The following is a 288358-nucleotide window of genomic DNA, read 5'->3' on the forward strand; positions in this document are numbered from 1 at the left end:
TCACCTGATAAGATAGATTTTGTTCTTTTGAGCCTCAAAGCACTCTTCTTTACTTCTAGTTGCACGTATTAGTACAACGGCAGCAGATGAAGAATTGCACCAAGAGCTTTTGATGGGGTGCTGCTCATTGCTCCTGTAATAGCAATGCACGCAAGTCGTTGAACTTTATTCAGCTTTTTTCTAATGGTGCCCTTTTTTGGTTTTCGGCCACCATACTAACGAAGCGTAGGTCAATTTTGAACGTATAATCGATGTGAATATCCACATCACCATTTTTGGTCTCAAGCCCCACTTTCTTCTAACCGTTTTTGGAGCACAACCATAATGCACTGACCGCCTTGTATTTGACCGCTCCTAAGTATTTGACCTGTTCACTAAGTGGAAATTCTACTCCTCCAAGCTTGGGAGTGTCGGAAAGAATGTATTCTCTCGTTAAAGAGGTTGTCAACCGATTCCAACCAAACTGTTTTCCGAGTCTGTACGCTTTGAAATCAACGAAGAAAAGGGTGTTGCCGGGAAAGATTACAGCAACTGAAACAACTGAAAGATCACTAAAATCTTGTAAACAAGACTGTTGATAGTAGGTGTTCTAAACCTGCAACCTCCCGAAAAACCAACCTCTGCAAAACTCATATGTAAGTGGTATTTTGACGGGAGCTCTGGACACAGCACACACAAGCAGCCTTTTTTGGACGAAGTGTCAACAGATGAACATTTCTGTGTGGTAGGAGTATTAGTTCCACTCATGCTTGCTAATAGAGACAGTGATGAAAAACTTTGTACAAAGCCCCATACTCCATTGCCATTCTTTTGCAGGTCTGTAAAATTTCTCTTTTCCAAGAAAACATCTGATCAAACCGCTTGTTGCTATTTTCATTTTAAAATGCCTAAAATCTAAATGGAAAGGCATCCTATAGATTCGTAGACCTATTGAGTTAGAAAATAACAGTTTTTTTTGTTTTAAATTGAGTGTCAGTGTTCCAGTGCTCCTATTCAAAAGTTAAATTTATTAAGAATGTATAGGAATGGAATGTGATTGAATCCAGTGGGGTTAATATACCGGAGTATTTTCTAGTATTATCAAGTGCGATGGATCGCAACGTTAACTGAAATTTTAATGGAGACACAAAGTGCAAGACTGCCAGAAAGACGCTCTGTTACTATGTTTTATCATCATACACAAAAATCAGAACACAATAAATGAAATCATTTGAGCAATCAACGCCATGATGAACAATTTATTTCGTACAACAAAAACCTTCTAACATAGGTGGTAACTTTTATCAGAATATACGCATATAGAGGAACATATTTTTTATATACCTAAATTTCTAATAAATGGACGGAACTTCCAGACCATCAAATACCGTTTAGTGGAGAGCACAATCAACAAATCCATCCTCGGCTGCCAAAGTGTTAACATCATACTCAACCAGCGGCACCTTATCGTCGTGATGCATTTTAAACTTCTGATACAAGTAATAAGAGGCGATTCCGATCGTCGTAAGAGATAACAGCACGGCGAACGTAACAAACCCATTGCGCAGTGAGTGGTCCTCCCAGATTTCTTCACGGGGTACAACCTGTGCAAAATACCAATCACTGTGCGGTCCGGGACCGGCCAACGAGATGACCTGTGCTCGTACGGCATACTCCCCAACGGTTAGATTGCGGAATATATAGCTATAACCGGCTAGCTCGTGCTGTAATCTGGTGATACACTCGCGCCGCGACATCGGTACAAGCATATTAAGGGATTTAATTTCAACATTGAATGCCACGGTGGCACCGTTCACCACCTCAGGTTCTAGAAAACGAACGATTATGGAATTCCAATCAGACTGAATCGATCCGTTGGACTGTTTGCTGACAATCAAATCCAGCTGACCTACCGTTGGTGATGGCTCCGTTCGATCGGAGTAGATGCTGTAAGGACTACAGTAAGTAAACTCCTCGGCGCTACAGGCGAATAGCTGGAATGTGTAGTACGTATACGGCAGTAGATTGGCAACGGTAAAATCTTTGTTATCGGCGTGAAAATTGTGAAAGTAGATGCGATTTCTCAGATCCTCTGTCTCACGTTTTCGCCGACTTCTTGATACAGTCGGATTGGAAGGCAACGATTCCGACAGAAAACTATACATCGTGTCTTGAAATTTGTCCGAATATTCATTTTCGAATGTGCTTTTTTCTGGCGCGGACTGTACAGATCGTTTTTTGCGCAAGAAAATATCACCATCGACGTCGGCGATGTCCGGTACATCCTGTATGATTTCATCTTCCGAACAACACAACTCAGCTGTACACGTTTCAGTACTATCCGTGCTTTCCTCCACGCTTCTGATGGGATTAATGCAGTAATTGCGCTGGTCCAAGAGGTTGAGGTCATCGGGTTGAATGAAAACATCCACATGAAGACGTTGCACAAGGTTGGCTTCGGATTTCAAAATTTTCCAGGAAAACGTTATGGAATGTTCTGTTTTACGAACCGTGTAAACTTTTAGCGGCGGTGTTGGTTTAGCAATTTTGGTGGTGAAATATTGGACACCGGACTTACCAATTCTACGTTCAGTCATGTTATGACTATTATCGGCTACGTACGTTTTAATGTAGTATGCGTAACGAGTGAGGGGTTTCAAGCCTGTCAAGTTATATGACAGGTAGTTTCCCACAATTTTTGTTTCCCTCAAACGAATCAGTTTTGATTGCCAACTATACTCTGAGCAGACATCCCGCCCGTCATACGGGGATCGTTCCTTCATCGAAGGTGTTAAGTAAATAACATAGCCCACTAACTGCTGTAGAGGCGCGGTATTATATTTGGTCCAGTAAATTGTTGCATTTCTACTTGATAATACTTCAGATTTGACTGTTATACTTACGACATTACAGGACTGCATAAACCCGTTGGAATCAACGTTAATTAAATCGTTCGTGTTGTTGTAGATTGTGATCTTTTTCAAGAGCTCTATTTGGGAGACACACAGCAATGGATTATATACAAAATACATACTGCCGGTTAACAATTTCAATTCCGTTCTGTAATCGTAATTCCACAGCCGTTGAAGGTTCGAATTCTCGTACACCATCAGTGAGTAATTGCCATGCCCGAGTCCCAGTTGCCCATGAATAGTCATCAGGTTTTCGAAGAACTCCAAAGACGGCAAAGAATTCGACCGGTAAACCTTCAGATAGCCCATAATTTCTTCAATACCACCGAGCATTTTCCGCAGCTCACCCATCAAGTTCGGATGGTCCTCAACCATTCGTATCTGCAGCGTCCCGTTGATGATCGTGCATCCCTCCAGACGTTCTGCATCGACCAGATACATCACCTGCATGCCTTCGCAAATCTTCGGACAGCGATCTTGGCACGGATAGCAGGTGTGGTTCGAAAAATCTGCATCAACCTGTTCGACGTTCGCTGCACTATAGCCCGCGGGACACTCGGCCACACATTCACCGTTGTACTCTAATCCACCACGGGCAACGCATCTGGCTTTGCTGATACACCGTTGGGTTTCGTGGAATAGCACCCTACGTAAGCAAAATGGTTTGAGAAAAATTTGAGAATTGGAACATTTCAAAAAAACAATGTTATTAATTTAATGCATGTGCCTAAATGAAAAGAGAGTGTGCTGAAATGAAAATTGTTTGTGAAGGTTTTCGCGAAAGTTTAAAAAGAAATAACAATAAAACATTGGGGTATGAAAAAGGAAAACCAGAACATCTCCTTCCTATCTGGCACTCCATGCGTTATTGTAATGGAGGCGCATAAACGCAGGTCTTCTTCAATAAATTCAATGGAAATGTTTGCGATTCTTCAATAAATGACCGGAATACTAATTTTTTCTTCTAATGAGGATATTCTCAATGTTGCATTGCTGACTCAAAAGCTCAATTTTCACTAGAAATCCCCGACTAGCCACTCATAAATTAGTTTGGAGAAAAAGTTTCTTTAGTGTTCCGCAATTTATTAAATTATAATCCAAAAAATTAAAATAACCTGGATCCCACATTACTTCAGAAAAATCCAAATGGAAAAAATCAATGTTATTATAATAACTTTGATTTACTTTATTTGAATAATGTGAAAGGTTTTGATGGTTTACAGTTGCTTCCTTGCAAGCAATTCGTAGATGCTGCTGAACGGCTCCGAACATTACATGGGCTTAAAGGTCTATGGTCTGACACAGAGATGACGTTAAAACAAAAAACTGTAGGTTTACGCGATTGTACTAGCCTTAACTAAAATGCTGTCAAAATTTCGTTACAGATTATTAGCCCGTTCTTAAGTTATTGCTCTCAAAGTGACGCTGCTTCTGTTGTTTTGGATACCGTGAAAAAGTGAATTTCGTTTTTTGATTGAGCGAAGCAATGGCTTGATAAGTGTTACGGAATAGCCGCTCCAGCTTATTCAACCGTAAAGTGCAACCGTTATACCCCGCTTAGAAAGGGCAAATGAAGCAGTCATGCCGGAAAATATCCAAAAATTTTCTAAAATCCTGGTAAATGACCGCTAAATGAAATTGGGCGGACTCAATCATGAATGTTCACACATCAAGAAACTGTACGCGCGATCCGTGCCGCGTTTCTTAACAATATTCTCGCGTAATTTTTCAAAAGAACCTAAGTAACAATGAGAGATTCTCACCTCTCTCACTTTGTTTCGTTAATTACGTCGTCATAATAAATATTTTCCAAGCTTTCTTCCCCTTAATCGAGAGATTGTAATACTGTCTTGCTTAATATGCAATGAGTGTTATGAAATATGGAAAATATAACATAGTTATTGATCAAAGAGAAAGTAAACAAAGAGAGTCTCTCAATGTTAGATAGGTCCTTTTGAAAAATTACGCGAGAATTGATGAAAAACACCAACGTACCAATCTCTCAACGGACAATCTGGAATTGATTAAGCGCAATTGGGATTTTTCTTGGCGTTTCGTGACAACGGATGAAACACGGATTCACCATTACACTGCTGAGTCCAATCGGCAGTCGGCAGAGTGGCATTTACCGCAAAAATCAGGCGGTAAAGTGTTGGGCAGTATTTTGACGTTGAACTAGGTCTCTCAGGGAGATCCGCTACATATGTATGTGAAATAAAAATTCGAAAAAGGAACAGGAAAAAATACATGTTTCAAATTTCAAATGCTTGGAAGTCGGTTATTTTTCTACGGATTTTCTTCGTTCTTGCAGCAATCGATTGGAAAATTTACTCACATCAGCCCAAATGCAGCACATTTTAATTTGATTAGGTTAGTTTATATTTAAGAGGACAACTTCGTGTTTGTTAAATGATTGTATTTTTGATTTTAATTTGTTGTATTTTAACATTAAAGCAGCCATTAGCCGAGGCAAATATGTAACCTTCGGTTTCATTGCATGCGCTGGCTCCGCCACAATTAAAACTTAATCCAGACTTGCTCGACTTAAATCCCCCATCCCCTAGATACCCTGGATACCCTGGATTCACGGCACATCTACATGAGTGATATCCCTCCAAGTCTGTCGTTTAACGTCTAGGACGGAGGGGTCACCCATGCAAGAAAGCTCGTCAACAATATCACCATTACCATTCTAACAGAGTTAGGTGATATCCCTCCAAGTCTGTCGCTTCGCGTCTGGGACGGAGGGGTCACTCATACGGGGTCGCTCACAGGCACACTGACAGAGGCGACCAAGCTATTCGGCTCCACAGGGTGGTTCAAAAGAAAAGGGTAGCCCACGGAGCAGGTCTATTGCGGTTCGGGAGTGTTCGGGACAGTCGCGATTCTGCAATGACAGCTCACATAAAAGGCGAAGAACCGGTACCAAGCGGGCTTTTTTTGGCGAAACCCGCTAAACATCGAGAGGTGCGCGCTTATAGATTTGATGTACAATTACTTACAATACGCTGGGTGTGAATTAATGGATTTGTCAGGAGTTAAAAAGTGTAGTGATAGGTAATAAAAGTTGTTTTAAAAGAATTGTAATCGTGAAGTGTTAAAATGTGGTTAAAATGTATTTTAATGTAAAATTACCTATTGTTTTAGTGCTTAGCAATTAAAAGATTTATTGGAAAACTACACATAGATTTGTATAACAAGGAGAAAAAAAGGTAAAACCAATATATGTACAATTAAATATAAGTTAAGTTAAATAAAAATGTAACCTAGGCGTAACTAGGCGAGAAAACAAGATGGCTAATTGCCTTCAAAAAGGTCCTCGAAGGGCCTTTTATTCTTGCTTCCAGAGCTTTACGATCGAGGCGGCGTCCTCTATTGAAAGGGAATACAGAAATCTTTCCCACCATTTTGCGGCGTCCAAGCTGAAACACCGCCATTTTGGGCGCACCTGTCAGCACCTTTAGTTACCAAGTACGAGCCGGGAGCCATTGACATGACCGTGTGAGCTGCTAGTGAGCAGAGGATCGCAAGAGTTGTCAACAGCCACGATGTTCGGGACGCCGACTCGTGCTCAGCAGTAACGGAACGGAATTTAGCCACTTGTGAACGTCGTCAAGAGAGCAAGTAACTTAGTAATAAGGACAAAACTATGTCGGGAAGGGAAATAAACTAGATTTTTAAGATGATTTATACCTACTTTCAAGCCCGAGATTCCCCTTAATTTTCACCTAGCTTCGCATTTCGCTCCACAAACTCGAAAGGAGTTACAGTAATTTCGTTTAGTTGGTTTCGAAGGAAAAGTTCATTTCGATACGATAGTGTCGGAGTCGTTAGGCAACGTACTGAAATTTTGTTCACCCCTGTTAAATGGTTCGTGCCCCGGGTGTGTTCTGTAAGTGAAGTACTAGAAAGTGGTGAATGTAAGACTAGCTGTGAGCTCGTTTCCAATGATATGCATAACCTTTCCCCACCCAACACCCCCTGAGCAAGCGTGGTTATCAAATATTTGCTATTTTTGGTACGAATTTTATTTGCACAAAATAAAATCCGTACTAAAAAAAGCAAATATTCGCTTCGTCTAATACCTGCTTAAGTGTGGGGCCTGCAGTCTATATTGTCCAGAACAAATAAATAACTTGATTATGTGAACTATGGCACTATTGAAAATCGTCAAGCTTTGTTGAAACGTAGATTTGGACCCCATAATGCGTGCGGTCGCCAGAATATTATGCCTAGTTAAGCGCGATAAGAGAGAAAAAAAAGAAATTTATTTTCCTATCTCAATCCCATATAACACTCAGGCAATGAAAATTTTTTTATGAACGATACGCAGCTAAAAAGATATCATAACCAGAAAGTGACAACAAAGTTCTCCTGTGCATTGCTTATTCGGCAGCCGAAGAGGAAAGTTCATTTTCTTGTGCGCTCCGCAGTTCGCTTAAATTAATTTACCGTTTTTTCTAGCACTCGCTGGTGAAGAACAGTGTGTGGTAGTGGTGAAGTGCTTGCTTTTGGCGCGTGTGCTGGAAGGTGCGGCGCTTGTTTTTTGGTTTGCTTCTTCTCCCAGAAGAACAGGGCGATTCGATCGAAGCTCCGGCGAGGTAAAGGAGGCGGTGACGCCGTTTCTCAGACGGTGCAACATCGCAACTGTGCTGGAAGGTGTCGTGCTAGTTTTTGGCGCGTACGCTGACAGAGGAAAAAATCGGCGGCGCCGTTTTGCAGTCGATGAAACTCGAACCGCTAGTGCTGATTACAACTACATACAAAGATAAGTGACACTTTTTATTTATTCTCTCTCCCACTTGTGTATATACATAACTGATCCATCTTTCATTCTTTTTATACATACATATATTCACTTTTTTTTACCTTGTTAGCATTAGTATATTACATATTCTTATATTTGATACATTGCGCAGCCGTTGAATGGCGGTTGGGGGTCTGGCTACCCCACCGGACCTTTCATCCTCCTCAGAGGCTGAAGAGTCCGGCATGGACTTTGCCGAGATTCCCATAAATGACAACAACGCTTTCTTTGACGTAGTAAAGAAGCGTAAAAGGCCCCGTAAAACTGCCCCGATTGTCCCATCCACTGATGATGTGCCAATACGGGTCAAAAAGTACCAGGTTAACCAACCCGGTCTTCGTTGGGTCGTGTTTTTCCGACCCAAAAATAAACCTCTCAGAGTTATGCAGATATGCAAAACTCTGAAGAAAGATTACACCAGCTTGACTGAGATTTTTAAAGTCAAAACGGACAAGCTGAAGGCAACTTTTTCCGATCCTCGACAAGCAAATGCTGTCGTCCAGGATCCAAATTTCAACATCGAGTACCGCGTTTATATACCGGCACGCGTTGTTGAAATAGAAGGGGTTATTACCGAGGCTGACCTCACTGAAGAAGATGTCATGAAAGGTGTTGGATGTTTTAAAAATCCATCTCTTCCTGAAATAAAGATCCTTGAATGCAGGAGAATGTATTCCAAGGATAATACGGGCAAATATTCCCCAAATGAATCGTTTAGAGTAACTTTTGAGGGAAAAGTACTCCCGGATTTTGTCGAGCTCCACAAGCTTCGACTACCCGTAAGACTTTTTTTTCCGAAAGTCATGACGTGTACGAACTGTTTGCAGTTGGGGCACACGAAAACCCACTGCAATAAGAAATCTAAGTGCTCCAAGTGTGGTGAAATCTCCGAGATTAATCACACTTGTAGCGAACGGGACGTAAAATGCTGTCTATGTGGAGGTGAACCACATAAAACAGAAGCGTGCCCAACATATAAATCACGCTCAGAAGCGTTGAAAAAAGCGACCAAGCAACGCTGTAAGCAGTCATTTGCACAGATGCTAAAGACTGCCTTACAGCAACAGGAAAATCCATACTCCAGCTTGGAAAATGACGAATCCAATGATGATGAAGAGACATATCAACCGCTTCCGTCAAGCGGAGCAGTGCGAAAACGGTCCAACGCGTCCTCTCCTAAACTTCCTAGAAAGGAGCAGAAAAAGACGCTTACAGACACTCCAAGAGGAACCCCTCCTAAGCAAAACAACGCAAAATCGTCACCTCCAGGATTCAAACTTAATGCTGAGGCTAACAATTTCGATAAAGAGTTTCCCAAATTACCAGGAAAACAATCTGCTTCCGTCAAAACACAGTCATCGGAATCTGAAATACCGGCCACTGATGGACATATTTCATTCAAAATGATCGTTGAATGGATATTTACCACTTTTGGTCTATCTGATTCCCTCAAGAGTATGATTTCGGCTTGGCTTCCAACAATTTGCATGTTGGGTAAGCAACTAAGCACCAAATGGCCCCTCCTCGCGTTCGTATCCTTCGATGTCTAATTCAGACAGCCGAAGTGACCAATCGACAACAAGGATCATACAATGGAACTGTAGAAGTTTGATCCCCAAATTAGATAAATTTAAACTCCTACTTCACGATAGCAAATGCGATATTTTCGCGCTATCTGAAACATGGTTGTCAACTGATACGACACTAGCCGTTCAAGACTTCAATATAATCCGTTTAGACCGAGGAAACTCTTATGGCGGAGTGCTCCTTGGTATCAAAAAATGCTACCCATTCTTCCGTATTCCTCTCCCAGCAATTGATGCAATAGAAATTGTTGCTTGCCATATAACAATTGCTGGGGAGGGCCTCACTGTCGCATCAGTCTACATTCCGCCTAGAGCGGTTATTAACCGGTTGCAGCTGTCGCAAATAACGGAACTTCTTCCGACTCCACGCCTCATCCTGGGAGATTTAAATTCTCACGGTACGGCGTGGGGCGCATCCAGGGATGATAGCCGCGCTGTTCTTATTGAAAGCTTTCTCGATGACTTCGATATGACCTTATTGAACATACCTGGGTTAGCTACGAGAATTGCAAGGCCTCCAATACGAGAGAGCACATTAGACTTGTCGATGTGTTCCTCCTCAATGGCTTTGGACTGCAAATGGGAGATTATTCGTGATCCCCACGGTAGCGACCATTTGCCAATCAGTATTTCGATTATGAGCAGGCTCCATTCTGCTACCACAGTCGAAGTAGAGTATGATCTTACCCGGAATATTGATTGGGAAAAATTCTCGTACACAATATCCCAGGGTCTCGAAACAACGGATGAGCTTTCTCCATCCGACGAATACAACTTCCTTGCAGCATTAGTGCTAGATAGCGCGTTGCAATCTCAGAAGAGACCTGCCCCTGAGAACAAGTTGAAAATTCGTCCCAACAAGCAATGGTGGGACAAAGGATGCACCGAGATGAAAAAAGCTCTAAAAGCATCATACATAGCATTCAGGGATGGTGGTTCAATTGAGCTTTATGATCAGTTTAGGGAGCTGGAAATAAAACAGTCTAAGCTGCACAAACTGAAAAAAAGATCATACTGGCAAAGTTTCATAAGCACGTTACCCAGAGATGCTTCTATGAGCTATCTCTGGAATACGGCTCGAAAAATGCGCAATAGGTCCGACAGTAATGAGGCAAATGAATACTCTGAACGTTGGATCTATGATTTCGCAAAAAAGGTATGCCCAGACGCTGTCCCATCACAGCAAAAATTCAGCGATACAACGGCTTTTGAAGAACCAGAATTTACCATGTTGGAGTTTTCAATTGCCCTCGCGTCTTGCAAGAACAAGGCTCCAGGACCGGACAGGATCAAATTTAATTTGATGAAAAACCTGCCGGACTCGGCCAAGATACGATTTCTTAAACTGTTTAATAAGCTTATCAGGAACAATATGATCCCGAAAGCTTGGAGACAGGTTAAGATTATCGCAATCAAAAAGCCAGATAAACCTGCCGCAGATCACCGCTCGTATAGGCCGATTGCGATGCTCTCATGCATACGCAAATTGCTTGAAAAAATGATCCTTCGTAGACTTGACAACTGGGCAGAGTCAACTAACCAACTTTCAGAGACCCAGTTCGGCTTTCGTAGGGGCAAGGGCCCTAACGATTGCCTGGCATTGCTAGCCACAGAAGCGGAAATGGCTCTTGGTAGCAAACAACAAATGACCTCGGTTTTCCTGGATATCACAGGCGCATTTGATTCAGTTTCAATCGAAATTCTCTCCGAGAAACTGCATCGAAGAGGATTCTCCCCTATATTGACAAATTTTTTGATCAACCTGCTGTCTGAAAAGCATTTACTTTTCAACCACGGTTCTTCAACAATAACACGAACAAGCTACATGGGTCTCCCCCAAGGCTCTTGTCTGAGTCCGCTGTTGTACAACTTCTACATCAGTGACATCGACACATGCTTGACGGACGGCTGCACGATGCGCCAGTTAGCTGACGACTGTGTAGTTTCAGTCACGGCGTCTCTAGCCGCAGACATGAAGAACAGCCTGCAAAACACGCTCGACAATCTGACCGTTTGGGCCAGTTGTCTTGGAATCGAGTTCTCGCTTGAAAAAACGGAGATGGTAGTCTTTTCAAAAAAGCGACCACCACCTCGTTTTGAGCTAGTTCTGTCCGGAAGACCCATCACTCAGTCACCTAGCTTCAAATATCTCGGAGTATGGTATGACTCTAAGTGCACATGGAAAAAACATGTCAATTACCTGAACCAAAGATGCCAACCAAGGATCAATTTCCTTCGAATGGTAACAGGAACATCATGGGGAGCCCATCCAGAGGATTTGATACGACTCTATCAAACCACGATTCTGCCCGTAATAGAATACGGCAGCATATGCTTCAGAGGTGTCGCAGCTTCACACATGCTGAAACTCGAGAGGATACAATACCGTTGTTTGCGTATCGCTCTAGGCTGCATGCAGTCGACACATACCATGTCCCTAGAGGTCATAGCTGGAATACTACCACTCAAAGAGAGGCTGTTTAGGTTGGCTTTTCGTTTCCTCATTAGATCGGAAATAGCAAATCCAATGCTTATTGCGAACTATGAGAAATGTTTGGAAGTTGTTCAGAAACCCTGTATGTCAGTATACCAGCGGTTCATGTCCATGGAGATAAACCCTTCGGTTGTTGCTCCATCCCATGAGATTTCAACATCGCTCAACAATTCTTCTGTTGTATTTGATTTGACGATGAAACAAGAAATCCATGGAATTCCCGATCACCTCAAACCAACAGTTGTGCCATCAATATTTTCGGCAAAATTTGGCCACCTCCCAAAACAGAATTCCTTTTTCACGGACGGATCTGTGATGGATGGACAATCCGGATATGGCGTTTTCAACACAGATCATCGCATATCTCGCAAACTGGCACAGCCCTGCTCCATATACGTAGCTGAATTAGCTGCCATACACAATTCGCTGCGAATTATCGAGCTCAAGACACCAGACAATTACTTCATCTTCTCGGACAGCCTCAGTTCTATCGAAGCTCTCCGATCGATTAAACCGGTCAAGCACCCGTCCTATTTCCTTCCGGAAATTAGACGGATATTAGAAGTGCTGGTTGATCGGTCTTTCATTATCTGCTTTGTGTGGGTCCCCTCTCATTGCTCAATCCCAGGCAATGAAGAAGCTGATTTATTAGCAAAAAGGGGTGCCATAGAAGGAGAGATATTTGATAAACCGATCACCTATACCGAGCATTTTCATCTGCCCCGACAACTGGCTCTGGAAAACTGGCAGGAAAAGTGGGATAAAGACGACCTTGGGCGATGGATGCACTCGATCTCGCCCAAAGTGTCTACAAAAGCTTGGTTCAAAGGGTTAGATTTAACTCGTGATTTCATTCGAGTTATTTCGCGCCTAATGTCCAATCACTATGTTGCAAACGCACACCTCTATCGAATAAACTTAGTCGATAGTAATCTGTGCGAATGTGGAGGGTACGAAGATATTGACCACATAGTCTTCGTATGCCCTAAGTACCACAGAGCAAGGGCCTTATAGATATAGATAAGCTTATAGATTCTCTCCGGAAACAGAAAGTGACGTTTACAATGCAAGTACGGGATGTGCTTGCTAGCCGCAACCCCGCGCTTGTAATACCCATTTACGACTTTTTAAGAGATATCAAGTATCGAATTTGATTATCTCTATGCTTTCTCTCCTAATTTCTCCCAACACAACAATCTTAAAAAGTTTCACACTAATTCTGTTTTTTTTCTTCTTTCTTTCGTTCATCTTTTTTATAGAAACATGAATCATCGCTTCTTTTTGAGAGACATGATCCACCGAACTTAGATATAAGTTTTGATTTCAAAGAGATAAGGAACCATCACCCTCAACGAATAGTAGTAAGGATTAGTATTTAGTTATAAAGAGAAAAACTTTGATGTTAATGTTAGTCGTAGGCTTAAATGACATGTATTTTTAAATTGTATTTTTGAAAGAGAAAAGATGAGAGGGTTTTTATGCCTGTTTGAGGAGGAGCAGTCGGGATACAGGCTCTACTCAAGCTGGCTTTTCCCTACTCCAAAAGATATTCGGCCCCGTTATGCTTCGCGGTTGGGCCTAAATAAATATTAGAGTTTAAAATAAAAAAAAAAAAGTTCTCCTGTGGTGTACTACTGGAATACTGCTGTGAAGTCAAATGTCACTTGTTTTGGTGTGGAATAATGAGCAGTGGCATTTTTCGGATGCAGAAAGAACCCTGTAATTGATTGTTTGCTCATCTGATCGTTCCTCAGTCCCAAGATGTTTTGACTTACAAGAGAAAAATCACAAGAAGGTTGTATGCAAAGCCACGACCGCAAGGTTGAAGTAGAATACTTTTACAAGAAAGATAACCCGGCTGCTTGCGTGTCAGTCACACACGCAACGATTTTAACCCGTATCTTATTGCGGTTTGTAACATCAAGCGATTTCGTTTGCTCGCTGTTGCTTGTTGCATCATGTTGCAACTTGGCAGCTGGGAGACGACGAAATTCTGTTTATACTGATTGATTGAATCGACTTCATATTAGCTCTGCATAGTCGAACTAACTGCTTTTGTGAATGCGTACTAACAGGGCAGTTAATTATTCAATGTCGGTTATGCTGATCGCGCCTTTGCGCTGCCCCTACAGTGGGGGGTTTACTAAATAAAGTGAAAATTAGACAACTACATTAGAATTCGATTGCATCCCGCACAGAATGTCTGCTTGTGTTGATGCCAGAAAATTATTAACCTTCAATTATTTTTTTATTTGCCTTGAAAAAAGCATGTTGCGAAAAAAAAAGCATTTTAAATTGGACATATTTTTCACTTTTTTCGGTTTTAGATTTTCATTTCACATCCCTATGTAGCCGAACTTCATGAGAGAAGTATTCTACTTCAAAAAGAAACAACCGAGTGAAATCGCGCTCACTGACGACAGATAACCTTACTGTGAAGCATTCTCAGCTGTCAAAATTATTATTTTAAGTTGGTCTGACAGGGTTAAGTACTTGGGACTAATTTACGATAAAAAACTTATTTTCAAAGAGCACATTGAGAGTTTACAAGCCAAGTGCATCAAATATACGAGATGTTTATATCCTCTCATTTACAGGAATTCTAAACTTTGTTTAAAGAACAAACTTTTGATTTACAAACAAATTCTTAAACCAGCAATGCTTTATGCTGTACCGATCTGGTTAAGTTGCTGTTAAACAAGAAAGAAAACGCTCCAAAGGATTCAGAATAAAATTCTGAAAATGATTTTGAAGCGTCCTCCTTGGTTTGGTACACTCGAATTACATAGACTTACTGGTGTTGAAACATTAGAAGCTACGTCGAATAAAATTATTAACAATTTTCGACAAAAATCGTTGCAATTCTTAATTGCTGCGATAAGCTCTCTTTATAGCCAATAAGTTAGCAATTAGGTTAGTTGTAAGTTTACTTCCCCTTTTTTGACAAGTAGGTTTAAATCCCTACGAACGATAAGTTCTAATTGCGAAAGCAATTAGAAATTTCAAATTTCTAACAGTGTTGAGAAGTCACCATTTGACATACTCATTATTTAGTAATATTTATCATAAATACTTAAGCTACTAACAAATCCCCCCCTTCAAAAAAAAAACTTTCAAAATTCCGTTTAGTAAAAAGAGCGAAATTTCTGACTCCCTTTGCTTTTCAACTGCATAACAATCTTTATTCGGAAATGCGTCTTTTGGGCTAGGGTAAGCAAGTATAAAACAATAATGTATTCAATGTTATCTGCTACATTACAGCTCCGGGCGATATGCCCCACCTCTAGTCAGGCTAATGGTTATGTTCCATTGCTTTGGCGTTTACTTTTGAAACTTCAAGCGCTGTTTCACTTCACTAGCTGAGCTGTAGAAGGGCCAGATTATTGCCTTCATCTGGCCCTTGTACAGCTCAGCACGTGAAGTGAAGCAGCGCTTGAAGTCTCAAAAGTAAACGTTAAATTCTAAATACTAAAAATACTAGCAACCAACTAAATAGAGTATCTAGCTGCATTGAAGGTTTGCTGTATGTGGTAAACATAACTACAATATTGACTTAGACTTAGGATGGGGTCGTTTAATACCTGTTTACTCTATGTATGAGCCATCTTCTGATTAAACAAATCTTTCACCTCTCTACTAGCGAGTCGAGCAGTGAAGTCGTACATTTTTGGGCTGTTCACTTTGCACATTCGTACGTTCCGGAGTATTTTTTTTTTTCGCGTTAGAAGCGATAACATCGAGCAGCCTGGTGTACCTTCTGGACCGCGCCAAAAATACTTCCATGGCCGGCAAACCGCCCCTTACTTTATCTTTAGACGATATCATCTCCGGTTCACTAGATCCAACATCGAATCGGCTGCTGCAAAACAAGTTTTCACTGCTGCCGGTGGACAAAGGAAACAGCGAACCCAACGCTAGGAATGAACGAAAACCCCTGGTATGGCGAAGCTTTCTAAACTATCGCTGGAACCGCTCTACAAAATATGTAGCAAGGGTACCTTAATCCTGTACTCCAACTTGGATAAGTAGGTACCATAAAATGAGCGACCTACTCACTACGCATCAGGTGCCCTACTTCACACACGACAACCCATTAACGAAGCTACTGAAGACAGCGGTACTGCGTGGGTTGCCAGCTTTCACCACGTCGACAGTGGAATCCGAACTCGAAAAGCTTGGTTTCAAACCGTTAGCGGTTTTTTCGATCACTCGTCACTCCCGAATCATCAAGGACGACCCCTACCGAGATGAGCTGTTTTTGATACATTTTACTATGAATAGTACAACTATCGATGCGTTGCGAACCATCAATCAACTACTCCACACCATCATCCAGTGGAAATCGTATCGCCCTCAACACAGTGTACCATCTGTTTGTGGTTCGGTCATGATAAACGAAACTTCAAAATGGTAACGCGCAGCGACTTGTGTGCTGGGGAGCATCGCTCTTCGACCTGCCATCAACCTGATGACACCGAGCGCCGACTGTGGCAAAAACCATCGCGCCACCAGTCGCAGCTTCCCGAAACGTGCGGAGTTCATTCGCATTCGCATTCGCATTCGCAAAACTCAAAGCCAGCAGCTTGCTATGATCGTAGCCCTGCTTTTACTCATGCTGAGCAACCTTAAGCTGGACAGTTAAAGCCCTTGGTGAATGCCCCTTCTTTTACGTTGGATTGCAACCTCAGTCGTTCTAGTGGCGGAGAGAATTGCATCCACCGTGGACCTACCTTTTCGAAAACCGAACTGGTTGCTTGATAGACCGTTCTCACTTTCTGTATATTTCACCAGTGTATTGAGGATTACCCTCTCAAGCATCTTGCCCGCCGTGTCCAGCAGGCAGATTGGTCTGTATGCCGATGGGTCACCTGGTGGTTTCCCGACCTTCGGCAACAGCACCAGCCTCTGGCGCTTCCACACGTCCGGGAAGAGGCAGTCGTTAAGGCATTTCTGCATGACCGCCTTGAACAACCCATGATCGTAGCCCTAATCTCCATGAATGAACCGTAAGCTCTTTGTTATTGAAAATTGGAACGCTTGCTCTCAGGCGTTTGACATCCTCCAACATTCTTCGTGCAACAACATCTGGTGAGTACCGCTTTCCACATTGACAGCATTACTAATAACATCATAGAGCTGCGTAACTTCTATCGGCGACAGTACAAACGAACTGGTGACCGATTCAAAAAAGACCATGAGCAACCGATTGACCAAGGTTGCCCAGGAGCGAATGCAAGAACCACGGAACCACTAGTTCAACAAAAAGCTTTGCCAGATCTCTCGAAACACAAGACCCTCCTGGTTTTTGGCTAAAGACTTAAAAAGGAGGCCTAAACCCAGGTAATTTTATAATTACATTTGCTGGAAAGGTCCCCGTGGTTCTGTGGTTAGCGATGTCGGTCGGCTAGCTCTCCCACACGGTTGTGATATCGGGTTCATTTCCCGATCATGTAGAGGATGTTTTCGAGCTGGAAATTTTCTCGACTCAGCACTGGAGCACGGTGTGTCGTTGTATTCATCCTACAACATGCAAAATGTGCCGAAAACAATATCGATAACGAATTCTCTCAACTAATCTAGTTGATCGAGACCGCATTAGCCCCCCAGGCTAGCGTGCGATATTGTTGTGGAAAGGCAAACACGATGGGGCAACAGTTCTTGTAGCGCAACTGGGAGCGTAACATCGCCTTTTTGAGCTAGATATGTCTGAGAGAGTTACCCCCGTCGACAATTCAAACAGCTTGAAAAGTCGATCCAGAGCCGTCTGCTTTCTGAGAATGAGTGAGTTTCTGAGAACGGTGTCCTTCCTGAGGAACAGTTTAGGTTCTGCAAGAGTAGGCCTACCATCCATTGAAAAAGTTTTCGAAAGTGTGTGGCATAATGGTCTGGTGAATAACCCTTTCCGACCGGGCCTATGTAATTGCGTAGGTAGAAGGTGACTTAAACAAAACCTTCTCTCTCGCTTTTTGACCGTCCTATTCGTTGTTTTATTTTTCACACCGCTAGTGTCAACATCGCAGCTGCTACGAAAAACAAAAAACCGGAGCAAGCAAGTGTTTTTATATAGGACTTGCTTCGATTTAGGTTTTGTTATCAGTCATTTTTTACCTTCACAATTGTGTGGGCTCGGTCGGAAAGGGATAAGCTGCATCAACACAATTTTCCAAAGTATTTGAAAATGATCATCAAAAGCCACGTCGAAGACAGAGCGTTCCTGGTTTCCTTGCACAACTCGTGCTCAAAGCAATTCACCATCGAACCCCAAGGTAGCATTACATGTCCACTCCTGCACAACATCTACACCTAAGACATTCCCACTCTTCCTGAGGGTTTGGATTGTCTCAATTTGTGGCTGATACCGCGGTCATGTACAAGGCCGTTATCCGAGTTCTGCAACGCAGGTTACGGGAAGGGCTGAACTAAGCCCTGAATGAATCTCACACCAACTGGAAAATTGTGATCAATGTGGTTAAGATCCAGATCATTATGTTCCCACACTCGGATAGCTGACGTTTGCCGAATACGGTTCGGTAGCTGCCTCATTTCTACTGGTTGCCATCATGCGGATGGTTCATACTTTTTCTCTCAAAACCGTTTTCACAAGATCGTCCTAAGCACCCGCCGTTCGATCGTTCGAAGCACCACTGTCTTAAGGTACAATGTATCCATGATTCCTTCAAGTAAATCTTCTACAGTGCTACGATGTTAAAACTTCGGGCCCTTTATAAGTCGGAAGGAACTCTAGCACTTCTTTAGAAATTGAGATACTAGATTACCTTTCACTGCAATACAGTTTGTTTCAATTGATTCAAAGCCAGGCAAAAACAAAGCATAGGTAGAATGGATTTACCGAAATGTAGAATAATTATTTCATGCTATCAAATGAAGCCAACACTTACTTCCCCGGGAGGCATTTCTCTACGCAGCGCTTCCCATCTTTCGGCCCACGACAGACTCGGCAACCGGTGTCCTTCCTGCTGGTACAGCCTCCAATACATTGTGCGTCACACTTGATATTTCCTAAACAACGGGTAAACACTCTGGTTGAAATCAACCCACAACAACAGACCCTGGGCATGCAACCTTTCGAATGCAGTGCAAACTTGCATGTGCTGTAAATGCAATAGTGCGCCGTGCGTACGTACAACTCCTGGCAATTTCGTCGGTACCTGTGAAATCATAACCGGTGTGGAATTTTTGGCAGCTTTGACTGCCCCAGCAGAACTTCCGGGGACAACCCCGACACACCTCGGCCTGGTTGCACACAGCTGCCGGTTTGTCAAAGCGGTTCTGATCCCGTGTCTTGTTGGTCATGTGGGTTATGCTGGCCCAATCTATCTGAAAAGCATAGGTAAATACGATGCAAACTGCTCTAGTTTTGGAAGGAGAAGAAACTTACCGTGTCGGTGTGGCACAGCAGAGGACAATACTGCGTGTAAACGAAACCCCGCTGGATGGCAATCAAATTCTTCAAGCCAATCTGCGATAGTATTACAATGTTGTGTACTCTTCGTTTGGACACCATTCTTTTAAATGCATACTAACCTCTTGCAAGTGTGGCAAATCGTAGAAAATTAACGCATAGTTTCCGATCAGTTCCTGGCCGCGAATCATCATGAGATTGGGAAACAGATTGCGCAATGAAATCAAATTGAACACACGAAAGAATAGCACAAATCCGGTGACCTCTCTGGCAAGATAGAAATAGAAAAAAGGGCAATTTTTCTCACACTAAATAAATTTGAACCAGTCGGGATCAGTAATATTGTTAATTGATATATTTTTTTTTCTCTCTATCTCTGTCTTTCTTTAACGGGTTGGTTTCTAACTGTTCCTGTGGATGAAACGCGCTCGGTTCTCTGTCATGATTCTTTGTATACACAAAATATATAGACTATTTCTAAATTACTACACATGGTATAAACAGTTATAAAGTTCAGCTGTATTATACGGTGAAAATACATTAGTTTAATAATTTATGTTGATATCTGCCGAGGTTTGCGACAATTTCATCTAAAACAGTAGATTCAAATGTATCTTTTCGAAAACTAAATAAAAAAACAACATCTAAGTAGTAGTTTATCATACAGTTTCGCAGTTGATGTGTGTCAATAGAGTCAAGTATCACATTTATACCTTAGGGTAATATGAATTGATGAAGGGTGTAAGATTTAATACAAAAGAGAGAAATTATTCGAATATTTGCGTGTCAAGTCAGATCTTAATTTTTTTTTGTTTACTTTTAAAAACTAAGAAAAATGGAATTTCTGCTCAAGGTAAGGCTCTTACTATAGCAAGTTCAGTTTGTCTTGTGAACATGGAAAGTATATGTCATTATTCTAACGAAATCATGCGTGTGGAAAGAATCGCAAACCGTATATTACTTCATGGTATCTAAACCCTACGTTACCTCAGATTTGGAAATTGAAACTTATCAAACTCCTGCGACGGGATCCGTTCGATCAGCACCAGCTGTAGAAAGCCGGTAATAACGGTGCAATTTTTGATTTTATTTAACCGCTCTAGATTGTTTCGAATGTCCACGTTCTTGCAGAAATGATCGTCATCATCTGCGTATTCTTCAACAGTGTTCTGCTGTTGTTCCGCCATGACCAAACCACGGTCAGGCCGAGAACCGTTTGGTATTATAAGTGGCATCGTGATCACAATTATCACATACATGTGGCTACGCATTTTGAGATTAAGCTTATGTTTTTTTTTCTGCTAGCTAAACTTAAATATCTATATATATATATATATATATATATATATATATATATATATATATATATATATATATATATATATATATATATATATATATATATATATATATATATATATATATATATGATTCCGTTGAATTTATCTGCTTTTGATTACTCAATCACTTGCGGTGTGATGCGTTTCGCATCTCGTGAGTCTTGTTTACACTCCAAAACACTAGATTTCACTTCAACTATAAATCTGCTTTTCACACGCATTCAATATTCTACCGCTCTGTACATTCTTGCGCTTGGTGGCTGTTTGGAACGATGTGTGCGAAACTGTGGCCAGCGAAGGATAAGAATATGTTACCCCGCAAAGGCTACGACTTAACTGGCGAGATCGACCTACTGTCACTGTCTTTCTTGTCTTCTAAATGAATCGAGAAGCAATTACGTACACGTCGAACGCTGCTCTCAGCTGCTGCACGCTTCTGTTCCTATACGTGGCTACTCTATAACGGACGACTTTAATTCAATTAAACTTGTCGCCCCCTGCGATTCATCGATCATGACGGTGCAGGCAAACGAGCAACACCCTCCTCAAAGCGGTTTGGTATTAAAGGAAATGTTTTAAAATGTTTTTTTTCTCTTCTTGCAAAAAATTATGAGTCCGTATCGTACCAATTACGCTTAAACTTCTCAAAAGAATTACAGTGAAAATTTGTGAGTTTGGTATCAACTATAATTAAAACAACTTTATGAAATGTGGAAAATTGTTCGAATTTTCACATGTCGTGTTCTGCCTAAAAACTATGATTTATTATTTAATTCTGGTTGGAGAATGAAATGTGGGTTTGAAGTTCAATTTGTCATGAAATATATTACTCTTGAAATTTCAATAGAAATTTTAATTCGAGAAAAAAACCATTTCTTTTTAAAACATATTTTCATAAAATATTTATAGGTAGTCTATATCGAACCCCAAAAGTTTATTCAAAAGTTCTAGAATTTTTTTTGGGTATGAAAATCTTTAATATTTTTATGAGTTCGACATATCTTGATGCAGGACTTCGAATAGTCCACAGTTATTTGAAAAATCCATTGTGGTCTGCATCTAAGCTAAAATTGCTCAGAAACGCCGTATGGCGCGTTATCAAACGGGTATAAGAAAACATTGACAAAGTCAGAAGCCTCAAGCAAATTATCGGAGTGGAACTTTCGATCGGAAACTGCATGGTATGATTTTCAAGACCATCAAGAAGAATCCAAATCTGTCGGACGGTGATTTGGCCGGGAAATTCGGCGCTGCCCATAGGACGGTGGGGAGAATTCAGCTTCAGGTAGGAATCAAGCAAACAGCCAAACCGGAACATAAAATAGAATAGTATTGCAAAAATCCGTGCTCGGAGGTTATAAGACTTGCAGAGAAAAGGGTCCAGTTTGTTCCAGAGAATGCACAGAAAGGGGTCCAGTTTGTTCCGGAAGACCTTGACCCACTCAATTGCCCCTAGTTCCGCTCTATTGAAGAATACTGGGCAATTATAAAGAGGAGACTCAAGGCAAAGGAAAAAGTTCTCGAATACATCAATCAAATCAATCAAAGACCTCGCGGAATAAGATAACGAAAACGATGAACGAAGAAGGGGTGCGCCGCCTAATGAGCCATATTACAGGAAAAATTCGAGAATTCCTTCGAAACCGCGATGAAAAACTTTATCCGTATTTTTGCTTAAAAGTATTTGATAGATTTGAGTAGCAATAATAATATTGTTTCAATACTATCTGAAACAAGCTTTAGACAATAAAAACGATCCTTTTTAAGACCACCACGTACAACGTTTGCATTAAAAAAAATTGACAAAAATTTCCGATTTTCATGAATCAGACCTATCTCACCCTGGATGGCAACGACTGGCAGGGCGTTTCGTATTTTATTTCCCCTACGGAGAAAGTGAGCTCCGAGGTGAAGTTCAAGGCGATGCTGTGGCTGACAATCAACGAGAAGGAGATCTTCTTTCGCTCCGGACTGGCCACAACCGGGAAAATTTATAGCTTACCGGAAGTTGCGTTATTCCCGAGAAACACCATAAGGGCGAAAGCGCGGTGTTCTGGTCGGGTCTGGTGCCGGCTCAGAACTCGAAGCGCTCGTTGAAGGAGATAGAACAGCTGAATATCGATGTGGTATCCAAGTCGAGGAGCCCACCCAACGTTCCCGAGCTGCGTCTCATCGAGAATTTTCGAAAAAGGTACATGTTTTCAAAGCTATCGTTATCAATGGAGATTTTAAAGAACAACTAATAGCGTAGTCCTGCGTCATTTCATTCTTTGACTTAACTTTTGTGGATCCTGCAGTTTTTGAATAACATTTTTTTGAAAAAAAAGGCTAGGAAAACTTTTTATCTGTAAAAGTGCCCATATTGCAGTGTTGAAACAACTTTTAGGATACAGCATATGCTTTTGTGAAATAACGCATTTTAAGTTTAAAACTCGAATTTTTCTAGTGTGTGTTTTTAAATAATTAAATAGGTATATTTTATTCTTTGATCAAAGTTTTGTAAATTCCATTCCTTATTAATAATCTCGCACGGCGGTTCGTCACTGACAACTCCAACGGAGTGCCAAATTTAGGCCTTTTTTCGGTGGATTTGCGCGGTGGAATCACACAATTTTGTCGAAAAATGTCGAAAAAAAATTCAAAATAATTTTTTTTAACTAATAATCTATTTTCTCCACTTTTTTTTGCAATAAATGTGTTAAAACTTTTTTTTAAACAACTGTGGTGGAATAGTGGCGAATTTCAATTATCTTTGCAGCGAAAAAATATTTGTTATGTCAATAACGTTTGCATTGAACTAAACATTGGACTAAAATTTTCGAAACTACCTATGCAGCATCAATCTTAGTAACCTATGAGTCAGCAGAAATAAAATGACAGCTCTATCAGTCGAACTCTTACCGTGATGGCGAAAATAGTGAAGCTACTCCGTTCAAAAGTGTGGCACTTTGTGAACACCGGATACGCCCAGTCCGGCATCTACAACATCTTGGCACTATTGGACAGCAATCAGAGCATCGGAAGAAAACCCGGTTCCGGACCCTGAGCGCCTTGAGAAGTTCCAAAGGATGCTGAAGAGGAAGACCGAGGGAAAAGTGGCTACGTCGCTGGAGGTCGGTACAACCGGCCAAACAGTGAAAAAGTACCCGGCGAACATGGACATACAAGTCAGGAAGCGGCAGTCCCGTCCATTATTGGTTTCGGAGCTTCAGGCAACGACGCAGCGGCTGAATAAGATGGTTAAGTCGAGTTTCCCGGTGAATCGGACGACGAGACCTATCTCACCCTGGATGGCAACAACTGGCAGGGCACTTCGTATTTCACTTCCCCCACGAAAGAAGTGAGCTCCGGGGTGAAGTTCATTTGAGACGCCAAGTTTCTCAAGAGGAGCTGCTGGAGCTGATAATCAGTGAGAGGGGGATGTCGAAGTCGCTCTTCTTTCGCTTTGAACTTTCCGTGAATAGAGAAATTTATAGTACGAAGTACCTGCCGGAAGTTACGAAAATGCGATGTTCTGGCCGGATCTGACGACGGCCGAAGGTCGAAGGAGATGAAGCGGCTGAATATCGGTGTGATACCCAATGGGAAATTCATTGAACTCAATTATCTGTTTTAGTTTTTTATCACCATTCGAAAAAAGTTCATTTTTTAATGCAAACGTTATTTGAAGGTATAACACAGAGAAAGATTCTTTCTCTGTATCACATTCTTAACCCCGAAAAAATTAAAGAAAACCCATCTCTAACTTATAAAAAGACCTGCTAATTTAGAAAACAAATTATAAAAAAGTTCAGAAAAAAAGCTGGCTTTCATTAAATTTCAAGGAAGAAAAGCTGCTTCATCTATCGATGTCTGTCTAAAAAAGGTCAGAATTTAGAAGAAATAAAAGAATTAAAAATACTATTTAATTTTTCTTTTTGATGCAAGCGATTTCTGAAATAATTTGACCAAATTATTCTAGATCCTATAATTTTAGAGTGGACAGAATTGGGAAAGAAATAAGAAAAAAATGTTGACCCTTTTCTGCTTAATAAAAATGTCATTTTAATTTTTTTGCTCAAACTTTTCGGTTCATTTTCTTTGAAAAGGAATAATACTTTGTTTTGACAATTCATCAATTCCACTCTCTACTCTGTGACCAAAATTTTCTAGATCTTTTAGTTTTTGAGTAGATAAGTTTCGAAATGCTGACCTTTTCAAAAAACAAAATGTCTGAATTATTTTCGAGACTTCATTAAATGCGCAAATAAGTTTTCGTTTTTTGTCAATAGATGGCGCCAAAAGTATGTGCTGGTCAATATTGACTTATCTAAGATGTGATGAACCAAACTGAGCATGTGGTAAACAGGTTGTTCTTCTATTAAAAAAACGGCGGCTGCTTGCCAATGTACCGTGATTAATTTCGTCGCTTACAAGACGGTATTCTCAATGTTGAGAATTTTCCGCGTAAAGAAAGGCCAACAATATTCGAAAGCGCTAAATTGGAAGAATTTTTCGATGAGGATCCATGCCAAATGCTGGAACAGTTTGCTTCCCATGCGATTTTATGCTTTGGCAATGATTGGTAAACTAGGAACTACGAGCAGGGATGCCACATGTACAGATTAATCTGTATTTTACAGATTTTTGGCCGAAGTAACGGTACAGAATCTGTGTATACAGATATACAGATTTTCGTCGAAAAGTACAGATTTACAGATTTTTCGAAATTGACATCAATTTTTATAAACACTCCTAATTTTATTTAATTAAATATTAAGCAAATTGAACATATTTTCAACTCCTCACACGTTTTAAGCTAAAAATTTTGTTTATGTACCATAAAAACTTAAAAAATACAAAGTTCTTTATGTTTCAACAGTACAGACTTTTTTTACAGATATTTTTGTTCCAGATACAGATGTTCAGATTTTTTCAAGGGAAAACACAGATTTAAATGTGGCAACCCTGACTACGAGGGTTATATCGAGTACACATTTCTTCGAAGAGAAGAAAATTTCTTCATATACTTTCAATGACGAAATTTTCTTCTCTTCAAAGAAACGTGTTCTCGGGATTCGGCCGCAAGTCAGTATTATTTATTATGAGCTGTTGAAACCGAACGAGACCATCACTTTAATTTAATATTTAGTTTTAGTTTGTTGTGAAAATTCAAACAGTTTTTCACTTTCCTCCTTTGACCAAAGTTTTCTAGATCTCATAAATTTTGAGCAGAAGAATTTCGAAAAAAAAATGTTTTTTTTTCTAAATCTGGATTTTTTTGAGATTTCAAGTATGCAAAGTTGCTTGAATTGCTGATGTAATGTCTATAAAAAATGTTAGGATTTTTTGAAAAAAAAACAGGCATTTCCATTCCCCGGCTCAAACGTTTTCTTAAACTTTAAAAGTAAATGGCAGCCAATATTCCGATTCCAATAAAGATTCTGCACACAGAATGTATTTTAGATTTTTAAACTTTAAAAAAGAAGGTCACACTTCATTGTTATATCTCCTAAGGAACCATATTTTTTCTTCGATTCGATCCTAACTCGCTTTCACTATCCGATCTGGCAGTAAGTTCACACACACACACGAACCAAAGCAGCGGAACCACATTTACATATTTACAAAGCCACAAGCTGTAGAGTTCTCAGTGTAAAAAATACCGGCATACTTATTTGATTTTTCGTTTTCGACAAAAAAGAACAGAATCCTGCCTGCAAACAAACACTCTTCCGATTGTCCTATAGTATTGCGTACGATCTGCGATGACACGATTTGCTCATATCACTGAGTAATAGAGTAAGCAGTACAACATATCTGGTACAAATCAACCGTAGCTCACGTGTAAATATGTTCACCTATTATTTCTACTAAAATTACGGTTTCTTACTTTTGCCTCGTACGTTCTAAAAACTTTCTACAAACTTACAAATAGACTCCTAAACAGTTGCAAACAAAATCCTGAATTGACTCACACTTTGATGGACTAATAGTTGGTGGTAGACACAGAAAACACATCTACGACAGCAGCTTGCATTCTAGGTTAAAATCTAGGTCCCCGTGGTCTAGAGATATGATTGTGAAACTGTGACGTGTACTGAGTATAGGGGGGTGGTCGCGCTGCAAAAGTTTTTTGAAAACAAATATAGGTATATCAATAGAGGTATATGCATAAACGATCAAATTCGATGTCGGTCGTGTCCTATGACGACTATATATTGTTTGTTGGCCTGTGAGTCAAACGGTAACACTAAAAGCTACATACTAAACCGATGTTATACTACGCTCTGGTAGAGGCTGCACATTATTTGGCGTCGGAGTTTGGCTCTCTGTTCTTGGTGGTTTTTTCCGTTCGCTTTCTAGGAAGACGCTTTGGCATCGTAACAACATACATATACTTTAAACGTTGCAGTAGCTGCAAATAGATTGCGGACCCTCGTTCGAATCCGCACTACAAGATGAGCTAGCGGCCACAATGCGATAGCGATAGTAGAACGCAGTAGTACCAATGATAGTAGTAGTGGTAATGGTGGTAGTAGTAGTAGTAATGATAATGCTAGTGGCTATTTTGGTAGTTTACCAGCACCTCGGGATTCGGAAATTCGGAAGATTTGTTCTACGCTCAATTACTCCACACTACAAAACTACAAGCAAAATAATGTGTTAGTTTATACTTATATGGCTATTTATTAAACGATGGCTAGCGACGCCGGTCTAGGTTTGAAAATAAGGTATTGTGACGATTGCCGATTGTCTAACTGATTGCAATATCTCGACTCCAAAACCATGTTTTTGCTTTAAAAACTACTTACCCTTCACGAGTCTCGCTTTACAGTTTGTCGGTGTGTATACATTGTGTAGGTATAAATGAAGAATTTGCCCTTGACTGATACCAGTCCTTTTCAAGGAATAGAGATTGTAGAGCGGTATTGGCAGAAGGAATGAGGTTTCCATAGGGCTCCTTCCTCCTAAAAAAATGAGTCTAAAACAGACCGGAGGAATATTATTTCTCGTCAAAGCATTGTAACTGGGAGTATTGGAAGAATGATATGACTCCATTCTTTTGACAAAATACAATCCTCTATTACAATAAAACTGGTCAGAAGAACATCCAAGCCATTGTGCTTGGCGATATTGGCAGGAGTTTAAAACCAAAGGGTATAAACGGATATAAATGATAAGCATGCCTACTCTCAATGGTTAATATGAAGTGCCGAATACATATCTTATCTGATCTGTTTCGACAGTTACCGTTTACAGTAATTTAACAAACAATAGTGAAACTAATGAAAACAATTAACTATCTGAGATAATACCATTAAAAAAAATTGTCATAAATAGATACTTTTATTTGACTTTATTTTATCTTACAGACATAAAGATCTCTGAACAACAGTAAGTTTATCCTTCATATATGTGTATATATATCTTGCCATTTTTTATCATCAGGAGAAATGAATGTGTCTTTCTAAGATACAAATATCAAACACGTATAAACCTATAAATATTTAAATATATATGTTAAATCTTTCGACTGGTCATTTTGCACTTCAAAGTGGAATTCTTGACTCGATTCTATTGCTCACAATGTCAAGATCTCTCTAACTAGAAATGTTCGAAGTTTGATTAAATCCTTCCAGTTTTGGTCACCAAGGTCAAAGATTGTGGGGTGTATGAATATATATATTTGTGTGTTTGTGAGTAACATTCGCTCTTGGTAATGATTATAGCTACATCGATATTTTTTTTTGTAATATTAACGGGTAAACTTATTGATATGTAGTGGGTTTGTATAAATAATCCAATAAACACAGTACTAATCCTTATCATTTTAAATTGTAATTTTTGGTAATGATAAAAGCTGTCACATATTTTGTTGGTATACTGATACAGTAAATTAGGTAAGGAATTTTCAATACAACACTGATACTATGTAGGTTACAAAATACCTGCTGGAACCACAGCAGCTCGTAACTTACTCATATAAAATCAATCAAAAACTGTTCCACTATATTGTTGAAAAACTAAGATGCGGTTCGTTTATTGCGGGGAAACGCCGTTACAGAAAAAACTACCATTTTTACCTTTGCTCAGCTGTCAGTCTTGGAATGGACAAATGCATGTTCAGGGCACTTAATTCTCTAAAGTCTTTTCAAATATATTGGATTTGAAAATATCTGCAATTGCTTTCGTTCCGATTCTTAACGCGTTAAAATTTGGGAAAAATTTCATTTTTGGCCAGTAAAACATCCATATTTCTGTATCGACAACAATATGTTCGCCACGTGGGACGTAGGATAGTGTCGAACACCCATCGACAAATGGAGATTAAAAACCTTAACACCAACGTACCAACAACGGTAACAAACAGCACCGGATAGGTGAATTACGATTCATGGTCATATATTTACGAGTCGTATAGCTAGCTGCCAGCGCTTAGAGGTTTGCTATCTAGACATCGGTGGACAGCGTCTCAGTGTTATCGCACTCGACTGAATCACAGTCATCATCAACAGAAGTCTCCGGGCAGAGTTCTGGAAAAAGACAGACCCAAGTATGGAACGTCGGTCAACTTTGCAGCTGCTTTCTACCACACTCTGCATGCTAGTATTAACCCGAGACATGCAAATTTCTATAGAACGTAAATTTTTTTCTCATACGTAAAACGGTTTAAAACCTAAGAAAGTAGTAAAAAATTAAGACATAGTTCGTGCCAAAATAATGGTTATAAACAATATAAACTGAACAGAATCAGCAATCGACAATCATTCACAATACCAATTAATAAAGAAAGGCGGCATTTCGCACCAGGACATGATTCTTTTAATAATGAGCTTAATAAACATGCAATCTTCTAGACATAAAACACTAAATAGTAAGTAACGAGCACTTACCGGGGGCTGCATTGCTGAGCACTGTCACCGAGCTGCTTTCGACCGACAGGTCTAAGCTCGGCGGCAGCGGCGGAGGACTTTGAACTGATTCGATCGTGTGTGGTGCCATTCCGCTCGATTCATGCATTCTAGCTGGAATGGCCGGTGGAAGATTACTGCTGTTGACTCCTGTTAGTGTAGGACCTCCCCCGACGGGACCACCGGAATTGGCGTTGTACATCGGTGACATTGCATTCACCACCGGCGCAACATAGTTGGGTGTGATTGGTGATATCCCAACAGCGGCTATGATGCGAGATGAAGAACCAAAGTTCTGATGTGATGTAGAGAACGAAGACATGATCGGATTGTTGGCGGTGATACGACGATGGGCTGCTTGTGCTGTAAGAGTTCAAACAATTTCATCAGCATCATCAGTTTTAATTCAGTTTATCGCAGTAACTAACCATAGTTCGGTGGACTACGGAATGAGCTGCTCTCCGGTGGCAGTTCCATCGGAGGCGGCAGTTGACTAGAGGAGTCCACAGAACTCTCCAATAAGCGGCTAGACATGACCACTGGTCGTCCGTTGGGATACATCGACATAGTTGTGTTATAGTTGGGTGGATTGGGAAGCATATTGGATAGATGGAGCCCACTAGAAACCGAATAATTCGGATGGGCACTTGGGAATTGATGCGGTACTCCAATGTTACCACCACCAGTTCCACCGGTAGTATTAGAACCAACACAACATTGGCTACCGCTGGACACGTGCGAAGGACTGATCGAGATTCCGGCGTGATGGTGATACGGTGTGTGATGGGTGTGGTGAAAGTGAGACAAATTGTTATGGTGCGCGAGCTGATTATGATGGTGGATGTTGTTCAGGGGAGGTGGTAATACCGTACCTACTGAAGGATGCCGTGGTTGATGCGGTCGAGTTTTAGTTTGCTCCGATAGTGAGAGCAGCTTTTTCACTGCCTGCGGAGAGGCGGCGCCAAATTTTGGTGCACCGCTATTGCCACTGCCGGAGCTTCCAATCGATAGGCTGCTCATTCCGAGACCCAAAGCACCCTTCTTGCCTTCACTGGTCGAACTGGTACTTGAAGTGGTAGACAATGTTGGCGATGGGTATCGTTTCCTCACCTGAACGTTGTTCGGTGTACTTCCGCCCTGCTGTTCACACTCCAGCGAAAGTCTATGCAACTCGTCCTCATCGGTGGTAACCTTCATATTGTTCAGATAAGCCTTTACTCTTCGAACCATTTGGGCTTCTTCGAACATCTTTTTTGGATTGGGTGCTGCTGCAGATTTTTTCCGTCGCTTCACCGTTTGACTGTGAACAGCGGGCGGCGGAGGCATCATCAGGTTTCCACTGGAAGGAACTGACATCTGGTTTAATGCTACCATTGCAGAGCTTGGTGGTTGACATTTCAGTTCAAGCATTGTGAGAATATCATAGGGAGAGTTACACATCTGCAACAAAGTGCGAACTTCCTTGGAAATCATGCGAAGTTTTTCGAAGTTGATCAGACTATCGATTTTGGAATCATTACCCAGGTGAATAAATGTGAGATCCTTTTTCACCACTGGGTAAAATGGAATGACAGGATGTTGAACGTTGAGCTCGGTCTGTATAAGCTGGCGGTACTTGGACATATTCCTCGAGGGGTCCATCAGTTCCTGCAGGTCATTGAACAATTTTTGATATTTAGAAGGTAGCTTCTCCCAGGTCTGCCTCAGCCGAGAGACTGCCGCGTGTCCCAATCCACTAATGATTGCAAACAAACTGTTGAAATTCTTGCATTCCTTACAATGCCTTGCAATTTTTATGAATTGTTTGATAATTTTACAGCGTCGCATCATGTTGTGCTCACTGCAAACTTCCGTCACCACCCAGAACATTTCCCTGTTGACTAGCTCTGCGAATTTACCCAGCATTGGTTTGCCGTAGCGACTTTTTAAACTAAACAAATCGTCGACGTATTCGGTGGACTCGATCTGCCGGAAGATAGCGAAATCTTGTAGCGTAAGCTGAATCGCCAGCTCGTTGGCGTTGAGCTGCAGAAAGTGGACCGCACTTTCACGTATCAACTCCGGAGCGACGTCGTCAGGTACGAGGGTTTCAGTGATTCCATTGGTTTTCAAATAATATCTCGAACTCAGTCCAATCCGTTCGGCCAGGTTTTGCAACTGATCCGGCAGCCGCCTTTGTTTAATCATACCACCCTCACCGACACTCACTTCGCACAGTGAGAAGTTCGAACTTGGATCGTGAATTCCAAATTCTTGCAAAGCCAGCATCACGACTTCATGTGCTGTTGTTTCCTTGTGTACCAATAGATACTTGCACGTTTGGTCCGACTTGTACACTTTGAGTATGTGTTCCGGATAGTCGCTTGCACGAAGCTCTTCGTAGTAAAGAGCTCCACTTTTGGGGACAATCGCGTCTATAGATAGTGTCTTGGCGGGCGTGAGTGGATGCTCTCTCAAATCAGGATTGCTTTGATACGTTGAAGTCGGTGGAGTCTCATCGGAGTCCGCAGTAGTGATCGAAGACGTTGAAATGGAGGATGCTTGCGAAGAAAAATTAACACTAATACCGGAAGACCGGTCGCTACTGTCGTAGTTGCTATTGTTGTTGCTGCTGCTATTATTGTTAATGTTGTCGTCTTGGAAGACCATATTCTTTGGCAGCAGATTCATCTTGATTAAAGCCTTTTGTAGCCGTTTCTTACCACCGAGGGTCATAAAACTTCCCTTGTTATTGTTCATGTGTGATGAAGACGGCGTTGAGGCTCCAGAATCTTTCCGCCCAAAATCGTCTCTAAGCGGCAGTGGCATTAGGAACTGAGGCGCTGGCAGCAAGCCCGCCTTATCAACCAGATCCAGCGACTTTTGCGTTTGCAGAATATCTGCTCGCAATCCTTTCTTTAGGTCGATTTTAAGCTTGCTAGAGTCACCGTCAGCATTCGACAGCATTCCTTTGAACGCCCAGAGATTGCTTTTAACTGTTATGCTCAAATGAGTTGTTCCCATCAGCAGCTCCATTGCTCGCGCACAGGTTATATGTTCGAAGTTCTGACCGTTCACCTCCAAAATCTGGTCTCCTCTCTTCAACCCCACATCGTATGCTTTGGTCTTCGGTTCGACCCTGGTAATGAAAATTCCTCCAGGTCCTCCTGATATTTGGAAATTTAAATCCTCATCGCGCGAACTGCGAGCTAAGGTGACATTTCTCTCCCTAGCGTTATGTTGAGCGTATACATGCAAAAGTCTCAACTGTTCCAGCATGTTCTTTTTCTCCAGCGCTGATTCGAAAAATTCCAAAAATTCCATCATTTGTGGATCGGTATCGAAATCGGTGAAGTGATTATTCACCCATAGTAGCACAACTCTTGTAACTCGATCGCAAATATCATTTGCGGATGCTTGGTGTATTGCATCTACCAGGTCACTTCCATCATCTGTTGCATCTGCATTGAACCACTTCAGTAGTTGTTTTGAAACAACGATTGGATCGCTAATGAAAGTTCGGAACGTCAAAAGGAAATCTTCCACATAGTTGGGATCAGTTTGAGTGGTATCTTCTACCAATTGTTGTGTCAACCGATCAACGGTACCCCGGATAACTACGTAACCTTTCCTCGAACCATTTTCTCCTGTACTGTTTCTCAACTCTGTTACCATTACAACCTGTCCGTCCTCCTCTATCTTTCGAATGTTGTCCTCTCCTTGATGCTTTATCCGATAGTAATCCGTCTGAGTGATACACACAAACTGGCAATCGTCACACTTGGTCCGCATTATGCCCCTATGGTGCAACTTGTCCATCGTCGGCATAATTCCAAAACTATCTCCTATATGAAGAAACTCCATTTCCCCATTGCTGTGCTCAATTTCAACGTGCCCGTTTATAAGCACGCTCCATGAATCCAGTTCCTCACCATCATTCATCACAATCGTACCTGCCTTTTCGACCACAGCAAATACCATCACCGAGCACAAGGCCCGCCGTACAGCGAAGGTCATATTGGTAAACGCCTTCAGCTTCTGTGTAAACTCCAGCAAAATCTCGATATCATCCATTGTGCGATCGCTGGGATCCTTTTCCAAACACTCCCGAACGGTATCGCGCACACTCATACTCTGTGTAAAAAGGGAAACATTTCAACACTGAAAAAGTCACAAATTTTTCAACTACTCACATCAATACTCTCAGCGATGTCTTCCTCGTCGGAATCGACTACCGACTCCACCAGACCGGACAGGTCAACCTCGTCCGAGTCCAGCGAGGAACTCGTTACGGACGTCATCGTGTCCGCCTGGCTGATGTCACTGGAGTGCGACAGACGATTGCCCTTGTCGTACAGTTCCGGCGGGATACCGGCAGTGAGCTGGAAAATAGAACAGAAAAGAATAATGTTTGAATGATTTTAAGGCTCGTTTTGGAATGAACAATGGTACCTAAATATAGTTGTACGAAATGTTCTACATTCTTCTGATACTTGAATACTGATCAAAATGACAGACATAATTGCATTTTTTTAATGTTTCATAAACTAATAAGCTTTTGTTAGGATCACGTCACATCCTGATATTTAGTTTCTATAACTAAATCGATTGGTTTGTGACTTCAATATCATTGTTGTTTATCACCTGTAAATAGACGTTTATTTATAACCTGTACATAGACGATTTTATTATCTTTGTTTTGAACTAACAATATTTTTTTAATTGGTAATTAATTGCCCTCACTATCGGAAAAATGGTACAAAATTTCATCCCAAACAAAGATGATTGGGTCAGATCCAAATACTGTCGGCTTATTATTGGTGGAACCACCCAGCGGAAAGGAATGCATTGCAAGCGAAAAAGCCAAATTTAAATACCCATCACAATAAGCAACCCCTCAAATTGTAAACAACTTGAAAAAAAATCGACATTCATCATTGGCCGCCGTACTACGAGAACAGTTAAGAATGCTTGAGTTTATGCTGCGCGGCGGCACCATTGTTTACAAAGCAAACAACAACGAAGACGCCAGCCAGAGACCGAAGAACGAACGCGGAACCGCTACTCTCCATTCATGCGCGTTTATAGGAGGCGTGGGAAGGAAGGCAAATGAAAAGCTATCCGTGCACACACGATGCAGTACTAAAAAGCTCTCGGCACGCATACAATGCCGCACGCGCAATAATCCCGGCAGGCTGTATTCGTGCAGTGGCTAGAGTGCCAAGTATGATGACAGTTCTACAAGGTATGCTACATTTTAATCGATCCACGCACACAAACAAATCTCGTTATGAAAAATTTCGCGTTTTGTATGGAATTCAGAACATTTTTGGAAATTTCTCGTTTTATATCTGATTTTTTTGGTTGGAGAGTGAATCTCCAGTTGAAACACACTAGAAATTGATATTAATTTAGATTTAGTGTGAAAAATTGCGACAATATGTCGAAATAAAATATATAAAAATGCTATATTTCTAATAGTTGGAGCATAATCTTAGTCATTGTCATAGCTCATGACTTTCGTTACTGTATGAAACATAAGCGACTTTATTTAGAAACGCTATTAGACTACAATAAAAAAACGAAAAGTGCAAAAAGGCAAATTGATGAAAAACAGCATATTTGACCTAAACCGCAGCATGTTTATGTATTCCCCACAAATAAAACATGTTTCAACATCATTTCTATAACTTTTCAGGATAGTATGTTTTATAAGTTTAGTTTAAAATGCAAAACCATTTCAAATTTCATACAAAATTGGAAAAAGTTCGTAACGATCACTAATACTAATGCATCGACGTGAATAGCATACCTTGTAGAACTGTCATCATACTTGGGCTAGAGTGGCTATCGTATTCGTATTTAGGTGCTATGTGCTAGTGACAGCTTTCGTATCATCATAAAGCAACGCAGCTCCTGTCAAACAATTTTCGACGTGAGATCCATCGTTAGCTAGTGGTCCTGTTTTTGCCAAGTATTTACATGAGCAAAGTTTGTGTTTAAGCAACAACTGGCCTTTAAAAGGTTGAAAAAGCCTTCGTGCTGTGAAAAATATCAACGTAGCGGTAGAAACGTGTTGAACGGTCCCTTCAACAAACACGCGACGAGGAGTAACCATCACCTTTATAGACGGAGTTTTTCTTTGCGTGAATAAACATACACAACACCGTTTGCAAGGGCGAGTCGGTTCCAACAACGGTGTTATAGCAACTGTGGAACTGCTGCTTGTGTGATCATCGACGACAAGCCATCCATTTTTTGACAACCTGCAATATGGTAAGAAAATATCGATTGATTCGCGTGAACTATTATTCGCCAATAGTGAAGCGTTACTTCTTCTTTTCAACCTACAGGCGTCCAGCATCGGATCCGTGTCTACCGGAACGAAAAAAACATCAACGACGGCAACCGGCCAAACAGCGCCTGCTGGCAGAAAAAAATCCGGTCCTAAATTTGAGCTCTCCGATGAACAAAGACAGGATATCAAGGAAGCGTTCGATTTGTTTGACTCCGAAGGAACCGGGATGATTGATACGAAAGAACTGAAGGTCGCAATCCGAGCACTGGGCTTCGAGCCGAAAAAGGAAGAGATAAAAAAAATGATTGCGGAAATCGATAAAGATGGCACTGGGAAAATTTCGTTCGAAGACTTCCTCTCACTGATGACGGTGAAGATGGCCGAAAAGGACTCAAAGGAGGAAATTTTGAAAGCTTTCCGGTTGTTCGACGATGACGAGACTGGTACGATTTCCTTCAAGAATCTCAAACGGGTCGCCAAGGAGCTGGGCGAAAACTTAACCGACGAAGAACTGCAAGAGATGATAGACGAAGCGGACCGCGATGGCGACGGAGAAGTCAACCAGGAGGAGTTTTTGAGGATTATGAAGAAAACTAGCCTGTACTAGTGCGCAAGATGGTAGTGTTTAGTCTAAATAATGTACCTTTTAATAGTAAGCGGCTATTAGAGATATGCGAAACCATTTGAAAACCAAACGCTGATAAGTTATGCTATACATTTTACTGCACTGTCGGTACGCAACAATAAACCAGTGATGCACTGTTCTATAATAAAAAAGCCTAATATATTTCAAACACCGAAAATTGCAGAGCTCGTGGAAGCTTCCGAAGTTTATTGAAGATGTTCAATGTTGAAATCAATAACTGTCATCTAGATATGTCGACGCTTTTTATTTATATCCGATGAAAAGCTTTCTCGTATAGCGAAAGACACGATGGAAAAGTAACGTGAGTCTAAAAAGGCACAATAAACGAGGAAAGGGGAAAGGTTTCAAACGTTGAACTTCAGGTGTTTGTATTTATTTATAGATTGGATACAGAGCGAGCGTGTCAATGTTAGGTTCGACAAATTTGTTAAAAAAACCATTTCGCATAAAGGTATTTGGATGGAAATTTTGGCAGACTATTTTACAGCAGTTGTCAAGATGTGTAAAAATAAGTTAGAGCAAACTGTCGTTTTCATATCGATCCTCAGCCCCTCTAACTCGTTAGCTTAATAAAAAAGCACTTAGATTAACAACCTAGCCTTACTCCACAAAAGCTAGATTTGATCTCCTAACGCTTAATATTTGGGTTATCGCGTGGACTGGCTCAGCATGGTTCGTGTTTGCTCGAACCAGCGAAAAGGGCAAACTGCCTGCAAGTTACTATTGCGTGGTATTCTAATTGTACAGCTTTCACTGACCAGTAATGCTAATGACGCTATTCACGACTGTACCGTAAAAAAGAGATGAAGAATGTCACAGCATGTGTCGGAAACATTTCCAACTCCATTCAAACGTTATTAACACATGACCTTTAGAAAGTATGTTTCTACTTCGCACCACTGGCATTGATGATATACCTACTTATCTGACGAAACATACATGGGTGTAAGTCATACGACTTCAAAAAGTAAATTGTTAAGTCTGTGCGCTTCTCAAGCGTGATTATCACTTCCTTGGCATGGGGACCAACAGTTATAGATTTGAACTATCAACTCTAATTTAAAAAAAAAAACATTGTCCATTGATAATGTAATCATCATCTGTTCAGCGACCAGAACGCAGTATTATCTCTCGCCCAACCAGATGACGATCAGCACGGGTTTAGTTTCCTGTGAAACAAGTTCATTCCAACAATGTAAACTGTGCCTTGGCAACGACAACGTATTATCGTTTTGATTTTACCACGTCAGTTTTAAAGTTTGTGTAAATCCCAAATTCCGCATAAATCTCAAAATCTTTGTAGAACTCTCGTGTCTGAACGCACAACAAACGCAAGATTGATGAAGTAATACGGATGATATGGCAAACTGATAGCAACTATGTTTGCTGGAATTAGAGACCGCACACAACCCTACGTATTAACTTTCAACAAATTGTGTCTCAGTTAGGTGAGACGCAGTCCTACGGGAAAAACCGCGTCAGCTTTATTAGTGTATATTTTGATATACTTGAATCTGACGTTATATGAAAAACAATGGCCACCATGACATGTGCTAGGTTACTCGGTTCTTATGTATCATAGCAAACTGACTACAAAGGCTATCCGTTATTCGTTTCAATTAAAAGCAGTGGTTTTTTGTTATTATACAGATTAAAGCCATCAAACCTCCTAGTTGGTCTAGAGGTACGACGATGGTCTAAAAAAAACAGTACCTATTCAAATATGTATTCGAATCCCGGCTCGGGCCTGGCTTTCAGTGTCAGTAGGATCCTAGCTCTACTATCTCTGGAATTGTCCTGTCCTGTAACTCATAAAAAGTCTTGATATCTTTTCTTACAGGTTTGGACTAAGTACTCATCGGAATTTGTTGGAAAAGGTTGAAAGTGTATTAGGGTGCCAGTGGAAATCTACGTGGACCACGTGGTTTAGGAACGGCCCCTTAGCGATAGAACTCAAACTTCGAGAACACATACTCCAAAGTGATAAAAGTTTTAACTTTTTCATCGATATTTCATATAATTTTTTTATGCCAAATGTCTTAGAAATGCATGAAACAGCGAGATCCAGGGTGGCGACTCAATTTCTAAAAATAAATTCCCTAATATTCCCTGATGTTCCAAATTTAATCCCTGACTATTCAAATTTATTTTCAACTGATTTAAATTTGAATTGTCCCAAAGTTGAAATAGTACCCTAGAAATAAAATAGCTTCTCAACCATTCCTTTTCATTTGGGTGCTCCCAGTAAATGCAGGAATGCGTCAAAAGGCCGCAGAGTAATTGCTCGCCATGTTCGTCGTTTTTCCGTTTACTCACGGGAAAACTTTATTGAAGTCTCTGCAGACTTGAGGCATTTCCGAAACTTCTAGGGGCACCAAAATTCATAAAAACAGTGTAATCAATTAACTATTTTGAGACAAACCCATTTTGACAAAAAAATCAATCAGATTTGGAATTCCGGTAGGATTGGGTGAATATTTATTTTAAAATCTTGACTGTGAAAATTAGAAAATTAGAAATTAACAATTTCGTAATCAAACCTTTATACTGAACACTGCCGAACGCTTTTTCTATGTATAGAAGAGCAGCTTCTCTTGAATAACGTTAAGATTTATTAGCTCGTATCATCATTGATTGGTCGACAACTTCAAACCTCAGCTGGATTCTTATCCGGCTTTAAAATTAATTGGAGTATTTTTGGTATTTTTCTATAATTTGGCTGGATATTCATTTTGAAACAATGTCTGAAAATATCTCGAGAGGAACTTAAATTAAAATGTTCAAAATCACCAGATGCTTTCATATTTTTGAAAATTTTAATGATAGATTCAATCTTATTTAAGCTAGTTCCAATTAATTCTGCTGTTAAGAACTCCGGGGTAGAAATTTGATAACATTAACGTGTAACTCCGTCTTTAATTGAACTCACTATATTTCGAGTTGAGAACACACTCAAACTACTTTGAATCTTCTGTTAATTGGTTGCAAGAAAGTAACCACCATTTTTGATTACTGGAATATGACAATGGCGATAGTGAAGTAGTGAAGCTTTCTCAGAAGATGTATCAATAGTTCGAAAGCAATTGTAAACATGATGATGATGAAGTGCAAGACACCGGAAAAAAATCTCGTCTAACCAAATGTAGTATGTAATTGGCATAAAATGCGCGCACTAGTGAATAACTTGTTACTACCTATTTGAACTCTTTTCAAAAAATTGATAGTCACTATTTCTTGATATTTTAGTCACTAAAGTCACTACTGTTGCATTGTCTAACCGTTACGAGCTCTGCACAATGTATCATCAGTTCCCTGCAATTCATTCTCAGAAAGTTTTACTGTACAACAAAACGTTCCCGTGCATTCCCCGCGGAAATTCAACTGAAATCTGAACTTTGATTCAACAAATATACTTGAAACTTTCAACAATGGTGCTATTCAAAACGGTTAGAGAACAGATCGATTTTCAACTAACAATAGAATTTGTGCAAACTGTGCATGTGGTTGCTGAGTAAGAAGAGTTTGAAGGTCATTTATCGAGGAAAAACCGGTCATTTATCGAGAAAAACTCTATCACTCCGCGGAGTTAGGGTTAAATAAAGCCTATGCTAAGATGGACCTCGTATAGTCCGTATAATACAGGTTTGTCTTCTTACGCGCCGCTTACTTTCTAGTTAAAAACTTGAACATCGTCTAAAAAAATGATTGAGCATTAAACCAAATTTCGATAAACAAAGCTAGCACGAAGAGTTTAAAGGAAAAAAGACCATAAACACAATTTCGATTATCGTTGGACAAAACCAGCGTAGTACTTTTCCTGAAACGCTTCGGCTAGCAGAATGAATGCCTAACACAAAGACATTCACCGAACGAACTTTATCAGTTCTTCGACGGATCAAGAATTATTTGCGGCTGGAATCGGGCCAGAATTGATTATTGGAAATCATGATGAAAGCTGTGGAAAAAGATTTCCTCTATGAAATGATGCCGATATCATTATTGTACGAGGAAATTATCGAAAAGTTCGCGATCGTAATAGACCGAAGGATTCATTTGCCATATAGATAAATGTAGAGAAATAACATTTTTCAAATCTGTCATCACAATACTGTTGTTCAAATGTTGCAAATGTTGATTGGTCACGCGTCTCCTCTGGGTCTCCGACAAAGGCCTCAGTCTATGGAACAGAATACGGGAGAGAATCTCGTAACCGGTGGTGAGAAGGGTTATGCCCCGAAAATTATTACAGTCCAGGCGGTGGCTTCTCTTGTAGATCAGGCAAAGGATCTAAAAAACAATTTTTCGTTATTACACCATTTCCTTTTTTCATGCAACATTTAATAAAGAGTTAATAAATCTCTGGTACGATTTCGAAATTATTTAAAAAAAAATATTTCAACTTGGTTTCAAATCTCTACGCTATACGCTATTACTTCATATATAAATTTCACTGATGTTGTGTATAATGTTTATTTACACTTCCTATTCGTTATTATTCTGTTTCCCTTTTTCGATACTAGTTGGTTTTTCTATAAGAATGTTTTTTTCCTATCCCGATTAAATCCTTTTTTATTTATCGCGCCAAGAGATTCAAGAAAAACTTTCTCGCCGAGATATTCAAGAATAACTTTCAGACGTGTCCTGATAACTCTCATATAGAAAACAAACTGATCCTTTACTTGAAACACAGTTTACACAATTTATTTGGTTTAAATGGGAGTTTGAATGAATTTAAAAGATGTGGAATGTTTCAATTGAGAAACATCCGTCAACATCTAATTAACCGTAGCTCGCAACTCATATACAAATGTATTTTCGAGACATATCGAGATAGCTATAAAAGAGAGCGCTTGCAGCGTACACATGTGCACTTGCAGCAAGCATAAAATGTATGTTTCTGTCATTAGCGCAAGCGACGGCGAATGATGCACAGCACACGCTTGTATAAATGCAATAAAACTGGTTCAAAGAATGCAAAGGTCATGCCTGCTCGGGGCACTCAGTGCGACAGGCATTTCTGGAATTCTATGTCGCCTCTTTCAGTTGTCACTGATGGTATAGTGGCATGCTTATGACAGCCGTTTCATATCGCAATCGCTAAATGTATTATTACAGTCATATATTCGCCACAAAGTAGAGTAAGGACTTGTGAAAGAATCTATAAGCCAACAGTGAGCGGTAAAGTTTTCTGATTGTTAGTGCTACTATGCCACTACAGGCTATGATTGATGCAATTGCGGAATTACATCCACTGCAGCGGGTAATCTTTGAATCATTGCCAACTGTTGTAGCTGGACGAATGCCCGAATACAATAGAGCACTGGAAATAAATGCATCACAAAGTTTCAAATGGTTTTGGAACAATTCGGTATCAAATCCGCCCAGCCAAAAATAATCCTGTACTCAACACGAAAGAAAATCCACTTACAGAATTGGTGTGCTTCAGCCGTGCAATGACATGCTTGCTGCTAACATTCCCACTGCTGCCTCCAACTCCGGCCACTGACGCTACAGACGAGCCACCAATGCCGCCGATCCCTAAGCTTCCAGCACCACCGACTGTCAGGCCAATGCTACTGCCGCTTCCGACGCCAGCACCGATGATGCCGCCAGCTCCGTGATTGATTCCGAACTCGCTGTGGTCCGACAAACTAATTGGCAATTTTCGATCAGTCATTTATCTTTAGTTTCTCGCATTCACTTAGAGACCACCAGTCGTTAATAGTAGGAAACGCGGGACGATAGTGCAATGCTGACACGTACGCTGCAACACACACATCGAGTTAGCAAGATAGAACACATACGCGAGGCAAACACAAGACGTTCATGCCGAAAGAGATGAAATTATATTACGAAAAACTTTGTGTATATATCTCTGCTACACACACGGACGCGAGATGGAAATTGATAATGCAGTGCAGGGAAACTGGTTCTGCCTTTCGCTGCTGGCTCGCGAATAATTTTCTGAATTCACACAAACCCGACCGGGGTGCAGCGATGCCACTTGCTGCTGCCACTACTGAAGCTGCCGTTGCACTTTGGATATGCACATTTTGCTAACTCACGTTCTACATCATTGCAGTTTTCATGATCACTCGTCATTAGCATAGATTTACTGCTGCAGTGGCGGTGGCGGCGTCGGCGAAGGCGGTGGTCGTTGCTGGAGCGAGCAATCCTCTGCTGCACCGCACTTTTGGTTTCGTTGCTGGGTGCACTCTCCTCCGGCGGGCTGTCTTTGTTGGGGCTGAATTTCCTGCAATAGAGAACAAGTTCAACTATTTAATATCGAGTCTTTTCCTTCCTTTTCCCGTGCTCGTGCAGGGAAAGTATGCAGTCTCAGTTATCAAATTACACGTGAATCATGGTAGAACAATTCAATAAAAAACTAGAATCAAATGAAAGTGAATAGAGAAAAATGATGAAGAGATACAAACGATTCGATTCCATAAACATTTACAATTTAACAGTTACGATAAATTATAAATTCAAACGAAAAATTTTATCGCACACTGAATACCACCCTGGCTGGCGTTATTTATTATCTCACCACACAAAAAGCGCATTTATCAACAATATTTCATCGTCTGCGTACATAAAAGTTGGCTTGCTTGTTTGGGAGATGTATCAAGAGCGGGCGAATAAAGGGGGAGTTTTAACAGAATCACGTCGCTAATCCCACGCGTAGTAACGGCTTAGCCATGCTGCGATCTGGAATGAATGCATCAGTAGTGCGGCCACTTAATCACGTTCCTAGCAAATCTAGGTCCACCGTGTTTTCGTCACTGCCTCTTATCATACTGCAAGCTGCAACGTTTCACTAAGAAAAATGCTAACTGACCGTTTGAACAAATACGACCAAAGCGTTTCAAACTAACCACTAAATTTACCGGTGGGATCAACGAAACTTTCAATCACAGCGAACTGACACATACACAACTGCCCATTCGAAGCATATTAAAAAAAAAAAAAAAAAAAAACAAAAAACAAAAACAAATAAACAAGTTACCGAAAATTAAACATTTTGCAAATAGCGAGAGCGGGGTTGAATATGTTGCGCTATTCCGGTTGTAGTTGGAACCATAAAGTCGCATCATGTGTAAAATTTTTGAATTACCACTACGATGAAGAGGAGAAAACACAACAGTGCACTGTGCGCGGTGTACCGTGAGGGCAAGCTGTACAACTTCCACTTGCTAGCTTACCTGTGCATACTTTTGGATAGTGGGAAAAGTTGAAAAAAGCATAAGTTTGATATAGAAAACAAACAAGTACACTGAAACCGTTTTGAACATGTAGAGTAGGTAACATATTCTAAGCAGCTTTAGGAACCGCCTGTGTATTCAGACGAAATACTCGAAATGTGTTGGGTGAAACTCAAACAGTTTTTTTTAAGGGGGGGATTTGTTAGTAGCTTAAGTATTTATGATAAATATTAGTGAATAATGAGTATGTGTGTCCAATCACAAATAGTGACTTCTCAACACTGTTAGAAATTTGTAATTTTAATTGTTAGGATTTGTTTGCTTTCGCAATTAGGACTTATCATTCGTAGGGTTTTAAACCTACTTGTCAGAAAAGGGGAAGTAAACTTACAACTAACTTAATTGCTAACTTATTGGCTATAAAGAGAGCTTATCGTAGCAATTGAGGATTGCAACGATTTTTGTCGAAAATTGTTAATAATTTTATTTGACACAGCTTCTAATGGTTCAACACCAGTAAGTCTATGTAATTCGAGTGTACCAAACCAAGGAGGACGCTTCAAAATCATTTTCAGAATTTTATTCTGAATCCTTTGGAGCGTTTTCTTCCTTGTTGAACAGCAACTTGACCAGATCGGTACAGCATAAAGCATTGCTGGTCTAAAAATTTGTTTGTAAATCAAAAGTTTGTTCTTTAAACAAAGTTTAGAATTCCTGTTAATGAGAGGATATAAACATCTCGTATATTTGATGCACTTGGCTTGTTAACTCTCAATGTGCTCTTTGAAAATAAGTTTTTTATCATAAATTAGTCCCAAGTACTTAACCTTGTCGGACCAACTTAAAATAACCCCATTCATCTTGACAACGTGATTATTGTTTGGCTTGAGGAAAGAAGCCCTAGGCTTATGCGGAAAAATTATCATTTGAGTTTTAGAAGCATTGGGAGAGATTTTCCACTTTTGCAAGTAGGAAGAAAAAATATCTAAACTTTTCTAATCGACTGCATATGACACGAAGACTTTTTCCTTTTACGGAAATGCTTGTGTCATCGCAGAACAATGACTTTGTGCATCCTGGAGGCAAATCAGGAAGATCTGAAGTGAATATATTGTACAGGACTGGACCCAAGACTGAACCTTGAGGTACACCTGCTCTAGTGTGTTGAGTGTTGAACGACACCTGCCGATTCTGCAAATCTGAACCAGAGAGTTCAGAGCATTTGCTTTGCTCTTGCGAAGCTCTTGCTTCCTCTAGGTACAACTTCTTAGGAAGTTACCTTTTAACTCCATACCAAGCATGGAGCTCCAATCCCAAGCAGGTCATTAGTTTCATCAACTATGTTGTACCTAATTGGGGTACAGGTTTACAACAAAACAGTTCTACTCCATCAATGAGTACGAACAATCCGTAACCTGTGCACAGCAATCGGGGCCCGCCACAAAAGACAATCAGCAAGAATGTCGCAGTGGCATTTCAGTACCCAGTGCCCTTCAGGCATACAGAGGAAAAAAAAAAAGAATATATTGTACAGAACTGGACCCAAGACTGAACCTTGAGGTACACCTGCTCTAACAGGAAATCTATCAGATTTTGAATTCTGATAGACAACCTGCAGAGTTCGATCAGTAAGATAATTTTTTAAAATTTTGATTAGGAAAATTGGAAAATTAAAAGTTTGCCATTTCGCAATCAAACCTTTATGCCAAACACTGTCGAATGCTTTTTCTATGTCTAAAAGAGCAGCTCCAGTGGAATAACCTTCAGATTTGTTAGCTTGTATCATATTAGTAACTCTGAGCAATTGATGAGTTGTGGAATGCCCATGACGAAATCCAAACTGTTCATTTGCAAAAATTTAATTTTCGTTGATGTGTGACATCATTCTGTTAAGTATAATTCTCTCAAACACTTTACTTATTGAAGAAAGCAAACTGATTGATCGATGACTTGAAACTTCAGCTGGGTTGTTATCCGGTTTTAAAATTGGAGTAATTTTTGCATTTTTCCATAATTTAGGAAAATATGCAATTTTGAAGCAGCAATTGAAAATGTTCACTAAAAATTCCATTGTGCTCTCAGGGAGATGTTTGATTAGTATATTAAAGATTCCATCGTCACCAGGTGCTTTCATATTTTTGAAATTTTTAATAATTGATTTAAACTCATTTAAGTTAGTTTCAATTATTTCTGCAGGTAAAAAAAATCACAGAAAGGTTGTATGCAAAGCCACGACCGCAAGGTTGAAGTAGAATACTTTTACAAGAAGATAAGCCGGCTTCTCATTTTTCTAGTAAATAAACGTTGACCGTTCATTGGCAGTATTGTAATTTCTTTTTGTTTGATATTTTGAATGAAGTTCATTGAATATTTTTAAATTTTGTGCAAATGAGAAGTTGAAGTGCTGCCGAATTGTAATATGCACATTTAACCCTCTCGTGCCCAATGCCGCCATTTGGCGGGCTTCAATCAAACCTCTAAAAAGCTTCAATAAATACATAAAAAGTGTTTATAATGATTGATAGTGGTTTTACCGAAGCCCGTCTAGAAATTAACTTGGGCACTAGAGTGTTAATACGACATCATTAAACGGGAACGGAACAAAGGCTACGGTTATGCAGAACGCGAATGCCGGCGCGATGCGATTCGTCTTACCGTGGTGAAATTTACAGCTCTTTTTAAGGCGAAGTAGAGCAACACATTTCAAGTAGAGCAACACATTTCAACACATTTCGTCTTGCCGAAATCACATCGCGCCGTTATTTGCGTTCTGCATGACCGTAGCCAAACACTAAGCGACGCAAACACGTAATAATAGTCAGAGTATGCATGTAGATGAAGATAATCAACTTTGGATTATAGCGCAAAACGAGAAAATATTAACTCTTCAAATATTCATTTGTGTTCTTCAAATTTCAGTTGTTCAACTTAATATCCGATGAAATGTCTGTTTATTATCTGATGAAGCTCTTATATAGGCCAAATGATGCATTCCCAATTTACTAGGTTCATAACTCTGCCGACCGTGCTTGGGAAAGCGCAGTATAACGACCAATCAGAGGTCGAGTTTTGTGTTTTGACAAGGCTTAAGAGTTTTCAATAGTACAAGAGTTCGAATGATAAAATTGCAATTTCATGCATTTGGTAGGCATCTTAGAAGATTTTCTAATCGATTGCTGCAAAAACGAAGGAAATCCATCGAAAACTAACCGATTTATTAGCATTTGAAATTTTTCTCACTTTTTTCAGTTTTAGATTTTCATTTCACATCCCTATGTAGCCGAACTTCCTGAGAGAAGTATTCTACTTCAAAATTGAATCTTCATTAATTCATTTGTTGTCCTTATAAGGAAAATTGTTCAATTTATCATGTAGTGTTTATCTTACATCTCTGTGTTGCCTTGACAGTGAGGACTAAGGCGCACGGTCAAACACAATAAGAAAAGGTGTTTTCACATTGAAAACTAGACACGGCTTTACTGGAGGATGTGTTGGCAAATGCATCAACCGCTAATACCGCCGCTATCATACGAAAGCGCGTCGTTTCATGTGGGGAATATCAACAACGAAAAATGACGCGCATCTAAGCATAACCCGAACTGTTTCGCCGTGCTGCTTCCATTTACTTCCACATCCGCCTCAGGGAAGTACCGGCTGCATCTACCGCTGAGGCTGTCACTATACTGCTATTGGTACCAAATTACCAAATTCGACTCGTATGAAAGCAGATTATTGCGTGTTTGCGTGGGTTCGAGTCCCGTCTGGACGAGGGAAAATTTTTTCTAAGCCTAAAAGTCACACCTTCTATTCCCGTTCATTTTCGCATCCTCGCAAACTGCATACATTGCTCGCTTTACTAAAACTTAAAATGTAAGTCATATGACAAAAATGAAATTAGTTCGTAAAGTGTTTGACATTGCCGATGGTAGACATGAGTATGAAGGTCAAAATTCTGCTGAGGTATCAAAATATAACCGTTTTAATTTAAGACGCAAGAGCGTAAGTGCTGCATTTCTGTTATCTGCTGCCATCCAGCACGAGAACAAGTATAAATTATAACCGGTCCTTCTCAGGGCCACCAACACGTTCTTGAGGCAATGTTGAATTTTTCCACGCTTGCAAATGCTGAAATTCGCGGTTTTTCGTCTGTTACACACGATGAAAAATTTTAACTACTTCAATCACATAGTTGAAGAGCACCAAAAGGTGCTATTATATTTCACAACACTGGCACTGACGTGTGCGACAGATTTAAATTGCTAGGATCCAACACAGAATGCTTGCTTGCGTTGTCAAAAATTAATAACTTTCAATGACCTGTTTATTTGCATTGAAAAAGGCATTTTGATTTCCAAAATTGGATTTCCTGATGGCAATTTCATGCTGCCCCAACACGGGGGAAATGATGGCAGTCTGACGACACACGCTGAGAAAAACCCCGCTGCTCCTGAGACGTGGTGACCAACCACAGGGCTAGTGCTGCTGCTAAGGAAGAACGACTGCTGTTGTCGCTGTCTAGAACTATTATGAGCGGCTTCGGCTGAAACAGGCTCTTATATAGGCCAAATAGCATGTTTTCAATTGCAAGGTATATGATTCTGTCGACCGTGCTTGGGAAGCAATCATATAACGACCAATCAGAGGTCGAATTTTTCGTTTTGACAAGGCTTGACTATTTTCAATAGTACAATGGTGTGAATAATAAAATCACAATTATCTGCTTTTGGGAAGAATCTTAGAAGATTTACCAATCTATTGCTGCAAGAACGAAGGAAATCCATCGAATACTAATCGATTTATTAGCATTTGAAATTGGACATATTTTTCACTTTTTTCGGTTTTAGATTTTCATTTCACATCCCTATGTAGCCGAACTTCCTGAGAGAAGTATTCTACTTCAAAATTCTGGGAAAAAATTAAATCAAATTGACGTGTGACTTCATTTTCAATTGGACTCACAAAATTCAAATTTGAGTTATGAACACTCTCAAACTGCTGAGCAAGTCTTTGAGCCTTTTGTTCATTGGATACAAGAAAACGTTCACCATCTTTTAAAACTGGAATAGGCTTTGAAGGTTTCTTAAGAATCTTCGGCAGCTTCCAAAAAGGTTTTGAATATGGTTTCAATTCAACTTTAGTTTCAAAATTTTGATTTCTCAGAAGAGTAAATCTATGTTTATTCTCTTTCTGTAAATCTTTATAAATAGTTTTAAAAACAGGGTCACGAGAACGTTGATATTGACGTCTGCGGACATTTTTCAAACGAATTAGAAGTTGAAGATTTTCGTCAGTTATTGGTGAATCAAATTTCATTTGAGCCTTTGGAACAGAATAATTCCTGGCATCAACAATTGCACATTTTAATGCTTCCAAAGCGGAATCAATATTCATTTCGTTTTGCAAATCAAGCTCATTATTGAAATTTCTCTCAATATGAGTTTTGTATCTTTCCCAATTAGCCTTGTTATAATTATAAACAGAGCTCATAGGGTTTAAAACTGATTCATGTGATAAAGAAAAAGTTATTGGAAGATGGTCAGAATCAAAGTCAGCATGTGTGATCAAATCACTACATACATGACTTTGATCTGTAAGCACCAAATCAATTGTTGAAGGGTTTCTTACAGAAGAAAAGCATGTAGGACTATTCGGAGACAAAATAGAATAGTATCCTGAAGAACAATCATTGAATAAAATTTTGCCATTGGAATTACTTTGAGAATTATTCCATGAACGATGTTTAGCGTTAAAATCGCCGATTATGAAAAATTTCGAACGATTTCTGGTGAGTTTTTGTAAATCACCTTTAAAATAATTTTTGAGCTCGCGTGTGCATTGAAATGGTAAATATGCTGCGGCAATAAATAAAATCCCAAGTTCAGTTTGAACTTCAATTCCCGAAGTTTCAATAACTTTCGTCTCAAGATGGGGAAGAGCACGATGTTTGATTCGGCAATGAATAACAATTGCAACTCCACCGCCGGAACCCTGAATCCTATCATATCTATGAACCACGTAATTGGGATCATATTTTAATTTTATGTTAGGTTTCAAAAATGTTTCAGTAATAATTGCAATATGCACATTATTTACTGTTAAAAAATTAAAAAGCTCATTCTCATTGGCCTTCAATGAGCGAGCATTCCAATTTAATATTTTAATTGTTTTATTTAAAATCATTGCTAAATTTTAAATTAGAAACAATTTTAATAGTAAAATTTGTGCCTATTTGAATGGCTTCAAACATTGATTTTGCCTGCAACATGGCGTTCATAAGATCGAACATTGCCTGTTGCAAAAAAGAAAGTTTACCTGCCGTAATAGGCCCCAGGCAGTTGACATTAGAAAAAAATATTTTCGGCAGCAATATTAGCTGGAGTAATAGGTGTACAATTATTTTCTAGCGTGTTTTGCTTACCCATATTAACGGTCATTTTCGAACTACCAACACTAGGCGGTATAATGTTCGAACTACCTGTAACCTGTGCATAAGTTAAACGGGTATGCAAAGGAGTAGGTAAACTATGCTTCACTGGTACGCTTGGAGAATTTTGTTTTGAAGTTTGTTTACCTTGCCTTGCCTTAACAATTGCTAAACGGGCTGGGCATTGATAAAAATTCGACATATGGTTGCCGTTACAATTCGCACAGCGAAAATTTTTACTCTCTTTCACAGGACATGTGTCCTTTTTGTGAGAAGAGTCTCTACAAATGAGGCATTTTTGGTCCATGTTACAAAACTTTGAACCATGGCCATAACGTTGGCAAACACGGCATTGGGTGGTATGCTTTTCACCTCCGCCAAACTTTCGATATAATTCCCATTTTACACGCACGTTATATAAAGCATGTGCTTTTTCAAAAAATTTTAAGTTATTAACCTCACTGCGGTTAAAATGAATTAAATAATTTACAAGGGAAATTCCAGTTCGCTGACTGTTTTCGCCTCGTGATTTTTGTTTCATCAGAATTACTTGGGTAGGGGCTATACCAAGTAATTCTGTCAAAGTAATTTTGATCTCATCAACGGTTTGATCGTTGGTGAGACCTTTCAATACGACCTTGAACGGCTTGGCGCTCTTCGTATCATATGTAAAAAATTTATACATCTTTTCAGTTAAATACTGAATAAGACGATTTCAATCTTTCAATGTTTGGGCCAGTAAACGGCATTCGCCTCTTCGGCCAATTTGATAAGTAACTTTGACGTCGGAGAGAAACGTAGAAAGTTCTCTTTTAAAAATATTAAATTCCGAAGCAATAGTTACCACAATAGGTGGAACTCTCTTCTTTTTTACAGAAATTTCACTTTGAATAGTTTTACTTTCGAACATTTCAATTTCGCCGGCTTCTTGCTCAGGCAGAATATCATATAAATTTTCACTGCATAAGCTAGTTTCAGAAAGAGATGCCTCTCTTTTCCTTCTTTTTTCTTCCTTCTTTTTTCGTCCTGCCATTTCAGGTGATACGAAAAAAGTTCAAGGATAATATCAAATTGCAAGTATTGAGAAAGAAAGAAATAGGTAGTCTTGAGAAAGACTGATGTAAGTTAACTTCCAGGTAATCTTTAAAAGACACACTGACAAAACACAAACTTTGAAGCTATAGGCAGTCAAAGACCAGTCCACAAGCAACCGAAAAAACGTCTGATCTGTAGGACAGTTCAAGACGCACTGAAACTCAAACAGTAGTATACCAATCTGTTCTCTATCGTTTTCTCTGCCAGAACTTGTTTTTAGATTGTAAAACTAAGTTAGCAAACTTTAACAATCATCAATCAAAGTTACCAATCGAGGGACACTATTCCAATCACCCCGAACCTATTTTAAGCAGTTTCCATCTGTTTTGCAGGCGTTTTTTTTTAGCACCCAAAATGGATCCTGAATGCAATCAATTGCAATTGTTCGCAGATTTCTCTGTGATTAACGGTATTCCTTATATTCGTAAGACAGCTAGACAATCCAAGTTTTTGTTTCCATCATTGAAATTGTCGATATTGATCAAAATGCAGGAGTTTGAGGCCTGTTTTCTTCGACTGATTAGAATAGGCGCTACTGCTTAAGCCGTTCCCTACCCTAAATCCTGAATTTTATTCTCAAATCATGGTTTAATTTGGGAAAAAGATAAGAAAAAATTGAATGATAGTTTGAATAATAAGTTTTTTTTTTAAATTATACGAAAACACACCGCGTGAAAAAAGACTTCTCAGAAACTCAGAAAAATAAAAATTCCTCGAAAACCATGAACCGCGTAAAAAACAAGTAAATTTGCAAATAAGGATGCAAAAACTGCATAACGGTAATCAAAGCTGATTTAAAAACTCAATAAAACTTTCCGATACGATTTTCCATGGATAATGCTGCCAATTCATTGAGCATTGCAAATGCTACTTGTTACTGTCGGTGTATAATTTTTGCCAAATAAAAAATAGGGAGCTTCGTTGTCGTAAGCGGAGAGTCGTGGGTTCGAATCTTAGTAGAATTTAATTCGGACCATTCAATGTCAACAGATATGGGTTCATCCACAGACTTCTTACTAACCATTCCTTCACATTGAACTCTATAAAACCTAGAGACTCCCAGCTGGTCTGGAAGTACGATGGTGGCTTAAGAGACATTTGATCTATTGTGATATTGCCCAGGTGTTTTCTGTACTGCGCACTTCATATTATTGGCAGTGTCACCCATTGAAGTAAATGATACGCTTTTTCATTTATATCCGTGCTTGTGTGTGAGAGCCTACCCTTTTCGTTTCAATGTTACTGCTCTACTATACCGAACCTCTTTCTTTCTATCCTACCAATATCGCCAAATTCCCTGGAGTGAGACGGCACCTAAAGTTCCTCTCTGGCAAGGTTAATTCTAAGAGGAACTTATTATGTCAAGAGGAAGGAGTCTTATGGAAACCTCGTTCCATCAACCTTGCCAAGACCTTGCCATAATTACAATTCCCTGAAGAGAACTATTATACACTAAGGTCGCTTTTTACGCGGATTCCGGGATTCACGCGATTTGTTTTACGCGGATTCTGGAATTTACGTGGATTCCGGAATTTACGCGTTTTTTTACGCGGATTCCGGAATTTACGCGGTATTTTTTGCGCGGATTTCGGTTCCCTTCACTCTGAATGCAGAATTAACGCTGGTTTTTTTTACGCGGATTCCGGAATTTACGCGGTTTTTTTACGCGGATTTCGGAATTTACGCGGTTTTTACGCGGATTCCGGAATTTACACGGTTTTTTTACGCGGATTCCGGAATTTACGCGTTTTTTTTACGCGGCATGTATCCTCCGCGTGAAGAGCGACTTTAGTGAACGTTACTCAGACCAGTTTTATTATAACAGGGACTTTTTTGTTAGGATGAAAGTCAAAAGGCAATAAGTAAAAAAAAGGTCCCCATTTTTACGAGAGTTATTTTTATGCAGTTTTTACCGTTTTTTTACAATAATGCAGATTATTTTTACGCGATTTTTTTAAATAACATGGATTATTTTGTGCACTGTTCTAACGGTTCAGCCTCGATCTCAGAATCGATTTGTAGCTGAACAGTTTCGTTATCGTCAATTGAACTATTGTTTTTTCAACATCATGCGATAATGAAAGGATGATCAGTGCATTTTTTTTTTAATTTTTTTGTGTAAGTTTGTGTAGGACATGCATGACATTTTGACCCGTCAAGGTCGTCGCGACTAACATTCGATTAAGGAATGAATACTGAAGCTTGAAAATATAGCAAAATCATTATGAAAAAGTTATGGCCCTGATTTCAATGAAGTTTAATTTTGGATGCCCTAAAAACACAATCTCTGTGTGTCGTTTCCATTTTTCTTTGATTTTCCTAACGTATATTACTATTTTTTTATCGGATTTATTTATTTATTGGAGTTAAAATTTTGAAAATAAAAATATGTTCATGGAAAATGCATCTAATTTATTGAATCTACCTGCGTATGAAAGCATTTGGTGGACATCTAATAGTATTGAAAGGTTCTGATTGTTTTCAAAGGGAAATATTTTAACAAAATAAGAAGTTAGGCATGTAGAATAGCTTTTTAACCGTTCCTGTAAATTTGGACGCTTTTATTGAAGTCGGAAATGAGTAAAGTCTTTGGAAACTCAATGAAGTTGTTTCGTAAGTAAACGTAGAAAAGACGAACCCGATAAGCAACATGAGAATCACAAGAATGGGTAAAAAGCATAATTCACAGAAAAAATATTCTCTTTAACATTGATGAATGCCTTTCATTATAATACGGTCAATTTTCTTCAATACGCGAAAACGCAAGCTTCTTTCTATACAGCCCTAAATTAAGTACGATTTAGTAGAAATTGAACAATATTTTTTTGTCTTGTGAACGATAGCTCATTCTCCGATTACCAAGCTGCAAAGATGTCACATAAAAAATTTTCCTGCAGTTACAAGTTCGTGGAAAAAATAACGATAAATAATTACAGTTTTTAAACAAAAATGTATATTCACAGAAAAAAAATAGACATGAGAAATACAGAGTGTAGAGTTCAAAAATAAACAACGCATTTTATCTTTACAATGAACCTAATTTATATACCCTGCTATCTGCCTCTACCAACACGTACAGAATTTTGTTGTTCCCGGTGGCGCAGTGTATTTCGCGGCACCCGAATAATCATATTGAATACTTATATTTGCTACTATACGAAACAAGAAGAAAAAGAAGACAATTCAAACGGCAATTCGATTGTGTTCCAAATCGCAAAACGACACCTACGCGTTAACCCAACACGCTCTAACTGTGCGTCGACAGCGGCAATGTGGTCTTTTGGCTTGGCTGCACACAAATGAATATCGAGTTCTACTGCACTGACAGACGACGAATGACCAGCGCTCTATTCATACATTGCTCGGTGCAGTACTGTTGCCTGTGCCAGCATGTTTTCTCTAAATTCAGTTTTAATAACATTCTAACAGCAGAACGTAAAACGATTCGATGGAGGAGGTGGTTACGAACTTTCTGAAAAAGCTTCACCTTAAAGACATCAAAATAGTCTAGGCTCATGGAAGCGAACATTAGTTGACCTATTGGGACGGGGAGATTCTGTCATTTTTTTTCTTGTCACTGCTATACAGGATATCACAGCAGGCAGTTGGTGTCTACTCATGAAGTCTGTGCCAGGCGTGCTCGCATGTGATTGGTACATTGTTCGTGAAAACTCGACCTTGAAACTTTTATGCAATTTTCACTGTTTAGCAATGAAATGATAATGATAACTGAGGAATCACAAAATTGTCCATCATCTTATCAATCCAACGACATATTGATTATTGTAATCCATCATGTGGTTACATCAGTATTACCGTTTGAAATCTTTCATTCCAACGTTACACCTTGGTTTTAGTTTTCGCAGAATTATCTCCATATAGTGCGGTTAGACGTAGTCCTACGTCAAAAAAGTTATGGAAATAGAATTGTTAGTTCCGAAAAAATGAAAAAAAGTCAATGAATTTGTCATAAAGACCAGGTTATTTTAAGAGCATTTAATGAGTATCAAATTATTTTGACCGTTATGGAACTGTTCGAGCTGTTTCTCAAGCTAACTGAGCAAAGTATTTTCCAAAAAAATGACAGAGCAATAATTAAGGTATCTAATGAGTAGAGATGCACCGAATATTCGGTCGCCGAATATTCGGGCCGAATATCAGCAAAAATTGGATTTTGCCGAATATTCGGCTCGCCGAATAGTAAGTTTATTATTCGGCCGAATATGCCGAATAAGCCGAATAGTGGCCAATGATTATTAGAAAATAATATAAAAGTATAGTGCAAAGTTTTATGAACGAGCGGGGGTAAACGAAAACTGAAGATGTAACTTGGGCTTAGAAAGGAATATATCTCATTAAAACGGAACACGAACCGCAATCTCCACACAATATTTCATGTCTTGTCTGGATGAGGTATATTTTTTTCTGAGCCAAAGTCACATCCTCAGTTCTCGTTCATTTCTCGCATTTTATTTATTTTTCTTTCAAAAACACTCAGAATGTAGTTGTAACACAAACTTTAAAATTGTGTTAACCATAATCCTCAAGAACAATATTTTTAAACGACAACATAAATAAGAACAAAAGACAAAAAGCTACGGATTAGCGTGCCTTATCTCATAAGCGCAAAATTTATTATTTCTTGTGGAATAGTTCGGACAATTTCCATTTGTTTTCGTACATGAACAATTGGAAAGCGAAAGAAACAATTTAAACTTCAAACAATGACCATTTGGTTATTTTGTTATCATACGAGCAACGCTGTGTTCAGCCGAATATTCGTCTCACCGAATAATGGAAAAAAGGTTATTCGGTATTCGGCCGAAGGCCGAATAGTACTTTTCGGTGCATCTCTACTAATGAGCATCGAATGAGCATTAAATTTTTATGGTATAAACTATTTGTTCTGCTGATTTTGTACTGCCAGCTTCAGTGACGTTGTGAAAATACATTATCACTGTCAACTGATTGGAGCTGAAAGTAATTTTCATTTTCACTTCGTTCGTGTTGAAACTGATATTCGTAGCCTTCAGTTTCAACTGAGATTTTGACAGTGAAAATTTGCAACCCTGGCAGCAGTTATACTCTGTACAAATGAACTCTTTTTCATTGATTAAGAGATGATCTTACTCCTAAAAATGATTTCTTAATTGTATCGAGCATTCACGCTAGGCTCTAACAAAATAGTTTTTCTCCGTTCGGATCTGATGCCCCAGGTCAACCATAATCCTGGGATTGTTTTTTAATTTGTTTTCAAAAAATGGTTAACAAAGTGATGAACTTTTTCAATCATTTTAGTTCTGACTTTACTCTAAATTTAAGTATAGGAACTTTAAATGCTGTTGATTAACTATCACTAATAAATGCAAAAGAAGAATATCCAGAACAAGAATTTGGAAGGCAAAAGTTAAATTAAGTTTGTTTATGTTAGGTTCAACATTGCTCTAAAGAGCTATATATGGATATAATCTATTTCAAGCCACCGAATTGTCCACTGTGCCATGTTTGGCCAGATGATTGGTACCATACGAGGCAGACCTGAGCTGGTGTATAGACGTAGCCATGCGAGGGAGATTATTCAGCAAACTCTCGATTTTTTCTATTACATTTAGCGTTGCTTGTGCACCTACTATTACCGAAGGCAAACATTGGCCAACCGCACAGTGGGGCGACTCCATACAAATGCTGGCCAAGCAAAAAAATGTCTTTAAATCATGGATAATACATGGTTTTTATGTAATTTTGGGACGCTGAGTCCGAATTTGATATTATTTTTGCATGGAAATACATATTCTTGATGCTAGTGGAATTTCAATGTTTTTATATATATATTATATGAGGAAAATTTTATGTCGGTTCCAATGTTTTGCAAAATAAAATGCATGATGCTTGAAAGACTTTCATATGCAATAAAAAAAAACATAAAAATATCATTCAGTTATAAAGAAAATAAAAAAAATATCAATTGAAAAATATGCTTTGTGTTGAAAATCACTTATGTTTTTTTTTAAAAAGGGACTATATTACTTTGCTTTTTTCATCGCATTCTTCTTTTTATTCACTTCCACCTTCATCTTCATATTTGTGTTCATTTTCAATACAGCTTTAATACATTCAAGAAAAGTTTCCAAAATGCAGTTTCTAAAATCAAAATAATAATTCACTATTCGCATTGTAGAAATTAGCAGGCGATTTATTATGTCTTGATTTGGGTTTACACGATTATTTTAACATATGACTGGTCTGATACAAACTTAAAACATGGTTTTGGTACTCAGTGCTGGTGATCCAAAACATAAACAATGATTAGTTTTTGATACTGCGTTAAAAACGGAATATAGAGGAGTTTAACTTGTAAATATGAAAATAGTGTGATCAATTATACTGAAACATGTTTGAAAACATTGTTATTAACAAACTAATGCGAGCCATTTGTTATTCGGTTGACGGTTTGCAGTGTACAATTTAAATTTACATTTATAAAATCCGATATGTGCCGAACACTCGTTGTTTCCCTCCAAAAGAAGGGTACTCTGCGCAACTCTGCGCAGGATCGGACTAGATGCATTTGAAAGCATTTTTTCCAAGCTATCTTTTAAAACCAGTGCCAATAGTGCCAAACCCTGCCGTCCAAACTTTAAACGCTGTTTTATGCAAAAAATACGTAATTTTTTGATTTCGCCTAATTTTTTTGAGTATTACAATGAAATTATACATTATCGAATGATGAGGATTTATTCTCCACTATTTTACAGACAACTTTTTCTTAGACGTCATCAAGATTCAAGTTACCCTTGAGGCTCCAGCAAATTTCGCAACATTGCATTTTTTTTCAAGAAAAACGCAAAAAACGCTGACTCAGTACACTTTGAAAAATCATATAAAATTCAAAATTTGTTGTATTACTCTAGAAAATTGGATTCTGGCACTTCAATATTATACAACTATAGGGAAAATATAATTGAAATGAAATTCGCATTTTCAATTTTGGGTCGATGGCCAGCGATTCCCCACTGTGCACCGGCGGACGGGCGAATTTTCTGTTCGTAGGCTTCAATGTTCGTCATAATCATCACCATTGCCGGGGCAACGAGACGAATCCGCCTTGTAGGCAGCGGTACCAAATACACACACTATGTATACACATGCAGTGCCAATGCCATTGGCAGGCTGAAATCACCAGTTTGCTCAACTTCACTCATCACGCAGGTGGAAATCGCAAAGACGGATTTTGGAAAAACTGATTTAGGCACAGTGAAACAGTGAAAAGCTACGTTCGTATAGAGTACTTGCCTGGGAGGCAATGTTCGGGGAGGGTGATCTTTGTGGTGAGTTTGATGACTTCTGCGGGGTAATAAAGCAGTGCGGCTAATGACCAGCCACACGTCGACTTCCATACTGCTCAGTACCATCCATAACAATAATTAGATTGGCATTTGCTCGCTAACGGCATAATAGCCATGCTCAACAAACTGAATATTGTACGGAGTCTTTTCAATACATTCGGTAAGATTAATTGACGCCTTTTTACGGCAGGTGGTTGATCTGATTGTTTACATAACATCCCCAATAGAAATTCGTCTCGTTGTCTCGATGTGTTGCTCGGGTTAAGAGCGAATCCGGTAGCAGAGCATCTTCTGCATACGTAGCAATAATCAGCATATTGTAAACGGTTCACAATACGGTGATTTTTTTATTGGGTAATTAACCATGAAAATGTGAATGATGGGATTTACTGATATTAAAACTTACAATACATTGTTATGAAAGTGCTACTTATCACCGAATCATTGTTGAAAAATTATTGGAGAAATAATTAATAATCGATATAAAAATCGCAATTTCAGTATACGGTCTAACATGACATTGGCGCATAATGAGGTCCATTTAATTATTTAGACCACCGTTCTGCCCATAATTCGAAAATTGGCTAATATGCCATTTTTACCAAAATCGAGAAAACAGTTTGTCGTGATGGTACACACCCTAAACAAGGTCCCTACGGAAGCCGATTGTCAAAAAATGCATTTGAAACGGCAGCAAACGTGAAACAATTTTGGCTAATATCCAAAATAATTGAGAATTTGGCTAATATCCAATATCCAATATGAACCTGTGGCATGTTCACGAACCAGTGTTTTATTACTGAACTGTGTTTCTTCTAACTTTCGAAAGTGTGTTGTAGCTTGGTGGTTACTGGCGACAGGTGAGCGATCGTAAGGCCCTTGCATCAAATTTGACTTTTTCACGAAGAATATTTGATGCTACAAGAATTTATTTGTTGTACTGCGAAATCCAATGATCAAAACGTGTGACTGTTTCCTTCTGTCATAAATCTTTACATTTAAAAAAACGATATTCAGCTCTTTGATTAGGACTAATATTAATAAAGAGAAGATTCAGATTTCATTTTGGATTTGATGAGAAAAAATAGGAAAGTGGATTGTGAGATTACCATGAATAATAATATTTTCGTTATATCATTATATTGCTGCACGTAACAATTGTCTCGTCGTCCTTTTCATCCTCACTTGTGCTTCCGTGTTGTTTTATTAAATTTGAAACCATTTTCATCACCAACGGGTATGATATAATTCACATCGTATGGATTGATATAATTCACATCGTATGGATATTAGCCAAATTACACACCGTTTTGATAACTGACCTTTCGTTTATAATTGAAAAAACGGCTACTGTGTTAAAAATACGTGGCGGATGGAATTTTTCTACAGATTTCTCTGTTTCAACTCAACGGCAAGGTTCCAGCATATATGAAGGGTGATATACTCAATAAAAAGTTGTCATGAACAGTCAAAACATGTTGTACCGACAAAAAACTTTCAAATGGGTTTTTCTCGATTTGATGCCTTTGGCATATTAGCCAACTTTTGAATTATGGGCAGCGTTGGACAAACTGTTGGTTAAAAATGTCGTTTTCGAACATTGTTTCGTTTTTTTTTCAACAAAACAATTATTTTCCAATAATTATCAAAGATTTAGAAGATTTAGAAAAGTCAAAGATGTCAAAAATGTCGAGGTTTTCATATGTTGAAAATGTCATAAAGCTCAAAAATGTTCAAAATGTCTAATTTAGTTTAAGTATGTTAAGAATGTCGGCAATTCAAAGATTGTTACTACAATTATCAAGTTATAAAAAATAACAAAAATGTCGAATATAATAGAAATGTCACCAATGTTGTATGTTTTCAAAGAGTAGTACAAATTTCAAATAAGTAAAAGGGTGGCATACACATTATAGCTTTGCGTGCAACATTATGACTGTTTTTCTGTTGCAAAAGTGGAAAATCTCTCCCAATGCTTCTAAAACTCAAATGATAATTTTTCCGCATAAGCCTAGGGCTTCTTTCCTCAAGCCAAACAATAATCACGTTGTCAAGATGAATGGGGTTATTTTAAGTTGATCCGACAAGGTTAAGTACTTGGGACTAATTTATGATAAAAAACTTATTTTAAAAGAGCACATTGAGAGTATACAAGCCAAGTGCATCAAATATACGAGATGTTTATATCCTCTCATTAACAGGAATTCTAAACTTTGTTTAAAGAACAAACTTTTGATTTACAAACAAATTTTTAGACCAGCAATGCTTTATGCTGTACCGATCTGGTCAAGTTGCTGTTCAACAAGGAAGAAAACGCTCCAAAGGATTCAGAATAAAATTCTGAAAATGGTTTTGAAGCGTCCTCCTTGGTTTGGTACACTCGAATTACATAGACTTACTGGTGTTGAACCATTAGAAGCTATGTCAAATAAAATTATTAACAATTTTCGACAAAAATCGTTGCAATCCTCAATTGCTACGATAAGCTCTCTTTATAGCCAATAAGTTAGCAATTAAGTTAGTTGTAAGTTTACTTCCCCTTCTCTGACAAGTAGGTTTAAATCCCTACGAACGATAAGTCCTAATTGCGAAAGCAAACAAATCCTAATAATGAAAATTACAAATTTCTAACAGTGTTGAGAAGTCACCATTTGTGATTGGACACACATACTCATTATTTACTAATATTCATCATAAATACTTAAGCTACTTTTTATTTCTAAAAAAAAAAAAACTGTTTTTCTGTGGAAGCAGCGCTTCGATTCCGCTAGATTATCTTGAGTATCATCATATTTAGTATTTCGTTTCAAGAGTACACTATTAGAAACAAACATTTTTCAGTATTATTCTATTCAGAAATTTAATCACGGTTAGGCTAGAGAACAAATTTTCCTAATTTGTAAATTCAAGTATTTGCTCAGTTGTGGGTTCGCCCATTTGATAATACTCAAGCATAGTCTGCACTATCCAATCGATGTATTTTGTCACGTTTGTATAAACACCGGGTATGTTTTTGGTACCACAGTTTTCTGGTCCGAAACTGACAATACCGACCTGATACCACAGAGTATTCACTAATCTAACCAGCGGTCCACCAGAATCACCTTTGCAACTATCTATTTTCTTATCACCGCCCATGCAAAGATGTGCGTCGGTTAACGAAATGCCAATCGGAGAATAAGCTTTATTACACACATTATTGTTTCTACCAACCAAATCAACATGTAGTAGCATGTCGCTTGAATATTCTGCAAGTAGAGTCAAAATCTAGTATGTTTTTGAAAATTCAGTGATTGTCAAATAATTCACCAGTTTCGGTTACGCCCCAACCCATCACAGTGAAATCTTCGTTTTCCACTGGTAGCTCTTGGACTGAAGCTTCCATTGGGAGACAAACTGGTCGAACGTATGTGCCGAATTCAAGTTCTTCTGCTAGTCTAATTAAAGCAATATCGTGCTCTTTTTTTATACCTCTTCGGTAAAATTCTGGATGAATAATAATACTTTCATAATTGTACTCTCGTCGACATACTTTTTCATCGTTTACGATAGTACAGTTGGGTTTTTTCTTACATTCCATTCGCTCAACCGTACCTTGGACCTGAGAACGATTGAAAATTACATTTTACTTTCAATACGAATGAATATTTTGTCCAATTTACATACAGTTTCCATTTCCTTTCCGTGAAGCAATGTGCAGCTGTGAGCACATATCTAGAATTTATGAGTGAGCCGCCACATCGTGGAGTTAATGTTTTTCTATTACTTTTGATGTTTTTGAACATGCGTAACGCTGCCCAAGGATGTTGCCCCAATTGTGTTTTGCTACCACCTATGATGCGAACTCCCAGATCCAATGATCCACATTCTTCTGTATGAGATAAAATGGGACAGCATATCTGTAAACAATACGCAAAGTTGTATTATTTGTCGATAGGTCACACCACTGGTCACGTCAAACTTACTAGTGGAAGAGGTTGTGATTCCGATATATTAGCGCATACACTGTTGTCTAAGTATTGCGAATCCTCCAAAGTAGCATTTTGTTTTCGGATAATACTAATAGCGTAATTGCACTGCTTAACTGGCACACAGATTCCCGGTGTATTGAAAGGTGTAACACAGGTGTCATTTTTGTTCAAAGCAACTGAAAAACTCCAACAAACTACCAATAGGACTATCAACTTCATTATCACTGAATATGAATTTTATTTACTCGCATTTGACGCAATGTCTAGTGAATCGTGTTCAAACAACGTCTGTGCTCACATTCTGGTACCATCACGAGAGGAAGCGAAGGAGAGTTTGATTAAATCCTTCCCAACCCGATGGAAAGATTAATCCATCCTAAAATAGTGCTTCTTTGAAGTGGGAATGCGAATCGCTGTCGAGTGGATTTTAACTCATAGCTCTGATGGTTTGCTCTTATAAGGGATTTCCCAATTTCGTCAGTTTTCGCTATGATTATGCACATGATTGATAGATCATGTGTGTGAAGCTGAGTTTTAATAATAATTTCCAATTCTGATGCTGTGCGTCGTCAGGTCATAATTCTTTCACACCGTTTGACAAATCTTTACCGCAGCATTGGGAATATCGGTGCTTCACAGAGTCAGAAATGTATGTATTCACAGCAGTTGATGAGAGTTTTGATATTTTTTTAATTTGGATTAGATTAAAATGTACATTGTTCTTCAAATTTCAATTAATAGTGCAAAATAGTGCAGGTTGTCTTGACAAATAATTACTTCCAATTCGATTGTTCAGAAATAAAAAATAACATTCTAGTTCCAAACTAGGTCGCTGAATTTCGATTATGATGAATTTCAATCAAAACCTAAATTTGCGACCAAAAACGCTTTTCGTTGCTCGGGCTGGTTTCACCTTCTGATCGAACTGTTTCGAAACCCCGTTTATTCCCAGCTTCCTGAGTGTCTTCCGGAAGGATGCCCAATTCCCATGTGATTGGGGTTTCGATATCGCTTCTGCAGAATCGTCACACAGCAGCTAGGTCAGTAAACGAACTGTAACTAACATGAATGGATTACTTGCCTAGGGTATTGCGAGTTGCTCAATAAAAAAATACTGGGAAAACTCAGAGTTTCAATTCAATTGGAGAATTCATTTGTATTGGAAACCCTGGTTTGATAAGCTCGATTCTGACCCAAAAGTTGTTAAAATGTTTCTCTCATAGCTCTTATTAACCGTAAGTGTTCAAAATGTCTTAATTATTTGCTACTCTTAGAGAAACGAAACTAGCGTTGTTCCAAAGTACACAATTGTGTATTTTTAGGGAAGTCAGTCAAACCTGTTTTTGTGCAATGTTTGTTTGTGCGACTTTTTGCATGCGGTTTTTTTTTATTTGTGAGATTTTTTTCTTGTGTGGTATATGGAAAACAACCACACCCGACAAGATTTTCAACCATTTAGTTCTTCCGATCCTTGAAATGAATTTCAACGCATTACATAATCATCGCGTCAGCAAATTACTATTTGAGCCAGTTTTAATTTTCTTTTCTTATTCTCACATCGCAAACGACCACGTGTATCAAAACATTGACAATCGTGAAAACAAATGCGCAATTTACACATCAAAGGAAATGACATCACTAGTACTACTTTGTGTTGCAGAATGCGAAATTGATGGCGTTGTGACTCCACTTATACTTTGAACGGCGGTGTAGTGGTGCATGTTTCTTTCAATTTATGGCAATAACTACAGATGAGACTCTCTTTTCAAAAAAACGATGAAAACCAAACATTGTGGAGTACGCAAATGGGGTGACGGGAATGCAGCTGTTAACTTTCGAGTTTTTACAAATATGATGAAAATTTATATGATGAAATTCGACTACTTCCGAATACTTTCTATTCAGATAGTCATCTAGTCTGCTTACTGCCAAGGAATTGATTTGGTATATTGAGCGTACTTTTCAATGAATATCTGTTATCTGTAGCAGAATCACAAATAACTCACAAAAGAGCGTCTTTTCGTAGAAAACTTAATACTTCCAAGCTTAAGTTTGAAGTGATAAAGTTAAAGAAAAGGGACAGTAAGGCCGTTACAAATTTTATTTTTATTTTATGTGTGAGTAGCACTTTTCTGTGAAGAGGAATGATAGGGCTTTCATTTGGAGTGATCAGAATTTTGGCCGCCAGCTTGAATTTGGCCGCCATCTTGGATTATCTTAGAAAAATGCGATTTTGACCTTGTTCGCCGGTTTTCAATCTGAGAGTAGCATTAGAAAGCTCAGAAAATATGCTATGAGATGCAAGAAAAAAATTAGGTGAACAGCAGTGTTAACCTACCAATTGAACCAATTTTCCGAACGAAGTTTTAAAATAATCAATGCAATCCGCGTTTTTTTCAACGACGAGATATTAGTTTCTTTTGATGTCACAGCACTCTTCCCAAGTGTTCCAGTGAAAGAAGCTATAAATCATTTGGCTTCTCTCCCAACGATGTGATAACCTTTGGAAACCGCAAGTACGCAGTTACTTGAAGCTAACTCGACTTTGCATGGAAGATGAATATTTTTCATTTCGAGGGAAATTTTATAAACAAACAAAAGGAGCACCGATGGGGAATCCTCTTTCACCTTTCCTATGTGCACTTTTTATGGCACATTTAAAAAATAAACTGAAAGAAAAAGACTTCTTACCAGATCGTTGGTGGAGGTACGCGAATGATATTTTTTGCATTTTAAAACAGGGTGACTTAGAAAGTGTTTTAGAAATTTTGAATGGTATTCATAAAAACATCCGATTTACTTTGAAAATTGAACAAAACAACAGGCTTCCTTTTTTGGATGTAGTTGTTGTTAAAAACTCCAACCACTTTGAATTCGAAATCTTTAGGAAGCCCACGCATACAAAACGGGTAATACCTAGCACTTCGAACCATTCCTTCCTGCATAAAATGGCTGCTTTTTACCATATGATCCACCGAATGGAATCTTCACCTCTCAGTAATGAAGGAAAGAAAAATGAAATGGAATATATTTTTGAAATTGGTGAGCAGAATGGATGTAAAAGAAGAACCATCTAAGCTATTTTTGATACAAAGAAACGAACCCAATACAGTAAATCTTACACAACACTCACACCGCTAACAGAAGATCGGGAGACGGTAGTTGTTGAATATTATGATAATTTTACTCATCAACTTCGTAAAAAATTTAGGAAGACACTACGCCTCAATCTGATGAAAAAGTAAAATTTATATCTAACTTTCAGGTGGATTGGTCACCTATCTTTCAATATTAAAAGATGCGTATCTTAAAATTTCTCTGAAAATCCGTAATGGCTATGAAACCTTTGAATCACTTTTTGGTCAATCGCACGGTATATATCAAGATGGCTTGACAAAATATTTTTTTTAAATTCTTTTATCACCAATGTTTAGTGGTTAATTTGTGAGTTCGAAATCCAATTTGTGGTTATTTGTGGTTAAGTGGTTTTCGAGAAATTTTCAAAAAACTGAGTACAAACCATCTTGAAACATGATTTAGCTTCAAATGAATCGGACAACGATGATATATATATATATATATATATATATATATATATATATATATATATATATATATATATATATATATATATATATATATATATATATATATATATATATATATATATATATATATATATATATATATATATATATATATATATATATATATATATATATATATATATATATATATATATATATATATATATATATATATATCAATCGAAAGCTCTTAATTTGTGGTTCACGAAAATGCAATTTTAAGGTCATAATTACTAGTGTTTGTACAGTAATGTGTGTTTTATTGTTCACGTAGTTCTACGTTTTGTTTATTTGTTCGTGTTTGTCGCTGCTATACTGAGCGTGCGTGTGGGGAATATGGTAAATATCGAGATTCGTGTAACTAAGCTATCCCACTTGCTATTTCAGGTAGCCAACCAGGCGCAAAATGAATGTGTGTAAATTTGTTGGTAAAAAGGATACCGGTAACGAAAATGTACTTTCAAAGGAAAGCAACCCAAATTCGACCAGTAGCAGAGCCGGATTTAAGATAGTGGGGGTCCGGGACCCAGTGTTGTGTGGGGGTCACAGAATAAACTTTATTCATCTTTGAAAACTTAACAAAAGTTTGTCAGAAATTTTCAGAACATCTTTTTATAAGGTGTCTTCGCTGAAAAATTATCAATTATATAATCAACACTCAATTCGCAAATTCACAATGCCAAATCTGACAGCCTCGCTTTCGCTTTCGCTTTGATTTCGAAAAAGTGACGATCCTAGAACGTATTGTTGACCAGGAAAGCAGAATCACAGCAGAGACATTCCACATCAAGTTGGTTGGCGAACGCAACGCGGTGAACCTCCAGCGTGAGTGCGGAACGTTCAACACCAACTACAATGCGCTTGTGGTAAAGCTACGGCAAGGTACAAACAGCGGACGGTGGAGAGGAAACAAATGCGACGATCAACACAGCATCACAGCACACCCGCCAGACAGTGATACCTGATCGTGCGGCGCTGAAAGAGGTGACGAAAAGCTGCGGCGATCGAATTGTGAGTTGTGAAAGAAAAAAGCGACAATTATAACAAAACGTTTTTATGTGTTTTTTTTATGTATTTTCAAAAAAATTTTTGTTTTTTAAATAAAATTGCAGGCGTCAGAAGATGGCTGAAACGCAACAGTAGGCCGAAACGTCACGCAAAGTAAGAAATGTTTTGTAATTGTTCACCAAAAAATATCAATTAATACGATACAAATAAACAAAACGTAGAACTACGTGAACAATAAAACACAAATCTACGTACAAACACTAGTAATAATGACCTTGAAATTACATTTTCGTGAACCACAAATTAAGAGCTTTCGATTGATATATATATATATATATATATATATATATATATATATATATATATATATATATATATATATATATATATATATATATATATATATATATATATATATATATATATATATATATATATATATATATATATCATCGTTGTCCGAATCATTTGAAGCTAAGTCATATTTCAAGATGGTTTGTACTCAGTTTTTTGAAAATTTCTCGAAAACCACTTAACCACAAATTGGATTTCGAACTCACAAATTAACCACTAAACATTGGTGATAGAAGAATTTGAAAAAAAATATTTTGTCAAGCCATCTTAATATATACCGTGCGATTGACCAAAAAGTGATTCAAAGGTTTCATAGCCATTACGGATGTTCAGAGAAGTTTAACTTTAATAAAAAAAAAATTTCATTTCCCCATCCTGGACTGTTTACCAAAAATTTTGTTGAAGTTAAGTAAAAATTAAACTCTTTTTTCGTAAATCGAAATTTAGAAATTTTCGCACTGAAATTCAGTTTTTTTTTCAGCGTGTATATTTTTTTTCCACGAGAGTACTCTTTTTTTCTGCAATTCTCTCTCAGACAGTTTTTCCCTACAATCAAAGGTCTGAGCTACAATGCTTTGAAATGATAACCTATGGCAAAATGCATACGCCCTTTTGAAAATTGTCCTGTACATTAAACAGTTGGCTACGGAGTCTGTGTATGATAAACAAAAGGTCAACTTCCAAGGCTTCATTCTGTTTTCTTTAATGTTTATTAATTTGTAAATTCAAGTGTTTGCTCAGTTGTGGGTTCGCCCACGCGATAATACTCAAGCACAGTCTGCACTATCCAATCGACGTATTTCGTCACGTTTGTATAAACACCGGGTATGCCTTTGGTACCACAGTTTTCTGGTCCGAAACTGACAATACCGACCTGGTACCAGAGAGAATTGACTAATCTAACCAGCGGTCCACCCGAATCTCCTTTGCAACTATCTATTTTCTTATCACCGCCCATGCAAAGATGTGCGTCGGTTAACGAAATACCAATCGGAGAATAAGCTTTGTTACACACATTATTGTTTCTACCAACCAAATCAACATGTAGTAGCATGTCACTTGACGTTTCTGCAAATAGAGTCAAAATCTAGTATGTTTTAAAAAATGTAGTGATTGTCAAATAATTTACCAGTTTCGGTTGCGCCCCAACCCATTACAGTGAAATCTTCGTTTTCCACTGGTAACTCTTGGATTGAAGCTTCCATTGGGAGACAAACTGGTCGAACGTATGTGTCGAATTCAACTTCCTCTGCTAGTCTAATTAAAGCAATATCGTGTTCCTTGTTATCTTTCCTCTCCTGATAATCAGGATGAGAAATAATACTTTCATAACTGTAATCTCGTCGACAAACCTCATCATTGTTTACGATAGTACAGTTGACCTTTTTTCCTGCATTCCATTGACTCAACTGTACCATGGACCTGAGAACGATTATAAATTACATTTTATTTTCAATACGAACAAATGCTCAGTCGAACTGACATACAGTTTCCATTTTCTTTCCGTGAAGCAATGTGCAGCTGTGAGCACATATCTAGAATTGATTAGTGAGCCGCCACATCGTAGATGTTTTCTACCTTTGATTTCTTTGAAGATGAGTAACGCTGTCCAAGGATGTTGCCCTAATTGTGTTTTGCTACCACCTATAATGCGAACTCCCAGATCCAATGATCCACATTCTTCTGTATTAGGTAAAATGGGACAGCATATCTGTAAATAATACCCAAAGTTGTATTATTTGTCGATAGGTCACACCACTGGTCACGCCAAACTTACTAGTGGAAGAGGTTTTGATTCCGATATATTAGCGCATACACTGTTGTCTAAGTATTGCGAATCTTCCAAAGTAGCATTTTGTTTTCGGATAATACTAATAGCGTAATTGCACTGCTTAACTGGCACACAAATTCCCGGTGTATTGGAAGGTGTAACACAGGTGTCATTTTCGTTCAAAGCAAATGAAAAACTGCTCCAACAAACTACCAACGGGACTATCAACTTCATTATCACCGAATATGAACCTTATTTACTCGCATTTGATGCGATGTTTAGTGAGTCGTGTTCAAACAACGTCTGTGCTCACATTCTGGTATCATCACGAGAGGGAGCGAAGGAGAGTTTGATTAAATCCTCCCGGACCCGACGGAAAGATTAATCCATCTAAAAAAGGCCTCCTTTGAAGTGCGATTGTGAATCGCAGTCGAGTGGATTTTAACTCTTGTCTCTGATGGTTTGCTCTTAACTACAACCAATTGTGCAGTAAAAATGGGATTCCCCAATTTCGTGGGTTTTCCTCATAATTATGCACGCCCATAGATAGATGTGTGTGTAACTGAGTTTAAAAAATAATCTTTAATCCTGGTACTGTGCAACACCAAGTCAGAATTCTTTACACCGTTTGACAATAATCTGCACCGCTTTGAGGCATTATTATTTTCAGTGTTCTCAGAGTCAAAAATGTATGCGTTCACAGAATTTGAAGCAAGTTGTGAAATTCTTCCACTTTGGGTTAGATTGAAATATACATTACACTCCATTAAAATGCATAGAAACTTCTCCAGGGTAGTACGACTTGAACTGCCTTGCAGAACGGTCGTATTTTACCAACAGCTCGAGGCTTAGTATTAGGCCGTTTACATGCTGGCGCGTTATGCGTTGCGGAGACGGTTCACCTTGCCGTGGGTTAATGTACAGCTCTAATTAGTGCATTTCATGAGATAAGTTGAACAACTAAAACCATATTCCAAACCTTACTGGAAGCTTTCCAGTCCTTAAAAAAGGCGACCACATATTTCTTACGAATAAACAAAAAACTCAAAAACTTGCCCAGCAGTTCGAGAGTGTTCATAATTCCAATTTGAACGTAATGAGTCCTATTGAAAATGAAGTATTACAAAAGTATGATCAGATCACCAGTCAAGAATGTCTTTCTGAAGAGGTACTGAAAACAAACTTGAATGAAATACAAACTATTATCAAGAATTTCAAAAACATGAAAGCACCAGGAGATGATGGGATTTTTTATATCTTCCTCAAAAATCTTCCCGAAAGCTGTTTGAATTTCTTGGTGAGAATTTTTAACAGATGCTTTGAATTAGCATATTTTACCTCAAAATGGAAAAATACCAAAATCACTCCAATTTTAAAACCTGAAAAAATCCAGCTGAAGCATCAAGTTATCATCCAATTAGTTTACTCTCTTTTATAGGCAAACTTTTTGAAAGAATAATTGTTAATAGATTGATGATACATATTAACGAAAATTCAATTCAAATTAGCTGTTTGGATTTCGCCATAAGCACACGACTATTCATCAGTTACTTAGAGTAACTAATATGATTCGTACTAATAAATCTGAAGGTTATTCCACTGGAGCTGCTCTTCTAGATACAGAAAAGGCATTCGACAGTGTTTGGCATAAAGGTTTGATAGCTAAAATGTCCAATTTCCATTTTCCTTCACACAAACATTATTCAAAGTAACTTGACTGACCGCACTCTTCAGGTTAATTATTTGAATGGTAAATCTGATAGATTGCCTGTTAGAGCTGGTGTGCCTCAAGGAAGTATCTTGGGCCCAGTCTTATATAATCTTTTTACTTCTGATCTTCCTGATCTACTACCAGGATGTGAGAAATCTCTGTTTTGTAACGATACAAGCATTTCCGTAAAAGGAAAAAGCCTTCGTGTCATATGCAGTCGGCTGCAAAAAAGTCTAGATATATTTTCTTCATAATTGCAGAAATGGAAGATTTCTCCTTATGCAACACAATTAATTATTTTTCCTCATAAACTAAGAGTTTCTTTTCTCAAACCCACTAATAATCATGTTGTTTAGATGAACGGTGCAAACCTAAATTGGTTTGATCAAGTTAAATACTAAGGGCCATTTATTAAATTAAGAAGCACATTGAGAAGAAGAAGACGCTTCAAAGGATTCAGAATAAACTTCTGAAAATGATATTGAAGCGTCCTCGCTGGTTTAGTACGAATGAACTACACAGGCTTACTAATGTGAAAACATTAGAAAATATGTCAAACAATATAATCAATGAGTTCCGACAAAAATCATTGCAATCCTCAATTACAACGATTAGCTCACTTTATAGTCGATAAGATAGGTAAGGTTAGGTTTAGGTCTACTTCATGAAATAAATTCGATAATTCTATAAGGTACTATGTGTTAAATTGGGGTGAAATTGATCACCATTGAAATCCATACATTATTTTGGCAATGTCCATTTTTTCGATATGGTTAAGATAAATGATGATTTCTGTACTGGAAAATATCAATCACAGCTAGTTTGGAAACGACAATAACGATATTTTAGGTTAAAATTTGTTTATTCTGGTTCACGAGCTGCTTGTTGCTAAATTTGCTCTTATTTGATCGTCGTTAGACCGATTTCAATTCGCTTTGTTGCAAAAGCTCAAAAACTAGCTCTGAAATTAAAATCTTTGTGGTTTCCTGCGAATTCATCAGTATTTCTTTAATGGTATGGAATGATCATTGTTGAAAATTACATTTTTTGAGCTTTTATCAAACTTTACTCGCTTCTCCAAATTTAACGTAATTAATTAACCCTCAACTATGATTACTTTAAGTAAATTCAATACTTTTTTCTGTTATTTGGAAACTTGTTTGATCAAATTTGATTGAGTTTTGACTGAGTTAGAAGAATTTTTCGAAAATATGAAAAATTACACCGGGCATGCGAGGGTTAACTTTGACAGCTATGTGAATCATACAAATGTTGCGTTTAAGGACACGTTAACATTGCCTAGTGTTGTAAGAGCAATATCTTTTGATTAGTATTTTTTATCACGAATTTTCAGATGATCAATTTCACCCCACAGATCAATTTCACCCCATTCCACGGTATATGTATTAGTGTTGATATGTCACCGTTTGTTGCAGAACACACAATATAAATTCTGAATAAATATTAGTAAATAATTAATTCATCACAAAACATTCCCCCTAATAAAAAAAACTTCTCCAGAGCAGCAGGAATTGTCTTGACCAACTTTATTACCTTCTCTAGATTCGATTGTTCAGAAATAAAAAGAACGTTATGCTCAAATGGCGATTCACTGCTATCGAATAACAGATTCCGGAACGTCCCACTGCAGGTGGCTAAACTTTCTTTGTAATAGATTTCAATCAAAACCTAAATGTGTCGTCGACCAAACACGCTTTTTGCTGCTCTGGCTGATTTTACCTTCTGGGCGAACTGTTTCAAAACCCCATTTATTCTCAGCCTTCTGAGTGTCTTCCGGAAGGATGCCCAATTCCCATGCGATTGGGTCTAATGAGTTTCGATATCGCTTTTGTAGAATCGTCACACGACAGCTAGGCCAGTAAACGAACTGTAAGTAACGTAAATGGATTACTAGCCTCGGTATGTTGGTGCATCCATTCACTGCTGCTGCTGCCGAAACTTGCGAGATACGATTCAATGAAAAAATCTTGGGAAAACATAAAGTACATAAACATAAACATGAAATGCGTGGTCAAGCATTTGTCTCCGTTAACTTTCAACAATTTTTTCACAGACAACTAGCGGTACCCATACGTAAAAAAGCAAAGCCTTGGTGCTACATCCCGTATCGGAACTTGACCTTCTGTTTATTTTACACAGACTTCGTAGTTAACTGTTTAATGTACAAGACAATTGCGGGGCTAGCGCGACGATCCTACCAGGCTTTGTTTTGCTCATCTTCATCTTAAAGAGAAAACAGTTTTCTTCCCTCTTAACAACTGTGAGCTTACATTCAATGTGCATCACACCATCTGCTGTAGAGAGAGCGCAGAGTAATAGTTTCTCTGGCGAAAAAACGCTCCTAATTTGACAGAGTAAAAACCTAGTGAAACTCTTGTAAATTGCTCATCCGCGCACGCAAGAAAAGTGAAATAAATTGCTCGACGATCAACTGAGCATTGCGTTACCGTTCTCATCGCTCTGGGGTGCGGCAAAAACAGTATAAAACCGAACTTTCTGCAGAATACGCACCCATGGTGGGTTGTGAATCTTCCTATAATATTAAATTCGAAAACGGTTAGGATGTGGCTTCAATGTGAGCCTGAACCTTTGATATTTGGCCAACTTCTCTTCTAGTAAAGGAGAAGCTAACGAAAACTACTCCCTCTTAAACTGAGAGAGCAAACAAATGTTTACCCCTAACACGCGATGATTAAGAGTGAAAAGAAACTCTGCGACTAAAATACTCTACGCCTAAATGTTGATAATTACTCACTCTGTGTGAGAGAGAAAGTCTAGTTCTCCAAGGGGTTTGGCAGGTAGAGAAGGAAATTTGAGCAAAAATCAAGAGAACGGAAGAAGCCTGGATCCTACTGACACTAACAGTGTCTCCCGAGCCGGGACTCGAACCTACGACGACTGGCTAGTTAGGCCAGCATCGTACCTCAAGACCAGCTGAAGGTTCCCCCGATACTTCATAAAATTTGGAAATTTTGACTAGATTGAAAGCTGAATTAAATTTTATAGGATTATTTCTAAAATAAAACTTTTTTTTCTAATCATGTGATGTTTTTACGCTAGAGAAACTAAATACCAAAACAACAATATCGCACGCTTAGCCTTGGGGCTAATAGAGGTCTCGATCAACTAGATTAGTTGAGAGAATCCGCTATCGATATTGTTTTCGGCACATTTTGCATTTTGTAGGATAAGTACAACGATACACCGTGCCCCAGTGCTGAGTCGAGAAAGTTTCCAGCTCGAGAAGATCCTTGACTCGATATCGCAACCGTGTGGGAGAGCTAACCGACCGACATCGCCAACCACAGAACCACGGGGACCACTGAAACTAAATACCAACTATGCGTTTTATATGAAATTGTGAAGTTGTGAAGTAAAGCCATTTTTTAATTGAAACTGGTAATTGTTCCATCAGATTTCGAACGACAATAACAGTATAACCGCATGATGGATTAAAATAGCTAATATATTGTTGGATAGATAATATGGTGGACAATTTTGTAATGCGCTAAAGTCTTTTTTGCGTGGGGGATACAAAGCGCGTATAAAATCCGCATAAAGAAACGCGTTAATGCCGCAATCCACATAAAAAACGCGTAAACTCCCAGATCCAACAAATTTGATCCAATCAGAATAAACAAAGATAATACAATCAATTTGATTTGATCAGGTTAAATAAGACAAACCTAAATTTAAGTATTGTTGGATTTGTTTTTCAAGGAGATAGAATTAATTCTGATTTAGACGCATTTGGCCGTGTCAAATAAACGTTGTTTGAACAACAAAAAAACACTACAGACGGAATATCGCCAAGTCTAGCACAAGAAGTATGATAGCCGGCCCAGTTCCATTGGTTTCGTTGGAAAGCTGAGAAAATTTCGTAATCATTAGTGTCTTAAAAACGTTTAATTAGACAGTATAAGCAGCACTTAGCAAAGAACAAATGTGAAATCAAATGTTTTTTTAAAACTAAACTGAAATTTTCTCTCTAAAATGTGTGATGAACATGGGTTTTGTTGTTAAGCAAATGAAAAACTATAGTCTGCTCTACAAGTTGTTCTTTAACACCAATCATCTGACCCCATAGTTTAGCTGCTATTTCACTTAAAAAGCAATAAGCTGCGCCTTTATGTAGTGTGGTAAAGATTCTCAATTTTCTGCTCCACTGTTTTGACGTAAACGCGTCGTTGACGTCTTGTACACAGCATGCACTGCATACTAGATCAATGCTTGAAACACAGCAGAAATTTTTTGATCTTTCTACACTGAACGAAATTATCTCAGTTTTCTAACGAAACCAACAGAATTGAGCTAGCTATCACACTTCTTGTACTAGATCTCGTAAAAGGCAAACATGACCGAAAACTGAAAATAGTGAATAACTCTGCAGTAGTTAAATTTTAGAGGTATGCGTAGAAGGATTTTTTTCATCGAATAGGGTCCTCTATCACTCCTTGAAGGATTTTAAGTGAGCTCCCTAACTCCCTGTATATAGCAGAAATTTTATTTTTCTATTTCATATATGACGTATCTAGAGATAAAATATCGTATTGGGACGTCCATAATACGTAACACTCATGGGAAGGAAGGTGCTATCTGAAAAAGCGTTGCAACCCATGCGGAAATTTTTGAGGATCCATACAAAAGGAGAAGGTTTCAAGCTTAGCATAGCTTAGCTTGACTGACTGTACATATCAATGGTTGCACTCCGTGATTGATCCGAATCAGTAAAATTGCACAATGAATCAACTGAATGAAATTGGGAGTGACCGACCCTTCTCACTGTACAAGTTTTAGTGACTCAATATTTTGAAGGGTCAATACGACGCCGGGCACGTCCTTACAATCAGGTGTGAAGAGGGAAGGGATGTTAGTGTGTTAACTATTTGGAGACCATGTTAGCCTTTGCATCCCCGCCAAGGTCACAGGAAGGAGGTTTTTGTTAGATGAAAAAAAATTGTAATACACGATGTGGATCTGATTTATGTCGACATACCATAGGGAAGCTGTCGGAGCCATTCAATAATTTAAAAGGATTACTGGAGAGGAATATAAGTTATCATATTTTTATTTTACAATCGAGTTAAATCTGTTGTAAGAAACATCGCAGCTGTGATGTGAGTTTAGTTAATCAAATACTCGTAACACGCCGACTTACAAGACTTCATCTATAATCGAGTTTGAGTTGTATTTTACTAAAAAAAAAGAGTTCAAGGAAAGGCTGAGAATAGAAAAACGTAAGCCACTGAAGAAACGAGTTGATTCCGTCTGCGAACTTAATGACCTTTGTAACTAAAAATTCCTCTAATTAGAGTGTTTAGTCCCACGCCCCCATTACATACAACCTAAGGGGCTGTATAACTTGCAGTATTAAAGGTGGGCCCCTCTCAGTTGGTCTTGAGGTACGATGCTGGCCTAGCAAGCCAGTCGTCGTAGGTTAGAGTCTCGGCTCGGGAGAGACTGTTAGTGTCAGTAGGATCGTAGCCATAGCCTCGCAATTGTCTTGTTCATTTTACAGTTGGCTGCGAAGACTGTGTATAATAAACAGAAGGTCGAGTTCCGAATCGGAATGTAGTACCAAGGCTTTGCTATTGAAGGTAAAAATATCAAAATTAGTGTTTACAACTTTGTGGAACATATTCAATCAAACAAATCGATGTTTTTTTGGAAAAATTAAATCTTTTTATCATGAACAGACTAACATCAATGTTTAGCTAACCTTTTGTAGTTTTATTTGAAATAAAAAGAAATTTCAAAAAAATTAGCATTTTGAAGAAAATTAATTTTTGATTTTGTTTTGATTTTTATTGCTAAAGTTTTTTTACTATGTATGTTTTTTTTTGCCCAACAGTACAAACCACATTTTTTTTAATGAATCGAAGATTAGAAAATTTGCTATCCAACTCCAACCGTATCTCGATACAACGCCTAAAACTTTTTATCAATGCGGCGTATAATTCAAAACGTTTTCTCGATTTCACCTGATCATTAATTGAATTAAATTGATTGAATAACAATATTTATAAGAACTTTGTATACATATGGATAAGTAATTTTATCATGCATTTCATCGTCGAGGATTTTGCATTAGATTTTTTGTTGGTTGACATGGATATGGTCAAAATACAACGATCAATCATGTTCGATTAAAAACTATCACAAGCTTAAACTAGAGTCATGTTGTTTTAGTTCATATTTCCGAAAGCTGAATCATTTCCAAGGAAATCTGTACATCTCGATGAGCTCAATAACTGCTTAAACGCAGGTATTTTATCGAACTCGAACGTTAATTTGAACAATAACGAGAAGACTCCAGTGTCTTAAGATCACAGATCTTTCTCGAACGGTTAAGCCCAAGGGTAATTTGGAGTAATGTGTTGTATAACTGTTTTCCAAAAATTATCTTCGCTTGTACGCTGCGGGCACACCTAAAAAAACTAACTCGACAGGGCTGCCCAACAGCGGCCGCGTCTCCGATCGATCGAACGATCAATCCAAGGTTGAACGGAAGAAGTTTCCTCTTCTGGTAGGTTTTCGCCCGATGTGAGCTTGTTGTAACTGTTAAGTTCGATTGCAATTAACGTTGGTAGGAAATGCGTAAAAACAAGTTGTGGTTTACTCATGTCGTATACAACAGCTTCGACTTACTTACTTGTATTCCGCTGGCTGAAAGTAGCTCTCGTTTCACTGGAACAAAGCAGCAGACCACCCTTCGCGAAAAGAGGTACAGGAACTACACAGCAGAGGAGGCAAGTATCGTTTACCACGGTGAAAAGCACACACGTATCATTTTCATATTTTCTTACAGTCGAACTCTCTTTTTCACTAACCGATAGTGGCTGGGCACAGGTAGAAAACAAACCTCTGTACCTTGCTTGCTACTTCACAGTGCCATGTTTATGGCCATTCGAGGTGATTTTTTGAATTTCAGTTTTCCCGTGCAGTAACACACAACGATGGTTGGTCAAAAATACTCAATTCCAATGCATGACAACTTTCGAGATTCTTACCGGTGGTAAATTTATTCACAGTTTCAAAACTAAACTCTGTGTCAACTGATTTTCCCCGCACGATTACCTACTGAATGTAGGAATAATAGAAACAGTTTGTGTAATGGAACCTGGCTTCAGCTGTTTGGAATTTTGCTGCCACAACACTGTCCATTTGGTGAAATCGAACGGAATACTGCCATACAGGCAACGTAACACACAAACACGCACAACTCTTCGGATAGTCGGTGAATGACGACGAAGACGACGACGACAACGACTACGATGATGAACTGGAGCTACCTTGCTTTTACCATTCATTTTTAATACACAAGTGTTGGCGATCAGATTACGGCGGGATCTTGATGATATGAGAAGTTCGGCACTGAATGACACCCAATCAAAAATGATTATCAATAACAAGAAGTTTTACTGCAAGATAATCCTTAATAGCCGTTTATATTTTTTTTTACATAATAATTATTTTGGAGGAAATTTTCCTATCAACAGAAAGCTTGAGGGTACACAATCTTCAACAAACTCAATCAACATTTTAATTTAACGTTACACGCAAATTTCAGATGAGCGGATGCATTCCACATTACGGCATAAATGATTATTAAAGTCCTCTTGAAAAAAAGTCGTTTAACGTATAAAACATTGAAATTACACGGTAAAAATTTGTTCGCATTATATGGATCGTGCTGTTTTTTAATGATGTCAACCATAAAAAATTAAATTAAGCAATTCATCTCTTCCAACGCCCGCTGCCATCGTGTCATTTCGCATATTTCGTCTATTTTCCTCTGATTGGCTGCTTGTTATAATACATTATGCTGCCGTTCATGATTTTATGCTCTGCTTATTGCTTGTATCAAACCCGGGCACAACATTCCATTCGGACGTGAAAGACACACGATAGAGTACATTTCCTTTGCCCGTCATCGACTTTTCTACGAGAACTGAGCATCGCACTTTTGCACCTTTTTTGTATGTTCCTCCGGAATGGTTGATGTGTGCGACGAATGCTTTCACCACTACCAGACAGAAGCGCTAGAATTCCGCAAACGTCGCTGCCGTTGTCGTCGTCGTCGTAACAATTCTGTCCATTCACTTTAGCATCCGAATGATGGCACAATTTTTTACACTCAATATAATCACTCTGAACGGATACTCCTGTCATCACAACAATTACCTTCTTAAGCACTGATAACCAACAGACAGGCCACACGTTAAAAACGACACAAACTAGCTAAATTAAAGCACTTTCGAACGCGATTTTGATGCGTTCCAAACCGAAACGAACCGTACCGTGTGAGAGAGATCAGGGCGATGAATGTTTTAGCACATTACCACTGGTGCAGTAACTTTATATTAAATTGTTGCTTTCGCTTATGTATGCGGGTTGGATGGAAGAAAACCTATCCTGCCAGTTTCAGAGCAAGCGAATGAATAAAACTGAAAAGAAGCCGTATGCTGTGTTTGCTGTATCCGTCGTGTCCCGTGCCCCAACACAAACACGGATACCAACAGCTTTTAAAAAAGGTTTGGACACAGTGCATAAACGCCATAAACGCTATGCATTCGATGTATTGAACAATGCACTTTTTTGACAGCCCGAAGCTTTTTTTAGTACACGCTCGTAAATAATAACTCATGAACTGAGCAACTCTGACTCAGTTTAGAACGATGTTCGTAGACGTCAAAAAATGAGTAGAAGTCCTTTTCGATTTCGAGTAACTTAGACTCACTTTTTGGGTTCCCTTCGTATAACTTCTTTCTGAGTAACGTCGCATATGACGATGTCCATTTTGAAAGGTGATTATGATGTGCTTCAGTTTGTAACATATGTTTTTTAATTGTGTGCGCCTCAGAAGGCATTCTAACTGTTTACTTTTATTACAAGGTAATTATTGCTGAACATGTGGTGTCGTTTATTGGCCGTGGCGGATTTCTAGCCAGTAATGAAACTGAACTGTACCCAAAAAAAAGAGTAATGTCGTACGCAAATTTTGAGTAATAATGACTCATTTTAAAGACGCCTAGTGTTACTCAGTTTTGAGTATTTGTGGAGTTACTCAATTTGAGAGTTGTTCCACTTTTTACGAATCTGCGTCAAATGTTACTCATTTTAAAGTTATAATTTACGAGCGTGTACACCAAATCCCGAATGAAAACGATGAAAACGATTCTCGTATGACAATGTATCAAAACGAGGGTGCGGACTTCCAGAATATTAATTTTAATATTCGCTCTCAGGTACTGCCAGCCAAGCATGGAAACGTTCACTCACTAGCAATATTTCATGCAAATGTGTTCTTTGATTTATCAGTTATCGTTCAACTATTTCCACTCGCGTACAAGTTTTCCATAGAAACGCTGCTGATTGTTTTTCGCTTTTAAGAGTTCCGAATACCCTAGAAGGAGACTGAATGATTCAAACACGATAGTATTTATTGTTTCCAAGTTCACTTGCATTCAACACTATCGCGAGAAGCGTTAAGATATTATCGCCAGTGATACAAAATTATGTATCCAAATGAACGATAGATTGCGTTCAATTGTTTGCTTGCCGGAGCAAATAGGTATCATTAATGCTTACGGAAATTGTAGCATGATGCATTAGCATCTGATACTTGAAATCACCAAGAATCATCGTGGTATATCACGGTGAAAGCACGACGTGGAGTAGCCGAATTACGCCTACAAGCAACCAACATTTGAAAGAATCATTGCGATCGCTTGAGTGCAATCGTTTACGATTCTTTCATGAAACACTCGCTATATGTTGCTCGCTCCGCCTAAAGCAGGCAATACTGAAACAAAATCATCAAAGAAAGCTACCATATATTTCTTTGCTCTAAGTTGTCTCTTGCAAGCTTGAGAATGTGTAACTTTTAATAGCGATGGTTTGCTAGGATTGAAAGCTTATAAATAGCACGTTCAGAAATGATACCCGAATGATTGTTATGCGATACGAGTTTTTCCATCCTTGCTGCCAGCTTCAATATATTTGTTTTGTGTGTGCAGAGGATAAGAATTTCTTCAAGGGTGAATGTAATAGCAAAAACACTTTGGTAATTTTCTCTTTTTGTATTTGTATATTTTATACATTTGTATATAAACAGTTGCGCGTGAACAAGATACTATACTTTTGTCACTTCTGTTACGGCAATCACACAGAATCCATTTCTACGATAAAATTTGTTATTTTAACGAATATCTTGAGTTCAATTCGATTAACGATAGCTACTCACGTTAAATCATATAAAATTATAAACTCAATTGATAAACGAATTCATTTGTTCAGTATATATTTCATCAATTGTCAATCGTGACTGGACGATGTTGTGGCTTGCGTGATCACGAGCCAAAAAGCTATTCGTGCTTTTTGTTTTCAAATGCTTATGGAATGCGAGAAACTGCTCAATTTGTATCGAACAGCTTTATATATAAGCTATATTCACAGAAAACAAACTAAAGCCTGTATTACACTCTTTGACCAATGGTCAAATATTTGACCTTCTGACATAATGGTAAAAATAATTTGACATCATGATTGTTGTTTGCCCTAGCAATATTGCCCCTTGCATGACTATTTAGACTTCTGTGATAATCATTCATTGCCCAATTTCTTATTTCGCTCAATCAATTTGACACCTCAGTAGCACAATGGCATTTTTATTTTTTAAAGCCTAAATCGGGTGCCCCGGCGAACCTGACCATATGCACAATAGTTCTGAAACCTGGCTTGCGACATATCAAACTTTAAGTTTTGCTAGAATGAGTCCTGGAAATAAATATAACCCCTCAAAATAAACCCCCACTCTGACAGGCAATTTCACATTTTTCTTTCGTACTTTGAAGTGCAAAAAATATGGTAATAGCATTAAGTGCAAAAAACGACAAATCATTAATCTGCATGTTATCTTAAGCGTCGAGCTGACCAAACTGCTACACCTTTTTCATATACAATCTTGATCAGCTCAACGATCGATGACGGAATATGCACGATAAATCGGTTCTGCTCATAGTGACAATTTAATGAGAATTTAAGTTATCAGATGGCAGCACTAACCGTCGGAAATCGGGTTCGCCACAGAAGGCAGAATCACGAAAGGCAGAATTATGAAAGGCAGAACTCTATGACCGTACACACAAGGCAGAATATTTCAAAAGGCAGAATTTCGAAGGGCACGAAAGGCAGAATCACTGGTAGCAAAACCTATTTCACGATAGCCAAGTGCGTGATGACAAATTGATGCGAATCCTGGTCACGGTATCAAAGCTGCTACTCTACCTTTATTATTTAATATTATTTGGTAACCAAACATAATTACTGGTCACAAGCAATGACCAATTTTGATGGGAAGGGCAAATCAAGCCTAATTATTAGATCAGAAACGCGCAAACTGGTTTGGCTCAGGTCCTAAAGAGTCTCACGGCATCGCGGAGAGTAATTTTTCGATGGTATGTATAACTTACACTAGTCTCAACGGATAGTTGATTATAATTAACATAAAACAATTCATGCGGCGAAGACGCATAATCGAGGGCAAGGAACCGAGGCGGCACAAAGCCGCCGTGGTTTCCGCGGTCCGAGCCGGCTGCCGACCCACCGTCGGAAGCGGCGGCCTCTCGCATACAAACAATTGATCTACTGATTTTCTAGGATTATTTAAACAGGTTTTCTTTCCCTTAGTTAAGTCCGAACGAGCGGTAGCGAGTAAGGACAGCATACACTCGGACAATAGAGTCGGCCAAAGGCCGCGAGTGTGTATTGTTAAAAAGAAAAAAGACCATTTTTTGATTCTGCCATTTGTGCTTTTTTTGATTCTGCCATTCGTTATTCTGCCTTATGAAATATTCTGCCTTTCGTAATTCTGCTTTTCGTGATTCTGCCTTTCGTGATTCTGCTTTTTGATTTTCTGCCTTTCGTAGGAGACCCTCGGAAATCGGTCGTGTTCAAAATGTATGAAAAATATGGAAGCTAGGTATCTTGTTCTAGTTATCTTTGGTAATACTGAGTATCGATACTTTCTCGATTGTCATTGTATCGATACCAGACCTCATGGTTTCAAGTATACTTTATTAATATATGAGCCGTTGAGAGCAAAAGTGGTACATGTGCCATTTTTACACTTTTTGCGTTTCATGCATAAATTGATGTAGACCGCAATTACGTACTAGAATATCCAAGAAGAACCGAGATCTAATTACCTAAACCAAAGTTATAGCCAAAACAATTTTTGGCAATTAACATATCCACCATTTCGTTGAGAGCAAAAGTGGTACATGTCCAGTCTGTGCATATGAGATGAATTGTAAGTCGAAGATCTTAGGATATAGAACAATCATGTCTTCAGCAAAGTTGGTCAAGTGATTGAGTACTTTCATATGAAGATCTATCTGTTTTGGAATTTTCTCACTACGTGGCGCTAGTGTACCCGTGACTATTTTGTAACAGAAAGAGTTCTATCTATTTCAGTATCAACTCGTATGCCAATTCAGAAGATGAATCTCTGAGGTCTGTGATATAGATATATATTTACACACTGGACCCAGGTTTGGCTTTAGGCAGGCCGCCGATAGCCGTCCGGAAGTTACAGAAATACCGTAATTGAGGTCAATTTTCTAAAGTGATTCTAGAGCTTCCTAATTTTTTCGAAACTGCTTCTCCGGGATTGACTAGAAACGAAATGGCCTCACCGAAAGATCCGGAACTAGCGTAAAATGCCAATTTTCAACAGTGTTCCTAAAGCTTCCTGTTTTTTTTTCGAGACCAATTCTAGAAGGAAAATGATTTTTTAACGAAATATGCTCCAAGATGACCACCACGTGAACCACTGGTACTACCATAAAAGAGATTAATTTTTAAGAACAGTCCCACTTCTTTCCTAAACCACTCCCAGACGAAAATAAATGATCTCATGACAGAATGTTACTCAATAGCCCTCCGAAAGATCCAGAATTACCGTAAACGAGATTAATTTTGAAAAACTGGTCCTAGTCCCATTTGGATATGGTGTATATTTTTCCAAGACTGTATCACATTTTCAGTTCACTCATTTGTCGCTCCTATAACTACATACACTGTCTGCTTTAATGAACAGGTCCTAGTATTTTCCGTGTTTTTTTTTCGAAACTATCATATGCAAAAATATACCATAATATTAAAGAAAAGCCGAGATCTGATAACTTATACCGGAGTTATATCCGAAATAATTTTAAGTGTTCCTCTTCTACGGTATTTCTGGATCCGGAGGGCAACCGGTAGTCTACCGAAAGTTGAACCTGGGTCCATCGTGTAGTTATTATCGACCAAATTATGCCACAAAGTGACAGAATTCCTTAACAAACAGATCATCATTCTATAGTACTCAATCACTTGAACAACTCTGCTGAAGACATGAATGTTCTATGTTTTAAGATTAGCGAGCAGATGCATCCTTCATGCTTAGACTGGACATGTACCACTTTTGCTCTCAACGTTTTCTGGTTGTCATTATTTTTCCCATAGAACAAAAGTGGTATATGTTTTTCCATTGAAGTTTGTGTAAGTTTCTCAACCAGAACTCGTTATGCTTTCATGTACCGTCTTTTGACACCTTTCCAGCAATGATTTAGTGCAGTTATGTTGGGAAAAATTGTTGAAAATAATTTACTATTTGAGTGTTTTCGTTTATCGCGTCTCCTGAAAAATTTACTTAATGGCACATGTACCATTTTGTTCTCAACGGCTCATATATAGGTATCAAGCCCTGACCATTGCTGGAGTGTTTTCTTATTAACCTACCGAGGTAGCAGCCATGATAGAGATTTTTTTTTTGTTTATATAAAAAATGTTCCTGTCAAGCGTTCCGATATCGCTAGTATCGATACCCACCACCCACACTGCGTAATCGTGTGTGAGATTCGACTGTGATAATCGTGTATTTCGGGGTAGTCCAATTTGGCATAAAAGTCGCAATACTCAGAGGGAGATATATGCGAAGAGAATAGATCATTTAACGAGACGTTTCGGAACTCAATTCATGAATGAAATTTTGACAGAAAGCTCGGAACCGCTGACATTAAGCACGTAAAAGCAACAACAATATCAGCAGGATCCGTGACCTGTCAGTTCGTAAAATGGTCTACACACTTAAATTTTTTGGCCGAATCTCGGTAATTTTTGCCGAGAACGGCACCACTGAGTGCTCGGTTAGAAAAAAAATGACAGCTGTCACATTTTTTCGAAAATCTCGGTTCAACCTAACTGAAGTTTCGGCACAAAATATTAACGAGCCGAAATATCAGTTAGGTGAACCGAGATTCACGAAAAAATGTGACAGCTGTCATTATTTTTTTAACCGAGCACTCAGTGGTGCCGTTCTCGGCAATAAATAACCGAGACCCGGCAAAAAATTTTAAGTGTGTATGTTGTGAGTCAAATTAACATGTCAAAATCCGAGCCAAACGAACAAGAAAGGTTACACATTGAGAGGTATTGCAATCAGGTACAATAAAGGATATATTTATTTTCACACGTTGTTCATGTTGTTTCTCTAAACAATAAATTGAGAATGCTCCAAAATTACTTTATCGCAGTGATTTTTAACTGGTGGTTCAGTAATGATCAATTGTGAAAGTGTATTAAATTAATAATAAACATAAAATTTAACAGCTTCACGGTTCTTGCGATGCACTTTATTATTCCCCAGGACTTCCATCGTCACCACCGGTTACACGAATCGAATGAAAAAGTCAGTCAACATAGCGCTTTGAGAAGAGATCTGGCACTTCTGAAGAGAAAATCTATCGTTTCGGCAACACAGTTTTTGTGCCGTTTGTTGCCAAGAACTAATATTGTGAGTTACACTGAAACTTATTCGCCGCGCTATAAACCGAAACTCTGAAACCAAATGCCCTTCTTGGTTGCCGAATCCATTTTATTTTCCTCGGGACACTGTAAGCAACAGCCAAAATTAAATCTACCTGTCTTGGCAACCCTTTCCAAAATCAAAACAAACTTCGATTCTGGCAGCACACTAGCGAACCTATACATTAGAGAAATGACAAGACACTCACCGTTAAGGCAACTGTCAACATCAAAACGGATAACGGCAATGCAAAATGATACAACTCGCCCGTTTTGGTGTTGACAGTTGCCTTAACGGTGAGTGTCTTGTCATTTCTCTAATGTATAGGTTCGCTACAGCACACTGAAGGCGGCGTAAGGGGTGCCATTTTTACAGATTACTCTAATATAGATTGATATCATAACGCTTAAAACAGAAACCACGAAGTGAGTATATGATCCAATAGATTTTCCTCTGGTGATTAGTAATCCTTTTTAGTCTCCACTGTCTCCAGCAGTGATTTCTTCAAGGATTTTTCCGATTCTTTAACAATGAAGGTTGATGCAAATAAAAACAGCATACATCTGGTAACGCGCGGCCTTTGATTCAAGCGCGGTGTTTGGATTAGGCCGCGTTCAGTTTTGGGCAAATCTCTTAATATACAGTTCTGTTTTTCACCATGCATAAGCGAATATCATTTTTTGAAATTCTTCACAAGGTACACAGTTTTGAAAGATTACACCGGTGATGTTTTGTTAAATTTAAGTGAACCAGTGTACAGGTTTAATGTTGGATTAAAATGTGTAAAGGTAGGTTAAGACTATTAGATATGTCGGTCTGATTTTGACAACTGCAGAAATCGAAAGTCCGCTCGATTTATCGTTCGACATACTTTGTCGAACTTGTTTGTTTGGCGGTGTTCACACTGCTTGCACAAATCGAAAGGAAGAGCTGTCGAACAAATTTTCAAAACGAAGCACTGCATTGATTGCATGGAAAATCAGATCAGCTTCAGTCTGCTCCTTTCTTTTCTCCATTTCAATATTCGCCAGCATACAAAAAAAAAACGAAAAAGATGTTTGATGGAAAGTCAAAACAAAAATATAAAAAAAACAAAGGTTGCTATGTTCTTGGAGTCGAACGAAAAAAAGAAACGTTCCTATTCCATTCGAAATATCGAACGACATGTCGAATCACAGTATCGAATAGGTGTAAACGTAAACCAACATTGCATTCGATATATTTTCGAGCAATCAGCTCGAATCAGATGAAAAAATTAGGTAGTCTAAACATACCTTAAGTAAAACTTCGGAAAAACACATATTCTTTATTACGCTCAATTACAACACTTTTCATCCACTCCTAACATTACCACCTTGTTCATTTACATTGCTCGATTGGTACCCTCGTTTGACACTGATTTGGTTCCTTTGGTTTCATCTTTGCGGGACTTTTATTATAAACATAGACTCTGTTTGCCACATGTAAAAATTGGAGAGTGACAAACAGTTATCTTTGACCAAATTTTTATCTGTCAAAAAGTGACAAATATTTGACGCTTGGTCAAAGAGTGTAAACCAGCCATTGGCGCTGACGACTATTGGTTTGGTTTTTACTTGCGAAAGTGAAGGAGGGAAATATTTTTGCCTTTGTTTTCACACATAAATTGACAATTGCATATGATAGTTCGCGTAGGTGCGAACAGCCCTAAAAATCTCTTTTACTTGTGTCAGGGCCAATAAGATTATTTAGTCCCTAGATAAGTAATGTCGCTAGGTGCCCTGTGTTCGAGCAGGGCTGCCAAGTATACAGATTTTTCTGTATTATACAGCTTTCCTGACTACGATACAGAAATTATACAGAATACAGAATTGGGTTGTTTAGCAATATCAGTTTTTTATATCATCTGAAAGATCTGCATTTTCTAAGTAAAACGTTATATAAAAAAATTACTATCGTTGTCCTTCGCTTTTTAAATCACGATTTTAAACTGCTCGGAATCGCTACAATGACGGTTCGCCCATATACCAACTGTCATTGTAGCGATTTAGAGCGAATTTTTATCCTTCATTTAAAAATCGAAGAATAATGATATAAAGTTTTAGAAAATCACGTTTTGCTCAGAAAATTACACTCTTTCAGATGATATATTAAATTCGGAAATCCGTGAATAGCTAAACAACTCAATTCATACAGAATTTTGATTTAAAACACGGATTTGTACAGAATTTCAGCAATCGAATTTTTTAAGTTTCGGTTTAAAATTGTGATGTATTAAAAAATGTTCGAACTAAAGAACTGCTACCTCTGCCTCACAAACATTTCATCCGAACATCAGTTCTCAGTTTTCCAAATGCGTTTCCCACATAGCCGCCAAACTGGCCGATTCGCTTAAGGTAATCCACGGATGACGTTTCATTGCTTGTACGTTTGTTATTGCTGCTGTTTTTCAAGTTGCAAAACCAAAATACAACCGAACACGAAATTTTTTAATGTCGGAGAAAAAAATTACTTATCGTCAAGACAGGACGAGGAAAAGTTTTTCTAAATCTAAATCACACCCTCAGCCCGTTTCCACATCACATTTTTCGCATTTTCGAAAAAAATCACATACATTGCCTACTTTACAACTTAAATAATATTCTATTGTTGTTTGAAGGATTGCCATTTGCAATACTAGACCAACCGATCGGACAACGTTTGTATTCCACGCTTCTCGATCCGGATGGCATCCAAGTTGCGATCTCTTGAACAAACCTGATCGCAACTGTCTCGTGGATTACCTTATCCACAGTACGGAGTGTTGTTGCGAATAATTTTGTGTGAGAGAAAAAGAGAGCCATATTTTTGCTTTGTTTTCTCGGTTTCCACAAGCAGTCTGACTGTTCCGAATAAGAATTTTTATAGGTGCGAACGAACTTTAAAATCTGTTTCTTCGTCCAAAGTGGAATATTTGCAGCTGATTGTATTTATATTGTATTTGCGTTGACGACAACCAACGCTCTTCTTTTGCCGACAATCACGCTCTTTTTTTACCCTTATGCTTCTGTTTGATTTCTGCTGGGCGTCTGGCATTTAGCTAAGCGGGAAATTGCTTTCCTTTGATTCTGGACATCTGACATTTGGTTAAGTGGAAAAACTTTGAAACAAAAATACCTGATTCGATTGCTTTCATAGAAAAATAAAACCCGGCTATTAACAAGAGTTCTCTTTAAAGAATTTTACCCAACTTTTTACGGTTTCAGGCGAGGTTTAAGGTCGGATTTTAAGCTCAGTAACCCCAAACCCGAGCACTTGAAGGCACACGAACAAGATACAGAAAAATACAGATATTTTACGGGTACATACAGAGTTTTCAAAATAAAATCTGGCAGCTCTGCACGAGCCTGACAGTTTTGCTGTCAGCAGGTTTTAAATGTGTTTGGCATCTGTGGCATTCACGTTTCTCACTGCGGCTACTTTAGCGAACCTATACATTAGAGAAATGACAAGACACTCACCGTTAAGGCAACTGTCAACATCAAAACGGATAACGGCAATGCAAAATGATACAACTCGCCCGTTTTGGTGTTGACAGTTGCCTTAACGGTGAGTGTCTTGTCATTTCTCTAATGTATAGGTTCGCTAGGCTACGTAGTTCATAATATTTTTGCATCATCAGCTGTGTTTGCAGTTGAAAAGTTGCAAGCTTTTAATAAGTCGCTTATTAAAGTTAGGCGCGCTCGAGTAAGTTCAATAAGTGATATGTCGAACATTTGAAATATTCTAACTACACTAGCGGTACCGTGAGCCTGTAGTGTAATTCCGAGTACGGTTGGGGGTCAAGGATTAAACGACCTCTTTTCACCATGAAGGACGACATCATCTACTTGGTTTTGTTGGGATTATGTATTGCGTTTGGTCAATTCTATCGGAAATTCCGTGATCCAGAGCAAAAGAAATGGGTTGGAACTGCTGTGGGATTGCTTATTGTGTTCTCCACCTCGGGTTTCCATACCTTACATATGCTGTTTTGCTATCTGGTGTGCGGGCTTATCACGATCTATTTTAATCGCAAGTAAGTTCAACTGGTTTTCAAAGGAAATAAAAATACTAATCTTTTTTTCTTTCTTCCGAAGAGCTTGTCATTTAGTAAGCTTCGGATTTATGTTTGGCTATCTGTTCTTGTTCCGCTCGCTCACATTTCTGGGATTCGAAGCTCCTCCCGGTCATAGTAACATGATCCAAATGATTTTAACCTTAAAACTAGTGGGTTTAGCTTTCGAAGTCAATGCCGCCGCTACCAAATCAGCAGAAATCGGACAAGCCAAAAAAGACGAAGCCGGGGAGACGGTGGCTTTGAGCGAAAACGAAAAAGCTCTCTTGAAGTTGGACATGCTGGATGTTTTTCATTACTCTTTTAATTACGTTGGAGTACTGACTGGACCATACTATACCTTCAAAACATTTCGCGATACCATATATCTTCCATTTAGCTACAACGCAAACTGCATAGAGGCCACTGTTGATAAACTAAAGGTTATTCCCTTGTACGCGGGGTTATTTTTGCTTATCTCCCACATTTGGCCATTGAATGTAAGCAATCGTCTGCATGATAGGAAATCGTAGAAATGCTGGTAACATTTTTTTTTCTTTTCAGTATGCAACAAGCAGTGAATTCTACGAGCAACGTTCTTTCATTTATAGGCTAATGTATGTTTGGCCCACATTCTTCATTTTCCGTATGCGCATATACACTGGAATTATGTTGAGTGAATGTGTTTGCACTATGGCTGGATTAGGTGCTTATCCCAAAAGTTGCGAAAATAAATGTGGTCATGGTCCAAGTAAGGATTATTCCAGTTTAACAAGGTGAGGGAAACAATTTGCGAGGCTCAGTAATGTTCGTTTATAGAGATTTTTTTTCTTTTAGCAACCCTGAAGGCATAGAATATGATTTCGAAACAGTGCGCAACATTGATGTGGTTAACACAGAAAAATGCTGGACTTTCCGGGAGGCTATGAAGTACTGGAATATGTGCGTACAATACTGGATGGCCATGTATGTGTACAAGCGTTTTCCAAGCAAAAAATATCGAACGATTGCCACCCTGGCAGTGTCCGCTATTTGGCATGGCGTCTACGCTGGCTACTACTTTTGTATTTGCGGTGCTCCCTTCTATCTTCCGATCGAGGATTTGTACTTCAAGCTGTTCATCAAGGATGCTACCGGTACCAAACGGCAGGTGTTGAACGTGATTTGCTGGATCTCGAAATTTTTCGCCTTCTCCTACATGGGCATTGCATTTTTGCTATTGACGATTGATAAAATCTGGTTCTATTATGGATCAGTGTATCATTTCCCTTACATCATGTGGCTAGCAATGTACTTAGTGGGGATGGTTATTGCCAAAGATAGGAAAGCCAAAGCAAAACGAGCGGAGAAGAAGCAACAGCAAGAGGCGACCAAATAGATAAGTTGTAACCAGTCGAATTTGAAGATTTAACTCACACACTAACATTCAGCAAAGATGTTTATTAGATTGAAGCAATCTAACGTAGAAATAAAGCTTGATCATGAAGAGGTAGGTTGGCATGATACTAATTAGTTTGATATGCTCTGCGTTTATTAGTTTTTCTGGAATAGTGTTACGTCCTCTAAAGTTTTTACTTAGCGAGTTAGAATTTGCTTGTTTCGTAAATCAAACATAATCTAGAAGAAATGAAACTTTAGGGATAATCAGTGAATATTCGCAAATTTAATTTTAAAAATTTGCTCTAGACGTCGAATAAACAAATAAAAAACATGAACATTGATTTCACTGGAAAAATTGCATAATTTCTGAAATCCTTCCTTTTTCAAAAACCACGTAAAACGAGCTGCGTAGAGAACGACTTTAGTGGATACTGTCAAAATTGTGCGTGTGGTGACAGCGGTTGCTCAAATATCTTTGCCCACATAAAACAATAGAATTTAAGTCGAAGAATATACATCTATTCTTAGAAATTGTTTGAACACTCATAAAAAAAATTTTAATCTTACAATTTTTCTTTGAAAAGTAGTTGAACTATAGAAGTGAAATGCAGTTTGTTAAAAATTATATATTTTTAAATTTTGAATTTTCCAATAAATTCAATCAGCCGGATTTAGGTAAAGTCCAAGAGAGATCATAGTTTTAACATTGCTCATTGCAACTTTAACTCTAGGCCTTTAGATTTAGGCGGTGCTGGTGTGCCAAGGTCCCCGCACTTTAGGGGCCCTAAAAGTAAAGGCCCAAGCACAATGGGTACGTTTGCGTTGCGTTGACTTACTGTCAAATTGCCGCAAACGCAGCCGCAACGTAACAATTGTGTTTAGACCTTAAGTTTCTCTTCTCACACTAATCATTTGCTGTGAAATCTTCATGAGTGAAGTTAGCTGCTGGCAGCGATTTATCTTGTCTTCTCGAAGCAATATGTAGCACGATGTTCGGCGCGTGAAACAATTATTTTACTTCTGGAATTATTTTCAATAACTTTTATCCAACACTAACTTTCTGGAAATATGGCACTGAATCGATTCAAAATAATTTAACTGTCTCTGGATATCATTTCAATTACGGAAATAACCATGTTGAAAATCGGAAGTCATCATCTTGAATTTCAAAATCGTGTCTGGAGTTGATTTCAAAACACCCATATTGGATGGCATCTCAATTTCAGTTCTAACTGATTAAAATCTTCGTTGAAATCAAGGCACGACATTTTCACAATATTCAACATCAGAAAATCACAATTTTAAAAATTGATTGCTGCGAAATCGAAAGAAATTCATTGAAAACTAACTAAGCTTTCAAAATTTTTCAAACGTTCTCACATGTTCCAATTTTAGAATTCAATTTTACACCATCTCGCAGAAGACTCTTGAATGACGTGGCTCTACTTCAAGATAAAAAAGACGATTACCGACCTCACAAAATAGTATACTAAATACTTGAAAATATTCCAAAAACCTCGAAATGCTTGAAAACATATCAAAAAGCGAGCTTGTTCGTTTGTGTGTAGCGGCAATCTTTACTCCGTAGTGAATTAGGGTACCTTATTAGATGTTCTTTGATACTGCAACTTGCAATGCTCGCACTGACAGCATAACATACTGCCTGCTTTTTGAGAGCTATGCACTTTCATTCATTCGGGTATTCAGCACTCAGTCTCAGTCAGCAGCATTGGGACGGCCACAGGAGTACTCTCGGTCCTTCGGTGATTGTTTTTTGTAACGTGCAATGTTGTATTTATTGTCGCGTTGCCATTTAGTTGCATAAATGTGTTCCGAGTGCAGTTGAAACTATTGTGGTACGGTAATATTATTGGTTTTGTTTCGAAAAGAATAGAAATATTACAAGCATTTACACATTAAGCCTTCCGAAATGGTTACTAGAAAGTGAAAATTTTTACGTTCGTTCATCAGTATAAGCACTAGGCTAGCGCATTGTGTGTATGTGTGCTATGTTTTTCAGCGGAAATAATTGACATTTTGCGAATGAGCAGTGTTGTCGATTCATGAGTATAATTTTATTTATGATAAAAGAATTCCTGTAATTATAAAAAAGAATAATGATGAAGACTTTTCGATTCGAAATAGTTGTTGTATTATGATTTGATTTTTGTGTCAAAATATAATAAAAATAAAACAGAGTACATGTAACCTTAAGCTTAATGATTTTGCATGCTGGCATGTGATACGTAACTAAATTGTACCATTTAATTGAACATTGTTCTGTACCTTCAACTTACAGACACTATGCGCTGGTGATTCTGTTTACACTGCCACGGACCTCTCAAAAGCGGCTGTCTGCCTACAGCAGCTGAAAAGACGAGGCGTACTGCGATCAGACGGAGTGCAGCTCATTTTCAACCGCGGAGTTCACTCACATCCTCCAAGCAGCCAGCCGAGAGCAGCTGAAAGTCGGATGAAAGCAAAGCGTATCGCAAAATACCTCGACTAACAGAAAGTGCAAGCAAGCAACGCAGAAGAGCTACGAAAACAGAGAAAGAAGAGACAAACAGCAATACAGAGACAGTTCAGCAAGCAATTTCACTTTCTATTTTTTAAACTTTTATTTTTTACGACACAGTTGCATGAACTGTCTGCAAGTTTTTGCTTCTATACCGGAATTTGTTAGTGCTCTTGGTACGCAAGTAATCGAAAGGCTTGTTTGAGGTCCTTCTAGTGTTTACCTATATGAAATATCTATGTTCTACGTGTTTGTTTGTCCATATGATGCTTTCAACAATTGGCAATCATCACCGTAGTAGTTGCTGATCTGAAAAAAAAAGTCAGAGTGAAAGGTACAGCAGCCGAGATTGTAGTGAGAATCACAGTTTGTGGCGAGGAATCGATCGGAGTTCGAATATTTTCAGCAAGCAATAATTTGCGATTTTAATACTTGTAAATGAATGATGACGACCCATGTCAAGAACCAGAACTGATGCTGAATTCGACCTGTCACTAAGAACTTTTGAACCGTACGCGATGATTGTTGTCCTCAGAAACCTGTTTTGAGGGTCGACTGAAGAAGATTTTTTTTCGTCGGTAATTCAGCTGAATGTGTTTTGCTTGTGTCATGTCCCAGCAGTGACGAATTGTTGCGACGTGGAAAAAAGCAATCGGAAGTGTTACCGGCGGGAAGCAATTGGCACTGAACTGAGCAATCTGTCGCAGTCAATCCAAATGGCGGATAAAGAGGAGAAACGTGTAGGATGTGCACACTATAAGCGACGAGCGAAATTTGTGGTAAGTTTATGTAAGGTAGATTTTATGAACTGCAGAGTTATTCGAACAGAAATCTTTAAGCAGTAAACGTATCGTTGCGAAATTATTGGATAAATCATGTATTCAAAGACTGTGTTAACAATTACAGTTTTGAGTTCCAGTTTGTTATTAATTTCTAAGAAGGCAAAGTATTTCATTCAATCAAAATAAGTATAATGATAGTAAGTTGAAATGTAAGCCCACGGTTGGAAGGTTTGTTTATTGTAGTGTTTCCAGTCGTGCACGATACTGAAAACAATCGTCGTTTTGATTACTATCATATCATATCTTACGTGCGACAGTCATGTATACTTTTTACTGTTTTGGTTAACACGCAGACACCCTGCTGCAACAAGTTCTACATGTGTCGGTACTGTCACGATGAGAACGAGACACACTTCTTCAACCGGAAGACGGTAACTGAACTAATATGCACCGAGTGCAACACGAGGCAGCGGGTGCAAGCGGAGTGTGAAAAGTGCGGCGTCAGATTCGGGCGGGTAAGCTGTTCGTAGCTGTCGTTCTAATTTATGCTTAAGAACGTTCTTCTTGCAGTACACATGCCTAGTATGCAATTTATTCGACGACGAAGATCGTAACCAGTATCACTGTGATGGATGCGGTATCTGTCGAGTTGGTGGACGAGGACGTTTCTTTCACTGTGAGGTGTGCAATATGTGTCTTCCAGTGCAATTAAAAGTGGAAGGACATAGGGTAAATAACTTCTGTTTTTTAAGTGATACTTAATGATTGACAAAATCTTTGCAGTGCGTTGAAAATGTGTCCCGGTCTAATTGTCCAGTGTGTCTAGATGACATTCATACCTCACGAATCCCCTGCCATATTCCCGATTGCGGACATTTACTACATCGAACTTGTTTCGAGGAACTGGTAATAATGATATCTGTGATTCTGTAAAAAATGCTACCATCATTGAATTATGTTTGCAGCTTTCTTCAGGACATTACGCTTGCCCAACTTGTCAGACCTCCATGATGGACATGAACCAGCTTTGGGAATACTTGGATTCAGAAGTAGCTGCAACACCAATGCCAAAGGAATATGAAAACTACTTCGTAGATATTCTCTGTAAGGACTGTCATCAGGTGAGTTTTACCCCTATTTTTACGCAAATCTCAACTCAAAAATTTTACTAAACCATTCCAGGAATCAACGGTCAAATTTCATGTTGTTGGACTAAAGTGTAGTAAATGTGGCGCCTACAATACTTGCCGAACGAAAACAAAAAGTTTGGACTCCTCCGCGAAATGTACAAACAGCAACAAGGGTATTTGCATACCAGATTGCTCATTTTCTACACCAATACATTTTGTTTTCTGTCCCGTAGGCACATCTCGAGCGATTAACGGTGAGAGTAGCGGCGCAACGTCTAGTTCTTCCTCGTCCACTGCGACAGTATCGACTCCTACAGCAGCAGATATCGCTACGAGCTCGAGTAGCAGCAGTACCACGCCGGTGGCTTCGACTTCTACTGCAGGCGCGGCTAATTCTAGCATGGCTGTTCCCAGTACGGCTTCGGCATCCGGTGGCAGTGGCTCGAGCTCCTCTACAAACAACTGCGTGGAACATTCCTCGTATAACAGCAGCAACGGCAATCACGAAGCTTAGGAAAAGTCTCGAATGGCATGCTTTCTTTTTGTGTTTCACCAGAATCCACTTGACAAATTCTCATAGTGACAATGGCATATGCGAGGCGCAGGGAATGATCATTCCACCTGCTGTTACTTTCTGTTGTTTTCTGTGTAATTACCCTATATTAGAATTTCTTGCTTGGGAAGTAACGTAACATTGGACAATAGCGCTCAAAATTGCATATTTGGGGTCAAGGATGCATCACTTGGAACAGGACATTTACCCCACCAAGATTCGTTTTACTACGAGGGTAATTTAATTTGTATTGTTTCATTTGTGTACATATGAACTTAGTACATTTTACAAATGATTATATTTTATGTATGTTTTATAGGCTTTCTTGTTATGATAATGACGAACATATTTTGAACGATTTTTGTAATACAGGTTTATTTTTTATTGCGTAATAGGTATTATAATCTTTTCGTGGCTCTAAAATTGTACCCTTGCTTTCTATGTTTAAAACTGTTTGACTCGTACTTCAGAAATACTTTGTTTTTTTTTTTTTCTCGAGGTTTTCTCCCTATTTACGACACTATCTAAGACAGCCAGGGAAACCCAGCATCTCATCCCATGTGTTCGCTACATTCTGTTTCCATTTTCGGTAACTTAGTTAATTTGTATGTGATAACTTTTTTTTTGTATCAGTAGTTAGTTATAGGCATAACCCCCGAAACCTGAGTATGTAAAGTGAAAATAAGATTTATTGAGTGTCAATGAAAAATATGTTCTCGTCAGTAATTATACTTAACAAATAAAACCACCCCGTAATCGCTAAAAGATGGAATCTCTGGATACATGATGGTATGAGCTCTGACCACTAAATAGAACGCAGAAAAATTAAATTAATGTTATTCGATTTAGCCGATACGGTAAAAAATCTCTTAGGTGTTGATTTTGACAGCGAATAACAGCATTGAAATTCAAAATTATACACTACACATATTTTTGAATGTTCTTCAGAACGTTTGAAACGATGACAGCGTTAATTGCGCGTAGTTAGGTAACCGTACTGCATAAGTAGTTGAGCAGCTTAGTTGTGTCAAGCAAAATTTGGGATTGGATCATAGTCGGTGGGCTAACGGACAGTGCATAAAACTGTCTTTCATGTACAGCTCGGAATTTTTTGAAGGTAACTCGCAAGCTTTGGACTCAGTTCAGGGCAGTTTTGTTATTGCTTTGCGTTAGATGACCGAATGATCCCAGAACTAAGCGATCGTGTAGATTCTTCCAAGAATCATATTAAGCCTAGAGGATTAACGAATAAACATGAGTAGAGAAATTCTGTTTAGATTACATTCAGCTAAGACAGTGTTCAGCATTTTTGCTCGAATAAAGGTGTTACATAACTAAACAGATCAGGTGTTATGTTTTGATTTCTTTGTTTCATAATTGCAAGAGTTCAACTATCGAGTCTCATTAGTCAGCAGTGTTTTGTGCTAAGTAATATAATTTTTTAATAACGTATTTGTTCAGCGTCGAAGTGTTGAATATATTAATTCAATTATTCGAACAAATACATGAATATCGAATAGTTCAAAATATTCCTGAATTGTAATGCACATTAATTCTGAAGGCTTATTACAGGTAAACCTAACGATATTGTTAAACTTAACCTTCTCGTGGTTGATAAAATGTTTAACACTCTTGTCTGGGCGATTAGTTTTCTTGCTTCCTAAAAAGTTTCAAGACTCGTAATTAGCGTTTATTGGTCTCTAAAAAAGTTTCACCGATTCTCCCATCTCTGGTTAAGAATGAAATGTTTTTTGGGGTTATTCAATGGTTTTTGGGGTAACTTGACTGGTGACAGCTGAGTGACGGACGAGCTACTCGTCCAAAATCCAGCCGACTCGCCGACTGCAATACCAAAATTGATCAGACGTGTAACTCGCTGATCGGATACGAACTCCGGTAGGAGCTATGGTCATATCCTAACTGAGCAGCGTTTCCGTACGCGTCTGTTTTTCCCACATATAGCGGTGTATTCGGATGGTGATAGAAAAAAACTAAGACAGATAATTGTGGTTGATAAATTTCCCTAAGAAGGTAATTATACTAACTTACTTGCGAAAAAAATCTACGCCCTTGCGGTCTGCCGGCAGTTAACCGGAACATTCGCCTTAGCGACGAAAACATGCGTGTAGGCAAGCTTTTGAGTTTTTTTCTTCTTTTTATTTATCAATTACTTCTAAGTTTTCGCGACAGAATTGTTGGAGTAGATCTTACGCTTCAGGTTTGCCCAGAAATTCTCGATGGGGCGTAGGCGGGGAACTTTGAATAGGTTCGCCGACTTGGGTACCACATCAGCCGCTCCATCTCCATCGATTGCTTCGAGTAGTGGCTCGACACCAGATCCGGTTAGAACAGTGTCTTCGCCTTTATGGTATTTCTGGATGAACGACGCAACTTCTGACAGGCACTTCGTAAAATAAATTTCCCCGTTCACGGCCAGTCCGGAGCGAAAGAAGAGAATATCTTTCGTCTAACAATCAAATGTCCATCGGTAGCTCTAGCTTGTCTTTGTTTCGATGCAACTCGCTCACAAGCCAAGCTACTAGATTCACGGATTCGGTCGTTTTCTTCGTTTCTCCCTTCACCCGTTTCGATACCACGATAATATCGAAGTATCAATACTTTTATTGCCATATCCAGCTTCCCACGGCATACCTATGGAAGCAATCAAAAAGAAGCCCTACGCAAGTAGCTAGCGTTAAGGGGTAATATCTACCAAAAAAATTTTTTTTCGCCATTTTTTATTTGCCTAAATCATGCTTAAACTATCCAAAAATCAAAGTTTACATCGCCCAAGTACAGATCTAAACTCAAAGTTCGTTTAAATCAATTTTCATCGAACAACTTTTATACTCCAAAATCACATGCTCGCGATGCTCGTTTTTCTTTTTATTTCGAGGCTTTGTAAACTAGCAGAAGTTACCTACGACCGTTATCGTGTGTCAAATTTGAAGTATAGAGGTCTCTGTATCAAGTTTCGAACGTTATAGCGTCTCTACAGAACGTGTTTACTCACAATTTCCCTTTGTTTAGTCGATCAGCCGTTCTCGTTGTGTACATTCTTTGTTTGAGTTTTTCTATACTTTTTAACTGTGAGTTATATTCAAAAAAACTTAAATATGAGTGACAAATTTGAGTTTTGCGTGGGATCGGGCGCCAACTGTGTCAAAGTCGCTGAGCATCGCATGTCTGATATCGCGAAAGAGGCTAGGCGCAGCCATACATCAGATGACAAAAAAGAAGCAGTGGAAAATAAAACCCAGGAAGGACAACTTTACGACGTAGGGATAGCTGACTAAAGGTAAAAAAATTATTAGGGGCTTTATTATTGCGATTCTTAAGATTTATAGCATTTTGAAACTTTAAACGCGTTTTTCTCAAAACCATGTTTTCAAAATCGGCGAGCAGTGGAACTGAAAAACTTTACATTCGATTGACTTGAAATTTTAACTGTAGCTTCTTCATCAGATTATCTAGTGAAGTACACACGATTTTAGCGATTGATTAACAACAACTAAAGTTATGAACAATCAAAGTCGTTTTTTTTGTCGAAACAGAACTTTTTTTTTTCAAACCGTTGCCATTTTGCGAAGAAAAATTCTAAAAATATAATTATGTGTACTTCCCCGTCCCCGTGGTTCTGTGGTTAGCGATGTCGGTCAGCTAGCTCTCCCACACGGTTGTGATATCGGGTTCGATTCCCGATCGAGTCGAGGATCTTTTCGAGCTGAATATTTTCTCGACTCAGCACTGGGGCACGGTGTATCGTTGTACTTATGCTACACATGCAAAATGTGCCAAAAACAATATCGATAACGAACTTTCCTAACTAATCTATTTGATCGAGACCGCTATTAGCCCCAAGGCTAAGCGTGCGATATTGTTTTTGTGTACTTCACTAGCGACACTTATGTAGATAATGGTGCTTATTACGGGAATCACTTCACGGTGAAATCAGAGTGAAGTGAACAAAATCCTATTACGGGACTCACGTAAGTCAGAAAAACGTCGCGAAGTCACATCTGCCGTGGAATCTGGGTTATTATGAGTGTCATATCAGTGAAGTGAGAATGGAAAAAGCGACGTTTCGCGTGGAATTATTTCACGACCATTTTGAACGGTGAAATGATTCCACGAAGATGCCATAAGTATTAAAGTTGATTGATTTTTGATATAATGGTAAATATTGGATTTATTCTTCAGTAACGAAACGAATCCGAATTTGATCCGTGCCCTGAAGCGGTAAAAATGCAAACTAGTTCAGGAAATTTTCGATACCGAAAAAAACTTTTTTTTCGATGCTGAATGTCTTAGAAATGCAGAACACGTCAAGATTCGGTGTTATCTAAAAAAAAAAAAATAAAAAATCTGGGACTTAGAGATTTTTGAGCTGGGAAACAATCTCATTTCACTTGTCCTATTCTCAATTTCACTTCACTGTCAATCTCACTACACGGTGGTGATTTTTGTCACCTCACTTGAGGTGAAATCGGGAATAGGTCTAAAAAAGTGAAGTGAGCGAAAAAATTCATGAAAAATCCTAGCTCTTTTGAGCATTTGGTAGATATAACCCCTTAAACCAGGGGCCTATAAACGTCAACATTTTGCCTACCAATCATAAATTCATCACGGCAGTAATATTTCATTTCAAATGCTCACAAAACTTATCTTATTCACTGAAAGGGACCGTTCCTAAACCACGTGGTCATATTTTGATCACTTTTTATACCCCCCGTACCCCCCCGTGGTCTTTCGTGGACTTTTTGATATAATTTGTACCGGAAAAAGTTGTCCTGATTACCCCGATAACCCCGACCAAATGGTAACCCTAGCTAAGTTGGCCATGGACTGGTACGAATCGGAAAACGTGATAATTGTTCCCAAGAACATATAATCTCCAAAATTATCCAGAAATTCGTCCCACTGAAGGACGTTAGAGAAAAATTCGAGAACTTGCTAATAAATAACATCAAAAATGAACTGTTGGAAAACAGTATTGAGAAGCCATATTTAGGTGGAGCATTTGATAGAACTAAAAAATATTCATTTTTAACGATTTAAACTGATGGTGTTTTCTTTCTTTCTGGGATGTTCAATATTACTTTCTGGGAAGGTCTTAATCTCATGTTGCATATGGGTATTCATATCGAGCTCGTTTACAAATACCCAGCCGTAAAAATACTTACCTCTTTCAACGAGTAATGGAAGATATAAAGTTTACAGCTGGGTATTTGTATACGAACTCGACGTGAAGTACCCTATAGATTCTTTATTGCTATATTTGTATTGTTCGTGTAGTGAATAACAGTAATTAACGATTAGCTGAAATTACACTAGACTATATATAGCGATTAGCGACGCCTAGTTCCTTTGACTCGTACCAATGCTTGGCTCAATGGAACTACAAAAAGTATCGTTCGGGAGATTGAGCTTCAGAAAAATAATGTTTTGAAATGAGCTTTAAGAAGAATTTCAACCATATTATATGTTGAATAATCTATACTTGAAACTAATTTTTATTCAACTATCATTTAAGGGTTCGACTTATTGGATCGGATCAGTTCCATCCCCTTTTGTAATTAATTTTTTTGTCTTTTAGCCAGTGCACGGTGACGCCACGCATCTGAGCTTGACAAATATTGGTAACTTTGTTTACCTTAAGGCGATGCAGTTTAGTCACATACATAAGACATACGTAACACTCAGGAAGGAATCTTCTAAAAAAGTTGGTACAAAATGAACTACTACCACCCTTTGAATAATAAGCTTGACAAATATTGGTAACTCTGCTTACCTTAGGCCGATCTATTTTAGTTAGTCAATTATAGAAGACCATTTCAATTGTGACCAAAATGACCTGTTGTGCGTGAGATGCCAGTACACTTAGAACAATTATAAAAAGACCATTTCACGAACTGACAGGTGTCACGGATCTTGCTGATTTTGATGTTGCTTTAACGTGCGTTATGTCAGCGGTTCCGAGTTTTCTGTCAAAATTTCACTCATTAATTGAGTACACAAACGTCTTGTAAAATCAGGCCCGTAGCTACTGGGGGGGCTTGGGGGCTTAGTCCCCCACAAAATTCTGCACCAGTGTCAAAATTTAGGAGGGGGCAACGCCCCCCCCTGCCCCCCTTTGGCTACGCCTATGAGAACGGAGTACCTACGGCTCTGTGTAAAATGGTCTCTTGAGTAGTTACCATTGACAACAAAGAACAAAGTTACCATTGACTGTCAGAAAAATTAGGTTAAAGAGATTAGGTGAGATGGTCTATAAGTCATTTTTCGGATTGTTGATGAATTCAGAAAATATGCACAGAAAAATTGTTGTGAATTAAGGGTCTCGTTTTCTTATTTCAAACAGTATTCATGGTGCTCGATTACTTTAATTCATTGTTTAAAACGTGTTTTACAACTAATTCCAATTTTTGCTAGTTCTGCTTAGGACTATCATCATTAGTGTACGGCTTACACATCAACGTATGCTACTATCTGACGAGAGTTTTTCGTTTGATACAATTGAATCATGTGGTAGGTTTCAAAATTTTTTACTGTCAACTCATCAAGCCATGTTTACAAAACTAGTTGGTATAGGTGCTGATATATTTATTATTAACTTATATCAAGTTTCAACGTGACATATAGTTTTTAAATTTATCAGTTGCTGTTGGTAACCATAGTTATTCATCTAAGTAGCTATTGTGACTTACAGTGAAACTTACAATTTTGGATTTCTCGTGATAAAACTTTAATAGTAGGTAAGAAGGTAGTCTCTTACGCTTTTTCTGCCTTAATCCTGATTGTAGGTATGATCGGTTTCTATCATCTTATCGTTTTACATTTAATCCGACATTAATTTAACAGCTAAGGTCGATTTGAACTATTCATTCCTTTTTGGTAAGTTTTTCAACTTCAAAATTGTTCTTGAACACTCAAAAAAATCTTTCTTCATGAACAATAAAGTTCACGCTAGTTGGATTACCATACAAGATGTTTTCCTACGAATTTTGCTGAGCCTGTGGAAACGTTGGCACATGATTTAAAGCTCTGGTATTTGGTAGATTTATACTTTTTTTACAAACTAATGTGGCATATTAGTGCTTCACACCTCGAGCAACAAGTGCAAGAAATATCGCACCGCAGGGAGTTGTACATGAATTGTTGAACACGTCCTACACTGTGCTACTGTTGCTACTATCGTTATGATTTTATGTAAAGCTTTTAGGCGCGGTGAAGTGTGGCGAGGCGAACGGGTTTCCCGCTGGGAGTGTGTTTGGAAGTAAGGTGCTCATTATCACTGGCATCAAGACCTAACTTTACTGTTACATTTTCGTTTCGGACAAACTGTATCATTTCCGGTGAATTTCGGCGATTTCGATATCACATGAAGATTTTTTGCGGTTGCTCCGTCCAGCCGCTCGGGCTGATTTTTGCTGCGAGCTGCGAACTACTGTCAGGTAAACCGGGCGATACAGCGGAGCCACATCACGATACTCGTTATCGCTGACATTGCATCCATCGTAAACTTCCCCCAGGAGGAACTCCGGGCCGATGTAGATGCCACCTTCTACGTGATCGACGGCCACTTCTGTACGGGATGAAAAATGCACTGCGATTAAATTGTTATCGTTTGGGGCCATTCCAAAGCCACGTGGTCATATTTTGATAAATTTTTAAGCTTTTTTCAAAAAAAAAAAAAAAAAACTCTACTATTTGATAGCAATTATCAAACGTAAAAGTGGTTTGCTCTTCAACACCTCACCCTTTCTTTTGTGTTTTTGGCATTCCTCTCTCACTGACCACGTTGATTAGGAATGACCATTGCGGCGAGTAGATTCTGTGAAACGCCTATTAATTGATCTTACCATATCCTATTTGCGGTTGCAGATTGCTGTTTGGTATTCGAAATGGCACCGTCCCGATGGTGATGGGAAAGTTTATGTGTAGATCATCTCCGGAATTTTCAAACTCCAAGCATGTCTGAAGATATACGAGGTAAAGCATTTGTATTATATTCATGATAAAAAAATGTACGATTGTTAATAAACAACACCTGTGCTATATTCACACAGTCACACAGTACCATGTACCATAGAAATTTGTCTAAACTTTGAATAGTGTTGCTAAAAGCGGCTTTGTTATGCCATTCCTTCTTTCATAAGAGTACTCTCAAAATGGAACCTGAATGCGGTCCAACCATATTCGCCTAGTTAGAAGGTGGAACGTACATTGCATCTACTGCTATCCCGTTACGTGGTGTGACTTGCCCGGCGAATGTACTCACCGTAAGGGTGTAGTAAATCTGCACCAGTCGACAGACGCCCATCAGCGTTGTTGGAACGGTCGGTATCCGCAGGCTGGCACTGGTATCCTGGTGGTCCCTCGACGCAACAGGTTCCCCCCGGTACTCAAGCACCAGGTGTTGGATCTCTTTTGTTACTCCGAGCACGCCTCGCTCGACGAAAAACTCGCAAAACTGCACCAGCCGTACTTTCAGTGTCACACCTTGCTCGCCCTGATTGTCGATGATGGCTTTGAGCTTCACTGTTTCGCCACAGCAGAATGCAGTCCGATCCAGGGAGCAGCTATACCAGAAGGAACGAACGAAATTCGTTTTATTCAGAACGTGTGCAAGTGATGATTATAATGTAGGGAGATGCTTCTGTAAAACTGTGTAGAAGATTTCGTTTGCTCACATCACAATTTAGCCACGTGATGATTTACATGGTACGGAATCAAATGTACCTTCCAGGAGGTGCAGTTTTTTTTACTGAAATGTGAATACAGTATTCTGACAGAAGACCTATTCAACTTGTTGTCTCCAGAATAGATTGTTATGAAGATAGAAAGTCTAAATAACGCTTCATTCTTTTCGGATTTTGACAGCCTTATTTTGGGAGACTGCTTCCGCATAATTTGCATCTAAATTGGCTTTCTTTGACGTTGGTTTTTGTTGCACTTTGATTAAGTGCAATGCAAAAACTCACACTTTATTCGAATAGGCTTGATATTGTTGTGTATTGTACACACAATGAAAGCCAGGATATTTTTCGTTGCTTACGTCTGTATAGCAACATGGCAGGAGCATCTGGATGAAAACGCCTGAAATGGTTGCTGGATACGTCTTCCAGCAATTTTTGGGGCTTCTATCTTTGTTTTAATTGACTTTTGTGTGCGATTATGGCATTTTCTAGGGCTTTTAAAGTAAAATAGCGGCTAAACTAATAGAGTTATATGCTTGATGTCAAAGAACAACTTGTAGAGTAGACTTCAATGTTTAATTTAGTCAACTACAAAATCCATGTTAATCACACATTTCAGACAGAAAATTGCAGTTTAGTTCTCAAAAAAACATACGATTTCCTGCATAATCAATAACCATAAACGGATGATAATCCATATGGTTTAACGATACCCCATACAGTCGGGACTATATCCCGAACTAGGTGTTAGGCACGTTTTATGGTTATTGATTATACGGGTTCACATTTATTCATTTCTAAGTGCTCCTTAATTCCTCTAGTTGGACGTTTTCAAGACACTATTGATTACGAATTTTTTTCAGCTTTCCAACGAAATCAACAGAATTGAGCTAGCTATCATACTTCTTGTGCTAGACCACATTAAAGGCAAACATAACCGAAAACTGAAAAAGTGAATAACTCTGCAGCAGTTGGATTTTAAGTGAGCTACCTAACACCCTGTATAATCTTTAGGATAAGAGACTTTCGTTTTTTTTTTACGATTGTATGCATAATGGTTAAAGTAAAAGTCTGTCTGTAATAAAATAATTTAGAATCTTTGGGACAGCTAGGCTTTTTATTTGACTCTAAGAACGCCGAAATCGATCCAGCCATCTCCGAGGAAAGTGAGTGAATTTGAAAAGTATTCGGAGTAAACTACTTTTCATAACTTTTGAACCACATGTCCAATCATTGTGAAATTAATTGGTTATGGGTTTTGAAGGTAGACCGTTCATTTTGGTACATAACGGATAAAGTTACAGTCTAATTACAGTGTAATTAAATAGTGTATTATGAGGTATCTTTTTGTCCATTTGACACTATTTCTGTAAAAATCGATCTTAACAATCTCTGAGAAAAATAAGTGACTTTGAGCAGTCTTTTGAATATGTTTCTTTTTAACACGCGATTTAACATTCTATACATAACGGACAAAGTTACAGTCCGATTACAATAAAATTTAATTGGGTTTTTTGGGGCAACTAGACCTTACATACAATACTAATTTTGTGAAAATCGGTCCAGTCGTCTCTGAGAAAAATGGGTGAGTTTTAACAGCCTCCGGAACACGTTTCTTTTGATAACTTTTGAACCACATGTTCAATCATTATAAAAATCATTAGTTAAGGATTTTCAAGGAAGTCTTTTTTTTTGACAACAGTTTTGTAAAAATTGATTGCGTAGTTGAGGAGATATTGAAGTTTCGTGATTTTCACACACATTTCGAAACACAGTGCCTAAATTAAAAGTACGATGACAATGAAATTCAATAACATCCTATGGGGCCTCCAGATATTTCATTTGCAACTGATTTCGTGAAAATCGGTTCACCCATCTCTGAGAAATATGAGTGAGTTTAAACAGCCTCTGGATTAAATTTCTTCACATAACTTTTGAACCATATATTCAATCATTTATAAGTTAAGGGGTTTGGAGACGGCCCGTTCATTTGACACCGGTTTTATTAGAATCGGTTGGGTGGTTTCTGAGATATTGATGTTTCGTCATTTTTACATTTTGATACATAACCTCTAAACTAAAAATCCGATTACAGTGAAATTCAATACCAACCTATGGGGCAACTAGACCTTTCATTTGCAATAAATTTCATGAAAATCGGTCCAGCCATCTCTGAGAGAAGTGAGTGAGAAAAAAAAGTTGCACATACACACACACACACACATACACACATACATACATACATACAGAGAATGCTCAGCTCGTCGAACTGAGTCGAGTGGTCTACGATATTCGGCCGCTGCACTGTGGTCCAGAAATCAAAAAAGGTGGTCAAAAGTCATTTTCTCACGAACGTTACATTTTAGAGCAATCTTGTCTTCGGAAAAGTTTTAGAGTGAAAAAAGACCCTTCTTTTGACAATAACAGATAACTTAGTAACAATTATCAATTATTGGGATTATTTTTTAGTTTGAAATGGTGATGAATTTATGTGCAGCAATTTCCTGCTAATATGAGTTCAAGCCCATTTTTTTCTTGGTTCGCATCTTAATGGATCTATCCGGAAAATCTTCAGTATAAAAAAGCATCCATCAGAATCTAGGAAATCGTTCCAAGATATCGCCAAAGGTGATGCTCGATCCTCAAACAGATTTTGATCATCTTGACATTTGTTGTCGGATTTACCAGCTGCAGTCCCTCATGATGTACGGAACCGATGAAAGCTCATTCGGATCTTCACCGGATGAGCTTTCATCAGTTCCGTACATCATGAAATTTTCCAACATCGACATTTTTGGAACTGATCACATGAACATACACTTCCGAACTGGAAGGATTGACTGATTTTCACGGCAACGAATAACAACACGTCGACAAGCACTATAGCACCAACATGGCAATGTGCCTGACTTGCGGTTACTTTTCTCTTCGATGTAGAATGTAACGGCAAGTCAGTCACACTCAAAGTTTTTATCATTAAATCAATGATGGAATGGTTTTTACTACGCAATAAGTGCAGGCTAGTAAGCAAACTATATTTTAGCATGAATATTGTTAAAATATTTCATGTTAAATAAGTGATAACTGAGCGTGAATAAAATATCTTTCGAAGCTGTTTTCTCGATTTTATATTTTTACGGATGGGACTGACTTGCGTTTACCGGCAATGCAGTCTTACTCAAAACTTTTAGGAAAAGTTTAAAACATTATTTCTTTTTGTCTTCATGTGTTTGCTTATTTTACAATTATTTGCATAGAATTTTTTTTCTAGCCTGAAGTCAATCCAAATTTTATCCTTATTGAAAATATTATAAATCCTTGTAACTGTTTGATTTAAATTTTCTTGTTTGGTTTTTTGGTACCCACATCAAATAATACATGACAATTTTATTAAATTTCATATCAAGATCCTTGGCCAAATATAAATGATGTAGAATACTAGTAATTAAGGTGAGCACTCTTCAGTTTCACTGTTACGTGAAACGAGTCCTATTGAATATTGTTAGCTTTATTGTTGAATGTTTTTCACAGCGCTACGACATAGTTCTGAACTTTGAATTCCATCGATTTGACAGGTTTCAATTTTTTTGCAATTATTATCAATTTGTTAGTGTATCATTTTCTTTTAAATTCCTAACAGTTAACAGTTATTCTCATTTTTCATTATTGTTTCAGTGGTGTCATATATTTTTGAGTACCAGATTTGTTTTGTCGTGAATCGTTCCTTATGTATTATTTAATAGCTGTGCAAACGTTTTGGAGCCCAAGGTTTTGCAAGGTTTTGGAGCCCAAACGCCTCCTGCAGGAAACGGCAAGATGCTATTTTTTATGACTACCGAGCATTTGAAGCAGCATTACACGGTGCTTAGTCAAAAAGAAAAAAAAAACTCAACGGGAAGTACGTAAGCGCAAAGAATATTTGGCATGTGTCTGAATTAGTGTTATGAGAGCGGGAAAACTGATCAGGCAGCTAACAGTCTAGAAATATAAGAGCAAAAAATACAGTATAAAAAATAGAGTACCTATGTTGCTTTAGGCACCAGAAGCCAGGAGTTGAAAAAATCATAGCACGGTTGCACAAATTCGTAGTCACTCTTAGTAACAATATTCTGTTTACGAAAACAATTTATTCCCGTTCGTAAGCAACGACATGCTACTTTGGGATCTAATTACATGTTGGCAAACAAAGGTCAACTGTCTGCAGAGAATTGTTACGGTCCCACGTGTTGGCAATTGTTAGGGAAAGAAAAAAGATATATTAGTTCAACATTTGTTTAACCCTCTAGTGCCCAAGTTAATTTCTAGACGGGCTTCGGTAAAATCAATATGAATCATTATAAACGGTTTTTAAGTATTTATTGAAGCTTTTTAGAGGTTTGACTGAAGCCCGCCAAATGGCGGTCTTGGGCACTAGAGGGTTAAGAGAACCGCAGAGAACTCGGTGTGCTCTTATAAACGTCAAAGCTTTGATATTAATTGTAAAATGGAATTCTAGACGTGCCTCCAATCCAGACAGTAGTTTTGATCTTTTGTGGCATGCATTGTTGCGAACGTTTCTTGCTGTTCACCTCTTTCGTTTTTCCTTTTTGCAGTGTGTTTTTCCAGACGTGTTTGTATTCCCCCAGTATTACTATTTTCTTATCGTCTTCATCGACCTTAAAATCGCATCAAGCTAGCTATTAGAATGTAGAACGTGCTATGGGTCTACCAAATTTTCGAAGTTTTAGAACCGTTTTCAGTTTTTTTTTATCAGTGTGGAGAGAAGTTTACTTGTGAAAAAGTCCTTTGATATTAAACGGCTTTAAGTCCTTTGATATTAAATGGCCTCATTCTTCTATCTTATGCTATTAAGACTCGAACCCATGATCACCGACTTGTCAAAGTGAACTCTATAAACTTGCGGCTGAAAATCTCTCTTACAATAATTAAAAAGACACATCACTTTTTAAAGCTGAAAAAGTTCCGAGGGCCATAGTGGAAAAAATGCTTGATTTTACCACAAAGTTGAAACGTTCCATCGAAATCACCAGCACAAAATCGGTATGTATGTAAATATATAACTAACCGTATTCATTGAATATGCAAATGTCAATTGATCCCATTCACGCGAGCCTTATGTCATTGAGCAATTGCACTAGTATATCAAGCTTTGAGCACGCAACAGATATGTTATCACATTGAAAGCTATGTAAACCCACTCAACGCTACAAATGTAATCGAATGGGTAAGCGGCATGAAAAGGCTGAGGTACTACCGGATACGCGTTCTTGCTCAACGCTATAAATACGCGAATATATGTATACTCGTTTCCATTTGTCTAACAGGCCACGCGTGTTGACCCAAACCCAATAAAATGCTGCCCCTTTTGATGACACGCGTCAACAGAAAATTACGTGCTGCTAAAATAATTATTTCTGCTTTGTATTCCGTCACTCTGGCACACTTCCAGAGCTGTCTTTCGGGCGCTTACAACATGATTTTTTTATGCTAGCGATTTTTTCCATCAAGTGACTAGCACTGGATAAACATTCTGTTGTTGTTGAGAATAATAAACGGTTGCTTGACAAACGTCTTACTAAATTGATTGTACGCTGCTTACACTCACCTCAGCGTGACAGGTCCTTTGGCACAACACAAACAGCATCTCACCTTTTTGTCCTGAGCCGAAACCGGTTTCTGCGTATAATGAAAAAGAGGGGAAATTGGCAGAGAGGAAAAATGGATTCAGTGAAGACCGATGTAATCTGGGTGAGAAGCATTAATAGTGACTGTATATTTCGCTCCATAACACCACAGTATACCGTAACTAACGTACCAAATATTGCTCGTCCATACAGTCGATGTGTGGTCCCACCACGGTGAAATATTTGATTCCTTGCGGCGGTGAAGCGTACGGGATATCTATGGTAGCCTAGGGCGGGAGAAATGAGGACGAAGAAGAAAGAATCACATTAGCACACGGGGGCTATATTTGTGCTGCACTTTTCTACTTAACCAGGAAAACATCGTGCAGAAGCTGCTGAATGATGAATAGGCTCGTAAAATTTTGGAGGAAAAGTTCGCTTGTCTTGTCAATATTTCATATACTCGCAACGAGGCACGTTCATCAATCAATCGATTATTTCTGATACGATATGCGACGGCACACGTTGAGATAACTTTATTGCGATCATCATTGGGTAGTAAATACGGAATCATTGCCAATATATAGTGATACAACAAAATACCATGCGTTAGCACTGTACAAATGTTGATGGAAACGCATGGTTGATAGCCACTAAAATGTGTAATACATTGCGGGATAAGATTGGCGCTCTAGAAACGATACCATTAATATTCCTGGTTGAAAATCTCTTTCCGAAATCACTTTCTGAATTTCATTTCTATTTGTAACAGGATACAAATTTTACTATAAACTGCCCTAATAATAGACTCCTTTGTGAGCTTTTTTTCCTATCTCTTAAATTGTCACTTTCACTGAGGTTCACATCGAAATTAAACCTGCGTGTTTTTGTGTCCTGAGGCAGCAACCCGTGGTACGTTTTTTGTGTCTGTATTAATTTCGTTTCATACCATTTTTCTGGTCCTGCGGGTTGATTACGAGACACTTTTTTAATTACGCGACTGTTTCTTGCCTGCAGTAGTTGTCCTGTGAGTTCTGGAAAAGGTCAAGCAGCTGCGTAAGTCGGTGAAATTTGTTTGATAATTTGTTTGTTATGACTATTCATCGTGGAGTGTTCAAGTTTCGCCTTTGAGTAATTAAAACATAATACTACTCCTTCAATTAATAACTCTGTGTCAGCTCCTAAATCATGGTTTAACTCTACACTGTTTTAAATCTTTTTGTTCAACCTTTTGTAGTGCCATACAGCCATAGATTCGGCTGTATTTCGTGCAAGAAGAAAGTGGAAAGGGAGAAAATATGGAATATTTTTTTACTCCACAGGCAGCTCTCGTAAAGAATTTCAAGGAAGATTGAGTAGTTTACATTATTTTCTTCGGATTGGGAATTTAGATTTGGCCTAAAATTTGTTTCAGTTGATGAATTTCACTTGACCTTTTTTAAAAAGAACTTGTAGATTTCCTGTTAGATTTCAAGTGTGTAACTGTCAAGGTGTCTGAATTGCCGTTGTAACTGTCAGCAACTAGATGAATTCTGAATTCACACAAAATCCCTCCTATGACTATGACTTTGAGCAGCATATGATTATTCCACTACTTTTCGTGCCACTCGGCAAAGCGAGCAGGAAATGACACCACTCAAAACGCGATTACGTACCTTAACAAAGTAACGAATGTAACAGGCACGAGATTCGAAGCTGCAGGGAAGGTTAGTTTCCGGGATGTTGAAATGGAACGGAAACTGGTGCTGGCCGCGTATCAGTACCGGCACGGTGACATCCAATCCTTCGCCGGCACGTTCACCCCAGATTACCGCCCGTTCGTCGATGTACAGCTGGTCGTCCTTCACCTAGTTTGCCGGAGTAGAGTGGAAACGGGGAAAGTGCCTGTACTAAATGAATACCATCAAAGATGAGAGTTCAAGGTTGAACACCGCTACTGTTAGGATAATGTCAAGTGCCTTTTCCAAACGTTTGACGTCCGAGCTAGACCGAATTGTAATGTTGTGATGGAAATGCATGTATATTTCATCTGCAGTCCCTTCACACAAATATTCGCATATTCAACACGTTCATTTCAATGACACGAAAGCGGTAGTAACAAAGTATATAAAACCATCTTTGTGGTATGGCTCGCGTGACTCGGAATTGCAATAGGGCTGCTGTAAAACAGACATGACTGGGTGATTCTGCAATTTGCGTGCTTTCAAACAATTTGTGGTTTACAATATTGAAAACTGAACACATTGTTGATGTTGTTTCATTGGTTGGTAAACGCGAAAGCATCGATGTTAATTAGTCATACCACTCACATAATATTATGATTACCGACAAACCGCAAAATCAACATATATACTAGAAATTGGCTCTAGGATAATTATTATTTTGTTAATCTATCAGGAAACTATGTTTGATGGTAGGGCAGAGAAAGATTTAGTTGTAATGAAATTTGCATCAGATAATGCCTACGTTCTACAAAATAGTTACATGTTCCCTAAATCTTCCTCCGAGGATTAGTTTTGAGTTGAGAACACAGCCTAGGAACACAATTACCGTTCGCTTATCTCCAGACACGAACACTTTCCACTCCACATGAGCCTTCCCTCGTAGCAGCAAACGTATGGCTGAAAAGAGAAAAGGAAAAGCCTATAGTTAAGGTTTGATGCAGCGCTGCATTTTGCCACCGACATCGTGCATGAACATGGCAACCACAGATAGTCTCTGCGGGATGTAGAAACGGTTTTGCAGTGTGCCACTTGACTTTTAAAGTATTTTAAAGATTTTGAACTGATAAATCTGTCGTCGTATGTTCGGTTAGGGTTTGCAAATATGTTACAAACTTACAGTGAGCGAATTTTTAAGGGACTAGTTTTTGAAACTGAATTTAATATTATTTTTAACTATTAGGTAACAAATTAATCAATCTTGGAAAGGATCAATCGAATTACAGATGAAGGTATACATTTTATTATTTTGTTCTTTAAAAAAACTGCTGTTTTTTCAACAGGACTCGAAATAAAAGGCTGTTGTTTGTTTGGTTTCTTCTAGTTCACTGGCCAGCATCGTATCCCGAGAGCAGATGGGTGGGTTACACCACAAAAAGAAAAATAAAAAAAGGTAAAAAAAATATTAAAAATTATTCACACTGGTCAACACAGGTGTGGCGCTAAAGCATAAACTGGAAAAAAGAAAAAGCTATAATATTTGTGAAAGCTATGAAAAGCTATAATATTTGTAAAGCAGCATTTTTTTCGCTTTTGTCTACCAGTGTTATCTAAAAAAGCTCATTTTTTTAAAAATCTGGCTGGCTAAACATTGATGATTGTTCGACCATGGGGAAATAAGAAAAATAAAGTTTAAATTTTTGAAAAAAAAAAATATTTTTTTGTTTGATTCAACACAGTTTGTTAGCTTTATGTGATGTTTTCAGTAAAAAAATGAATAATATTTTTATCGTTCCAGAAAAAATGTACACTATAAGGAAACAAAAATTTTCTTGGAAAAAATAATTATAAACTGAATAAGGTATGGGTTTTATTTTCGTTAGGTTTGTCCAATAATCGTGTATGCAGAAGTGTGTTAAAATGCCGCATAGTAAGTGCTCGATGGGTTCGTCGTTTCTACATTGGCTAACGGGAAAAGTAATTTAAGTCTTTGGTGAAGATATCTTTATCAAAGGCAAATGGTTAAAACGCTATAATCTTTAATTTTTTCCAAGTTGAGGTCTACGGCAAAACCTGTGTTTACCAGTATAATATTTCTGACTTTCCAGAAAAAGTATAGGTACTTTGTAAAAAAATACGAGAAAAAAATTTCGTTTATTTTAAAAAAAGCATAACTTTTTTAGTTTTTATATTTTTATTTGTTTTAATTTTTCTCCGAATAGGGGAACTGTTCCACTATTCATCTCATTAAGCCGATATTGACGAAGAATGCACGGATTAAATACCAAATTTTTACGAAATCATTGAACAAATAAACAAAAACCGCCTACGTGCTCTTATGGAATCGCCCAGCATTTGTACATTTAGTAAACTTTATCCTTGAATTTTGTAAAGCAAACCATTTTTCACAACGCTTCCATATCCATCTCAAAACTTGAATCACTGCTCAATTATTCATCTCACGACGCCCCCATATTCATCACACTGTTAATTATGAATGAATCACATTATCATGAATGAACGTAGCCGCAGACTGTCGAAGTAAATTACCTAGATATCTGCTGTAGTTGTTTACGTCCAAAATTAGTAACCTAGGTAACCACTGCAGTGCTGTCGATTTATGTCAATTAGGGTAATCGCTCCTATATTCATCTCAGTGCCTATTAGGGTGGGGCAAAGTGATCAGTTTTCCAAGTTTTCAGAAGAGTTATTCCCAAGAAAATTTCCTATACATATCATGTATTGATATATTTTTAGGAGCCAACTGGACATCCCTATAGAAAAAAGTTTTGAAAAAGTGGTTTTTCCCATATAAATCGTATGGAAGCTTTAAAAATCGGGCGCAAATCGAGCGTTTCACCGATAGATCTGAAAAATTACACAGTTGTTATAGGACCTTTAAGGAACACGAAAATGGCATGGGAGCGAAAAAATAACACCATCGTTTTCTTCCCATATAACCGTGTCCCAGTCTAAAGAACATGCTTCACTGTGAATGTTACTTAGAAAACTTATGTTTCATTAAAGTAACGTTTAATTGTCTTAACTGTCTAAAGTTTCTCTCTTATCGAGATGCATCTCTTTTTACCCTAAAATAAGGTTCGAGTTATCATTCAAGATTATCAAGATAAATTTTTTGACAAGTCAAAATTTCTTTGAGCCGCAGTGCATTACAAATTTAACTTCGGCTCTACTTTATTATAAAAACATTCTTAGAAGTATGTATTTTATATAATTGAAGTCACTTTAGTTGTTCCTTGTTTTCATGAAATCCTCAACTATGAACATAGTTTTGTTAATTTGGAACCGGTTATTGCAAATAGTAGGGTACCAATGGAATGCAATAAATACAACCATATGACAATCTGGGTAATAATAAGTAAGCGATTAGCGAAAGTTCCGCTAATATGAGTCTAGCGTTTAGCGATTATCGAGCTAAATTCTCCAGTTAGCGAATTAGCGATTAGCGTCGCTAAATTAACAGTTAGCGGTGCCCATCTTTGCCCATTTCTGCAATAATCCCCTGGAAATTGTGTTAGTGTATGTACGGATGGTGTGGAAGATATGTTTGGAAATATTTCTAAAGTCGTGACAAGAATTAAAGAAAAGGCAAGAAATTGTGATAGCAGCACATATGTGTTAAAAATGTTATTTTGTGCAATTGGTAATTTTTTTAGTGTGACGTCTAGGTAAAGTTGGAGAAAATAATTTTGTCTTGCCGAAAAATATACACTCCGAAAAAAAAAGCTGTTCTTCTAATCAAAATAAATAATAAAAAGATATGAAAATTGATTATCTTAAAAAGCTCGTTGCTTAATTTTTGAAATAAAATCTACAGGGGATTAATTAAACAATTCTGGTAGTCTGATTATGGAGAAATAGGATACGAAAAAGTTGAAATTCAAAAACAGAAGAGAAAAAAAGTAATGCCAGAACGGTTCGTTTAATTGGTATAATGTCTTTACAACACACTGTTAGCTGAACAATGATAGTTGACTGAACTTGAACAAAAAAAAAGTAAAAAAAAATGTGTCAAAATAAACTTTTCAACTTTTCTGTTTCCTATTTTACTAGAAGCATTATTACTTTACCTAGGAGTACCCAGGAGTACACTTATCAAACAAACCATTCTGGCTCTGAGAATATTTGTAATCATTTTTATGGAATTGCACACATGTGAGCAACACTTAGCTTGCTATGCTATATAAATACGTGTGCAAATTTCCATTCAAATAAAAAATGCTTAGATACGTTACATCTAAATAAAAAGTTAGCATAGCATTCCCAGATTTTGCAGGTCAATTAACTTTACTATTTCCTTAAATGATTTTGCTACCCTAGTTATTTTTCAAAAATCAATTGTAAGGATATCGTTCAACACAGAAATAAAGGAACCAATACTCACATTTCAGTTTGAAGTTCTCGGTGGTGTGAATCACTATCTTCCCTGAGAGTACCTCTCCGGCATAGTACTGCTCTTTGTCGAGCCGTATATCGAGCTCCTTTATGTAGTCCATCGTGAGAGGGAGGAGCCGTTTACAATTGGCCCCAACACGTGTCTCTTGCTGGCGGCGGTACACTATAGTTCTATAATAATTTTCAAACTTCACATGCTCCGCTGGGATTGACTTCCTGCTGCTGTCGAGCACAGCATTCAGTACAAAACGGCAATGGTTTGTAACCTGAAAGTTTTACGCTGCTCTACTGAACAAATTTGTCGCTATAAGTTTGAAGTCGGAAACCGCTGGAGCGCACAAGTTTATCTCATTAAATCACTGTTTATTCGCCTTCTAGTTTGTCGTCACTGTTCATTCATTTCTGCACTCAAAGGAATTAGTAATAAGGTAGTTGGTTCGATGAAAGTTTTATTTCAGGTTCTACCGTAACCAGATTTCTGTTAGGTTTATAATATTTCTAAAAGCCCCCCAATGATGGAACATTGAGTTGTTCAAATGCCCGGAAACATCTGACAGTATTTGACTGTTTTAAAAACTATCAGAAACCATCTACCCGATTATATCATTTACACAATTCTGGGGTGTGAACCGTTGTATATACTCATCCGGAGAGTAGTGCCAGGATGTGTGGAGTGCCACTGTTGGTTTTGATATTCGAGCAGGCATGATGACCGAATTAGCTGTTATGTAATGTTTTATAACATGTTGTAAAGCTAGACAACCACCGACTGGGTATGGTTGCAGCCTCAAGCACGAGAGCTATTAGCGAAACTAAGCTTTGTAATCGTTTGAATACAGCTCCCAGATAATAATTATCTATCGCCCAGCGTGAATTTTATTTCATCATCATACGAGCACGATGCGTCTCCATTGAAACCATACACTGTTTGGTATTTTGTTATAGGGTAATTTTCCACTGAAATCATACACTGTTTGGTATTTTGTTATTGGGGAATTTTCCACTGATTAAATTGTTGAAAATTTGATTTTTATATTTAGCAGTAGAATGAATTGCAATTTGTACGTGTTCTTTATATAAACCTCCAGCCATTTTGACGTAGAACTACGTCTTTTTTTCATGCCGAGTAAGTTCGGTAAATAGCTTGTGACATTTGAGAGGGAAAGATTTCGAACGCCAATAGCATTCAAACAATCGAATAAAAAGTAATAATCAATGTGTCATTGAATAGTTCAAATATCCAATAAACTTATGATATGATTATTATTATATTTCATTTTTCACGTGGTAAATTCAAGAAAAGTCCCCATTAAGGCTTACGCATCCACAAAGTTTTAATACATTCTGAGCGGTTGCTGCCAGTCCCATGGATGGATGCGTTGCGTTGGCGCGAATAAAATTGATTCTGCTTTGAAAAGCGTTTTTGACAGACAATTTAAGAGACAATATGGTAGGTACCTTGTTTTTCACAAACGTTAGTGCGGCTGAAAATGAAAAAAAAAACCTTTCCGTGCACTCTACATTCTTCCCGCTAGTTGGTAGAAGAGAATTTTGTAGCGTTTACGGTTTTTTTTTCCTCATCTATATCAGCGTTTACGGTTGTTGAGCATAACAAAACGTACGAAGCATTTTTCTATGTACCAACTACGTATAGCAACGACAACGAGTACGTACTCTAAATTGAGATTACAGTGATAGAAGCTTTTTTTTCTTGTTTGGTATACGAGTCTTAAAGAACCGCTTCGCTCCTGATGGTTAACCCGTGCAGTTAACCACGATAATTGAAGAACGGATAACGCTATATTGATTTTCCATGAGCACAGCACAATATATGCGAGGCCCTAACTCAGCACTTATGTTTTACTGTTCCGCTATTTTCCGTAAAATCTGCAAACGAATTACACATCGTTTCGCACATCCCTTCCGCCTTTTCGAGAATGATCTTATTACGAATGACATCCATTCTGATACGTGCGACAGCTCCGGTAAACCTATTGCTCGATCCGAACAACCAGTTGACTGACGCGGAAGGTACTAGATTTAGACGAAATATCTCGTTATACGCGTTTCGTAAGTTCGCGTAGGCCGAACAGTAATGTAATCGTCGTGAAAATAGACTTTCGAAACGAGATTTCGACAATTTTCCACAAAATGTTTGAATCAAAACGTAAAGACGACGATTAAAATGAGTGCTATTCAAACCTGGGTGTTGAATACGAGGTTTACCAATATTTTCAATAGTATGATAATAATATTTCATATTATATATTCATATTATTTTTCAGATACGAGAAGACATGCGTAAAGGTTGTTTATGTTCAATCAAAAACAGCATTGCGAAGATGTTTCCAGTGAGAGCTCAGCGATGGTTTTTGGTGGGCCCATTACTTCATACGACGAAAGAATAATTGCATAAATGGAATGATCCGAAAACCGAGGTAAAAGCAGCTAAATTTGTTGGCATGGTCATGACATCGGTTTTCAGGAATGCGCGTGCGAAAACAATCAAGGGCGAGTATAAATTGAACTTATTGAAGTGTTAAAATGATGAAATAAACAACAAAGGAAAGATAGAGTTTGTAGCTGACGGTCGAAGCTATAGGAAATCGCTAGAAAAGTTTATCAAACAAAAAAAAAGATAATATTGAAAAATAAATATAAATCTTTCAACAATTTTGGTGTTTCATTTGTCTGACAAAAGACCTTTGAGTCGAATCTCGTCTTATTGATGAATTAATCTTAAGGAAACAATAGAGTTTAGCCTATAGGGCCATATTTAAGCCATACTGTGGAACAATAAAGTTAATCATCTTCTTAGTGGAGTGTGTACAGTGCTTCATATGTTTTACTTCTAACACAAATCCGGGGAAAGTATACCTTATATTCGTGGTGACAGCGGTGGGATTCAAACCAACGCCATTTCTGATGCGCTTGTATATGTTTCTGCAGACGCAGATATAGCCAAGAGCTGCTATACATCTTCCAGATGGTCTCAAGGTACGATGCTGGCCTAATAAGCCAATCGTCGTAGGTTCGAGACTCGTCTCGGGAGAGACTGTTAGTGTCAGTAGGATCGTAGCGCTAGCCCCGCAATTCTGCCGTAATCTCGCAGACTGACGTATGCGACAGCGAGTAAAATTTTCAGCACGAAGCTTTTTCCAAAAACGTTTGTATAATGAGTGTTAGGACGAATTTCAACAATCTGATCTGTACAAAATGCATTAATATAATCACAAAACATTGCCGAACGTATAATTTGTGGAAAAAGGTTTATTAACTGAAGTTATGTTACCAACGTCATTTTGTTGTAGAAACAGCGATTTTCATTTTACTGTTTCCACAACCGATTGACGTACATCCATCGTAGTATGCGACAAGTCTCTCAACTTTTTTTTTCATAATCAGGCAAATAGTCGCGATTCGAGTATACTTTTTTGGAAATGAATTTGGTTTGGAATATAATAGCATTCGTGGCCTCTGCCATCTTCCATCTGCACTTCTTCCGTACAAAAAGCAAGTGCGCTTTAGTTGTCCACGAGCATGGACCAAGCTTCGCGGCCTTAGAGGGCTACAGTATGATCAATGTTTTGTAGATAGTCAACTTCGTTCCACGGCGAATTTTATTCGAGCAGTGCGTCCTCCGGAGTCCAACTTTCCACGACTTTCCACCATAGGACCTTGACGAATTTCTCTGCTAATGTCGTTCTCGGTAATCACCAGTTAGCCTAGGTGCACGCACTTGCCAACTACCTCGATTTCATCCCCGCTAAGCTGAATCCGTAGTCGGAGATTAACACAGTTTTCTCTGGGGTTAATTGTAGGCTTCTGTTCATCATCCCGTTAAAGGAAATATCCATGTTGGTGGTATTCGATAATTTTGGGATGTTTTCCAAAGAGCAGAAGTCGTCATCTTGGATTTCAAAAAGGCCTAGTTCCGGCCTCTGGGTATCATTCTGATTCCGGAAATTCTCATATTGGGTGGTATTTGGCCATTATGGTCTGTTCTTAAGAAACCAGAAGTTGCCATCTTAGAATTCAAAATAGTCTTTGGGGTCAATTATTGGCTCCTGGGCATCATTTCGATCATTTTAAGCTATTTTCGGGAAAAATTGTTTCGTATATGTGTGTTTTACTTGGAAGAGAGAGGAGTCGTACCACCATAGAAATATTTCCTGCTCCCGAAAGCATCTACAAGCTAAATTTGGTTTAATTTGCGAGTCGCTGAATGCAATAAGAGCATCACAAACATAGTTGGGTTGGATTTACGTCACGTTGAGTAGAAAAGGCGGTTACGTCATTGCGTTTTCGTGAATTAATGACGCTATTTTTCGCACTTTTGATAATATTTCGGTGCCTATAGGTCCGGTTTGGCGTGTTCTATCGTTTAATCGCAAAAAACACAAATCGGCCACTTTGGCGCTTACGTCAGTCTGCGAGATTACGGCAGAATTGTCCTGTACACTAAATAGTCGGCTGCAAAGTCTGTGTTTAAATAAACAGAAGGTCAAGTTCCGAATCGGAATGTTGGTGCACCAAGGCTTTGCTATACATGCGTCTTCACTCGCTGAATTTGTAATTGATGCAACGTACAGGTTTAATGCAGTCATATTCACTCACTACATATGAGTCATTCCATCTCAAGTGTGCAAAAACAGTACAAATGTGTCAAAGATCTTCTCAGGTTTGGCTCAAAGTTTGGGGAATTGTTCATGTACAGGTTGTTCAATAAGTTAGAACTTTTCAACGCTGCCTAGGTGCGCACCATGTGCATTCTGTGTATTGGTATTGGTATTGGTGTCATCAAGGACTAGGTGGTGAGGAAGCGGGTTCGTCGCAAAAGGAACCGCTCTATTCAGAAGACCGAAGCTTACCTATATGTTGATCGGGGCTGCCCACACCATCATGATGGAGGCCCTAAGATACAAGCCGTATTAGAAATGCAAGGTTTACGCGGTAACGGAGGTTACAACAAAGAAGAGACTGGTCAGAAATTCGTGTTTTCTGATGAGAAACTATTTGTCTTGCAAATAGCTTAGAATATTTTGTATAAATTTTTTTTGTACTTTTGTAAAGAGTATTCGAAGTACATCCTGTGACCTCATGAAAAAGTCCTAACTTTTGTGCCGATTGGACCATTTCTCGCTCGGTTGGACCCTACCCTTTTTTAATAAAAGGGTGATTTTTCATCAAAACAGTTATTTTAATCACAGACAAACAGACGTACCACTAGATGACGATTTTATGATTCAGAAAAATAACGATTATTACGAAATTTTATGTAGTAGGCAGTAATGTCGCCGGCGTCGCTATAAGCAAGCTGATTAGTAAAATAAAAAAAAAACGTCAGTGATAAAACTGGAGTTGCTATAAGCTAAGACAAAAATTATTTCTACGAAAATTAGACTTGGCAAAGCACGCACTTCACTAAGGGCGGAGATAAAAAGGAGCCTTCCTAGGTAACACGCGCTCGAGCTAAGTGCTTCGCAACGATTCAGCACGCAACAAATGAAGATCAGCACTACACACTACTACACAGCGAATATGTCTTTGTTGGTGTCTTTTCTAAAATTACATGGAGCGCATGGGGTGACTCAGAGTTATTTTGAAGTAGAATACTTCTCTCAGGAAGTTCGGCTACATAGGGATGTGAAATGAAAATCTAAAACCGAAAAAAGTGAAAAATATAAAAAAGAAATATATAAAAGATTCTTCCCAAGAGAAGATTATTGTAATTTTATTATTCACACTATTGTACTATTGAAAATAGTCAAGCCTTGTCAAAACGAAAAATTCGACCTCTGATTGGTCGTTATATGATTGCTTCCCAAGCACGGTTGACAGAATCATATACCTTGCAATTTAAAACATGCTATTTGGCCTATATAAGAGCCTGTTTCAGCCGAAGCCGCTCATAATAGTTCTAGACAGCGACAACAGCAGTCGTCCCCCCTTAGCAGCAGCACTAGCAGTGCAGTGGATACCAGCGATGGCGGAAAGCGGCCACAGCTGTGGCGCACAGTGCGTTGAATGTATGGGAATGCGGGACAAAAATCAAAACAGCCATTCTAGTTTTGCACATAAATTACGTGTTAAACATAAAAATAAGGGACATATGTACGACAAATTGCTCACTCTTGGTTCCAGAGGTATCATTCGAAAACGCGAATTTCAGTTGAAAGAGCAAACTTGAGCAATGGCAATCACTTCCAAAGTTTGAAGGACATTCCAAATGAGAGGAAAAAGTGAAATTCAGAGAGGTATTTTGGGGTACTTTTTTTGACGATCGATTTTAATCGAAAGTGTCTTTTTTCTCTAAGCATAAAAAAGCTAAGAAGCCTTTAACTTCCAAATGCGCTACGTTATGTCTCAATAGTAACATGTGAAATGTAGTAGTTACATGCCTCTACCGTTGCCATTTTGGTTTTAACATGAAAAAATATAGAGTATATTAAAAAAATAATTTGAAAACTGAGAAATTTTTTTAAAAATAACGTGTCACTTGAGTAGTTGAAACCACTTTGCAGTAGATGCGTGCCATAATCGTATGAGTGAGCTTGGGAGGTTAATAATATCATTACAGTATGTCTCAAACATATATAAAACATACCAGCACATAGAATTGGTTCAATAAGAAATCCACTTTTTTTATTTTTGTCTATGGGACGTTGCACTGTGTGGCGTAGCAATGGATAGCGCACTAGTAGCAGCTGGGCCAGCTGATGCAGGGACAGTGGATACCAATGGCAGCGTATAGCGGTCACAACTGTGACATGGTTATGGATAGCGCACTAGTTGCAGCGAATCTCAGCATCGATAGCGGCTGATGCAGTTAGGCACTTTAGTGAAATGCAGTCTCTGTGCCATAGTGAGCACTAGTGAATGCATTCAATGAAAAGTTGACTCTTTTTGACAATACGTGAGCCGTCTAGTTTTGAGTGTTATATCAGCATTTCACAGTTTACTTTATCACAACGAATACTTGGTTCGCACTGTCAGTGATAACGCAAAGATGTAATCGACATCTTATCCGATTATAAATTAAACAACAAATTGTCCTTTTCAGGATGAAATAAAAACCTGATTATTAAAGCGTTAATGTTTTTTCTTGAGTTAATTTACATTTTTAAATTTGTAAAAGTTATACATTTTACTTTATTTCCGTGTCTCAGAACGTACTGAATTATCTTTTCCTTCAGTCATAGGCACGACATCCGAAAAAATTTTATCTCAAAATTTAAAAATTGTCAAGCCCCAACCATGACAAGCAACTTACTATATTATTGAAAATGGTCAATCCTTGTTGAAGCACAAAATTCAATTGATCTGATTAGTCAACGTTTATTTACTAGAAAAAATGACTGACACGCAAGCAGCCGGGTTATCTTTCTTGTGAAACTATTCTACTTCAACCTTGCGGTCGTGGCTTTGCACACAACCCTCCTGTTATTTTTTCGAACTAGAACGATCACACCATCTTGTAGATTCTCTGTTATTCGTCCGTTTTTTATTTCGTTTAGTACGAGCAAAAACTGTCGTTTAATAATTTCCCAGCATTTTTGGTAAAATTCTTTGGTGAGACCGTCTTCACCCGGAGATTTGTTTGCTGCTGAGCCTTTGATCGCCGAAAAAACTTCCTCTTCTGTTGGATCACCCATGATTTCATTGTTCTCCACATTATTTGGATCCAGGAAACGTCTTGAATTGAAACTGCCATCATCTTCAATGTCCTCTTCGTCGAAAAGATTTTGATATTGTTGAAGCACATATCTACTAATTTCTTCCTTGTTCGTTACTCTCTGACCATCTATGTCCAAAGTTGTGATTTGCCGGTTGACACGATCTGTGATTTGGAAGATCGAGACATCTTCTCCTCCGAGCAATGACACATTTTAATTTTTTCTCGACTCTGAAAATTTCTTCTGTTTTTGCAGCATTGTTGCTTTTATTCTATTTATTTCTGTTGTGCAATCGTGGTTTTTGTGTTCTTCATATTTGCGATTCAGACATGTGTAGTAAAATCCCATAGTGTTGTTGAATATACGTACAGCAGTCGAATTTTTTCACCTGAAGAAAAAAGCAATTTTTTGCTTTGCATACAAAGTCCACCAGGCAATCCAAGAGTCGTAATTTCTTTTCTGGCGAGTCCAATAATGCCATTTTGACCGCAACTTAAGAAAGTTTTCCTCATTCAAGAGGTGGTTATTTAGTTTCCAGAGCGGACGCTCGGTAGCTATTGCAACAACTGGCAAAACTATCCGGGAAACAACAGCTCTATGATCGCTGAAGCAATTTGATTCTAGTCTACAGAAACGAACATTTGGGAGGCATGCCGGAGTTATGTATGTTCTGTTGATTCTAGATATAGATCGACCCCGCACGAACGAATATTCGATCTGCTGATTGAACTGCTTCCAAACATCTTGCAGATTTGTGCTGTCACATAAACGTTTCAGCATCGGGCTGAAATTTGACACACCCGTTGCATCACTTGGGTGGATGACCGAGTTAAAATCCCCCATCATGATAGTATAAATAGGATGATTTTGCAAATAAAAAGGAACGGTCTGATTGAAGAAATCTTCTCTAGTTGATTTGTTGTTTGATCTCGACGGTGCATACAAATTAATTATTCTAACTCTATTTTCAGCATTTCCCAGATCGATGCATACCACCCGTGAATCTAAACTTCGTTGTACCCGCCTGACTTCTATACTGTTACGTACTGCTATTGCAGTACCTCGTTCTGCTTCGTTAATATTAGTAATCATATTGTATCCCGGAATACAGATACGCGGTGCCCCGCTGGACCATTTTTATAAAAAAAAAAAATTGTCCAACAAATCCAAGTATGAGGGTCAATTCTTGAGGTCATTTTACACCTCTGGGTAAAATTTTAAAAAAATCTACCGACCGGATCTCGAGAAATCTCGATTTTAGTGTGTTAGTTAATAAATTCCAAAATAATCCGTATTCGATTCATGCAATATCACCGGAATTCATCCAAAAACTTGCCCAAATCATTTCATGCCAAAATATACTTGTTGATGTTGCTACAATTATGATAATTCACCACTGACTTAACTCTCCAAATTGACTTAAGTGTGTTATTCGTATGGCTTAGTGGCTCTAGTTTAATTTAAATGTTACTCTCTGTGAAGTGAATGTGGAAAAACTAATCATTGTGTTTTATTAACAAAAACAAAAACTTGCATTTTAAATGATTTCAAATTTATGCATCAATTCCACGTCAAAATAAGATTATCTTTCCTGGGCTAAGCAAGTATTTCTTGCATTGCAATTATATTTCAATCTAGTGTGCGCACGAACGATCGTAGCGAATTAATTTTTGTTGTACCTATTGCTTATACTATTTAAATTGATTGATGCGAAAGTATAGGAATAGTTTGTTAAAGAGTTTCTTTGCTCCATTAGAGAATAAAGCGATTACTTGCCGTCGTGTTTGCTCTTCGCGGGGCGTCGAGCTCGCATGATGTCCGAAATTGTGTGCTCGTCGTCTGATATCTCCATCGTTTTCTCTGGTTTCCTGGAGAGAGAACTGGATCTGCTGTTGATCGGTGCGATGCGAGAACGGTCACAATCTCGTATCCCTTCGTTGACTCGGCGTTGTAGCTGCTTTTGGTACAGTTGCTATATCGGCGTCGGTGTTTGAAGTCTTCACGGTTTTCTCGCGGAGCTCTGGATCAAGTGGTGCAGCCGGTCGTTTGTATAGTTGTTGTGCGGTTTGTGGTTGTGACGACGGTTGGTGTGTCGCAGATGCAATTGTTTGTACGTTCGATTGTAGCTCGGATTCTGGTTTCTCTTCCTGGTTGTCTGGATCCCTCGATTGTGCCAGAACTTGGGAGAAAAGTGATGATTTGTTCTGCGATAAGAGTTTTGCCCGGTTTTCTGAGCAACTTACTCCAAAATGTACCTCCTGGTTGCAGTGACGACAGGGTTGTATTTGGTTTGTGTAAGTGACGTGCGAGCTGTAGCCTTTAATGTTCACTAAGGATGGAATGTGGCACTTCATACGAATGCGAACAACCCGGATGCCGCTCGGAATCGAAGCGAAAAATTGCGATTGACACATCTCATGTTTGATGGAAATGATGTCCCCGTAGCTCTCTAGATACTCTAAAATCCACTCTTCGGGCATGTTTGGTGGCAAATAATGCAGTTTCACGTCGGTACCTCCATCCTCAACGTAAAGCCGAATGCGGTGCGTCGTTCCGTTGCTGTTTATTGCATATTTGTTGTCGAGCGCTTCCACAACCGCGTGCGCTGCATCCTCTTCTTTCATCTCAACGAACACTTTTCCCTCGAGCCGATCAATCTGTATGGCAGCCACGTCCATCGGTGTTAGCTTTAGATTTTTGGCGATGAAATTGTAGATGTTTTCATCCCTCAACTTGCGAATACCTCGAATATCGATGACGAAATTTGGTTCCCGCAGTTGGGGGCTTGATCCCAGAAACAAGCTTTAAACCCCTTGAAATATCGTTCTGTTTTAAACAATAGCGATCTCTTCGAATAGCGTCTATCTAGCTTGAATGCTCAGAGATAACTGAAACTTTGCAAAATTTACTTCGGCATTATTTGGAGGCTGTCTTCGGAATAGCGACTTGAAAGAGGGAAGAAGCAGTTTTTGCCTTTCTCCTAGAAAGGTATAGCAATCACTTGCAAAACCGAAAGTATAAAAGTGCTGCAAAGGGCCGAATGGCATATATCACTCGACTCAGCTCGACGAGCTTAGCATTTTCTGTATGTGTGTGTGTGTGTGTGTGTGTGTGTATGTGCAGATTTTTATTCTCACTCACTTTTCTCAGAGATGGCTGGACCGATTTTCATGAAATTAATTGCAAATGAAAGGTCTAGTTGCCCCATAAGATCCAATTGAATTTCATTGTAATCGGATTTTTAGTTTAGAGGTTATGTTTAAAAATGTGAAAATCAAGAAACATCAATATCTCAGAAACAACACAACCGATTTGAACAAAATTGGTCTCAAAAGAACGGGCTACCTAGAAAACCCTTAAATTTTGAATTTCATAAAGATTGAACTTGTGGTTCAGAAGTTATGAAAAGAAACGTGTTCTGAAGATTGTTTAATCTCACTCATGTTTCTCAGAGATGGCTGTACCGATTTTCATAAAATCAGTGTCAAATGGAAGGTCTAGTTGCCCCATAAGACCAAATTGATTTATTTTGCAGTCGGACTATTACTTTGCCTGTTTTGTTTAAAAATGTGAAATCCAGCTATGCAAAGGAACATATTCCGAAGACTATTTGGACTCACTCACTTTTCTCAGAGATGGCCGACCCGATTTCCACTAAATTAGTGTCAAATGAATGGTCTAGCTGCCTCAGAAGACCCTATTGAATTTTACTGTAATCGAACTGTAACTTCATTTGTAATGTGCCGGCTTGTGAAAATCACGAAACTTCATTATCTCAGAAACTACACAACCGATTTAATTATTATTATCAGATGAGCGGGCTAGTTAAGGGTTAACTGATGAATTATGATTGAACACGTGGTTTCAAAGTTTGGCTGCCCTACACGTTCCCATTTCATTTGATTATAATCGAACTTAAGCAAGCGTTATGTATTAAATTGTTAATAAAACAACGAAAGTCGATTATCTCAAAGATTACCAGACTTATTTGAACATAACTAGTGTCATACGAACGAGTCATCTCTCAAACTTACAAATAACAAACTTCATAACAATTTGATATGTGGCTCAAAAGTTATGGAAAGAGGAGAAATTCAAAGACAATTTAAAACTATACCTGCTTTGATCGATATATGTGGCCTCAACATAATTTAAATGTGGTGTCGTACTATTTGAACGTTCCCAGTTCATTGATTCCTTGCGGTTTGTTTGAAGTCTGCAAATGCACGACGGATCGGCCATAGGATATGATCAAAGTCAAATAACAAATCGTTTGAAATGATTGGTTTTATCGAAATGACAACATCCTCGTCTTTTGGCTTCTGTACATCGCCTTAATTCTGAATATATTCATATTGGGTGGTATTCTGTCATTATCAGCAGACTTTCTGGCATCAATCTGACACCGGAAATACCCATATTGGAAGGTATTTTTGGTTGTTTTCCAGAAACTAAAAGTGGTCGTCTTCAAATTCAACATAGTGTCCAGGGTCAATTTTTGGTTTCTATGCATCATCATGTTTACGGAAATATCCATATTGAGTATTATTCGGTCATTTCCGATTGTTGCCTATAAGTTGCCATTTAGTAATTCAAAATGGTGCCTGAGGTCAATTGTTAGCTCCTTGCATCATTTTGGTTCCAGAGATACTCATATTGGATAGTATTTGTTTATTTTAGGCTGTTTTTCACAAACCGGAAGTCGCCATTTTGGATTTCATAATGGCATTTGGAGACAATTTCTGGATTTTGAACAGCATACTGGTTAAAGAAAAACTCATATTGGGTGGTATTTGGTCATTTTCTGCTGTTTCCAGAAACCGGAAGTCGCCATCTTAGAATTTAAAATTCTCTCTGTGGTCGAGTTTAGCTCCTGTGTATTATTCTAGATCCGGATATTATTATATTGGGTGGAAATCGGCCATTTTCGGCTGTTTTCCAGAAACCGGAAGTTGCCATATTACAATCCAAAATGTTGTCTGAGGTCGATTATGGAACATATTTGTTACCACTTAAAACATTCACCTGCCAATATGGTTCCATTTAGTTGATTAGTTCGCGAGATGTGCAAAAATTTGTGAAGAAACATGTACTTCCAGAAGAAGGAGGGGCGTCAAACCATTATGGACATATTTGTTACCTCTAAAAACATTCATATATCAAATTTGGTTGTATTTTCTTGATTGGTTCTTGAGCTGTGCGAAATTTGTGTTTCATTTTCATGGGATCCCTCCCTTATAGAAGAGGGAGTCGGGTTTCAAACCATTATGTACATATTTGTTACCACTAAAAACATTTACCTGCTAAATTTTGTTCCATTTGGTTGATTAGTTCTCGAGATGTGCACAAATTTGTGTTTTATCCAACTATTATGGACATATTAGTTACCCCTTAAAACATCCACATGCCAGATTCGGTTTCATTTGCTTGGTTTGTTCTTGAGTTGTGCAGAAATGTATGTTTCATTTGTATGGGACCCCTCCCTTCCAGAAGAGGGAGGGGTCTCAAACTATCATAGGAACCTTTATCGGCACCAAAAACTCCTACATAAAAATTTTCACGTCGATCGGTTCGGTAGTTTTCGGGCCTATATGGATCAGACCGACAGGCAGACTTGACTGCATTTTTATATGTAAAGATTACAACATCAATATTTTAGAACCTAAAGAGTGAATATACATTTATTGGATTGAAGCGTTCATGTAAATCTATTTTTACAAATAAAAAATTGAATGAGAAAGGCTTGGTCCGACCGCTAGGTGGATTAATTTAGGTTTTTATATAGACTTTCGACAAACAGCACGTTTCGGTAACAGCCAAAACCCTCCGGAGAAATTTTTCCCCTTTTATGTCTATGACGAATGTCGTGTTATGGTTGTTTTAGGAGGTTGTAGGAAAAGTAAGTGTAAGGAGTAAGACACAGACTGCTCGGCACCTTACCGACAGCCTTCGTGCTTAGAAAAGCAAACTCGGCAATAGAGCTATTGTGTACTGAAGGATGTGCATATGTGCTCTCGAATGCATCAACAAACTGTAATCGCTTGGTAAGTTTTTCCATGCTTCTGAGAAAGTTTTACGCGAAAACCACCCAGATATAATGACCTAAACTCGATACACTGTATTTTTAAAAAATAAAGTCAATTTCACTCTGACTGCCTGAGAGTTTTTATTCTCATTTTGTTAATATCTCTGAAGGTACGTGCTTTTCGTAAAGTTTGTCAGGATGACGATGAAATTGTTAATTTTAAAAGCCAAAAAATGCAATCTTATTTTTCAAATACAAAAAATAACATATTTGGCAAACACTGCCGCTCAAAATTGATATATTTTGCATTATGTATTGAATTCTTTAAAAATAGTTTATTAGTTTATTATGAGACATAAGTCTTTTGTAGCTATAATTGGAAGAAAATTAGTATTTGAAGAAAAATCGCACTTTTATTAAAAAAGAGGAGGGTCCCACGGAAGAACAGGTTTAATCGGCAATCCAAATTTGGGATTTTTTATAGTTTCAAAGCCGTTGACATGAAGTTCTGAAAAGCTTCAATAAATACTTGAAAAATGTTTGAAAAGATTTATAGTGATTTTACCGAACCTCATCTAGAAATTAACTTGGGCACTAGAGGGTTAAAAGTGTAATTGGAAACGCACTTTCACTAGCTCACTTTACTGTTTACAGACTGACAATTGAAAGATATTACATTGCGACCAGAGTTGCCAGAGATGCATGCAAAATCACTAAAAGCGAATATGGGTTTTTGAATTGGCACGAGTTACTATCAAACCGGCTCAAATAAGTATTTTTCATGGTAAACACGATGAAGTTTAGGGAGCAAAATTAAATATATGTGGAACTTATAATTCGTTTAGTTTCTATAAAGCTATTAATTTGTAATTTCAACATGGCTTGCATCTGCTTGCAAGAAAGCAAATGTTTGTGTTCTTCTCTAACGTAGCTTCGTTCCAAATCGTGATGTGATTTAGGGACCATGTGGAGGTTTTGAAATAAATGATATTTGAATCATACGTGACACAAAAAAAATGCGTGGCGTCTTTTGTCACATGTTTTCTCTATTCCATTTGCGTACGACGAACAAAGTAAGATATGTACACTGGATGAACTAGAGATGGAAGAAGCAAATAACATGTGCTAAATATACGACAGTATGTGTTGTTACTTGACTTCAGACGAATCTTATTGCTGTCTAAGTAACAAATTTTTTACGAGAGGGAGAAATTTTAGTTATTGCTTTCAAAGTACCAAGTAAAAATTTTGCGTGAAGAAATCTAAATTTGACGATTTTAAGCTTCACTATGCTTTGCTCGCGTAGGTATCTCATTGTAATTAGGCTTGTGAATGGTAACAGTAAAACAATTATTCAATGCGATATTCGTCTTCTTTTTTTTGTTTATGGTGGTAAAGCACACTAGATACATTCTTGAACAAAAATGTCAAACGAGTACTCGCCACTACGATGGTTTTCTCTAAGCGTATTTTGACATTTTTTCTAGAAATGAGAATGTGCGTGTTCGGATCCAGACGGAGAAGATTTTGTATCAGCTTTCTGTTGTAACAGTAGCGGCAGATCAAACTATAAATTTATTTTCAAAGTTAGGTTAAGTGTAGATGATAATAGAGCATGTAACATACATTTAGTTTCTCCTATGATTTCCTACGTGGTTTGGATTTCTACTGTTTCAATGTCTCCAAAAGCCCTAGTGAAAAATGATACTCGTTTGCCTTTCAACGTAATTTTAACCTGAGTATATTATCTATAAGTTTCAACTCACGTGTGTCTGGTATCCCAGTTCCCGTCACCGTACTAATTTGTAATTTTTTTCCAAAGCTTTAACTGATGCTATTAAATTTAAATTAAGCTTTATAATTTTTTCTTTATTAAAATAGTTCAACCAAAAATACCTAATTCTATAATTTCATCTATTTGCGATTGTAACTTTCGATAAAGCACAGCACGTCTATCTCTTTAAGCTCACCAAATCTAAAGAAGGAAACAAATTGAATTTTTATAGATCGTCGCTGTGACAGATGTTGTTCTGTTGTTCTGTCTGATGTTCTGTCTATCTGCCAATATCGTTTTCAAAATAAACCGATTCCATACCGGTTGGCGCAGTGGGCTGCAACAATCCCCCGGCCCGTAACCTGGTTCCGGAGAGCACATCCGATCCAGCGTTACCATCCTCGATTTCTAGCACGGCCAACTGTGCAGTTGCTCGCTTCTTCCGACCGCTGTTCGTACGTACCCAGACTTGCCGAATCCGTCCATCTTTCGGCATTATAAGCTCGTCTACTACTCCTCGAATCCAACATTTTCGGCTGTTACCTTCGACAATATACACCAGATCTCCCACCTTTAGCGGTGTAGTTTCCCCAAACCGTTTTTTCCTATGATTCAGTGATGGAACATATTCCTGAATCCAACGTTCCCACATTAAATTTGCCAATTCTTGCGAACGTTGAAAAGCATCTCGAAGAGCCACTGCCGGATGAGGCAATGGTAAAACAGGATTTCCTACTGATCGCGGCAATGATGCTACCCGTAAGAAGTGGTTTGGGGTAGGCGTTTCAGGCTCACCAGATTCCTGTTCTACGTACGTTAGGGGACGTGAATTTACGATGTCTTCGGCCTCCGCTATCGTAGTCTGCAGAATTTCGTCTGTTAGTCGCTTACCGTCACCAGTAGCTTTTAGTACTTCTTTGACGGAACGGACAAGGCGTTCCCACACACCCATATGGGGTGCCGCCGGTGGATTAAACGTCCATTTCGTTATTGCATTTGTGAATTGATCTGCACAACCTTCTGAGATGGTTCGAAACATTTCCTTCAGTTCCTTACTGGCTCCTTGGAAGTTAGTTCCATTATCCGAGAAAAATTCGAGCGGCCAATCCCTACGACTCAGAAACCGGAATGTCGCCATCAAACAGGATTGCGTTGTTAATCTGTAAGCCACTTCTAAGTGAATTGCACGCGTAACCATGCAGGTGAATAGCACTATCCAACGTTTTTCAGACCGGCGCCCTACTGACACTTCAAATGGACCCAGATAGTCAACTCCCACATAACTAAACGGGCGTAAATATGGGGTGATTCGTTGCTCCGGTAGAGGGGCCATCCGCGGGACTGTGGGTCGACTACGATGCACCTTACACCACATACATGCTTTTGACACAAATCTAACTACAGCGTCAATATGCACCACATAGTACAACTGTCTTAACTTTTTTTTAACCGCCTGACGGTAACCCTGTCCACTTCTCTCATGATAATGCTGAACTATCATGCAGGTGATTCTATTTTTATCTGGTAGAACTACTGGGAACCGTAAGTCAAATGGAAGCAACTCTGACCGCTCACATCGACCCTCTATGCGTACTCATCAAGAAGTGGGGTTAGTTTGTACAATGAACTGGATCGTTCAAACCCAAGCCATTGACTTACTGGATACTTTGCGTTTCTCTTCAATACTTTCAACTCGTCGATAAATCCTTGCACTTGTGCTTGTTTCATTAAACATCGTTCAGCTTTCTCGTACTCCTCTTGTTGCAGTGGCACACGAACCTGGACCGTAGCTGTTGGTATAATTATTCTCCTCTGTCGATTTGTTGCTTTCAATGTCTCGATCGGTAGTCCTTTCACCTTTTTTCTACAGTTCGAAATGAAACGAAAAACGCAAGCGACAGCACGCACAAGTACTGTCCACTTGGAAATGTTTTCAGCGTTGATAATCATTTCCGGAACTGAAACGTTATGCAATAGTAAATGCACGCGAAGCTCCTCTGTTGTGTTTGCGGGTGGCAGTTCTACCTTTGGCCATTCAGGCTCTGGTTTATAGAGAAATTCTGGCCCTCTCACCCATGAGCAGGTGGAATCCATCTCTGGATCTTTGCCCCACTTAGTGAGCTGATCGGCAACGTTGAGCCTTGTGGACACCCACCGCCAATCGCACAACTTTGTGAGACTGTGAATTTCACCAATCCTAAATCCGACAAACTGCTTATACCTACGTTGATCGGATCGGATCCAGGAGAGAACAATGTTTGCATCGACCCAATGTATAGTTTTTTCGACCGAAATACTGTGATTTTCTTTTATTGTCTTACGAAGTCGTGCTCCCAAAACCGCTGCCAAGTCGCGGCGCGGCATTCAAGTCGCGGCACAGATAACTGTTTTATTGGGGCCACCTTCGAACGGCTCATGACTAGGGCGCATAATACTTCACCTCGCACAATAGCCCTGAAGTAGCCAACACACCCGTACGCTTCCGCGCTTGCAGTAGAGAAAATATGCAGTTGTAGATTTCGGATTTCGGTTGATTTCGCTTTGCCAAAGTAGCTTCGTGGAAGCTTGAATGTGTTCATTTTCCGCATAACCTGCAGCCAGGATTTCCATTTTTTGTACGACGTGTCGTCAATTTTATCGTCCCACTGACAGCCACTTCTCCATAAATCCTGAACTAGCATTTTTCCGCGTATTACGATAGGTGCCAGAAACCCGGCTGGATCGAATTGTGCCATCACGTAACTCAGCACGTTCCTCTTTGTTGGACGTTGTGTCCCTTCCAAGATATTTAGAAATGCATCCTTTGAAGCAGTAGCGAAGCAAAGATAATCGTCATTTGGCTCCCAAACTACTCCTAGAACGCGTTCATATTCGGTACCTTTGTCACGATTAAAATGAATTGCAACCTTTCTACTCCGTTCTCCAAGTTGCTCAAGAAAAACTGATGAATTCGATACCCAATTCCGGATATGAAACCCGCCTTTTGAGTGGATGTATGTTACCTCATTTGCGAGTTTTACTGCATCTTCAATGGTGTCTACGCTGTCATAGTAGTCATCCACGTAGTGTCGCTTAACTATCGCTTCAACCGCAGCCGGATATTTTTCAACGAATGATTTGGCATTCAAATTCTTAATAAATTGTGCCGAACATGGCGAACAAGTGGACCCGAAAGTGGCTACGTCCATAACGTATACCTCCGGTGTCTCGGCTCTACTTGATCTAAATAAGAAACGCTGCGCCTGCTTGTCTTCTCAACGAATTAGTACCTGGTGGTACATTTCTGCAATGTCACCACCGAACGCCACGGGACGCTCCCGAAAATGGCATAACACTTTGGTTAGTGGCACCAGCATGTCTGGACCTTTTAATAATTCGGAATTCAGTGAGATACCCTTAAATACTGCCGCCGCATCCCACACAAGTCGCACCTTACCGGGCTTATGTTGATTCACCACCACGTTCAGAGGTAGATACCATACCTCCCCACGAGGTGTTTCACAAAGTTCAGCTTCAGTCGCTTTGTGCGCATAACCTTTTATTTGGTAGTTCAAAATTTGTTGACGCACATTTTCCTTCAGCGTAGGATTTTTTTCTAGCTTGCCCTCAAGCGCCTTCAGCCTACGCACAGCCATTGAATAGTTATCTGGGAAACAACGCTCGTCTTTGCGCCATAATAGTCCTGTTTCGAATTTGTCTCCCACACGCTTGGTCGTTGCTAACAAAATCGCACGCGCTCGCTGCTCGTCTATTGGTTCCGGTATAGCAAAGGGCGACATACCCGAATCATCAAGAACAAACTGTTCCCTTATCAAGTCATGTAGTTGTTGGTTACTAAACGGCATACTGTTATGCAAATTCAAGTAAGTGTGCGCCTGTGCTGCGCGTTTCTCTGGTCCATAAACAGTCCAACCCATTTTTGTGCGCACAGCAATCGGTTCATTTCTCCCACCGATCCGTGACTCAAGCGGCGCGAACAGGTGTAGGTTATCTAAACCGATCAGAATAGTCGGTTGTTCTGCCGAATAATCCAGCACATGCGCATCAGCCAGGTGCGGATATTTTGCGACAACATGAGCGAAACGCATATCTTGCGTTGGCAGAACCAGCTCGGCCACCGTACGTATATTTTCCAATGGAAATTTCTCGGTTGATCCTTTAGCCGACAGCATCATTTCAATTTTCCTCGAACCGTTCTCGAAACGGTTAATATTTCCAGTCCATGTTACGATCAATGGTTCTGGTCTTCCCTTTATGTTCAACTGATTTGCTATTGCTTCATCCACCAGCGTGGTAGACGATCCCTCATCCAGGAATGCCAGCGTATCCAACTGTTGGTTCCTGTTATGCAATGTTACTGGGACTGGGACTAATATCACAGCCCGATCGGCCCCGTGAGCATTACAGTTTATTCTTTGCATTTGTACCGACCCTTCTGCGCGGTGCAAGAGTGGGTGATGATTACTTTGGCAGTTATTAATGTTACAGCGCCGCCTAGATGCACACCGTCGTTCCCCGTGCTTAATTTGACACAAGTGACATATTTTCAACCTATCTAATGCTCACCAGTCCACATAAGCACTGAGGAAGACTGTACGCCACAGTCGAAATATATTTTTGCGGACTGAATTTCAATATTTATTTCCAAAAAATTTAGTAGAGTATAACGGAAACCGATAACTATTTCTTTGATTGATATCAAACAGTCTTCTCAAGTCTTGAATTACTTCTGGCACTGACTCTGGCAGCACGAGCATACTGCGAACTGCATTCAGTGCATCACCCTCTAAACTATCCCGCAAACGCTTTAGATTTTCCAGGTTACTATAACCGCACGCGGTGGTCGAATATTCGTAGCTGCTAATGAATAGCGGCCAGATTTGCGGCTCTCCATTGAACTTCGGTAAACTACTCGAAATCGCCTTCCGAGTCGCTAACTGTTCTGGTGTAAGTTTAGTTAAATAATGCCCCGGCCCGTTTCGGTTTACGCTAGCGGGAACGCTTCCACTGAGTTGTCTTACATTCGAGTCTCTATCTCCAACGAAACTGGTAAAATCATTCCGATGAATTTCCTGTATGAAACTATCCTCGCCTTCATCAGCTGGAAGTGAATCAATCGACGGCCCTTTGTCTTTTCCTGGTGTTTCACAGTGATCATTCATGAGCGGCTTACTCTGATTGTTCAGCCACTCTCTTACTCTACTGGTATTCTTCTCCTCTCCCCCAACAGCACCTCCTTCGTCGTTCTCATGCGTTTTAACATTGTTCACGCTGATATTAAATTGTGTACGAATCACATTGCGTTGCTCAATAAATTTCCGCTCATCGGATAATTGAACGTTTAGTAGCAACTGATCTTGTTCCAACTGTTGTTTTTGCATTTCTCGTCGAGCTTCAAGTTCCATTTCTCGCATTAAACGTTCCTGCTCTAGCATCCTCTCATTCCAAGCTAGCTCTAGTGCGATACGTTTTTTGCGGATCTCTATTTGTTTCGCAAAAGCCTTCTCTCTAGCAAGCTGTTCCTCCTCTAACTGCCCCTCAGTCAAATCTCGGACCGAACCAGTTTTGCTATTAGAGCCTACGTCACTTTTAGATCCCTTTTTCGATCGTACTTTCTGCTGCTTCGGGACGGTCAGTTGCGCGGCGCAAAGCGGAGCACAATTATTGCAATACCAGTCAATTCTGGCAATTCTCTGGTCGACACCAGCACACGAAAAATGAGCCCATCGTGCACATCTCTCGCATTGTACCCAATCGATATCGTCTGATTCGGCTAGATCACACACCAGACACTTTGTCTGCTCTTTTTCTTCTTTAGAAGAAATAAATTCCATTCCCGTTGGAAATTTAATTTGGATCTAAATTTTGATTTTGTTCGGATCCAGACGGAGAAGATTTCGTATCAGCTTTCTGTTGTAACAGTAGCGGCAGATCAAACTATAAATTTATTTTCAAAGTTAGGTTAAGTGTAGATGATAATAGAGCATGTAACATACATTTAGTTTCTCCTATGATTTCCTACGTGGTTTGGATTTCTACTGTTCCAATGTCTCCAAAAGCCCTAGTGAAAAATGATATTCGTTTGCCTTTCAACGTAATTTTAACCTGAGTATATTATCTATAAGTTTCAACTCACGTGTGTCTGGTATCCCAGTTCCCGTCACCGTACTAATTTGTAAATTTTTTCCAAAGCTTTAACTAATGCTATTAAATTTAAATTAAGCTTTATAATTTTTTCTTTATTTAAATAGATCAACCAAAAATACCTAATTCTAAAATTTCATCTATTTGCGATTGTAACTTTCGATAAAGCACAGCACGTCTATCTCTTTAAGCTCACCAAATCTAAAGAAGGAAACCAATTGAATTTTTATAGATCGTCGCTGTGACAGATGTTGTGCTGTTGTTCTGTCTGATGTTCTGTCTATCTGCCAATATCGTTTTCAAAATTAACCAATTCCATACCGGTTGGCACAGTGCGTTTTGTCTCAACAAAAATAGGATTGAGTAGACAAATATAAAACAAAATAACATCGCTGAACGATTGACAGTGTGCATCTCTTCGATGCGCGAATGTCAATTGACCATCTGTTTTTTGTGCGAGGGTCGCACTCTAACGAAGCGAAATCAAATGAAAGTGTTGACCGTTTACAAACTTGACTATAATAACGAGACTCTTTAAGAGGTTAGGTACCTTTTATGAGGAAAGTTTTTATTGTTCTATCTAAAGTACAACTTCTTGAGAACACTTTCTCAAATTTTTATAAAATTTTAGGCAACAAGAAGAAAGATTTAAGATTACACTGGTCAACACAGATTTTACCCATGAGTTGAACTGAAAAAAATATAAAATAATAGCTGTTCAACCATCACTATGAATTTCTGGTGCCCCTGGCGTAGAAAGAAGTATGTCCAAAGGCAGCATAGTAACTGCTCGCTGGATTAGTCGCCTCTACGTTCGCTTATGGAAAAACTACATTTAAGTCTCTGCAGACATTACGTACTTCCGGTTTTATTGAGGGCACCAAAATTCACAGGAACGGTTGAAAAGCTATAATGTTTCATTGATTTTCATTCGACAAATGGTGGACAAAAGCGTAAACAAATCGTTTGGAGTAAAAGTTTTTTGGGAGAAACGTTTCCGCGTACAGTAAAAAAAAAAAACAAAAACAAAATATTCATATAAATGATCAAAATAATCATCATGAAAGTAACTTTTCCTCATTCATTATCAAGCTAAAAAGTAACAGGAACATAATCCACAGTATGAATAAACAACTGCTTTCCAAGAAACATCGAATAAAAATTGTTACGAAACACTTAATCATTCTAATAGGTGGAACGAAAACGACCTTTTTCGGTAAAATTGCCATTTTTTCTTCTGCACAGCAAAAGTTCAAGATTCACTTTATCAACATTGTCATAAAGTAAGTGGATTTATTAGATTCCCCCACCGTCTGCCGGAAGCGCGTTGCAACAGATTATCCGGAAAATAGCGTGCTGTTAGTTAGTGGAGTTATTTCTCGTATTTTAGAAGATAAGACGTCTCGCCGAACGGTAGTAAACAAGAGCATAAATCAACTTAAGAGTGATATTTGTTGTGGATCTTTATCATGAAAAGTCTTACTTTCCCTTGTTTCACCCCGCTGCTAGTATTCTAGTTACTTTGTTTTTTATTCGTAAAATTATTGAGGTCAGTTACTTCTAGGAATATCGGTGTTCACAACGTTTATTGTTTTTCTCGTGTTTATTTTGCGTTTTGCTGTTAACCCACAAAATTGAATAATAAACAAATGTTTATGACAACCGTGAAGTTTGGTAGGCAGCATATCTCGGGGCGATAGAAAATCGTTCTGATTCTGATTGTTTTACGTTTGAGCCTTCCGGTGCTGCTGTGGTTGCGGAGGGTTGAATTTTTCATGCAAAATAAGAAAAGCGGAAGGTGGAGAGCCACTGCACAGACAAAGCCTTTGTGGGCTTTGTCCATTCGTCAAAGGAAAAACTGAACCTTTTATGCATGGTGAAAAATTATCCCCTGTCTCCGGGCGATACTAGTGATACTTGATCAAAAGATTGAAGTATAACTCATCGGGGCAAGGAAAATTGTTGGGGTTTCGTTTTTATCACACTTGGTTTAACTTTCGTTGATGAAAAATTGAGGTATTGGTTGGATATGTTACTTTTAAAAATGGAAAATTTGTGTAAATTATTGAACTTATTTTACATCAAAGATTTAGATGGTGGATGCAGAGGCATATACAGTAGTGTCACTATATTTAAGTGCACGAAGAAAACCAGCCATCGTTGCTTAAGCTATCATTCACTCCGACTGATCAGATCAATCTGGGCCGAGGAAAGAAAGGATGCTGAAACTTATTTCCACTCTAGCACTCAATTTCCTCCATGAAGCCGACCGTTCGTCCATAATTTAACTAGACAATTAATTAAATCACCATCACCAGCTGCAGTCAGTCTATGGGCTCCGGTAGGGTGGATGGCGTAAAATACGTTGGGAGTATTCGGTCACTATCGAGCACGCTTCGCACTTCATCGCTTATCCACTTGGCAGCATTCGATAGAGTGATGTTCTGGCAGCTGTGACAATCGGAAAATACACAATTTCAGTGTCACAAATGTACACACATACACACACATACACAACCACGAAAATACGACACAGTGGTCGATAAACCGGTTCTACTTGGGTTGGCAAACACTCGAGAATAGCTTATTCGCTAGCTTTTGATCGTCGATGGCACGTATCGCGCCTTTTTTTCTATAGTTTAGCCAGAAACACACGGAAAGCTAATATCAACAACCCTCTAGGAAAACAGATAACGAGAGAGCCGGCACGAAAAGTACGACCGTTTTCCACGGCGGATGTACACAAACTGCCGACGGTTACGGCGATGAAGTCTGCAACGAACGGATGACGATGACGACTTTACGCATGGTTTGGGGCAACCCCCTGGGAGTAACGGAGTAAAACTAGGCTCCCGCGGTGGCAAGTGTTGGCAACTTTCAGAACAGAATGGAGATTAAGTGCTTTCATTGAATCAAATTGTTCATTAGATCGTTTACTGATGTGAACTAGATCCCTATTGAAAAAAGCGCCCCTAATATGGATTTGATGACAGCTTTCTCAGGATTGCTGTTTTCATTGCGTTTGACTGTAATACTTTTACCAACGCAAACGGGGAACCTTTTATTACTTTAGGGCAATTTTTTATTACTTATTGTGTCTTATGACTGCGCATTATACACAAATAGTAATAACCGAAAAGTAACAAAAATTATGACGGGCACACGCTTGTATGTGTTTCTGCAGGAGAACATACAGCCAAGCACCGCAATGCATGTGTTAGCAAGACTTCACTCGCTGCATTTGTATTGATGCAACGATCAGATTCATTTTTGTCCCTTCATCCACACATAATGAGAATCTCACCCGTCAATCTCAAATGTCTAATTAGAAACACTTTCGTTTCGTCCCCCAGTGTTTACTTGAAATGAAAATACGTTATACTGTCTGAACAGAGTTGCCGCAGTTGCGAATATTGTTCTGGATGGGCACGAGTTTTGTATTTTCAAACAGGTGCAAATGAGTTTCCATGAACCAATAAGTATGTGTTTTGGATAGCTTGCAAGAAAGCGAATGTTTTTGTTTTTCTCTAACGCAGTTTACAGATCGTGATGTCATTTAAAGACGCATTTCAAGTCTTTGAAATCATCAACGTTTGCATACTCTATGACGGGGAAAATGCTGCTTGGCAGCTCTTGTCATATTCTTCCTCTACTCCGTATGCATACAACGAGCGAACTAATACACGCTCACCGGATGAATTGGTGATTGAAGAAACTTGTAACATGTGCAACATATGCGACTATGTGTGTGACTTTTTTTTACTTGAGATGGAAAGGGAGCAGTTTTTGACAGAAAAAAATCTTGCATGTGGTTGAAACGACCAGATAGTCGTACTCCCGTAACACGTGCTAAATATATGACAGTATGTGTTGTTACTTGACTGGGGAAGAATTTTATTGCCTTTTGAGTAATAGGTTTGTTACCCAAAAGGCAATTTTGCGCTATTGCTTCTAAAGTAATAAGGAAAAGTTTTGCGTGTAGTAAATATCTTCTTACTGTCCTCCAAATCTGGAATTTAAATTAGGGAATTTTTATTGAAAAAGAAAAGCAATTACTTCTGCCTTAATTCCATCTTGCTTCGAAGTTTCAATTTTGTTTCACATGTTAAATTATTTTTGTCGCTTTCAGGTCAACTGTCTACTGATTCATAGAGAGTTGGTCAGAAATTTTTGTTCTAACCTGTCAAAATCGAAGTAATTTATTCATTCAAGCTTTTTGCTGTCAAAGAATGAATTGTGTAAAATAAATTGTACATTTTTCTACATGACCCTTACATACGTTTTCCTTAAATCCATCCATGCCCCAGTCTAGTCCCGTTCCCCTCCGTCTACACCCAACAAAACGACAAGAACACGTTTGAACCTTAAGCACAAAACCAGCAACCAGACCCCGCACAATAGAACCAGGACCCAAGGACTACGAGCCTCTGTCCCAACTCACGACATCGTGGCTTAGCAGTACGAATCCATACATGCCATTCGACGATTATCAGACGACCATTGAACAACAAAACACAGATTGGAAATTCCATGCTAGTTTTAAGTTAGACTTAATTTCAGCTCGTCGTCGGCAGCGAGGATAAAAAATTAGCTTTAGTTTTTAAGTCATCAGATATAATTGGCGCCGTTAAACATTAAATTGTATTTGTGCCGTGTCAAATAAATGTTATGTGAAGAAAAAAAAATTGTACATTTCAATAAGTGTATGTTTGCTGCTGGAAAAACCACGAACAATGCTCAAAAAAGCATATTTTCATGAAGAAAAACTGAAATCTTCCAAACCTTATTTTTGAATGTCTCAAAAAGAGATGCATTCAGAAAGTTAGTCACCAAGAGCTTAGTGATTTGAAATTTCTATTAGAATTATGTAGCATTGGTTGATCCGGCAAACTTCGTCCCACCCATTTTTTCTTTATATAGTTAATTTCAAAAAGTCTAAATTAACACTTGCGTACCCGATCCCTCCGGAGCAAAAAAAATTAAATTCTTTTACCTGCCATTCCGCAAGATCTGAACCGATTTTGATCGAACCTTTTTCATAAGATCACAAATTTATCATGGTTTTTGGGACAGTAGGGGACATTTCGAAATTTTCCGTTGTTTCGGATTTATCGAGGGGAACCGTGGGGTAAGTACCCTTCCAGAGACCCAGGCTAGATTAAAAATGGCAGCGAAACCTTGCTTGCGACATATCAAACTTTAAGTTTTTGCAAAAAAACCCTCTTAACGATTGATAGTTGGCCACTTGGACGACTAATGGCCGTTTCTGTTTTTTTGATATGCCGCAACCTAGGTCTCGGAACCATTCCCAGAACCGCTTTCCGGAACTCAGCCATCAGTGGCCAAAACACGCCCAAGTGGCCAAATACCGATCGCCAATAGTGTTGTTTTGCAAAAACTTAAAGTTTGATATGTCGCAAGCAAGGTTTCGCTACCATTTTTAATTTAGCCTGTGTCTCTGGAAGGGTATAGACCGTTCCGATAATTATAAATACACTTACGATCAACCGTCATTTCAAATAACGTGCAGTATTCAACCAAACGTTGGCTGCGTCCTGTTGTTTACATCCAAAAGAAACAGATGCTGTCATTTTTCCTAACATTTAGTACGAAATTTTGAAAATGCGAGGCCTTTCTCTCGAGCAAAGATAGCGAATTGTGCACAAATGGGGCACCGCGAGTGGTCCTTCTATAAGAAAATTAGCCAGAGAAGAAGGTATAAGTGTCGGAGCAGTTCAAACCGCATTGCGGAAGTATTGTGAAGAGTGCACATTTACTGATGCCCCAAGACGTGGTAGAAAACCCGGGCCTGTTGATCCCACAATGGACAAAAAGGTTAAGGAATACTACAAGCGGCATCCTTCAGTATCAGTACGAGATGTGGCGAGAAAGCTTGGAACCTCGGTGCGTAACGTTATGCGTGCCAAGGGAAGAATGGGTCAGCAGACCCGTCGGAAGCAGAAGCAGCCAAAACGAAATCCAAAACAAGCTGAATCTGTGAAACCGAGAGCTCGGAAGCTTTATGACAAACTTCTGACCAAAAAAATGGGGTGTGTTATCATGGATGACGAAACCTACATAAACTGGACTATAAGACTCTGCCAGGACCGCAATTTTATACATCACCGAAGGGAAAGGATGTCCCTGGACCAGTGAAAGCCATTTACACCGAAAAATTCGGCAAGAAGGTAATGGTTTGGCAGGCCATTTGTGAATGTGGGAAAATATCTCGTCCATTCATTACGAATGACACAATGGTGCTTATTACGGGAGTCACTTCACGGTGAAATATATTTCACTCTCACGCTCACTTCACTTTTTTAGACCTATTCCCGATTCCACCTCAAATGAGGTGACAAAAATCACCTCCGTGAAGTGAGATTGACAGTGAAGTGAAATTGAGAATAGGACAAGTGAAATGAGATTGTTTCCCAGCTCAAAAATCTCTAAGTATCAGAAAGTCGTTTTTTCCGTTTTGTTAGATAACACCAGATCTTGACGTGTTCTGCTTTTCTAAGACACTCGGTATCAAAAAAAAATGTTTTTTTTTGGTATCGAAAATTTCCTGAACTAGTTAGCATTTTTTTCATCGGGCAAAAAATTAAAATTTGACCACTTTAAGGCACGGATCAAATTCTGATTCGTTTCGTTACTGAAGAAAAAATCCAATTTTTACCATTAGATCACAAATCAATCAACTTTAAGACTTATGACATCTTCGTGGAATCATGTCACCGTTCAAAATGGTCATGGAATAATTCCACGCGAAACGTCGCATTTTCCGTTCTCACTTCACTGATATGACACTCATAATAACCCAGATTCCGCGGCAGATGTCACTTTGCGACGTTTTTCTCACTTACGTGAGTCCCGTAATAGGATTTTGTTCACTTCACGCTGACTTCACCGTGAAGTGACTCCCAATGAATGGTAAAATTTACGTGAAAGAGTGTTCGCAGAAAAGGTTGTTACCCATGGTTAAGCAGCATAACAATCCTCCAATCTTTTGGCCCGATCTTGCTTCCTGCCATTACTCTAAGGATGCACTAGGGTGGTATAAAACAAATAATGTCACATGTGTCCCAAAGGAGATGAATCCTCCAAACTGCCCTGAAATTCGCCCTATTGAAACTTTTTGGGCTTTGACCAAGGCAAAGCTGAGGAAATATGTCAAACCAGCGGACAATGTTGAAAAATTTAAAAAAGATTGGCTTAAAGTGGTAGAAATGGTCGGAGAACACACTGTGCAAAAGCTTATGAGTAGAGTTAAGAGAAAAGTTGGAGAACTCGCGTATCCTACCAAAAATAAACCCGACTTGAATTGAAACTGGAAAGAAAACACTTATTATCTATATTTCAGAATAAAATGACCCGAAAAATTTCGGAGGGGTCGGGTACGCAAGTGTTAACTCAACATACTGCTAAAAATTGACCTTGCGGTTTTTTGTTATAGTCTGCAAATGCGTAACGAATCCGATATTGGATACGTTCAACCCCAGAAAACAAATCGTTTGAAATAATTGGTTTTCTCGAAATGAGGGTATCCTCGACATAAGATTTGTCTTGAAGTATCGTTGCTGCTTGTGATTAATACATTGGTTCTTAGATGCTTTACGTCAAATCATGTCTTATTACATAATTTCAGTTGGTTCAGGTTTTGAGGCATTATCCGTTGGATAGTTGGTTACATTTTTCTTTGAATTATAGACCTTATTATTATAATAGACAATTTTGGATCAATATGTCAGTTTGTTCTATCTAACACTAATGAAATAACTTTCCGAAAATAACATAATGGGCCTAAAAGATCGAAAATCCAATCCATGGCTCAAATTTTGGTTGCTGTGCATCATCCCAATTGTGGAAATACTCATATTTGGTGGTATTTGGTCATTCCAGAAACCTGAAGTGGAATTTTAAATGGCATGTAGAGTCAATTTCTGGCTTCTGGACATTATTCTTATTTCAAAAAGTACCATATTGGGTGGTATTCGGTCATTTTGGGTCGTTTTCCGTAAACCGGAAGTTGCCATCTTAGAATTCAAAATGGTGTCTCCGGTCAATTTTAGGCTTCTATGCTTAATCCCGATTTGAGCTTGAACTTAAGCTTGAACGACCGCACATTTCGTAGTTGCTCCTCCGTGATGGATCTGAGCTAGTAAAGTTGCAGGTGTATCAGTCGTTGTTGTCGGAAACCGAGTTTACCTCTGTAACTCCACGGCTGCGACAGAAAGGAAGGGTTGTGTCACCGTGGTATGTGACGAAATCAAACGATGTTGCGCGCAATGTTAACTTATTACGAAGGCGAGAGATGATTATCTTTCTTGCCAAACACCGTCAAGTGGCGAGCGGCGCGTGCGAGGACCATTCGTCACCAGGATCATCAAAGTGATTTTTACCAAAAACATAATTCTCCTCTAGAAAGTAAACGCACTCCGGCGAACGCGGTTCTTTGAAAAGTATATATTGCGTAGTCAATAGATTATTGACGATATTTATCGACCGAATGAACTTACCTCCATTTGCGATGCGCTTATTTAAAGCAACGCGCCAGCATTCTTTGGTTAAACCATTGAACCGAACCGAGTTTAGCTCTACATTTCCACGAATGGCAGGTTTGTGTTTTTTTTTTCACCTTTCTTGTCAAACGACGCGATCATGTACGACGCGCGCGGAAAAACTATCCACCATCCGAAATATCCAAGAATAACTTCCAGAAGTCAAACGCACTTCAGCGGATGCGGTTCTTGGAAAAACATCGCGTGGTCATTAATTTGATCACGATATTTATCGACCGAACGATATTTAATCCGATCTGACAGAAGCGCAGAGACATAGCGGTTTTATCGATTCTCTTTTATTTGTCGATGCAAGAGTTACCTATTAAATAGGAAAACTGGCCATAAGATATTAGAAAATGCAGATACACTTTTTCGCCAAAACAATACGCACAAATGTATATAAAACCAAACAGAGCTCTAAATCTATTTAAAAAATTCCAAATCAATCACAATAAAAGTAAATTTCAACATAATTGTTTGAAAAATCGTTCATTTACAAAAGCTAGAAAAATCATAAAATTAAATCACGATGCTCTATGGAGAGCGATGCCATGAGACATATCATGCGCCAACTAATTCATTACCAGCCCTAAATTGTTTAAATACAATTCAATCATAATTTATATCTCTAACAAAGTTGTACAGTAAATCAACGTACAAGTGTTGTTTGATACTTACATTCAAAAAGATATGTAAAAATTTGCATTGGGGTGACTTTTAAATCATAACTGTTTGAATTTCATACATATTTAGAATCTACTGCGTGACTCAACGTAGCGAAACCATTTCTTTTCCTCCACATCGTTGCCGTGTGCACTCTCACCAACATCAACACTACAGTTCACTTATGTCGAATTCGTTTTCGCGGTGTAGCTACACTTTTCCGGACTACACTTTGCAGCTTGAAATAAAACATTTTCAGTGTAGTTGCATTGGTATGCGTAATAATAGGGATAGCTGTCAATTTGTTTTGTTTTGGTCATTATCGCCATCGTCATTTTGTCTCCTTTTCATTTCATATGTCCATCTCGCAAATGTGCTGAAAAAAGATTTACCTGACACTTTACCACGTGGAATGAGACTCAAAACAAACCAGTTTTGACACATACGTGTGAATGTGTTGGTAACTTCCTACAGTACACTCTACTTTTTTCGGGTGTAGTTCGGGACAGAAAAAGTGTGGTCCGGAAATTGAAATAAAACATTGACGGTGTCAAAAGTGTAGTTCGAGTGTAGCTACACCGCGAAAACGAAAGCGGTATTAGTAAAAAATGAGAGCTTAAACGAATTGCGAACGTCAATTTACACATGTGTACACTGTCACTTTTCGCTCACACCACTGTTATAGCACTTAACGCGGATGGAACTAAAACCAGGGGGCTCTTGTGGTTGTCAAACTCCATACATTTTTCATTTACCACTCATTGATTCTGGTGCCAGCGATTCTGGTACTCACTTTTTGGTTGGGTTGCCCTAAAACAGTTGAAATAGAGTTAACGTCCCATGATTGTTCATTGACTTACTCTCGGCAAAATACGTTTATAGATGTGGAAAATCAAGACTCAACGTTTGTTTTCAATTCAATGTGCACTTTCAATGAATAAGATATTTTGTGTAAGCATATTAAATGAAATTTCGACACCATGATGAATTCATGATTGGTAGGCAAAGTTTTGATGTTTATACTCCCCTGACTAAAACAGCTCCTCTCAAGCCAATGTATCAGCAATCCTTTAAATTTTATTCAGTGGAAATTTGTACGTCCAATCACTTCTCCATCTATTTTTAAATGAAAACACTAATAGTTCACATTCAATACAATCCTCTACTAAAGTCACTCATTTCAACAATCGAAAACACCGAAATTCATCAATAAAACGCGCCACGAAAATCTTCCCGATCGACTGACGGCAGTGATGCCACCACTCTTTGCTTCTATGGGTAATCCTGGTTGTGAAAATACCCGTATTTTGTGCTATTTTCCAGAGTGTGGAAGTCGGCGTCCTAGAATTCAAAATGACATGTGGATGGGTCGATTTCTGATCTCTAGGCATCATTCTGGTTCCGAAAACACGCATATTGGGTTGTGTTCGATTATTTTAGACTGTTTTCCAAAAACTGAAAGTTGACATCTTGGATTTCAAAATGCCATATGCCGTTAATTTCTGACCTCTGGGCATCATTTTGGTTCTAGAAATATCAATATTGGGTGGTATTTGGTAACTTTCGGTTGTTTTAGGAAAAATCGCTTGAAATATGTGTTTCATTTGTGTGGAACCACCTACTCCTTCTAAGTCGGGAGGGGTGTCAAACCATCATAGAATAGTTTTTCGTATTCTAAAGTCTTCACTTTTCAAACTTGCCTTCATTTGCTCGATTAGTTCTTGAGTTTTACAGAGATTTAGTTTAGAGTTGTATGGAAGCCCTTCCTTCTTAGTGTTAAACCACCATAAAAACATTTTTTATCCTTAGAAACCTCCACATGCCAAATTTGGATCCATTTGCATGGTTAGTACTTGAGTTATACAGATATTTCTGTTTGGTTCGTGAATGAGCTCTTTCTTTTAAAGCAGGGTAGCATCTCAAACTACCATAGAAATATTTCTTGCTTCTTAAAACATCCACATGCCAACTATGATTCCGTTTGTTTGACTAGTTCTCGAGTTCATTAAGCAGACAGTATGTACAGTAGGGAAAGCGAAAATTAAGCGAACTGGAAATATGATACAGATTACGAAAAATATACTGCATCCCGTATTATATTCCCAGTTCGCTCGAATTTCGCTTTCCCTACTGCACATACTGTCTACTTAATAAACTGGTGTGTTAACGGGTAAAAGCCGTTGTTAAAAATAGAAATTTAGTTCTAAAAATAGTTTTCGAGTTATGAGGAAATTTATGTTCCATTTGTATGACAGCCCTTCCTGCTAGAAAAGGGACTCAAACGATCATAAAAACTCTCCCCGACTCCAAAAACCCTTACTCACAAATTATCATACCGATCGAATTAGTAATTTCCAAGGGATCAGAGAGACAGAACTCCATTTTCATATGTATAGAGCAAAGCAAAACAAAGTCTTGGCGCTACTTTCCAATTTGGAACTTGACCTTCTGTTTTTTTTTATATACAGACTTCACAGCCAATTGTTTAGTGTACAGGACAACTGCGGGACTAGCGCTTCGATCCTACTGACACTAACAATCTCTCTCAAACCGAGACTCGAACCTACGACGACTGGCCTGTTAGGCCAGCATCGTACCTCGGGACCAGCTGGGAGATATGTATAGAGATAGGTACTCAAATCAGTGAATTTGACTCGCGACTCGCTTTTAAGAGGTGATGTAGTCTAATAATTTATTTGTTTACTCTCAGAAACCAATGCGCCTTGCTAGTACTTCATTACGGATCGAGAGGATTAGGGTTTTTTCGCATGCTGTACAACTCATGAGTTGTGCAGCTCGAGATAAAATTACCATTACGTTCTACTTGTCTCATTTTTATCTTGGATAAAGTTTTAGATGGTGTACTTCTGCATGTAGTGCAAAAATAAATTTGGAAAAAAATTTCTAGAACATTTTTACTCTTCATATTTCTATTTCTCCAACCAAAAACAATTGTCAATGTTTTGCGGCGTGTTTTTAGATTCCTATTTACAGGTTTGTAAAATAAATCTCCTCAGAGAATCACTAGTTTTAGGAGAATATTTTAACTACGGAAGCAACTGCTCTCACACTGAATAGCAAATCGACGCACATGCTGGAAGATAGCAACGAGTCGTGTGTATCTGAGGAGCTTGCAAAAAATGGAACACTGTGGTGGAATCTGAAATATAAATTGAGGTGAGCTCTCTCATTCGAAAGAATGCTACGCACAATAACTACACAAAAGAGCACACAGCAGTGCTTCTACAGTACGTCTCTTGATCGAATGATGGTAGCATCTTAGTAGAAAGGTAGATTGCGTTTGCTTTGCCGCTCGAAACTGAGAGAAAAATCCAGGCATCAATCTGCTTCATATTCTCCTACCAGAAAACTCAAATTGTCTCTGTTGTAATATCTCAGCAATGCGCACTGCGATGTACTTCTGTGTATTCTCACTAGAGTGATTCACCACTTTTGTTTCGGCTGTGGTGTAGGCAGCTAGTGAGTTAATAGCATAAAGCATGGGTTATATTCGGTCATTTTAGACTGTCTTTGAAAACCAAATTTCGCTACATGTTTTTTTCCGAATACTGAATAATTTAGACTTGAAAATATTGCATCAAATTTGATGAAATTTTCACAGCAGATTTTTTGGAGAAAAATGACAAAAATTAACAAAATTTCGAAACATTTCTCGAAACAACGCATTTTTAAGCGAGAATTACTTCTATTGTCAATCCAAGTTTCAGTTATATGCAAAAACACTGTAAGGTTTGTAATCTTAGTTTGATATAAATGATTTTTAGCCGCAGAATGGTCAGAATATGCTTGGTCTTCTACAATAGAACAGATATGCATTAGAAAAAAAAAAACGCTGGAGCTGATCGGTGCCCAAGCTTCGAACAGTTCGCTCCAATAGTTGGAACATGCAACAAAATTCTATTTCCTTTTCCTTTCCATGACCAGACAGAAAGGTGGTCTTAAATCAGTCAAAATCAAGTTAGGACAGGACCGCAATCAAGGAAATCTTTTGAGCGGGAATTGAATAACAATGCTCAATCAACATCAGTAGGAAAAAAGTGAAACTGAAAATCTCTCAACCATTCAAACATTGCTTAACAAATTCTCTTGGATCTCTCAGCGACTGTTGGAACACTCTGCGACTGTTGAAACCGTTTCAACCAGTTATTTGAATTACTCAAATATTTTCGTTTGAGATTGAGGCCGAGTTTCTCGACTAACAATATTTTTTTTCTTGTGCCTTTTATTATATCTAATTTTGCGAGTCGCGCTATGCACAGCACTGCTTGCGACATTAGGTACAATGTAAAACAATGATTGTCATGATATTCGGTTTTCAACTCGAGCGACAATGAAATTCATTAAAAAATATGTACATAAGAAACTTTGCACGTATGCGGATGCTACTGTACGATTATTATGAAAAGGCGCTATACCAGTACACTGCCTATACTCGCTAATCAGTCCCATATGAATTTTCATCGTTTTTGAGTTAAATATCAGATTACATCTATTTTTTGCTTTACTATCGATTCAGGAAACAAAAAAGCATGTTTTATTTGAAAAAGTCGGGAAAAATGTGAGGTCAACTTGTCCCAACTTAAAAAAAAATCGCATATCAGTCCCGCCAAATGTTATTCCTAAGTATGCCCATATTTTTTTCTTCGATCCATATGACAAATATTTGATGTAGTTTTTTTTTAAGTTTTGTATGTACTGTTAAAAAATCATCAGTTAATTAAAGAATGCAAAATTGTTTCAAATAAATTCCACACAAAAGTTAATTTTAAGTAGACACTAAAACTGTAACTTTTTCTGAAAGTTCGTTCCCGAAAGGTTATTGGTTTCGTCAACCCGAGGGATAACAGCCTTGAGCAATGCTGCTTTGTGTTAGGGGTTAATTTCCTGTGGATGATATACTTTCTTCAAATGATCCTTCAAGTTGAAATTGTCAGAACTCACAAGAAATCGTTTTGAGTTGCTTAGCCAAAAACGGCTTGTACCTCTTTTCATCACCGTCGTCCTTCGTCAAGTCACTGTTGTAATTAAATTGGAAACTTCCCTTTCTCAATACCACTTTTCCAATATACCAAATGCACGAGCTAATGCGGAATAATTTTATTCAGCACCTATTGCGAAACACCAAAGGCGTAAGAGTGGAAGTTATTCAGTAGCATATCCAAGACTTCAACTTTATATTTTGCTTTTCAACGACGACCTTAAAGTCGGGGTAGAAGCTGTCTGCGACCATAAACATCTGCCCATATCCAAAATACTTGAGAAAAATATGATTACTCCTACACCAAGTGGTTGAAAGTGAGACTGGTATGCGATTATTTTGCTACTCGATGGCCTAAATAATCGCATATCAGTCTCTTCCTTATTTTGAATTGTAATTTTCACGAACAAGGCCATTCTTTGATGAAGAAGTTATGATCAAGGTCTATTTCATTACATTATGTCGGAAAAATAAGAATAACCCACCCCAAACAGGTGAAATACCCAAAATAAGAAAAATATCTTCAAGCGCTGTTTTCTCAACTCGATGATTTTCCAGATGTAACTTATATGCTATTATAGGCAGTACAGGTGAGAACAAAGAATTCTCTCGACGAAAGAGTAGCGAGAGCTCGCACAGTCTTTTTGATTTTGTATAAGGACAAGAGAAAACGAAGCAATTCTACGTCGCAAGCAGGTATGAATTGCATAAGTTTTATGAAATTTTGAGTGTATAATGCGTATCTTACACCGCTAGATAAAATAAAGAGATTTGGTCTCGTTTTGGGTTTTTAGTTGCATATCTGTTCTGTGCTGTTACCCAGCTTAATTATAAACAGAACGCACCAGCGGGGTAAGATCGTCCATGCTATTACTTTTAGTCATTATGGTGCACTTTTTGGTATTAAAACTTAATAAAGTTGGATTTAGGGGCGTTTTTCGCTTGAAAATGCGTTGCGGCACCAACTTCGAAACCCCATATCTTGTGAACAAAAAATAACACCAACTCGAAATTTTGTCAAAAATAATTGTGATTATTTTCAGATTATTCAGTGCCCCAGAACATATTTTTTGAATATATTGTTTTTAATTGTTACTATTGAAAACCAAATTTTTTTCTCCAAAAAATATTTTCATAAACTACAACTTAACTACAACTTAAGAACTACAACTTGCCCGTAGTTGCACTCCGTGATAGGTCGAACCATTAAAATTGCAAAATGTATTTAAGGTATTTATGCAATATTTTTGAAGATATAGCTATCTATTAAAAAAAAATATTGACCCGAATTTCAAACGACAATAACAACTTGCAAACATACTCCATCTCAATAAAAATTATAAAATCAACTTCCTGAGCGAAACTCTTGAAGTTTTTAATGTTTTTTTTTGTAAAAAATAGACGTCGCGATTTTTGGTGATCCGCTTCACGATTCCTGAGCCAGTCTTTTTAAAAAATCACTTCAACACATCGGCAAAGCTGCCTACACTGCTCGCAACTGTTCAGGAAGCCTGCATTGAGGCTCGCGGGTGCTAGTTATTCGTGCTTTCTCTCACGCTGTGCGCAGGGTGACGTAGGCGGGGCGCGCCATTAATTTATTTGGGGTTAATTGAAGCACGTGAAGGATGCACACGGGCACTTTATTATTGAACAGTATACACAGTGTCTTTGTTGGCACGTCGATGTACGAGCAAGTGCTTTTGAATGTAAAGAGATTTATCCAATCTCGCTGGTGATGTACCGCATTATCGTATGTTTACTTTTGAAATGATTATTCAATCAACGGTTCGCGATATGTGGTTGTTTGGATTCTTTTTTTGCATCGGAACCGTTGATGAAATCCTTGATAAAAATTCTTTACCAGATAATTGCTATAAAAATAACGTAGGTGAAAGGGGTAAGAGTTAAAACGTTCACGGAATAATGCTGGGTATCGATGTGATATTATATCAAACTTCCATAATTTAATTCTATGGTAATAGGTAATGTTATATAGATAATAGTTGTCAATCAATCTATCCTACAATTCCCACTCAATGGAGTTTTGTATACCCTATACGTCGAAACTATTTCCATCGAGTGTTAGTAGAAGTTGAGTTTTTATCCGAAAAGCACTATATTGTAGAAATGAAAACGAATCGGTTTACGGTGGTTCGGTATTGTTTAGCAATGTTCTATCTTCTGTCTATTTTGCTTGGCTTCACGATTCATCTATTCAATCGTAGTAAAAAAGAGCTTCAGGTTTCCAAACTTTTAACGTGTTACAGTGTCGGATTGAGTATAATTCCTTGCATGTACTATAAAACGGCTAGCGAACTGTTGGCGCTCGGGGGCCAACGCAGCACCGTTACTGTTGTGGTCGACGCCATTGAGTCTATACTGTTAGTTTACTCGATGTTCATCGGTACAATTCGTCGATATTTCAAGCATTCCTTGATGGAGGAGATTTACCGAGATTTTAAAAGTATACCTGGTTCTTTTGGGTTTACTCTAAGGAAATCATACGAAGAAGCTAATACGAAAGTGTTGAAAAAAATGTTAATCAGTATTGTTTTGGTAACATTACCAATGGTGTGCATTTGCACGCAGAAACTTGTAATTCTAAAACAATCAATGGATTATTTAGCTATGTTTACGTCACTATATCCCAAGCTGCTGATGGTGAACATTGTTGGATGGAATTATCTGATGATTATATACGTGCATCGACTGTTCGAACTAATGAATCAGAAATTGATAAAACTGCATTGCGATGTAAAGCGGGAGCTTGACATTGACAGCAATTTGATTCACCACCAAGGAAAGCATGCTCAAAATCTTAATAAAATTGTAACTCTGCGAAGCCGAATTGCTAGTTTAGCACTGAAAGTGGAGAAGTTGTCAACCTATACGATGCTTGTCATTCTTACCTTGATTGCAATTTTAACACTTGGTCAGGTTAGTAACGGTTAATGTATTGTGTAGTTACTAGACGTTGTCGAACCATATTTCCATTTGTTTTTCAGACGAATTTTCTATTTATTAGCATATATCGTTACTTTCGCTTCAATATTAGTGTGGGAGCGCCTATGAATCTGGCAGTAGTGTTCATGTGCGTTTTAAACTTATACGAAGCCTATTGTATAGCGAATGCATGCGAGATCACTATGGAACAGGTACTTGATGGTCATTCTGATTACTATTATATTGTATCCAGTATATTGTAAGTTTTGCTGTGAGAAATTACTTATGAAAGCTGTATATTTCTCATTAAACATATTGAAAAGCAGATTTGTATTCACTAGAGCAAACCGCAAAAGCTCACTATAAATTGATCAAAATGTGACTTTTACGTAAATCCGATCATTGAATTACGAATAACTTAGCTGTAACAGACTTTTTTTCTGCAATGAACGTTTTAGGCAAAAGTTATACCTGAATTCGACGTAGAATTATGTCTTACGGTAACAATCTGTGATAGGGGTATAGATTTAAATACCGAAAACATAAAGAGCGTCACGAAAATTCTCCAAACTCGAATACCAATAACTCAGTTAGTTTTGAACGATATATATTTATTATTATTTTTTTTTATTAAGAGGGGGATTTGTTAGTAGCTTAAGTATTTATGATAAATATTAGTAAATAATGAGTATGTGTGTCCAATCACAAATGGTGACTTCTCAACACTGTTAGAAATTTGTAATTTTAATTGTTAGGATTTGTTTGTTTCCGCAATAAGGACTTATCATTCGTAGGGATTTAAACCTACTTGTCAGAAAAGGGGAAGTAAATTTATGACTAACTTATTGGCTATAAAGAGAGCTTATCGTAGCAATAGAGAATTGCAACGATTTTTGTCGAAAATTGTTAATAATTTTATTTGACATAGCTTCTAATGGTTCAACACCAGTAAGTCTATGTAATTCGAGTGTACCAAACCAAGGAGGACGCTTCAAAATCATTTTCAGAATTTTATTCTGAATCCTTTGGAGCGTTTTCTTCCTTGTTGAATAGCAACTTGACCAGATCGGTACAGCATAAAGCATTGCTGGTCTAAAAATTTGTTTGTAAATCAAAAGTTTGTTCTTTAAACAAAGTTTAGAATTCCTGTTAATGAGAGGATATAAACATCTCGTATATTTGATGCACTTGGCTTGTTTACTCTCAATGTGCTCTTTGAAAATAAGTTCTTTGTCGTAAATTAGTCCCAAGTACTTAACCTTGTCAGACCAACTTAAAATAACCCCATTCATCTTGACAACGTGATTATTGTTTGGCTTGAGGAAAGAAGCCCTAGGCTTATGCGGAAAAAATATCATTTGAGTTTTAGAAGCATTGGGAGAGATTTTCCACTTTTGTGAGTAGGAAGAAAAAATATCTAAACTTTTCTGCAATCGACTGCATATGACACGAAGGCTTTTCCTTTTACGGAAATGCTTGTGTCATCGCAGAACAATGACTTTGTGCATCCTGGAGGCAAATCAGGAAGATCTGAAGTGAATATGTTGTACAGGACTGGGCCCAAGACAGAACCTTGAGGCACACCTGCTCTGACTGGAAATCTATCAGATTTTGAATTCTGATAGACAACCTGCAGAGTTCGATCAGTAAGATAATTTTTCAAAATTTTGATTAGGAAAATTGGAAAATTAAATGTTTGCAATTTCGCAATCAAACCCAAACACTGTCGAATGCTTTTTTTATGTCTAAAAAAGCAGCTCCAGTGGAATAACCTTCAGATTTGTTAGCTCGTATCATATTAGTATCTCTGAGCAATTGATGAGTTGTGGAATGCCCATGGCGAAATCCAAACTGTTCATCTGCAAAAATTGAATTTTCGTTGATGTGTAACACCATTCTGTTAAGAAAAATTCTCTCGAACAGTTAACTTATTGAAGAAAGCAAACTGATTGGTCGATAACTTGAAACTTCAGCTGGATTCTTATCCGGTTTTAAAATTGGAGTATTTTTTGCATTTTTCCATAATTTGGGAAAATATGCAATTTTGAAGCAGCAATTGAAAATTTTTACTAAAAATTCCATTGTGCTCTCAGGGAGATGTTTGATTGATATATTAAAGATTCCATCGTCACCAGGTGCTTTAATATTTTTGAAACTTTTAATAATTGAATTAATCTCATTCAAGTTAGTTTCTATTATTTCTGCAGGTTAAAAAATCTGGGAAGAAATTAAATCAAATTGACATGTGACTTTATTTTCAATTGGACTCACAAAATTCAAATTTGAGTTATGAACACTCTCAAACTGCTGAGCAAGTCTTCGAGCCTTTTGTTCATTGGATACAAGAAAACGTTCACCATCTTTTAAAACTGGAATATGCTTCGAAGGTTTTGATTTCTCAGAAAATTTTGATTTCTCAGAAGAGTAAATCTATGTTTAATCTCTTTCTGTGAATCTTTATAAATAGTTTTTAAAACAGGGTCACGAGAACGTTGATACTGACGTCTGCGAACATTTTTCAAACGAATTAGAAGTTGAAGATTTTCGTCATTTATTGGTAAATCGAATTTCACTTGAGCCTTTGGAACAAAATAAGTTATTGGAAGATGGTCAAAATCAAAGTCAGCATGTGTGATCAAATCACCACATACATGACTTCGATCTGTTAGCACCAAATCAATTTTTGAAGGGTTTCTTACAGAAGAAAAGCATGTAGGACTATTCGGAGACAAAATAGAATAGTATCCTGAAAAACAATCATTGAATAAAATTTTGCCATTGGAATTACTTTGAGAATTATTCCATGAACGATGTTTAGCGTTAAAATCGTCGATTATGAAAAATTTCGAACGATTTCTGGTGAGTTTTTGTAAATCACCTTTAAAATAATTTTTGTGCTCGCGTGTGCATTGAAATGGTAAATATGCTGCGGCAATAAATAAAATCCCAAGTTCAGTTCGAACTTCAATTCCCAAAGTTTCAATAACTTTCGTCTCAAGATGGGAAAGAGCACGATGTTTGATTCGGCGATGAATAACAATTGCAACTCCACCGCCGGAACTCTGAATCCTATAATATCTATGAACCACGTAATTGGGATCATATTTTAATTTAATGTTAGGTTTCAAAAATGTTTCAGTAATAATTGCAATATGCACATTATTTTCTGTTAAAAAATTAAAAAACTTTTTTCATACTTAATCAATGAGCGCTCTATCATACGTAACAACTTTGTGGAAGAAAGTTTTTCTCTAAAATATTGCTATAGAGCTCTAGACCCAAATTTCCCCCTAAATCTGGTTTCTGGACCATTGATAAATACCTTTCATTCTAATACAGCGAATTTTCTTTAACCCTTAAAGGCGCGCGACGTGAAAAATCATCTGAAAACATAAAATTTATGTTTAACAGGTTTACTGCCTTAAAACTAACCAATATGCATAAAAAAATTGAAAGATTCACTTTTTAATGTGCACATATTACCATGTTGTTTTTAAACAACACTGTGACTTTATAGCAGAATAAAGTCTAAACAATTACTTTTGTTAACAGTAGCTTTAAACTTGACCTTTTGTTAGTATAATTTCTGATAATTCAGACATTTTCACTAACCACTAACCTTATTTTAAAATTTATTTTCAAAGACAGTCACCACCAGTCGGGAATCTCGCCATGTTTTTTTTCGTTTCCGAGATTTTGACAGCAAAAATAAAAACAAAACATTCAAATACAGTACTTCCAGCTGTTAAGTTTTCTTCGTTAGGGTCTAGAGAGCTGTTCTAATGAATTATATTCCTGAAAAATACTAAAATACGTATATTTTAAAACGTTTTTAGTAGTGTTGTTTTAAAACAACATTGCGCATTTAAGGCTTAATACGCGAAAAGGCAACCTCCTATAAAATATTTAATTGAGTACGATTTAGTATTAATTAAACATTCCTCCTATTTGTCTTGTTGAAGTTGGCTCACTCACCGATCACAAAGCGGCAAAGATGTCACATAATTCTTTTTTCTGCAGTTACAAGCTCGTGGAAAAAAATATCGAGAACGAATTACAGTTTTAGTAGAAAATTTGAAATTGACATAGAATTTTATGAACATGTTAACATTCAATTCAGGTCAATTTAAACATTTTATCTGTATACAGAATCAATCAGAAAAAATTTGATCAGTTTCAAGATACCAAAGAACAACGAAGATACCATATTTGAAAGTTATATGTCTGTTATCTTCGAAAATGAACTGGGCTAGAGTGATGCACAACATTAGCCTCAGCAAATAATGTTTGCATAGCGTTGTTCAATTACAAGTAAGGTTATGTAAAGTAATATTTTCTTGCAAATGCTAATTCAAAAAAATAAATTCAATTGAAAAATACAAACACTAATGTCGGAACTCTAATATCAAAATGAAAAAAATTTGGTTTTTTGTTGTCATATTGGACTAAATTCATTTAGCTAGTGAAATATAATCATCAGTACAGCTCGTTTAACTACCTATCTAAAGATCTGTGCGGAGCATTTTGGTTTTCTATTGTCTTTTAAATACCCTATATTCAGTTATTTAAATAAATCTGAAAAAAGCAGAGTGTAGAGTTAAAAAATAAACAACGCATTTTGTTGTCCCCGGCGGCACAGCGTATTTTGCGGCACCCGAAAAATCATATTGAATTCTGATATTTGCTGCTATACGAAAGAAGAAGAAGAAGAAGAAGAAGACGACGACAATTCAAACGGCAATTCGATTGTGTTCCACGCCCCACTGTGCGTCAACAGCGGCAATGTAGTTTTCACTTGGCTTGACTGCACAAAAATGAACATCGAGTTTTTCTGCACTGATAGACGACGAGTAACCAGCACTCTGTTTATACATTGCTCGGTGCAGTACTGTTGCCTGTGCCACCATATTCTCCTTCAAGACATCAGTTCTATTAACATTAACATATTTTTTATCAGCAGAACGTAATACTGTCTGATAGTGGAGGTGGTTACGATCTTTCCGAAAAAGCTTCACTTTCAAGACATGAAAATAGTCTAAGCTCATGGAAGCTAACATTAGTTGACCTATTAGGACGGGGAGATTTCGTCAATTTTTTTGCCACTGCTATACAGGATATCACAGCAGGCAGTTGGTGTCTATTCATGAAGTCTGTGCCAGGCGTGCTCGCATAGGATTGGTACATTGTTGGTGAAAATTCGACCATGAAACTTTTATTCAATATTCACTGTTTAACAATGAAGTGATAATGAAAATTAAAGAATCACAAAATTGTCCATCCTTTTATCAATCCAACGACATATTGATTATTGTGATCCATCATGTGGTTACATCAGTATGACCGATTGAATTCTTTCATTCCGACGTTACATCTCGGTATTAGTTTTCGCGGAATGTATCTCGATATAGTGCGGTTAGACGTAGTCCTACGTCAAAATGAAAGTTTATAGCTCTTTAACCATATCCGTGAATTTAAATGCCCCTAATGAAGATAACTTTTTCAGAGACTTAAATGAGTTTTCCCATGAGCCAATATAGAACTTTTGTCGAAAAAATGCACAGTCAAAAAAGACAAAATACCAACTAATGGGATAACTTACAGAATCGGGATGATACCCAGTGACCTTAAATCGATCCCAGGGGCAAATTTTGAAATTCATTGTTGCAACTGCAGCTCCCGGAAAACATCATAAAATGGGAAGGTAGGGTAGGTACAAGACGCACCAGTTGGGTAAGATGGCCCATGCTATTAATTCCCCAAAATACTCACAAAAGCAAAGCAAAGCCTTGGTGCCACATTCCGATTCGGAACTTGACCTTCTGTTTACAATACACAGACTTCTCAGCCAACCGTTAAGTGTACAGGAAAATTGCGGGGCTAACGCTACGATCCTATTGACACTAACAGTCTCTCCCGAGTCAAGACTCGAACCTATGACGACTGGCTTGTTAGGCCAGCATCGTACCTCGAGACTAGCTCGAGACTAGCTGCGTGCAACCAAAATACTCACACATGTGGCTTTTTATGACAAATTCTTTCGCTTTTCCCATAAAAACCCAGCTTTTCTACAGTTCCCATATAAAAAAGTGTGCCACAATGACTAAAATACTCAAAAAACTTTGCAATCGGCTGTGGCTCTGTCCAACATGTAATTGTTCATGAATTTAATCTAAGCTTATGATTAGGTGACTTGTAAATAATACAAAAAAACTGTGGTTCCCTTAACCTTTACACTTTTGGAATTTATAACACTATGTGTATTTCAATTTATTTCGCCAACTTTCGTCAACTTTTATTGAAAACGATCAAAATTAAAATTGGGGCACAATGCACTAAAAAGCGCTTGCACGAGCTTGCTTGATAACTTAGGGCACATTCCGTTGCTTTCGATTTTACTTCTGAGACTTCAAGTGCTTCTCACTACGCGTGCTGATTTCTGCTAGTGGCAATGTAGCCGTCTGCTTTGGAGCAAATTAGCCTTTGTTGTGGTGCGTTTTGGTCATGGGCTTGTTTGGTGACAATGGTAATTTTTACTAAAAAAGACATTGAAATCGAGTATTTTAGAATTAACCTGTAAATCGCGCAAATGCTTAACTGGTGCGTTTTGTACAATCCTCTCCAACCTTCCGTCGTCGGCCATCCGGAACCGGGTATTCTTTCGATGCTCTGATTGTTGTAAATGCCACACGCTGCTTTATTTTAACTCTAATTTGATTAGGATCTACTCAGTTTGGTATTCTTATGCAAAATGTCAAAAAATGAGTTATCGGGTACTGGATAATTGAGTAACATTTACCCAAATTTTCATAATTACCATGTTTACTCAGTTTTGAGTTATTATCCATGATGTTTACTCACCCCTGAGTATATGTATATGTCAAAAGTTTTCAACAGCGATATTATCTGTTTCCGAAGAACAATTGGTGTAGCTTTTTATTCGTTTGCTAGCAGTATGTATTCGATCTTTCATCAAATCAATAATTTCCTAATCAATTACATTACAAACAACATGTAACAATATTCCATAAAAATTTCACCCCAACATCATTATTGCAGAGGATTTGAAAACATAAAAAACATCTCTTCAAAATGAACAACCGCATGTTGTGTGTCCTGCGATGCCGTTTTAAGTCGTCCTTTTATTCGTGATAATGAACGGAAACATTTGTATCGATGTACAGTGCCCAATACATGCAATCGATACAATTTAAATCCTTCGCAGTGTTTGGTGACGGATGATGACGGATTTTCTGGTGTGCGTACTGTACAAAAACATGAGCCACAGTTCACGGGCAACTGTGAACCGGTTGGTTGCCGCATTATATAAAGACACGTGAATGATTTAAAACTTTTATAATGTTTCGATGAAAAATAAATCTATGATTTTGATTGTTCTGAATTTATTTTATTTATTGAGTCAGATTTACAAAAACCAAAAATCATCAAATTTCCAAATTTAGGCAAACTGGGTATCTTGTACTCATTTTCGTTAATTCCTGGTTTGCATAAACAGAGTAGATTCTAATCAGTTTTTGACGTATGACGCCCTTACTCAGAAGTGAGTAACCGTAAAAGTACTCAAATTAGGGTACCTCCACTTTTTTCAAAAATGGGTCATATCTAACTCACTTTAGAGTAACAAATAATGAGCGTGCAAGATGTTGGAGATGCCGAAACGGGCGTATCTGGCATCCACTAAGTGCCGCACGATGTCCGTTTTCGATGCGGCAGGGTAACGTTTTTTGAACGCGCACATCTCTGAACGAAGCAGCTTCATTGTTTGTACCCCAGTGTTTGACTGATAAAACTGTCAATTTTTTCCTGCTGACCCATGGCATGAGTTACTATGATTGGAGGTGATAAATGCAACGTAGCGAATTATAGAGGCATAACTTCTTTGCGAACGATATTTCAGGTTAAAATTTGTTATATAGATGGTTTTGTTTAGGCGACATTTTTTTTTTTTTTTTTTTTTTTTTATAAGGGGGGATTTGTTAGTAGCTTAAGTATTTATGATAAATATTAGTAAATAATGAGTATGTGTGTCCAATCACAAATGGTGACTTCTCAACACTGTTAGAAATTTGTAATTTTAATTGTTAGGATTTGTCTGCTTTCGCAATTAGGACTTATCATTCGTAGGGATTTAAACCTACTTGTCAGAAAAGGGGAAGTAAACTTACAACTAACTTAATTGCTAACTTATTGGCTATAAAGAGAGCTTATCGTAGCAATTGAGGATTGCAACGATTTTTGTCGAAAATTGTTAATAATTTTATTTGACATAGCTTCTAATGGTTCAACACCAGTAAGTCTATGTAATTCGAGTGTACCAAACCAAGGAGGACGCTTCAAAATCATTTTCAGAATTTTATTCTGAATCCTTTGGAGCGTTTTCTTCCTTGTTGAACAGCAACTTGACCAGATCGGTACAGCATAAAGCATTGCTGGTCTAAAAATTTGTTTGTAAATCAAAAGTTTGTTCTTTAAACAAAGTTTAGAATTCCTGTTAATGAGAGGATATAAACATCTCGTATATTTGATGCACTTGGCTTGTATACTCTCAATGTGCTCTTTGAAAATAAGTTTTTTATCATAAATTAGTCCCAAGTACTTAACCTTGTCGGACCAACTTAAAATAACCCCATTCATCTTGACAACGTGATTATTGTTTGGCTTGAGGAAAGAAGCCCTAGGCTTATGCGGAAAAATTATCATTTGAGTTTTAGAAGCATTGGGAGAGATTTTCCACTTTTGCAAGTAGGAAGAAAAAATATCTAAACTTTTCTGCAATCGACTGCATATGACACGAAGACTTTTTCCTTTTACGGAAATGCTTGTGTCATCGCAGAACAATGACTTTGTGCATCCTGGAGGCAAATCAGGAAGATCTGAAGTGAATATGTTGTACAGGACTGGACCCAAGACAGAACCTTGAGGCACACCTGCTCTGACAGGAAATCTATCAGATTTTGAATTCTGATAGACAACCTGCAGAGTTCGATCAGTAAGATAATTTTTTTAAATTTTGATTAGGAAAATTGGAAAATTAAAAGTTTGCAATTTCGCAATCAAACCTTTATGCCAAACACTGTCGAATGCTTTTTCTATGTCTAAAAGAGCAGCTCCAGTGGAATAACCTTCAGATTTGTTAGCTCGTATCATATTAGTAACTCTGAGCAATTGATGAGTTGTGGAATGCCCATGGCGAAATCCAAACTGTTCATTTGCAAAAATTGAATTTTCGTTGATGTGTGACATCATTCTGTTAAGAATAACTCTCTCAAACAGTTTACTTATTGAAGAAAGCAAACTGATTGGTCGATAACTTGAAACTTCAGCTGGGTTCTTATCCGGTTTTAAAATGGGAGTAATTTTTGCATTTTTCCATAATTTGGGAAAATATGCAATTTTGAAGCAGCAATTGAAAATTTTCACCAAAAAATCCATTGTGCTCTCAGGGAGATGTTTGATTAGTATATTAAAGATTCCATCGTCACCAGGTGCTTTCATATTTTTGAAATTTTTAATAATTGATTTAATCTCATTCAAGTTAGTTTCAATTATTTCTGCAGGTAAAAAATTCTGGGAAGAAATTAAATCAAATTGACGTGTGACTTCATTTTCAATTGAACTCACAAAATTCAAATTTGAGTTATGAACACTCTCAAACTGCTGAGCAAGTCTTTGAGCCTTTTGTTCATTGGATACAAGAAAACGTTCACCATCTTTTAAAACCGGAACAGGCTTTGAAGGTTTCTTAAGAATCTTCGACAGCTTCCAAAATGGTTTTGAATATGGTTTCAATTTTTCAACTTTAGTCTCAAAATTTTGATTTCTCAGAAGAGTAAATCTATGTTTAATCTCTTTCTGTAAATCTTTATAAATAGTTTTAAAAACAGGGTCACGAGAACGTTGATATTGACGTCTGCGGACATTTTTCAAACGAATTAGAAGTTGAAGATTTTCGTCAATTATTGGTGAATCAAATTTCACTTGAGCCTTTGGAACAGAATAATTCCTGGCATCAACAATTGCACATTTTAATGCTTCCAAAGCGGAATCAATATTCACTTCGTTTTGCAAATCAAGCTCATTATTGAAATTTCTCTCAATATAATTTTTGTATCTTTCCCAATTAGCTTTGTTATAATTAAAAACAGAGCTCATAGGGTTTAAAACTGATTCATGTGATAAAGAAAAAGTTATTGGAAGATGGTCAGAATCAAAGTCAGCATGTGTGATCAAATCACTACATACATGACTTTGATCTGTCAGCACCAAATCAATTGTTGAAGGGTTTCTTACAGAAGAAAAGCATGTAGGACTATTCGGAGACAAAATAGAATAGTATCCTGAAGAACAATCATTGAATAAAATTTTGCCATTGGAATTACTTTGAGAATTATTCCATGAACGATGTTTAGCGTTAAAATCGCCGATTATGAAAAATTTCGAACGATTTCTGGTGAGTTTTTGTAAATCACCTTTAAAATAATTTTTGAGCTCGCGTGTGCATTGAAATGGTAAATATGCTGCGGCAATAAATAAAATCCCAAGTTCAGTTTGAACTTCAATTCCCAAAGTTTCAATAACTTTCGTCTCAAGATGGGGAAGAGCACGATGTTTGATTCGGCGATGAATAACAATTGCAACTCCACCGCCGGAACCCTGAATCCTATCATATCTATGAACCACGTAATTGGGATCATATTTTAATTTTATGTTAGGTTTCAAAAATGTTTCAGTAATAATTGCAATATGCACATTATTTACTGTTAAAAAATTAAAAAGCTCATTCTCATTGGCCTTCAATGAGCGAGCATTCCAATTTAATATTTTAATTGTTTTATTTAAAATCATTGCTAAATTTTAAATTAGAAACAATTTTAATAGTAAAATTTGTGCCTATTTGAATGGCTTCAAACATTGATTTTGCCTGCAACATGGCGTTCATAAGATCGAACATTGCCTGTTGCAAAAAAGAAAGTTTACCTGCCGTAATAGGCCCCAGGCAGTTGACATTAGAAAAAATATTTTCGGCAGCAATATTAGCTGGAGTAATAGGTGTACAATTATTTTCTAGCGTGTTTTGCTTACCCATATTAACAGTCATTTTCGAACTACCAACACTAGGCGGTATAATGTTCGAACTACCTGTAATCTGTGCATAAGTTAAACGGGTATGCAAAGGAGTAGGTAAACTATGCGTCAATGGTACGCTTGGAGAATTTTGTTTTGAAGTTGGTTTTAATTGAGAAATTGAATTTTGTTTACCTTGCCTTGCCTTAACAATTGCTAAACGGACTGGGCATTGATAAAAATTTGACATATGGTTGCCGTTACAATTCGCACAGCGAAAATTTTTACTCTCTTTCACAGGACATGTGTCCTTTTTGTGAGAAGAGTCTCCACAATTAAGACATTTTTGGTCCATGTTACAGAATTTGGAACCATGGCCATAACGTTGGCAAGTACGGCATTGGGTGATATGCTTCTCACCTCCGCCATACTTCCTATAAGTTTCCCACTTTACACGCACATTATACAAAGCATGTGCTTTTTCAAAATATTTTAAGTTGTTAACCTCATTGCGGTTAAAATGAATTAAATAATTAACAAGGGAAATTCCAGTTCTCTGACTGTTTTCGCCTCGTGATTTTTGTTTCATTAGAATTACTTGGGTAGGGGCTATGCCAAGTAATTCTGTTAAAGTAAGTTTGATCTCATCAACGGTTTGATCGTTGGTGAGACCTTTCAAGACAACCTTGAACGGCTTGGCGTTCTTGGTGTCATATGTAAAAAATTTGTACATCTTGTCAGTTAAATACTGAACAAGACGATCACGACCCTTTACTGAGTCGGCTAATAAGCGGCATTCACCTCTACGGCCAATTTGATAGGTAACTTTAACGTCAGAAACAAACGTTGAAAGTTCCTTTTTGAATATATTAAATTCAGAAGAAATAGTTACCACAATAGGTGGAACTTTCTCCTTTTTTAAAGATTTTATATTTTGTATAGTTTCATTATTGGTAACTTCCATTTCACCAGCTTCTTGCTCAGGCAAAATATCAAAAGGATTGTCACTACAGACACTCGATGTGTCAGAAAGAGATGCCTCTCTTTTCCTCCCCGCAGCGATGCGAGGTTTCTTTTTCCGTCCAGCCATTTCAGGTGATACGAAAAAAGTTAAAACAAATGTTAAATTCAAAAGTAGGTAGTCTTGAGAAAGACTGATGGGAAATAACTTTCAGGTAGTCTTTAAAAGACACACTGACAAAACACAAACTTTGAAGCTATAGGCAGTCAAAGACCAGTCCACAAGCAACCGAAAAAACGTCTGATCTGTAGGACAGTTCAAGACGCACTGGTGAAAAATTTGTTTATTTTGGTTCACTAGCTGCTTGTTGCTAAATTTGCCCTTATTTGATCGTCGTTAGACCGATTTCAATTCGGTTTGCTGCAAAAGCTCAAAAACTAGCTCTGAAATTAAAAGCTTTGTGGTTTCCAGCGAATTCATCAGTATTTCTTTAATGGTATGGAATGATCATTGTTGAAAATTACATTTTTTGAGCTTTTATCAAACTATACTCACCTAATGCAAAAGTTGCTTTTAAGAACACGTTAAGGTTGTTTAGTGTTGTAAGAGCAATATCTTTTGATTAGTATTTTTTATCACGAATTTTCAGATGATCAATTTCACCCCATTCCACGGTATATCAGCACAGTACAGCACCGGCTTTTCTGAAGCGGTTCGCAGAAACTAACCTGATAGATTTTGTATCTTTTTGCACAAAAAATATGAAAGAAAAATATGGCACAAAATATACAGGGGTGACACTGCGCATTTCGTTTCGAGTAACTCGAACAATTTTTCGACGTTGCGGGTTACATGAGTCGAAGGACAAATGACAATGACAGCTCCTTTTGAGCTTAAAGCAAAACTGGTAGTATGTGCCGTGCTCGAAAATAGCGAAAATCGTTCGAATCGTGCTGTACTATGCCACCTCAGATCTGAGAGCAGCTTTTAATATTGTTAGTCATACAATTCAATTGCATAAGTTAAACAAGTTGGGTTCTTCTACGCGATTCTGTAGTTGGTTGGAGACATACCTTGTGGATAAACAACTATAGCAACAGCTTGGTAACTGCTGTTCCAGTCCATTCATAGGTAGCTCTGGTGTACCTCAAGGTAGCAATCTCGGGCCATTGCTATTCAGTTTGTATATGAATGACGCAGCAAAATTTGTTTGGTAATTGGTGTATGAGAAATTGCTTGTTTCGGAGTGTGGGTTGTTTAGCTATATCAGTTTTTTATATCATATGAATAAGCTGCATTTTCTAAGCAAAACGTGATTTTAAAAAAAAAATCTATCGTTGTCTTTAAATTTTTAAATCACTGCTTGAAGCAATTTTTATTCTTCATTTAAAAATCGAAGGACAATGATGTAAAATTTCGAAAAATCACGTTTTACTCAGAAAATTACACTCTTTTAGCTGTGTAGCTGATATAAAAAAAATCAGAAACCCGTGAATTGCTGAACAACCCAATTGTTGTGTCATCAGCTACTATCGAATCAGAGATGTAATCCTCTTCGACTGTGAAATTTCTGGAGTTAAACTTGATAGAGTAGACCAGCTCTTAGAGCTATACTTGACGAGAAGCTAACTCTGAAGTCTCATATTTTGGCTACGATCGATAAGGCTAATGCTGCCAACTCCCATCTAGCTTCGATGGTTCGCCAGTTTAACTTACATGCACATTTATTTAGATTCAACGAGCTGTCCTATTTGTTCCGACAACGTGTTACTGCATCTGCTAATCTTATCATGTATAGTTAAATAATCTTCTAGCAGTCATTTAAACACATTCAGTTCGATAAATAAGTAAATAATAACTCGCCTAATCAATAACCATAACGACATGCTCAACAGCCTATTCCAGTGTTCACATAACAAATTGCTGCTGCAAGGGTAGTTTCGTCAGTGCATATGAAGGTAAACCCATGAAAAATCGGCTGGCTTTGCTTTTTTTTATGCAAACATAAATATGACTTTTCCCGGAACTGGGATGATATCCAGAGGCCGCAAAAAATCCCTGTAACCATTTTAAATTTCTTCAGGATCGCCACAGTTTAGATAGTCTATCATAATCTTGGCGTTAGAGAGATTGAGAGAAAGAGGAAGAGAGAGAGAGAGAGAGAGAGAGAAAGAAATAGGAAGAGAGAAAGAGAGAAACAGGAAGAGAGAAATAGGTTGAGAGAGAGATAGAGAGATAAAGAGAGCGACAGAGAGAGATGAAGAGAGAGAGAGAAAGAGGAAGAGAGAGAGAGAAAGAGGAAAAGAGAGAGAGAGAGAAAGAGGATGAGAGAGAGAGAGGAAGAGAGAGAGAGAGAGAGAGAAAGAAGAAGAGAGAAATAGGTTGAAAGAGAAAGAGATAGAGAGGTATAGAAAGCGAATGAGAAAGAGATAGAGAGAGGAAATTAGAGAACGAGAAAAAAAGAGAAAGCGAAAGATAGAAAGAAAGAGTGAGAGAGAGTTTAAAGAGTATTATTAGGATTTTTCAATTACGCGGTTTTTTTACGCATTGCTGTGTTAATTCAAAAATCTTTACGCGAATTTTCGAATTGACGCGGGTTGGAAACCAAAATCGTCTAAGTGCCTATTGAGTAAATGACGTCAACAAAAACCTCCGTACTGCGAAGGATCCGGAATGACCGTAAAAAAATAAAAAAATAAAAGGACACTTTTAAATACTTATTGTAAAGCGTCGCGGGTTTTTTCTTAAGCCTTTTCGGCGGTTTATTTTATGCGATATTTTTGATTAACGTGGTTTTTTAAACGGATATTCGAATTAACGTGGTTATTTTACGAGGTATGTATCCCTCCGTTTAAAAAAACAGACTGTATATTGTATCCAAGTTCATCGTCGGTGATACAAAATAATCCTAATGAACGTGAAATTGCATTCATCTATTTGTTTACCAAAGTAAAAGGTATCGTCAATACTTCTGGAAATTGTAGCATGTTACACTACGATGAAACTGTAAATGTACAGTATGCTAAAATTTGTCGAGTTATAGAAAAATTCCAACGTTATTTGAATTTGAGAGAGAAACATGGAAGAATTCAGAGTAAGTTCGTCTAATGGGCCAATTCAACGCAAACACAAATTTAGCATCAGTTTTTTGGGATGCAAATCGAACTTCGATCGCGAATTTAGGAGCTTTCCCTCTTCTGGCTGCTAAAATTCCGACATCACAAGTTGCTCTGATTCACATTACGAACTGTAGCACGATGCTATTGATGTTTAATTTTTTTCGTTTTCAGTCGCGTAGAACAGCGGAAATCCTGTACCGGTTTAATATGCTGGACTTAGACATACGGCTGAAGCAAAATGTATACCAAATAGTTCCTGGTGGATGATCGCGAACTTATAACAATTTTCAATCAACTTTCAGATCGAACTATTTCTGATCCAACTGATCCACCAACCTGCCAAATTTACGGCGCTTGGGATTACAATTGGCTACACGACGCTGTTGTCGGTGAGTATTTGAAGAATGTGTGTTATACAGAGAGCTTTCATTCGATTCTTCCCGCAGATAATTTCATCAGTTACGAGCTATCTGGTCATAGTTATTCAGTTCGAGATTGCCAGCAACAACTGCAGCGGGAAACAATAGTAAACCCATGCTTTCGCTTGATTGTGGAATACCTAAACTTTATTTCATCAATAGCTTTTTTAAGATATATACTTTTCAAAGAGAAATAGTTAACAATAATTTATCATTTTTCTGTTTCCTGTTTCGTATGAAATATAGACAATTATAAGGTATCACGCTAGTGTACATAGCACATAGAACATAATCATAAGCGACTAAACAGTTGGGATCTCCACGAGAAAAATAGAAGACTACTTAGCAGACTATATGTAGGTAGTGCTTGTTGGCGCTTTCGAATGCGCCGATAGCATTGCCTTTCCTTTACTTATGATTGTAATCATAATTATAATAACAGGTGTTTGTAACGAGACGAAAGAAGCTGATGTTGTACGCGGATCCGAAAAATATATAAACATTTATCGATTTATGGAATGATTTGCTGACTATCCGTAGCTTCTTGCGGTTCGATCTAAGTTTGATTGTTTTGCATGGACGCAAAGTTTCAAGCTGTTATGCTCAAATAAGTGCTTGGAGGTGTATTAACCTACATGCTTAGAAATGAGGCAGATCATAAATGCAGGTTGAAATGGGAAAAGTGTAAAAATGTAAACTGCTTACTGGTGTTCTATAAGTGTTGACTAACAATTCGATCCGTTTTATATCTAGATGTGTCAATTTGCCTACAGTATACGCGATTGGTCTAATCTAGCGCATCCATCACACGTACAGTATTCAGAGTTTGTTCATGTGTACAATTCGACTAAGCCAAACAAAACGTACCTTCAAAATCTTGCATATTATGCATTACATTTATGTGAGTCTCTTCACTCCAGTAAAGTAGCGAAAACAGTGTTCTAAAGAGCTCACCTAACTTTATCTAGGACACATCTACAGTTCCCGTCACAGTAGCAAACGTTTATAAAGGTTTCCAATTATACAGTTTCCATCAATCTAGTTTGTTTTTCTTCGTGCCATCTGTGATGTACATTTTTACTTTCCGTCGATGTTATTTTATTTACAACACATTAGGAATTATACCAACTATCGCGTGATATGTCCCGCCGGGGTATCCATTCTAAGAACACCGAGTTGCTCGAGATTTCATTAAACAATTTATTTACACGTCACATTATCTGTAGACGGAAAATCAAAATTTAATATTGGCCGTAAAGCTAGTTTCAAGAAAATTTGCAAAACAATAAAAAAAAACCTGCACAATTGTTTTTATAATACACGTTCCTCCTAGGCATATTCGTAACAACTGGAAAATAACAAAAAAAAACTTGTTCGCGATTAGATGCAGATGTCGATCTAAATCCATTTTGCTATTAGCAAGAAAAATGGGATGCTTTAGTCTATGAAATTCTAGCGTTGGCGTCGGCGAGATTAATGGACAAACGCAACGTGTTGACCTTCCTGCGGCTGTTGTTTTCGTCGTCGGTGAAACTAGCGCTCGTAGTCGTCGTCGCGTTCTGCTCGTCTCAGGCAATTTCCTTAGCAACTGGCACAATGGCTTCCCAGTACTTCATTTGCTACAAAAAGGCAAACAGGTCATTCACTTAAATAAATGCACTTGGTTTAAAAAAATTCTACCTGTTGCTGATGTGCCATTTGATCTTCTAAATACTTTATGATAGTGGATTTGAAGTCACGAGCACGAGTTAGCTCGAAACGTTCCATTTCTCGTTTAATTTCGCTGGAAATATTGTCAAACTCTTTCTGACAACGTTGGACCTTAGCTTCCCACTGAAAGAAATGGAATATTTATTTAAGTGAACCTTAAGCTGTTTGAAATATTTTACCTCCTCGACTTCTTTCTGTGCCAAATCTAGCTTATCTCGTCGCTCCTGCAGTTCCAATTTGGCTTTGTTCTCACGTTTTTTCGTCAATTGCATCTGTGCATGCTGCCAGTTTTGGAACACCTTAACCCGTTCGTGGAATACATCTTTAATAGCTCCGAATAAACCGATGTAGTCTTTGATCGTTTCCGACAGGATGTACAAATCCGAGTTGGCCTGTTCGGAACGTAGCAATTCGACCTTCTCTTCTACGTCCGCCAACTGAGAGAGAGCTTGCGATAGTCCTGTGTGCTCTTCACAGGTACTCAAGAGGGCGGCTGATTTCGCTACACCTCCCGTCAACGTGGCCAACTCGCGACGATGGTTAACTAATGCCTTGATGGCCGAATGCAATTTCTGCATGTGAGCATCGATCGTTTCAACTTCGTTGATCTTGTCGTTAAACCACGGATCGGTTTCATCCATTTTATAAGTTATTTTATTGACTGTTTCACCGACTTTGTTGAATAATCTCATAACTCCAGCTCCGCTGAGAGCTGCCGTGTTAACTGCCCGGGGTAGCTCTTGGTCACTCTCAAGAAAGTTTACAAAATCTCCATCTTGACAGAGGAAAGGATGTTGCGCAACCCGGTTAAGAAAGCGTTCTAATGAGGCACGACGATTCTCCACCCATTCCAGATTGATACCGGTTCCGGGTTCGCTTTGCGGTTGACTGCTCATTTTAACTTTAGTCGTTCCGATGATATTCTTTTCCGGGGCAGGTGGAATGATGCGACCAAGTCGAAGATATTTACTAACCAGTAAACCATGTAAGCCGAGGAAATCGCTAAAGCGGCGCATGGTGTAAAACTGACGTTTTTTGAATTTTAGAATATTAGTTTTCGTTGAAACTCTAAAACAAAACCATATCATAACAAAGTTGCTTAGCTTTTTTCTGTAGAGTGTAAAACTTACTTGTACGCTAGGTACGACCCCATACCATCTCCCACCTTTTGTGGGTCAGAAACAGAAATTTCAATGAATACATCTCCAGATTCAGTGGTAGGAACATCCTCAAGCACCGGTGAAAGTGGTTCCTATTTAGATTAGAAAATAAAACATAAATTTTATCGCATTAAGCTATTCTTTTCGTGATTACTCGTACCGAAAGCTATGCTACTTGTGAAGAAAAATTAGTTCAGTAATTGAAATTCAGTTTAGACAACTACGTTTAAGTACGTATAATATGAAAAATATCATAAATATGTATATCAGAAAAAAACTATGAATAACATGGAATCTAGTATTTTTTTCTAGAATAGTAAAATTCATTGAAACTGGTAACTGTTTAAAGGTTTAGTATAACAGGGAGCAACCGTATTAAAGCTTACAAAACCCGCTTTATTTAATAATTATAGTATCTGTTTTAACCAATAAAACATATTCTAATAAAACTTAATTCATGTGTGTTAATGTGAATGTAAGAAATGCAAGTTATTCACTTTTATATCAGTTTTAATTCTAAGAATTTTTGGTTTGCCATGAATAAACAATTTTTTTGTTTGTGGTCGATATTCACCGGAGGAAATTTAATTCATTTACTGTACCATAAGTAACGCCCATTTGGTAAACCCTGGCTTATCTACTAACATAGTGATAAGCGATTCTCAAATACTGTACACATATAAGCAGAAATGTTTCCTATAAGAAAATAAAGCTTATGAGTGATTCACCATACGCTTTTCCACATTCACTGCAGCGATTTCAAATCGGCCACCAACGATTAATCCAATTTATTGAATTGCTTCTTTCGTCGCTGAGCAGCGAGAAAAGTGTACCATTTATGCTGTGCGAAATGTTTTCTGTCTTTTACACGTACTTACACCTTGACAAGGGGTAATAAAACCGCGATTTAGTCAGCGGAATATCTTGCATACCTGTATTGCCGACTCGAAGATATCATTCTCGTTCTCATCATCCGGAGAAGTGATATCTACGTTGTCAAACAGCGGTGGTTGTCCCGTTTGTTCCTGCAGGTGTTCCTCGCCAGTTCCGTTGTTCTCCATCATTTTTCTCGTGCGGTTTCCACTGGTTTGAAGAGGCTACAGAGGCACTTCCGAATGAACGACACGCCTTGTGCACTCACTTATTAGCGTTAACACAAGAAGCTACTCGATGTTCTAAAGCACCGCTTATCTTTTGTTCTGCTGTCTTACTTATTTCGGTTCTATTCTGGTAACGTTCCGAGATACCAGCACAAAATTCTAAAACGCCACTTTTGTTCGTCAGCAAAGTAGCAATTTGTGCTGATTGTGTCAAAAGCAGAAGAGAAGAAGGAAAAATCATCGAAGGAACAAGGTTGTCAAATTGACAACAATGAAGTTTGGTCTCGACGTTCTTTTCAAAAAGACGTAAACAAGCAATTTGCAAACATTTAAGAGATTATTGCTCGATGACGTCATGAAGAAAGTGAAGAATACGAATTTGAAAGTTTTAAATATTTGTTAGGGAATTAGAATTACGTTGTCCTACGATATGAACTTTAGTAAAAATTTTGACAGTCACATGAACTTTCAAAATTTTCGGATCGGATTTTTTAAACATAACGCTTCTTCCTGTCATAAATTTTCATTTTATTCTATTTTTGAAATCCACACAATTGGGTCCTAAAGTTTTAAACGGTTTTCTGATGTTTATATATCACCTAAAAAGTGCAATTTTCTGAGCAAAACGTGATTCTTAAAAAATGTTCATCGTTTTCCTTCGATTTTTAAATGAAGAATAAAAACTGCTAGAAGTGCCTTCAATGACAGTTCTCTCATATACCGTACATGGGCGAAACGTCATCTAAGACCTTTCGAGCAGTTTTTTTATTCTTCATTTAAAAATCGAAGGAAAACGATAAACATTTTTTGAAAATCACGTTTTGCTCAGAAAAAGCGGCTTTTTCTAATGATATATGAAAACTGGTATAGCTTTAGGATCCAATTGGTTTTCACTCTCAACAAAAATTCAATTTGAACACGTTACACACTCAAAATTTATTGCCGGGTGTTGGTATTTTTACTGAGACCGGCACCACTAAGTGCTCGTTTAAAAAAATAATGACAACTGTCACAATTTTTCGTAAATTTCGGTTCACTCCACTGAAGTTCCAGCTTGAAATAACCATAATCTCGGTAATATTTTATGCCGAATTTTCAGTTAGGTTGAACCGAGATTCAACCGAGCGCTCAGTGGTGCCGTTCTTGACAAAAATTACCGAGACCTGGCAATAAATTTTAAGTTTGTATGAACAAACTTCCCTGAATTGTCAAAAAATGCGGTTATTTTACCGCAATGATCTATACTACAGACGGTGTTATGAACAGATACGCAAAGAGTGAGGTCGAAAACTCCAAGTGAACCGTCAAATCGAGGCTCCAAGTGTGCAAAGTAAACAAACTCATGCGTGTTACTTTTCGTACAGAATGTGTGTTGCGATCAGTTTAAATTCTTTGAATCACGTGCTATTATGGTTCCAACGAAAAATGTGTTCGTCATGTTCATGTTATGAGTGATGCATTGGAAATTATTATAATTGTATGAACAAGCATTGAAACTTAGTAATATATCCTTACAAAGTTTCGAAATTTCATTACACTTTCTGGTGCGTATGAAAAGTCATGCGAAAATAAATGTGGTTGCCAGAATTGTTTAAAATAAAAAATTAGCAAAGGGTTGCCATATTTACTGCTTTTCTCTTTGCGTATCTCTTTATAACACAGTCTCTAATCTATACCAATAAAATCTGAATAGGTATGGAGAAGGGTTGGAATTTCAGGTTTTAAGCAGTGTTGCAAATCGAGCGAGAAGCAAAACATTTCTCCTCCTTCCTGCTCGAGAACGACTCAGGAAACAATTTTGTTGATTTATAGCTTGTTGAGCTGCTATTAGACGGGTTTCGGCTGAATTAAAGCTTAATCAGTCATTATACAACCAAATTGTTTGTTGGGGAGACATATGCTACGCTTCTCAAGTGTTTTGCCCACACGGCTTCGAGATACTCTTTATTCTTCATGCATTCCCTTGAGTAGTACCAAGCACGCACCGACACGAAAAACTTTTGCTACTCAGCGACTGTAAAAGAGTACGCGTGTTCCTGCTAGCGAGTAGGAGTACTCGACTAAAATTGCTCGTCTTAGGCCGTTTACATATTGGCGCGTTCTGCGTTGCGAAGGCGATTTGCTCGCCGTAAGTTAATGCACAGCTCTACTTAGGCTGACCAGATTTTCTCGGGATAAAAACGGGACAAATGGGTTCAAAAAACGGGTTACATGATAAGATTGTTTTGAAAATTTTTACCAATCAAAGCATGCAAATTTGCTTTGATCTACCTACCTGATACTAAGCGTTTGAAAAAAATTAGTGTAGAAGAGAGTGATTTTTACGTCCTGTATGATCGATGTATGATCGAGATTTTGACTAACAATTATCATGCTCTCAAGTTTCTATCGCGACTTTTTTGTCAGGGGATGTCCTTTCCATTGATGCGGTGCTGGCCTAACATGTATTCAGTTATATTAAAAAAATCCCGGCTACTTGTAAAGGGGCCATCCACATTAACGAACAACCGTGAACAACTGCCCATATAAATTCTAAAAATTTTGTATGGACCGTGGACATCACACAGACCCCCCCCAAAGCTATCCACGTGGTATGTGGATGGTCCCAAACTTATAGACCATTTTACGAACTGACAGGTGTCACGGATCCTGCTGATATTGCTGTTGCTTTTACGTGCGTTATGTCAGCGGTTCCGAGCTTTCTGTCAAAATTTCATTCATGAATTGAGTTCAGAAACGTCTCGTAAAATGGTATATTTTCCATTTAGGAAAATTTCAATGCAAAGCTTTATTTAACAATTTTTCATGGCGTACCCGAACACGGTACGAAATGGCAAAAAGACGGGACGGTTTAAAATATTCGAAAAAACGGGACTGCCCCGTTCAAAACGGTACGTCTGGCCAGCCTAGCTCTACTAGCTCACTTTCACAACGCAGGAGACGCCAGTATGTAAATGGCCTAAGGCAAAACCAGCAGAAGCAAACCGCTGCCGAAGTAGTTTGACACCCTATTATTTTTTTGTCCCTCTGCAACCATCGCAGAGCATCTTGAAGCAATTGTCTTCGGCTAGCCGTTCTCTCGAGTAGGGAACTGGGTACACACGAGAAGAACAGACAGGAGTGTGTGCATAGTCGGTGTTAAGTCAGACCGGACCAAGTCACAAAATTGGAAAAAACGAGATAACGATAGTATTGGATAAATATTTTATTAAGCTACATCACACAACAATCAGATTTTATTTATCTCTAAAACAGCAGAAATAACAGCATGATTTTTGTCTGCATGACCAATGAAAAGCGATCACAGTGTTCAGTCAGAATGGACCAAGTGTTTATTTTCAAGGAGACTGCCTTCGGTCAGCTATTGATAAAAGCGAACGAACGGAAGAATTTTCAAGCGTTTTTCCGGATTTCTTTGTATCAGAGAACTCTTTCACTCACCCCCCATCGGAATCTGTCGAGTTTCACGTACTGCCGTGGTTTTGAATGTGTTTTTGAACCGTTAATTGCTGTCACTAACATGACCTGATATCAGCCTTATAGTGTGCAGACAAAATGAACCATGTGTTAAGCAGAAAACCATGTGGTTGGTAAACGGCTGGGCAGTGCGTACCAGCAGTACACCCGTACTAGTTGGCATAAAATAGACCCCAGTGTGGTCCAAAGCATAATGCCCACCAACTCCTATCCCTACCTCCACGTGGTACCGACTGGGATACGAGCAACCAAGGGAAGATCGGTGAACCGGTGGGAACTTGGTCGTATGCTGACAGGGAAGGGGGAGCTGCTCTCCTAGGAGGGCAGCTTGTCCGAGCGTCTGTTCCCCATGTTAGGGGCGGCTCAAACAGCGTCTGATCCGGAGCGGACGGCTGAATTATGAAATGCGGCGTCTCGCCAGATACACCCAAGACGGCAGCCCCGTCGCGAGACTAGGCATCCGCAGCCCGTGTGTAAGGCAGTAAGGCAGCATGCCGAAACCTTAAAATACTACGAACAATCAAGAATTGAATACGGACCGGAACAATTGGCAACGACCTAGGCGACGAAATAAGGACGACGATTGGAAGCTCGGTACATGGAACTGTAGATCGCTGAGCGCCCCGGGTGGCGACCGGATTCTGCTGGATCAGCTAGAACCCCGCCACTTCGACATCGTTGCGCTCCAGGAGCTTTGCCGGAAAGGAGAGAAGGTACGGAGGATGTAGCCGCAAGGCACAGTACTACCAGAGCGGCGGCACAACCAATGAGCTGGGTACCGGCTTTATAGTGCTGGGCAGGATGCAGAGTCGTGTGATCAAGTGGCAGGCGATCAGCGACAGGTTGTGTTTGTTGAGAATAAAAGGCCGGTTCTATAACTACACTATCCTCAATGTGCACTGCCCTCACGAAGGAAGACCCGATGTAGAGAAAGAAGAGTTCTACGCACAGATGGAGAAACTCTACGATAGCTGCTCGCGTAGAGACATCAAGATCGTCATCGGGGACATGAACGCGCAGATCGGTAGCGAAGAAATGCACAAGCCGGTGATCGGCCAACATAGCCTGCACACCGTGACGAACGACAACGGCCAGCGATGCGTCAATTTCGCAGCTTCCCGAGGACTGGCAGTCCGAAGTACCTTCTTTCCCCGTAAGGACATCCACAGAACCACCTGGAGATCACCTGACCAACGTATAGCAAATCAAATTGACCATGTTCTCATCGACGGCCGGTTCTTCTTCTATCGCGGTGCGGATATTGGCTCGGACCACTACCTAGTTGCGGTATCATTGCGCTCAAAACTGCCGACCGTATATCACGCGCGACATCGCCGAACCCCGCGGCTCAACATTAAGCAGCTCCGGAACTCCCAGGCTGCGGAGGAATACGCGCAACAGCTTGAAGCGGTGCTACCCACAGCGGAGGGGCTGGGCGCATTGCCTCTCGAAGACGGCTGGTGCAGCATTCGCACAGCTATCGTGGAGACCGCAACGGCGACACTAGGAGTGGAAGCACCGAGTGGCAGAAACGACTGGTATGACGGGGAGTGCGAGGCAGCGGTGAATGAGAAGAACCGGACCTGGGCGATATACCTGGGCAGGTCAACGAGAGAGAACAAGGCCAATTACAAACGGGCACGGAACGACATGACCACGGTTCTCAGACGAAAGAAGCGCCAGCAAGAGGATCGTGAGCATGAGGAGCTGGAGCAGCTATACCGTGCCAGTGAAACGCGGAAATTCTATTAGAGGGTAAACCAGTCCCGCAGAGGCTATATGCCGCAAGCCGACATGTGCAACGACGCGGATGGGAACCTTCTCACGGATGCCAGCGAGGTGGTCGACAGGTGGAAGGAGTACTTCGATGGACACCTGAATGGCAAAACAGCAAACAGAAGCGGAGCAGGAACCGACCTAGGAGCACCAGCAGCGGATGACCGAGTACCTGCTCCCGATATTCACGAAGTCCCTTGTGAGATCGGGAAGCTGAAAAACAATAAAGCCGCAGGCAAAGACGGACTTCCGAGCGAGCTCTTGAAACATGGAAGAGAGGCGCTGGCTAGAGTGCTCCTGGAAATGACCCACCAGGATTTGGGAGGAGGAAAAACTGCCAGACGAGTGGATGGAGGGAGTTATCTGTCCCATCTACAAGAAGGGCGACAAGCTGAAGTGCCGCAACCACCGCGGCATCTCGCTTATCAATGCCGCCTACAAAATACTCTCACAGATCCTGTTCCGCCGTCTATCACCTTTAACCAGGAGGTTCGTTGGCCAGTACCAAGCGGGTTTCATGGGAGCCCGTGCCACCACGGACCAGATCTTCTCAATCCGACAGATCTTACAGAAATGTCGCGAGTACAACGTGCCCACGCATCACATCTTCATTGACTTCACGGCGGCCTATGATACAGTCGATCGAAAACAGCTATGGCAGATCATGCACGACAAGGGATTTCCGGATAAACTGACTCGATTGATCAGAGCTAACATGGCGCAAGTGATGTGCTTCGTGCGTGTTTCGGAGATACTCTCGAGTCCGTTTGAATCGCGCAGAGGGTTGAGACAAGGTGATGGACTTTCCTGTTTGCTGTTTAACATCGCCCTTGAGGGTGTGATCCGGAGGGCGGGCATCGACACGAGGGGCACAATTTTCACAAGGTCTGTTCAGCTTCTGGGCTTCGCGGATGACTTCGACATCATATCTCGTAACTTTGCGACGGCGGAGGAAACTTACGCCCGACTGAAAGCCGAAGCAGGACGGATCGGATTGCGGATAAATGCGTCGAAAACAAAATACATGCGAGCGAGAGGCTCCAAGGAGAACAACATCAGCCTCCCAACTCAAGTCTCTGTGGACGGTGATGAGCTTGAGGTGGTCGATGGCAGGAAATCGTGCCTACTTTTCACTCCGGAAGACACTTCGATCGAATCGAGTGCGACGACGCACGAAGTTGACGCTGTACAAAACCCTGATAAGACCGGTAGTCCTCTACGGGATCGAGACGACAACGCTTCTCGCGGAGGACCTTAACGCTCTTGGAGTTTTTGAACGGAAGGTGCTACGGACTATCTACGGTGGAGTACAGACGGACGACGAAGAATGGCGACGGCGCATGAACCACGAACTGCACGCGCTGCTTGGAGAGAATCCCATTGCACACCTGGCGAAAGTTAATAGGTTGCGGTGGGCCGGTCATGTCGTAAGGATGCCGGACGGCAACCCTGTGAAATCACTTCTCTTCAGCAACCCTGCCGGCACCAGAAATAGAGGGGCGCAGCGTGCACGATGGCTAGACCAGATCGAAGGAGACTTGCGGGTGATGAGACGCCTGGGGAACTGGCGAAACACAGCCCAAAACCGAGCAACATGGCGACAAATTCTTGATACAGCACGAACCACCACGGCTCTCGTCTGATTGGTAAGGTAAGGTAAGTTAAGCAGAAAAAAGTTGAAATTATCGGAATTTACAGCATCGGTTTGAAGTCAACATAAATGAATTTCAACACTATCAGGCAACTTATCGGAATGCTTCTTTGCCCGTTAGTCAAAAAAGCATACTTTACCAGTAAATGAGGAAAATGTACATGGTCCACTCTGATTGAACTCGTAAATGAGAAACGTTAATCATTTGTGTGGGTGACACAACATTTCACAATTTCAGAAAGAAGTTCAAGTTACAGTAGTAATACTGACTTAAAACTTGATGATTTTACCAATGAATTATATCCTCAGGAGGTTGAAATAAGTGGTAAGTATATGTTTGGTACTGTTTTATGCAAGCTAATTAGATTTATGCCCGTAATGAAACTACAAAGCTAGAGGCAACACAAACGATTGTTTGGAGAAGACCTTTCATATTAATACAAGAAGACATTTGACATTTAAGTGTGTAAGACATGCTGTCAATATCTATTCAATATTATTTTCTAATCAATAACCTGTGCCAAATTTTCATGAAGCTGTCCTCAAAGCACTACATCCAAACGTGACAGAAATTCCAGAACCAAAACACGAGAAAACCATCCAGTCCATTATCAATTCTACGGCAATTTTTGCCAAAGTTGCAGAGAAAGTGGATAATTACGAATAAATTAATTGAGTAAATTAACCATATTTTTGTTCCATTAAAACATTCCGCTCTTACCATTGATTTGTTGAAACAAACACAGTTTAAAATTTATTCAAACTATTTTCGAAAATTGTTGATGTCGCAGAAGCTAACCATGTAGATTAAAAACTTTTTGACTGTTCGACGATCAATGAACTAAAATCATTTGTTCAATTGTTCAGTCATAATGGACGAAGTCATTAATGATTCTTCTTTGATTCAATCAGAGTGGACCAAGTACATTTAATCAGTTACAAACCTGTCCTTTTTGAACTCACGGCACACCTTTTTTGCCTTTCTCCTAGAAAGGTATAGCAATCACTGGAAAAACCAAAAGTATAAAAGTGGTCCCAATGGCCGAATGTCATATACCACTCGACCCCTTTCGACGAACTGAGCATTTTCTGTATGTATGTATGTATGTGTGTATGAGTGTGTGTGTGTGTGTGTATGTATGTATGTGCAACTTTTTTTCTCACTTACTTTTCTCAGAGATGGCTGGACCGATTTTCATAAAGTTAATTGCAAATGAAAGGTCTAGTTGCGCCATAGGTTGCTATTGAATTTCATTGTAATCGGATTTTTAGTTTAGAGGTTATGTATCAAAATGTAAAAATCACGAAACATCAATATCTCAGAAACCACACAACCGATTTTAATAAAATTGGTTTCAAATGATCGGGCTGTCTTTAGAACCCTTAACTTTTGCATTTCGTAATGATTGAACATATGGTTCAAAAGTTATGTAAAGAAAAGTTATCCTGAGGTTGTTTAAACTCACTCATTTTTCTCAGAGATGGCTGAACCGATTTTCACAAAATTAGTGTCAAATCAAAGGTCTAGTTGCCCCATAGGTTGCTATTGAATTTCATTGCAATCGGATTGTAACTTTGTCCGTTGTTCATGAAAATGTGAAATCACATAATGAAAGTAAACATATTGACTTCCTCCTAACGATCACTGGCTAATTAAAAGGTAGAAAAGTGATCCAAATGGCCGAATGTCATTTACTATTCGACTCAGTCAGACGAATCGAGCATTTTCTGCATATAAGCATGTATAGGTGTATATGTTTGTGTGTGGGTGTGTACGTGTGTATGTGCACCTTTTATTCGCACTCACTATTCTCAGAGATGGTCTGACCGAACAGATTTCAATGAAATTAATTGCAAATGAAAGGTCTAGTTGCCCTTTAATACCCTATTGAATTTTATTGTAATTTGATTTCTAGTTTAGAGGTTATGTATCAAAGTGTAAAAATCACGAAACATCAATATCTCAGAAACCACACATCTGATTTGATTAAAATTAGTTTCAAATGAACGGGCTACCTTAAAAACTCTTAACTTTTGAATTTTATAAAGATTGAACATGTGGTTCAGAAGTTATGGAAAGAAACGTGTTCTGGAGACTATTCAATCTCACTCATGTTTCTCAGAGATGGCTGGCCCGATTTTTATAAAATTAGTGTCATATGAAAGGTCTTGTTGCCCCATAAGACCCTAATGATTTTTTTTAACAAACGGATTATTACTTTGCCTGTTATGTTTAAAAATGTGAAATCCAGCTATGAAAAGAAACATATCCCAAGACAACTTACTTGGACTCACTCATATTACTCAGAGATGGTTGACCCGATTTCCACAGAATTAGTATCAAATAAAAGGTCTACCTACTTCATAACACCCTATTGAATTTTGCAGTAATCGGACTGTAACTTCGTCTGTAATGTATCGAAATGTGAAAATCACGAAACTTCATTATCTTAGAAACTACACAACCGATTTGAACAATATTGATATCAGATGAACGGGCTAGTTAAGGGTTAACTGATGAATTATGATTGAACACGTGGTTTCAAAGTTTGGCTGCCCCATACGTTACCTTTTCATTTGATTGTAATCAAACTTAAGCAAGCGTTATGTTTTAATTTGTAAAACAACGAAAGTCTATTATCTCAAGTATTACTCGACTTATTTGAACATAACTAGTGTCATACAAATGAGTCATCTCTCAAACTTACAAATAACAAACTTCATAACAATTTGATATGCTGTTTAAAAGTTTTAGAAAGAAAAGAAATTCAAAGACTATTCAACACTTTACCTGCTCCGATCAATATATATGGCCTCAACATGATTTAAATGTGGTATCGTACTATCCGAACGTTCCCGGCATCGCTCGTGATTAAATTGTTCGAAATTAAGAGTCATTGCTTTTATTTCGCTATTTCTTGAGTACTAACATTACGTCAAATTTCATATTTTATACTTTAATTACAACATCAATATTTTAGAACCCAAAGAGTGGATAAACATTAATTGGATTTAAGCATTCATGTAAATCTATTTTTACAAATAATAAGTTTGAAGGAGAAAGGCTGACTCTGACTGGCTCTGGCTGAGTCTGACCGCTAGGTGGATTAATTTAGGTTTTTCAATTGTCACATTGCATGATACAGTTAGAGAGTTACTCCAACTTATAACATCAAAACTGCGCAAAAATATTGAAAACTTCAAAATTCCCAGAGCAACAAACTTCAAACTCGTTTTTCTTGAAATGATCAAAATGTCACTTGGTCCGGTCTGACTTAACACCGACCATATGATTTCGAGAGCACATGCGAGCACAAGAAAGAAAGCGAGAAAGAACGAGACATATCTTGAGTGGAGAATTCTCGCATTTGTGTATCGGCAGCAACGAGAACCTCACATGAGTGGTTGCATGCTGCTTACGAGCGAGACTAACAACACTGGTTTTAAGGCCTTTTGTTCGTTAACATTAATAACGTATACACTAAAGTCGCTTTTTACACGGGGGATACATGCCGCGTAAATTCCGGAATCCGCGTAAAACAACAGCGTTAATTCCGGAATCCGCGTAAAAAACCGCGTAAATTCTGGAATCTACGTAAAAAAAACAGCAATAATTCTGCAATGCGAGTGAAGAGGAATCGAAATCCGCGCAAAAAAAAAAAATACCGCGTGAATTCCGGAAAGCCTCGTAAAAAAACCCGCGTGAAAAAAAACACGTAAAAAGCGACCTTAGTGTAGTAAAATAGTTTGATAGTTTTCGTCTGAAAATGCTTTTTTACGCCATAAAACTATGGGATTCGCTCGTTGGCGGAGATTACGTCGCAACCCAAAAAGGCACCTGTTTTTTTGTCTATTTTTTGCTACTTATGCAGACATATGTCTCCGTCTCTCCTCCTGTATGTAATCATTCGATCGTAACTGCAATAGACCATTTTACGAACTGACAGGTGTCACGGATCCTGCTGATATTGACGCTGCTTTTACGTGCGTTATGTCAGCGGTTCCGAGCTTTCTGTCAAAATTTCATTCATGAATTGAGTTCACAAACGTCTCGTAAAATGGTCTATTCACGAGTGACGTTTCACGGTTTGTACGTTTGTTATTGTTGTTGTTTTTGAAGTTTCAAAATTGGAACAAAACCGCACAAGTTAGTTTGTCCAGTTTTTCACGCTTTTCTAATCTGAATTGTATCCAAGTTGCGACTGTTCGAAGATACCAGTGGCTGTCAAAAGTTTTGATAAACTTAAAACAGCTGATCGCAACTGTCTCGTGGATTGCCTTTAATAATGATTTTTTTGCTGGCTTTTACACAAAAAAATTAAAACACTGAAACATGCGTTTTAACCGCGGTTTTAACACAAATAAGCCCATCATGTATTTTGCGATGGGAACAGAGAATACATGTTTTGTTGTAACCAACTCGACTGACAAAAACTTTACTATAAAAACATTGTCAATAACTTCAGAAAAATGCCTTAAAACTTAATATTAAGATACATAACAACCTATCCAGCTTTTTACGCATCATAATGGCGGTCGCTATAACGCGTGTTCGTAATATGCGAACCTCTCTGCTTACGTCAGATTTACGATTTCTGAAAAATTGGCAACACAAATGTTGCCAGAAATATTTTTCTTTTGATAAATTGTATGAAGAAATCAAACTGACGTAAGCAGATTTGTCAAAAGGGTGGTTAATTTATTACGAACTTCGCGTTATAGCGTCCGCCATTATGGCGCGTAAAAAGCTGGATATGTTCATTGAAAAAAAAAATGCAAAAACAATACTTTTTATTACTTTGACAATAAAATTCGATGTAAAATTGATGTAGTTACAATAAAAAAAGCTTTAGCTCTCCCAGCTGGTCTCGAGGTACGATGCTGGCCTAACAAGCCAGTCGTCGTAGGTTCGAGTCTCGGCTCAGGAGAGACTGTTAGTGTCAGTAGGATCGTAGCGCTAGCCCCGCAATTGTCCTGTACACTTAACAGTTGGCTGCGAAGTCTGTGTATAATAAACAGAAGGTCGTGTTCCGATACGGAATGTAGCACCAAGGCTTTGCTTTGCTTGACAATAATAAACATAGTGAAATATTAGTGGTACAACTACATACAATAACATCAATTTTTGAGATTATCAAGGCAATTTACCCACGGGTGACGTTTCACTGCTTGAAGGTTTGTTATTGTTGTTGTTGTTCAAGTTGCAAAATCAAAACACAACCGAGCATGAAAGCTTTTAATGTCGGATAGAAAATCTAAAGCGATATTATATTTTTGTGTAAAGGATTTCCACTCGCAATATTATAGAGCAACCGATCGGACAACGTTTGTTTTTCACGCTTTCTGATCCGGGCTGCATTCGAATCGCGACCATTCGAACATACTTGAGGCTGTCAAAAGTTGAAAATAAACTGAAGATCGCAACTGTTTCGTGAATTGCCTTGTATTTTGCTAGAATACGTAATTTGTAAATGACTCCTAGAAATTAGTTCATGGATTGCAAACCGTTTGTTGACCCCTGGGCTCATCGTGGAATATTTTGTACTAAAACCGTACTAACAACATCAAAACAATAACAGAGCAGAAGTATTCAAAAAACAAACAATTTTCTTCATCGAATTTCGTCACAGTGAGACTTGTGAATAACATTTTGTGTAAAACTAACAATGTCTGAGAACCAGAAGAAAACGGGAAATATACTGTCGAATATCAATCCTCCCTCTGAGTTGCCTAGTTTCATCACATCAGCTGCCACTCAGCAGCCAGCTGCTGTAAAGCTTGCTCCCTCGGACCAGTCGGATGAATCACTAAAGAAAGAAACCGAAACGGATCCATTTATTCCGACCACTTTTAGTCCGGCAATCCCTTCCAGCAAGGATACCACTGGTACTGCAGCGGCAGCAAATCTAGCGGGAGCTTTGCCAGAGGATGATTCTTCTAGTGCGCCACGTCGCGATTTCGCCAGTATGGTGCTAAATCCAGAGCCCCTAGCGGATGCCTTGAGCCCCATTACGCAAAGCGGGTCTGCTCTGTTCGGCTGGATGAAGGGTGCTGTTAGCAATAATGGTATTTTGCAGAAAGTCGCGGAGAAGGCGAAGAGTTCGGTTGATACTATTGTGACGACTTTGGATCCTCAGATGAAGGAGTATATCAGTATGATTATCATTTCGTTTTCAGTAAAATAAGAATTTGAAAATACTTACTATTCTAGATTCAGGAGGGGACACTGAAGTTATTGTTGCGTCCGATAAGGATGATAAGGTTCGTCCGATAAGAGAGGCGTTTCAAACGGTTTTTGGAAAAGCAACGGTGATGTACGAATTATTTGATGACTTAGAGGAAGTATAGTTTAACTCGTTTTACTTTAGTGGGCTGCCAGCACAAGCAGTAGCAATTGCTGCACAACCGGTGGGATTCGCAGCGGGCTTAGAAGGAGCTGAACATCGTATAAACTGCATTCGTGCTGCCAATCCACGCGTGGATGACCATTTACCAATAGTAGCTGTGGAAAATTTTCTGGTTGAACTGTTTCCGGATCAGTACGATAGCACGAGGGAAATGAAAAAAAAAGAAATGTAATTGATAGACTTTTTTTTCTGCAGGTGGTTTGATGCTGGAGTGATTGTTTTATTCGATTACGCTAAGAATATTCTTCTGAAATCGGTCACTCAGATGACCCCAGTTCCCCTACCTGTCATAGCCTCTATTCAGGCTGACACTTTGGAAGACTATCAACTGAGGGACACCGGATTTGCGGTGACGGTTGGCAGTGTGATGGCGAAAAATTTGAATGTGAGTTTTATACACAATTTTTTTTTTAAATTTCGAAGAGTAAAAATGGTTAAATTATATGGGAAATTCTTAGACTTCACACACGGAATGGCACAAAACGTACACCTCGGTCGGTCGCTCGGATATGATCTTGAATGCTGCTAAAACGATTGCTACTCTCTACAAACAAGCGGTAATGGAATATTACACCAGCGCTTCCATCAGTGGACTTTCACCTACAGGTCCTGGCGAATAAGATTTGCTACGTGCCAGCCTATCAACGAGGTGTAGATGTGGACACTACTAGATGCTGCTGGTTAGAAATATCCCCATTTTTTCTTACATCTTGCAAGAAGGCATTTGTTATGATGAGTTTATGCGCTGTTGTTTCGAAGCTATACTTTATAGATCAAAATAATCGATTATGGAAACTAGCTCGTGCGTGCATCGAATATTCGCCGATACCTTTTATTCCTGTTTTTAGAATTAATATGTTTGTGTCTACATAATAGGGCACATTGTGTTAATTAACCTCTATTCTCAAAGTACGTTATTATGGACAGAATATACTTATATTGTCGTTAGATTTATACTAAAATTTATTGAAATATATAATATCAAACATATCTTAATTGGTTTGAATAATAGTTCCCATCACTAATCATGGATCATGGTGCGCTTCTCATTCAGCACAAGCTGTCATAACGAATAAGTCAAATTGACTTTTAGATATTCTTCCGTATCCAATCAATATACGACGAGATCCTGGTGAATACAGCAGGATAAGCTTCTCGACACATCTCACCGAAGCTGTAAAAACCAACTACGTAAAACGTGACTGCAGAGTCGTCGACCGCATAATCATCGAGGCTAGTCCAAATCAACTGATCGCCCGTGTTATAGCAAGTCTTGTTGGCGCCCAGCTTGAGATCCTCGACGCACAGGTTATCAATCGCGATGCGTCGTGTATAATCACGTTGGCAATCGGAGTTGTACATGGGAACGACCTTTTTATCAGTTTGTTCGACGTTTCCTGCATGGGAAGAAATGAGTTGACTTTTAAATTTGCGATGGTGTGGTTAACCCTCTAGTGCCCAAGCTAATTTTCAGGCGGGCTTCTTAAAAATCACTATAAACCTGATAATATTTTTTAAGTATTAATTGAAGCCTTTTAAAGCTTTCACTGAAGACCGTCTAAAGGCGGTACTGGGCACTACAGGGTTAAGCATAATTAAATACCTGCTTCTATCACTAGTAGATCGAACGGAGTGTGAGTCATGTTTATCCAGACACCGGCTGGATATACTGCAGCACTTGGTCTTATTTCATTGGCCAGCTCAATGAGTGCAATATTGTTTAAATTTTCGTTACTATTGTAGTCTGGATGAATAATAGTTTGTTTTATTTCGATTGACTTATTATTCGCTAGAATGGCTGAGGATGGTTTAGTCGGCAGCGATAACGCACAACTAGCCGATGTAATTGCGGTGCGTTTAGTAATTAGCGATGCTAAACAACGTGTCGCACGTGAATCCTTCCAACTTATGGTAATCTTCGAAAATTAAAAAATAATAATAATACCTACTTAGACTGTCTTCCATCTAGAAGTTAACTACCGATGTAATTAAAAATTATACATTCAACGCAGATGGTTTGTAAAGGTGTTACTGATTGACAGAAAAAATCACTTGATTGAAGATTATCGAGTGTAAAATCTCTACTCATTATAATCCTCTCACATTTGGCAACAAGGCCTAATATAGTAATTTCAGTTATCTCGCATGATTCAAAATTGAACAGAACTTTTGAATCTCTGGTGAAACCCCTGACCCTTTTTTTAATGACCACGAGGTTTCTGCATATTGATAACTGTTGGAAAGTTGGTAATCTTCGAAAATTATATGGTTATTGGGAAAACAACAATCGCATACGAACTCATACTTACCGTATGTGGCAGGCCTCTGGCCTGGTATAGGATGGATAGTTTCGGGTGAAATTTTTGGTAATCAGTCCGACAGGTATCCAATTCATTCGTTCTTTGTAGCTCAACATTCTTTTCCACAAATTGTCGCGGACAGCAAACCACCTGCACAGATATGCAAAAGCTCACGCGTCGTTTAGCTTTGAAGTCGTTCCATATTTTCGAACATTTCATATAGTGGGTGCAAATTCCGTCCATTTCGTCACCGTGGTCAAAATTACATCTATCGTTTTCCTTCCACTCTGGATTGATGAACTGAACCGAAGATTGTCCATCGTGAAAGTTGGGGAGTAGAATCGATTGCAGCCAGTCCAGGTGGCTGACTAACCTCGTCCCTACCGCTGCCTCGCCAAATCCGCAATCTCTACCGAAAGCATTCAATCCGTAAGCGTAGGTGAAGCTACGATCGTTCCTCCAGATTTTTCGCTGTATAGGGCCTCCGTATGATAGTCGGCAAGATTCGGGCACCAAAAACAAACGATCTCCGACACAAAGATGCTCAGGGGCTAAGCCCCGCGACAGGCGTTGTTGGATTTCTTTAGCGATCGAACAATTTTGAGGGGTATTCACGCTTAATCTGGGCAACAGTGCCCGCTTCATTGGTTCTACGGTTAAAAAAATATGTGATTAGCTAATTGTTTCTATGCAATGTTGCGAAACTAACTGAACTCTTGTTCTCCGTAGAAGTGAAATTCGTTTATATCAGTACGGCCAATACCTGCCACTTCTACTTGAGGGTCAGGAATTTCTCGCGAATGCCATATGCATGCCGGGATAACACGGTTGGAAAACTGCACTCGGTCCTTTAGTTTGAAAACGGCAATATTATTATATAGAGAGTTTTTGCTGTATTTTGGATGCACATAAATCTCTCCTATGTAGAAAGTTTCTTCATTCGAATCAACGATCACGTGTGAGGGAGTAACGCTATAAGGACAGAACAGATGGAGAACTCTAACAATGGGAATGTGAAATATTCATACTCAAAGTGTGACGCACATTCGGCCACAGTGAGCACAGTATCATCTGCAATCAGTATTCCACTGCAATTTTCTCTCCGTGCGCGACGATGTTGCCAGCCTACAGTGACCGTATGTCGTAAATTTTTTTCGGCAAGACTCATGTGCGCCTTTGTGGAGTCAAGAGAAACATGCTTCTCGGAACGGCTGACTATCACGTCGTCTTCGTATTCCCGCAACGAAACGTATCGAAGGGCACAACCGATGGGTTCAAGGCTCCAATCTGGCGGAAAATCGATTACGAAGAATAAGTTGATCTATGTGAGTAGCAATTACAGTTGTATCTCACCGCGGACACTGCTCTCCATACTTTGTATTGTTTTCAGGATCCATTGGTAATAGGCTGATACCTTCGTATAGACTCCCGGGGTTGACGTTCCACACGTGGTACCAAACGTAGTGACGCCTACGATAAATGGAGATACTTTTCCGTTGTGAAGCAGCTTTATCTGCAGAGGTCCTCCGGAGTCACCCTGTAAACAATTGTAGCATGTTTTCTAATTTTCATAACATTCTCTAAAAGTCTCAAGTTACGGGACAGGTGTCCATAAGATCGTCTCCGGCGCATATTTGAGTCTCCTTAAGGCCGTCTCTCAGCAGCCGGTTGGTGTTGCCGTAAACTTCACTGCATTCCTCGTTAGTAATTGGTTTAAGTGTTACTTTTAGCAGTGACGGAGTTTGTTCTTGTGCTGTGGACTTAAATGGTGTTTGAATCCGTTTTTTGAGGAATCAACTACATAATTTATGGAATATTTTTGAAATAGTTATTCGTTTGTTAGTTGTATAATAGAAAACTGAATTTTTGTGAATGGATTTATGTGAAAAAAAAAAACGGTCTCCCAGAATTTGATTGGCCTACTGTACAGGGCAGAATAATTACCAAATCCAGTGTCTCCCCATCCGGTAGCTTCTAGTGTTTTGAAACGAACCTCTTTATCAATCCAGAGGCATGCTGGCGCAACTGTTTCGTGCAAACTACAATGGATAGAAACAGTCAATTAATTTTTTGTAGTTGATGGTAGGAATTGAAAGGATAACTTGACTAAATATCTATTTAAGTGATTCAGATGAAACACATTTTGTTCCAAGTTTAAATATATTTACGCGGGACTATGCTAGAGTGCAAATTTAGAACTCTTGCATATCATGAAAAATCATATTGTGTAAGGTTTTAAAGATCTAAAGAGCTTAGCCAAAATTGTATAGTACATTAAACGATAAGCCCGTTAATACAATTACGGAACTTACTAATTCGAAGTTATGTAACATTACGTTCAGAAATATTACCTTCAATCTAAGACGAGGAAATGCTGTTCGCATTGAAATTTAGTTCTAAGTTGAAGCTTTACTTATTTTCTGATGATGAAACGGAGTAAAAAAATCTTTCAATTAATATGAGTGATGAAATGCTGAATAGTGTTGTGGAATTCTTTATTTACAGAAAAAAATGTAATAAACGTAGCATCGGTAAAGATAAAAATACGGCTTCTAAATTAATATTTTGTTGATATCCTCATTGTCAGTATACAGCATCTTAGAAACATTCAGAGAACAAATTGCAAACTATATTGTCTTTCTCGGGTCTCCCATATGATTTAACAACAGCTATAAAGCAGTCAGTACCTCTTAGCATACAGACCGTATTAACAGAGGTTTTACCAACCTTTCGTAGAAGTGGCCCTTCTGGTTTTAAGGCATACTTAATAGAGTTTTATTAGAGACCTCCGAATATTATTAAAATCATGGAAGATTGGATTCACATTAGAAATAAATCAAGTTTCACAAAGGAAAAATGCATCGCATTTGTTTTTCTATATCAAAACTTTAAACTAATCAATTTTTGGTAAAATACTTCACGACAGAGATGGAATCTTTCATCTCTGCAGATGAATTATTCATCGATGGATAAGATCGCTGCAAGGAGATGACCATTGGGCAGTCAGCTACTTCAAATATGACCTAACTGTTGGGAGGAATACTGGAGAAATTTTTTAAGTGGGTCAAGTATATTATAAGATTTCCGAAACCCAGTCCATAATGTCAGAAAACTTCACCCGTCCAGAGTTTATTTATCTGGATGTGCAAAAGGAACAATTGGTTTTATATGTTCCTGAAAGTGCAGTAAATTCCTTCTGGGACTATAAATTCCGAAGTCCAGGAGAAGTTAGCTTTGGTTTTTCCGCAGCACTTTTGATTTGATTGTATTATTCATTTCACTTTTAGAAATTTTAGGGCATTTTTTCATAAAGCTTAGGAGAGGAAGTATTTTTCCTCTTTCTATACTCCACAGGATCCACGCGTTCGTTTCATTCGAAGACAGCAGATCATAGGAGTTCGATGTATGGTAGAAGTTGTCGCGATCTTCTTAAGCATGTCTGCGTAGGAGCGCTTTGAATAGAAGCGCTTTTTTTTATCCCTGCGCTGCATATAGGGGAACTGTGAAGTCGGGTCGAGACGCGCCACTGCAATGTCTTATAAAATACTCACTTTTTTAAAGTAATTCAAAAGTTGATCGATTCTATTTTACGTTTTTAACACGTTCATATACACTTTCTAAATTGCATAAATCCTACAAAAATTGAAATACATATATGTTTTGGGTCCTATTTCTTGCATTTCATACCACTGTTTTCGTAAGACATTACGCCACCAAAAAACACCACCACGTACCTGAAAATTGCTCTTCCTATGAACAGTAGTGTTGGTGTTTAGGAACCAACATAAAATTACCTGATCGATTCATTATTCGAATTATTTGAACGATTTTCATTAAACAATTCATTCCAATTTCTGCTATTGTATACTATACAACATTTTTGAGTTTTGTTAGCATTTTTGTCTAGACAAAGTTGAAACTATGCGAAAACAATTTGAATATTCAAAAGAATAAAACAGTTCATTTTGAAAGGTTGAGGATTGTTTTTATCATCGATTTAATAATAAACCAAATTGGCACTGATGAAAAAGATTGTCAATCTAGTTGCACTGCGCATAGCAGCACATTCGCGCATGCGCTGGTTAACAGTTGTCATAGCAACACATTCGTGTTTGCACTGGTCAACAATTGCCAAAACCTTTGGGAAACGTAGAGTTGTTTTAAACCTTCCAAGATGTCTTAGATCCGGAAAAAACGAAATAAAGACTATCCAGGTGATTCCGGATCATTCTGGTTGTGTGGTTATCTAAAAAAGGCAGCGCATTTTACCTGGGGCGCTTACTGACCCTTTGTTGTGGAGCGTTTTGAACACGCATAGGCGCATTTTGCCCCAAATAGAACTGAAAACAAAATTCCGTTGACCTTCCCAAGTAACAAAACTGGTTTTATCAAAGTTTTATAGCACTGCTTTGGCTGTATTAAGCGCTATAAAACTTTGACAAAACTAATATTGTTACTAGGTTTTTTTAAATTCACGATCTCGACGTATTTAAATGATTTTTAAAACTCTGAATGAACGTATTTGTTAGAAAACTGGCTGATCTTCAATCTCGTTTATTTTGTGAATTTCAATTCTTTTTAACGTGGTCATATTGCCCCCAGTTTGCCCACACCGCGCAACTTGCAGTCTAATATCTTGCCCTGATCTAGGCAAGCGGCGTTTTGAAGCAACCGATACCACTTTCCAGTGTACACTCATCAGACTGACTCGAATCGGGTATGACGCCGTCGATCTCCATGCCCCATACATATACGCGGTTCTCCCGCGAAAGAGCTTAGAACAGGCTATTTCGTTGGTCTGTTTCAGGTCATTGACCAAGAAGCTAGATTGGACAAGGAGCTTGTTTGGTCTGACCTTCGAGTTGGCTTTGTAGCCTAATGTCGGAAATTTGCCGGATATTCAACGATTTTGATATTGTTCCTGCTTTGGACCGGAACTAAACCAAAAAACTCCACTCCGCTCCATCTAGGTTAAGCTTGGGGCGAGAGGTAACTGAAACAAGGACAGAAAAGAATTGAGCAGAAGGGACATGATTGGGAGGTTTCGGAGACGGGGGTCAAGGCTCTACATCCATTGCGCTGAAGCTAGCGCACTATTACCGACATGGAACACGTACCTTTTTTGAAGCGCACTCCCAGCGAGCTCCCGATTGTGAGATGCGCCAGCCGGCAGTCACACAGTAACGAGCCGACTTTGAGTGCGGATTAACTTTTCGCAGCGACACAGCCACACAATAGTCAGTTGGCCTTCAACGCTGACTATCTCTAGACAGCACACCATTCGAAAAGACCGGTACCGGGCAAGGAATGACTTTCGTTCGCTTATATGTAGGTGTTAGTGGGGTAAAACGCACCAGTTACCGAAAGTAGAGTTTATTCTTGTTAAAGCTGAGAGATAAAACCAATGTTATATATACTGATCAAAATATCTAAACTTCAAAAAACCTAAACTGTGATTTATTTGTTAAAACTCGCATCAGATGCTAAAACATTATAGAAAATGCATAACACACATTTTTTTTAGGTGAGTGTAATAATTTGGAAAAGACACCAATCGAGGAAAAATGCCCCCTTGCTGTGGTAAAATGCACCGCAACAAAGGGGTGAGAAGCATCATGCAAATGAGGTAAAATGCACCCCATCAAAGCGGTAGAATGCACTACGATAAAATGGTTTTTCTTGGAATTCCATACACTTGAGCGGCATGGTTTTTAGAAATATCGTTTCTGATTGCTTCTAACTAGCACCGATCATAGCTGCCCAAAGGTCCATGACCGTCGATTGGACTTCCGGACATCGCTGGAAACGCGATGAAATGCACCTAATCAAAAATATTTTTCAACAGAATCCATTTGCCGCGAGGTACGGGAAGCGCTATGTCCCGAACGAAACATCGTTTCTGGTTATTCATGTTTCTGGTTACATAACGGTAATGCTCATTGAAACTTAGGGGACATCCACACCCCCCCCCCTTCCCCCTCCGTGGACAACTGCCCATATAAATTCTAAAAAAAATATATGAACCGTGGACATTAGCCAAACCCCCCCCCCCCCCCCCCCCCAAAGCTGTCCACGTGGTATGTGGATGGCCCCTTACCGATATTTCATCAGAAATATGTATATTGAGCAATTCTCGCTGAAACCAGGCCACTAGATGCACAAGGTCTTTCGAATTTGATATAAATGCTCATATTAGTTAGGAATAGAGAAAAAATGATTATGCCATTTTTGTTTAATTGAATATGTTGACCCCTCGGTCACCAAGGGGTGAAATAGTTTCTAGAAAGTGGAAAATTTAACAATTCTTGATGTTTTATTTGAGCTATATTTCTGAAATACGTTATGGAACCTACTACAAGTAGCACTTTTATGTAAAGTGGAATGATAGGGCTTTCATTTGAAGTACCGTAAACTGGGGTGACTTTGATCACTTTTTTTATTGTATCTCAAAAATTTTCAGAATATACTGAAAACAATATTCTTTGATATTTTTAAAATAAATACTGGCATGCATTGAAAAAGATTCAGTCACTACTTCAAAAGTTTAGCAACAATTTTGCTGTTTTTATATATGCTCTAAAAATTTTACACCAATAATCATTCCGGAGTGACTTTGATCACTTTATTGTTTTGATGAATTTGGAGTAACACTTTGCTACTTTTACTAAATTGAACAGCTTTAAACGACTTAAACGAGTTTATAAATATGGAAAGCAATTTGGGGGCCATTCACATTCTACGTGAACAGTTTATAATGGCGAATGTCCAAGATCCATATAAAATTTTCAGAATATATATGAATGATAATTCACTGAGAGAGAAGGTGGCCTAAAATCGTCAAAAACTAGTCCACGAGGAATATGACTTATGAAATTGTCCAAATTTGCATGTTACTTCACGTCTTGGGTTTTTGTTAAGAAGAAATATGTAATACGCTGTGGAGAAAATTGGGACTCAACATTGCCTTCGAGGAAAAACTTGCAAAAATAACAATAAAATGTATTGTTATAATATTTGCTCATCTTGAGAACTAATCTGGGAACAAAATAAAAACACTTCACGTATTGCAACTTGTTGTTTTGAATCTGCTTGAACCGATTGTTTGTATGCAACAAAAATCGCCAAAAATTTACTTTATTTTCAAATAATATTTTAGCATGGAAAACACTCTTTAAATAGCAGGAAATGCATGAATAGTAGCAATGCGAACATATATCCACAAAATCAGTGAAGATTACGACAAATCGCAAGCACTACGAGCGCTTTTTTACCACATTTTCAGAAAAAAGGTATAGTGATCAAAGTCACCCCGGTGATCAAAGTCACCCCAGTTTACGGTAATCAGAATTTTGGCCGCCATCTTGGATTATATCAGAAAAATGCAATTTCGGCCGTGTTTGCAACTACCGATTTTCGATCTGAGACCAGCATTGGAAAGCTGAGAAAAAATGCTTCAAATGAAAGCCCTATCATTCAACTTTACAGAAAAGTACTACTTGTAGTAGGTTTTATAACGAATTTCAGAGATATAGCTCAAATAAAACATCGAGAATTGTTAAAGTTTCCACTTTTCGCCTTTCTCCTAGAAAGGTATAGCAATCACTACAAAAACTAAAAGTATAAAAGTGCTCAAAAGGGCCGGATGTCGTATATCACTCGACTCAGTTCGACGAGCTGAGCATTTTCTGTATGTGTGTGTGTGTGTATGTGTGTGTGTGTGTGTGTGTGTGTGTGTGTAACGCTCTCCCAATCTCACTCGATTTTCTCAGAGATGGCTGGACCGATTTCAATGAAACTAATTGAAAATGAAAGGTCTAGTTGCCCCATAAGACCCTATTGAATTTTTTTGTAATCGGATTTTTAGTTTCGAGGTTATGTATCAAAATGTGAAAATCACAAAACATCAATATCTCAGAAACTACACAACCGATTTGAACAAAATTAATTTTAAAAGAACGGGTTACCTTAAAAACCCTTTACTTTTGAATTTTATGAAGATTGAACCCAGATGGTCTCGAGGTACGATGCAGGCCTAACAAGCCAGTCGTCGTAGGTTCGAGTCTCGTCTCGGGAGAGACTGTTAGTGTCAGTGGGATCGTAGCACTAGCCCCGCAATTGTCCTGTACACTAAATAGTCGGCTGCGAAGTCTGTGTATAAATAAACAGAAGGTCAAGTTCCGACTCGGAATGTAGCACCAAGGCTTTGAAGATTGAACCTGTGGTTCAGAATTTATGGAAATTAACGTGTTCTGGAGACTATTTAATCTCACTCATGTTTCTCAGAGATGGCTGGACCGATTTTCATAATCATCAGTGTCATATGGAAGGTCTTGCTGCCCCATAAGACCCTGTTGATTTTTTTTGTAATCAGACTATTACTTTGCCTGTTATGTTTAAAAATGTGAAATCCAGGTATGAAAAGAAACATATTCCAAAGACTACATAAACTCACTTACTTTTCTCAGAGATGGTTGAACCGATTTCCACAAAATTAATGTCAAATGAAAGGTCTAGCTGCCTCATATTGTATTTTGCTGTAATCGGACTGTAACTTCGTCTTTAATGTATCGAAATGTGAAAATCACGAAACTTCAGTATCTTAGAAACTACACAACCGATTTGAACAATATTGGTATAAGATGAACGGGCTAGTTATGGGTTAACTGATGAATTATGATTGAACACGTGGTTTCAAATGTTGGCTGCCCTACACGTTCCCTTTTCATTTGATTATAATTGAACTTAAGCAACCGTTATGTATTAAATTGTTAAAACAACGAAAGTCTATTTTCTCAAAGATTACATGACTTATTTGAACATTACTAGTGTCATACAAACGAGTCATCTCTCAAACTTACAAATAACAAACTTCATAACAATTTGATATGTGGTTCAAAAGTTTTGGAACGAAAAGAAATTCAAAGACTATTCAAAACTATACCTGCTTTGATCAATATATATGGCCTCAACATGATTTAAATGTGGTATCGTACTATTTGAACGTTCCCGGTATCGCTCGTGATTGAATTGTTCGAAATTAAGAGTCATTTCTTTTATTTCGCTATTTCTTAAGCACAACATTACGTCAAATTCCATATTTTATTGTGGAACAGTACCACCGTCCCCCGTAGTTTAATTGGTCGAAACACCATGCCGGAGACAGGGATATTGCGGGTTCAAGTCCCGTCGGGATGCGGTATATATTTCTAAATCTGTATCATATTTCCAGTTCGCTTATTTTTCGCTCTCTTCACTTCACATACTGTCTGCTTAATAAACCTGGATATAAGCATTCATGTAAATCTATTTTTACAAATAATAAGTTTGAATGAGAAAGGCTGAGTCTGACCGCTAGGTGGATTAATTTAGGTTCTATAAACTATTTCACCCCTTGGTGACCTAGGGGTCAACAAACTCAATCAAAAAAAAATGGCATAATCATTTTTTCACTATTCCTGGCTAATATGTACATTTATATAAAATTCGAAAGACCTTGTGCACCTAAAGGCTTGGTTTCAGCGAGAATTGCTCATTGTATATTGTATTTATTTACATTTTCTGACATTGCAGTGCTGGCAAACTGACAGGGTGAGTATAGAAAACATAGATTCGAATAATAGAATTATTATTTTGTTGTCAATAACTATAATAACTATGATATTCTCCATTGTAAAAAGGAAGAGTTGCATCTTGTCTCAACGGTGCTTATTACCCCAGATACACACAGATCAAATTTTAACGGAACGACCACTTAACACATCCGTTTCTGTCGAGTGTTTGACGCGGAAATGTTATTTGCTACCTAATGTTTGTTCTCGATTACCTTGAGAAAATTTTCTCTTCAACGAAGAATTTTTACATGATTTGTAGTACACAACAAGTTATTTCAAATTTTAGAAATTATGTTATAAAAATTGAATGGATAATTAGTTGTATACACACATCGGTTTCCGAATACTCACGTGACATTTTTCTCCAGTTTTAGAAGAGCGACGTCGTTGTATGAGACAAAAAACCTATAATCGGGATGCCTCACTATTTGGGCAATCTTCAGCTGTTGAGCAAATTGGTCATCCTTATCACTGAAGATGTTAATATCCCCGAGGCGAACCACATCTGGAGCAGTTTCACTGGAATTAACCTGAAATCAGTCTGTGCGGTAAGTATTGATTCGAAACGAAACCATACTTATCAAGCGTGCAGTGAGCCGCAGTCAGTACGAAATTATCCCAGATTAAAGATCCTCCACATTTCCAACTGATGCTTCCGTCGGGTTGCGTCCAACCAACAGCCGCCATATGAGCAAACTCTTTCAAGTAAGTTGGCCCACCGAACGCTGGTGCAGCCTGAACAGATTCACCGTATTTGTAGTAACGCAGGTGACAATCTGAAAGTTCAAGTTTTGTGATTCAATCTTTCGAACAAGATTTTGATTAATGTTTTCTTTCTGTACCATCGAGCGATATTCTTTCATTGGGAAGCATTACAATTTGCGAGCGCTCTTCGAACGGGTCGATAGGGGAGAGAGCTTGCCCTGGAATTGTAGAGACAATTTATGTTTGGAACATATCGAATTCACTATCAGTTCACTGTACCGGTATCAACCAGCAAGAGAAACACTGCAGCTAAATATACTAGAACCGCTGCAAACGGCATTCTTAGCGACTGGGAACTCTTTACTGTCTGTATGTGTATAATATGAAAAACCAAAATCCGCACCGGTTTATAAAACCACACAAGACGGCAGAACTCCAATTGTTGGTCTGCAGCTCACGACGACGTTTGTTATACTGACTCTTTAAGCACAGATGTCCCTTCGAATATATTGAATAACAAGTTGATCGGTAAAAACTGGACGATTAGATGATTCATAAACCTGAATGCCGGTCGGTGTTTGCTTATTCCCCAATTATTATCTGGCTTGTTTTCAATGAAATTTTGCTCACGTTTTTGGCTTAAAAAAGCTTTTTTTCACGGGTGGAGAAAGTTTTAAGACTGAAGAGTGATGTCTTTAAATAGTGTATGCATTTCAGTTTATAGCTTTTTTTTAAAGCACGGTCAAGTTTTTTTATACGCGGATTTATTTACGAATTTTTCTACGTGGAATTTCGAATCACCGCGGTTTTTACACGCTTTTTTTAACTACGCAGTTTTTAAACAAGATACCGCGCTAATTCAAAAATCTTTTCGTGAATTTTCGAATCAACGCGGGCTTGCGACCAAAAACGTTTAAGTGTTTATTTGGTAAAAGACTTAGTAAAATAAAACCCTCTGCACTCCGAAAGATCCGGAATAATCGTCAAAAAAGGCCAATTTTAAATACTGATCCTAAGGCGTCTCGTTTTTTTTTCAAAAGCCCTTCTTGCTGGTTTACTTTACGGTTTTTTTAATTGACGTGTTTTTTAAGCTGATTTTATAATTAATTCGGTTTTTTATGCGGATTTTCGAGATAACGCGTTTTTTACGAGGTACGTACCCCCGTGTAAAAAAAAACCTGACTGTAGAACATCTCCGAAATTTTCGGTTGTATAAGAATAATCTCCAAGAAAGATTGGTAGGGAACTATTAATGCTTTTAAACAGAAAACACGAATTAATCCACCTAGCGGTGAGACCTAGCCTTTCTCAGTAGAACTTATTATGTGTTATAATAGATTTACACGAACACTTAAATTTTCAGAAAAAATACACATTTATAATTTCTACTGGATTTATTTCTCACTTAAATAACAAACTTTTGATAGACAGCAGCACAACTATACGGAATATTCGAAACTTTCACACAATTACGAACATATATTAACACAAACACTTGTAAAAATCATTTAAATAAATATCTTTCAATTATATAACACGAAATATCCAGATGACTACCCGATCAGAAGAGAATAACTAAAAAATTACAAAATTCTATCAACGCGAGATACAAATAACATATTTTGATACAATTTTGTATTTCTCCATATAATTTCGATAACAAAATTGAATCTGAATGTGTTGTAATAACAAACCTGAAATGAAGTTGTTCTGAAACAAGTCTAACTAATTTTTCGTTTTGATCAAAACCTGTTGTTTCTAACGATGTTTGTTATTATATTGTTCTATATACTGTCTTATTTTGTTAGGAAGCTGATACATTAGTAACAAATTTTGATATGTGTTTGATACTAGTAGAATCATTTCTGTTATAATTTCTGTTATTTTAACACCTAACGGGATCAAATTGAAAACACAGCCTGTAAGGTTTTTCCCGTAACAAACTAACAACTTCTGTTACATTTTTGTTTTTTCTTTCTGATCGGGTACTTCTGGTTGCCTTATTCAAATGGCGAAGATGACGACATTCAGTTTCTAAAAAACAGCCTGTAGTGACCAAATATCATTCATGATGAGTATTGCGGAGGTAGTATATTCAGACACCAGAGATCAAATTCCGACGCCATTTTAAATTTCGAGATAGTGTGAGTTTTCCTGGAACCGGGATGATGCTCAGAGGCCAGGAGTCAACTCCAAATTTCATTTTGAAATCTGTATTTGCGATTTAATTAACGCATCACGTGACTCCTACCAGTCAAAGGGTGAGGGTAAAGAGTCCTTTATCTCCCACGAAAGAGAATGTTTGAAAAAAAGCATCAAGTTTTTTTATAGTAAACCTAATTCCGTTGGAATGTTGTGCACTTTATTTAAAACTGGCCAAAAATTTTCCTTTTTCCTTTTTTTTTCACAAGTGTGTACATCAGGGGTAAGAGGGAAATAGTAAGTGAAGTAGATCAATCTTCAGCTGTTGAGCAAATTGGTCATCCTTATCACTGAAGATGTTAATATCCCCGAGGCGAACCACATCTGGAGCAGTTTCACTGGAATTAACCTGAAATCAGTCTGTGCGGTGAGTATTGATTCGAAACGAAACCATACTTATCAAGCGTGCAGTGAGCCGCAGTCAGTACGAAATTATCCCAGATTAAAGATCCTCCTTTATCTCCCACGAAAGAGAATGTTTGAAAAAAAGCATCAAGTTTTTTTATAGTAAACCTAATTCCGTTGGAATGTTGTGCACTTTATTTAAAACTGGCCAAAAATTTTCCTTTTTCCTTTTTTTTTTCACAAGTGTGTACATCATTTTCTTCGGCAGCTTTTCTGCCGCAATCTTATGAAAAAACCTGCCGAAGAAAACCACTGACGAAGACGTTCGATACCCTACGAATATTTATGGAACACTCAGAAGAAAAACCGAAATGTAACCATTTATTTCAACGATATTTGGTTCGGCCATCTCTTGCAGCAAGGATACTATAGGTACTGTAGTGGGGCAGATCTTTCGAGGTCAATACGATAACACGAGGAAAATGAAAAAAAAGGGGAATAGGGTAACGGGGGTATTTTGGCCCACCCGGGAGCATTTAACGCATTTTATCTGATAAATTAAATGAATATTGGAAAACTATGTATGCATTATTTAAATAACATACCTAAGGATCATACTACTAACTAACTACTAATTTTTGGCAGAACATTGACTCTAGGAAAATTATTTTGGAATTGGTTCATACATATTCAAAGTCATGGCTGAGTCAACCCAAAGTCAAGAGGAGTTGGTAATATACCAACGTCCGGAAGCTATTGTATTAAACATGTATGCTTTTGAAACAATTCGTTGTTGTAGTAACATCAATAAAACACAGAAACAGTTTGTATACTCTACTTCCACTTGGTTCTGGGCTGTATGGCGCCATGCTCCCAGGTGTCTTATCACCCATAGGTCACTTTTAATCTGATCAAGCCATCGTGTACGCTGTGCTCCTCTATTTCTGGTGCCGGAGGGGTTACTGAAAAGGGTCGTTTTAACCTGGTTGTTGTCCGGCATCCTTGCGATGTGTCCGGCCCATCGCAATCTGTTAACTTTGATCAGATGTGCAATGGGGGTCTCTCCTAACAACGCGTGCAGCGTGGTTCATGCGTCTACGCCATTCTCCGTCTTAAGTCTGTACTCCACCGTAGATGGTTCGCAGCGCCTTCCGTTTGAAAACTCCAAGAGCGTTGAGATCCTGTGAGAGCATTGTTGTCGTCTCTAGCCTATAGAGGACTACCGGTCTAAATAGTGTTTTGTACAGCTTCAACTTTGTACGGCGGCGCACTCGGATCTCATTGTCTTACGAAGTGCAAAGTAGGCACGATTTCCCGCTTGAATGCGTCTCCGGATCTCCTTGCTGGTGTTGTTGTCAGCGGTCCCCAGCGATCCTAAGTACACAAACTCGTCTACCACCTCAAGCTCATCGCCGTCTACGGTGATCCGGGGTGGGAGGCTGACATTGTTCTCCTTGGAGCCTCTTCCCTTCATATACTTAGTTTTCGATGCAAGGATTAGCAGTCCAATACGCTTAGCTTCCGCTTTTAGTCTGGTGTAGGTTTACTCCACCGTCGCAAAGTTTAGTGCTATGATGTCAAAGTCATCAGCGAAGCCTTGAGGCTGAACCCGTCTCGTGAAAATCGTACCACTCGTGTCGATGTCCGCTCTTCGTATAACACCTTCGAGGGTGGTGTTAAAAAGCAAACAAGAGAGTCTATCACCTTGTCTCAATCCTCGGCATGACTCGAAGGAACTCGAGCGCATCCCCGAGACACGCACGTAACACATTACACGGTTCATGGTAGCCTTGATCAGCCGCGTCAGTTTATCCGGGAAGATATCCTCGTTCTCGTGCATGATCTGCCATAGCTGTCCTCGATCAACTGTATCATAGGCTGTCTTAAAGTCGATAAAAATGTGATGCGTGGACACGTTGTACTCACGACATTTTTGCAAAATCTGTCGGATTGAAACCCGCCTGGTACTGCCCCACGCACCTCCTTGTTAAAGGTGTTAGACGTTGGAATAGAACTTGGGAGAGTATTTTATATGCAGCGTTGATAAGTGTAATGCCACGATATTTGCAGCACTCCAGCTTGTCGCCCTTCTTATAGATGGGGCAGACGACTCCCTCCATCCACTCTTCCGGCAGTTTTTCCTCTTCCCAGATCTTGGAAATGACCCAGTGTAGTGCTCTAGCAAGCGTTACATTACCATGTTTGTAGAGCTCGTCCGGCAGGCCGTCTTTGCCGGTGGCTTTGTTGTTCTTCAGCCTCCCAGCCCCCGCTGAATTTCGTGGAGGTCGAGGGCTAATACCCGGTCATCTACTGCTGGCAGGGCCCGTTTCAGTTCCACTTCTGTTTGTTGCATCGCCATTCAGATGTTAATCGAAGTGCTGCTTCCACCTGTCGACCACCTCGCTATCGTTCGTGATGAGGTTACCTTCCATATCTTTGCAAAAGTCGGCTCGCGGCACATAGCCTTTACGGGATTGGTTAACCTTTTCGTAGAACTTTCGCGTCTCATTAGCAGTGAACAGCTCTTCTAGCTCTTCATGGTCACTATCCTATTGCTGGCGCTTTTTAAGTCTCAGGATCGTGGTCATGTCGTTCCTTGCCCGCCTGTACTTGGCCAGGTTCTCTCTTGTCCTTACCCTCAGGTAATTTACCAAGGCCCGGTCTTTCTCTGTCACCGCTGCCTGGCATTCCCCATCATACTAGTCGTTTCTACCACTCGGCGCCTCTGTTCCTAATGTCGTTGTCGCGGATTCCCTGATGGCCGTGCGGATCATGGTCCAGCCATCCTCGAGAGAAGCTGCGCCGAGCTCCTCAGCCGTGGGAAGTGCCGCTTCAAGCTGTTGCGCGTAGACTTCGGCAGCTTGCGGGTCCCGTGGCTGCTTGATGTTGAGCCGCGGGGATCGGCTCTGTCGTGACTGGTGGACAGTCGACAGTTTTGCGCGCATACAAACCGCCACTAAGTAGTGGTCCGATTCAATGTCCGCACCTCGATAGGTGCGTATGTTGGTGATGTCCGAGAAAAAATCGTCCTTCGATGAGCACATGGTCAATTTGGCTCGTTGTTTGTTGGTCAGGTGATTGACAAGTGGCTTTGTGGATGTCCTTGCGGGGAAAGAATGTACTTCGGACTACCATTCCTCTGGAAGCTGCAAAGTTGACACATCTTTGGCCATTGTTGTTCGTTTCGGTGTGCAGACTTATATATATATATATATATATATATATATATATATATATATATATATATATATATATATATATATATATATATATATATATATATATATATATATTTTTTTTTTTTTTATAAAGGGGGGGATTTGTTAGTAGCTTAAGTATTTATGATAAATATCAGTAAATAATGAGTATGTGTGTCCAATCACAAATGGTGACTTCTCAACACTGTTAGAAATTTGTAATTTTAATTGTTAGGATTTGTTTGCTTTCGCAATTAGGACTTATCATTTGTAGGGATTTAAACCTACTAGTCAGAAAAGGGGAAGTAAACTTACAACTAACTTGATTGCTTACTTATTGGCTATAAAGAGAGCTTATCGTAGCAATTGAGGATTGCAACGATTTTTGTCGAAAATTGTTAATAATTTTATTTGACATGGCTTCTAATGGTTCAACACCAGTGAGTCTATGTAATTCGAGCGTTCCAAACCAAGGAGGACGCTTCAAAATCATCTTCAGAATTTTATTCTGAATCCTTTGGAGAGTTTTCTTCCTTGTTAAACATCAACTTGACCAGATCGGTACAGCATAAAGCATTGCTGGTCTAAATTTTTTTTTGTAAATCAAAAGTTTGTTCTTTAAACAAAGTTTAGAATTCGTGTTAATGAGAGGATATAAACATCTCGTATATTTGATGCACTTGGCTTGTATACTTTCAATGTGCTCTTTGAAAATAAGTTTATTTTATCGTAAGTTAGTCCCAAGTACTTAACCTTGTCAGACCAACTTAAAATAACCCCATTCATCTTGACAACGTGATTATTGTTTGGCTTGAGGAAAGAAGCCCTTGGCTTATGCGGAAAAAATATCATTTGAGTTTTAGAAGCATTGGGAGAGATTTTCCACTTTTGTGAGTAGGAAGAAAAAATATCTAAACTTTTCTGCAATCGACTGCATATGACACGAGGGCTTTTCCTTTTACGGAAATGCTTGTGTCATCGCAGAACAATGACTTTGTGCATCCTGGAGGCAAATCAGGAAGATCTGAAGTGAATATGTTGTACAGGACTGGGCCCAAGACAAAACCTTGAGGCACACCTGCTCTGACTGGAAATCTATCAGATTTTGAATTCTGATAGACAACCTGCAGAGTTCGATCAGTAAGATAATTTTTCAAAATTTTGATTAGGAAAATTGGAAAATTAAAAGTTTGCAATTTCGCAATCAAACCTTTATGCCAAACACTGTCGAATGCTTTTTCTATGTCTAAAAGAGCAGCTCCAGTGGAATAACCTTCAGATTTGTTAGCTCGTATCATATTAGTATCTCTGAGCAATTGATGAGTTGTGGAATGCCCATGGCGAAATCCAAACTGTTCATCTGCAAAAATTGAATTTTCGTTGATGTGTGACACCATTCTGTTAAGAAAAATTCTCTCGAACAGTTTACTTATTGAAGAAAGCAAACTGATTGGTCGATAACTTGAAACTTCAGCTGGATTCTTATCCGGTTTTAAAATTGGAGTATTTTTTGCATTTTTCCATAATTTGGGAAAATATGCAATTTTGAAGCAGCAATTGAAAATTTTCACTAAAAATTCCATTGTGCTCTCAGGGAGATGTTTGATTAATATATTAAAGATTCCATCGTCACCAGGTGCTTTCATATTTTTGAAATTTTGAATAATTGATTTAACTTCAATCAAGTAAGTTTCAATTATTTCTGCAGGTAAAAAATTCAGGGAAGAAATTAAATTAAATTGACGTGCGACTTCATTTTCAATCGGACTCACAAAATTCAAATTTGAGTTATGAACACTCTCAAACTGCTGAGCAAGTCTTTGAGCCTTTTGTTCATTGGATACAAGAAAACGTTCACCATCTTTCAAAACTGGAATAGGCTTTGAAGGTTTCTTAAGAATCTTCGACAGCTTCCAAAAGGGTTTTGAATATGGTTTCAATTTTTAAACTGAAAAAATTGGATTTCTCAAAAGAGTAAATCTATGTTTATTCTTTTTCTGTAAATCTTTATGAATAGTTTTAAAAACAGGGTTACGAGAACGTTGATATTGACGTCTGCGAACATTTTTCAAACGGATTAGAAGTTGAAGATTTTCGTCAATTATTGGTGAATCAAATTTCACTTGAGCCTTTGGAACAGAATAATTCCTGGCATCAACAATTGCACATTTTAATGCTTCCAAAGCGGAATTAATATTCACTTCGTTTCGCAAATCATGCTCATTATTGAAATTTCTCTCAATATGGGTTTTGTATCTTTCCCAATTAGCCTTGTTATAATTAAAAACAGAGCTCATAGGGTTTAAAACTGATTCATGTGATAAAGAAAAAGTTATTGAAAGATGGTCAGAATCAAATACTGGGTCTTGACATTAAATCGTGTAAGTTAATATATGACGAAACACAGCAATCTCCCAGGTGTGCTATTGTTACTAGCAAAAAAAAAATAAAATATTATGCCTATTACAGAATTTATTAAACGTGATATTGTGGCGGTAGCTATACAAATCTCCACCACACGTGGTAAAACTGAAATCTACATAGCTTTGGCATATTTTCCTGGAGACATAGACGAGGCGCCTCCACCAGAAGTTTCAGCATTCGTGTCATTCTGTAAAAATCAGAACAAAGCATTCATCATAGGTTGCGACGCAAATGCACATTATACAGTATGGAGCAGCAACGATATAAACAAAAGAGGTGAGTGCCTACTAGAATACATAACTAAAAATAATATAGATATTTGTAATAAAGGGACTGACTTAACTTTCATGAACTCCATAAGACAAGAAGTCTTAGATTTAACACTCTGCAGTAACACCCTTTCGGAAAGAATACATAATTGGCATGTCTCCAATGAAGTATCCTTATCCGATCACAGACATATTTTTTTCGAATACAAAACAAAAGACATTATCAAAGAAATTTTTAAAGACCCCAGAAAAACGAACTGGGCGCTATACTATTCTTATCTATTAGCGGGAGGCAACTTCCCGAATGATATTATAACCACAAACAGAAAACTTGAAAATGTCTCTGTTCAAGTAACAAATAGAATCATCCAAGCGTACAACAACAGTTGTCCGATCAGGATTCGATCAACAAACAGGGATGTTCCATGGTGGAACACCAGACTAGATAATCTAAGGAAGCAGGCACGAAAAGAGTTTAATCGCGCAAAGCGCACCTCACAATGGGATGCATATAGAACAGCTCTTACTACGTACAACAAAGAAACAAGGGAATCTAAACGTAAAAACTGGAGGCACACATGCAAAAAATATCGAGAGTACTCCAGTGGTTGCTAGGTTACAAAAAGTTCTTTCACAAGATCATTCTAATGGTTTAGGCACTTTGAAATATAACAGCGGAGCTTTCACTTCCACTGCCACAGAAACTTTGAACCTAATGATGGAGGTACACTTCCCAGGATGCTCACCAGTCGTGAGCGAAAGTGCGACTTCGTTGGAATCATACACTGGATCAGAAACGACCAGCATAATTAATTACAATGAACCCAATGAAATTGTAGGTGCAGCTGGGCAAAATATGGCCAGAGAGCATTCGCAAGATCTAGCAAGTCGTATTTTTACTCACGCGAGAGTTGAAATTCGTTTGCACCATATAAATCACCAGGTTCTGACGAAATCCGTCCTATCATGATTCAAGAGGGCAAAGAAAGTTTAACCTCTTGCTTAACTGAGATGTTCAAAGCAAGCTTAAGGCTAAAATATATTCCAAAAAGCTGGCGCCAAGTTCGTGTTGTCTTTATTCCGAAAGCTAATAAAAAGGACAAAACGAGTCCAAAATCGTTTAGACCAATTAGCCTTTCGTCATTCATGTTGGAAAAATTCATCGATGACTATATAAAGTCAGAATATCTGAAGCCAAAACCTTTGAATAAATATCAATTTGCTTATCAGCATAACAAATCCACAGTAACAGCACTTCATGCACTAGTAACAAAAATTTAAAAAACATTCGAAGCCAAAGAAGTTATGCTAGCAGCATTTCTAGACATCGAAGGCGCTTTTGATAATGCATCCTATAATTCAATGAAAGCTGTTGTGATAAAACGTAACTTCGACAAAACTATCGTTGACTGGATATTTGAAATGTTACAAAAAAGAGAAATAACTTGCAATCATGGAGGCTCAACAGTCACAGCAAGGACTGCAAAAGGATGCCCACAGGGAGGGGTTCTCTCACCCCTGTTGTGGTCATTAGTGGTTGATGAACTGTTGACACAACTAGAATCACAGAGTTATGAAGTAATTGGTTTTGCGGACGATATAGTAGTTATAGTTCGTGGAAAATATGAGCATGTAATCAGAGATAGACTCCAACATGCTCTAAATTTCACTACAATGTGGTGCAAAAAAGAGGTACTTACGATAAATCCAAAGAAAACTAACGTTATTCTATTTACACGCAGGAAAAAAAATCTAAATTCCTGACTTATGTCTCAATGGAACGAAATTAGAACTTTCTCAAGAAGTCAACTACTTAGGAGTAACTCTAGACAGCAAATTAAACTGGAGCTTACATATGGAAAAAATAATAAATAAGGCTACAAGTGCCTTATGGATCAGTAAAAAACCTTTGGTAACAAATGGGGATTGAAGCCAAAGATGATCTATTGGATCTATACAGCTATCGTTAGACCCAGAATAACATATGCGTCCTTAGTATGGTGGCCAAAAACAAATGTCAGGTATGCTCAAAAGAAGCTGGAAAAGTTGCAAAGACTTGCCACAATTTCCATCACGGGAGCAATTCGAAGTACTCCTTCAAAGGCACTAGATGCTATGTTAAGCTTACTTCCATTGCATCTATTTGTACAATTAGAAGCAGAAAAAAGCGCACTAAGGCTACAAAGAACAAAAAAGTTCCTTAAAGGAGACCTTAGAGGACACCTCAGTATACTTGAAAATTTCAAAATCAGTGCAATGTTATCTCAGGAAGACTGGAGTACAACTTTGAACGACTATTCCAAGTGACTGAGCCAAGTCGCACTGAATGAGAATCAGGTGGGCCTAGCATTCAACCAGGCTCAATAGTGTTCTACACGGATGGCTCCAGGTTAAGCAATAGGGTTGGCGCTGGGGTGGCAGGCCCTGGAGTCAATCTATCAATACCTATGGGAGAGTGTCCAACAGTATTTTTAGCAGAAATTAGCAGAAATACAGGCAATAATTGAATGCGCTACAATTTGCTTACGACGTAAGTATAGACATACAAATATATGCATTTTTTCGGATAGTCAAGCTGCACTAAAAGCACTGAAATCCGTTTCCTGTTCTTCAAAATTAGTATGGTATTGTATTCAATTGCTACAGCAGGTGGCTAGAAATAGTGAAGTAAACTTATTCTGGGTACCTGGGCATTGCGGCATTGAAGGGAATGAAAAAGCTGATCTGTTGGCGAGAAATGGATCAATGCAGTTGTTCATAGGGCCAGAACCGTTTTGTGGGATCTCAGAATGTGCCCTCAAAATGGAACTTAAGAAATGGGAACAATCAATGATAGAAAACATTTGGAAAAACAATAATTCAGCTCGACAATCGAAAAAATTTATTGCACCCCAAAAAACAGTAACCCAGCGATTGCTCAGTATCTTAAAAAAAGACTCATGCACCTCCAGTGGCCTTGTAACGGGACACTGCCCAAGTAAATATTACTTTAAACAGATAGGTAAATTGCAAAATGATGCCTGTCGCTTTTGTAATCTAGATAAAGAAACCTCGGAACATTTATTATGTGACTGTGAAGCACAATCTCAAAAGAGGAAGCAAGTCTTTGATAAACACTTAAGACAACCATTAGATATCTGGATGACTTCTCCCAATAAGGCAGCTAACTTTATTCGTTCAATAAAACCTTATTGGGACGATGCCTATATTCAGCAAGAGGAAACCATTCAACCTAATAGTGGTACGACACTCTGATAAGGCTTACATCGAATAGGGGCCCGCCACAAAAGATCAAATCTCTGGTAGCAGTGGAAAATGTACCCAACAGGAAAACAAATGGTCAGAATCAAAGTCAGCATGTATGATCAATTCACGACATACATGACTTTGATCTGTTAGCACCAAATCAATTGTTGATGGATTTCTTACAGAAGAAAAGCATGTAGGACTATTCGGAGACAAAATAGAATAGTATCCTGAAGAACAATCATTGAATAAAATTTTGCCCACCAGTCTTGTCCACTTACTCATCTTTGTGCATTTTTCAACACATAAATTGCTTCACATCAGTTTGTTAGTAGGCATTGTGATGAGCAAATAAAAAAGCACAACCTTCTTGAGCGGTGCCTTTGCGCGTAGAGAGTGTACAATATTACTACACATATGAGTAGGCGAGCCAAAGCTGCGTGCTGTTGAGTAAATTAACTGCGTCTGGGCTAATTTTATCATAGACCTGCACTGTGATAGTAAAAAAACTCAGTGAGCATAAAACAGTGGGCATAGCGCAGAGCCTTACGTAGACGCTACCGAACAGGTTATTAAGGAAACAGCCAGAAAAGTTTTCAACCAGCTAAAATTTTCATTAAAGTGCCCTTATCAATGAGCAATACATGTGCGCTATCTATAGTTTATCAGTTGTAATCGAGAAAGTCTCTCTGCGAGAGCTTTGTGCGCTTGCTCTTCACAATACAAGCTTTCTGATGTTGCGTATTTGGCTTTCTTTACACAGTATGCATTTGCTTCCAGCACACGAAAAAAATAATCAACTCATCTGTTTTTTTTTTCAACATGCTTCACTGTGTTCTGTGCAAATTATATGAGCCTCTTTGTTACACACGATGAGTATGCCAAGACTGTTGCCCACTAAGCAAAATTTATCGTATTGTTCTGGTCGATGAAATCGTATTATCATGGTTCAATTCTACTAAGACGCTCAAGAAGAAGTTTATTTGAATGATAAACGTATTTCGTATTAGCGGTCGTTCTTGAGGTTGCATTTTCGTGATATTTCAAATTTAGGTTAGAAAAATAAGAATTATTTACGAAATTTATGGAACACTCAAGAGAAAAACCGCAATTGAACCATTTATTTCGACCATATTTGGTGTGGTCATCCCTTGCAGCAAGGATACCATAGGTACTGTAGTGGGGCAGATCTTTCGAGGTCAATACGATAACACGAGGAAAATGAAAAAAAAGGGGAATAGGGTAACGGGGGTATTTTGGCCCACCCGGGAGCATTTAACGCATTTTATCTGATAAATTAAATGAATATTGGAAAAATATGCATGCATCATTTGAATGACACACCTAAGAATCATACTATACTAATTGACTACTTATTTTGGCAAAAAACTGACGCTAGGAAAAATTATTTTGGAATTAGTTTATACATATTCAAAGTCATGCCTGAGTCAACCCAAAGTCAAGAGGAAGTGGTAATATACCAACGTCCGGAAGCAATTGTATTAAATATGTATGCTTTTGAAACAATTCGTTGTTGTAGTGTCATCAATAAAACACAGAAACAGTTTGTATACTCTAACAAGTTGCAAAAAGTTTAAATAGTAGTTTAAGGCATGGGTCTCTTTCTAAAGCGAACATATTTTGGCCATGCCAAGTTTTGGCAGCTCTTTGTTTACCATTTACCGTTGCGCGTTGAACAAAAAAGCAGCTGGTGACAATTTAAGGTAATTACTTCTTCATTTATCACATTCAATGATATGAAATTGGCTGAGAATGCCTGTCGAACCACTATAAACAGAACCTTTTCATTTTTAGATGCCTAAAATTTTCAAACATTCACAGCGGAAGGATGTCCTCCTAAAATCCACTATTTTTGCTCTAAAAATACCGATAATGATCTCAAATATAATTAGTCCGAAATATTTCCCTACACGGTTCTAAATATGGAGCTGGACCAAAATAAAAATTTGGTGGAAATATACTGCCGGTACCCGGATAACTGTCCCATAATGAAAAACAACATGTTGAGAAAACGGCAATTTAATATTATCCGTGAATTTTCAGATTTCCAGCAATTACATCCAGAACCAATGACCATAACAGTTTCATGGCACCACAAGTTTATCGTTGAGATCAAAAAAACATGGATGGAATAGGTTTTACGTTATATAACTTGAAAAAAAAAAGACAAAATGGGACAAAATATGCGGGTACATTTCGAAAGTACTCGCATATTTTGTCCCATCACTTATAAATTCAACCAGCAACCGGCGGTATCATTGGCAACGTAGATTGTACTACAGAAAAACAACATTAGTCTAGTTAATTAAATGACATACTTCTATATGCCTAAAAAAATCCGATATATACTAATCTGGAGCAGAATTATATGTTTGCAGTTTGTACCACTATGCAGTGGGACTGTAATGCGGGTACTTTTAATATGGGACAAAATCAACTTGGTATTTTTTCCATGTTTTCCCATACAAAAGTATCAATTTTAATTTTTTTCCAGAAAATATGATAACAATTAAGTCGATTCCTGATGATAACTCAGAAGTGACGAAAACCAGTATGGGACAAAGAGCACATTGAGAGTATACAAGCCAAGTGCATCAAATATACGAGATGTTTATATCCTCTCATTAACAGGAATTCTAAACTTTGTTTAAAGAACAAACTTTTGATTTACAAACAAATTTTTAGACCAGCAATGCTTTATGCTGTACCGATCTGGTCAAGTTGCTGTTCAACAAGGAAGAAAACGCTTCAAAGGATTCAGAATAAAATTCTGAAAATGATTTTGAAGCGTCCTCCTTGGTTTGGTACACTCGAATTACATAGACTTACTGGTGTTGAACCATTAGAAGCTATGTCAAATAAAATTATTAACAATTTTCGACAAAAATCGTTGCAATCCTCAATTGCTACGATAAGCTCTCTTTATAGCCAATAAGTTAGCAATTAAGTTAGTTGTAAGTTTACTTCCCCTTTTCTGACAAGTAGGTTTAAATCCCTACGAATGATAAGTCCTAATTGCGAAAGCAAACAAATCCTAACAATTAAAATTACAAATTTCTAACAGTGTTGAGAAGTCACCATTTGTGATTGGACACACATACTCATTATTTACTAATATTTATCATAAATACTTAAGCTACTAACAAATCCCCCCTTAAAAAAAAAAAAAAAAAAAAAAAAAAAAACCAGTATGGGACAGTTATTCGAGTACCGGCAGTATATGTTTTTAGTACTTCGTAGAAATTTTGATATTTCTGGGATATTTTTCAATATATCGCATTGTTGAACGATTTATGTGAAAATAAACACTTAGCTCTTAGCAATGGTATAATAAGAAAGTATTTATGTTGGAAAATTGTGTTTGTTTTTAATAAATTGTGCAACCACTTCCTGAAGCTGGCAAAAATACCCCCGTTACCCTATAATTGACAGATATTCTATCTGTAGATGGTTTGACTCTGAACTGATTGTTCTACTTGATTACGCCAAGAGTATGCTTCTGAAATCGATCACTCAGATGAACCCAGTTTCCCTACCTGTCACAGCTTCTATCCAGGCAGACAAATTGGAAGACTTTATTGACTAAGGGGCACTGGATTTGTTATGATGGTTGGCAGTGTGATGAGGAAAAATTTGAACATGATTTGAATGCATGAATATTTTTTAGTTCAAAGACCTAATAATATGGTTAAATTATATAAAAAAATCTTAGACTTCACACACGGAATGGCACAAAAGGTACACCTTAGTCGGTCACTCGGAGACGATTTTGAATGCGGTTAAAACGATTACTAGGGTAACGGGGGTATTTTGGCCCACATGCATATTTTGGCCCACCCAATAACATTTTACGCATTTTATCTGATAATTTCAATGAATATTAGAAAACTATGCATGCAACATTGAATAACACACCTAAGAATCATACTACACTATAATTTTCGGCGAAAAACTGGCTCTAGTTAGTGTTATTTTGGAATTAGTTCATACATATTCAGAGTCATGGCTGAATCAACCCAAAGTCAAGAGGAAGTGATAATATACAAGTCAACGTCCGGAAGCTATTGTAACAAATATGTATGCTTTTGAAACAATTAGTTGTTGTAGTAACATCCATAAAATGTCATAGAAACAGTTTGTATACTCTAACATGATTGAAAAAGTTGAAAAAGTGGTTAAACTCATGGCCGAAATATGTTTCCCTCTTTCTGAAGCGATCATATATTGGCCATGCCAAGTTCTGACATCTCTTTGTTATATACTCTTTGACATACATACTCTCTACTCATACTCTTTGACTCTGACATACTCTTTGTAGAAGGATGTTCTGCTCAAACCCACTATTTTTGCTCCAAAAATACCGATGATGATCTCAAATATAATTAGTCCGAACTATTTCCATACACGTCTGTAGATATAAAGGTGGGCCAAAGTAAAAATTTGGTGGACCAAAATATGTTTTTAGTACTTCGTAGAAATTTTGATATTTCTAGGATATTTTTCAATATACTGCATTGTTGAACGGTTTATATTAAAATAGACACTTAGCTTTAAACAATGGTATAATAGAGCAGGTATTTATGTTAAAAAATTGTGTTCGTTTTTAATGAACTGTGCGAACACTTCCCAAAGCTGGCCAAAATACCCCCGTTACCCTATTCTCTCAAAATAAAAAAAAAACCGTTCCTGCGTTGATGGGTCAGTTGATGGTCCCCATCCTGCCTAAGTTGCGAATTGTTAGATATTCTCTCGTATCCAATTAACATACGATGAGATCCTGGTGAATACAGCAGGATAAGCTTCACGACACTTCTCACCGAAGCTGTAAAAACCAACTACGTAAAACGTGACTGCAGAGTCGCCAACTGCAGATTCATCGACGCTAGTCCAAATCAACTGATCGCCCGTAATATAGCAAGTATTGTTGGCGTACAGCTGGAGATCTTCGACGCACAGATGATCAGCCGCAATGCGTCGTGTATAATCACGTTGGCAATCGGAGTTGTACATGGGTGCGACCTTTCTCTTGATATTTTCGACGTTCCCTGCAATTGAAGGAATGAAATGATTTTAAAATTTGCGACTGTGAATTGAAGCATTAATAAAGTACCTGCTTCAATTGACAGTAGATCAAGCGGTGTGTGAGTTATGTTTGTCCAGACACAGGCTGGATATACTGCCGCAGTTGGTTTTACTTCATTGGTCAGTTTAACGAGTGCAATATTGTTTGAATTATCATTACTGTTGTAGTCTGGATGAACAACAGTTTGCTCTATTGCGATCGATTCATTATTCGCTAGTACGGCCGTGGTTGGTTTGTTTGGCTGCGATAACGCACAACTAGCCGATGTAACTGCAGTGCGTTTGGTGATGAGCGATGCTAGACAACGGACCGACTTCGAATCCTTCCAGGTTATGGTAACCTTTGAAAATGGAAGAAAGCAACAATACCTACTTAAACTTAAAAACATACTGACTAATATTATTTTACTGACTATAGGGTAGGTTGGTGGTTCCAAAATACGCCATTTTTTCGACGATGGCTTTTGCAACTCCATCGCCGGTAACGTCCATTATGTCAACCTATGAACCACATAATTCTGGTTGCGTTAAAGTTTGAGGTATATTTCAGTCGTGATTGAAACGCTCCTTAAGCCAAAATGAGTGTTTCAGTTACGACTGCAATATATGCATCGCAGACTGTTAGCAAATTAAAAAGCACCCGATTATTGGAACAACAATCATTACATAAAAACTCACTCTTACCGTATGTGAAAGGCCCGTGGCCGTATATAGGTTAAATAGTTTCGGATGGAATCGTCGGTAATCCGTCCGACAGGTATCCAATTCATTCCCTCGTTGTTGCTTAATATTGCTTTCCACAAATTGTCGCGGACAACAAACCACCTGCACAGAGGAGCAAAAGCTTACACGTCGTTTAGCTTTGAAGTCGTTCCATATCTTCGAACATTTCGTATAATGGGTGCAAATTCCAGGCAGTTCATTGCCGTGATCGAAACTACACCTATCGTTTTCCTTCCACTCTGGATTGACGAACTGAACCGAAGATTGCCCATCGTGAATGTTAGGAAGTAGAACCGATTTCAGCCAGTCCACGTGGCTAACTAATCTCGTTGCTACGGCTGCCTCTCCAAAACCACAATCCCTACCGAAAGCATTCAATCCATAAGCATAGGCAAAGTAACGACCGTTCCTCCAAATTTGTCGCTGGATAGGGGCTCCGTAAAGTAGTTGGCATGAATCAGGAACCAAAAATAAACGATCTCCGACACAAAGATGCTCTGGGGCTAAGCCCCGCGACAGCTGAGAATAAAATTTTTCAGGAATCGAACAGTTTTGAGGGGTATTTACGCTAAGTCTGGGTAATAGTGTCCGTTTCATTGGTTCTACGGATAATAAAAATATATTAGAAAATAACTGTCTTCATACAATGTTGTGAAACTTACTAAATCCTTCAGGTTCTCCATAGAAGTGAAATTCGTTTATATCGGTTCGACCAATACCTGCCACTTCCACTTGCGGATCGGGAATTTCAGGCGAATGCCAGATGCATGCCGGAGTTACACGGTCAGAAAACTGTACTCGATCCTTTAGCTTCAAAACTGCAATATTATTATATAGAGAATTTCTTATGTATCCCGGATGCACATAAATCATTCCTATATTGGAAGTATTCCCGTTTGAATTAATAACCACGTGTGACGGAGTAACGCTATAAGCACAAAACAGATCCAGAACTCCAGTAACGGGATTGAGATATATTCATACCCAGAGTGCGACGCACATTCGGCCACAGTCAGCACAGTGTCATCCGCAATCAATGTTCCACTGCAATTTTCCCTCCATACGCGTCGATCTTGCCAGCCCACAGTAACCGTATGTTGTAAATTTTTTTCGCCAAAATGCATGTGCGCTTTCGTGGAGTCAAGAGAAATAAAGTCCTCGGAACGGCTGACTATCACGTCGTCTTCGTACTCCCGCAATGGAACGTATCGTAGGGCGCATCCAACGGGTTCTAGACTCCAATCTGGTGAAGAATCAAGTATGAAAACGAACTGATCTACGCAAGTAGCAATTACAGCTATATCTCACCGCGCACGCTGCTTTCCAGACTTTGTATTGTTTTCAGGATCCATTGATAATATGATGATACCCTCGTATAGACTCCCGGTGTTGATGTTCCACACGCGCTACCAAACGAAGTGACGCCTACGAGAAACGGAGATACTTTTCCATTGTGAAGCAACTTTATCTGCAGTGGTCCTCCGGAGTCACCCTGCAATTAATTGTAGCATATTTTGTAAGATTCATAACATGCTCAAATAAGTCTCAAGTTACGGGACAGGTGTCCATAAATTTATCTCCGGCGCATATTTGCGTCTGCTTGAGGCCGTCTCTCAGTAGCCGGTTGGTGTTGCCGTAAATTTCACTGCATTCCACGTGAGTTGTGGGCTTGAGTGTTACCTTTAGCAGTGACGGGGTTCTTTCTTGTGCTGTGGACTTAGAGGGTGTTTGAATCCGTTTTTTGGAGAATCAAATAATTTGATGAGAGAGTATTTTATATTCGTATGCCCTTTAAAAATAAAATTTTGGTCTATCATCGAAAGTTTAAGTTGTAGCGAATATATGTGGGAAAAGTTACCGTCACCCAGAACCTGTTATTCTTGTACAGAGTAGAATAATTACCAAATCCAGTGTCTCCCCATCCGGTAGCGTCCAGTGCTTTGAAAGGAACTTCATTATCAATCCAAAGGCAGGCCGGAGTAACTGTTTCGTGTAAACTACGATGAATAAAAGAATATAAATTAACTCTCGTTGCTGCTGATAGGAGGAACATGACCTAGCAAAATTGGCTAGAGTTTATTTGATGACAAATCATAAGAAATTTGTACAAGTTTTTGATTCGTCAAACTAACAACCTATTATAGGAATCAGTGTTTCTTCGCGATAAGAAAGAATCCAAATTACACAATGTTTCAGACTACCCCCGCAATGAGTACTGAATCTAATAGACCGAACAGCACCGGTACGAAACAATGTTTTTCAAATGCTATTTAATTCATGCTCTATTTATTGAAATCGTACGCGAAGAATTCGCATATTTTAAGCACGGATTTTGTTCATCTAAATACAAAAGCCTGGGTATGCAAGGTGGTAGGTTCCTTATTGAGAGTGGCCACTTTCCTACGCATACGCCATAACGTTAATCAACTCAGAGTAATTTAACCTTTTAGTTTTTAGAATACTCTTAGACTATACTACTTAAAGCAATTTCTTTTAAATTTCTTTTATTTAAATTCAATCCAGTCCTTATTTTATTTTTTTCTGCTCATCCGCGATCTAAATAAAATATGAAGTGTGTGTGGGTGGAGAAAAGCTGATTGGAGGTGGTCTTACCTTTCTCAAATGTGCCTGAAAACCCCACTAATTTTTAACAATTACAATGGTATTACATTACAATTGGGTTGTTTAGCTATACCAGTTTTTTATATCAGGTGAAAGATCTTCATTTTCTAAGTAAAACGTAATTAAATTTTTTTTCTTCCGTTGTCCTTCGCTTTTTAAATCACGATTTAAAACTGCTCGAAATTTGCTCGAAATTGCTACAATGACAGTTCGCCCATATACCAACGGTCATTGTAGCGATATAAAGCGAATTTTTATTCTTCATTTAAAAATCGAAGGATAATGATATCAAATTTTTAAAAATCACGTTTTGCTCAGAAAATTACATTCATTCAGATGATATATGAAAATCAGAAATCCGTGGATAGCTAAACAATACAATTCACGGTTATTAAAGAAATTTTGTACATATCTCAGTTATAAATTCTGAGGTGATATAAAACGGGAGTTGCGTTGAAGTCGAACTGATCAGGATAACGGTTGAATTGACGAACCATCGAAGAAAGTGAAGAATGGGTAGCATATTGCGTTGACCAAAACTCGATCGGGAGCGGAGATTTCGGTCGTTAAATTTTAGATGGTGCATACAATTCTTTTCCAAATAAATCATCTGAATCATCGAATTAGGTTATGATTAGGGTAATAGCTATAGTGGACCCCTTTCCTATAGTGGACCACCCGCCAGATTAATTGAATTTATGCGAATACTCAAAGGATTTCCATCGGGAAACATCCAAGAAAACTTCCATCGCGAAACATCTTATCCAGCACATCTTATCTGCATAACTTACTTTACTTACTTACTTACTTTAAAGGCGACAGACCGATTATCGATCCAATGCCGACTCCAGAATTCGTTGCCATGTCCCTCGGTCTTGGGCTGCTATCCTCCAATCGCCCCTAACACCTATTTCGCGTGCATCCTCGTCGACAGCACACATCCAACGAGTGCGGGGTCTACCTCGAAGTCGTCGACCTCTATCGGGATTCCTGCTAAATATAGCCTTCGCTGACGCTCATCCGGCATTCTCGCTACATGTCCAGCCCACTGAAGCCTGCCGTGTTTTATCCGCTTGACTATATCCGCCGATTTGTATGCCTGGTACACTTCATGGTTCATGCGTCTGCGCCAAACACCATTTTCTAGTTTGCCGCCAAGGATTGAACGCAAAATCCTACGCTCAAAAACACCAAGAGCTCGCCGATCAGCCTCTTTCAGCGTCCATGATTCATGGCCGTAGAGGGCCACCGGAAGAATCAGTGTTTTATAGAGTGCAAGTTTAGTTCGAATTTGCAGACTGCGGTACCTTAGCTGGTTACGTAATCCGTAAAAGGCCCTGTTCGCGGCTGCTATCCGCCTCTTTATCTCACGGCTAACCTCGTTGTCACATGTCACTAATGTGCCCAGGTAAATAAATTCGTCGACTACTTCAAATGTTTCCCCATCTAGCACCACCGCAGCACCAATCTCCGACGGACTACCACGCACTCTGCCAGCCACCATGTATTTCGTTTTGGCAGAGTTTATGACAAGCCCTAATCTCGCAGCTTCTCTCCTGAGAGGTCCGAAGGCCTTTTCCACAGCTCTACGGTTGATACCAATGATGTTGATATCGTCCGCAAAACCGAGAAGCATGTGCGACTTCGTAATGATGGTGCCGCTTCTCTGCACACCAGCCCTCCGTATAGCACCCAATGCGATGTTGAACAATAAGTTCGACAGCCCGTCACCCTGCTTCAAACCATCTAACGTCACGAACGAGTCCGATATCTCACCGGCTATCCTGACGCTTGATGTAGAACCTTCAAGGGTGGCACGTATCAGCCTAATCAGCTTTGTTGGGAAGCCATGTTCCATCATAATCTGCCATAACTCATTCCTCTTGACTGAATCGTACGCTGCTCTGAAGTCTATGAACAGATGGTGCGTCTGCAAGTTGTATTCTCGAAATTTATCGGGGATTTGTCGCAAGGTAAACATTTGGTCCGTCGTGGAGCGTCCCCCTCGAAAACCGCATTGGTACTCGCCAACAAAGGTCTACTGCAACGGCCTCAGTCTGTGGAACAGGATGCGGGAGAGAACTTTGTACACGGTATTAAGAAGTGTTATGCCCCGATAATTGCTACAGTCCAGGCGATGGCCTAACCAGTCCGAGGGCAATTCTTCATCAGACCACACTCTCAGCATGATCCGATGGATGGCACGATACAGCTGTTCGCTTCCGACTTTGAAGAGTTCGGCGGGAATGCCGTCCTTCCCAGCTGCCTTGCAGTTTCTCAGCTCTTTCACTGCTTTTTTCACCTCGTCCATGGATGGTGGATCCACAACTTGACCATCATTCTCAATAGTCATCCTGCTCCTTTCGACTCCACTGTTTCCCTCACCGTTCAACAGCACACTGAAGTGTTCCTTCCAACGCCTGGCCACATCTGTTTTATCGGTTATCAGGTTCCCCTCCCTATCGTTGCACATGACTGGGGCTGACACGTTTCGATTCCTGATTCGGTTGACCTTCTTGTAGAAGCTCCTCGCATCATGCCTGGAGAAGCAACCTTCCGCCTCCGCAAGAATACGCTCCCAATGCTGTCGTTTCTTCCGGCGGTGGAGTCTCTTTTCAGCGGCTCTTGCATCTCGATATCTACCCATGCTCTGACGAGTCACAGCCGTGGCCAACATTTGACCCCTGGCGCGGTTCTTCTCTTCCGTCACTCGCTGGCACTCAGCGTCAAACCACTCATTGGACGCAGCTGCCGCAGTTGTACCCAACACTTCTCGCGCTGTAGTGCTGATCGAACTGTGGATGTGTCTCCACTGTTCATTCAGGTTCCCTTCAGCTCTTTCCTCAATCCGTTCATCAACTTTCTGCGAGTACTCTGCAGCTACTCCTTCAGTTGATAGCCGCTGGATGTTCAACTGCATCCTCCTCGTTGCCTCGGATTTCAGCACGTTGGACAGCCTGGCGCGGATTTTGGCTACTACGAGATAGTAATCCGAGTCAACGTTCGGTCCTCTGAACGACCTCACGTCTGTAACGTCTGAAAAGTGCCGTCCATCAATCAGAACGTGGTCAATTTGAGAGCAAAGCTCTTCATTCGGGTGCATCCAGGTGTGCTTACGTATGTTCCGGCGTGCAAAATAAGTGCTACAGATAGCCATCCCCCTAGCTGCAGCGAAATTAACAAGCCTCAGGCTATTGTCGTTCGTAGTAAAGTGGAAGCTTTCCCTACCAGTTACGGGGCGGAAGAAGTCTTCCTGCCCGACCTGTGCATTTGCATCTCCGATGACAATCTATATATCGTGTCCTAGGCACTCATTGTATGTCTTTTCCAGGAGCTCATAGAACTCCTCCTTTTCGTCATCGGGTTTCTCGTTGGTCGGTGCGTACACATTTATTAGGCTGTAACTGAAGAATTTGCCCTTAATTCTCAACACGCATATACGGTCACTGATCGGCCTCCATCTAATGACACGCTTCATCTGTTTTCCAATTAGCACGAAACCGACTCCTCTTTCTGCTTTCACGCCGCCACTATAGTAGATGTGGTACTTAAATGAAGTGTCCGCAATAGGATCTACTGCTCGGAATTCCCGTCCTCCCGATTTGAGCCATCGCACCCCTTGGATAGCTGCAACCTCCACATTTACATTCCGCAGCTCTCTAGCCAGGATACTTGCGCGTGCCGGTTCGAGTAGAGTCCTTACATTCCAAGTACCGAGTTTCCAATAATCGTTGTCCTTTTTCGTTCGCCTAGGCTCATGCCGATTATTCCGTTCCGTATTTATATCTGGATTGTTCGTAGTATTTAATATTCAGTATGCTGCCTTACTAGGGCTGCGATACCTAGTCTCGCGACGGGGCTGCCGTCTTTGATATAGCTGGCGAGACACCGCGTTTCATGATTCAGCCGCCCGCTCCGGATCAGACGCTGTTGTACGCCGCCCCTAACATGGGGAAACAGCCACGTACGTTCCCCCTTCCCAGTCAGCATACGACCAAAGTTTCCACCGGGGTTGGTTACCCGATCTCCGCTAAGGTTACTCGTATCCCGGTCGGCACCACGTGGAGGTTGGGATAGGAGTTGCTGGACAGAGGTGAATGACCACAATAGGATCTCAAGTGACACGTGTCCAACCATTCGCCAACCAAACCAACCAAGTTATCTGCATAACACGCATTCATAAATCCCGATTTATGTTAAGAGAAATTGAGTTAATCTGATGGGTGGTCCACTCTAGATCAGTGTTGTTAGTCTCACTCATAAACAGCATGCAACCCCTCAAGTAAGGTTCTCATAGCTGCCGATATCACACACTAGAGAATTCTCCATTCAAGATATTTCTCGTTCTTTCTCGCTGTCTTCCTTGCTCGCATTCGCTCCCGAGATCATATGCACAATTGCACACACATGCACCTTTTACTCGCGTGTAGTCCCCTTCTGGCGAGCACAACCAGCCGAGTACAATTGTTTTAAGATGCATTACGATAGTTGCGGAGGGACAAAAAAAAAATACCTCAAAATACTTTGCTTCGGCTGTTTTTGCATTAGACTACTATGAAAATCTTATCGAAGCAGTTCGATACCCTAGACGTTCCAGTATGCGCTACTTTACGGATTCTTCCCCCACGTTCGGCTGTCGGCGCACGAAGCAAAACCGAGTGGATGAAGAAAGCATTTTCGTTTTCGAGCACAGCAAATTTAGTCGAGTACTCCTACTCGTTAGCAGGAACTCGCGTACTCTTTTACAGTCGCTGAGTAGCAATACAAAAGAGTTTTTGTGTATCGCTGCGTGTTTGCTGCTACTCAGGTGAATGCATGAAGAAGAAAGAGTATCTCGAAAGCGTGTGTGCAAAAGAAGAAGCGCAGCATATGTCTCGTTCTCAAGCAGAAAGGAGGAGAAAGATTTTGCTTCTCGCTCGCTTTGCAACGCTGCTTTAGATTACCAAAATTAAGGGGTCCACTAAAGATTAATTTACCCTCGTTTTGCTATAAACGCAGCTTGTGACATATTTCTTTGTTGTTCCAAAGTTTCTATGCCAAATCGCCGAGCAGTCGACCACGATCTGCAGAGGAAACTAGATTTTGGATATTCTTCCAAAGATGGTTTCGTAGAACATAGCAGACAACTTTACGCTGCTAGCTCTTTATTTTGTCCATTAAAAATGCTTGATACGGGCACAAAACACTAGTTCATTGGTTCGTTCAAGACTCTAGTTATGGAGGTTTGTCCTAGATATATCATATTCAAAATTGATTTCATTTTAAGTAGGGTAAAACGGGAAACATCTAATGCAGCCAATCTGCATCAGAATCACGAGAATCTATATCTATAAATGCGAATGTCTGTCTGTCTGTAGACTCAAAAACTACTGAATCGATTACCTTGAAATTTTTGTACGGGAAGTAACACTAAAATTTTAGCTTTGCTCTATGTCATATGCGTAGGCAAGGGGGGGGGGGTAGATTGGTGGTTTATGGCCGTTGAAACATCCTCCCCGATAACCGTACAATCTTTTGTACGGATGTTCTTTAGTCTGAGGTGTATTTTTGCGAAATTACTGTATGATGTTAAACCTTCTTCATCCCAGAGGCGTTGCAAGGACAAGGTGAGAAGGTAGGGTGGGTGGGTGAAAGATGTTAACTTTTGATGATTTTAAATCTGCTGGATCGATCAGCATTAAGTTCGGTATGGTAGCTGTTGTATTCCAACGACTTTGAGTTTCATATATTCCATTAGCGTGGCAAGGAAGGGGGGAAATTAACTATTCGTAAGCTCCTCAACACCTACTTGCTCACCGTGCCTATTTCGATTGGTGAGTGTGTTTCTATAACATTGATTTTTTTGTATCCCAGTGCACAATGGTCCAGAATCCAAATTTAGGGGGAAATTTGAGTCTAGAGCTCTATAGCAACATTTTAGAGAAAAACTTACTTCTACAAAGTTGTTACATATGGTCTCATTTTGAAGGGCATACTTGACTCTATAAATGGAGGAATTTTTGAAAATATTCAATTTTTATATTTGAGTAAGGCCGTTACAAATTTTATTTTCATTTTATGTCACCCCCCCCCCCCTTCAAAAATCTTGAATACTGGAAGAAGAAGAAAAAAAAAGCTCAAACCGTTTTGTTCATTCTATTGGTTTTCCGACAGCATAAATGCTTTATTTAGCAACAAACAAGTCCAGTGACAACGAGAGTGTCATCAAAAGGCAAGCGAAATAAATAATAATAATAATAAAGTGTTAATTTTCAACATTTATTTGATGCAAGTTACAAACGTCATAACTTGCGCACAAACTTTGATCAAAGATATTTCTTTTTTTATCGTCTCGGTGTTATTTATTTTTTGCCACCCCCTTTGCTAACTTTGATAACGTTGGACATAAAAAAAATTCGAAATTTGTATCAGCCTAAATTCAATTTAAAAACAAGACGAAAATTTCAATAATTTTATACATTATGTATATAAATGCACCCAGATTTATTTTTTGATATTTTTTCTTATAACTAGACGTAATTACCTTTAATTTAATTAGTAGTAAGGGGGGATGTACTAATTTTGTTATTTGATATTTGAGACGTGGTTTTGTGACAACTCTGTCATCTGAGACTTCATTATATCTCAGTGGCGTAGTAAGGGGTAAAGGAGGCGGGGGGGTAGACGAATGTGGTCAATCTTTAATCATTTTTAAACCGCTTAACCGATTTTTATTTAATTCGGTAAATACAGGTCGTAAAGTAGCGTATATGTTTCAAAAACTTCAAATTATGTCTATCTCTTACAGGAACGGAAAAAGTGGATATGAGGGGATGACAATTACAAATTTGTTTATTGTACACTCACAAACGCCAAACATGAACCCTTTCAAACACCAAAGATGATCTTTGTGTCATTCTGTACGAATACGAATCCATGATATTGAATTTTTTGTATCTCGATGGTGTAGTTAAAGAGGGAAGAAAGGGGGGGGGGGTGAATTTCATCAACCTTCATTATTTTTGAGTCGTCTAATAGTTCATCAATTTGATTCTTTTGCATTGCAAAGTAGAGATCGTGATTTTTAACATTTTATTTAACTGTAAGGTGTTTCAAATCTCAAGGGTGTTTTCATGATGTTGGTTTCCAACAGATTATCTTCGTTTTCGATACAGTGGATTGGGAAAACTCTCCCAGCTGGCCTCGAGGTACGGTGGTGACCTAACAAGCCAGTCGTCGTAGGTTCGAGTCTCGGCTCGGGGGAGACTGTTAGTGTCAGTAGGATCATAGCGCTTGCCCCGCAATTGTCCTGTATACTTAACAGATGGCTGCGAAGTGTATAATAAAGAGAAGGTCGAGTTCCGAATCGGAATGTAGCACCAAGGCTTTGCTTTTTTTTGGATTGGGAAATTACTTACGCCTCCATCAATATGCGGCAAATTGTAATGTTATGACGGGAACTATTCAACTATTAAAAATGTCTAGTCGCGGGGGGGGGGGTTATTTTAGAAACCGAAGTAATATCTAGAGGCCGGAAATCGAGATGTCAAGATGACATTCTCCGGTTCCTGGAAAACGTTCCAAAATGGTCCAATACCACCCAATATAAATATTTCTTAAACCAGAACAGTACTGTAACTGGAAATCAAATCTAGACGCCACTTTGAAATCCAATATGGCGACATCCGGTTTCAGAAAATTATCAAACACCGACTATTATAGTTTGTCATGGAACCAAAATGATACCCAGAGACCGAAACGGCTACAGACACCATTTTGAAGTTTATAGAATCGTTCTTTAGTTTACAAAAAACAGCCGGAAATGACCAAATACCATCCAACATGGGATAATGACCAGAGACCTGAAATCAACTCTAGATAAAATTTTTAAATCCAGATGGTTTCCGAAAATTACCAAATACCACCCAACTGGGCATTTCTGTAATCGAGATGATGCACATAGACAAAAAAAAGGTCCACAGACGCCATTTTGAAATTCGAGGTTGTAACTTTGGTTGCTGGAAAATAGCTGAAAACCATAGCCGAGATGATGCCCAAACACCGAAATTCATTCCATAGCCGAGATGGTGCCCAAAGACCGAGATGATGCCCAAAGACCGAAATTAAAATCCAGTTACCGAAAATGACCAAATGTAGGCATTTCTGTGATCGCAATGAAGCACATAACTCAAAAATCGGCCCAGACCTCTCAGGAGGGAAGCTGCGAGAGTACACGCAAAAGTTCAAGTCTTGTACAATCATTGTACTTCCCGATCCGCACAAATTTTGCACTTAAATCGCACAATAAATGTGTTAAAAGGATAACGCAGCAGTTGTACTGCGAATACATTGACATAGATTGAAATCAGAATATGTATCATATACCGACACTTTATTCCTCACACCGAGTGTATTAGTGACTGCTCTTTCTCTTTTGCTCGTAGATTTTCCATATACGTGCGACGAGACTAGATACTTCACATATAATTTGCAGGTTGCTCTTTCGCTTCTTTTTCGGTTCGGATTGCGACGCGCAAGAGACGTCTCGTCGCTTTACGAAATGAGCGAGACACCCGTGCTGTACATACTTGGCGCCAGTGTTGTTAGTCTCACTCATACTGTCGGTGTGTGCTTGCTGCTACTCAGGGGAAAGCGTGTGTGCAAAAGACTTGAGAAGCGTAGCATATGTCTCGTTCTCAAGCAGAAAGGAGGAGAAAGGTTTTGCTTCCCGCTCGCTTTGCAATGCTGCTTGATACCAGCTGAAACTGTTTAGGTGTAGTAGTTTGGAGCTGACAAATACATTGAAAAAACGCTAGAGCATTAATTGCGTTATGTCCAACACGCAATCATTGTACTGGTTCCAAACCACATCAACAATTGCGCTAAAAACGCACAATTCTGTACTGGTTTCGCACCATCCTACTTTTGCGTGTAGGGCTTATCATTAACTCTGCCAAAACGAAATACATGGTGGCTGGTAGAGAGCGTGGTAGTTCGACAGATGTTGGTGCTGAGGTGGTGTTAGATGTAATTTTTGAAGTAGTCGACGATTTTTTTTACCTGGGTACACATGTCACATGTCACTGACAACGAGGTTAGCCGTGAGATAAAGAGGCGGATAGCAGCTGCAAATATGGCCTCTACGGATTGCGTAACCAGTTGAGGTCCCGTAGTCTGCAAACCCGTACTAAACTTGTGCTCTACAAAACATTAATTCTTCCCGTGGCCCTCTACGGAAAGGGATTCACTATTAGATAACACTGGTCAACACAGGTGCACTCCAAAAGCTCAAACCAGAAAAAATGAAAGATAATCACAGTGTGTATGGGGAACAACTTTATTTTAAAAAAATGGGCATCGCCAAAATCTTCACCATTTGAAAATATAGCTTTTTACCTTCCATTTGGGGCCCTCCGAGAAATCATCCATCGCGGGCTTTCGAACAACTTTTTTTTTCTTTAAAAAGTATTCTGACAGCAAAGCGTTTAACTACCAAAAGGATAGTACGGTGCTACATATACAAAAAATGCAAGCACTTTTGAAGTGACGCAGTGAAGGTTGTAAGTTTAGTCGAGTGCAACTTTCGCTCATACTAGAAATTTTCCAAACACCCCTAAAATTTGATGTTATGGTCGGTTTTTTCACTTCCGCGCATGAACATTATTTTTAATTCATTTGTTTTCCAACCGATTTTGAATGTTTTAGCCGTTTTGGTAAGGGGTAAAATAGAGTTTTCAGAATATATACAGATTTGTACTAACTTCGTCAAAATATGTTGAGTTATTCGAGCGTAAATCTAATTTTTAAACTTCTTCACGCAAAATTTCAACTTAAATTGAAATTTGTTAGTAATTTTTGTAAGAAAAGTACTACATGTACACTAACAGTTAGAAACTATATTCAATTACGATATAAAATAGAAGCTGTTCTATGAAAATCGGCAGATATTTCGCTGAGTTATATGTATCTTAAGAGAATCAGAATTTTTCACTCTCATCGAACAATAATATTTAATAAGGCAAGTAGGGTAAGGAACGACTTAAGCAAAAAAACGCCTGCAAAACAGATGGAAACTGCTTAAAATAGGTTCGGGGTGATTGGAATAGTGTCCCTCGATTGGTAACATTAATTGATTATAGTTAAAGTTTGCTAACATAGTTTTAAAATCTGAAAACAAGTTCTGACAAAGAAAAAGATAGAGAACAGATTGATATACTTTTGTTTGAATTTCATTCAACACATTTCGAGTATTTCGTCTCAATACACAGGCGGTTCTTGAAGCTGCTTAGAATATGTTCCCTGCCCTACTTCTGATGTGACCTACTATAGGTTGTAGCTCTAGTCGTGTGTTACTTACGCCCAAACTTGAAGTTTTTCAAATACAGTCATACCTCGACATAAGGCAACATTATTTTTACTTTGGTTACGTTATATCGAGTTACGTTATATCGAAGCAAAAAAAAAGTTTTTTTTTTAATTTATGCAAGAATGTTAATGGTTACCGAAGGATGCGTGAAAACCTGTTTTCCATCACCTATTAGTATTTTTAAACCTTCTTCCTCTTTCTTATTATTCTTTCTTCCATTTAGGACAATTTTCGCATTGGTTTCAAAACTTACTACAAACATTTTTTGAAGCAATTTATACCCCAAAAACAGTTGCTGTAACAATTTAAATCAAATTTGAAGTTATTGTCAAAATTCCGCCTTTTGACCGTGGCTCACATGTTTATTTTTAACTCTGTCATTTTCCATTAATTATTTATATATAGACCGTTTTGGAAAGGGAACATCCAAAAATGACGTAGCTTTTTAGATTTTTTTTACGGTCTAAAACATTCGAAATCGGTTTAAAAAAAAATGAGTTGAAAATAATTTTCATGCGCTGAGGTCAAAATACCGACATTTTGACCATAACTTCAAATTTTAGGGGTGTTTGGAAAATTTCTAGTATGAGCGAAAGTAGCACTCAACTAAACTTACAACCTTCACTGCGTCACTTCAAAAGTCCTTGCAGTTTTTGTATATGTAGCACCGTACTATCCTTTTTGGTAGTTAAACGCTTTGCTTTCAGAATACTTTTTAAAGAAAAAAAAAGTTGATCGAAAGCCCGCGATGGATGATTTCTCGGAGGGTCCCAAATGAAAGGTAAAAAGCTATATTTTCAAATGGTGAAGTTTTTGGCGATGCCCATTTTTTTAAAATAAAGTTGTTCTAAAATACACGCCGTGTAATAGCTAACCTACCATTCTTGTGAATTTTGGTGTCCCTAGCCACTAACTTTTTTTTCAGAGACTTGAATAGGTTTTCTCCTAAACATAAACCCAGCGAGCAATTACTATACTGCCGGTACCCGCATGACTGTCCCATACTGATTTTGGTCACTTTTGAGTTATCATCGGGAATCGACTTAGTTGTTATTATATTTTCCGGAAATAAATTAAAATTGATACTTTTTTATGGAAAAACATGGAAAAAATACTAAGTTGTGTTTGTCCCATATTAAAAATACCCGCATTACAGTCCCACTGCATAGTGGTACAAACTGCGAACATATAATCTTGCTCCAGATTAGTGTATATCGGATAATTTTAGGCATATAGAAGTATGTCATTTAATTAACAAGACTAATGTTGTTTTTCTGTAGTACAATCTACGATGGCGATGATACTGCTGGTTGCTGGTTGAATTTATATGTGATGGGACTAAATATGCGAGTACTTTTGAGATGTACCCGCGTATTTTGTGCAATTTTGTCTTTTTTCATGTTAAAAAAGCAAAGCCTTGGTGCTTCATTCCGATTCGGAACTTGACCTTCTGTTTTTTATACACAGACTTCGCAGCCGACTGTTTAGTGTACTGGACAATTGCGGGGCTAGCGCTACGATCCTACTGCCACTAACAGTCTCTCCCAGACCGAGACTCGAACCTACGATGACTGGCTTGTTAGGCTAGCATCGTACCTTGAGACAATCTGGGAGTTTTTTTTCATGAAACATATCGTAAAACCAATTCCACCCATGGTTTTTTGTTCTAAACGTTAAACTTGTATTGCCATGAAACTGTTATGGTCATGGGTTCTGGTTGTAATTGCTTAAAATATCTGGAAAGCCAAAAATTCACGGATAACATTAAATCGCCTTTCTCAACATGTTGTTTTTCATTATGGGACAGTTATCCGGGTACCGGCAGTATACTAAGTTGACAAAGTTGACAAAATTGACACGTTTTGGTAATGGATATGGGCACCAAAATTCATAGGAATGGTTGAATAGCAAGAATCTTTAAATTTGTCTCGGTTTGAGCTTTTAGAATGTACATACTCTTTTTCATTTTGTCGACCAGTGTAATTTAATTAGATAGGATTCCAACCATTTAGAAAATCTTTGGGTACAGCCTGTTTCCTAATTTACCTGAATAGTATGGTTCGCAGTATCGAAGGCAGCTTGTAAATCGTATCTAGAGTGTATATCGCATCTAGGGGCTAAATTCATGTTTTGCGAAAACTCGATTGAAATTTAGGAAATTTTCATCCAGAAACATCCCATAGAACAAATCTGCATCGAGATCAGGGATGTTACGGATGTGATTTTTTAGACATCTGCAGATGCGGATGCGGATGTGTGATTACGGATGCAGATGTAGATGCGGTGTCAATTTTCACGCGGATGTTACGTATTTACGGATGCGGATGCGGATATACGTAGCATCCTTTGTGTTTTATTTTGCTTAGTTCGTATGACCATGTACCCCCGCAGTGCAAAAGTTATTTGAGCGAGCAGCAAATACATCAAGGAAATTTTTTCTACAAACTTCTATGAAGCGATATTACTTAACATCCGCATGGTATGATGCGGATCCGGACGTCAGTTTTCATTAAACTGATGCGGAAGCGGATATCCGTAACATCCCTAATCAGGATCACGAGAAATATTTATAAATTTCGATTTATGTTAAGAGAAATTGAGTTAACCTGATTAGTGGTCCACTATAGGAAAGATGTCCACTATAGGACAATTTACCCTACTTGACTTTGGCACAAGAATTCCTAAAGCAATGCCATACGAAACTCATAAGATTGGTTACTACGGTACGTCCACGAAAAAATCCATGTTTTTTGCCTCTCTCCTAGAAAGGTATAGCAATCACTGGAAAAACTAAAGGTATAAAAGTGCTCCAGAGGGCCGAATGTCGTATATCACTCGACCCCTTTTGACGAACTGAGCATTTTCTGTATGTATGTATGTATGTGTGTATGTGTGTATGTGTGTGCGTATGTGCAACTTTTTTTTCTCACTCACTCTTCTCAAAGATGGCTGGACCGATTTTCATAAAATTAATTGCAAATGAAAGGTCTAGTTGCGCCATAGGTTGCTATTAAATTTCATTGTAATCGGATTTTTAGTTTAGAGGTTATGTATCAAAATGTAAAAATCACGAAACATCAATATCTCAGAAACCACACAACCGATTTCAATAAAACTGGTTTCAAATGATTGGGCTGTCATCAAAACCTTTAACTTTTAAGTTTCGTTATGATTGAACATATGGTTCAAAAGTTATGTAAAGAAAAGTTATCCTGAGGTTGTTTAAACTCACTCATTTTTCTCAGTGATGGCTGAACCGATTTTCACGAAGTTAGTGTCAAATGAAAGGTCTAGTTACCCCATAGGTTGCTATTGAATTTCATTGTAATCGGATTATAACTTTGTCCGTTGTTCATAAAAATGTGAAATCACATAATGAAAGTAAACATATCGACTTTCTCCTAACGATCACTGGCTAAATAAAAGGTAGAAAAGTGATCCAAATGGCCGAATGTAATATGCTACGCGACTCATTTCGACGAGCTGAGCATTTTCTGTATGTGTGTGTGTGTAACGCTCTCCCAATCTCACTCGATTTTCTCAGAGATGGCTGAGCCGATAACAATGAAATTAATTGCAAATGAGAGGTCTAGTTGCCCTATGAGACCCTATTGAATTTTATTGTAATCTGATTTCTAGTTTAGAGATTATGTATCAAGATGTAAAAATCACGAAACACCAATATCTCAGAAACTACACAACCGATTTGAACAAAATTGATTTCAAATTAACGGGCTACCTAAAAACCCTTAACTTTAGAATTTTATTAGGATTGAACTTGTGGTTCAGAAGTTATGGAAAGAAACGTGTTCTGGAGGCTATTTAATCTCACTCATGTTTCTCAGAGATGGGTGGACCCATTTTCCAAAAATCAGTGTCATATGGAAGGTCTAGTTGCCCCATAAGACCCTATTGTTTTTTTTGCAAACGGATTATTACTTTGTCTGTTATGTTTAAAAATGTGAAATTCAGCTATGCAAAGAAACATATTCCGAAGACTACCTCACTCATTTTTCTCAGAGATGGTTGAACCGATTTCCACAAACTTAGTGTCAAATGAAAGGTCTAGCTGCCTCATAACACCCTAATGAATTTTGCTGTAATCGGGCTGTAACTTCGTCTGTAATGTATCGAAAACTACACAACCGATTTGAACAATATTGATATCAGATGAACGGGCTAGTTAAGGGTTAACCGATGAATTATGATTGAACACGTGGTTTCAAAGTTTGGCTGCCCTATACGTTCCCTTCTCATTTGATTGTAATCAAACATATGCAACCGTTATGTATCAAATTGTCAAAACAACGAAAGTCTATTATCTCAAGTATTACATGACTTATTTGAACATAACTAGTGTCATACAAACGAGTCATCTCTCAAACTTACAAATAACAAACTTCATAACAATTTGATATACTGTTCAAAAGTTTTGGACAGGAAAAAAAATCAAAGACTATTCAAAACTATACTTATTTTTACAAATAATAAGTTGAATGAGAAAGGCTGAGTCTGACCGCTAGGTGGATTAATTTAGGTTTTTTTTTTATTCTCGCTTATTTACCGTCGGTCTAGTTCCGCCACTGTTATTTGTGCCAATCACCGACGCCCGGGCAGGCGACTCCACCCAGGACCCTAACTCACGACCCGTTGATTAACGGATCGGCGCCAACGGCTTTACTTCCTCATGCGATGGAAGGCGTGATCCCAGAGAATTTTCGCCTCAGAAAATCTCCCGATGTCGGCTAGGATTGAATCTAGACCAGTTAGGTTGGTTGTGAGTGGATCACGCCACCTCACAACCATCGACACCTATGTCGGCGGTGGGATTCGAACCCAGGCGTCGAGCGTGGTTGGCGGAGACGTTACCAACCACGCTAGGCCCCCGCCAAAAAAAAAAAAAAAAATTCATGTTGCACTGCACTGATATAGGGTAAAGCTACTTGAATGCATCACGCCTTTAGTGGATTTGGTCTGTTTAACTTAATTTATGCGACAACTCGAGAATTTTCCAGAAAACTTCTTTCGGGAAACATCTTATTCAGCTGATCTGCATCAGAATCACGAAAAACATTTTTAAATTCCAATATATATAAAGAGAATAAACAGTTTTGTATCATGGTGGTCCACTAAAGGAAGTGGTCTATCCAAGGTAATTCAGCCCTAATTTTAACAGGCACCAGATAACGCTTCGATGACAATCGTCTTAAAAACTTTCGATTCCGCACATAGAGAGGTTATTTCTTTATATATAGGCTATGTTGCATTCAGAGTAGGGTGGTCGGTATTACCGACTTTTCGAAAAACCGGTATTTCGGTATTCATAAAAATAAAAACCGGTAAAACCGGTATTTTTATTTTTTTCAGATTAATACAAACCAGGGGACTCATGGTCTTTAAACCTACTATTTCAACACAAAATTCTTAATTCTTAAGTTTCGGGAAGTAATGATGTACCATTTAAAAATAAAACTGAAAAATAATTGAAGGGTGTCGAATGTCTCCGGAAGTGGTTTTCTTTGGCCGGTTTTCTGCTGCAGTCTTATGCAAAAACCTGCCGAAGTAAGCCACTGCCGAAGACGTTACCTACATAAATTTAATTTTGAAATTTATTTTTTGCTTAGCGTTTTAGGTTGCATCTATGCATGGACGTGTCGCTGCATGATTATGTTTTTGCATTTATGAGTATCTATGCTCCATTACGATCCAGTTTTTTTTTGTAAGATTAGGACCTCTGCAACCATTGTTTTGATCTCTTGTGGCATACGATCCAGATACAACACTGGATAACAGCGTTTGAAAAACTCCAATAAATGAATCTAGTGATATGGTTACGAAGAACATAATTTCAAAACTCATGTAATAACAAAAAAAAACATGCAGATTTTTATTTTAACTTTCTTTCGCATCGCAAAGCTTAGTTTCAAATTAGTGAATAACTTTAAAATTCGTAGAAAAATATTTGAAACTGTTGAGAAGAGTATATGAATGAAGTAAAAAAAAGAAATCACGATCAGACCAGAATTTACTTTTCACGAATCCGAATGAATCGAAGGTAAATACTTCTTTATTCTGCACGATGCTCTTTAAACAGTTCGTCCAAATTATTTATTATTATAATTATTTTATTAACTTTAGCTCCTGATGGAGAAACGAAAAATGTGGCATATGAACAAGTTTGTAACTGAAATAGAAATAAATATTTGAATGAGAGGTTGGCAAAAAATATATAAAAATATAGAAAATGATAGAGAAAGCAGAAATTTTTACACGAGTAAGGCCGGATACATTCAGCTAGATGCTAATAAAAGCCCGCTGCGATACGGGCGAAGAAGCTTTGACCATGCTACAGGCTACAGCTATTTAAATTTCACTTTTTCAAGGAGCAGTAATTTTTAGGATGAAATTCTTCATTGGTTGATTATTTCATCCTGTGAACACTTTGTATCAACAAAAATAAATTCCTAATCCAAATTTTATTTATTTATTTATATTTATTTATTATTTTTAAATACCACAAAATGAATAATGACTTGCGTATTTTCGCTGACATGATTGTGATTAATGCCTCAAACTATGATTTTCATAATTTGTAGTTAAACTGGTAGGTTTAATACCCACGCGTTGCCTCTGTGAGTATGAATGTGTAAAAAGATTAGCTGTTATACTTAAACAATGAATGTGTTGCTTTATTGATATGAAGTTTTTTGACATATTATCGATACACACAAACACGTCGTCTGAATCCGAGCAGATTGTTAGAAAACAACAAAAATTGATACATAGGCAAGGGTTGATTAATATTTAATGTTGCTTCTGTCTAAATGTATTTATTATACAGGATGTTAGGGAGCTCACGTAAAATCCTTTAAGGGGCGATAGAGGACCATATTTGATAAGAAAAAAATCCTTTTACACATGTGGCCAAAATTCAACTACTGCAGAGTTATTCACTATTTTCAGTTTTCGGTTATGTTTGCCTTCAACGAGCAGAAAATTGTGAATTTTTGAGACACTATTGATTACGAAATTTTTTTCAGCTCTCCAAAAGAACCAACCTAACTGAGCTAACTATCATACTTCTTGTGATAGACCTCGTTGAGATGAACATAACCGAAAACTAGAAAAAGAGAATAACTCTTCAGTAGTTAAATTTTGACAATATGCGCAGAAGGATTTTTTTCATCAAATAGGGTCCTCAATCACCCCTTAAAGGATTTGATTGAAAGTGAGCTACCTTACACCCTGTAAACATCATCATGTGATTTGTAACGCCTACCTAAGTGAGCAGCATTCATTAGCCTAACAATGATTTATGAATGTTGTGACAAGTTTTTTTATTTCAATTTAAAGAAAAATACCGAAAATACCGGTTTTTTCGCCTCTCCAATACCGGTATTTTGGTACTGAAAAAAATATCGGTTTTACCGGTTTTACCGGTTTTTGTTTTACCGGTAAACCACCAGCAGATCGGTCAGATTAACTCGAAGATATTTTAACCACCTCAATCAAAAATTTAAACAATAGCAATTTATTCTCTCTGGGCAAATAGTTTTCACTTCACGCTTAAACACCATATAGCTGAAGATATGCAGCTGCGAAGGTTGCACCTGACCGTCCGAACAACGTTTGTTAGCGCATCAAAATACAACACGCAACAGAAAAAAGTGCTGTGCCTCGTTCGTGTTCGACGCTAAGCTTGCACTATAATATCACCCTCAAAAAATGTTGCAATACCGGTTTTATAATACTCACGTGACATTTTTCTCCAGCTTTAGAAGGGCGACGTCGTTATAGGAGGAAGAAAACCTGTAGTCGGGATGCCTCACTACTTGAACAATCTTGAGCTGTTGTGCGAATTGGTCGTCCTTGTCACTGAAGATGTTAATATCTCCGAGACGAACCACATCTGGAGCAGCTCCACTGGAATTAACCTCAAATCAGTCTGTGTGTTGCGTATTGCTTCGAAACGAAACCATACTTATCGAGAGTGCAGTGAGCCGCAGTCAGTACCACATTATCCCAGATTAAAGATCCTCCACATTTCCAATTGACGCTTCCGTCGGATTGCGTCCAACCGACAGCTGCCATATGGGCAAACTCTTTCAAATAAGCTGGCCGGCCGAACGCTGGGGCAACCTGACTAGACTCGCCGTATTTGTAGTAACGCAGGTGGCAATCTAAAAGTTCAAGTTTTTATGATTCAATGTTTTGAACCTGATTCAGATGAATGTGTTTTTTCTGTACCATCGAGAGATATCCTTTCGTTGGGAAGCATTGCCGTTTGCGTGCGTTCCTTAAATGGGCGGATAGGGAAGAGACACTGCACTGGAATTGTAGGAACAGTTTATGTTTGGAACATATCAAATTCACTATCAGTTCACCATTATCAACCAATGAGAGGTACACTAAATACACTAAAACCGCTGCAAACGGCATTTTGGGCGATGGAGAACTCTACACTATCTACACTGCATATAATGTGAAGACGAGAATACCAAAAATCGAACAGTTAAAAAAAAATAAGATGGCTGAAATCTCTCAGCTATAGGTCAAAAGCGTACAACGACGCTTCTTATACTGACAAGATAATCACAGTCGCTGATTCGAATACAATAAATAACAAGTTGGTCGGTAAAAACTGGCTGAACCGGCATTCATCGGTGACTGTTAATTCCCATGTGAGCGTTTCCAGCTCACTGTTGGGCAGTTTTTCTCTACCAGTAAAGGTTTCGAAGCTGCAATGCGTTCACTAAAGTGTATACTAAAAGACATACGCCTTTTTAAAAAAATGTTCTTGAGTCTAAAAAAATTTTTAGTTTATCAAGCCGTTTTATTAAAATCAAAAAAAGTTTGATAAAAATTTTATACGGGGATTCGACTGTGACACTAAATTTGATTTTGTTTCGGCTTAGCAGTCTCAATAAAAACAGGCCCTAATGAAGATCCCAACCAACCGGATCGAAACGTTGGCGATGACCCCATAGAGATCAGCGCTGTTTTTATTGAGACTGCTAAGCCGAAACAAAATCAAATTTGATAAAAATGTTTGCCTATATCGCGGTCATTTTGGCTGAAAACGCTCAACATTGCCTTGCCGTAAAAAAAACAAATAATCATTGGTGCTAAACGATGACTGTTGATGAATTATAATTGAAATGCAATTTCAATCATCAGGTAAAACCATTCTCTTTTCGGATATTACAAAATATAAATAACTGGTTAGAGTCATCAAAATAAAGCATTTACTCAACGGGGGCATTCGCGAGCGCAGCAGGACAGCAGTCGGTTCGTAGCGGGCGATAGCTGCTATTACTAACCCATTATCTGTTGTGCAATTTAAATTTCAAATTAGGTTTGTTTTTCTCTCATGCCAAACGATTATTTCTCTCGTTGTTGCTGCTGTGATGATTTTTGGATGATCGACCTGATTAGAAAAGAGAGAGGCAAGATTAACCATTTCTCCCATCAAATCTGTTATCGAAACACAGTCTGATACTCTGTGTTGGCCAATTTTCGTTGGAACGGTATTAATCAACTGACGTCGTTGAAATTATGCTCAAGGTTCCTGCGATTCTACGAACCCAAATGGTTGACTAGTTCAGATGTTCACAATTCTTAAGAAGAGCTTGTTTAATTTTATCTTAGCTTACCTCACTTTTGGCATCAATAATATCACAGACCGAGTCGAGACTTGTTTTGTTTTGTCAAGACGTTGTTTTGCATTCAATTATTGATGATTTTGAGTTTGTTTACGCGACTACAACGCTTTTTAGCCTTCAACTGAGCGTTAGCCCAACGATTTAAAACCCTGGGCAAATGAGTAGGCCTGTTGTTTGTTCGCGAAAAGTTACCGACGATGAGCCGGTTCTGAAAACAGACTTTGTTGCTTGAATACCCTTATCTCTCACTTTAAATTTGGAATAAATATCCTTTATTTGTAGTGTACAGACAATTTCTTCATGCATTTGCATTTGTATACCAACAAAATATCTCATTAAAATTAGCCCTGAGGGGCCTGAGTATGACGATAACCCTATGTTGAATGTTCAATGTTTGAAAACAAAACCATGCCCCCGCCTTCACTCATCAACACACAAAAACCTAACACCGCAAAACACGTCCCGCACCCGAAAACCTCGAAACAGTAGAAGAGTCTGTGCTTAAGTGGAAAAAAGCTGCACAATGCACACTGTTCCCAAAGCAACAAAAACGTAATCGAGATTATTTTGACCCAAAAAAATTGATTTTGAAGCCGTAGTTTCTTCAGCGAAGTTGAACCATTGATTATTCTCCATTTCAAAGAAATTATGATTTTGTGATTAATCCACTTAAAATTGATAAATCCGCTTCTCAATTTTAGGTGGATTACTTTTTTCATTTTTGCACATAGAAATCTACTTTGTTCGGCAAAGTTGTAGCACATTCTATGAGAAACAACTTTGTTAGAGAGACCATACTTCTATCTGCCTATTTGAATGGACTTTTACCACTAAAATTTTTCAATGTTTTACAATATTGTTTCCTATAACGAAGCAAACCATTTTATAAAATAAAAGTGGTATTTAAATGATGTCTTATATTGAGTAAAAAAGTCTCAGAAATCGATTGGTAGGTGCAGGGATGTTACTTGCTCAATTTAAGTGCACAAAGAGTGAACTTTGCAACTTCCACTTTGAGGAGAACGGCTGCAGCTGTTGAGAAAATCACCTCCACAAAGAAAAATCACGCGGGCGAACAATGAGAAACGGTAAAAGCAAAATTTTACTCTTTGTTATACTTTGTACTGAGAACTTGTTGTCATCTTGCCATAAGCGCTAGATCGCGTAAGCACGTATAGACGCTCTCTCGTCTTCACTTCTCGTTTGCAGCAATGTTACCGTTAATATTGGCTAAGAAACTATGTTTGTAATTGCTAGGTCTACAATTTCCTTGTGTTTGTCATTGATTAACTTTGATTTTTTTGTTAAGCATAGTTGGAAACTCCGTGCGAAGTAAAAAAGCGTAAATTTTTGACAGTAAAAACAGTCGGGAAAACCTGGAAAATATTTTACTAGCCTGTACCTTACCATCAATGTGAAGCGAAATCCATGAGTTTACACTTCGAGCGAAGTCACTAATGTGTGCATGCGCGAAAAAAGTAATCCAAAGTGAAAAAGATTTTCGCCTTTTTTGGAACTTTAAACAGTTCTAAATTGTTAAAATCAAATTATGGAACAATATATGTAACTTTTACTATTAATAAGGTATTGGATATTAATTTCCATTATATCCATTCTTGCTTCAGAAAACTACGAACTGCTTGGCAACTCTGCCTTCATCCGAAACCGCGGCGAACGAACGGTGAGCGAAGCCGCAGTTTGAGATTCGAGTTGAAAGCAAAATGTCGGGAAAACGTTGGTCAGAAGGAGATTTTTTAAGTTTGTTCCAAAAAAAGTTTTTATCGCTGAAGATAAAACGCAAACCATCGTTACAATTTGTTAATTGTGTAGTGATTCTAAAACGTTTCAGTGTAATGCTAAGTTTAATTTGAAAAGGCATATAACCACTAAGCACAAGGAAAAGGCCGTAGAGCTAAATTTATTGAATGACGATAAGCAAACTACTGCTGCATCCAGTTCCAGAGAAGTAAATTCGAGAAAAAGAAGTCGATGGGTTACGGTTCCTCTTGAGCGAAATGTTTACATAACAAACATCGTTCGATGGTTGACTGAGTGCAACGTTCCACTGCAGTTTTTCTCCCACGAATGTGTCAGTAACATATTGCGTCCGATTGAAAATGCTTTGAAACTGGGACACACTAATCGCCATAATATACTACGATACGTCAACGAAATTCACAATAAAGTCGTGGAATACATATCATCTCAGCTTCGCGGAAAATTAATCAGCATAAAGGCGAATATCGCATCCCGCAGAGGCAGGAGCATATTAGGAATCAATGTCCAGTTCATTCATCAAGGAAAAATCGTCATCTACACTCTTGCTATGCAAGAAAGCACAGGGCGGAATATTGCAGAGAGGAGTTTAGATGAAATTTTAAGTGTTCTGGACAGATTTTCAATACTGATTAAGCAAATTTATACAATCACGACGAACAATGGTCAAAATTTCATAAAAGCTTCCGGATTGTTTCGAAACAAGCAAATTGAAGATACTTTGTATGGTGACGACGAATACAAAATTGATGATGAAGAACTAAAGTTGGTCCTGGAAGATCTAGAATGCATAGATTACGCTAAGAACTATGAATTGTCCAGGTAAATATTTCTGTAAAAATAACATAAAATACAATTGTCTTCTTTTAGTGATGATCTTGAAATCGAAGACCTTGATGAGGAAGATGAAGACGAGTTTGAGCTCCTTGAATTGCAAGATTGTCTGCCTGTAGTGAACACTCATTTAACCAGCGTTAAGCAGGTATTACAGGAAGCAAATATTTGCTATTTTTGGTACGATTTTTATTTGCACAAAACTAAATCTGTATTAAAAAATAGCAAATATTTGCTTCGTCTAATATCTGCTTTAGATGCGCAGCGCACACAGTTCAGCTTCCTGTCTACGATGTACTAAAAACCAAATCACTGTCAAGGTTTCTTACTAACGCCAGAAAGCTCGTGAAGATTATGCGTTGTCAACCATATGTGAATTCCTTCAAGCTGGACCAATGCCGAAATCTACCGTTTATGGATGGCGACACGCGTTGGGGGTCCGCTTACTTATTGATCAATCGGTTGCAAGATGAAAAGGATTTTATAATTAGCCTTCTACCGCCGCAACTATTGAAGTCATTCAACACAAAATTTTGGCAACGAGTGGATCAATTCGTATTGGCAGCCAAACCGGTGTATATACTAACTGAACGTATCCTCCTGAAACTTTGCTATGTGGTTCTTTCTACCTTTATTGGCAAGAGTGCTGTCTTGAGTTGCAGGAAATTGGAGATACAATTTCGAAGCAGCTGCTCAAAGCATTAAATCACCGCAGACACATGTGGATGGACAATGCTGCATTCCTGGCGACTCTGTATGTTGATCCTCGCCTAACTGATTTTGAACCAGCGATACTAACTCCGGAGCAGAAGGAAACAGCCATCGTATGTTTACACAGAAAAGTTATTTTAGTTTATATATGATTTGTTCTTAAAAATTGTTTTTGATTTTAGCAACATTTACGTGTAACCTGGAAAGCCATTCGATCTCTACGAACTACTGCAACGACACCGGAAAAGACATCAACTTCTCCAACAGCAAGTCCGAGTCCGAACGACTTACATCGGGTTCAAAAGTTCCTGCTTTCTAAGAGACTGTCGAAGTCATCTAGTGACATTGATATTGAGAAACGAATCCGTCGAATTCAGATAGACATGTGCCTGCCATTAGATGCTGATGTAGGGTAGGGAACGGCTTAAGCAGTAGCGCCTATTTTAAGCAGTCGAAGAAAACAGGCCTCAAACTCCTGCATTTTGATCAATATCGACAATTTCAATTATGGAAACGAAATCTTTGATTGTCTAGCTGTCTTGCGAATATAAGAAATACCGTTAATCACAGCGAAATCTGTGAACATTTGCAATTGAAACAAATCGACCTATATTGCAGCCATTCAGGAGCCACTTCGGGTGCTGAAAAAAAAAACGCCTGCAAAACTGCTGGAAGCTGCTTTAAATAGGTTCGGGGTGATTGGAATAGTGTCCCTCGATTGGTAACTTTGATTGATGATTGTTAAAGTTTGCTAACTTAGTTTTACAATCTGAAAACAAGTTCTGACAGAGAAAACACATTCCGAGTATTTCGTCTGAATACACAGGCGGTTCCTAAAGCTGCTTAGAATATGTTCCCTACCCTACTTGCATTTTGGGAAAAATATGCAAAGCATGACAGCGATTTATCTATTTTAGCCCTGACTGTGCTTCAACTACCTTGCACACAGGTTTCAGTTGAATGAGAATTTAATGGACTCGGGCAAATATTGACCAAGTTCAGGATGAATCTCAGTAAGGATAACTTAGAACATTTACGAGTCGAACAGTAATGTAGTGAAGGCACTTATGTACGATTTTGATTTCTAATTTTTTACCCTGATTTCATTTTTTACCCGTATAATGATAATTAAACATCATATCTTAGAAATATGATTTTTTTTTAAATTTAGAACGTTAACTATTCTTTCCGATAAAAAAGTATCAGTTCTTTGAAATATAACGACGCGATTTATGTATGGCCTTACCTTTTTTAACCCTTTTTAACGCCCGTGTTTTCTAACCGCACCGCTTGGATTTACACTGGGGTCTTTTTTACGCGGTTGGTTGTACCACGTTGAAAAAATCCGCGTATAAAAAAACCGCGTAATTTTAAAAAAAATGCGTAAAAAAAACTCCGTTCAAAAAAAAAAAAGAGATCCGATTAAAAATAATGGCACGTAAGTAAATATAAACTTAAAAAACCTAAATTAATCCACCTAGCGGTCAGACCCAGCCTTTCTCATTAAATTTTTTATTTGTAAAAATAGATTTACATGAACGCTTCAATCCAATAAATGTATATTCACTCTTTAGGTTCTAAAATATTGATGTTGTAATCTTTACATATAAAAATGCAGTCAAGTCTGTCTGTCTGTCTGATCCATATAGGCCCGAAAACTGCCGAACCGATCGACGTGAAAATTTGTATGCAGGGGTTTTTGGTGCCGATAAAGGTTCCTATGATAGTTTGAGACCCCTCCCTCTTCTGGAAGGGAGGGGTCCCATACAAATGAAACATAAATTTCTGCACAACTCAAGAACAAACCAAGCAAATGAAACCGAGTTTGGCATGTGGATGTTTTAAGGGGTAACTAATATGTCCATTATAGTTGGATGAAACACAAATTTGTGCACATCTCGGGAACTAATTAACCAAATGGAACAAAATTTGGCAGGTAAATGTTTTTAGTGGTAACAAATATGTACATTAGGGTGGGACAAAAAATAAGTACTAGCTCCAATGCACTTTTCGTGTTCCTTATGGGTCCTGTAACAACTGTGTAACTTTTCAGATCGATCGGTGGAACCCCTGATTTGCGCCCGATTTTTAAAGTTTCCATACGATTTTATATGGGAAAATCCACTTTTTCAAAACTTATCCTCTAGAAATTTCCAGTTGGCTCCTAAAAATATACCAATACATGATATTTGTAGGAAATTTTCCTGGAAATAATTCTTCTGAAGACTGTAAGGCGCTACAAAATTTGTAGAAAAAGTTATTCACCTTAAACTGATCGAATGTCTGACGAACGGCTCAACATTGAATTTTTCCAGCAACACTGCTGCAGCATGCTGCTGTTGCAAACTCAACAACGTGATGAGAAACAGTTTCGCGTAGAATTAAGCTTGAAAGCATGATTTTTTGCTCATAGTATCTTCGGAGAAAATGCTTAGAATATCAATCCCTATATTCTGATAGTATTCGTTGTGTGATTTATACCCCTAAAAGTGAGAAATCAGCTTTCTAAACACCCCTACGTAGTGAAAAACATTTTCGTGTGGGATTAAGCTTGAAGGTATGATATTTTGCTCACGTTATCTTCATTATCGGAGAGCTTGCTTAAAATATTAATTGATTAAAAATATTATTGAATATTACATTTCATTTTTGAGTTTTAATGTAGATTGATTACTCCCCCTAAAAGAGGGAAGTAAACTTTCTAAACACCCACGACCTCAGACAACATTTTAAATTGTGAGATGGCGACTTCCGGTGACTGGATAAGACGAAAATGACCGAATACCACCTAATATGGGTGTTTCTTTAACCAGAATGACGCTCAGAGGCCAGAAATTGTCTCTGAATACCATTTTGAAATCCAGGATGGTGACTTCCGGTTTCTGAAAAACAGCGAGATATGACCAAATACCACCCAATATGGGTATTTCCGAAATCGTGATGATGCATTGAAACCACTAATCGACCTCAGACAACATTTTGAGTTGTAAAATGGCAACTTTTGGTGACTGGAAAACTGCCGAAAATGACCCAAAAACAACCAAATATGCACGCAAAAGTTGGATGGTGCGAAACTACAACTACTACAACTAAACAGTTTCAACTGGTATCAAGCAGCATTGCAAAGCGAGCGAGAAGCAAAACCATTCTCCTCCTTTCTGCTTGAGGACGAGACATATGCTACGCTTTTCAAGTCTTTTGCACACACGCTTTCGAGATACTTTTTCTTCTTCATGCATTCCTCTGAATATCAGCAAGCACTACATCCTATGATAAATTGAACAATTGTCCTTTATAAGGACAACAAATGAATTAATGAAGATTTAATTTTGAAGTAGAATACTTCTCTCAGGAAGTTCGGCTACATAGGGATGTGAAATGAAAATCTAAAACTGAAAAAAGTGAGAAAAATTTCAAATGCTAATAAATCGGTTAGTTTTCGATGGATTTCCTTCGTTTTTGCAGTAATCGATTAGAAAATCTTCTAAGATTCCAACCAAATGCATGAAATTGAAATTTTATCATTCGAACTATTGTACTATTGAAAATTCTTGAGCCTTGTCAAAACACAAAATTCGACCTCTGATTGGTCGCATTCCCAAGCACAGTCGGCAGAGTTATGGACCTAGTAAATTGGGAATGCATCATTTGGCCTATATAAGAGTTTCATCAGATAATAAACAGACATTTCATCGGATATTAAATTGAACAACTGAAATTTGAAGAACACAAATTAATATTTGAAGAGTTAATATTTTCTCGTTTTGCGCTATAATCCAAAGTTAATTATCTTCATCTTCATGCATACTCTGACTATTATTACGTGTTTGCGTCGCTTAGTGTTTGGCTACGGTCATGCAGAACGCCAAATAACGGCGCGATGCGATTCGGCAAGACGAAATCTGTTGAAATGTATAGCTCTACTTCGCCTTAAAAAGAGCTGTACATTTCACCACGATAAGGCGAATTGCATCGCGCCGGCATTCGCGTTCTGCATAACCGTAGCCTTTGTTCCGTTCCCATTTAATGATGTCGTATAAAATGTGCATATTACAATTCGGCAGCACTTCAACTTCTCATTTGCACAAAATTTAAAAATATTCAATGAACTTCATTCAAAATATCAAACAAAAAGAAATTACAATACTGCCAATGAACGGTCAACGACACGCAAGCAGCCGTGTTATTATTCTTGTAAAAGTATTTTACTGTCTTTTTCTTCCTCACCTGTGTATACCTCATTGGTTCATAGTGACCTGCTGGCCATGTATCTGCGCAAATTGTAGCTATGTATCTACACAACTCCTTTCTGAAGGACACCAGGGTATGATCTATTGAATTGGCACCAGAACCCAAGTTGTCACACGAGGTGGGTGTTTAGAAAGTTTATTTCCCTCTTTTAGGGGGAGTAATCAATCTACATTAAAACTTAATAATTAATATTTTAAGCAAGCTCTCCGATAATGAAGATAACGTGCGCAAAATATCATACCTTCAAGCTTAATCCCACACGAAAATGTTTTTCACTACGTAGGGTTGTTTAGAAAGCTGATTTCTCACTTTTAGGGGTATGAATCACACAACGAATACTATCAAAATATAGGGATTGATATTCTAAGCATTTTCTCCGAAGATACTATGAGCAAAAAATCACGCTTTCAAGCTTAATTCTACGCGAAACTGTTTCTCATCACGTTATTGAGTTTGCAACAGCTGCATGTTGCAGCAGTGTTGCTGGAAAAATTCAATGTTGAGCCGTTCGTATGTACATAATGGTTTGACGCCCCTCCCTCTTCTGGAAGTACATGTTTCCTCACAAATTTCTGCACATCTCGCGAACTAATCAACTAAATGGAATCATATTGGCAGGTGAATGTTTTTAGTGGTAACAAATATGTTCCATAATCGACCTCAGACAACATTTTGGATTGTTAGATGGCAACTTCCGGTTTCTGGAAAACAGCCGAAAATGGCCGATTTCCACCCAACATAATAATATTCAGACCTAGAATAATACACAGGAGCTAAAATCGACCACAGATAGCATTTTAAATTCTAAGATGGCGACTTCCGGTTTCTGAAAACAGTAGAAAATGACCAAATACCACACAATATGAGTTTTTATTTAACCAGTATGCCGATCAAAATCCAGAAATTGTCTCCAAATGCCATTATGAAATCCAAAATGGCGACTTCTGGTGTCGGAAAAACAGCGGCAAATGACCAAATACCACCCAATATGGGTATTTCCGGAACCGTAATGATACACTGGAGCCACAAATCGACTTCAGACAACATTTTGAATTGTAAGATGGCAACTTCCGGTTTCTGGAAAACAGTCTGAAATGGACGATTCCTATTAAATATGAGTATTTCTGGAACCAGAAAGATGCACAGAGGCTAAAAATTGATTACAGACACAATCTTGAATTTTAAGATGGTGTCTGGCAAACAGCCGGAAATGACCAAATACCATTCAATATGAATGTTTTCGGAATCAGAATTACACCCAGATGACAGAAATTGATTTCACAGGCAATTTTGAAGTCCAAAATGACGACTTTCGGCTTCTGAAAAACAGTCCAAAGTGACCAAATATCACCCAATATGAGTTTTTCTTTAACGAGTATCCTAAATACCATTTTGAAATCCAAGATGGCGACTACCGGTTTGTAAAAAACAGCCTAAAATAAACAAATACTATCCAATATGAGTATCTCTGGAACCAGAATGATGCAATGAGCTAACAATTGACCTCAGGCACCATTTTGAATTGCTAAATGGCAACTTATAGGCAACAGTCGGAAATGACCGAAAAATACTCAATATGGATATTTCCGTAAACGTGATGATGCATAAAAACCAAACATTGACCCTGGACACTATTTTGAATTTGAAGACGACCACTTTTAGATTCTGGAAAACAACCAAAAATACCTCCCAATATGGGTATTTCCGGTGTCAGATTGATGCCATAAAGTCTGCTGATAATGACAAAATACCACCCAATATGAATATATTCAGAATTAAGGCGATGTACAGAAGCCAAAAGACGAGGATGTTGTCATTTCGATAAAACCAATCATTTCAAATGATTTGTTATTTGACTTTGATCATATCCTATGGCCGATTCGTCGTGCATTTGCAGACTTCAAACAAACCGCAAGGAATCAATGAACTTGGAACGTTCAAATAGTACGACACCACATTTAAATTATGTTGAGGCCACATATATCGATCAAAGCAGGTATAGTTTTAAATAGTCTTTGAATTTCTCTTCTTTCCATAACTTTTGAGCCACATATCAAATTGTTATGAAGTTTGTTATTTGTAAGTTTGAGAGATGACTCGTTCGTATGACACTAGTTATGTTCAAATAAGTCATGTAATCTTTGAGATAATAGACTTTTATTGAGTGTGTGTATGTGCAGATTTTTATTCTCACTCACTTTTCTCAGAGATGGCTGGACCGATTTTCATGAAATTAATTGCAAATGAAAGGTCTCGTTGTCCCATAAGACCCTATTAAATTTCATTGTAATCGGATTTTTAGTTTAGAGGTTATGTATCAAAATGTAAAAATCATGAAACATCAATATCTCGAAAACTACACAACCGATTTGAAAAAAAAAATTGATTTCAAAAGAACGGGCTACCTAAAATACCCTTAACTTTTGAATTTCATAAAGATTGAACTTGTGGTTCAAAAGTTATGACAAGAAACGTGTTTTGAAGACTGTTTAATCTCACTCATGTTTCTCATAGATGGCTGAACCGATTTTCATAAAATCAGTGTCAAATGGAAGGTCTAGTTGCCCCATAAGACCCTATTGATTTGTTTTGCAATCAGAATTTAAATTATGTGGTCTCCACATAATTTAAATGTGATTTTGTACTATTTGAACGTTCCAAATTCATTGATTCCTTGCGATGTGTTTAAAGTCTGCAAATGTACGACGAATCGGCCATAGGATATGATCAAAGTCAAAAGACAAATCGTTTGAAATGATTGGTTTTATCGAAATGACAACATCCTCGAATTTTGGCTTCTATATATCGCTCTTTTTCTGAATATATTCATATTGGGTGGTATTCGGTCATTTTCAGCAAATTTCCTGGCATCAATCTGACACCGGAAATACTCATATTGGGAGGTTTTTAGTTATTCTGGTTGTTTTCCAGAAACTAACAGTGGTCGTCTTTGAATTCAAAATGGTGTCCAGGGTCAATGTTTGGTTTCTATGTATCATCTCAATTACGGAAATATCCATATTGAGTATTATTCGGTCATTTTCGACTGTTTCCTAGAAGTTGCCATTTAGCAATTCAAAATGGTGCCTGACGTCAATTGTTAGCTCCTTGCATCATTCTGGTTTCAGAGACACTCATATTGGATGGTATTTGGTTATTTTAGGCTGTTTTTCACAAACCGGAAGTCGCCGTCTTGGATATAAAAATGGTATTTAAGATAATTTCTGGCCTCTGAGCGTCATTCTGGTTGAAGAAACACCCATATTGGGTGTTATTCGATCATTCTCGGCTGTTTCCCAGGAACCGGAAGTCGCCAACCTAGAATCCAAAATGGGGTCTGTGGTCGATTTCAGCTGCTGTGTATCATTCTAGACCCGGAGATGCTCATGTTAGACGGAAATCGGCCATTTCTGGCTGTTTTTCAGAAACCAGAAGTTGCCATTACACAATTCATAATGGTGTCTGAGGTTAGCTTCTTGCATTATTGTCGCCATCTTAGAATTCAAAATGGTGTCTGTGGTCGATTTGAGCTACTGTGTATCATTTTATATCCGGATATTATTATATTGGGTGGAAATCGGCCATTTTTGGCTGTTTTCCAGAAACCGGATGTTGCCATCTTACAATCCAAAATGTTGCCTGAGGTCGATTATTGAACATATTTGTTACCTCTAAAAGCATTCTCATACCAAATTTGGTTGTATTTTCTTGATTGGTTCATGAGCTGTGAGAAATTTGTGTTTCATTTGTATGGGACCTCTCCATTATAGAAAAGGGAGGGGTGTCAAACCATTATGCGCATATTTGTAACCTCTAAAAATATTCACCTGCCAAATTTGGTTCCTTTTAGTTGATTAGTTCTCGAGATGTGCAGAAATTTGTGTTTAATTTGTATGGCACCCCTCCCTTCCAAAAGAAAGAGGGGTGTCAAAGCATTATGAACATATCATTTACCACTAAAAACATGTACCTGCCAAATTTGGTTCCATTTAGTTGATTAGTTCTCGAGATGTGCAGAAATTTGTGTTTCATTTTTATGGAACCCCTCCCTTTCAGGAAAGGGAGGGGCGTCCAACTATTATGGACATATTTGTTACTCCTTAAAACATCCACATGACAAATTCGGTTTCACCTGCTTGGTTTGTTCTTGAGTTGTGCAGCAATTTATGTTTCATTTGTATGGGACCCCTCCCTTCCAGAAGAGGGAGGGTTCTCAAACTATCATAGGATCCTTTACCGGCATCAAAAACCCCTACACACAAATTTTCACGTCGATCGGTTCGTTGGTTTTTGAGCCAATATGGATCAGACAGACAGACCGCAATGCATTTTTATATGTATAGATAACAACATCAATTTTGTTAGAACCTAAAGAGTGAATATACACTTATTGGATCGACGTGTTCATGTAAATCTTTTTTTACAATTAATAAGTTTGAATGAGAAAGGCTGGGTCTGACCGCTAGGTGGATTAATTTAGGTTTTTATAATAGTTTTGCCACATGTTCAAGCTTTCGTTTCATAATCGCAAGTTAATCGCAACGACCCTGACTCGTATCGTTATACAATTATTCATGTAATTTTGTTTCTTCTTCCCGAATTAACGGAAATTGCTTATTATTTGATAATAACAGCAAATATATTAATTATTTACATTAATGAAACAGAATATTTCATTGTCATGAACCATACGATTGATTTTTTACTTTATTGGTTTTACTTATACTGAGCAATTCTCGCTGAAACCGTCCCACTGGTGACATGAGGTCTTTCAAAAAGGATATTTTTATGTATAAATGATCGAAAGTAGCGAAAACATGAGAAAACCACTTTGGTTAGTTCATATTGATGGACCCCTCGGGCACAAATCGGTTAAACGGTTTTTACAAAAATTGATTTTCGGGCAATTCTTGACCTTTTTTTGATTTATTTCTCTTGAATTTGTCATTGAACCCCCTGCAACCAACACATCGTTTTTAAGAGGAATGATAGAGCTTTCATTTGAAGTAGAAAAAAATTGGCCGCCTTCTTGGATCTCGCCGCCATCTTGGATTTCATCAGAAAAATGTGTTTTTGAGCAAGTTCGCAACCACCGATTTTGTATTTGATATCGCCATAGGAAAGCTGAGAAAAAATGCTTTAAGACACATTTAAAACATTAGGTGAGCATTAAGTTTACCTTGCCATTCTGGTCACTTTTCAAAATCGACCTTCAAACATTACAACGCAGGACGTGCTGCCTATATCAAATCATGCTGAGCTTGTGGTGTGTGTCTGTGTGTAGTGTATATTAGGGGCCATCCATGTTCCACGTGGACAGATTTTCAAGGATTTTGTTACCAAGCCCCCCTTCCCCTCCCCCACAACTTCTCATATAAATTCTCAAAATTTTGTATGGACCATGGACATCACACAGACCCCTCTCCCCAAAGTTGTCCACGTGGAATGTGGATGGCCCAATGCATGTGTGACTTTGGGTCTGTTCACAAATTACGTAAAGCAAAAAATCGTATCTTTGATCGCTTTTCACTGCATTCACATTGTTTATTTCTTCACTCCCTCGCTCCTCCTTGAGTGTAACGTAATTTGTGGTTAGGCTTCTCTACGATTTGCGATTTGCTAGAACAAAGTTGGGTTCCCTGTACCGAGGACAGTTTTCGCGTGTTTAGTAATTATACAAATTGTTGTTAGATGTTAGATGTTAGATGTTAGATGTTGTTTTTGCTTCTGTTATATACTGCTGTTTTCATGCATTAAACTACTATCAACAAACTTAGGTATGGTATGAATCAAGTATATCCCGAGTAATCTGGAGAAGATTTGCGTATGCCAGCGTAAGTAAAGTAAGAGTAGAATCATCACTTTTTTTTTATCACTAGCAAATTCTTATCTACGAAAAGGGTACGTTTGCTACCTAACGAAATTCAGCCAATTGATTAAAGGTTATTCAAAAATAACGGTGCGTGGGTGCACTTACTACCTGTGAACTAGGAATACTGACTGTCCACATCATACGCACACCACAGGCTCAGTATATTGCGTTGATTTGATATTGGGCGCGCGTCATGCGTTGAACTGTTTGAAGCTCAATTTTGAAAAGTGACCAGAATGACAAGATAACCTCATTGCTCACCTAATATTTTGAATGTAAATTAAAGCATTTTTTCTCAGCTTAAATTTAAAATCGGCCGTTGCAAACTTGCTCAAAAACAGGTTTTTTTGATGAAATCCAAGATGGCGGCGAGAACCAAGATGGCGGTCAATTTTTTTCTACTTCAAATGAAAGCTCTATCATTCCTCTTGAAAACGATGTGTTGGTTGTAGGGGGTTCAATGACAAATTCAAGAGAAATAAATCAATAAAAAGGTCAAGAATTGCCCAAAAATCATTTTTTGTAAAAACCGTTTAACCGATTTGTGCCCGAGGGGTCCATCAATAAGAACTAACCAAAGTGGTTTTTTCATTTTTTCGCTACTTTCGATCATTTAGACATAAAAATATCCTTTTTGAAAGACCTCATGTCACCAGTGGGACGGTTCAAGCGAGAATTGCTTACTAAACTTATTTAATACCGCGTAAAAATAATCTTCCAAATCGCGTAAAAATAATCCGCGTTATTTAAAAAACCACGTAAAAATAATCTGCGTTATTTAAAAAACCGCGTAAAAATAATCCGCGTTATTTAAAAAACCGCGTAAAAATAATCCGCGTTATTGTTAAAAATCGCGTAAAAAAGTCGCGTATAAAAAAACCGCATGAAAATAACCCGCGTAAAAAAAGACCCCAGTGTATATGAAACCCGTGTACAATAAAGTCGCTTTTTATGCGGGGGATACGTGCCGCGTAAATTCCGGAATCCGCATAAAAAAACCGCGGTAATTCCGAAATCCGCGTAAAAAAATCGCGTGAATTCTGCAATCCGAGTGAAGAGCAACCGAAATCTGCGTAAAAAAAATACCGCGTAAATTCAGGAATCCGCTTAAAAAAACCCCGTAAATTCCGGAATCTTCGTAAAAAAGCCACGTAAAAAGGCGCATAAAAAGCGACCTTAGTGTATTTAATACACTAGCGCCAGTGCAGGAATGAAATGCATAGTATTAATTATACATTTAACATACCAATACATGTAACCAGCCCATCGAGCAAACCAAAACGAGTTTCACAAAGTTTTACAAAGAGCCACTCTGTGTTTAGGAACAATTTACTTCCTCTTTGTGAGCAAAGTCAGAATCTCACTTCTCTCGTATTTCCTCTGAGGAGAAACCATCCCTGGGTAGGTGCCTGATTTACGTAAAACGCCAGTAACATGTCGATTTTGCCTCAATTCCCCTACAATACTCAAATAGGTTTATGTCGACGTTAGATTAACTTTTTTGAAATCTGTTTAATGTAATATCAAGAGTGTAAGCGACACTCAAAGATACAATAACAATTGTTCTCCACATGATCCTCCCCCTATTGCGGCAAGGGGGTCGAATTTTTGGCTGGCACCGGTCAAAACATGAAAATTGCGCTCCATCTATGAAACAGAATCATCGCGTTGCGAAGTTTATAACCCACTGCTGTGAATTTTGGTGCCCCTAGCAAAGATAGCTTTTCCAGAGACCTAAATTAGTTTGTCCGTAAGCAAACGAAGAAGCGATGAATCCGGCCGGCAATTATTCTGCGGCATTCTGATTCCCTTTTGCATTCACAAAAACTATTTCACCTTTTTTTGCCTCTAAACGACCATGCGTATCCATGGTAGGCGTTATTTTAGAGCCATATTGTCTTTGGCAAAGTTTTTCCCTATAAAATTTCCTATCTTTTAACGGTATTTGGTTGATGGTGGCATGAGGCTTGATACCTACTTTTGATGATTGAATGTCAAAATGTGTTTGAAAAATCTCCTTTCCGAAACAAAAAAAGTTAGCAAAATAAATTTACTATAAACAAACTAAAGCAATTTTTTCCTCAGGAGTTGTTTCCTTAGGAACCTAAAAAATATATGATAGGATTGGGTTTTACCGAAAACTAAATAACTTGGCATGTTTTTTTGAACACAACATAAGAAAACCCGATTTTTTCCATCGGGGCCAGAAAAGTTTGTTCGTAGACCCATTTTCCATCATCAGGAGAGTGAGCTCCCAGACTCGATGCAATTCTGGGACGCCCTAAGTCTGCTATACATATTTTTCAGGTGGATAACATTGTCCTGAATCACACTGACAATTTAAATGCCTGAACTATAAACCTTGTTCGGCATTTTCATACAAATTGAACAGCATTGGCAATGATCTGTAGCGAAGCGAACATTGATGAAACAAAGCTGCAGGCTACGAGACGCTCTTCTGATATAAGCAGAGAGAAACACTAAGAAATGCGAAAGTATGACTTGTTGTTTTCCTAAACAGGTTATCATGTCTCATAATTATCGCCGTTGACCTGATAAAGAATAACATCCATATTCGTTGTTTGAGAACAAATATGTAACATTAAACGAAGAATACTCGTACAAATCAAATCAAATCAAATTTATTTCTCTCATATTGATTATTCTCCAAACAATAGGCAAATGAATATTGGCAATAAATTGTAGGTAAACTAATGAAAACATCTCGCTGCATTGATTAGACTTTCAACGATTAATAAATTACCCTATAAGAATCACAAACTGTTTATCTTTGCTGGCACGCTTCAAGAATAAGTAATGTGGCTTCCATTGCAGCTTTTGCTTTTGTTCAGACACAGCATGTACCTACCACGTATAAAGAACCCTATATGAATGTAAGAATAAATTCTATTGTCGCTGTTGAATTTTTACTCCGCATGAGGCTGCTTTGTTTTTTTTATAATATTACGTTAACCCTTAAATGCGCAATGTTGCTTTAAAACAACACTACAAAAAACGTTTTAAAATATACGTATTTTAGTATTTTTCAGGAATATAATTCATTAGAACAGTTCTCTAGACTCTAACGAAAAAAACTTAACAGCTGGAAGTACTGTATTTGAATGTTTTGTTTTTATTTTTGCTGTCAAAATCTCGGAAACGAAAAAAAAAAAACATGGCGAGATTCCCGACTAGTGGTGACTGTCTTTGAAAATAAATTTTAAAATAAGGTTAGTAAGATTGCTCGATAAAATTCTGCGATAAAGTCACAGTTTAAAAACAACATGGTAATATTTGCACATTAATTAGTAAATCTTTCAATTTTTTATGCATATGGGTTAATTTCAAGGCAGTAAACCTGTTAAACATAAATTTTATGTTTCCATATGATTTTTTAACGTCGCGCGCCTTTAAGGGTTAAAATGTGCGACTCGTGAAATAAATGGTGAATAGTCTACGTGTAGAACACGGATGTCGACTAGCGAATATCAGAGTCAGAAGTGGGTTACCACAATTCGCAGGTGACTTCATTTGCGTCATACAAGGTCGGAATATGAGAGTCTGTTTTATCATACGCATTTTTATATGGTCGCCCTAGTTAGATTTGCAAAATTCCATTTTCGTTTGCTCGACAGAATTACATATATGAGTCCTTCAGAAGAAAGCCGGAATATTGTGTAAAGGCAAACTTTATTGACACTGATATGCTTGTACAGGCGTGGTTTGGGTTTTATAGCGTTGATACATGTGTTCGCTTCGTATCCACTACGAGTGCCTTACCATATGAATGTTGTACTGTATGTGCAAAAGCTAGCAGATGTGTTAAATCAAAGTCGTCATATATCGTAGGCACTCAGGCTCGTCTATTGTGGAAACTAAGTGTTGCGTTATTCTCACTTGTTCTACCAGAGCGATAAAGTTTACGACTTTTTGATGTGTAGTACAATGTGCCGAGAGTAAAGCATTGCTATCTCAAATCTGTTTGACATACACTTGTTGCAGCCTGGGGCTATTTTTGTTTTCACAATTCATCCCGAAGTAGCAGGAGCGGAAGATGGATATGAAGCAGACACAGACTTTGAAGATGCTCATTATCACACGTAGCGTAGGTCGTGAGGTACATCGAGTTCGGTGGCCGCATTGTTGTTGAATTAGTTCACTCAAAGATTTTTGATCATCATTATTTGTTGCATAGGAAGGATTGTTCTAGGAAACATTTTTGAAGTAGGGCTCATTATACTGGGGCTAAATGTTGTGGAAGTTAAAATTAACATGTAACATTGAGAGGAGCAGATTTCAAATGCTAACTTCTACAAACAGGAACAAGTTTTCTGATTGCTCGACCTAATTAAGAAAACTTACGATTTCATATGTTTGACCAGATGCTTACTGAAGCCGAAAAAATTGCAGAGGCGAGCCGCACAAATCGGATTAAGAGATTATCACCCGGCAATGTTCAAGCGATTTCATGCAATATGCTGCCGGGTAGACGTTTTGTATACACGCCATGCAATGAACGGATCTCCGAGCAAAGTGGCTTATGTTGTAAATATTTTCTCTGCCAAATATCGCATAGAGAAGACGAAGTTACTGCAGGGTATGCATGCTTTATTACACCGCATCCGCATGTAGCGATTACACACAAGAGTCTTTATGCCAAAATCAAACAGTTTGGTAGGATATTTGCACAAGTTAGTTAATCGCAGAGTTGAATGGTCGATTTATTACCGTTTACTTAACCGGGTAACATATTCACCTAGACATTCTAGTGGCCTATTGATGCAGCAGTTCGCTGACCTTAAAATTGTTCCGCTCTGGCCGCCGTTTAATATATGTATAGTAGAAATTATCCTTCTATATGCGCAGCATTCTATATTCTTAAAAACCCATTTGGATGCTAGTCAAATCAATAAAAATCCATGGTTTATTGCAGCTGGAATGCGCCTTGCATGCTAGCTCCCAAACACGGAACAGCGCCGTAGTCTGCGGTGAATGTGTGCGCGCTCGGTCACCCGAATATTGCGCATTCTGGTTGGACCAAGAAAAAAAAAATGGGCGGCTAGGTTGATTTTCTGGTGCATTACGATGCTTTCAACAAAATTTATAAATTTTACTCTCGTAGGAAATGTGGAAAGTAAATTCCACGATTCGTATACATTAGTTTCACGTTTCAGTACTTTTGAGTAGCATCATTCCTGGCCGAAGCATTGCGTAGGTATCAATATTTGCACATTCGTACCGTGTCCTATCGATGCGGGATGGGGCTGTCGATATTGTTGTGTTAAGAGCAGCGGTAGAGGTGTATTTAAACGTTTTTATCACTGATAAATTACAGCAAAAAATGCATGTAAAAATGTAAAAACAGTTGTTAATTAATTTGTAAATAGGCTCACGTACTGCATGCAAAACTGCTCCATTGCTGTTTACAAAAGTATTGATGAATGAAACTGATGGCTCCAATCGCCACTGGTCATTTTAATTTCTCGAAACTATTTGCATTGTTTGGAAATTCGAATATATTGAAGTCTATGATCGGAAATCCATATATTGGAATTGTTGCGAAACTCAATGAGCATATTGAAAAGTAGTTAAAAGTTTCTTTTTTCGCAAAATTGATTTTAGTATTATGAACTTTTCACGAAATTGACAATAAAAAAATGAATACTGAGTTATACAAAAATAAGTCTTTCATTGAAGAAATAGTAAATAGTTTTGAGATTCGAGGACGACCACACATTTCGTAGTTGCTCCTCCGTGCTGGATTTAACGGAAGTGAAAATGCACAAAGAATCACAAGAACCACAGATCGATGAAGGTGCCGGCTACGTTCTTACGATTGTCTAGGAAAGAAAGGAAGGAAGAGTTACAATCGTTGTTGTCAGAGACCGAGTTTATTGTTGCACCTTTGACGACTGTTACGGAAGAAAATTGCTTTTGTCACCGTGGTAAGTGACGGATTTTTATACCTTTACCCCTTTCTCTACTGCTGTTCTTTACCGAGCCTTTTTTGTTACTGCTGGCGACAACTATCATTGCCTGAGAAGTTAATGCGTTCAACTGTGTGTTGGGTCTAACCTTTTCGGAATTTAGCGTGAGAGATGGGTTAGAGTAGACACCAATGCGTAGAAGTCCATTTGACACCAAACGGTCTCACTGTACTACGATTCGAGTTCATGACCACATTCGCATGTCGAAGCTGATTTGCAACCTTGAAGCTACAAGCTCTCCTTATTCGGAGAGGAGAGAGTGGCATCACTGTCGTCGGTCGGTCTGGAAGATTTTCGCGGCGATTGATAAATTTAAGCTTGTGTAATACTAGTGTTAACAGTTGAAAATAAGTGGAAAAATGACTAGGTCGATCGAGTTTACACTGAATAAAGTTCGAAGAGTTTCTGATACATTGACGTGAGAGAAGCGAGAGAATTCCATTCGCGTTAAGTGTCCTAGTAGTGGTGTACAGTGACGAAACAGAGAGCAAAAGTCGAAGTGTTGCGGGTTTTTTATCGGTCTGCTAAATTTCAAAGTATATTAAAAGTAGAAGTGTAAATTGACAAAGAAGACATGGTTGGCTTGCAATTCGTATACGCTCTCAGTTTTTCACCAAGCGAACTATAGTGTTAGTGAAGTGAGAATGGAAGTAGAATTTGAATGATACCACAGTGCGGTTGTGACTATGTTAATGCACATTTCTTTCGTTCGATTCGAATGGCCGAGCGAGGGGGTATTTGTTTTTTCTGCCTTTGACGTTTTTTTTGTGCTACTTGCGACTTTGGAGAGGCCCATTTTAGGATTCACTCACTCGGCTTCTTTCTATGTGTGTTATATTTTATTTTTGCGTTGCATCGAATTGTATCGTGTACGCGGTGGGCTGGTATTAGTGAGAAAATGTATGTTTGGGAAATGGATTGGATTGTGTTACATATCTTTTGCACCCGGTGTTTTCAGGTTTTGAAACCAATTGATCTGTTTTTTTTTTGTTTATTAGAGTATAGATACTCGAATATATAGAATCGTACTGTTTGCCCATATAAGTGGGGTACTGTGAATCTTTGAATATGTTCGTGACAAGTATATGATCGCCTCGCCTACTTTAGAAAGTACTGACCGGACGGTTGCGGACATTTTACCCAATTATATGCTGTTTTTTTGGCTTTTGAACAAATTTTACTACATATAATCAAATTTTATTTAACAAGGGGAAGCGTACCAGTTATAGCAATACCTAAAAAATTAGCCAATTATGGTATGAACCAGTTATAGCCCATGAAGTTTAAATGAAGTAATCCCATAACTGGTACTATCGCACTTATTAGCAGCGTAAATATACATTCTATTAGCAGCGTAAATAAATAATGTTCACTTGAAGTCCATTACACCTTGGGTATGGAAAACACAAGCTATAAATGGGAAAACTTGAAAGATAATTCATTCATTCATTCATGAGAAGAAACGGAAAATTATAGCTTAGCTTAGTTCTGACTGTATATACCAATGCACAGTGGTCCAATAAGGCAAAAAGTGGAACTTAATTCTATAGCGCCTTTCGCCTTCATCCTAGCATAGTAGTGTCTTCAGAACAATTATGTGTATGAATGACCCGCATAATCGCAAATTGTCAAAAAATTTGGAAAGTTTACTATACTAAAAATAAAAAAAACTAACTTTTTTGTGTTAAGAGTAAAAACTGGAACGCGCAAAAATTGGTCGACTTCAAATTGGTGTATTTCTGTTAAAAATGCATTAAAAAAACCATGAAATGTTGCATTTGAAAGATGAGTGTGTATACAATGGTTGCTAAAATGAGTTTTCACCGGTTGCTCTCTAGTTTTCAAAATGGCGTCCGAGTAAGAGGAACAGCGTGTCAAAATTTTGCTCGCGCAGCAAGAGAATCCGACATTATCGCACCTAAAATTGGCAAAATTGCTGGATGTGGCCAAATCAACCGTAACATATATTTTATAAGTGTTTGGGGAGCGTCTGTCGACCGCCAGGGAGCCTGGAAGCGGCGGCAATCGTAATTTAGACGTGGCAGCGACGAAGAAGAAGGTGGCAGCGAATTATATGCGGAATCCTAACCTTTCCATCAGGTACTTTACTGGCAAGCTCATTATCTCCCATGCTCATGTGCAGCGGGCCAAGAAACGAGCCGGGTTGTCGACGCTGGCGCACTGTGACAGACGGTGAAGGTGGCGAACCCAGATTTCGAACAAAACACCTCGGCAAAGTGGTGGTCCGTAAAACTGTAATCTGCTTACAAAGTTCGACTGTGGGTGACGAAACTTATGTGAAGGTTAATTTCCAGCAGCTTCCGGGACAGGAATTTTATACCGTACCAGGAAAAGGGAAGGTGGCCTACATTTTCAAAACCATCAAACTATCGAAGTTCTCGAAAAAATACCTCTTCTGGCAGGCCATATGCACGAGTGGTCTAAAAAGCGGCATTTCCATCACTACGAAATCATCAATCAAGAGATCTACGTCTAGGAGTGCCTGGAAAATCGGCTGCTACAAATCCTAGAGCAACGTTACAGGCATGTGCTGTTCTGATCGGACTAGGCAAGCTGCCACTATGGGAATAAAGGCGATCGAGTGGTACGATGCGAACAACGTGGTTGTGGTACCTTAAGACCACAACCCTCCTAACAGCCCATATTTCCGCTCTCTCTTGCAGTATTGAGACATGGTCAAACGGAATATTAAAAAAACTTATAAATCCATCGAAAACAAGCAGCAGAATAAATCTATCTGGCGTTTGGCGACGAATAAGGTCGATAAGACCACTGTACAAAATTAATTGAAAGGGGTTAAGCGGAAGGCACGGCAGTTTGGATTTGGTAAACCAAAATAATGAACGAACATTTTTTCCTTTAAATTTGTGAGTTAAACTACCAAAAAAAAAAGTGAGAAGATTTTTGTATTACCAATTTTGACTGAAAGAAACGATTGTTTTGTCGACCAATTTTTGCCCGTTCCAGTCTTTAAGCGGAGTGGTTTATTCAGAAAAGTTGTTGAAAATTCAAAAAAGTGAAACTTTGTTGAACAAATGAAAATTCTGTCCTTTTCAGTACAAAGTTATGAAGTATACTATATAGAACTTACTTTATTAGCCATTTCTGTATCTCTTAACACAAAAAAGTTAGTATTATTGATATATGAAAATCTACTGTGACATATGCTCGCCGTACTCTAATATGGGTGGATTGGGACAAATGAAACCTAGAGGAGATTATAGTACTTCAGCTTAACTTCAGGGAAAAGTATTAGCATCATGATTCCACTTGCCCCTTTTTAACCTATACGTTCTTGAAGTTATCGGAAAAATAAGCTAAAATGTGATATAACTTTATAAGGAAAAGTCCTGGAGTTATATGATTTTTGGCAAAAATGTGTGTTTTGTTTGCCCTAATAACTCCTCCGAACAACACTTTCGTGTTAAATGCAACTAACAAAAGTTAAGTACAAAAAACTAACTTTCAAGGAAGTTCCATATAATATACTTTATAACTTTGTACCGAAAAAAGATAGGATTTTCATTTGTTTAACAAAGTTTCATATTTTTGAATTTTAAACAACTTTTCTGAACAAACCATTCCTCTATCTCCTAACAAAAATAAGTTAGTTTTTTTATTTCTAGTATAGTAAACTTTTCAAATTTTCTGACAATTTGCGATTATGTGGGTCATTGATACAAACAATTGTTCTGTAGACACTACTAAGCTAGGATGAAGGTGAAAGGGGCTATAGAATTAAGTTCCACTTTTTGCCTTATTAGATCACTGTGCAATGGTTGCTACTCTGTGATGGGTCCGAGCCACTCAAGATGCACAATGAAACCAATAACGGTGCCGGCCACGTCCTTACAGTAATTCAAATCAAAAACATGCTCCAAAGAAGGCAAAAAAATTTAAACTTGCTCATATTCAAAATATTCAAATATATATTCAAATATTTAACGCAGAAAAATAGATTCGAGAAACATAAGAAAGTATCGGTTACATTGTGTTCGCAGCTAACTTTTTTGAGACTGATTCAGGGCATATCAATAGTTGTTGTTGTGCTCCTTTCTGTGGCTGAAAACATGAATTGGAAAAGTTAATACAACAACATTGCAGCGCTTGCACAGACGTGTCGCTCCTTTCTACTATCATTCACCGCATAAAGCCTTCCAACAGATTATTCAAACGGAAAAACCGGAGCACCAAGATGCGACGATTCACCGATTGAGCGAAACAGAATAGACCCTACACGGCTATAGATCATTTTACGAGACGTTTCTGATCATGAATAAATTTTAATAGAAAACACCTACCAGTTCTTGATATGGTCTATACGCGTTTCCCAGTGTATGTACGGGAAATGTCACTTATTTACACAAGCAAACGCATAATATATGATAAGGATCGGAAAAAAATAGCAAGAAAAAACTCGATATTGCAATCCACACACGCGAAATTTTCCTGCACTTCCAGTGCGGCGTTAGATAGGGCGTCGAATATCAACACATAACAAAATCGAAACAATAATAATTAAAATCTATAAATAAATAGCATTACCCCTTTAAATTCTGTCATAACCTGACCATTGATAGTTCTGACATTATTTCACTTTTACAAAATACTCAAACATTAATTCGTTTTGCAAACGAACTTCCATAGTTCATTAAAGTTTAAAGTGAACTGTTACGTAGAATGTAAAAATGCTAAGTAGCATTTGAAATCTCTAATCCTCAATAGTACACGAAGATAATCGGATATAATAATCCCTCGATTAGAAGCTAAACTGTAGCAAACGATGCACCAGGCGATTCTTCTTGTTATGAACCGGTATTATTCGGTAAAAAAAATTAGTCAACTTTCACATTTGATTCCCTACTTGATGTCTTTTGTTCAGCACAAAAAACACGGTGCCAATAAATCAACATCCTCGCTCCCGGTATGGCAGTATCATCTGCAGACATCGCAGATTTAATCTGATTTACCGGAATTAGAATCATAACTTGGGCACTCAGTGGCACGCTTGGTGGCTCGCGCAGAGGTGCGAGTAAAGTGATTGTCGTTCCCATACATCATCATAATCGCATAATCTGCTAAATTAAATTTTCTTCGCCTCGACACAGTTTGATTCCAGAACCAGAAGTAGCGTATCCTTACTGGTCGGGTGGAATTTCGCTGGTATTTGCAAAAAAAAAACGGTATGAAACCGGTCCAAGAAGAAGTTATTCAGAAGATTGTGATTTATACCGCTAATTTCGATTGTTGGTTCTTCGAGGAGTTAATAAACAGTTGAGAAACTTTTTCACCAGTACACTAATAAAGTCACATTTCCTGTGTGGATCTTGCTATGTCGTGTGTGCTTTTTCTGTTTGTCACAGCAAGGCTAGAGTGGTCGTTCACCGGAAGATGTCTTCAATTTCCGTTGGTGAAGGTCATTCTCCTTCTCGGAGCATTTTGATCAATCGAACTGTTAATTTTTTCTATAAGTCAAAGAATAAGCTAATATGCATGTGGGCGAAGAAGACTAGAATTGTTGACGATTTTTTTGTTCTGTTTGCAAACAAATTCAAAGTGAATGTTATTGTCAAAGGATTTAGGTTTGGTCAGGTCACCCTGGTTAAATACTGCCATCATATTATTTTGTTATGAAATGAAAATCTCCACTAAAGATGGTAAATGCTGGAAAGCACCAACCCGTCAACAGTGTTCTCCTCGATAACTCGACTATTTTTGTATTATAACTTTGGCAACCAGCGTGTATTGTTTTACTCTGAAAAAAGAAACACTGACCGGAGTACCCCTGTAAACTACGCTTATAAAAAACATCAAAGCGGAAACAAGATTCAAGTCGTATATAGCGGAAGACATAACTTGATCTCACTTAGCGGTCGACGTCGTCGTCGTCGGTTGGCCTTGCCGGCCACCGAGTAGTACAAGTGCGGAGAAGAACTAACGATATGAAACGAAATAATCGCACAAGAATGAAATGGATTATTGCACTTATTGCAAAGTGTTCTTGTGTGTAAGCCTCGAGCATCGTCGTTTGCACTGGTCACCACAACTTGATGTGCGCTCGTAGCTGTTTCAGGCGTCTGATAACGGAATGTGGTGCTAACAATGTCGCAAATGGTTGAAGAGGATTTTTTTTTTGTATTCGTGATTGCTATTTTTTCATAAATAATGTTTACCAGATAGAAACTTCTTTTATGAATTTTTATTTTTAGTGTAAGTAATTCGAGCGGTTTCAAAGAATTTTGTAGAAAAAAGGTTTCCAACCATTTAAATAATCAAATAAATGACATAGGAATAACTTATTCATTATCCCAGCTGAAATCTCTTCTGCTTCTTCTCATTCTTGGTACAGATAATTGTCTTTCTGGCATTCAATCAATTCTGCCAACATTAACTGACAAATCAACTCTTGTATTTAATGAGAAACACAAATACAAATTAAGTTATTGTGCTTCATTAGGTTTGATCTCATATTTTCATAAATTTCTATAATTTATAATGAAATTATATGCAGAGTTCAAAGATTTTAGTTAGAGTTTATAGCATAATATTAAAACTTGCTTCCCGATCCGAGTGTCCTGGGCTTAGCTTGATTGCCGCCAATATCTTTCAGTTCAGTTGCCGACCGTAAGTTTTATTACGACGCCTACTTTGATCCTTCCAGGTCAGGTGTTTTTTCGGAAACGGTTGAGCACATTAACATTGTTGATTCGGCGAATTTCAGTGGTTCAGTGAGTAGAAGTATATTTTTTTTTCGTCTTACATATAGGACAAATTTCTTCAAATTTTACGTATCGAGATGAAACTTTCAACACTAAAAGGCTATTAATTCATTTAAAATCCAACCACTGGAGGCGCTACTCTACAACTTGTAATATTTCCGGATTCTCAATTAGGCTCCTAGACACCAGTAGAGATTTAGTCAAAGACCAACAGGTCTTGGATCACAGCCTAGAGTATGGAATCCAAGGTTCAGAGACCAGAGTGTTGCTTAGAAGTCAACCTAATTTGAACGATATAGAGCTAAGTGTCCTGTACGAAGTTTGAAGCTTATGATCTGTCATTAAGAATTCGGTATCAAGAATCCACAGCCTATAACTCAGAATACAGTGTCCTGATGATCAAGTGTTCAAAATAAAGAAACGGTGCAGAATCTTAGATCCAGAGCCTAAATTATAAAAAGCTGAGTCCAAAACCAGAGATCCCATTCCATAATTTGGTCCTTAGCGTCAGGAATCAATCCAGCCAAAAATTAAAATTGCAAAATTCAGGGTTCCTGAACTAACCCAAATCAGAATGCAGGATGCAGATTACAGAGTCCTTAGTTTTTGAACTCGGAAACATAGTTACATAAATCAGTAAACCGACTAAAAAGTTTAAAGTCCAGAGCTCTAAGTCAGGATTCAATGTTTATTATCCAGGATTTTGGGTAAAGTGTTAAGATTCCAGACCAAGATTCGAGATTCTACAGTTCTGAATACTGAATTCAAATTTAGTTTTTCAAACAGCAGCAATTAGGGTACGGTTTTATAAAAAATCTAGCAGTCAACAGTCAAAGCTCTAGATTACAGGCTGCAGATTTTGGTGTCGAGAGCTCCGCTCCCGTTATGCTACGGCAGTGCCTATAACTCAAAATTGAATACTAAAATTCGTAGTTCAGAGTAACAAATCCAGAGATCAGAGTACAGTGTCAAGATTATGCGAATAATGAACACGGACTGAGGATGTGATTTAGACTTAGAAAAAAATTCCCTCGTACCATCTGGATGGTAAACGCAAACGTTGAACTAGTCGAAAGCGGTTTTCTATGCAGTCAGACGTCAACGAGTTGCAGCTAGTCGTCACCAGGAAAATGTTATTTTTGTCCATTTTGATTTTTGTCAAACGAACGGATTTTTAGTTTTTCTAAACAATATTGTTTGCAGTTTGAAATCGGATTACCCGTTCCTGAAAGATGACCAAAATAGTGCCAAAATCTTTACATAACTAACCAAAAACCGTCCAAAAATGGTCAAAACTCATCAACCCTGTCTAGGTAGTTGTTGACCAGTCCTAGTCATGTCCCGAAGTTCAGTTTATTTTTAATTAAATCGAATACCGTCATGTGACCCTTCTTTTCCTGGATTCCCTCAGAGGACTAGCTCGCGAGCATTAACCTAATCAGTTACTTAAAACGTAATGCTGTAGGGGTGCATTCAAGAAGGTTTTTATCAGATACAAGCATTAAACGTTTAATGAACTTCGAAATAAAACCTTTAAGTCTGTTTATTCTCCAGTATTATATTAATATTTACTAAGATGTACTACATAATTAAAATAACATTTGTGAGATTTGAAGTAAAATAAAGGGAAATTATTAACCTGAAACAACTTCACGCTTAAACGTTGTGTCCTCCACGTTGTTTATATTCGAAACAGCTATTTGTGGAGAATGTGTTCCATGGCCACTACGATTGAATGAAGCGCATGAAGCTGATGCGCAATCAGAATAACTCGTGTAAACATATATTTTTGTTCTCCTTAATTGGATGAAAAGCTATTTATCGTTAGTTTTCTCTAGCTCAAACATTCATCATTTTTAAGCTTATGAATTTACCTTTCAAATAAAACCTATTGGATAGTGGGCTCTCATGGGCAACTATAGATTCACGGCATATTTAACCTGAAATCTGTTTGTACAAACATGCAACTATCATATGAATTTTCATTTTTATAATGCTTAAAACTGACGAAAAATATCAAGGTGTACGGATTTCGATACTGTACGGGTTTCGATCCAGCACGGTACACCTCGTACTGGCAGGCCAATCGTCTTAGAAACCGATAAAATCGTGGGAATCATCCAAGTAGACCGGCATGTGAACATTCGCTCGATTGGCCAGGAACTGGGTATAGACCATAAAACTGTTTGGAACCATTTGCAGGGGATTGGATTCCAGAAAAGGTGGATCTTTGGGTGCCACACGAGTTGACGCACAAAAATCTCTTAGACCGAATCAACGTCTGCGATGCACCGCTGAAACGGAACGAACTCGACCCATTTTTGAAGTGGATGGTGACTGATGATGAAAAGTGAATCACGTACGACAACCTCAGGCGAAAAAAATCGTGGTGAAAAGTGCGGTGAACCGGCCCAAACCATCGCCAAGCTCGGATTGACGGCCAAGAAGGTTTTGCTGTGTGTTTGGTGGGATTGGAAGGGCATCATCCATCCATATGAGCTGCTCAACTATGGCCAGAGCCTCAATTCGGTTCTCTATTGTGAGCAGCTCGACCGTTTGAAGCAAGCGATTGATCATAAGCGGCCAGAATCGGTCAATAGGAATGGTGTTGTTTTTCACCAGGACAACGCTCGGCCTCACAAATCTTTGATGACCCTCCAGAAGCTACGGGAGCTCGGATGGGATGTCCTATCGCACCCACCGAGTGATCATTCTGGTCCAGTTTGTGAACGAAATGGCGCATATTTGACTTAAATCGGATAATTGAGGTATGTTAAATAAAGTGTCAAATTTCGATCAGAATATACGACATTTCTTTTTCCCCAACCCAATATCTTGAAGCTAGTTTTTATAAGGTACTCGATACTACTCCAAAACCTGGTGAATTCGAGATTTATTACGCTAAAAACTAAAAGTAAAACATCCAACAGTGGCACTCTATGTGTATGATTGAGAGTCCCTCTTTCATGACTCAAAAACACTTGAAGGTAGTTATAGTTGCCTACATTACTGATGGAATTATTACGATATGATAAACAGTTTCCCGCGTAAGCCAAATGTATGGCAGTAGTAAATACCTATAGTATTTAGTAACGATGCTATGCTTCTTTATATCCATGTGTTGGTAAGGCACAAATATATTTTCTATAGTCGGTCAACAATAGGTAAGTTCTGAATGCTACAATAAAGGTCAATAATATCAAACAATAACTGATGAGTGTAAGAAAAAACAAAAGTAATTAGCTTGTTTTTCCTGCTAGACGATAATAATCTATGCACTGCAAGATGTCTGTTTACACTATTTTCACCCTATCAGGATATCCACCCAACCAAGCTAAATCAAACAATAAAACTAACAAGTGTGCCGTTATCTTGAGCCAAACGAGCTCGGTTGTAATATTTTTCCCCCAGTTTAACTTTCTACTTTCACCTAAGGCCGTTTCTATGTGCCAGCTTTAGAGTTGCTCATTGTTTTTGCCTTTCTCCTAGAAAGGTATAGCAATCACTTGCAAAACCGAAAGTATAAAAGTGCTCCAAAGGGCCGAATGGGGTATATCACTCGCCTAACCTCGACGAGCTGAGCATTTTCTGTATGTGTGTGTGTGTGTGTGTGTGTGTGTGTATGTGAAGATTTTTATTCTCACTCACTTTTCTCAGAGATGGCTGGACCGATTTTCATGAAATTAATTGCAAATGAAAGGTCTTGTTGCCCCATAAGACCCTATTAAATTTTGTTGTAATCGGATTTTTAGTTTAGAGGTTATGTATCAAAATGTAAAAATCATGAAACATCAATATCTCAAAAACTTTACAATCAATTTGAACAAAATTGGTTTCAAATGAACGGGCTACTTAAAAAACCCTTAACTTTTGAATTTATAAAGATTGGACATGTGGTTAAAAAGTTATGAAAAGAAACGTGTTCTGAAGACTGTTTAATCTCACTCATGTTTCTCAGAGATGGCTGAGCCGATTTTCATGAAATCGGTGTCAAATGGAAGGTCTAGTTGTCCCATAAGACCCTATTGATTTGTTTTGCAATCGGACTATTGCTTTGCCTGTTATGTTTAAAAATGTGAAATCCAGCTATGAAAAGGAACATATTCCAAAGACTACTTGGACTCACTCACTTTGCTCAGAGATGGCTGACCCGATTTCCACAAAATTAGTGTCAGATGAAAGGTCTAGCTGCCTCATAACATCCCAAACTTCATTATCTCAGAAACTACACAACCGATTTGATCAATATTATTATCAGATGAGCCGGCTAGTTAAAGGTTAACTGATGAATTATGATTGAGCACGTGGTTTCAAATTTTGGCTGCCCTATACGTTGCCCATTTCATTCGATTACAATCGAACTTAAGCAACCGTTATATATTAAATTGTTTATAAAACAACGAAAGTCTATTATCTCGAAGATTACATAACTTATGTGAACATAACTAGTGTCATACGGACGAGTCATCTCTCAAACTTACAAATAACAGACTTCATAAAAATTTGATATGTGGCTCAAAAGTTATGGAAAGAAAAGAAATTCAAAGACTATTTAAAACTATACCTGCTTTGATCGATATATGTGGCCTCAATATAATTTAAATGTGGTATCGTACTATTTCAACGTTACAAATGCATTGATTCCTTGCGATGTGTTTAAAATCTGCAAATGTACGACGAATCGGCCATAGGATATGGTCAAAGTCGATTAAAATGATTGGTTTTATCGAAATGACAACATCCTCGACTTTTGGCTTCTGTACATTGCCTTAATTCTGAATACATTCATATTGGATGGTATTCGCTCATTTTCAGCAGATTTTCTGGCATCAATCTGACAACGGAAATACCCATATTGGGAGGTATTTAGTTATTTTGGTTGTTTTCCAGAAACTAACAGTGGTCGTCTTTAAATTCAAAATGGTGTCAAGGGTCATTGTTTGGTTCCTATGCATCATCTCGATTACGTAAATATCCATATTAAGTATTATTCGGTCATTTTCGACTGTTTCCTATAAGTTGCCATTTAGCAATAAAAATGGTGCTTGAGGTCAATTGTTAGCTCATTGCATTATTCTGGTTCCAGAGATAGGTACTTATATTGGATAGTATTTGTTTATTTTAGGCTGTTTTTCACAAACCGGTAGTCGCCATCTTGGATTTCAAAATGGTATTTAAGATAATTTCTGGCCTCTGAGCGTCATTTTGGTTGAAGAAACACCCATATTGGATGTTATTATTTCATTTTCGGCTGTTTCCCAGGAACCGCAAGTCGCCAACCAAGAATCTAAAATGGGGTTTGTGGTCGATTTCAGCTGCTGTGTATCATTCTAGATCCGGAGATACTCATGTTGGACGGAAATCGGCCATTTTTGGCTTTTTCCAGAAACCAGAAATTGCCATCCTACAATTCATAATGGTGTCTGAGGTCAATTTCAAGCTTCTTGCAACATCTGGCTCCGGAGATACTCATATTGGGTGGTATTTGGTCACATTGGGCTGTTTTTCAGAAACCGAAAGTCGTCATTTTGGATTTTAAAATTGTATGTGAAATCAATTTCTGTCATCTGGGCGTTCTGTGGGTTCGGAACTAAAACCGAAAACATTCATATTGAATGGGTGGTATTTGGTCGTTTTCCGCTGTTTTTCCGAAACCGGAAGTCGCCATCTTGGCTTTCATAATGGCATTTGTAGACAATTTCGATCGATTTTAGCTCCTGTGTATCATTCTAGATCCGGATATTCTTATATCGGTGGAAATCGGCCATTTTTGGCTGTTTTCCAGAAACTGGAAGTTGCCATCTTACAATCCAAAATGTTGCCTGAGGTCGATTATGGAACACATTTGTTTCCACTTAAAACATTTAACTGCCAAATTTGGTTCCATTTAGTTGATTAGTTCTCGAGAAGTGCAGAAATTTGTGTTTCATTTGTATGGACATATTTGCTACCCCTTAAAACATTCACATGCACAATTCGGTTTCATTTGCTTGGTTTGTTCTTGAGTTGTGCAGAAAATTATGTTTCATTTGTATGGGACCCCTTTCTTTCAAGAGAGGGAGGGGTCTCAAACTATCATAGGAACCTTTATCGGCATCAAAAACCCCTACATACAAATTTTCACGTCGATCGGTTCGGTAGTTTTCGAGCCTATTTGGATCAGACAGACAGACAGACAGACCGGATTGCATTTTTATATGTATAGATTACAACATCAATATTTTAGAACCTAAAGAGTGGATATACATTTATTGGAATGAAGCATTCATGTAAATCTATTTAAACAAATAAATTTTTGAATTAGAAAGGCTGGGTCTGACCGCTAGGTGGATTAATTTGAGTTTTTCTTGTTTGTTTTTGTTTGGTGAGATGGCCTCCGGGAAAGGTTCCGTGTGCTATGCGGAAAATGAATTCAACGGAGCTAGTTTTGTGCACCCGGCTGATATGATAGTATGCAGAGTACACAGTCCGTGAAAGGCGATAGCGCTTTACGCACTAACAGTTTCAAATCCTGTTTGGTGGCAAAGTCGCACGCCATTAACCCGTAAAGACCCGGGACGGAACTTTTTTTTAGAAAATGGTCGTTCTCAGCGATGCTGCGGCCGATTTGAGTAAACTCGGAATATTATTCAAGGGGAATAGTTGCTCTAAGTTTTAGTAAGGGTGCCACCCCTCTGAACCCCTCCCAGTTTATGTGAGACCCAAATATGTCTGTGCCTTTTTTTATTTTTTCCTACTGATTGCACAAACGCATGGATTTATCATACGTATCAAATGTCCTTTGCATCAAATCATGTCGAGTAGATGAAATACGATTAACAAAAGTAAATTTTGAAGTTACCAAATTATTTCAGTGCAAAATCACATAACTACGTATTTTCATAGAAAGTCAAAAAAGATGTTCTACTGAGGGAGATTGTAGCTGTGTCCTTCAAGTTTTCTACTCTACATTTTTAGAATTAGGTCTTCTAAGTCCAAATATGTTAAAAGATTCATTCTAGCATATACAGATTTTGAGGAAAACAAGTTTGAATTCACTAAAGTACGAATTTTCATGGAAATTCGATTTTCTCAGTCTCTCACAGTAGGTTTCTATTTTGTTTTTCCATTTTTCAACTTTGCATTTCTAGAAAAAGGTCTCCTGAATTCAAATATGGCGAAAGATTTATTCCAGCATGAACAGTTTTTGAGAAAAACAAGTTTGAATTCACTAAAGTAAGAATTTTCATGGAAATTCGATTTTCTCAGTCTCTCACAGTAGGTTTCTATTTTGTTTTTCCATTTTTCAACTTTGCATTTCTAGAAAAAGGTCTCCTGAATTCAAATATGGCGAAAGATTTATTCTAGCATGAACAGTTTTTGAGAAAAACAAGTTTGAATTTACTAAAGTACGAATTTTCATGGAAATTCGATTTTCTCTGTCTCTCACAGTAGGTTTCTATTTTGTTTTTCCATTTTTCAACTTTACATTTTTAGAAAAAGGTCTCCTGAATTCGAATATGGCGAAAGATTTATTCTAGCATGAACAGTTTTTGAGAAAAACAAGTTTGAATTCACTAAAGTACGAATTTTCATGGAAATTCGATTTTCTCAGTCTCTCACAGTAGGTTTCTATTTTGTTTTTCCATTTTTCAACTTTGCATTTCTAGAAAAAGGTCTCCTGAATTCAAATATGGCGAAAGATTTATTCTAGCATGAACAGATTTTGAGAAAAACAAGTTCGAATTCACTAAAGTACGAATTTTCATGGAAATTCGATTTTCTCAGTCTCTCACAGTAGGTTTCTATTTTGTTTTTCCATTTTTCAACTTTGCATTTCTAGAAAAAGGTCTCCTGAATTCAAATATGGCGAAAGATTTATTCTAGCATGAACAAATTTTGAGAAAAACAAGTTTGAATTCACTAAAGTACGAATTTTCATGGAAATTCGATTTTCTCAGTCTCTCACAGTAGGTTTCTATTTTGTTTTTCCATTTTTCAACTTTGCATTTCTAGAAAAAGGTCTCCTGAATTCAAATATGGCGCAAGATTTATTCTAGCATGAACAGATTTTGAGAAAAACAAGTTTGAATTCACTAAAGTACGAATTTTCATGGAAATTCGATTTTCTCAGTCTCTCACAGTAGGTTTCTATTTTGTTTTTCCATTTTTCAACTTTGCATTTCTAGAAAAAGGTCTCCTGAATTCAAATATGGCGAAAGATTTATTCTAGCATGAACAGATTTTGAGAAAAACAAGTTTGAATTCACTAAAGTACGAATTTTCATGGAAATTCGATTTTCTCAGTCTCTCACAGTAGGTTTCTATTTTGTTTTCCCATTTTTCAACTTTACATTTTTAGAAAAAGGTCTCCTGAATTCGAATATGGCGCAAGATTTATTCTAGCATGAACGGATTTTGAGAAAAACAAGTTTGAATTCACTAAAGTACGAATTTTCATGGAAATTCGATTTTCTCAGTCTCTCACAGTAGGTTTCTATTTTGTTTTTCCATTTTTCAACTTAGGAATTTTAGAAAAAGGTCTCCTGAATTCAAATATGGCGAAAGATTTATTCTAGCATGAACAGATTTTGAGAAAAACAAGTTTGAATTCACTAAAGTACGAATTTTCATGGAAATTCGATTTTCTCAGTCTCTCACAGTAGGTTTCTATTTTGTTTTTCCATTTTTCAACTTTGCATTTCTAGAAAAAGGTCTCCTGAATTCAAATATGGTGAAAGATTTATTCTAGCATGAACAGATTTTGAGAAAAACAAGTTCGAATTCACTAAAGTACGAATTTTCATGGAAATTCGATTTTCTCAGTCTCTCACAGTAGGTTTCTATTTTGTTTTTCCATTTTTCAACTTTGCATTTCTAGAAAAAGGTCTCCTGAATTCAAATATGGCGAAAGATTTATTCTAGCATGAACAAATTTTGAGAAAAACAAGTTTGAATTCACTAAAGTACGAATTTTCATGGAAATTCGATTTTCTCAGTCTCTCACAGTAGGTTTCTATTTTGTTTTTCCATTTTTCAACTTTGCATTTCTAGAAAAAGGTCTCCTGAATTCAAATATGGCGCAAGATTTATTCTAGCATGAACAGATTTTGAGAAAAACAAGTTTGAATTCACTAAAGTACGAATTTTCATGGAAATTCGATTTTCTCAGTCTCTCACAGTAGGTTTCTATTTTGTTTTTCCATTTTTCAACTTTGCATTTCTAGAAAAAGGTCTCCTGAATTCAAATATGGCGAAAGATTTATTCTAGCATGAACAGATTTTGAGAAAAACAAGTTTGAATTCACTAAAGTACGAATTTTCATGGAAATTCGATTTTCTCAGTCTCTCACAGTAGGTTTCTATTTTGTTTTCCCATTTTTCAACTTTACATTTTTAGAAAAAGGTCTCCTGAATTCGAATATGGCGCAAGATTTATTCTAGCATGAACAGATTTTGAGAAAAACAAGTTTGAATTCACTAAAGTACGAATTTTCATGGAAATTCGATTTTCTCAGTCTCTCAAAATCTCAGTTTCTCAAAATCTGTTCATGCTAGAATAAATCTTTCGCCAAATTTGAATTCAGGAGACCTCTTTCTAAAATTCCTAAGTTGAAAAATGGAAAAACAAAATAGAAACCTACTGTGAGAGACTGAGAAAATCGAATTTCCATGAAAATTCGTACTTTAGTGAATTCAAACTTGTTTTTCTCAAAATCTGTTCATGCTAGAATAAATCTTTTGCCATATTTGAATTCAGGAGACCTTTTTCTAGAAATGCAAAGTTGAAAAATGGAAAAACAAAATAGAAACCTACTGTGAGAGACTGAGAAAATCGAATTTCCATGAAAATTCGTACTTTAGTGAATTCAAACTTGTTTTTCTCAAAATCTGTTCATGCTAGAATAAATCTTTCGCCATATTTGAATTCAGGAGACCTTTTTCTAAAATTCCTAAGTTGAAAAATGGAAAAACAAAATAGAAACCTACTGTGAGAGACTGAGAAAATCGAATTTCCATGAAAATTCTTACTTTAGTGAATTCAAACTTGTTTTTCTCAAAAACTGTTCATGCTAGAATAAATCTTTCGCCATATTTGAATTCAGGAGACCTTTTTCTAGAAATGCAAAGTTGAAAAATGGAAAAACAAAATAGAAACCTACTGTGAGAGACTGAGAAAATCGAATTTCCATGAAAATTCGTACTTTAGTGAATTCAAACTTGTTTTTCTCAAAATCTGTTCATGCTAGAATAAATCTTTCGCCATATTTGAATTCAGGAGACCTTTTTCTAAAATTCCTAAGTTGAAAAATGGAAAAACAAAATAGAAACCTACTGTGAGAGACTGAGAAAATCGAATTTCCATGAAAATTCTTACTTTAGTGAATTCAAACTTGTTTTTCTCAAAAACTGTTCATGCTAGAATAAATCTTTCGCCATATTTGAATTCAGGAGACCTTTTTCTAGAAATGCAAAGTTGAAAAATGGAAAAACAAAATAGAAACCTACTGTGAGAGACTGAGAAAATCGAATTTCCATGAAAATTCGTACTTTAGTGAATTCAAACTTGTTTTTCTCAAAATCTGTTCATGCTAGAATAAATCTTTCGCCATATTTGAATTCAGGAGACCTTTTTCTAGAAATGCAAAGTTGAAAAATGGAAAAACAAAATAGAAACCTACTGTGAGAGACTGAGAAAATAGAATTTCCATGAAAATTCGTACTTTAGTGAATTCAAACTTGTTTTTCTCAAAATCTGTTCATGCTAGAATAAATCTTTTGCCATATTTGAATTCAGGAGACCTTTTTCTAGAAATGCAAAGTTGAAAAATGGAAAAACAAAATAGAAACCTACTGTGAGAGACTGAGAAAATCGAATTTCCATGAAAATTCGTACTTTAGTGAATTCAAACTTGTTTTTCTTAAAATCTGTTCATGCTAGAATAAATCTTTCGCCATATTTGAATTCAGGAGACCTTTTTCTAAAATTCCTAAGTTGAAAAATGGAAAAACAAAATAGAAACCTACTGTGAGAGACTGAGAAAATCGAATTTCCATGAAAATTCTTACTTTAGTGAATTCAAACTTGTTTTTCTCAAAAACTGTTCATGCTAGAATAAATCTTTCGCCATATTTGAATTCAGGAGACCTTTTTCTAGAAATGCAAAGTTGAAAAATGGAAAAACAAAATAGAAACCTACTGTGAGAGACTGAGAAAATCGAATTTCCATGAAAATTCGTACTTTAGTGAATTCAAACTTGTTTTTCTCAAATCTGTTCATGCTAGAATAAATCTTTCGCCATATTCGAATTCAGGAGACCTTTTTCTAGAAATGCAAAGTTGAAAAATGGAAAAACAAAATAGAAACCTACTGTGAGAGACTGAGAAAATCGAATTTCCATGAAAATTCGTACTTTAGTGAATTCAAACTTGTTTTTCTCAAAATCTGTTCATGCTAGAATAAATCTTTTGCCATATTTGAATTCAGGAGACCTTTTTCTAGAAATGCAAAGTTGAAAAATGGAAAAACAAAATAGAAACCTACTGTGAGAGACTGAGAAAATCGAATTTCCATGAAAATTCGTACTTTAGTGAATTCAAACTTGTTTTTCTCAAAATCTGTTCATGCTAGAATAAATCTTTCGCCATATTTGAATTCAGGAGACCTTTTTCTAGAAATGCAAAGTTGAAAAATGGAAAAACAAAATAGAAACCTACTGTGAGAGACTGAGAAAATCGAATTTCCATGAAAATTCGTACTTTAGTGAATTCAAACTTGTTTTTCTCAAATCTGTTCATGCTAGAATAAATCTTTCGCCATATTCGAATTCAGGAGACCTTTTTCTAGAAATGCAAAGTTGAAAAATGGAAAAACAAAATAGAAACCTACTGTGAGAGACTGAGAAAATCGAATTTCCATGAAAATTCGTACTTTAGTAAATTCAAACTTGTTTTTCTCAAAATCTGTTCATGCTAGAATAAATCTTTTGCCATATTTGAATTCAGGAGACCTTTTTCTAGAAATGCAAAGTTGAAAAATGGAAAAACAAAATAGAAACCTACTGTGAGAGACTGAGAAAATCGAATTTCCATGAAAATTCTTACTTTAGTGAATTCAAACTTGTTTTTCTCAAAATCTGTTCATGCTAGAATAAATCTTTCGCCATATTTGAATTCAGGAGACCTTTTTCTAGAAATGCAAAGTTGAAAAATGGAAAAACAAAATAGAAACCTACTGTGAGAGACTGAGAAAATCGAATTTCCATGAAAATTCGTACTTTAGTGAATTCAAACTTGTTTTTCTCAAATCTGTTCATGCTAGAATAAATCTTTCGCCATATTCGAATTCAGGAGACCTTTTTCTAGAAATGCAAAGTTGAAAAATGGAAAAACAAAATAGAAACCTACTGTGAGAGACTGAGAAAATCGAATTTCCATGAAAATTCGTACTTTAGTGAATTCAAACTTGTTTTTCTCAAAATCTGTTCATGCTAGAATAAATCTTTTGCCATATTTGAATTCAGGAGACCTTTTTCTAGAAATGCAAAGTTGAAAAATGGAAAAACAAAATAGAAACCTACTGTGAGAGACTGAGAAAATCGAATTTCCATGAAAATTCTTACTTTAGTGAATTCAAACTTGTTTTTCTCAAAAACTGTTCATGCTAGAATAAATCTTTCGCCATATTTGAATTCAGGAGACCTTTTTCTAGAAATGTAAAGTTGAAAAATGGAAAAACAAAATAGAAACCTACTGTGAGAGACTGAGAAAATCGAATTTCCATGAAAATTCGTACTTTAGTGAATTCAAACTTGTTTTTCTCAAATCTGTTCATGCTAGAATAAATCTTTCGCCATATTCGAATTCAGGAGACCTTTTTCTAGAAATGCAAAGTTGAAAAATGGAAAAACAAAATAGAAACCTACTGTGAGAGACTGAGAAAATCGAATTTCCATGAAAATTCGTACTTTAGTGAATTCAAACTTGTTTTTCTCAAAATCTGTTCATGCTAGAATAAATCTTTCGCCATATTTGAATTCAGGAGACCTTTTTCTAGGAATGCAAAGTTGAAAAATGGAAAAACAAAATAGAAACCTACTGTGAGAGACTGAGAAAATCGAATTTCCATGAAAATTCGTACTTTAGTGAATTCAAACTTGTTTTTCTCAAAATCTGTTCATGCTAGAATAAATATTTCGCCATATTCGAATTCAGGAGACCTTTTTCTAGAAATGCAAAGTTGAAAAATGGAAAAACAAAATAGAAACCTACTGTGAGAGACTGAGAAAATCGAATTTCCATGAAAATTCGTACTTTAGTGAATTCAAACTTGTTTTTCTCAAATCTGTTCATGCTAGAATAAATCTTTCGCCATATTCGAATTCAGGAGACCTTTTTCTAGAAATGCAAAGTTGAAAAATGGAAAAACAAAATAGAAACCTACTGTGAGAGACTGAGAAAATCGAATTTCCATGAAAATTCGTACTTTAGTAAATTCAAACTTGTTTTTCTCAAAATCTGTTCATGCTAGAATAAATCTTTTGCCATATTTGAATTCAGGAGACCTTTTTCTAGAAATGCAAAGTTGAAAAATGGAAAAACAAAATAGAAACCTACTGTGAGAGACTGAGAAAATCGAATTTCCATGAAAATTCGTACTTTAGTGAATTCAAACTTGTTTTTCTCAAATCTGTTCATGCTAGAATAAATCTTTCGCCATATTCGAATTCAGGAGACCTTTTTCTAGAAATGCAAAGTTGAAAAATGGAAAAACAAAATAGAAACCTACTGTGAGAGACTGAGAAAATCGAATTTCCATGAAAATTCGTACTTTAGTGAATTCAAACTTGTTTTTCTCAAATCTGTTCATGCTAGAATAAATCTTTCGCCATATTCGAATTCAGGAGACCTTTTTCTAGAAATGCAAAGTTGAAAAATGGAAAAACAAAATAGAAACCTACTGTGAGAGACTGAGAAAATCGAATTTCCATGAAAATTCGTACTTTAGTAAATTCAAACTTGTTTTTCTCAAAATCTGTTCATGCTAGAATAAATCTTTTGCCATATTTGAATTCAGGAGACCTTTTTCTAGGAATGCAAAGTTGAAAAATGGAAAAACAAAACAGAAACCTACTGTGAGAGACTGAGAAAATCGAATTTCCATGAAAATTCGTACTTTAGTGAATTCAAACTTGTTTTTCTCAAAATCTGTTCATGCTAGAATAAATATTTCGCCATATTCGAATTCAGGAGACCTTTTTCTAGAAATGCAAAGTTGAAAAATGGAAAAACAAAATAGAAACCTACTGTGAGAGACTGAGAAAATCGAATTTCCATGAAAATTCGTACTTTAGTGAATTCAAACTTGTTTTTCTCAAATCTGTTCATGCTAGAATAAATCTTTCGCCATATTCGAATTCAGGAGACCTTTTTCTAGAAATGCAAAGTTGAAAAATGGAAAAACAAAATAGAAACCTACTGTGAGAGACTGAGAAAATCGAATTTCCATGAAAATTCGTACTTTAGTAAATTCAAACTTGTTTTTCTCAAAATCTGTTCATGCTAGAATAAATCTTTCGCCATATTTGAATTCAGGAGACCTTTTTCTAGAAATGCAAAGTTGAAAAATGGAAAAACAAAATAGAAACCTACTGTGAGAGACTGAGAAAATCGAATTTCCATGAAAATTCGTACTTTAGTGAATTCAAACTTGTTTTTCTCAAAATCTGTTCATGCTAGAATAAATCTTTCGCCATATTTGAATTCAGGAGACCTTTTTCTAGAAATGCAAAGTTGAAAAATGGAAAAACAAAATAGAAACCTACTGTGAGAGACTGAGAAAATCGAATTTCCATGAAAATTCGTACTTTAGTGAATTCAAACTTGTTTTTCTCAAATCTGTTCATGCTAGAATAAATCTTTCGCCATATTCGAATTCAGGAGACCTTTTTCTAGAAATGCAAAGTTGAAAAATGGAAAAACAAAATAGAAACCTACTGTGAGAGACTGAGAAAATCGAATTTCCATGAAAATTCGTACTTTAGTGAATTCAAACTTGTTTTTCTCAAAATCTGTTCATGCTAGAATAAATCTTTCGCCATATTTGAATTCAGGAGACCTTTTTCTAGAAATGCAAAGTTGAAAAATGGAAAAACAAAATAGAAACCTACTGTGAGAGACTGAGAAAATAGAATTTCCATGAAAATTCGTACTTTAGTGAATTCAAACTTGTTTTTCTCAAAATCTGTTCATGCTAGAATAAATCTTTCGCCATATTTGAATTCAGGAGACCTTTTTCTAGAAATGCAAAGTTGAAAAATGGAAAAACAAAATAGAAACCTACTGTGAGAGACTGAGAAAATCGAATTTCCATGAAAATTCGTACTTTAGTGAATTCAAACTTGTTTTTCTCAAATCTGTTCATGCTAGAATAAATCTTTCGCCATATTCGAATTCAGGAGACCTTTTTCTAGAAATGCAAAGTTGAAAAATGGAAAAACAAAATAGAAACCTACTGTGAGAGACTGAGAAAATCGAATTTCCATGAAAATTCGTACTTTAGTGAATTCAAACTTGTTTTTCTCAAAATCTGTTCATGCTAGAATAAATCTTTTGCCATATTTGAATTCAGGAGACCTTTTTCTAGAAATGCAAAGTTGAAAAATGGAAAAACAAAATAGAAACCTACTGTGAGAGACTGAGAAAATCGAATTTCCATGAAAATTCTTACTTTAGTGAATTCAAACTTGTTTTTCTCAAAAACTGTTCATGCTAGAATAAATCTTTCGCCATATTTGAATTCAGGAGACCTTTTTCTAGAAATGTAAAGTTGAAAAATGGAAAAACAAAATAGAAACCTACTGTGAGAGACTGAGAAAATCGAATTTCCATGAAAATTCGTACTTTAGTGAATTCAAACTTGTTTTTCTCAAATCTGTTCATGCTAGAATAAATCTTTCGCCATATTCGAATTCAGGAGACCTTTTTCTAGAAATGCAAAGTTGAAAAATGGAAAAACAAAATAGAAACCTACTGTGAGAGACTGAGAAAATCGAATTTCCATGAAAATTCGTACTTTAGTGAATTCAAACTTGTTTTTCTCAAAATCTGTTCATGCTAGAATAAATCTTTCGCCATATTTGAATTCAGGAGACCTTTTTCTAGGAATGCAAAGTTGAAAAATGGAAAAACAAAATAGAAACCTACTGTGAGAGACTGAGAAAATCGAATTTCCATGAAAATTCGTACTTTAGTGAATTCAAACTTGTTTTTCTCAAAATCTGTTCATGCTAGAATAAATATTTCGCCATATTCGAATTCAGGAGACCTTTTTCTAGAAATGCAAAGTTGAAAAATGGAAAAACAAAATAGAAACCTACTGTGAGAGACTGAGAAAATCGAATTTCCATGAAAATTCGTACTTTAGTGAATTCAAACTTGTTTTTCTCAAATCTGTTCATGCTAGAATAAATCTTTCGCCATATTCGAATTCAGGAGACCTTTTTCTAGAAATGCAAAGTTGAAAAATGGAAAAACAAAATAGAAACCTACTGTGAGAGACTGAGAAAATCGAATTTCCATGAAAATTCGTACTTTAGTAAATTCAAACTTGTTTTTCTCAAAATCTGTTCATGCTAGAATAAATCTTTTGCCATATTTGAATTCAGGAGACCTTTTTCTAGAAATGCAAAGTTGAAAAATGGAAAAACAAAATAGAAACCTACTGTGAGAGACTGAGAAAATCGAATTTCCATGAAAATTCGTACTTTAGTAAATTCAAACTTGTTTTTCTCAAAATCTGTTCATGCTAGAATAAATCTTTCGCCATATTTGAATTCAGGAGACCTTTTTCTAGAAATGCAAAGTTGAAAAATGGAAAAACAAAATAGAAACCTACTGTGAGAGACTGAGAAAATCGAATTTCCATGAAAATTCGTACTTTAGTGAATTCAAACTTGTTTTTCTCAAAATCTGTGTATGCTAGAATGAATCTTTTAACATATTTGGACTTAGAAGACCTAATTCTAAAAATGTAGAGTAGAAAACTTGAAGGACACAGCTACAATCTCCCTCAGTAGAACATCTTTTTTGACTTTCTATGAAAATACGTAGTTATGTGATTTTGCACTGAAATAATTTGGTAACTTCAAAATTTACTTTTGTTAATCGTATTTCATCTACTCGACATGATTTGATGCAAAGGACATTTGATACGTATGATAAATCCATGCGTTTGTGCAATCAGTAGGAAAAAATAAAAAAAGGCACAGACATATTTGGGTCTCACATAAACTGGGAGGGGTTCAGAGGGGTGGCACCCTTACTAAAACTTAGAGCAACTATTCCCCTTGAATAATATTCCGAGTTTACTCAAATCGGCCGCAGCATCGCTGAGAACGACCATTTTCTAAAAAAAAGTTCCGTCCCGGGTCTTTACGGGTCAAAGACTTAAAAATTTTCCAAGGAAAACAATCCTCTTCATACAATTTTTGGACCGGATATGGCTGCGGGGCCTTTTGAAATAAGTTTACTTCGGTCGTTTTGTTTAACGGTTCTGACTTTGCTCGCACACTGTTAAATTTATAAGCGATGTTTATGCTCTATTATTGTTTTCTTTTCACTCGCGCTAAAGAAAGTTTTTCCAGCATTGGAAGGATCAGGTGTTGTAATTCGAAATTTGATACAGTCTAAATTGACGAAGTCGAGTTTTTTAATGATCAGTGTAAAGTAAGTAAAGAAATGGTTCTGACATTCATGGAGAATCGGGAGTTTTAGTTTGTTAAACTGCTGATTGTTAGTACGTAACTTATTGGTTTTGAAATTGCGAACAGTTTTATTTCTCTCAATTGTTTCCGACATATTCATCTAACGACTCTTCTGGGGAAATTGGTCGACTGAAAACACTTCGCAACGAGCGGAATTAAAATGGTCTTCAAAAGTGACTAGAAACTTGCCGGTGCTAGCTCTGGCCCGCTTTTAAGTTCATGACGGCTGGAGCGTGTGGGCTGATTTTCTTTTCCACGCCCAATAGGACAAAGTTCGTTGAGCAATGGTAACGTAACAGCAGAAGAAACTTTAGTAATTGAAAGAGTTTTAATTACTTCCCAGTAGCGCTAGTTTTTGCGCGACTGTTGTAATGTTGCTTTTGCAGTTGCAAAGTAACAGTTGCTGCCACACGGCCGGATAACGCGTAGTGTGGTGGGATATTAAGAAATTCCAACCTAGAAACGGATCTCCAGCAAATAAGTTTCACCCACCGTTGGGTATAGTTAAACAGTTTTAGCATAGAGAAGGTGTGTCACGCTCTTAAGATAGTCTGTTTTTCGTCAACGTAAAATGTAGTCGTGAAGCTGACAGCTAATTTGGTTGCAAGCGTAAACAGTGTTTGTTTTTCTTTTGAATAAATTGGAATACATAAATGTACATGTTGTAGACGTGACATTTATTTAAATAGGTACAGTTTTTCAAGAAAGATGTATTTCACACGACACAGTTATTTCGACGAAGAAATTGATTTTTTTAGATTGTTAGCGGTCTCGTCATATTTTCTCGAATTTATATGTTAAATACCTATAATTTTTTTTTTAAATTTGCTTGTATTTCTATTTTGCCATGCAAAATTGTACGCAGCTCGGAAGCGTCATCAATCGATAGATACTCCAAAACTCTGCAGTTGGACGAAAACTGTACCGTTGTTGTCATAATAATAATGACTTCAGCTCTAATGCGGTAATTTGGCTTATTATCGGATCCGTTTAGTCAAGTGAATGCAATTCACAACTAGGAAATTCGCGTCTGTTTATTAAATCTGAATTAAATTAATACTCTAATAAAACCTTTTGTTGAAGTTAGCTTAGCTTCATGCAATCTATGATAATAATGGATTATGAGCTGAACGCTGGTTGTTGCATTATTAATTTGGAATGATAATGAGAGTACGATTGTTGATTTAGTCGGGTGCAGAGTGCTAGAAAAAAATCTATGCAATCACACCCCCCACTGCGAAAATATGATAATGACATTGATATTAATTGCCTTTTCTTTGATTTCTCGATTCTGCAACTGTCGTATAAACAGCAAAGCTGTCGGGATCGGTAGTTACCATAGAGGCGAGTATGTATATTTGTCTGATGATAATCGCGTCTCCATTCACCTTTCGAAATGTGATTGCCCTTAGTTGGGTTCGTTCTGAGAATGAAATGAATGTTAAGTACGGTAGGATTTTATAACGTAATAGGATTAGCAAATTTTTGTCTACAGTTCGCTGAGGATAATGTTTTTTTTCCATACAAAAAAGGGTTTCGCCATTTCGTTTTTATATCCATGAATATCTAGTTAAACTTTTTAAATTGCTCACTTTACTTTGTGTCGGTCTTTTGCTTTATTTCCACATATTTTAGGCTCAAATTTTGTAAATTACTGTGTTCAAAAAGAAGCAAGTAGTATCATAGCTATTATCCATCGATTTCCATGATGTTGCTCTAGCCGCACATAACTATTCGTCCCCAAAACCACACTCTAAAGAGTGAATCGAAAAGTGCTTTCAGCTGCGTCCTGCAATAAAACTGAGATTTAAGTTCGCTCTATCAGTATTTATCTGCTCGGTTCCAATTTTCTAATCTACTCTACCATCCGCCCGTTTTAGAGACATATGTCGTGAGAGCATTCTTCATATGTTGGACCCTGTGAAAATGTGAAAACTGGCAGACGCTGCGCAGACGGCGAGAGTGTGGAATGCCCACGACATGGCAAGGTATGTAGGAATCCCGGTCGACCCATTAGTGCAGCAAATTTACACATGTGGTTTACCACATGACCAATTTCTGTCTGCGCTCCCGGCGCTCAGCTGAATACATTGCCGATCCATTGCTGCTAATGTCGTGACGTTGCCCTCGGGGGAGTATTATCCAGCTGTTACTTGGCAACAGTAATCTTGAATGCTATTTGCACATGTTTAAATTAAAATTATTCCAATTGATTTGGTTCGAGTCTTCTATGGTTGTTGTAACTTTGCCGACACATTACATGACTGACTACGTAGCCGTGCACAGGATCGTTGACGGAGAGGGGTTTTAGATATATTTAACATTTTGTTTTGGTGGGTAGCACCTATTTTTAAATTGAACTTCTTTTCCTTTTTTAGGTGTATTCGACTGTAGAACGGCCAAATATCATTCATTATGGATATTTTCAAAACCAGGATGATGCCCAAAGGCCAGAATCCGCTACCATAGGCTATTTAAAATCTAAGACTTCAAGAAAACACCATAAAATGAATAAATATCATTCAATATGGGTTTTTCTGGAATTGAGATAATGTACAAATGCTTCAATCCGACTACAGAAACTATTTTGATTTCCACGATGGCTACCGATTTATGTAAAATCGCCTAAAATGGCCAAATGCTGTCTATTATGGTTGTTTCCGGAGACAGTTGACATTTTGGATTCCATGATGACGACAACCGGCTCCCAGAAAACATCCTAAAAAAGCCAAATACCATCTAATGTAATTATTTCTGGAATCGAGATAATGCGCAGTACCACTCGTTGTGGGTATTTTTTCCATGTGCAATTTTTAATAAGTATATTTGAAATATCATCAAAAAACTGGAAATTAACGCCTGATACCAGACGCCAGATTTTGAAATCCATGATTGCGATCCCAAGCAGCAAAAATTATTTCGATTATGAATTTTATGCATCACAGCAACAAATTCTTATGCGAAACTAAGTTGCAGCTACATTTCAATTTCTTATACAATGGCAAAAAAAGCGCAGCAGGCGGAGCCAACTGCAACATTTTCGTTGTTTCAACACAAGTTACAAGAATGAAGCAGTAATGTGTATGAACTTATGCGTGGAATTTGATAACAACATGTAACTGTTGCATGGTCAAATTCTAACAACGAAGATGTATCGTAGCAGCAACTTGGGCGAAATAGCAAATACATGGCGTTGTGGTAAACAAAAATTTTCTGTATAGCGATTGATCTTTGATTATTTCCAGAAATTTGATGAGGATTCAACTCCAGTTATCAATTTCTATTCAATTTTCACGTTTCTACTATTCACGTCGTTTGCTGTAGAAACTTTTGCAAGTTTATGGCTCAGTATTTATTTTGCTTCTCTAGTTATGCTCATGCTCATTCTCAGTTTTTTTTTGCTTCTTGTGCTGATGGATTACAGCACTTCAGCGTGGTAGTGAATTCAAATCAATTTATTTTATTTGGTTTTAAAGACCGAAATTTTTCTGCCGAATTGTAAAAATGGTTTTTGGATGACTTCTA

General features: G+C 38.1%; 15 protein-coding genes across 47 annotated transcripts; 6 read left to right on the forward strand and 9 right to left on the reverse strand.

The window, feature by feature from the left end:
* Window positions 1-1205: 1205 nt before the first annotated feature.
* LOC129732637 (insulin-like growth factor 1 receptor) lies at window positions 1206-20799 on the reverse strand. 6 transcript variants are annotated; one of them, XM_055693678.1, is made up of 7 exons: window positions 20662-20799; window positions 20189-20464; window positions 19324-19468; window positions 19178-19258; window positions 18948-19116; window positions 18678-18798; window positions 1206-3537 (listed from the first exon to the last, which is right to left on the reverse strand). In XM_055693678.1, exons 1-7 carry the CDS (start codon window positions 20760-20762, stop codon window positions 1371-1373), a joined length of 3060 nt encoding a protein of 1019 aa, XP_055549653.1. In that variant the 5' UTR covers window positions 20763-20799; the 3' UTR covers window positions 1206-1370. The 6 variants fall into 6 exon arrangements, with proteins under 6 accessions (XP_055549653.1, XP_055549654.1, XP_055549657.1 ...); XM_055693679.1 differs by having other exon boundaries at window positions 20189-20520; XM_055693682.1 differs by having other exon boundaries at window positions 20189-20506; window positions 20662-20772.
* LOC129732636 (rap guanine nucleotide exchange factor 2) lies at window positions 20546-79338 on the reverse strand. 11 transcript variants are annotated; one of them, XR_008729306.1, is made up of 8 exons: window positions 79033-79338; window positions 77501-78033; window positions 41787-42611; window positions 33608-33796; window positions 29864-33548; window positions 29418-29798; window positions 26789-26938; window positions 20546-26643 (listed from the first exon to the last, which is right to left on the reverse strand). XR_008729306.1 is itself a non-coding variant. In XM_055693677.1 (8 exons), exons 3-8 carry the CDS (start codon window positions 42033-42035, stop codon window positions 28975-28977), a joined length of 4254 nt encoding a protein of 1417 aa, XP_055549652.1. In that variant the 5' UTR covers window positions 42036-42611; window positions 77501-78033; window positions 79033-79338; the 3' UTR covers window positions 27852-28974. The 11 variants fall into 11 exon arrangements, 10 of the variants coding, with proteins under 10 accessions (XP_055549650.1, XP_055549651.1, XP_055549652.1 ...); XM_055693677.1 differs by lacking the exons at window positions 20546-26643; window positions 26789-26938 and adding an exon at window positions 27852-29057 and having other exon boundaries at window positions 29864-29974; window positions 30308-33548; XM_055693675.1 differs by lacking the exon at window positions 26789-26938 and having other exon boundaries at window positions 79033-79337.
* Window positions 35298-36589, forward strand: LOC129732640 (uncharacterized). The gene is made up of 2 exons (XM_055693687.1): window positions 35298-35690; window positions 35768-36589. Exons 1-2 carry the CDS (start codon window positions 35688-35690, stop codon window positions 36317-36319), a joined length of 555 nt encoding a protein of 184 aa, XP_055549662.1. The 5' UTR covers window positions 35298-35687; the 3' UTR covers window positions 36320-36589.
* On the reverse strand, window positions 61122-62160 carry LOC129732639 (CLIP domain-containing serine protease B15-like). The gene is made up of 3 exons (XM_055693686.1): window positions 62092-62160; window positions 61735-62026; window positions 61122-61673 (listed from the first exon to the last, which is right to left on the reverse strand). The coding sequence occupies exons 1-3, from the start codon at window positions 62098-62100 to the stop codon at window positions 61318-61320; spliced, it is 657 nt and encodes a 218-aa protein (XP_055549661.1). The 5' UTR covers window positions 62101-62160; the 3' UTR covers window positions 61122-61317.
* Window positions 67569-69436, reverse strand: LOC129732638 (CLIP domain-containing serine protease B15-like). The gene is made up of 4 exons (XM_055693685.1): window positions 69123-69436; window positions 68833-69056; window positions 68475-68767; window positions 67569-68413 (listed from the first exon to the last, which is right to left on the reverse strand). The coding sequence occupies exons 1-4, from the start codon at window positions 69348-69350 to the stop codon at window positions 68058-68060; spliced, it is 1101 nt and encodes a 366-aa protein (XP_055549660.1). The 5' UTR covers window positions 69351-69436; the 3' UTR covers window positions 67569-68057.
* A 9969-nt stretch (window positions 79339-89307) lies between the features above and the next one.
* Window positions 89308-91474, forward strand: LOC129727469 (lysophospholipid acyltransferase 7). The gene is made up of 4 exons (XM_055685333.1): window positions 89308-89735; window positions 89797-90253; window positions 90318-90529; window positions 90591-91474. Exons 1-4 carry the CDS (start codon window positions 89527-89529, stop codon window positions 91129-91131), a joined length of 1419 nt encoding a protein of 472 aa, XP_055541308.1. The 5' UTR covers window positions 89308-89526; the 3' UTR covers window positions 91132-91474.
* A 1359-nt stretch (window positions 91475-92833) lies between these two features.
* Window positions 92834-97459, forward strand: LOC129731223 (RING finger and CHY zinc finger domain-containing protein 1). Of its 2 annotated transcripts, none has more exons than XM_055691055.1 (8): window positions 92834-92989; window positions 93433-94430; window positions 94787-94948; window positions 95004-95162; window positions 95217-95339; window positions 95399-95554; window positions 95616-95736; window positions 95797-97459. In XM_055691055.1, exons 2-8 carry the CDS (start codon window positions 94368-94370, stop codon window positions 96075-96077), a joined length of 1065 nt encoding a protein of 354 aa, XP_055547030.1. In that variant the 5' UTR covers window positions 92834-92989; window positions 93433-94367; the 3' UTR covers window positions 96078-97459. The 2 variants fall into 2 exon arrangements, with proteins under 2 accessions (XP_055547030.1, XP_055547031.1); XM_055691056.1 differs by having other exon boundaries at window positions 92842-92994.
* A 4978-nt stretch (window positions 97460-102437) lies between these two features.
* Window positions 102438-140876, reverse strand: LOC129727079 (arrestin domain-containing protein 3-like). Of its 12 annotated transcripts, XM_055684496.1 has the most exons (10): window positions 140649-140872; window positions 140445-140586; window positions 116506-116918; window positions 112990-113060; window positions 112095-112286; window positions 110631-110726; window positions 110421-110491; window positions 104398-104698; window positions 103979-104093; window positions 102438-103701 (listed from the first exon to the last, which is right to left on the reverse strand). In XM_055684496.1, exons 3-10 carry the CDS (start codon window positions 116615-116617, stop codon window positions 103463-103465), a joined length of 1197 nt encoding a protein of 398 aa, XP_055540471.1. In that variant the 5' UTR covers window positions 116618-116918; window positions 140445-140586; window positions 140649-140872; the 3' UTR covers window positions 102438-103462. The 12 variants fall into 12 exon arrangements, with proteins under 12 accessions (XP_055540471.1, XP_055540480.1, XP_055540479.1 ...); XM_055684505.1 differs by lacking the exon at window positions 140445-140586 and having other exon boundaries at window positions 140811-140876; XM_055684504.1 differs by lacking the exon at window positions 140445-140586 and having other exon boundaries at window positions 140693-140872.
* LOC129728293 (uncharacterized) lies at window positions 132272-133324 on the reverse strand. The gene has a single exon (XM_055686727.1). It carries the CDS (start codon window positions 133322-133324, stop codon window positions 132272-132274), a length of 1053 nt encoding a protein of 350 aa, XP_055542702.1.
* Window positions 140877-154485: 13609 nt separating the features above from the next.
* On the forward strand, window positions 154486-171355 carry LOC129728294 (uncharacterized). Its single transcript, XM_055686728.1, has 5 exons — window positions 154486-155295; window positions 155364-155513; window positions 170635-170703; window positions 170766-170852; window positions 170910-171355. Exons 1-5 carry the CDS (start codon window positions 154486-154488, stop codon window positions 170988-170990), a joined length of 1197 nt encoding a protein of 398 aa, XP_055542703.1. The 3' UTR covers window positions 170991-171355.
* On the reverse strand, window positions 171002-175093 carry LOC129731242 (sorting nexin-2). The gene is made up of 5 exons (XM_055691083.1): window positions 174685-175093; window positions 173723-173844; window positions 172772-173660; window positions 172563-172715; window positions 171002-172501 (listed from the first exon to the last, which is right to left on the reverse strand). Exons 1-5 carry the CDS (start codon window positions 174814-174816, stop codon window positions 172451-172453), a joined length of 1347 nt encoding a protein of 448 aa, XP_055547058.1. The 5' UTR covers window positions 174817-175093; the 3' UTR covers window positions 171002-172450.
* Window positions 175094-187300: 12207 nt separating this feature from the next.
* Window positions 187301-189153, forward strand: LOC129727893 (protein PRRC1-like). The gene is made up of 5 exons (XM_055686152.1): window positions 187301-187909; window positions 187968-188070; window positions 188125-188295; window positions 188359-188548; window positions 188622-189153. The coding sequence occupies exons 1-5, from the start codon at window positions 187423-187425 to the stop codon at window positions 188781-188783; spliced, it is 1113 nt and encodes a 370-aa protein (XP_055542127.1). The 5' UTR covers window positions 187301-187422; the 3' UTR covers window positions 188784-189153.
* Window positions 188725-206510, reverse strand: LOC129727891 (uncharacterized). 2 transcript variants are annotated; one of them, XM_055686149.1, is made up of 13 exons: window positions 203378-206510; window positions 201059-203319; window positions 200917-200997; window positions 200652-200850; window positions 200426-200593; window positions 192408-192502; window positions 192062-192216; window positions 191817-192000; window positions 191492-191750; window positions 191173-191435; window positions 190473-191113; window positions 189767-190079; window positions 188725-189560 (listed from the first exon to the last, which is right to left on the reverse strand). In XM_055686149.1, exons 2-13 carry the CDS (start codon window positions 201117-201119, stop codon window positions 189253-189255), a joined length of 2727 nt encoding a protein of 908 aa, XP_055542124.1. In that variant the 5' UTR covers window positions 201120-203319; window positions 203378-206510; the 3' UTR covers window positions 188725-189252. The 2 variants fall into 2 exon arrangements, with proteins under 2 accessions (XP_055542124.1, XP_055542122.1); XM_055686147.1 differs by having other exon boundaries at window positions 201059-206510.
* A 9243-nt stretch (window positions 206511-215753) lies between these two features.
* On the reverse strand, window positions 215754-239846 carry LOC129727892 (uncharacterized). Of its 2 annotated transcripts, XM_055686150.1 has the most exons (12): window positions 239640-239846; window positions 239503-239583; window positions 239237-239435; window positions 239011-239178; window positions 220191-220285; window positions 219843-219997; window positions 219597-219780; window positions 219273-219531; window positions 218951-219216; window positions 218250-218890; window positions 217594-217906; window positions 215754-217528 (listed from the first exon to the last, which is right to left on the reverse strand). In XM_055686150.1, the coding sequence occupies exons 1-12, from the start codon at window positions 239692-239694 to the stop codon at window positions 217221-217223; spliced, it is 2724 nt and encodes a 907-aa protein (XP_055542125.1). In that variant the 5' UTR covers window positions 239695-239846; the 3' UTR covers window positions 215754-217220. The 2 variants fall into 2 exon arrangements, with proteins under 2 accessions (XP_055542125.1, XP_055542126.1); XM_055686151.1 differs by lacking the exons at window positions 239011-239178; window positions 239237-239435; window positions 239503-239583; window positions 239640-239846 and adding an exon at window positions 221719-225062 and having other exon boundaries at window positions 215755-217528.
* Window positions 239847-242568: 2722 nt separating this feature from the next.
* Window positions 242569-245821, forward strand: LOC129728026 (uncharacterized). 4 transcript variants are annotated; one of them, XR_008728614.1, is made up of 4 exons: window positions 242569-243515; window positions 243564-243707; window positions 243753-244351; window positions 244421-245821. XR_008728614.1 is itself a non-coding variant. In XM_055686387.1 (4 exons), the coding sequence occupies exons 1-3, from the start codon at window positions 243244-243246 to the stop codon at window positions 244230-244232; spliced, it is 864 nt and encodes a 287-aa protein (XP_055542362.1). In that variant the 5' UTR covers window positions 242569-243243; the 3' UTR covers window positions 244233-244351; window positions 244421-245821. The 4 variants fall into 4 exon arrangements, 1 of the variants encoding a protein (XP_055542362.1); XR_008728613.1 differs by having other exon boundaries at window positions 243785-244351; XR_008728615.1 differs by having other exon boundaries at window positions 243564-243675; window positions 243785-244351.
* Window positions 245822-288358: the final 42537 nt, after the last annotated feature.

Source organism: Wyeomyia smithii, chromosome 3, assembly GCF_029784165.1.
Source record: "Wyeomyia smithii strain HCP4-BCI-WySm-NY-G18 chromosome 3, ASM2978416v1, whole genome shotgun sequence".
NCBI lineage: Eukaryota > Metazoa > Arthropoda > Insecta > Diptera > Culicidae > Wyeomyia > Wyeomyia smithii.

Coding starts and splice junctions, on each gene's coding strand:
- LOC129732637 (XM_055693678.1), bottom strand. CDS start 20,762: ATGCGTGTGAAAAGCAGATTTATAGTTGAAGTGAAATCTAGTGTTTTG. Junction 19,259..19,323: donor ATTTGCCACACTTGCAAGAG/GTTAGTATGCAT, acceptor ATACTATCGCAG/ATTGGCTTGAAGAATTTGAT. Junction 3,538..18,677: donor GAGAAATGCCTCCCGGGGAA/GTAAGTGTTGGC, acceptor TTGCTTACGTAG/GGTGCTATTCCACGAAACCC.
- LOC129732636 (XM_055693674.1), bottom strand. CDS start 42,035: ATGACTGATCGAAAATTGCCAATTAGTTTGTCGGACCACAGCGAGTTC. Junction 33,549..33,607: donor ACATCGCTGAGAGTATTGAT/GTGAGTAGTTGA, acceptor CTTTTTACACAG/AGTATGAGTGTGCGCGATAC. Junction 29,799..29,863: donor CCGTAGTCCACCGAACTATG/GTTAGTTACTGC, acceptor GAACTCTTACAG/CACAAGCAGCCCATCGTCGT.
- LOC129732639 (XM_055693686.1), bottom strand. Junction 61,674..61,734: donor TTGGGGCGTAACCGAAACTG/GTGAATTATTTG, acceptor CTCTACTTGCAG/AATATTCAAGCGACATGCTA.
- LOC129732638 (XM_055693685.1), bottom strand. CDS start 69,350: ATGAAGTTGATAGTCCCGTTGGTAGTTTGTTGGAGCAGTTTTTCATTT. Junction 69,057..69,122: donor AATCAAAACCTCTTCCACTA/GTAAGTTTGGCG, acceptor TATTATTTACAG/ATATGCTGTCCCATTTTACC. Junction 68,768..68,832: donor ACGGAAAGAAAATGGAAACT/GTATGTCAGTTC, acceptor AATCGTTCTCAG/GTCCATGGTACAGTTGAGTC.
- LOC129727469 (XM_055685333.1), top strand. CDS start 89,527: ATGAAGGACGACATCATCTACTTGGTTTTGTTGGGATTATGTATTGCG. Junction 90,254..90,317: donor CCCACATTTGGCCATTGAAT/GTAAGCAATCGT, acceptor TTTTCTTTTCAG/TATGCAACAAGCAGTGAATT. Junction 90,530..90,590: donor GATTATTCCAGTTTAACAAG/GTGAGGGAAACA, acceptor TTTTTCTTTTAG/CAACCCTGAAGGCATAGAAT.
- LOC129731223 (XM_055691055.1), top strand. CDS start 94,368: ATGGCGGATAAAGAGGAGAAACGTGTAGGATGTGCACACTATAAGCGA. Junction 95,340..95,398: donor GAACTTGTTTCGAGGAACTG/GTAATAATGATA, acceptor TTATGTTTGCAG/CTTTCTTCAGGACATTACGC. Junction 95,737..95,796: donor ATGTACAAACAGCAACAAGG/GTATTTGCATAC, acceptor TCTGTCCCGTAG/GCACATCTCGAGCGATTAAC.
- LOC129727079 (XM_055684505.1), bottom strand. CDS start 116,617: ATGGACTACATAAAGGAGCTCGATATACGGCTCGACAAAGAGCAGTAC. Junction 110,727..112,094: donor ACATTCGTTACTTTGTTAAG/GTACGTAATCGC, acceptor CTCCCGCCCTAG/GCTACCATAGATATCCCGTA. Junction 110,492..110,630: donor GTATGGACGAGCAATATTTG/GTACGTTAGTTA, acceptor CATTATACGCAG/AAACCGGTTTCGGCTCAGGA.
- LOC129728293 (XM_055686727.1), bottom strand. CDS start 133,324: ATGGCCCCTCTACCGGAGCAACGAATCACCCCATATTTACGCCCGTTT.
- LOC129728294 (XM_055686728.1), top strand. CDS start 154,486: ATGAAAACGAATCGGTTTACGGTGGTTCGGTATTGTTTAGCAATGTTC. Junction 155,296..155,363: donor CAATTTTAACACTTGGTCAG/GTTAGTAACGGT, acceptor TTTGTTTTTCAG/ACGAATTTTCTATTTATTAG. Junction 170,704..170,765: donor ACATACGGCTGAAGCAAAAT/GTATACCAAATA, acceptor ATCAACTTTCAG/ATCGAACTATTTCTGATCCA.
- LOC129731242 (XM_055691083.1), bottom strand. CDS start 174,816: ATGATGGAGAACAACGGAACTGGCGAGGAACACCTGCAGGAACAAACG. Junction 173,845..174,684: donor TCTTCGAGTCGGCAATACAG/GTATGCAAGATA, acceptor TAATCTAAATAG/GAACCACTTTCACCGGTGCT. Junction 172,502..172,562: donor AAATGGCACATCAGCAACAG/GTAGAATTTTTT, acceptor GCCTTTTTGTAG/CAAATGAAGTACTGGGAAGC.
- LOC129727893 (XM_055686152.1), top strand. CDS start 187,423: ATGTCTGAGAACCAGAAGAAAACGGGAAATATACTGTCGAATATCAAT. Junction 187,910..187,967: donor TCAGATGAAGGAGTATATCA/GTATGATTATCA, acceptor TTACTATTCTAG/ATTCAGGAGGGGACACTGAA. Junction 188,296..188,358: donor GTTGAACTGTTTCCGGATCA/GTACGATAGCAC, acceptor TTTTTTCTGCAG/GTGGTTTGATGCTGGAGTGA.
- LOC129727891 (XM_055686149.1), bottom strand. CDS start 201,119: ATGCCGTTTGCAGCGGTTCTAGTATATTTAGCTGCAGTGTTTCTCTTG. Junction 192,503..200,425: donor AAACTGGAGAAAAATGTCAC/GTGAGTATTCGG, acceptor TATCCATTGTAG/TTTGCACGAAACAGTTGCGC. Junction 191,114..191,172: donor CTACGGAGAACAAGAGTTCA/GTTAGTTTCGCA, acceptor TTTTAACCGTAG/AACCAATGAAGCGGGCACTG.
- LOC129727892 (XM_055686150.1), bottom strand. CDS start 239,694: ATGCCGTTTGCAGCGGTTTTAGTGTATTTAGTGTACCTCTCATTGGTT. Junction 239,436..239,502: donor CGAAAGGATATCTCTCGATG/GTACAGAAAAAA, acceptor TTGAACTTTTAG/ATTGCCACCTGCGTTACTAC. Junction 219,217..219,272: donor GAATGTGCGTCGCACTCTGG/GTATGAATATAT, acceptor TTGTGCTTATAG/CGTTACTCCGTCACACGTGG.
- LOC129728026 (XM_055686387.1), top strand. CDS start 243,244: ATGCAAGAAAGCACAGGGCGGAATATTGCAGAGAGGAGTTTAGATGAA. Junction 243,516..243,563: donor AAGAACTATGAATTGTCCAG/GTAAATATTTCT, acceptor GTCTTCTTTTAG/TGATGATCTTGAAATCGAAG. Junction 243,676..243,752: donor ATTTAACCAGCGTTAAGCAG/GTATTACAGGAA, acceptor ATTAAAAAATAG/CAAATATTTGCTTCGTCTAA.